The 281234-nt window shown below is 33.0% G+C and overlaps 29 protein-coding genes, 2 long non-coding RNA genes and 6 pseudogenes across 77 annotated transcripts in view; 17 read left to right on the forward strand and 20 right to left on the reverse strand.

Annotated features, from left to right (window-relative positions):
• Nucleotides 1-17706: 17706 nt before the first annotated feature.
• Nucleotides 17707-18970, forward strand: LOC149513878 (uncharacterized). The gene has a single exon (XM_089746869.1). It carries the CDS (start codon nt 17774-17776, stop codon nt 18680-18682), a length of 909 nt encoding a protein of 302 aa, XP_089602995.1. The 5' UTR covers nt 17707-17773; the 3' UTR covers nt 18683-18970.
• A 9866-nt stretch (nt 18971-28836) lies between these two features.
• On the forward strand, nt 28837-29958 carry LOC111301059 (precursor of CEP9-like). The gene has a single exon (XM_022896570.2). The coding sequence runs from the start codon at nt 28854-28856 to the stop codon at nt 29526-29528; it is 675 nt and encodes a 224-aa protein (XP_022752305.1). The 5' UTR covers nt 28837-28853; the 3' UTR covers nt 29529-29958.
• An 8329-nt stretch (nt 29959-38287) lies between these two features.
• Nucleotides 38288-39545, forward strand: LOC111301060 (uncharacterized). Its single transcript, XM_022896571.2, has one exon. It carries the CDS (start codon nt 38487-38489, stop codon nt 38997-38999), a length of 513 nt encoding a protein of 170 aa, XP_022752306.2. The 5' UTR covers nt 38288-38486; the 3' UTR covers nt 39000-39545.
• A 4265-nt stretch (nt 39546-43810) lies between these two features.
• LOC111299993 (uncharacterized) lies at nt 43811-47139 on the reverse strand. Its single transcript, XM_089747922.1, has 4 exons — nt 46178-47139; nt 45900-45933; nt 44360-44730; nt 43811-44225 (listed from the first exon to the last, which is right to left on the reverse strand). The coding sequence occupies exons 1-4, from the start codon at nt 46193-46195 to the stop codon at nt 44154-44156; spliced, it is 495 nt and encodes a 164-aa protein (XP_089604048.1). The 5' UTR covers nt 46196-47139; the 3' UTR covers nt 43811-44153.
• Nucleotides 47140-63578: 16439 nt separating this feature from the next.
• LOC111300751 (uncharacterized) lies at nt 63579-65703 on the forward strand. Its single transcript, XR_016329539.1, has 2 exons — nt 63579-64435; nt 64802-65703. It is a non-coding gene; the product is annotated as an uncharacterized LOC111300751 (long non-coding RNA).
• Nucleotides 65704-70020: 4317 nt separating this feature from the next.
• Nucleotides 70021-81047, reverse strand: LOC111299994 (uncharacterized). Its single transcript, XM_089747923.1, has 2 exons — nt 80753-81047; nt 70021-70695 (listed from the first exon to the last, which is right to left on the reverse strand). The coding sequence occupies exons 1-2, from the start codon at nt 80996-80998 to the stop codon at nt 70285-70287; spliced, it is 657 nt and encodes a 218-aa protein (XP_089604049.1). The 5' UTR covers nt 80999-81047; the 3' UTR covers nt 70021-70284.
• Nucleotides 81048-85835: 4788 nt separating this feature from the next.
• Nucleotides 85836-90071, forward strand: LOC111301061 (uncharacterized; annotated as a pseudogene). Its single transcript, XR_016330041.1, has 11 exons — nt 85836-86056; nt 86159-86311; nt 86670-86777; nt 86879-86995; nt 87238-87762; nt 87843-88210; nt 88287-88386; nt 88475-88534; nt 88956-89039; nt 89195-89311; nt 89634-90071. The product of XR_016330041.1 is annotated as an uncharacterized LOC111301061 (transcript).
• Nucleotides 90072-90964: 893 nt separating this feature from the next.
• On the forward strand, nt 90965-91813 carry LOC149513879 (uncharacterized). Its single transcript, XM_089747924.1, has one exon. It carries the CDS (start codon nt 91059-91061, stop codon nt 91731-91733), a length of 675 nt encoding a protein of 224 aa, XP_089604050.1. The 5' UTR covers nt 90965-91058; the 3' UTR covers nt 91734-91813.
• A 3490-nt stretch (nt 91814-95303) lies between these two features.
• Nucleotides 95304-97450, reverse strand: LOC111301062 (uncharacterized). Its single transcript, XM_022896572.2, has 4 exons — nt 97447-97450; nt 96920-97150; nt 96698-96806; nt 95304-96111 (listed from the first exon to the last, which is right to left on the reverse strand). Exons 1-4 carry the CDS (start codon nt 97448-97450, stop codon nt 96063-96065), a joined length of 393 nt encoding a protein of 130 aa, XP_022752307.1. The 3' UTR covers nt 95304-96062.
• A 205-nt stretch (nt 97451-97655) lies between these two features.
• LOC111299996 (CDPK-related kinase 5-like) lies at nt 97656-102337 on the reverse strand. Its single transcript, XM_022895557.2, has 11 exons — nt 101481-102337; nt 101145-101275; nt 101014-101055; nt 100777-100885; nt 100368-100446; nt 99983-100279; nt 99794-99906; nt 99109-99216; nt 98967-99029; nt 98700-98867; nt 97656-98241 (listed from the first exon to the last, which is right to left on the reverse strand). The coding sequence occupies exons 1-11, from the start codon at nt 102108-102110 to the stop codon at nt 98101-98103; spliced, it is 1881 nt and encodes a 626-aa protein (XP_022751292.2). The 5' UTR covers nt 102111-102337; the 3' UTR covers nt 97656-98100.
• A 7551-nt stretch (nt 102338-109888) lies between these two features.
• On the reverse strand, nt 109889-113059 carry LOC111299999 (phosphoglycerate mutase-like protein 4). Of its 7 annotated transcripts, none has more exons than XM_089747927.1 (8): nt 112681-113059; nt 112057-112395; nt 111539-111617; nt 111381-111431; nt 111180-111290; nt 110793-110924; nt 110543-110618; nt 109889-110302 (listed from the first exon to the last, which is right to left on the reverse strand). In XM_089747927.1, the coding sequence occupies exons 2-8, from the start codon at nt 112083-112085 to the stop codon at nt 110082-110084; spliced, it is 699 nt and encodes a 232-aa protein (XP_089604053.1). In that variant the 5' UTR covers nt 112086-112395; nt 112681-113059; the 3' UTR covers nt 109889-110081. The 7 variants fall into 7 exon arrangements, with proteins under 7 accessions (XP_089604053.1, XP_089604054.1, XP_089604056.1 ...); XM_089747928.1 differs by lacking the exon at nt 112057-112395 and having other exon boundaries at nt 112681-112793; nt 112875-113056; XM_089747930.1 differs by lacking the exons at nt 111539-111617; nt 112057-112395 and having other exon boundaries at nt 112681-112793; nt 112875-113059.
• Nucleotides 113060-113624: 565 nt separating this feature from the next.
• On the reverse strand, nt 113625-117794 carry LOC111299997 (peroxidase 10-like). Of its 2 annotated transcripts, none has more exons than XM_022895558.2 (4): nt 115194-117794; nt 114686-114880; nt 114404-114566; nt 113625-114190 (listed from the first exon to the last, which is right to left on the reverse strand). In XM_022895558.2, the coding sequence occupies exons 1-4, from the start codon at nt 115593-115595 to the stop codon at nt 113781-113783; spliced, it is 1170 nt and encodes a 389-aa protein (XP_022751293.2). In that variant the 5' UTR covers nt 115596-117794; the 3' UTR covers nt 113625-113780. The 2 variants fall into 2 exon arrangements, with proteins under 2 accessions (XP_022751293.2, XP_089604052.1); XM_089747926.1 differs by lacking the exon at nt 115194-117794 and adding an exon at nt 114979-115171.
• A 145-nt stretch (nt 117795-117939) lies between these two features.
• On the reverse strand, nt 117940-124989 carry LOC111300000 (mitogen-activated protein kinase kinase kinase 5-like; annotated as a pseudogene). Its single transcript, XR_016330042.1, has 12 exons — nt 124361-124989; nt 123169-123792; nt 123004-123091; nt 122822-122884; nt 122581-122744; nt 122288-122363; nt 121306-121365; nt 121110-121235; nt 120564-120772; nt 120389-120486; nt 118276-120310; nt 117940-118162 (listed from the first exon to the last, which is right to left on the reverse strand). The product of XR_016330042.1 is annotated as a mitogen-activated protein kinase kinase kinase 5-like (transcript).
• Nucleotides 124990-133997: 9008 nt separating this feature from the next.
• On the forward strand, nt 133998-137095 carry LOC111300754 (LOB domain-containing protein 36-like). Of its 2 annotated transcripts, XM_089747933.1 has the most exons (4): nt 133998-134354; nt 134644-135566; nt 135650-135699; nt 136704-137095. In XM_089747933.1, the coding sequence occupies exons 2-3, from the start codon at nt 134668-134670 to the stop codon at nt 135678-135680; spliced, it is 930 nt and encodes a 309-aa protein (XP_089604059.1). In that variant the 5' UTR covers nt 133998-134354; nt 134644-134667; the 3' UTR covers nt 135681-135699; nt 136704-137095. The 2 variants fall into 2 exon arrangements, with proteins under 2 accessions (XP_089604059.1, XP_089604058.1); XM_089747932.1 differs by having other exon boundaries at nt 134644-135699.
• A 3784-nt stretch (nt 137096-140879) lies between these two features.
• LOC111300001 (transcription factor HHO5-like) lies at nt 140880-142945 on the reverse strand. Its single transcript, XM_022895566.2, has 5 exons — nt 142617-142945; nt 142304-142536; nt 141875-142220; nt 141569-141645; nt 140880-141477 (listed from the first exon to the last, which is right to left on the reverse strand). The coding sequence occupies exons 1-5, from the start codon at nt 142813-142815 to the stop codon at nt 141217-141219; spliced, it is 1116 nt and encodes a 371-aa protein (XP_022751301.2). The 5' UTR covers nt 142816-142945; the 3' UTR covers nt 140880-141216.
• Nucleotides 142946-146368: 3423 nt separating this feature from the next.
• Nucleotides 146369-150200, reverse strand: LOC111301063 (uncharacterized). 13 transcript variants are annotated; one of them, XM_089747934.1, is made up of 10 exons: nt 149741-150200; nt 149531-149560; nt 149092-149153; nt 148817-148991; nt 148399-148446; nt 148045-148178; nt 147660-147952; nt 147130-147340; nt 146760-146938; nt 146369-146654 (listed from the first exon to the last, which is right to left on the reverse strand). In XM_089747934.1, exons 1-3 carry the CDS (start codon nt 150078-150080, stop codon nt 149092-149094), a joined length of 432 nt encoding a protein of 143 aa, XP_089604060.1. In that variant the 5' UTR covers nt 150081-150200; the 3' UTR covers nt 146369-146654; nt 146760-146938; nt 147130-147340; nt 147660-147952; nt 148045-148178; nt 148399-148446; nt 148817-148991. The 13 variants fall into 13 exon arrangements, 10 of the variants coding, with proteins under 10 accessions (XP_089604060.1, XP_089604063.1, XP_089604064.1 ...); XM_089747937.1 differs by having other exon boundaries at nt 147683-147952; nt 149092-149210; XM_089747938.1 differs by having other exon boundaries at nt 149092-149210.
• A 2402-nt stretch (nt 150201-152602) lies between these two features.
• Nucleotides 152603-156480, forward strand: LOC111300002 (serine/threonine-protein kinase SRK2I-like). Of its 2 annotated transcripts, XM_022895567.2 has the most exons (9): nt 152603-153028; nt 153293-153367; nt 153606-153713; nt 153801-153854; nt 153950-154042; nt 154383-154475; nt 155293-155397; nt 155482-155580; nt 155790-156480. In XM_022895567.2, exons 1-9 carry the CDS (start codon nt 152852-152854, stop codon nt 156075-156077), a joined length of 1092 nt encoding a protein of 363 aa, XP_022751302.1. In that variant the 5' UTR covers nt 152603-152851; the 3' UTR covers nt 156078-156480. The 2 variants fall into 2 exon arrangements, with proteins under 2 accessions (XP_022751302.1, XP_022751303.1); XM_022895568.2 differs by lacking the exon at nt 153293-153367.
• Nucleotides 156105-159565, forward strand: LOC111301064 (pentatricopeptide repeat-containing protein At4g37170-like; annotated as a pseudogene).
• Nucleotides 159566-162472: 2907 nt separating this feature from the next.
• LOC149513880 (uncharacterized) lies at nt 162473-162886 on the forward strand. The gene is made up of 3 exons (XR_016329547.1): nt 162473-162512; nt 162644-162702; nt 162792-162886. It is a non-coding gene; the product is annotated as an uncharacterized LOC149513880 (long non-coding RNA).
• Nucleotides 162887-164175: 1289 nt separating this feature from the next.
• LOC111301067 (uncharacterized) lies at nt 164176-164868 on the reverse strand. Its single transcript, XM_089748161.1, has one exon. It carries the CDS (start codon nt 164866-164868, stop codon nt 164176-164178), a length of 693 nt encoding a protein of 230 aa, XP_089604287.1.
• Nucleotides 164869-165351: 483 nt separating this feature from the next.
• Nucleotides 165352-172095, forward strand: LOC111300006 (L-ascorbate oxidase homolog). 4 transcript variants are annotated; one of them, XM_089747948.1, is made up of 9 exons: nt 165352-166273; nt 166687-166901; nt 167006-167115; nt 167294-167333; nt 168304-168558; nt 169322-169418; nt 169590-169935; nt 170070-170330; nt 170515-172095. In XM_089747948.1, exons 7-8 carry the CDS (start codon nt 169601-169603, stop codon nt 170077-170079), a joined length of 345 nt encoding a protein of 114 aa, XP_089604074.1. In that variant the 5' UTR covers nt 165352-166273; nt 166687-166901; nt 167006-167115; nt 167294-167333; nt 168304-168558; nt 169322-169418; nt 169590-169600; the 3' UTR covers nt 170080-170330; nt 170515-172095. The 4 variants fall into 4 exon arrangements, with proteins under 4 accessions (XP_089604074.1, XP_089604075.1, XP_089604072.1 ...); XM_089747949.1 differs by having other exon boundaries at nt 166687-166897; XM_089747946.1 differs by having other exon boundaries at nt 166126-166273; nt 166649-166901; nt 170074-170330.
• On the reverse strand, nt 171524-173514 carry LOC111300003 (uncharacterized). Its single transcript, XM_022895569.2, has 2 exons — nt 173398-173514; nt 171524-173231 (listed from the first exon to the last, which is right to left on the reverse strand). Exon 2 carries the CDS (start codon nt 173200-173202, stop codon nt 172216-172218), a length of 987 nt encoding a protein of 328 aa, XP_022751304.2. The 5' UTR covers nt 173203-173231; nt 173398-173514; the 3' UTR covers nt 171524-172215.
• A 14204-nt stretch (nt 173515-187718) lies between these two features.
• LOC111300755 (methylesterase 10-like) lies at nt 187719-189013 on the forward strand. Its single transcript, XM_022896372.2, has 3 exons — nt 187719-188183; nt 188274-188411; nt 188589-189013. The coding sequence occupies exons 1-3, from the start codon at nt 187821-187823 to the stop codon at nt 188868-188870; spliced, it is 783 nt and encodes a 260-aa protein (XP_022752107.1). The 5' UTR covers nt 187719-187820; the 3' UTR covers nt 188871-189013.
• Nucleotides 187943-193735, reverse strand: LOC111300756 (very-long-chain enoyl-CoA reductase-like). Of its 5 annotated transcripts, none has more exons than XM_089747952.1 (8): nt 193238-193735; nt 193074-193117; nt 191777-192680; nt 191587-191681; nt 189597-190127; nt 189300-189339; nt 189094-189188; nt 187943-188082 (listed from the first exon to the last, which is right to left on the reverse strand). In XM_089747952.1, the coding sequence occupies exons 1-3, from the start codon at nt 193258-193260 to the stop codon at nt 192220-192222; spliced, it is 528 nt and encodes a 175-aa protein (XP_089604078.1). In that variant the 5' UTR covers nt 193261-193735; the 3' UTR covers nt 187943-188082; nt 189094-189188; nt 189300-189339; nt 189597-190127; nt 191587-191681; nt 191777-192219. The 5 variants fall into 5 exon arrangements, with proteins under 5 accessions (XP_089604078.1, XP_089604079.1, XP_089604076.1 ...); XM_089747953.1 differs by having other exon boundaries at nt 189300-189430; XM_089747950.1 differs by lacking the exon at nt 189300-189339.
• Nucleotides 193736-200759: 7024 nt separating this feature from the next.
• LOC111300757 (methyl jasmonate esterase 1-like) lies at nt 200760-202020 on the forward strand. The gene is made up of 3 exons (XM_022896374.2): nt 200760-201190; nt 201363-201500; nt 201600-202020. Exons 1-3 carry the CDS (start codon nt 200837-200839, stop codon nt 201879-201881), a joined length of 774 nt encoding a protein of 257 aa, XP_022752109.2. The 5' UTR covers nt 200760-200836; the 3' UTR covers nt 201882-202020.
• Nucleotides 202021-203330: 1310 nt separating this feature from the next.
• Nucleotides 203331-205125, forward strand: LOC111300008 (methylesterase 1-like). The gene is made up of 3 exons (XM_022895578.2): nt 203331-203884; nt 204349-204486; nt 204666-205125. Exons 1-3 carry the CDS (start codon nt 203507-203509, stop codon nt 204945-204947), a joined length of 798 nt encoding a protein of 265 aa, XP_022751313.2. The 5' UTR covers nt 203331-203506; the 3' UTR covers nt 204948-205125.
• Nucleotides 205126-208190: 3065 nt separating this feature from the next.
• On the reverse strand, nt 208191-209584 carry LOC111300009 (methyl jasmonate esterase 1-like). Its single transcript, XM_089747958.1, has 3 exons — nt 209151-209584; nt 208630-208767; nt 208191-208531 (listed from the first exon to the last, which is right to left on the reverse strand). The coding sequence occupies exons 1-3, from the start codon at nt 209514-209516 to the stop codon at nt 208247-208249; spliced, it is 789 nt and encodes a 262-aa protein (XP_089604084.1). The 5' UTR covers nt 209517-209584; the 3' UTR covers nt 208191-208246.
• Nucleotides 209585-209857: 273 nt separating this feature from the next.
• On the reverse strand, nt 209858-215248 carry LOC111300007 (golgin). 4 transcript variants are annotated; one of them, XM_089747956.1, is made up of 12 exons: nt 214982-215226; nt 214810-214872; nt 214623-214727; nt 214482-214538; nt 213811-214368; nt 213243-213722; nt 212932-212993; nt 212739-212844; nt 212487-212566; nt 212051-212365; nt 211790-211862; nt 209858-210928 (listed from the first exon to the last, which is right to left on the reverse strand). In XM_089747956.1, the coding sequence occupies exons 1-11, from the start codon at nt 215069-215071 to the stop codon at nt 211826-211828; spliced, it is 1953 nt and encodes a 650-aa protein (XP_089604082.1). In that variant the 5' UTR covers nt 215072-215226; the 3' UTR covers nt 209858-210928; nt 211790-211825. The 4 variants fall into 4 exon arrangements, with proteins under 4 accessions (XP_089604082.1, XP_089604083.1, XP_022751307.2 ...); XM_089747957.1 differs by having other exon boundaries at nt 212814-212844; nt 214452-214538; XM_022895572.2 differs by having other exon boundaries at nt 214452-214538.
• Nucleotides 215249-216513: 1265 nt separating this feature from the next.
• Nucleotides 216514-220026, reverse strand: LOC111300010 (nuclear pore complex protein NUP58-like). The gene is made up of 6 exons (XM_022895580.2): nt 219600-220026; nt 219161-219275; nt 218159-218632; nt 217274-217778; nt 217064-217104; nt 216514-216889 (listed from the first exon to the last, which is right to left on the reverse strand). The coding sequence occupies exons 1-6, from the start codon at nt 219887-219889 to the stop codon at nt 216851-216853; spliced, it is 1464 nt and encodes a 487-aa protein (XP_022751315.2). The 5' UTR covers nt 219890-220026; the 3' UTR covers nt 216514-216850.
• A 1708-nt stretch (nt 220027-221734) lies between these two features.
• Nucleotides 221735-224284, reverse strand: LOC111300758 (dof zinc finger protein DOF3.4 pseudogene; annotated as a pseudogene). Its single transcript, XR_016329540.1, has one exon. The product of XR_016329540.1 is annotated as a dof zinc finger protein DOF3.4 pseudogene (transcript).
• Nucleotides 224285-225745: 1461 nt separating this feature from the next.
• LOC111300759 (GDSL esterase/lipase At2g23540-like) lies at nt 225746-227477 on the reverse strand (annotated as a pseudogene). The gene is made up of 5 exons (XR_016329541.1): nt 227113-227477; nt 226896-227026; nt 226556-226804; nt 226192-226446; nt 225746-226096 (listed from the first exon to the last, which is right to left on the reverse strand). The product of XR_016329541.1 is annotated as a GDSL esterase/lipase At2g23540-like (transcript).
• Nucleotides 227478-231952: 4475 nt separating this feature from the next.
• Nucleotides 231953-236641, forward strand: LOC111300011 (uncharacterized). Its single transcript, XM_022895581.2, has one exon. It carries the CDS (start codon nt 233397-233399, stop codon nt 236226-236228), a length of 2832 nt encoding a protein of 943 aa, XP_022751316.2. The 5' UTR covers nt 231953-233396; the 3' UTR covers nt 236229-236641.
• Nucleotides 236642-238783: 2142 nt separating this feature from the next.
• LOC111300015 (B3 domain-containing transcription factor VRN1-like) lies at nt 238784-241205 on the reverse strand. Of its 2 annotated transcripts, none has more exons than XM_089747960.1 (5): nt 240953-241205; nt 240552-240670; nt 239829-240433; nt 239442-239562; nt 238784-239262 (listed from the first exon to the last, which is right to left on the reverse strand). In XM_089747960.1, the coding sequence occupies exons 1-5, from the start codon at nt 240963-240965 to the stop codon at nt 238930-238932; spliced, it is 1191 nt and encodes a 396-aa protein (XP_089604086.1). In that variant the 5' UTR covers nt 240966-241205; the 3' UTR covers nt 238784-238929. The 2 variants fall into 2 exon arrangements, with proteins under 2 accessions (XP_089604086.1, XP_022751324.1); XM_022895589.2 differs by having other exon boundaries at nt 239442-239623; nt 239821-240433.
• A 205-nt stretch (nt 241206-241410) lies between these two features.
• On the forward strand, nt 241411-245275 carry RUS4 (root UVB sensitive protein (Protein of unknown function, DUF647)). 4 transcript variants are annotated; one of them, XM_022895584.2, is made up of 10 exons: nt 241411-242031; nt 242285-242431; nt 242675-242821; nt 243075-243137; nt 243221-243297; nt 243743-243848; nt 244118-244220; nt 244335-244486; nt 244612-244677; nt 244801-245275. In XM_022895584.2, exons 1-10 carry the CDS (start codon nt 241573-241575, stop codon nt 245032-245034), a joined length of 1554 nt encoding a protein of 517 aa, XP_022751319.1. In that variant the 5' UTR covers nt 241411-241572; the 3' UTR covers nt 245035-245275. The 4 variants fall into 4 exon arrangements, with proteins under 4 accessions (XP_022751319.1, XP_022751320.1, XP_022751322.1 ...); XM_022895585.2 differs by lacking the exon at nt 244612-244677; XM_022895587.2 differs by lacking the exon at nt 242675-242821.
• Nucleotides 245276-245584: 309 nt separating this feature from the next.
• On the reverse strand, nt 245585-251919 carry LOC111300013 (extra-large guanine nucleotide-binding protein 1-like). Of its 2 annotated transcripts, none has more exons than XM_022895582.2 (8): nt 250220-251919; nt 249975-250112; nt 249786-249890; nt 249473-249658; nt 248700-248880; nt 248047-248291; nt 246811-246974; nt 245585-246571 (listed from the first exon to the last, which is right to left on the reverse strand). In XM_022895582.2, the coding sequence occupies exons 1-8, from the start codon at nt 251387-251389 to the stop codon at nt 245992-245994; spliced, it is 2769 nt and encodes a 922-aa protein (XP_022751317.1). In that variant the 5' UTR covers nt 251390-251919; the 3' UTR covers nt 245585-245991. The 2 variants fall into 2 exon arrangements, with proteins under 2 accessions (XP_022751317.1, XP_022751318.1); XM_022895583.2 differs by having other exon boundaries at nt 248047-248288; nt 250220-251899.
• Nucleotides 251920-257260: 5341 nt separating this feature from the next.
• LOC111300760 (protein JINGUBANG pseudogene) lies at nt 257261-258911 on the reverse strand (annotated as a pseudogene). Its single transcript, XR_016329542.1, has one exon. The product of XR_016329542.1 is annotated as a protein JINGUBANG pseudogene (transcript).
• Nucleotides 258912-260930: 2019 nt separating this feature from the next.
• Nucleotides 260931-281234, forward strand: part of LOC111300016 (vacuolar protein sorting-associated protein, putative (DUF1162)) — a 28804-nt gene continuing 8500 nt past the window's right edge. For 2 of the 6 annotated variants that reach the window (XM_089747961.1, XM_022895591.2), the window contains exons 1-19: nt 260937-261469; nt 261543-261636; nt 262126-264305; nt 265224-265338; nt 265707-266573; nt 266823-267084; nt 267158-267576; nt 267730-267856; nt 267939-268063; nt 268559-269226; nt 269343-269442; nt 269536-269652; nt 270129-270223; nt 270550-270701; nt 272245-272300; nt 272413-272635; nt 272756-272788; nt 280739-281158; nt 281232-281234. The exon at nt 281232-281234 is cut by the window's right edge and continues 275 nt beyond it. In XM_089747961.1, coding sequence (XP_089604087.1) covers nt 261180-261469; nt 261543-261636; nt 262126-264305; nt 265224-265338; nt 265707-266573; nt 266823-267084; nt 267158-267576; nt 267730-267856; nt 267939-268063; nt 268559-269226; nt 269343-269442; nt 269536-269652; nt 270129-270223; nt 270550-270701; nt 272245-272300; nt 272413-272635; nt 272756-272788; nt 280739-281158; nt 281232-281234 — 6346 coding nt within the window. In that variant the 5' untranslated portion in view covers nt 260937-261179. Of the gene's footprint in view, nt 261470-261542; nt 261637-262125; nt 264306-265223; nt 265339-265706; nt 266574-266822; nt 267085-267157; nt 267577-267729; nt 267857-267938; nt 268064-268558; nt 269227-269342; nt 269443-269535; nt 269653-270128; nt 270224-270549; nt 270702-272244; nt 272301-272412; nt 272636-272755; nt 272789-280738; nt 281159-281231 lie in introns of all 6 variants that reach the window. The other 4 variants (XM_089747962.1, XM_022895592.2, XM_089747964.1 and 1 more) reach the window with 3 other exon arrangements.

The raw sequence follows: 281234 nt of genomic DNA on the forward strand, positions 1-281234 counted from the left end.
CATTTTTGAGAAAAAGTTAAAAGTATCAATTTTTCTTGAGATAAAAATAAAATTTTTTCAAAAAAAATATGTTTGAGGAAAAGTTGAAAATATCAATTTTCTTTTAAAATAAAATCGTCAAAAAGGAAATATTTTAAGGAAAAGTTGAAAGTATCAATTTTTCTTGAAATAAAATTTTCAAAAAAGGATTTTTTGAGGAAAAGCTGAAATTTTCTTTAAAAATGAAATTTTTAAGAAAAAGATTTTTGAGGAAAAGTTGAAAGTATCAATTTTTCTCGAATAACAGTATGGGTTTTTTTTTTTTTTTTTTTATAAAACAATAAGATAAAAAGACTTATATCAAAAGCTTAAAGCATTATTCCTTTTTTCTTTTCCTTTTAAAAAAAATGTCAAATAATCCAACGACGGTGCCTCTGCAAAAGAAACAGTAGTTTTCTTACATACCTTTAAGGGGATGGGATTTTTTTAATTTTTTGCCAAAAATATTAGAGTCAATTAAGAATAATTTTTAATAATTAATTACTTAGTAAAGTTTTTAACGCTAATAGATAACACAAAATCGAGCTAGTACCATCTTTCGATGGACATTGTGGGGGTGCTATAACCTTTTTCACGTGTAACCGTACTTTCAGATCTAGTTCTGGTTTCGCAGACATTGAATCTACCTTACAAAGATACCTAAGTCAAACTTAAGATTTTTCTTTAAAAAGGGACATATTCAATCAAGTGGCCAATTGCACCTAAACAAAAAATATTGGTGACAACTCTTCAAGTCAATGTCTAGCGATAGGTCCACGAATCTAGACGTTATGACAGTTTGACGACTCTACTGGGGAGCAGTCGAGAGTCAGGCCAGCAAATAAATTCATGTTATCTAAAATCCTAATAAAATTGAATCTTTTGTATAGATTTTTTATTCACTCATATTTATTTACTTTGTTAATCCTGTCATTTATATGCATGTGCATAATATGAGCTCTACACCTGAGCTCCTTCCCTTTAGGAAGGAGTAAAATACCTATTACTTTCGTGAGGTTTTAATACCTCCGTAGTGATTAGCGAAATACTCCCACTTAAATTGAAAATTTTCTCCTGTAGCCTATAGTGGGTAAGGATTGGGATGCCTTACTAGTTTGTAATGGACAATGATGTAATGAGCAATTTGAAAACCTTTAGACTTTAACCTCGAACCACATATAGTGGACCTTAGAAATGCCTAACCTATAGATAAAGCCATCTCTTTTTCGTTAGAATTGAACAAAAGCATAAGATTCATTACTCTTATTATGTGTGATGTTTTAATTAATTAATTAATTAATTAATTTATTTCTCTTTACCTGATGTACTAATCTTTTTTCTTATTCATTGTTTGCATAGTTCATATTCATATCATAAAGTGCATAAAAAATATTTGCTTGAAAGACAGTCTTCAGCAAAGAGTTTTTCATGAACTTCACAGAACGACCGGTCTGCTATTCATCTATATTAGCTCATTGTGAATCACGCAACAAAGTAAAGGTTCAATCAGAAAAGATTTAGCAAAAAGAAGGGGACTGTCTACCCGTTGGTCATGTTTCTACCTTGGCGCAAGAAACATCCATCCTCCTCAAATAAAATAATCTAGAGGATTTGGTCGATATATGGAAAAAAATGAGTCCACTAAGATAAGAGGAGTTTTGCTAGAGACATGGACATATAGCACACCTTCTTGCAGTAAATGTTGAGAATCAACTAATTAGAGTTACAGTGTAATTCTAGGATCCTTCATACAAGTGTTTCATTTTCAATAAAGTTGATATGACACTAACCATTAAAGAATACTTAACTTTACTGGGTTTGTACCTTATGGCTCTTGATAAGATATATGTCAAGAAACACAAATCAAGATTCCATAAGAATCTGACCCATCTGATGGGGATAAACAAAAAGATTATAAATTCTCATTCAAAGAAAAAGTAATAGTAGGTTTGCTTATCTTGGAAGTTTTTCATAATTTTTTGGTACAATATACCATCGAAGAGTATGGGTTAGACGTGTTTACCTTAGCCATATACAAAATAATGATCTTTCTAAAGGTTTTGAGGTATATTAAAATAGCAGTGGTTGACTTTTTTGAAAGCGTGATCAATGGCTGTAACTTTTTAACGGTGATATTGATAGAGACTATTAGATCTTTGAGTTACTGTCACCAGAATAAGGAACATTTTACGGGCTGTATATAACTATTGTATTTATGGATGAAAAGCCATTTCGAGTGTAAAAGAAGTACATTCTCAAAGTTTTATTTTCGTAATTGAACTCCAATCAAAGAATTCTGTGAAAGTGAGTAGCCAGAACAAAAGCCTAAAAAAAAATGGATAGCTTTCTTACAAAAGTTGACAAGTATCGAGGTAAGATGGTTGGTCTTGTGGATGAATCGTGAACCCATGCTATATTAGTGTGAAGGTAACACTGTGGTCTCATTTTTAGGCCTATGGGAAGCAACAAGTTATGTGCCACTTCTAGTTAAAAGACAGTTTGAGAGAAAACAGTTTATTCTCATGACACATAAGCTTCATCAATCAAATTTTTCTTACAATGAGCCAAAAGCCTTTCAGAAGATGAACGATATAGTTAAAGCATAGAAAAATCCCCACAGAATGAGTCTTGGGTTATTCACTGATAAAGTCACTCATGGGTACAAGGCCTAGAAAGCAAGATGAGGACAAAAAGTGGTATTCACTCTTAAGAGTTTTCAACCACCAACAGGAGAAATGCTCAAAGAAACACCATCAGAATTAGAACTTGCAAGGAAAGAATTCGAGGTCGAAAAAGATAGGCTAAAGCAAGAGATTTAAAAACTTCGAAAAGAGAAAGATCAGTGGAAAGATAGAGCTAAAAAACATGAAGTCAAAGTTTACAAGATTGCTAGGGAACGTGATACAGCTGTTAAAGACCTAGTAGAGCTACACCAAGAACATAAAAGGTTATGTGTGAGGGTAAAGGCCAAGGAGATAACAATCGCTGAGTTGACTGATGAGAATGAGCGATTGAAATAGGAATATGCTGAATTAGAAGAAGAAAGTATCCAAGTACAGATAGAAAATAACATGTTGAATAGCTACCTAGGCATGTTGAGATAAAAGATGAATGAACAAGAAGACTATATCGCTACATTGTTTAGAGAACATAGAAAATTATCATACTAAGTGTGGTGTGGTAAAAGGGAAAACCTAAGAAGATAGAGGCATATCAAGCATTTGACAACCCAAATTTGTAAAGGGGTAGGTAAGGCAAGAGAAATGGTCAAAGAGGCAGAAGCATTAAAGCAAGTGGTAGCCTCAATAGAGAAACATGGACAGTGCCTGTTAAATTTCATTGAAGAAGCAAAAAACTAGTATGAATAGATCAAAAAATTCTATGGTTATAACTCTAGGATAATAAATTCTATGCAAACAAAGTTTTTTTGAAATAAATGAAATATTTTAGTTGAACACTGTCTTGAGGGAAATGTTTTTTGCATGCATGCATTTTTATTCATTGTATTCTCATTCATTTCATTTAACAAAATAATCATCTTAGGTTTTCATGAGATAGTCATATAAACTTACTAATTCTGAGATATTGTATTAAAGGTTCAAAGATAGCTCAATCGTTGATAAATTCAAGCCAACATACACGTCACCCATATAATACTCCATCGCGAGCTAAACAAATGGAATAGGAATAAAATACCCGTATGGATAAGATCGAGAAAGCTCAAAAGGAGATAAAGAGGGAGTTGATGAAAATGTTGAAAAAATTGGACAAAGGTAAGACAGTAGAAGAAACCTCTAATCCGAATGAAAGGTAAGATATTGTGGATCTTTTATACCTTTTCAGGTTCGATCCAAACCAAGGTTAATCTTCTCAAAAGACATAGGCCCCATGCACACCATTTTTTTGGGCATATGCTTACACCTATCTTGAAGTAACATATTGCAGTTACACTAACCCCACTTTTGGGGTAAGAACAACAGACCCAGTTAAAGTCCCTGATTTTGATAACCTTAAAGAGAAGGAAAAATTGAAAGCAAAAACCTCTATGGTAATTGAAGAGTAAAACTCCCAACAAAAAATGAATATTTTAGAGGAGAGAGTTCGAGCCATTGAGGGTATGGATTATTTTAGCACTCTGATGTAGCCCAATTATGTTTAGTTCTAGATGTGGTCATCCTACCAAAGTTTAAAGTCTCTAAATTTGAAAAGTTTGATGGGACTAAATGCCCATTAACCCACATTACCATGTATTGCCACGAAATGACCGTCCATGCTCATGATAAAAAATTATTGATGCATGTCTTTCAAGATAACCTTACAGGCTCTGCAGTAAGATGGCATGTGCAATTGGACTGAGCCTGTATTCGATCTTGGAATGACTTGGTAAAAGCATTTGTAACTCAATATATACACATTATAGACTTAGCACCTGACCAACTCTCCTTACAAAGTATGGAGAAAAAAACTACAGAAAGTTTCAAGCAATATGCTCAGAGATGGAAAGATGTTGTTTCTCAAGTCTAACCACTTCTCACAAAAAAAGGTAACGGTGCTTTTTGTCAGTTCTCTTAAGTCTTCCTATTATGAAAGATTAATAAGAAATGCTATGAAGAATTTTATCGATATGGTTATATCAGGTGAGATGATTGAAAATGTTATTAAGAACGGTAAGTTAGATTGATGAGAGACAACCGGTGCAAAAAAAAATGACCCATCTAAGAAGAAAGAAGGAGAAACTCATACTATGAGTTGTGAAGGCCAACAATTCAGAGGTTATGTTCCTTTTTATAACCATTCTATGTATCCAGCCCAAGTTACCGCTACCCGTTACCTACTACCCATATTAACCATCATACTAGCAAGTCTAATAACCAATCTTTTAACCACAACCACCTACACATATATACAATTCATCCACCATACCTCAAGCAAGATTTATCCCTAAACAGAATACCCAGCCAAGTAATTCAAGAGGGTTATGAAATAACCAAGAGAAGGTCACATTTGACCCAATCCTCATGCCTTATACAGACCTATTCCTACAACTCGTAGAAAAAAATTTAGTAGCTTGTGTCTCTGTAGATCCCGTGAAACTACCTTTTTTCAAATGGTATAACCCAAATGCTCATTGTGATTATCATTATAGGGTTGCAGGCCATTCTACGGAGAACTACATCTTTTTGAAGCATAAGGTACAAAACTTGATAAAAAAAAGTTTGATAAGCTTTAAAGAAGAAGAGCACCTAATGTCAATGGTAACCCTCTGCCAACCCATACTGAGGTAACAATTAATGTCATATATAAGGATCAGACTAGCAAGATCAAAAAAAAGGTAGATGAGATCAGGACCCCTCTAGACGAGGTGTTTTATGCTTTGTTGGGAGTAAAGATATTGTATCCAATGGGCGTATATACTTATCATGGAAAGTACAACCTATTTAAAAAATATAAATATCATAAGGGAGCTGTAGGGCATTCGATTGAAAACTGTGATCAATTTCATCAAATTTTGTAACAATTGATGGATTCATTCCAAATTGAATTTTACGAAGATGAAAAAAGTTTAAAAAATGTAGAGGTATCCACCATCAAACAGGTTTTAAAGTCCATCCCGAAATCAGTGAATTACAAGAGGCTAAAGCCAATAGAGAGCCAACCTACCTCTAAACCAGTTATAACTTTCAAGATCTCTAGTCCTTTCTCATATCAGAATAACAAGATAGTACCATAGAAATACAATTGTGAGGTTGTAACGACGGGGTCAAATGAAAGAGATATATCAAGCAATTATGATATGATAAATATAATTGGAGTGGGTGGCATGACTAGGAGTTGAAGATGTTCATCTCCAAAAATGGTAGAGAAAGCGAAAAAAAAGAAATCAAAAGTTGAAGAGGAAAAAAAGAATAGGAAAAACCCCGTGGCAGTGCCAAGACAGGAATACCAAAAACCCATTTCTGAAAAGGAGGCTTATGAGTTTCTGAAGCTAATCAAATATAGTGAGTACAGTGTGATGGAACAGCTGAACAAAATGCCAGCCAAGATCTCACTTTTATCATTATTGTTAAATTCAGAGCCTCACCGTAATGCTTTTTTTAAATCAGTCATACATATCCCATAATGTATCTGTGGAATACATAGATAACCTTGTAAAGAATCTGGTGGCCTCAAACTATATTACTTTTAATGATGATGAGATCCCCTCAAAAGGAAGAGAAAATACTAAAGCTTTGCGTATTATAGTTAGATGTAAAAGCCATACAATAGCTAAGATTCTTATTGACAACAGTTTTGTGATTAATGTGATGCCTATGTTCATTCTGGCTAGGCTACTTGTTGACATGTCTTACATGAGAATCAACCATATGGTCGTTAAAGCTTTTGATGGAGCTAGGTGGAAGGTGATAGGAGATATTGAAATATATCTACAAATTGGGTCATGTAATTTCAGTGTCAAATTTTAAGTGATAGATATTTCACCATCGTATAACTGTTTATTAGAGAGGCCATGGATACACATGAAGGGTACTATTCCATCCTCGTTGCACCAAAAAATAAAGTCATTGTTGAGAGAAAACTGGTGAATGTGTCAGAAGAAGAAGATCTACTAGTGACCCAACCAGTAAATACTCCATATGTGAAAGTCACAGATGAGGCTATAAAGTGTTCTTATAGATCTTTTGAGCTGATTAATGTAACTTATGTTAGCAAAAGATCTAGGCTGTATACACCACAACTATTAGTCACTACCAAAATGGTTGTTAAGTAGACAATTAGAAAAATGTGGCGTATTGGAAAAAGGCTAAGAAAAAAACAACAAGGGGTTTAGAAATTACCAGCTGTGATTAACAACCAGGAGAGATTTTGCTTAGGATATAAGCCAACCAAAGTGGATAAAGAGAGGCTGATTGAAAGCGAGAAAGAGAAGAGGATGGCCAAATTTAAAAGACAGAAGCTAAGGTCAGAAAAGATTATTATTTCTTATCTGTATGATACCTTTCGATTAAGATGATGTATTTACCCTGGTGATGATAACCAGGATGTAGGGTTGAAATAACTTTTTTTTGAACTTTTCATTCAAATGATGGAAGAAGAGGTGATTAAAAGTTAAGATAAAGAGTTGTTAGTGTATCTAACCCCATAAGGCTTAGAGTTGAAGAATTGAAAGATCATTGAGCTGCTTATTGTCCTTGAGTCTTTAAAAAGTAATATAGCGAATGAAATTCCTATACTTTTGCCCAAGAGTACTAGGTTTATTTTTTTTATATGGGCCATTCATTCATTTCAATAAAAAGATCGATGTAATGCATTTGCATTTCTTCTGTCCATTTTTTAATTTTTCATTTCATACATCTTGTCGACATTTCTCCTTTCTTACTTACTCTTAGGTACCCAGATAATAAATATGAAGATAATCATGATAGTAACCCAAGGTTTGATTTCAAAAATCCAATATATATTGGTGAACTTGATCATGAAAAGAACTCAGATGATGACACTTTACCTCCTAACCTAGTGAAATTTATAGAACAAGAGAAGAAACCAATTGAACCTCACTAAAAAAATATTGAATTAATAAATCTAGGAGATGATATTAACAAAAAAAAAGTTAAAATGGGCATGTCATTACCTCTAAATAATATGCAAAGATTAAAAAAATTACTTTGTGAATATGTAGACGTCTTTACATGGTTTTACCAAGACATGTCTGGACTTAGTACTGAAATAGTATAGCATAAGCTACCTTTAAAGTCAGAGTGTAAATCAATGTAGCAGAAATTGAGACGAATAAAGACTGAAATGTTATTGAAGATCAAAGAAAAAATGAAGAAATAGTTTGATACAGGTTTCTTAGAGGTGGTTAAGTATCCAGATGGGTAACGAACATAGTCCCAATGCCGAAAAAAAATGAAAAAGTCTAGATGTGTGTCGACTATCGAGATTTGAACAAGGCAAGCCTAAAGGATAACTTTTCTTTACCTCACATTGATACCCTAGTAGACTATACAACTAAACATTCCATATTTTCTTTTATGGTTGGATTCTTGAGGAATAATCAAAATAGGATGGCTAAAGATGACATGGAGAAAACTATATTCATCACTATATGAGAAACTTTTTGTTACAAAATAATGTCTTTCAGGTTGAAAAATGCTGGAGCCACTTACCAAAGAGCTATGGTAACTCTCTTTCATGACATGATGCATAAAGAAATAAAAGTATACGTGGATGACATGATTGCGAAGTCTAGAAAAGGAAAAGATTATGTTGCCAACCTCAAGAGATTATTCGAGAGGTTGAGAAGATTTTAGTTGAAATTAAACCTATCAAAATACACATTCGGGGTTATGTCAGGGAAGCTATTGGGTTTCGTAGTCAGTGAAAGAAGAATAGAGATAGATCCTGACAAGATCCGAGCCATCCAAAACTTGTCACCTTTATGCACACCAAAAAAGGTATTAGGTATTTTAGGAAAGTTGAATTATATATCTCAATTCATTTTTCAGCTCACTCTTAAATGTGATCTTATTTTCAAACTCTTTTGTAAACATAGCTCAGACAAATGGGATGATGAATGTCATAAAGCTTTTGATAAAGTAAATAGTACCTATCAAATCACCTGTACTGGTACCACCTATTCCAAGAAAACCATTGATTTTATATTTAACTATGAACGAAGGCTCTATGGGATGCGTGTTGGGGCAACAAGATGAAACAAGTAGGAAAGAGCGAGCCATCTACTATTTAAGTAAAAAATTTACTAATTATGAGTCAAAGTATTTCTCATTGGAAAAGATGTGTTGTGCCTTAGCTTGGATGACTCGTAGGCTTAGGCAATATATGTTATATCATACCATATGGCTCATAGTAAAATTGGATCCTCTCAAATATGTTTTCAAAAAATCTTCACTATCTAGAAGAATTACTCGATGACAGGTAATACTTTTCGAATACAATATAGTCTATGTAACTAAAAAAATAATTAAAAGAAGTGCCATAGCTAAATTTTTGACAGAACGGGCAACTAATGATTATGAGCCAATAAAGCTTGATTTTTCAAATAAAGACTTGATAGTCATTTCCCAAGTTGATAACGAAGAGTCTACTGAGCAGTCTTGGAAGATGTACTTTGATAGAGCTGTAAATGCTTTAGGACATGAAATTAGGGTAATCTTGATATCTTCAAAAAAAAATTATATCCCTATCACAGCAAGGTTGAACTTCAATTGCACTAATAATGTAGTTGAATACGAAGCCTGTGTTATGAGCTTACAAGCTACAATTAAAAGAAAAATCAAAGTACTAAAAGTCTATGGAGACTCAGCATTGGTTATTTAACAGTTAAGAGGAGAATGAGAGACAAGGGATGCAAAGCTGATAAAATATCACAAGTATGTCGTTGTCTTGGTCAAACAATTTGAGAAGATTTAATTTGAACATCTACCTAGAGAAGATAATCAAATTGCTGATGCCTTAACCACATTGGTAGCATGGTCAAGATGAAGACAGATATTGAAATTCAACCTATAAAGCTTAATGTGAGAGAATTTTTAGCACATTGTTCAAATGTCAAAGAGGAGGTTGATGAGAAGCCTTGGTATCACGACATTTACAGTATCTGAAGAATCAACAATACTCAGAGTATGCTACTGAAAATGATAAAAATATTATTAAAAGATTAGTCATGGGTTTCTTTTTTGATGAAAATATCTTATATAAGAGAAATCAAGATCTAGTTCTTTTGAGATATGTGAATGCAATAAAGGCATAAAAGATCATGGAAGAAGTTTATAATGGGGAACTGTGGAGCTCATGTAAGTGGCCACATGATGGCAAGACAAATTATGAGGATAGGGTATTACTAGTCGACCATGAAAAGTGACTGTATAAATTATGCTAAAAAATGTCATAAATGCCAAATCTACACAGATAAAATACATGTCTTTCCAAATGCTCTACATGTCATAATGCCTCCATGGCCATTTTCAATGTGGGGCATGGATGTTATCAGACCCATCGCATCGAAGGCTTCAAATGGACATAAGTTCATTTTTGTAATGATTGACTATTTCACAAAATGGATTGAAGCTGCATCATATGCTAGTGTGACCCGATCAGTGGTGTATAAGTTCATTAAGAAAAAGGTAATATATAGATATGGGCTCCCAAAAAAACTATCTTAAATAATGCCAAGAATCTTAATAGCAAGATAATAAAAGAGATATGTGCCTAGTTTAAGATCAAGCATCACAACTCAGCACCTTATAGTTCGAAAATGAATGGAGTAGTAGAAGCAGCAAATAAGATTATTAAAAAAATTTTTTAAAAAATGATTAAGATCTATAAAGATTGGCATGAGAAGTTACTTTTTGCCTTGCACGTTTATCGGACATTAGTACATACTTTTACTGGGGCAACCCTATTTTTTTTAGTCTATGGGATAGAAGTAGTGCTACCTGTAGAAGTAAAAATCCCCTCTTTAATAATCTTAAGGGAAGTTGATTTGAAAGAAGCTGAATGGATTCGAGAACGTTACGAGCAATTGAATTTTATTGAGAAAAAAATATTGATAGCATTATGCCATAAGTAGTTATACCAAAAGAGAATGATGCAGACGCATGATAGAAAAATTTGATCTCGATGTTTTTATGAAAGGGAGTTGGTTCTTAAAAGGATTCTCTAAGTCAACATGAAAATAGAGGAAAATGGACTCCAAATTGATAAGGCCTAAAAAAAAAACAACAAAACAAAACAAAACATAAAAATAAAAAAACAAAAAAGAGCTCAAATTGAAAACCCGTAAAGGACGGTTTGAGTTAAAAAAAAAAAAAGCTCAGATTGAAAATCCGTAAAGGGCGGTTTAAGTTTCAAAAAAAGAGGGCTCGAATTAAAAATCCCACAAAGATCAATTTGAGGATATCTAAGTTGAAGGCCTGAAAAGATAGCATAGAGGTTCAAGATATTACTTTCATGGCACAAGAAGAAAATGTGATTTGATGAACTCGACAAGGTCAAGAATTCTAGGTGGATAGTTTTAGGAAGAGAATTCTAGGTTACTTTGATCATGATTATTTGACAGCCCACTTTAGCCCATCTTTGTAACTCAATCCCATTCAATCAATAAAATTCATTTCTTTCATGATGTCAACATTGACTTCTTTTATTATTTTCATTTTTTTTTCTTTACCCTTTTACCCAGGTCAAAAAAAATGTGCATTTGCTTTACATTTGTCATTTTATAGAAATGATAATGAATGAATAAACAATGATATGAAAATTCTCTTCATTACTTTGGAAAGCTAAGAGCGACATAGGTAAGCGAAATGAAACCAATGGAAACTTAGTGAAATGTTGATCTCGATTTGGCCTAAGCTAAAAGACAATGATAGTTTGATTCCTTAACCAAATATGTTTAGAAGTTAAAGGGTTCATTACTGAAGCAAAAATGAAAATATCAAAGAGCTTAAGAATCTTTTTACCATAGATAGGCCAAATGTCTCTTAACATTTCATGTAGGCATTCCAGGAAATTGGCATTTCATAACACTTCATGTATACATGTCATTTGCTTTTACAATGAGGTGTTCAAACCCACAAATGATTGAAGTTGTCAAGAATGAAGCGGTAATTGTTTCGAATACAACATGCACTAATAGTCCAGATTATTCATTTCGAGTTTCAGTTCAATCTAGGTCATTCTATTTTTGAATTTCAACCTATGCCAAATCCTTTTTCAACTTTTGTCAAATCTTTCTTAGTCCAAGTTATTCATTTCAGACTTCAATTTAGTCCAGGTTATTTTGTTTTGGATTTTGACTTCTGTCAAATCTTTCTTCGACTTAGTCCAAGTTATTCATTTTAGACTTCAGTTCAATTCAGGTCACTTTGTTTTGGATTTTGACTTATGCCAAATCTTTCTTCAGCTCAGTCCAAATTGTTTATTTCAGACTTCAATTTAATCCAGGTCATTTTGGTTTTGGGTTTTGACCTATGCTAGATATTTCTTCAGCTCAATCCAACTTATTTATTTCAGACTTCGATTCAATCCAGGTCATTTTATTTTTGGGTGCTATGCCAGATCCTTCTTCGATTCAGTCTAAGTTGTTTATTTCAAACTTCGGTTCAATCCATGTCATTTTGTTTTGGATTTCGGCCTATACGAGATCCTTATTCATTTCAATCCAAGTTATTCATTTTAGATTACGATTCAGTTTGGGTCATTTTATATTGGATTTTGGCTTATGTCGGATCCAATTTCGGACTCGGTCCAATCTATGTCAAAGTGTTGTCTTTCAAATAAGGTCGTGATGGGTGTCTATGTCTTTGCATAATCTCTGTTTCACAAAAATTATTCAAAGAGGGGCAACTGTAGACACCAACTTCCCAAATCTATTTTCTTGGTGGGAATAAAAAATAATAATAAGGGTAAAGTTTCAGTTTTAGTGAAACTCTATCAAGACTTGAATTTCAAAACAGGATAAAAAGATCCTGTTTTTAAACCAAGGATAACAGATTAGGTAGAGGGATTTTGATTTTTAAACCCTCATTCAATTTGGAACTAACCCTATATAAACACCAGCAATCACAGAACAAAGAACATAGAGAAAAGGCAGTGAAAATAAGAGGCAATTAGAATTAAAAATTTTGGAGTGAGTTTACAGTAGAAATTTTTGAGAAGTCAGTGTTTCGATTGGGGAATCAATTTCTTTTTTTTGGGATTTTTTTTTACATTTTTTTGAAAATTTTCAGAATCCGATGAATTTTCTAACGAAAATTTAAGTTTTTCGACATATTTTCGGTGAAAAATCCAGTTTCAACGATAAAACCAAGAAACCATGAACTTTTCGATGACAGTCGACAAAAAACGGTAATAAAAAATCGCTTGGAGAGAGAGGCAGAATGGTAGAGAGAGGAAGATAAGAAACTGTCTAAAGAAAAAATAAAATTTCAAGCCTTTTATATTAGTTAAAAATGATGCTGTTTCAGGGAGCTGGCTGAGCTGTCAAAGGTTTATTATTATTATAATAATAATAATAATTATTATTATTATTATTATTATTATTTATTGATTATTATCATTATTTTTTTCCTTATTTATTTATTGACAAATTGAGCTAATTTACTTATTTAATTAAACATCCTTAAATCTTCAATGATTTTTCCTAAATAAAAATTCTAAAAAAATATTTTTTTGAGAAAAAGTTGAATGTATCAATTTTTCTTAAAATAAAATTTACAGAAAAAAAATATTTTTGAGAAAAAGTTGAAAGTATCAATTTTCTTTAAAAATAAAATTTTCAATTATAAAAAATATTTTGAGGAAAAATTGAAAGTATCAATTTTCCTTAAAAACGAAATTTCAAAAAGCATTTTTGAAGAAAAGTTGAAAGTATCAATTTTTCTTGAAAATAAAATTTTCAATTCTAAAAAATATCTTAAGGAAAAGTTGAAATTATCAATTTTTCTTAAAAATAAAATTTTCAAAAAGCGTTTTTGAGAAAAAGTTGAAAGTATCAATTTTTCTTAAGAATAAAAATAAAAATTTTTTCAAAAAAAATATCTTTGAGGAAAAGTTGAAAATATCAATTTTTCTTCAAAATAAAATTGTCAAAAAGGAAATATTTTAAGAAAAAGTTGAAAGTATCAATTTTTCTTGAAATAAAATTTTCAAAAAAAGATTTTTTGAGGAAAAGCTGAAATTTTCTTTAAAAATGAAATTTTTAAGAAAAATAGTTTTGAGGAAAAGTTAAAAGTATAAATTTTTCTTAAAAATAGAAATGTCAAAATGCTTTAAAGATTAGTTGAAAATATTAATTTTTCTTGAATAAAAGCATGAGGTTTTTTTCTTTTATAAAACAATAAGATGAAAAGACTTCTATCAAAAGCTTAAAGCATTACTCCCTTTGTCTTTCCCTTTTAAAAAAAATGTCAAATAATCCGACGATGGAGCCTCTGCGAAAGAAACAGTAGTTTTCTTGCATATTCTTGAGGTGAGAGAATTTTTTTAATTTTTTGTCAAAAGTATTAGAGTCAATTAAGAATAATTTTAAATAATTAACTACTTGGTAAAATTTTTAAGACTAATAGATAACACGAAATCGAGCTGGTACCATCTTTCGATGAACGTTGTGGGGGTGTTATAACATTTCTCATACGTAACCATACTTTCAGACCTAATTCTGGTTTCGCAAACATTGAATCTACCTTGCAAAGATATCTAAGTCAAACTTAAGATTTCTCTTTAAAAAGGGACAGATTTAATCAGGTGATCAATTGCACCTAAACAAAAAAGATTGGTAGTGACTCCTCAAATTAATGTTTAGCGATAGGTCGACAAATTTAAACGTTATGAAAATTAATTCTGCAATTAGTACTGTATAATTTCAATAAAATAATACAATCTCCTATCAGCTATACATATGATCTCGAACATGCATGAATGTCATCATTTTGTCACTAGAAGATCCATTTCTTGAGCATAAAACATTTCTATTTTCAACGTTTAGGCACTGCATGCAGTATACTTTTGGAAAAATAAAAGAAATAGCGTAATTAACAAGATTACCTGCTTGCTTATAGAATTGAGGACGACCACCACGATAGTCCTCATCACTTGTTGAGGGCTCAATTAGGATGAATCTGGACATATTTTTGGATGGACGAATCTCGACGTTTTGGTACAATCTCTCAAACAAGTTTAAACCATTTAGTTCAAGACTTCAAAAAGTTACTATACAGAGTAACTTCTTATTCTTAAATTATTCGTCAAGGTGTCAAACTCTTCTAAGTTGCATGCATTATTATTTGAAGGAAAAAAAAGCTCTAGTATTCAGAGCATACTCTACGTATTTATGTACTGCAATACTCTGTACAATGAACCTAGACTCAGATAAGTGAAGTATTGCAGTAACTGGAACAGTTATTGGGAATCAAAATTAAGTTCATATACATGAGAGATTCTTCTGCTCGAACTGAAATAAATTTTAAGTATTAACAACTTAAGTTGCAATTTTACAGCCTAGCACGGCAGAGAATCAAAAGAGTTATTAGCAGTCTTTCTTCTCTGTATATAAAGCAGTGCTAAAAGGTTCAATACTGCCGGATGCTGTGGACTTCCTCAGATGGGAAGGAGCAAAGAGCCCACTTCCTACAATATCTATCTATTTTTTTTTTTTTTTTGTCGAAAAGTTCTAATTTGGCACTGCCTACCGATGGTCATGGCAGCTTAACGGCCAATCTCTGGTCATCACAGCTCGCATATTCAACGAGACCAGGTGCCCACTGCCCTTTAGATTTTGTACTTCCTGTTAAACTAGGAGGTAGCTGGTCCAGCTGGGACGGCCTCTCGTCTCGCCCTTCTTTCTTCGGATTTGAATTTCATTTTGTCGACGGGGAATTGGAGCTCATCATTTGCTTTCTTTGACTTGGTCGACCAAGACAAATGCAAGATTTCTTTAGTGATGAAATGCAAGTGGAGGGAGGGACCTCTCTTTTGGTTGTTGCTCTTGACTTTTTTATTAATTATGATCATGCCGATATTTACCAAAAAAAAAAAATTGCAAGCATGAGAATAGCCGTTAGACAAACAATTGATCACACCAATAACAAAGAGTTTATGTTGTTTACACAAGCATGAACTGTCCCTTCATATAATAAAGAGTTTGAACATTCTGTTTTTCTGCAAATTAAACAATGACTTCAAATTCTTGCAGAAGATCCTCAGTTGATTAGGATTGTTTTTTCAGTGATCAATTCCAGCAGGACCCACTGATAAATATTCTTAGTGGAGTAATACAAATATAATTAAACAATAGAAAAAAAAATCTCACTCAAGAATTGTCTTTCAGTACAGTATGATTTTGTTTAAGGAACCTAGTAGAACAGCCTAGCTTTTCAGAGATAGAGGATGGATCTCAATTGTTGATGTGACATACCTTTGATTTTTTTTATGGCATGACATGTTCTCGAGTTCGATAAAGAAAGAGCTCTCACTCCTTAGGAGAGAAAGAGAAAGTCAAACCTCTAGTGCAAATTCCATAAAGCACATAAAGGGTCAAATTTTTGCATTTAGAAACCTCGAAAAGCAAGATTCATATCAATATCAACTTATGACACTGATACGTGGTCAATTTCCGGCTGTTCAATGAACCATCCATTGTGACCCGTGATACTACTTTTTTCCATTAGTGGAAGCTAAATCAAACCCAGTTTTCTTAATTAAAACATTTCCATCACTAGAGCGCTTTCTCTACTGTTTTATAAATTATTGTTTAGGCTGGTATTAGTAGTTAAGGTTCAAAGATGCTTGTTTTTATTCTTTGAATTCATTTTCTGAGCATATAAGATGCTTACAATCAATTAGTACTTTTAGATCATTGGTGGTGTTGTTACGGCCGGGCCCTATCATTTTGGTTACTTGGGCACTAACTGTACTGCCATTGGGTTATACTAACTGATACTTTTGAATACAGCTTAACTTGAGGAATATTGGTTGGAAAGTGAAAGTTTAGGCATAAAAAAAAGGTTAAGTTGGAGGGATATGCTGTCCTCTTATTCCATTCAATTGGTTTTCCCAAGGTTTCTGAAGTCTCTTATGATTTCATTTTGCCATAGATCTCATATATAATTATAGCCAGTAATTGGATGGTAAGACTAGTAAAGGAAAACATTGAGAAATTTATTTTCAACACTTGCATAACTAGGAGATGACATTTGGTTCAATTAAAGTTGTCATTCTTATCAGATACCCTATTAATAAGCTTATTAATGCCAGTTAATTGAACACAAGAAATTAATTTCATTAAAAGTTGTTGAAGGTGTTGTTAATTATCTATAGTTTCCAGCAGCGAAGCTTTAACATTCAGCATCCAAACAATGATTCTACCCATTTGTAGTTGAAAGTTTGCAACTGCCATTAACAATGGAGGTTCAAAAAAAGAGGTATAGGACAGATGTATTTCACTTGAATTTGTCGACCAAAAGAGTTCTAAAGCTTGCACAACAGCCATCAGCATATAATAATACTATTTATGCATTTTTGCAAGGGGTGCATTTCGGTGGTGGGGAAGCCCATTTCCTAAAATATATTGCTATCTCTAGGGAATATCCGGATATAAACCAACACGGTTAGCATCTAATATTTTATGTCTGTCACTAAAATTTTGATTAAACAGATTGCTGTCCTCACACATTAATTCAAACGACAAAGAAACATTACCGCACTATGAAAGGTCAAGGATCGAGCTTCAATCTGCAATAGACAGCTTTGTCCTCGAAATTTTTTTAAAAAGAGAGGTGTTGAGGATGCCATTGTTTCACTCTGCAGAAGTTCTTATTATGGTTAAGAAAAGATACAATAAGAGCAGAATAAGTGGGGTAGAGAGAAGATTACCAAGATATATGCAAAATATGGAAGATATTGTCTTCAAGAGAGTCAAATTATAATACATTTGGTGGGACATAGAACAATACTAGTGAGAGATATCTTCAAGAGAGGAAATACATTAATTTCCACATTATTGTATAAAAAAAATGTTTCTAGAATTCAAACCCTTAATTATTGCAATCGATGCCACACCACTCATTAAGGTTTATGAATAATTAGCCGTTAGGATCATTAAAGGGCCCTGATTCTTGACATTATAAATCGGGGAAGAGCTGAACTCGCTTCATTGTGCTTGGTTTTATCTTCTCCCTCTCATCTCTCTTAATCCTATCTCTGGCTGTTTCATTCTGTAATATATACTACAAGAGCCATGGATCAATGTGTTGTTTTTCTTCTTGCATTGATTGCCTGCAGCCATTTAGTTTTCTCAGTTGAGGGAAGACAAATAAAATCAGTGAGCAAACTTGGTTCAAAGCAGAGCAACCAGGTTGACAACTCTGCAATGCACAAAGAAGATCATCAACCTGGAGCCCCATGTTACATTTCTAATGCTCCTGCCCACCATTCAGCTTCAGTATCAGGAAAGAAAGAAATATTGTCACTCCCTATACCAACTAAAAGCTCAGATTTTGGAGATTCACTTGCAGGGTATAAAGGAGATTTTCGACCCACTACACCAGGGAACAGTCCTGGTGTTGATCATTCTTTTGTAGAAGATGATGAAGATACTGAACAAAAAGCAGGAAGCATTAGCCCAAGCAATGATAAGCATTCTATTGCAGACGCTAAAGAAGATTTCCAACCTACGGACCCAGGACACAGCCCTGCTGCTGGACATTCTTTAGCAGAAGATGATGAAGATACTGTACAAAAATCAGGAAGCATTAGCCCAAGCAATTATAAGCATTCTACTGCAGAAGCTAAGGAAGATTTCCGACCTACCGACCCAGGACACAGCCCAGGTGCTGGACATTCTTTAGCAGAAGATGATGAAGATACTGAACAAAAATCATTAAGCATTAGCGTAAGCAACGATAAGCATTCTATTGAAGAAGGTAAGGAAGGTTTCCGACCTACCGACACAGGACACAGCCCTGGTGCTGGACATTCTTTAGCAGAAGATGATGAAGATACTGAACAAAAATCATTAAGCACTAGCCCAAGCAATGATAAGCATTCTACTGAAGAAGGTAAGGAAGGTTTCCGACCTACCAACCCAGGACACAGCCCGGGAGCTGGTCATGCTTTTCCAAGCAAAATTTCAGAACCAAATGCCTAGACATGTAAATGCCTCCACAGGAACATTGATTTAGGTATATTTCCTCAATCTCCCAAATTGTAATAATTGTGTCAGATGGCAGGATCTGTTATTGTTATGGATTTGCAATATTCACGTAGGACTTGCATGATTCCTAGGTCTAAAGACAGAGATTGGGATGTAACTGTAAAAAAATAATTATCCCGAAGCAATCTGGTTTAATGTTTGTAACTAGTTATTTAATCATGTCCATGTCACCATGTCATGTACTATACATTACTCTTTGCAATGTCTTCTTTCATCCATCTTAGCAATAAATTGTTTCTGATATTTCAAAAAAAAAAAAGACAGCGCCTATGTGGCTCATGCAGCCGACATCTTAATCTTTAATTGCTTGCAGAGCTTACATATTGTACTTTATTCATCTCTCTCTTCCGCCAGGGGTCCTGCATGTATTCATTATTTTTAGGTAACGATATGCTAAGAAGGACCATCAAATAAAGCTTATATAAATCTTTAATTTCCATTTCGGGCAATAACGGTTTTGATAAATAAAAGGTTTATATTTAATGTATTGTTAGTGTATATTATCAATTAATTTGATTATATCACTTTTAAAAATTTAAAATATAATCGCTGTTATGTCGCATTTATCGTTGTTATGAATATAACAAATAAAATAGTTATATTTATATTCATTGAAGCCGTGAATATTTTTTAAATTTTCACAATTTACCATCAAATTAAACAAAAAATAATTTAATCATAATTATATTTATTTATGATATTTAAAGTAATCTATGATATTTTAATTTTACATTTATAGGCTAAAATAATTTTTTCATATATTTTAATTATAACTCGGAATCATTATGCTCATTTAAAATATTTTTCTTTAATATATCTATGAATTTTATAGACATAAATGCTATGAATACATATGATGGACAAAATATCTTTATTTTGAAATAAATGATGGACAAAATATTTTATATATTGTTAGCTCATAAATTAATTAAATTAAAAAATAAAATTATATATATATTTTTTATAACATATATGATCATTGGGAGGATGATTAAAACTTAGTTGTTTAAGCATGGATACATACACGTCCTCATTAAATCAAATTCAAAGCTAACATTTTAAATAACTAATTAAGCAAAATAATTAATAGTTAGTAACCTAAATTTTGTCAACTCATAAAAAATATAATTAATAATAACATTAATAATATGAATTTATATAACAAAATTATTTCTTTTAAATAATGATATATGCATAAAATTCATAAAAAAAAAAAAAACCACTAATTAACAATATACAAAGAAAAGGTTTGATTAAAGGCCCACTTATAATAAAAAAAGTTCGACCCTAACTCAAAATGAGGGCCCAACTATATGTCTTCTTTCAGGTTTGTTTATTTGGTTCAACTCTATTGGCTTTTTCGGTGACACTGCTCATTGAATCTATTGTTCTCATTTTGATTAGATGCTACACCTGACGCTATCCTTCAAAATCCCTACTTATTATCAACAAGTGATTAATCTTAATTAGTTAAGTTCTTTTTTTTTCGATAAAAAAAATTGAATTCAAATTTTATTAATGATAATTTATTAAAGTCATATCAAATATATAATTTATAATTATTTATCTTAAATTATTAAATACGATACATTTTATTTTAATTTATAAGATTGAATAATATATTTATCTTAAATTTTTTTGTATAAAAAGAAAAAAAATCCCTACTTGATTAAGCTGTCCCCTGTTTCTGCCATCTTTGTCACTCCTTTTTTCCCATCCCATAACAAAGCCACCACGACTCGAGCCAACCGACCACTCCTGCTTCTCAAATCCTCACGGTCTCCCTCAAGCGATTTTTTACTCTAAACTTTTATCTATGTCTCTCAAGTCTCAAGTATCAAGTTCGGAGAAGATGGCATGGCACTCAACTTCAGGCCACTGGCCATGGTAGCTCTGAGAGAGCTCTTTCTTTCTCTATTTTCTTTTAACTTCTTTCTCTATTTTCTTTTGGGTTTTCTAGTTTGATGTTTGATTTGAAAAGAAAAATACAAATAGCCGTTTTAGCATAATTTTTTGTTATACCATTATTTATGAACTCGATACAAAATGATAATTCACACATTGCGAGAAATATTAGTGACGGTGTTATCAAAATAGCAACAGTTATATCACATTAGGGATATTATTTAAATCTATACTATTTTATTAATGAAATGAATAAAATTATATTATTTTATTAATAAATAATTTTTTTAAAATATTAATTTTTTATATATTTATTTTAAAAAATAATATTTATTCATTAATTAAATAACATCATTTGATTAAATGAGAGTGCATCAAATATAATCACATAATCAGATATAGATTAAGGTTCTTCAGAAAAAAAAAAAAAAGAACACTTATATTTGGGAATACAATAGACCAAGTATTATTCTCTACTGACTTTTTAAATAAAATAAATTTAATTTTGATCATTATTTTTAATAAAATCATAAAATTAAAAATAAAATTTATAAAGTTTGAATTTCAAAATTTTCAAAACATGAACATACAAAATGTAACCCAGGGAATAAGAAATGGAGATGAAAGGGTTCCACTAGGAAGAGCCAACTAAGCCTTTTTTTTTAATTATTCTAAGTAGTCAGAGGAACCTTGATTATATATAAAAGTGGATCAAAGAGAGTGGCCTAAAGCGACCTAGTGCATATGAATATAGTAAATTTAATATAGTAAATATATATATATATATGTTCCAAAAAAAAATTGAGATCAACTTATATTAGTGTAATATTTTTGAATTTTATATATTTTTTTAATTATTAATTTTAATAGATTCAAATGATAAAATTAAACCATTATCTTATCTTTCTCATCTCGTAAATTTTTGAAATCAAAAATTAAAAAAAGATATAAAAGATATAAATTTTTTTTAGTATAACTTGATCTCTTTCCTAGAAGAAAAGGGCTCCAATTAATTTAACAAGATAATAAACTAAATACATACTAAAAAAGGTTAAAAGTCATGACCTTAACATATATTTTATTTTCACCCCAACGCGAACACAGAGAAAAGAACCTTTGAATTCAAAGTTATACATTGACTATAAAGTATGCCTTACCCCCAAAAAAAAAAAAAGTTATAAAGCATACCTTGGTACTTATTATCAAATCTCATTGTTCTAATTTCTTTATAGGACTTTTTTTTGTTGGTAAGTCACAAATTCATTAATTGGGACACTATTTGTTAATTAAAGTGAATAAACTACATTCACTTGAAGAGTACAAGTATTAATTAATATTAGTGTTTTTTGTGTTAGATTTCGTTGGTTTGTACTAAGGTGATTAGATATTAATGAGTGTCTTTAGAATAATTTTTTTAAATACCATATTAAGTATAATATTTTTTTTCAATATATTAAAATAAATTATCTCTCAATATATTAAAACAAATTATCTTATGAGTTACTGTGTTTAATACAAAATTAACTTTTATCTTTAAGCGAGTTAAACCAAGAGCCAGGCGGGAACGCATGCGTAACAAAGCAACTCGTTTTGAGGTAGGAACAAAAAAACAAAAAGCACTGGTTTCGAAAAGTAGGTTTATTTTAATACATGGGAGGAAGCAGCCAGGGAAGATTCCCATGGAATCTTGTGTTTTAACCATTCACTTGCAAAGATTTCTCCAACTTCGAGCAAAGAAATCAGTAATATAAGTTGTCGTCCTTAAACCCTTTTGGCCTAATTTGGGACATCTGACAAGTTTATGTCAGACGACAAATGGAATCCCGAGGCGACCCTTTTTACATTCAAGATTACAATCAATAAAGAATCACAAATAAAATTTGAATACAAATTCACTTACATCGAGATGAATAAATTTATGGGTTAGGTAAAATTTTGGTAAAAAAAATTTGTAATTAACGGTTTAGAATGGTATGTATATATATATATATATATTTATATATAAGTTGTGAAAGTTAGAATGTCACTTCAATCTTTACGACTTGATTTGGATTAATTTTTTTTTAAATTAAATTTTTAATAATATTAAATGATGGTAAAAAAAATTAGAGTTAAATTTTAAATAAATTCATACTAATTTGATTTTATATATAAAAAAGTTATTTTTAATTATTTATTTAATTATATTTATATTAAAAAATATTTTATTAATGTTAGATCAAATCAAATTTAATTATTAAAGATATAAAATCGGATTGATTTTGAAACGAACTTCATTGCCATCCTTACTTGAAAGAACTAGTGAGAAGGGCTATGGACAAACAAAGAAACAAATTGCTGGCCAAACCATTTTTTTTTAAAATTTTTCGTTTACACATACATATTTGTATTAGGTTCATGATCTAGGTTTTGACAATAATGGACTCTCCCTTCATACTTGACATCACTTCTAAAAGATACCTTGCATTTGGGGCCTCACAACCCACATGCTGCACACTTCTCGATTCTCGCCCTCTTATTTTTTGTCTTTTGTGTCTGTGTTTTTTTTTTTTTTTTTCATCTGCCTAACCTTTTATGCTCTATAAATAGCGTGGATATAAGATAGGGTCCAACCATAGCTTTCTCCGTCCTGGTTTACTTCATAAGATTAGCCGTTTAAAACTCTAATACAATTCTGTGACTTCATCATTAATTCTTGCTATGGCAAATGCTGGATGTAATTGTTTGTTTTTTCTACTAATAATGCTTGTTTTATCCCATGAAGTATTTTTCTTAGTCGAGAGACGGACCTTGAAAGTGAAGAATAATTTAGAGGATGTGAATTTAATGTTGAGTGCTGATAGGGAGATCTACATTAATATTGTAGGACTTGCTGTGAATAATGAGGCTTTCTCGAGCCCCTTGCACCACGTTTTCAGGTTCTTAGAAGAACCTGTAGACAATTTTCGACCCACAACCCCTGGACATAGCCCTGGCGTCGGCCATTAATCCATTCACCACTTAGATATATTGTATTTGTTGTAGGCTTGTCGTTGGTATTGTAGGCAATTTGGTATTGATTTCATTGTCTTTTATCATTAATCTACTTGTACTTGTATCTCTACTTTTAATAAGAAGTTTGCAATTAATTAAGTTTGGCCTTCCTCTGTATGAAAAAAGTTACATTGAATTAAGCAAAGTTATGGCTTGTTAGCTCAATGGTATTGGAGTGAATCTAAAATTGAGGTTTTCAAGTTTAAATCATAACTTTTGCTTATTGAATGAAATGATCGGCTGTAATAGTTAAAGATGAGAAATCTTTGACAAAAAAGCTATAAGCATTTATAATTTCAATCAAATTAGTTAAGCACCACTTTCTAATCATTTTAATTGTTAAGCATTCAATTTAAAATCAATTGACAATAAGTGAAATGGTTCAACTTGAATATAAGATTATAAAAAATTATATATTTATTAGATGTATAATAACACTACAGTAACAGATCCCATTATGTGTAAACGGATGTGAAAAAAGTTTACTACGTGATAGATTTAAAAAGGACAACAAAAAGAAATGTTGACTTTAATGTCATGTTAAATATCTAACTTAAAGCAAATTGATTATAAGTAAAGGGGTTCAAACTTAATATAAAACTATAAAAAAATTATATATTTATTAGGTGTGGGATAATACCGTACTAATATCAATTAAGTTCAAAAAATTTCAACATGGTAAAATTAATCTAAACATCAATAAAAGTAATTTATTTCAAAAAGAAAAGTTAGTTATGAAAATAAAATGACCCTTCAACTCATTGTCCAGTTGAGAACGCGCGGAAGGAAAAAAAAGGTTGGTGATGCAGTTGCATGAACCATGCATGATTATTAATTTCCGTGACAGCTTTGCAAGCTAAATTGTGAAACCTTCGGTCTGTCTCGATGAACATGTATAAAGGGATATTCGACATGTACTTCCGACCAAATTTGATTTTATAATTGCTTCCTTGTACTGATCAGTTCACATGCAGCTTAAATTGCTTATGGAATATTCCTTGTTTGATGCTTGGGACGACATTTGACTTCAAGGGTTTAGGGCCTCGCATGCTTTTAAACATCTCTTTCTTTATTTTCAGGCTCTCGAAAAATTCTTACAATGTCTAGGGTTTTACAATAACATAAAGAAAGAGAAAGGAAGAGTGTTCCATCAAGAATGGCAAGTAGGGTTAGTTCTTTTCGATGGAAAAAAAAGCTAAATGTAAAGAAATAATTTCATTTTATTTAACTAGACAAATATTCACTGGTATATTATTTACTTTAAAAAATTAATTCACATTACATAACATGGTTAATCTACACTAAGGTTTTTGTCTATAAAAATGATATTGTATTGTATACTAAGTGGGTAACTAGCAACTACCCTCCACAAGCTAGGGTGATACCATCCTTTTGAGTTTTTATATATGGTTGAGTTTTTATAAAAGAATGAGGCATGCCCATGTGGTTGGCCTTGCTAATCATAGGAAAGTACAGACTAATATATATGCCATTAGAATTATAAAACAATAGTAAACCTAAAAATTAAAGCATAGAATAGAAAATAAATAAAACTGTGGATTGGGTTTTGGTCCTCACTTGCTCTAAGAAATAGTGGTGGATAAATGGTTAAGATAGGAATTTGAAGATTAAAGCCTAAAGGCAATAATATATTACTGTAATTTGACCTACTTAGTACTTCATTTGATGTCTCGCGTCATTTAATTAATGTTAACGACAAAAATACACTCTCTAATTTAATCTTCAAAACAAATTGTTTTAACTTAAGGGTTTTGGTTTGTTATGTGAAATGGTGATGACTGATGGATTTTTGTATTTAGGTTTTAAAATGATCATCATACACGAGAGACAATTCCTGGTGGTCTTACGCCATCAGCATATACATTTTCCTTTTGAGCCAACTTTGATTCTCTTTTTGTACTGAAAACTAGTTTTCAAGCCTTTGTGCCAAAAGATCTTTCAGTTATTCAAGTAGAGTCATGGTGTCCCAACTATATAATAGTGTCCAAGGATTATATATATAATATATATCAAGTAATCTGTCCTAACTTAACTTTAATTCGAATCTCTCTATTATAGACAATCTTTAAAAATTATTTAATTTGTTTGAAGAAAATTCAGGTCCACGATTCAAATAGTTTCTACTCTCCCATCTACTTTTTCATGTATATAAAGAATTACTAATAATTATGATAATAATAAAATCTGATCAGTTAATTTATACAATCATGTGTTTATTCTTAAAAGTGACTTTCAAAAAATTTAAAATTTAAATTTTAGTACTTATAATAATTTTTTATTTTCAAATTATGAACTGATTTATAAAAAAAGAAGTTATGATAAATAATAATGTAGTTTTTCATTTATGATGTAAACTTGGGAACTCTATACCTTTTTATTTTTATATTTATTTATTTATCCTTTTTCATTTGAACTGGACTCCAAAAGGAGTGGACGACCAAGACTTCTAAATTTTATGTTCACCCCCCAAAATTGGAATCTACGAGAAATGGGGTGACATACATTTTAATTGGGCTTTGCAGTCCAAGGGCACAATTGTGGTTTATATTTGGGCTTCGTCACCAGAGGGTCATATCAGTTTAAGCTAGTTTTCATATGTTTTCCATTTTTTCTAGCTGGGGTACTCTTGGGCCTAACAGACTTTACGTATTTGAAAATTCTCGGTACTCAATCAAAGACACAGGCCCACAGAAAAAAATAGTTGAAAAAGATATTTTCCATTTTTTATCTACTTTTTTTATATCTCAAAATTATATTCTTTTATTTTTTGAATATTTAAGATTCTTACGTTTTTATGTTTTAAAATTATTTTTTATCATTTTTTTTTTTTAGATTTTGACATTAAAAATCATAAAAATTTAATTTTATAAAAAAAAATTAATTTTAATATTAAATATATTTAAATAAAAAATATCTTTTAAAAATTTCATCAATATTAATATCGTCCAAACTGACGAAATTCAGTTATGAATCTTTCATTCGTTGTCGAGCAGCCGCATCACATGCACGTCTGCATAAAGATATGAACGTTATTTTCGCGACTGAAGTGGAAAAGTGGGACCCAACACATTATCCTTAGAAATATAAAATTTCATTAACTGAGTAAATAATTTATCATCTATTTTGTAATTTGTTTAAGTTTACAGTTAAAATTTTAAACTCTTTTATATACGAAAATTTTAAAATCTTTCATAAATCTTTAATCGCATTTTTTAATTTGATTGTGTTATTAAAAAAAATTCATAAAAATCAATCCAAATGTGAAAAATAAAAATTCCTTGTGTTTAAAATAAAAAACAAAATTCATCATAAAGAAAACAATTTTGAAACATTTTAAACAAGCAAGGCTGTATATTCAATTAGAAGAGCAGAATATGTAAAACAGTGCTCAAAAGTTCGATACCGCCATAGGCTGTGGACTTCCTCAGGTGCAGTAACCAACCACAAAAAAAGTCCTTTTCGCAAGATTCTTCATTCCACTATAAGTGGAACGCTTGAAAGGGGCGGGGGGGGGGGGGGGGGGGTGAGGGACGGCGAATTCGAGCTCATCATTTGCTTTCTTTGACTTGATGGACCAAGACAAATGCAAGATTTCTTTAGTGATGAAATGCAAGTGGAGGGTCCTCTCTTTTTGGTTGGTGCCCTTGACTTTTTGATTAATTATGATCATGCCGATATTCACCCAAAATAATTTTTTTGCAAGCATGCTAATAGCCGTAAGACAAACAATCGATCACACCAATGACAAAGTGCTTATGTTGTTTACACAAGCATTTACTATCCCTTCATATAATAAAGAGTGTGAACATTCTATTTTTCTGCAAAATTAAACAACAATGACTTCAAATTCTTGCATATAGGTTGAAGAAGATCCTCAAGTTGAGGAATATTGGTTGGAAAGTGAAAGTTTAGGCATAAAAAAAAGGTTAAGTTGGAGTGATATGCTGTCCTCTTATTCCATTCAATTGGTTTTCTCAAGGTTTCTGAAGTCTCTTATGCTTTCGTTTTGCAATAGGATCTCATATGTAATTATAGCTAGTAATTGGATGGTAAGACTGGTAAAGGAAAACATTGAGAAATTTATTTTGAACACTTGCACAAGTAGGAGATGATATTTGGTTCCATTAAAGTTGTCATTCTTATCAGATACCCTATCGATAATGCCAGTTAATTGAACACAAGAAATTAACTTCATTAAAAGAAGTTGAAGGTCTTGTTAATTATTTATAGTTTCCAGCAGGGAAGCTTTAACATTCAGCTGCCAAGCAATGATTCCGCCCATTTATAGTCGAAAGTTTTCAATTGCCATTAACAATGGAGGTTCAACCAAAGAGGTATAGGACAGAGGTGTTTCACTTGAATTTGTCGACCAAAAGAGTTCTAAAGCTTGCACAGCAGCCATCAGCATATAATAATACTATTTACGCATTTTTGCAAGGGGTGCATTTCGGTGGTGGGGAAGCCCATTTCCTAAAATATATTGCTATCCCTAGGGAATATGGGATATAAACAAACACGGTTAGCTTCTAATATTTTATATCTGTCACTAAAATTTTGATTAAACAGGTTGCTGTCATCATACATTAATTCAAACGACAGAGTAACATTTCGGCATTATGAAAGGTCAAGGATCGAGTTTCAAGCTGCAATAGACGGCTTTGTCCTCGAAAAATTTTTAAAAAAGAAGTGTTGAGCATGGCATTGTTTCACTATGCAGAAGTTCTTATAATAGTTAAGAAAAGATACAATAATAGCAGAACAACTGGGGCAAAGAGAAGAATTCCCAGAGACATGCAAAATATGGTAGATATTTGTCTTAAAGGGAGTCAAATTATAATACATTTGATGGGACATAGAACAATACTAGTGAGAGATATCTTCAAGAGAGGATATACATTAATTTCCACATTATTGTATAAAAAAGTTTTTAGAACTCAAACCCTCCATTATTGCAATTGATGCCACACCACTTACTAAGGTTTATGAATAATTAGCGGTTAGGATCCTTAAAGGGCCTTGATTCCTGACATTATAAATCCCCGTGAGAGCTGAACTCGCTTCATTGTGCTTGGTTTTATCTTCTCCCTCTCATCTCTCTTAATCCTATCTCTGGCTGTTTCATTCTATAATATATACTGCAAGAGCCATGGATAAATGTGCTGTTTTTCTTCTTGCAGTGATTGCCTGCAGCCATCTAGTTTTCTCAGTTGAGGGAAGAAAAATAAAATCAGTGAGCAAACTTGGTTCAAAGCAGAGCAACCAGGTTGACAACTCTGCGGTGCACAAAGAAGATCATCAACCTGCAGCCCCAAGTTACATTCCTAATGCAGATGCCCACCATTCAGCTTCAGCATCAGGAAAGAAAGAAGTATTGTCACCCCCTACACCAACTAAAAGCTCAGATTTTGGTGATTCACTTGCAGGGTACAGCGAAGATTTCCTACCCGCTAAAGCAGGGAGCAGCCCTGGTGGTGTTGGACATTCTTTTGCAGAAGATCATGAAGATACTGAACAAAAATCTGGACGCATTAGCCCAAGCAATAATAAGCATTCTATTGCAGGAGCTAAGGAAGATTCCCGACCTAGCAGCCCAGGACACAGCCCTGGTGCTGGACATTCTTTAGCAGAAGATGATGAAAATACTGAAAATTCTTTTGCAGAAGATGATGAAAATACTGAACAAAAATCAGGAAGCATTAGCCCAAGCAATGATAAGCATTCTATTGCAGAAGTTAAAGAAGATTTCCGACCTACCAACCCAGGACCCAGCCCTGGAGCTGGTCATGCTTTTCCAGGCAAAAATTCAGAGCCAAATGCCTAGAAATGTAATAAATGCCTCCAGAGGTACATTGACTTAGGTCTATTTCAAATTGTAATAATTGTATCAGATCAAAGGATCTGTTACTGTTTTGGATTTACAATATTCACGTAGGACTTGCATGATTCCTAGGTCTAAAGACACGGATTGGGATGTAACTGTAAAAAAATAATTGTCCCGCAATCTAACTAGTTATTTTATCCATGTGCATGTCACTATGTCATGTACATTGCATTACTCTTTGCAATGCCTTCTTTCCATCTTCTTAATAAATTGTTTCTGATATTTGAAAAAAAAAAAAAGGACAGCGTCCATGTGGTGCGTGAAGCCACCATTTTAATCTTAATTACTTGCAGAGCTTATATATCGCACTTCATTCAACTGAAATTTCTCTCTTCCTCCACTAAAAGTTGCAAAGTATGCCTAACCGCTAACCACCACCACCCCTCCCCACCCCCCCGGGCAAAAAAAAAAAAAGTTATAAAGCAAACCTTAGTATTTGAAATTCAAATCTCATTGTTCCAATTTCTTTATAGGACTTTTTTTTTGGTAAGTCACAAATTCATTAATTGAGACACAATTAGTTGGTTAAAGTAAATGAACTTTATTAACTTCAAGAATACGGGTATTAATTAATATTGGTATTTCCTGAGTTGGGTTTCGTTGGTTTTAATCAAGGTGATTCGATGTTAATGAGTATCTTTTAGAGCATTTTTTAAAAATATCATGCTAAGTATAATATTTTCTCTCGATATATTAAAGTAAACTGTCTTGTGAATTACTGTATTTAATACAAAATATTATTACGAAAAGTAAATTAACTATTTATACTCAAATTGGTTTAAAAACTTTTCCAATCCTTGCTTAACAAGATGAATTTACACTAAAAGTTTAGACAACATATGATAGATCGCAGATACCATACAAAAACTTGAACTAGCTACTAATAAATTTTACACTACACTAAAAGGTTACACTTTTAATTAATATAGGACATCAGTAAATTTTTCATTTGTGTTGATATAACAGATTACAGTCAGCAAATTGGTGAGGGCTCTGTTTTTTCTTGTTAACCAATATGTCCAGTCCAAAGCCTATATTAACTTTTACCTGTAAGCGACTTAAACCAGGAGCTCGGAGGCCCCAACGATGGTTAATTCGAGCACATGCGTAACACAGGAACTGGTTTCGAAAAGTAGATTTATCTTTAATACATGGAAGGAAGCAATCGCAAAGAGAAGATTCCCATGGAATCTTGTATTCTAACCGTTTATTTGCAAAGATTACTCCAACTTTGAGCAAACAAATCAGTAATAAATGTTATCGTCCTTAACCCCTTTCGGCCTAATTTGGGACATCTGACACGTTTAGGCCCTGGCCCTGGCCTTGGCCTTGGCCGAAAGGGGTTAAGGACGATAACGTTTATCACTGATTTCTTTGCTCAAAGTTGGAGGAATCTTTGCAAATAAACGGTTAAAATACAAGATTCCTCCAAATTCTCTTGTCATATTCATATCCTTTAGAGAATAAATGAATGAAGGAAGTGATCTACTTATAATCAAATTCTATTCCACCCTCACTTTTACCTATCTTATATTAAAAGTTACGGTTAATTATCCATTGGTATCCAAACTAGAATAACAACGTTGTCAATCGCAATTAAGTAATCTTAACACACATTTCTTTAAGCAAATTGCACCCATAAAAAGAATAAAAATAAAAATAACATTCAGACTCAAATTCTTTTGTCGCAAGCTCTAATTCTGATGGTGTCTCTTCAAGCTTTCCTCTTGTTGGCGGTTGAAAGCTTTCACAAGTGAATATTATTTCTTGTTTTCGTTTTCCTCTCCAAAGCAAATACCCTAGAGTGACTTTATCAGTAAACGGTCCATGATTCACTCTTCGAGAATTTTTTCATGCTTTAATCATCTCATTCATCCTCTGAAATGCTTTTGGCTCATTGTAAGAGAAATCTAACTGATGAAGCCCATGCATCATAGGTATGAACTGTTCTGCCTTAAACTGTCTTCTCACTAGGAGTGGTGCATAATTTGTCGCTCCCCATAAACCTAAAAGTGGGACCATTGTATTATCCCCACATTGATACAACATAGGCTCACGATTCGTTCATGGGGCCAACCATCTTACTTCGGCACTGATCAATTTTTGTAGAAAAGTTATCCATTCTTTTTTAAACTTTCGTTCTAACCACCCACTTTTACAGAATTCCTTGATCGGAGCTCGATTACGGTCATAAAGCTTCGAGAAAGTACATTTTCTTCATTCGAAATGGTTTTTCACCCAAGTACAATAATTATATGCAACTTATAAAGCGTCCTCCATTCTGACAACAGTAACTCAAAGATATGATAGTTTCTGCTAATATTACCGTTGATTATGCTCTCGAAGAAGTCAACCACCGCTATTTCAATGTAACCCAAAACCATTGAAAATATCACTATTTCATATATGACTAAGGCAAATATATCTAACCCCCATTCTTTGTTGGCATGTTGCACTAGAAACTCATGAAAAAACTTTCACAGTAGGCAAACTTATTCTTGTTTTTTCTTTGTATGAGAATCTACAACTTTTTTGTCTATCCCCATGAGTTGAGCCAAACCCTTACGAAATCCTGACTTGTATTTTTTGACATATATCTTATTAGGAGCCTTGAGGTGCAAACTCAATAAAATCAAATATTCTTCGATGGTTAGTGTCATATCAACTTCATTGAAGATGAAACACTTGTATGCAGGATCTCAGAATTACGTTGCAGCTTTGATTAGTTGATCGTCAACAACTACTGTAAGAAGGTGTGCTATATGCTCGTGTCTTTAGCAAAACTGCTCTTGTCTTGACGGACTCATCTTCTTCCATATATCAACCAAATCCTCTAGATTATTTTGTTTAAGGAGGATGGATGTTTCTTAAGATAAGGTAAAATCATATCCGATTGGTAAGCAATCCCTCATCTTCAGTTAAATCTTTTTTGACTGGACCCTTACTTCGTTGGGTGACTCACAATGTGCTAATACAGATGAAGAACAAACTAGTCGTTCTGTGGAGTCCATGAAAAATTTTATTGAAGACCGTCTTTCAAGCAAATGTTTTTTATGCAACTTTATGATATGAGCATGAACCAATGCAAAAGAATGAGAGAAAATGTTAGTATGCCCAGAAAAAAAAGAATAAATAAATAACTAAATAAATTAAAACATCACACAGAATAAGAGGAATGAACCTTATGCTTTTGGTTGATTCTAAAAGGGAAGGATGATGGCTCTATTTATAGGTTAGGCACTCTTAAGGTTCACTATATGTGGTTTAAGGTTAAAGTCTAAAGGTTCTCAAATTGCTCCTTACATTATTGTCCATCACAGACTAGTAATGCACCATAATTCTCACCTATTACAGGCTACAAGCGAAAAATGTTCAATTTGAGTTAGAGTATTTTGCTAGCCACTACGGAGACATTAAACCTCACGAAAGCAATAGGTACTTTACTCCTTCCTAAAGGGATGGAGCTCGAGTATAGAACTCATGTTATGCATATGCATATGAATGACATAATTAATAAAGTAAATAAACATGAATGAATAAATAAAATATATACAAAAAAGTTCAATTTTATTAGGTTTTTGGATAACATAAATTTATTTGCTGGCCTAACTCTCAAACGTCCCTAGTGGAGTCTCCAAGCTGTCATAACGTCTAGATCCGGGGATCCATCGTTAGACATTGACTTGAAGGAGTCGTCACTAATCTTTTTTTATCTCGGTGTGATTGGTCACCTAAAGAATCTATCCTTTCAAAAAACACCTAAGTTTAAGGGTCCCTAAGAGAATAGGTTTAGGTCTACTAACCAGAATAGGGTTCGAGAGTTCGGTTACATGTGAGGAAGGTTATAGCACCCTCACAACGCTCATCGAAATATGATACCAACTTAATTTTATGTTATCCAATAAGCCTAAAAAATTTATCAAGTAATTAATTATTGAAAATTATTTTCAATTGACTCTAATACTTTTAGTAAAAAATTGAGAAAATTTTTTCACCTCAAGAGTATGTAAGAAAACTACTATTTCACTTGCAGAGGCTTCATCGTCGGATTATTTAACATTAAAAAAAATTCAATAAAATAAAAAAGAAAAAAAAATGATTGCTTTAGATATAAACTCTTTTCTCTTCAAAAATTCATTGTTTTTGTATAAGAAAACTTGATACTTTCAACTTTTTTTCAAAATATTTTTTAGAAACTTTAATTTCGAAAAAAATTGATACTTTCAACTTTTCCTCAAAAAAATTTTTTTTTTGAAAACTTATTTTTAAGAAAAATTGATACTTTCAACTTTTCCTTAAAAATATTTTTTTTGAATTTTATTTTAAAAAGTTAATAAAAATAAATAAAAATAAAGAAAAATAATAAAAATAAAATAAAATAAAAAGTATTAAACAATTCTAATCTAATCAATAAATAATAATAATAATAATAATAAATAAATAAATAAACTTGAAAACGATTCGACTTAATAGCTCGACTCGGCTTGACTTGAAAAAGAAAAGGCAGCTCGAAGATGTAGCTCGAGAGCGTCGGCTCGGCTTGAAGGGTCGGCTAGTACTCGGGTTACATAGGGCTTAGCGCTCAGGTCGGATCACCCGATTTCAAAACCCGTGGATCTTTTGAGAAAAATAACGCCAAAATGACGTCGTTTTCAACAAGTATAAAAAGTTATAACCTCTGTTTTTCAGCAGATCTCTCATTTTCTCTCTCTCTCTTCCCTTTCTTTCCTTTTTCTTCTCTCTAAACGGAGGAAGAACTCTGGTTGAATCTCGTCGAATTCTAAAAAATATCATCGAAATTTGAGTTTTTTACCGAAAGTTCATCGAAAAGTTTATCGATTTCTAAAAATAGTTACCGAAAACGGGGTAGCTCACCTAAAAATTCAACCGGTGCTGAAAAATTCACTAAAAAATTCAAATTTAGCCAGAAAATTCAACAGAAATCTGAAAATTTTTCAAAAATTTCCAAAAAAAAATTGCCTAAAATTCAAAAAAAACTTTCCACTGATTCTTAGAGCTGTTCTAACGCACCAAAACCCTTTTTTAGCTTTTATTTTTTCTCTGTGTGTCCCCTTTTTTTTTGTTCTATTTCAGCACCTATTTATAAGAATTTATCAGAAGAGTTTCTAATCAATCTCAATTTCCTTCTTGGATTGGGATTCAATCTTTGAATCCAATCTGAACTCTGATTGAATCTCAAATTCACGGTAGAACTCTAAATCTTTATCCTAATCCCAGTCGAATAAAAAATAAAAATAAAAATAATATAATAGATAAATAGTAATAAAATATATATAGTAATATATGTTAATAGATAAATAAATATATATGTATAAAATATATATATATATAGTAATATATGTTAATAGATAAATAAATATATATGTATATTAATAAATAATAATAGTAATAATAAATAATAAAAATTTAGAAAAAAATAAAATAATTTAAAAAATAAAAATGGGCCTACCCATTTGGACCAGGCCTAGATCAAATTGGGTATCTACAATATTTATATTAAAAAATATTTTATTAATTTTAAATCAAATCAAATTCAATTATTAAAGATATAAAATCATATTGATTTTGAGACGAACTTCATCGCCATCCCTACTTGAAAGACCTAGTGAGAAGGGCTATGGACAAACAAAGAAACAAATTGCCGGCCAAACCTTTTTTTTTTTAATTTTTCATTTACACATATATATTTGTATTAGGTTTATGATCTAGGTTTTGACAATAATAGACTCTCCCTTCACACTTGACATCACTTCTAAAAAATACCTTGCATTCGGGGCCTTACAACCCATATGCTGCACACTTCTCGATTCTCGCCCTCTTAATTTTTGTCTTTGTGTCTGTGTTGTTTTTTTTTTTTCATCCGCCTAACCTTTTATACTCCATAAATAGCGTTGATATAAGATAGGGTCCAACCATAGCTTTCTCCGTCCTGGTTTACTTCATAAGATTAGCCCTTTAAAACTCTAATACAATTATGTGACTTCATCATTAATTCTTGCTATGGCAAATGCTAGATGTAATTGTTTGTTTTTTCTACTAATAATGCTTGTTTTGTCCCATGAAGTACTTTTCTTAGTCGAGAGACAGACCTTGGAAGTGAAGAATAATTTAGAGGAAGTGAATTTAATGTTAAGTGCTGATAGGGAGATCAACATTAATATTGTAGGACTTGCGTGAAGAATGCAGTTTTCTCGAGCCCCTTGCACCACCTTTTCAGGTTCTTAGAAGAACCTGTAGACAATTTTTGACCCACAACCCCTAGAAATAGCCCTGGCGTCAACCATTAATCCAATCACCACTTAGATATATTGTATTTGTTGTAGGCTTGTCGTTGGTATTGTAGGCAATTTGGTATTGTTTTCATTTTCTTTTATCATTAATCTACTTGTACTTGTATCTCTATTTTTAATAAGAAGTTTGCAATTAATTAAGTTTGGCCTTCCTCTATATGAAAAAAGTTACATTGAATTAAGCAGAGTTATGGCTTGTTAGCTCAACGATATTGGAGTGAACTCTAAAATTGAGGGTTTCGAGTTTAAATCATAACTTTTGCTTATTGAATGAAATGATCGACTGTAATAGTTAAATATGAGAAATCTTTGACAAAAAAGCTATAAGCATTTATAATTTCAATCGAATTAGTTAAGCACCACTTTCTAATCATTTTAATTGTTAAGCATTCAACTTAAAATCAATTGACAATAAGTGAAATGGTTCAACTTGAATATAAGATTATAAAAAATTAAATATTTATTAGATGTAGAATAACACTACACTAACAGATCTCATTATGTGTAAGTGGAGGTGAAAGAAGTTTACTACATGATAGATTTAAAAAGGATAACAAAAAGAAATGTTGGCTTTAATATCATATTAAATATCTAACTTAAAGCAAATTGATTATAAGTGAAGGGGTTTAAACTTAATATAAAACTATAAAAAAAATTAGATATTTACTAAGTGTGAGATAATACCGTACTAATATCAACTAAGTTCAAAAATTTTCAACATGGTAAAATTAAACAAAACATCAATAAAAGTAATTTATTTCAAAAAGAAAAGGTAGTTATGAAAATAAAATGACCCTTCAACACATTGTGCAGTTGAGAATGCGCGGAAGGAAAAAAAGGTTGGTGATGCAGTTGCATGAACCATGCATGATTATTAATTTCCGTGACAGCTTTGCAAGCTAAGTTGTGACGCCTTCGGTCTGTCTCGATGAACATGTATAAAGGGATATTCGACATGTACTTCCGACCAAATTTGATTTTATAATTGCTTCCTTGTACTGATCAGTTCACATGCAGCTTAAATTGCTTATGGAATATTCCTTGTTTGATGCTTGGGACGACATTTGACTTCAAGAGTTTAGGGCCTCGCATGCTTTTAAACCTCTCTTTCTTTATTTTCAGGCTCTCGAAAAATTCTTACAATGTCTAGGGTTTTACAATAACATAAAGAAAGAGAAAGGAAGAGAGTTCCATCAAGAATGGCAAGTAGGGTTAGTTCTTTTCGATGGAAAAAAAAGCTAAATGTGAAGAAATAATTTCATTTTATTTAACTAGACAAATATTCACTGGTATATTATTTACTTTAAAAAACTAATTCACATTACATAATTCACATTACATAACATGGTTAATCTACACTAAGGTTTTTGTCTATAAAAATGATATTATATTGTATACTAAGTGGGTAACTAGCAACTACCCTCCACAAGCTAGGGTGATGCCATCCTTTTGAGTTTTTATATATGGTTGAGTTTTTATAAAAGAATGAGGCATGCCCATGTGGTCGGCCTTGCTAATCATAGGAAAGTACAGACTAATATATATGCCATTAGAATTATAAAACAATAGTAAACCTAAAAATTAAAGCATAGAATAAAACTGCGGATTGGGTTTTGGTCCTCACTTGCTCTAAGAAATAGTGGTGGATAAATGGTTAAGATAGTAATTTGAAAATTAAAGCCTAAAGGCAATAGTATATTACTGTAATTTGACCTACTTAGTACTTAATTTGATGTCTCGCGTCATTTAATTAATGTTAACGACAAAAATACACTCTCTAATTTAATCTTCAAAACAAATTGTTTTAACTTAAGGGTTTTGGTTTGTTATGTGAAATGGTGATGACTGATGGATTTTTGTATTTAGGTTTTAAAGTGATCATCGTACACGAGAGACAATTCCTGGTGGTCTTATGCCATCAGCATATACATTTTCCTTTTGAGCCAACTTTGATTCTCTTTTTGTACTGAAAACTAGTTTTCAAGCCTTTGTGCCAAAAGATCTTTCAGTTATTCAAGTAGAGTCATGGTGTCCCAACTATATAATAGGGTCCAAGGATTATATATATAATATATATCAAGTAATCTCTACTAACTTAACTTTGTTCTTGAAAAATTTTTAAAAAAGAAGTGTTGAGCTTGCCATTGTTTCACTCTGCAGAAGTTCTTATTATAGTTAAGAAAAGATACAATAAGAGCAGAACAAGTGGGCAAAGAAAAGAATACCCAGAGATATGGAAAATATGGAAGATATTTGTCTTCAAGAGAGTCAAATTATAATACATTTGGTGGGACATAGAACAATACTAGTGAGAGATATCTTCAAGAGAGGAAATACATTAATTTCCACATTATTGTATAAAAAAGTTTTAGAATTCAAACCCTCCATTATTGCAATTGATGCCACACCACTAATTAAGGTTTATGAATAATTAGCGGTTAGGATCCTTAAAGGGCCTCGATTCCTGACATTATAAATCCCGGTGAGAGCTGAACTCACTTCATTGTGCTTGGTTTTATCTTCTCCCTCTCATCTCTCTTAATCCTATCTCTGGCTGTTTCATTCTATAATATATACTACAAGAGCCATGGATAAATGTGCTGTTTTTCTTCTTGCAGTGATTGCCTGCAGCCATTTAGTTTTCTCAGTTGAGGGAAGAAAAATAAAATCGATGACCAAACTTGGTTCAAAGCAGAGCAACCAGGTTGACAACTCTGCGGTGCACAAAGAAGATCATCAACCTGCAGCCCCAAGTTACATTCCTAATGCAGATGCCTACCATTCAGCTTCAGCATCTGGAAAGAAAGAAGTATTGTCACCCCCTACACCAACTAAAAGCTCAGATTTTGGCGATTCACTTGCAGGGTACAACGAAGATTTCCTACCCGCTAAAGCAGGGAGCAGCCCTGGTGGTGTTGGACATTCTTTTGCAGAAGATCATGAAGATATTGAACAAAAATCTGGAAGCATTAGCCCAAGCAATAATAAGCATTCTACTGCAGGAGCTAAGGAAGATTCCCGACCTACCAGCCCAGGACACAGCCCTGGTGCTGGAAATTCTTTAGCAGAAGATGATGAAAATACTGAACAAAAATCATGAAGCATTAGCCCAAGCAATGATAAGCATTCTATTGCAGAAGCTAAAGAAGATTTCCGACCTACCAACCCAGGACCCAGCCCTAGAGCTGGTCACGCTTTTCAAGGCAAAAATTCAGAGCCAAATGCCTAGACATGTAATAAATGCCTCCAGAGGTACATTGATTTAGGTCTATTTCAAATTGTAATAATTGTATCAGATCAAAGGATCTGTTACTGTTATGGATTTACAATATTCACGTAGGACTTGCATGATTCCTAGGTCTAAAGACAGATTGGGCTGTAACTGTAAAAAAATAATTGTCCCGCAATCTAACTAGTTATTTTATCCATATGCATGTCCCTATGTCATGTACATTGCATTACTCTTTGCAATGCCTTCTTTCCATCTTCTTAATAAATTGTTTCTGATATTTGAAAAAAAAAAAAGACAGCGTCCATGTGGTGCGTGCAGCCACCATTTTAATCTTAATTACTTGCAGAGCTTATATATCGTACTTCATTCAACTGAAATTTCTCTCTTCCTCCACTAAAAGTTCCAAAGTATGCCTAACCGCTAACCACCACCACCCCTCCGGGCAAAAAAAAAAAAAAAGTTATAAAGCAAACCTTAGTACTTGATATTCAAATCTCATTGTTCCAATTTCTTTATAGGACTTTTTTTTTGGTAAGTCACAAATTCATTAATTGAGACATAATTAGTTGGTTAAAGTAAATGAACTTTATTAACTTCAAGAATACGGGTATTAATTAATATTGGTATTTCCTGAGTTGGGTTTCATTGGTTTTAACCAAGGTGATTCGATGTTAATGAGTGTCTTTTAGAGCATTTTTTAAAAATATCATGCTAAGTATAATATTTGCTCTCGATATATTAAAGTAAATTGTCTTGTGAATTACTGTATTTAATACAAAATATTATTACGAAAAGTAAATTAACTATTTGTACTCAAATTGGTTTAAAAACTTTTCCAATCCTCGCTTAACAAAATGAATTTACACTAAAAGTTTAGACAACATATGATAGATTGCAGATACCATACAAAAACTTGAACTAGCTACTAATAAATTTTACACTACACTAAAAGGTTACACTCTTAATTAATATAGGACATCAGTAAATTTTTCATTTGTGTTGATATAACAGATTACAGTCAGCAAATTGGTGAGGGCTCTGTTTTTTCTTGTTAACCAATATGTCCAGTCCAAAGCCTATATTAACTTTAACCTGTAAGCGACTTAAACCAGGAGCTAGGAGGCCCCAACGATGGTTAATTCGAGCACATGCGTAACACAGGAACTGGTTTCGAAAAGTAGATTTATCTTTAATACATGGAAGGAAGCAATCGCAAAGAGAAGATTCCCATGGAATCTTGTATTCTAACCGTTTATTTGCAAAGATTACTCCAACTTTGAGCAAACAAATCAGTAATAAATGTCATCGTCCTTAACCCCTTTCGGCCTAATTTGGGACATCTGACACGTTTAGGCCCTGGCCCTGGCCTTGGCCTTGGCCGAAAGGGGTTAAGGACGATAACATTTATCACTGATTTCTTTGCTCAAAGTTGGAGGAATCTTTGCAAATAAACGGTTAAAATACAAGATTCCTCCAAATTCTCTTGTCATATTCATATCCTTTAGAGAATAAATGAATGAAGGAAGTGATCTACTTATAATCAAATTCTATTCCACCCTCACTTTTACCTATCTTATATTAAAAGTTACGGTTAATTACCCATTGGTATCCAAACTAGAATAACAACGTTGTCAATCGCAATTAAGTAATCTTAACACACATTTCTTTAAGCAAATTGCACCCATAAAAAGAATAAAAATAAAAATAACATTTATTACTGATTTCTTTGCTCGAAGTTGGAGGAATCTTTGCAAATAAACGGTTAAAATACAAGATTCCTCCAACTTTTGCTGATTGAATGAAATGATCGGGTGTAACAGGCAACCTAGTTAAGGATGACTTTGACAAAAAAGCTATAAGCGTTTATATTTTCAACCAAATTAATTAAGCACCACTCTCCAATCATAACTAAGATGAGGAAATTACAACCCGGTAAAATTAATCTAAGCATCAATCAAAGTAATTTATTTAAGAAAGAAAAGTTAATTATAAAAATAAAATGACCCTTCAACTCATTGTACGGCTGAGAAAGCCAGGAAGGAAAAAAAAAGTTGGTGATGCAGTCGCATGAAGTCATGAACCATGCATGATTATTAATTTCCGTGATAATTTTGCAAGCTAAGTTGTGAAAGTCTTCAACCTGCCTCCATGACCATGTATAAAGGGTTATCCGACAAGTACTGCTTGGCGTAATTCGGATTTATAATTGCTCCATTGTACTGATCAGTTCACATGCAGCTTAAATTGCTTATGGAACTACACTCCACAAGCTAGGGAGATGCCGTCCTTTTGAGTTTTTATAAAAGAATGAGGCATGCCTATGTGGTCATCCTTGCTAATCATAGAAAAGTACAGACTAATATATACACGGTTAGAATTATAAAACAATCGTAAACCTAAAAATTAAAGCATAGAATGGAAAATAAATAAAATTGTGGATTGAGTTTTGGTCCTCACGTGCACTAAGAAATAGTGGTGGACAAATGGTTAAGATAGTAATTTGAAGGTTAAAGCCTAAAGGCAATAATATACCACCTTCATTTGACCCTCACTTGGTTTAATTAATGTTATCGATAAAGACACACTGTCTAATTTGCTTTAATTTAAAGGGTTTTGGTATTTTATGTGAAATAGTGTTGACCGATGGATTTTTGTATTTAGGTTTTAAAATGATCATCATACACGAGAGACAATGCCTTGTGGTCTTATGCCATCAGCATATACATATTCCTTTTTAACCAACTTTGATTCTCCTTTTGTACTGAAAACTAGTTTTCAAGCCATTGTCCCAAAAGATCTTTCAGTTTATTCAAGTGGAATCATGGTGTCCCAACTATATATTAACGTCTAGGGATAATATATATATATATATATATATATATATACTATATCAAGTAATCTTCCCTAACTATACCTGCTCATGAGCCGGGTAGTTCCTCTTAATTTAAAAGTTCATTCGAAATTTTAAAAGTTTTGAACATAAATATTAAACCCATTAAATGGAATTGGAAAAATAAATATAACTTGATAAAAAAATAGGATCGAATTTAGGTTTCAACATTTAAGCCTAGGTTTGGTCTAGCTCAACTCAAAAATTAAAAAATATTTTTTATCATATTAAAATAAAGCTCATTTACTTCAATTTTTATAATGAATAAGGTTTCTTTGCTTTATTACATGTACTATGATAAAACTCATTTTTTCTTTATACATAACAATTATCTAATTTTAAATTTCATTCAATAAAATTAAATTGAAACCAAGCACAAATTACTTATAAATTCAATTAAAATTAATTAAATTACTTAAATTAATAATTTATAAAAAATAAAAAATTCTTTTTCTTCAATTTTAGATATTAATATTTTGGACAGATTAAAACTTTATTGTTACATATAGAAATGGATTCAGACAAAAGATGAAATCCAAAAAATTGAATTGGACCAAACTTAAATTTACTTAAAATATTAAAATATCATACCAAAATCGACTCGAATTCAGCTCAACGCGACTCATGACCCATACTTAACTTTATTTCAAACCCTCTAGATTAGACAATCATTAAAAATAAATCTCAACTTTAAAAATCATTTAATTTATTTGAAAAAAGTTGAGGTCCAAGATTAAAATAAGGAATTAATAATAATTATGATAATAATAAAACTCAAAATTTAAATAAGTTAATTTATACTATTATTTATTCAAATTTTAAGATGTGAAATCTAATAAATTTGAAATTCAAACTTCAATACTTACAATTTTTTTTTATATCTCCATATCACAATGATTTTATTTGTAAAAAAAAAATGATAAATGATAATGTAATTTTTCATTTATGATGTAAACTTGGGAACTGTATTCCTTTTCATTTTTATTTATTTATTTATCCTTTTTTCATTTGAACTGGGCTCCAAAAGGAGTGGAGGACCAAGACTTCTAAATTTTATGTTCACCCCCCAAAATTGGGAGAAATGGGGGTGACATGCGTTTTGATTGGGCTTTGCAGTCCAAGGGCACAATTCTGGTGACACTTGGGCTTTGACACAAGAGGATAATATTGGCTTAAGCTAGTTTCCATATGTTTTCCATATTTCTGTAACTGGGATTGTGTTGGGCCTAACAGACTTTACATATTTGAAAAATACTGTGTACCCAGTCTAAGCCACAGGTCCACAGAAGAAAATAGTTGAAAAATAATTTAATTATGATTCTTTCGCTGGTTGTCGATCAGCCGCATCACATGTACATTGTCACGTTACTTTAACGACTTGAGTGGAAAGTGGGACCCAACACAGTATCCGTAGAAATATAAAATGACCTAATAATTTATCATCTAATTTCTAATTCGTTTAACTTTATGGTTAAGATTTTAAATTCTTCCACATACGAAGATTTTAAAATCTTTCATAAACCTTTAATTGTATTTTTTTAATGTCATTGTTTTATCAAAAAAATCATAAAAAATAATCCAAATATGAAAAATAAAAATTCCTTGTGTTTAAAATTTAAAAAATAAAAACAAAATTCATCATAAAGAAAACAATTTTGAAACATTTTAAACTCGAAGAGATGTAATTCAATTAGAAGACCAGAATTGTACGTATTTAATCATGATTGACAAAAAAATGAAAAAAAAAAGAAGAGAAATTTTTTTATGTTCAATATGAAAAATAAAAATAAAAGGAAAAAATATAGAATAAAATTGCAAAATAAAAAATTAAGTAAAAAGAATGTTTTCTTCTCAACTTAAAAAGATCAGGTATGAAAAAAAAATGCAACTTTTCCCCTCTTACTAAACATAATGTAAGCCCTTTCTTTCCTGTTTCTTCATACAAACATAACGTAAACCCCTTTCTTCCTCCCCTTTCCCTCCTATCAAACATAAAAAACTATACCTCCTACAAAACATAAGGGACAAGCAGTTGATGACCAAACGAAGGGGCAATGCCGAAGCAGATATACACACAGATTTTTTTGTTTTTGGCCAATGATATACAGAGATTAATACTGAACTTTGAAGACTCAAAACACAAATGTGCTCGATCCTCTAATTGGTTCAATAAACAACCCAACCGCTAGAATAACATAACCTGCCTATACAAACAAATTTTCATCATCAAACATCTGTGAAAGAAACTTAATACATGACCATGAAACGCTACAGTTTGAAATAAATAACATAGTTTAGTAATCTTGCAATTTGTTGATTTTAGGCAAGAATTTCATACCAAAAGCACCCAGCCAACACCCATTGCAAAACCAAGTTGAAGGAGAGTATGATCTTCAACTCCAAACTGTTTTGTGGCAGCTGAAACTCGAGCTTTACTCTCACTTTCTCCTGCTTGGTTCTGCCGACCACGGCAGTGGTCCCAAGAGTTACATGGTTTTTGGTGTTCATTGGCTCGTGGGCTATGAGTCACACAATTCTCTTGGCTATTCTCACCGCATGGTGGGATATAGTTACCAATAGGCTTGTAGTTAATTGGCGTTGCTTGTGAATCACTTCCACAGAACACAGTGGGCAACATAAAAGCAAGAAAGCAGAGAGAAGCAATAATATAGGGAACAATCATTTGTTTGAACATAGCAACCATTCCTCCTGAAATAACATTTTCATGTCTTAAGTTGGTCAGAGACAGAGAGCAAGAAAAATATAAGAGACTTGAAATGACAGAAACAGATGCAAAACTACAAGAAACAAATGAAAAAGAAACTCATCATTTCATTTCATTTCATTCAGATTCGATGTTTATTTGATGACGTGATGAATTTAAATGAGTATTATGACATTGCATTTCCTTTGGCAGCTTTAGCTCAGTTCCGACCCGGCAAATAAGTAGGCAGAAGTCTCCTAAAGTGGTTGGCACAAACTGAACTAAACTTAACAGGCTGAGGACCAAGAACCAACAGATTAAACAGGGCAATTTGGTGAATTAATGCCTCTTGTTTGCTTTGGGAAACTCAGAATGAGCCTTTAGATCAAACTTTACATGCTTTTATTGAAAAAACAAAAGGGGGGATGCTTCATGTTTGACAACAAGAATGAATAAACGAAATAATTGCTGGAAGTGACCTAGGTATTTTACCCAGAAACCTTCGAATCCTTATTTAGAGATTGACAATGGGGCATAATAAAAGTCTACTGGAGTTGGTGACATTCTAGAGCCTTTAATTGCAGTTATGATCTAGGTCTTGTTGACTCATTTCTATAGCCTAAAGGGGTTCCTTTTTTTCATATATATATATATATATATATATTTGTATACAGATTTGCCACAAAGAGTAGCTCATGCTCAAATCAGTATTGAATTTCACATTCCTGATGATTTACCTGATTTGTGTTTTTTTGGCCAATAACTGATTTCTTAAGGACTGAAAATTATAGGGAGCATTGTTTGAGAAACAATCTCTTGATAGGCCAAGCGTAAAAGGAAACATATCATTCAATTCTGATCCTAAACATAAACCCCCACCTTAATCTGACATTACTGCAGCTATAAAAAGGCTTCTAGCAGCTATAACATGACGATGGATTGGAAAACCATAGAAGGAGATACCCCAAACAGCAAACATAAAATCAATAAAAGCAACAACATAAATATTCATTATAAACAAATAAATACCCCCAAATGGTATAGTTAAAAAAAAATAATAATAAACAACCACCGTCAAAACACTCACATATAGGTTTATATAAAAGAAGTAAAGAAAATAAACAGAAAATCTATTAAAATAAACACATCAATAAAAAGTATTCGAAGGGCTTACCAGAATTTCTCGCAGGATTTATCAAATCGAACAACTGTAAAGAAAGATGAAAAGGAGAAGATTAGGACTTTTGTAGTGAATAAAATTTGATTTTGAGGGACTCATTTGAACTCCAATCAATTTAAAATCGATTAGCCAACAATGGAATGAAAATCACGAAATCATAAACTCTTGTTTCAAAAATCATATAATGTGAATTAATCGAACAAATTTTTTACAAATTTTAGTACTTTTTTTCGAAACGCATTATAATTAAGACAAAAAGAAAATGAAAGTACCTTGTAAAGTAGACTCATTTGCAATAACTCGAAGAAGTATTTTCTTTTGTTCTCTCCTTCAGCTTATTTTGATTCGAGGGTTTAGTTGGGGGAAAAGGCTAGTATTTATATGTTGTTTCCAGGGCTTTAATTTTTTTTCTCTTAAGGATCTTCTAGAGGGTGCGAGCATTGAAGATTTGAATCTCACACGTGTTTTCCTAAACCCAGGTTTCGACTCGCTCATTCTTCGAATTTTAATCATTCTTTTTCTTCTTTCTTTTCCAGATAGTTGACAACTACAAAGGGTCGTCGGATCGACTTGACCGGAAAAAAAAAGGTAAAGAAATGGTTGATTCTTGAAATCTCATGCGAAGTAGATGTGACAGATGATAAGCTAGGATTTTCGTTGAAGACTTTTCCACAAATGACAGTGGATAAATCCTGGAATATGACTTCTTCGTACGCAATTAGGCACCAAAAAGACAAGTGAGAAAGGGGATTTTATTATCTAGTGTGAATCAACTATGAAGATCAAGTCCGCAGTAGAAATTTTATTCTCGAAAAGGAAGAAGGGAATCAAGTCCGCGTGAAAAAGATCGTGTACGGCGTTCTTAAAAAGTCAACAATGATAAGTTATTTATTTAATTCATAAAAAAAAAGACGGAAATTGGAACAGAAAGAGCAGATAGCCGAAATTTGATATGCAAGCCCGTCGAGATTCTTCCTTTCTCATCGCGCAGCTTCCTCGTCGTTTCGCGAGCTTCGGAACTTGGGCAAACTAGGCGCGACGACACGGATTTTACAAGAGGGGAATGCAGAGGAGACATAGTCAAAGGAAAGTGGGATTGGCGATTTTAGAACGCAGGCATGTTGACTTGCACTAGGAATTGTGGATTTAGGGTTTGGAGATACCAAGAAATAGTTGGGCGTTTGAGCTATGGACAAAAAGATTGGTCCCCCTTGACATGCGGTCCAATAACGTAGTTGGGTTGTTTGGGGTTTCAGCAAAGCTCGTTAAGAGCTTTATCTTTTGCCAATTTTGCATTCTTAAAATTGTCAAAAAAAATTATAAAATTTCTTAAATTTAGTACATTTTTAATATTTTGTAATAAATTACTTGCAAGTGTTTTTGGAACCAATCCTGATATAATTGTATTGAAAATTTTGTTTGTTATTACTTTAAAGAAAATACAATATGCTTCAGTCATCTCTAAAAATCATTTAATATTTTTTACAGTTAAAATATTTACAATTACCAGCTCTAGATGTTTTTTTTACTTAGGTAATATGAGTTCAGGTACTTATACATTTGTGCATACATATCTTCTATCTTATTTTTTTATTTATTATTTAATACAAAGATATAAATATATATACATGTGTGTTTTCTTGCTTGCAAGATGATTTTCGAATATAGGAATAGAACCAATTTCTTTTGTTTTTTTTACTGTCGGAACATTGGACTGGACTGGGGAACATTGGACTGGACTGGACAAGCTCATATAGTTCCTACTTTAGTTGACTTTACAAACCTAAATGTATGGAAGTGGTAAAGGGAACTTGAAAGGCTTAGCATTCTACTCGAAGTAGAGCTATACCAGTTAGTTCTGATGAGTTAATAATTCAACACATTGTACAATATGTTTAAGATTTTGCTCTTCCTTTTTTGTGGGTCTATTGCCTACTACTGCAGATAAGATTTCAATGGTTGATCCAAAGAAATTCATGTGGATTCTAACCACCAAAGAATATAGTACTTAAAAAAAAAAGAAAAAGAGAATTAAGTTATGTACTTGGTCTAGAAGCTAAAATGTTAGGCCATCTTTTCCTATAGGCTGTAAGCCATGCCAAGTGACGTAACCTATGTTGGGAAATCAACGCATCAAATAATAAATTTAAATTAAAAATAAAAATACATAAATATATTTATTTTAAACTAACTCAAAATAATTTATTTCAAATCAAATCTATTATAAAATAAATCTTTATAACTGAAAGATTTTTGAAATAAAAAAAGTTATCAAAAATTTTTTACTTAAAACCTAATCCAAAGCTCAATTATGTCATTTTAATAACCTATTCACTTGATTATTCTCAGTGCCTAACTATCTAGAATTACTAAACAAAAATCAAAATATCTTGTTCATAAGGTTGAAACCCTTTATACCTTTACTAAACTCTTGATATAAGATGTAAGATAAAAGACAAACTTAAAACTCTTATAACTTTCGATGTAGGATTATTAGATTTAAGGTAAATCTCAATAAATCATCTATTTACTTGCTTCTTCAAACACTTCAACAGTATTTGTCAAGCTAACATATTTATATTTCTTTTTCTTTTTCATCATAAATATCCTAGCAACTGAACCTCTATCAAGCATGTACAAGTGATTTTTTACCCTATTCCATTGTAGAATCACATTACCATTTTTATATACTTTCAACCAATCATTACCACCATAATATGTGTTCCCTCGAAAAGCTAACTCACCAAATGCAATCAAATTGTAGTTACAACTCGATACATACCTTACATGACAAAGTATCCTAACAATACCATTGTAGGATCTAAGGCAAACACTCATAATGCTTTTTCTTATTATTAGCAACCACAATATCTTCATATTTTTCATTCTCATCCAATTCCATAAAGTAACTCCTATTATTACAAGCATGAACTGTAGCAGCAAAATCTAAAATCCAATCTTTATTACCTTTCAAAATTTGAGTTTCATCCACACAAGTTGTCAAAACGATATTATCATCATCAAATACGACAAGAGCAGTATCACTCTTTTTTTCATCTGATTTTTTTCATCATTCATCCCTTTGAAAGTAGCCATATCACTTCTTAATTTCTTGCAATGCATTTGGATATCTTTTTTTACCATAACAATAACTTTCTATATTACTGTAATCTCTATCTCTTGACTTAGATCTCTCTCTTAATCTATCAATTCTCTTTTGAGTTTTTTTTCTATTAAAACCCTCATAGCTAGTGTACTACCCTCAGGTGATGAGTTATATTCTCTCATAAACCTTACGTTCTCACATAACAGGACAGTCACATCATCAAACTTCAAAGTAAACCTACCCACAAAAAAGTCTAAACTAAAAGCCTATAAGACTTAAGCAAATATGACAGTAAAATTAAAGCATTCTTTTCATCTTTTAACTCATCAATAAAAATTACCAGCAATTGAGAAACTAATCTATTAAACCCATCCAGGTGATTATGAAGACTCGTATCTTCTATTATCTTCAGATAATACAAATCTATCTTTAAACATAATTTATCAATTAATGACTTTGATGCGTAAATACCCTTAAGCTTATCTCACAAACTCTTCGAAGTATTTTTAGTCAACACACTATACTTTACTTATGAGACTAGCATCAATCTAATAGTACTAATAGCTTTCTTCATAATTCTATTCCAATTACTGTCAAACATTCCCTCAGGCTTACTGCTCTCTAATGTTTGATCCAACATTTGTTGTACTAATAGATCTTGAATCATATTTTACTATAACATAAAATTATTTTTTTCATCAAATAACGGAATCTCAAACTTAGGCATAGGCATACTAGACATACTTTTTTTCAGATATCTTGAAATACTTGCTTCACGATCTCTTGGGCTCACATTTTTTTCTTACGAACCTCAAACCTCGAATCTTCCTCTGATATCACTTGTTGAAAAATCAATACGCACATGCAGTACCCACACACAACATAGCAAGTTCAAATCAATAATAAAAACACACAAATATATTTATTTTGGCCCAACTTAAAATGACCTATTCCAAACTTAATGTACTATCAAATAAATTTTTATAACTGTGAGATTTTTAGAATGAGAAAAGTGATAAAAAAATTTCCTTACTCAATACTTAATCCAAAGCCTAATTACACCATTTTAATAACCTACTCACTTAACTATTCTCTTGGTGTTTAACTATTTGGGATTACTAAACCAAAACTAAAACATCTTATTTATAAAGCTGAAACCCCTTATACTTTTACTAAACTCCCGATATGAGATACAAGACAAACTCAAAACTCTTATAATTTTCGATGTGAAATTATGAGATTTAAGATAAATCCAAATAGCTCAGACTGCTGTCAAAACTTTCATTACAACGCTAGATGGCCTATATTTGCACTCATCTAAAGAGAATAGTCTTATGCAACTCCCTTGTCCTACCCAAATTGGACAGATAATATTTTCAAAACCATTATAGATTAGTTGATTTCCTATTGAATTGCTTCTATTAGAAAATTTTAAGATGAGCCAAAATAGGTTTTTGTTATTATATCTTGTTAAACATCTGGAATCCTACCTATATATTAATGTTTAGGGATTTTATATTATATATATATAAATATATATATCAAGTAATCTTTCTAGCTTAACTTTAATTCAAATCTCTTAGATTATAGACAATATTTAAAAATCAATCTCAGCTTTAAAAATCATTTAATTTATTTGAAAAAAATTGAGGTTCAAAATTCAAATAGTTTATATTCTCCTTTATATTTTTTCATGTATATAAAGAATTAATAATAATTATGATAATAATAAAACTCAAAATTTAAATAAATTGATTCGTACAATCATTATTCAAATTTTAAAACTAAACATCTAACAAATTTAAAATTTAAATTCCAGTATTTTCAAATTCTTTTTATATCTCCATATCACAACGGTCTCATTTGTACAAAAAAAAAATGATAAATAATAATATAAATTTTCATTTATGATGTAAACTTGGGAACTGTATACCTTTTATTTTTATTTATTTATTATCTTTTTTTCATTTGAACTGGGATCCAAAAGGAGAGGAGGACCAAGGCTTCTAAATTTTATGTTCACCCCCAAAATTGGAATCTACGAGAAATGGGGGTGACATGCATTTTGATTTGGCTTTGCATCCAAGGGCACAATTTTGGTGATATTCAGAGGATCATATTGGCTTAAGCGAGTTTCCATATGATATCCATATTTCTAACCCGTGTTCTGTTCGGCCTAACAGACTTTACATATGTGAAAAATACTGGGTACCCCGTCTAAGCCACAGGCCCACAGAAGAAAATAGTTCAATCTACCGAAATATGGTGTCTACATTTCTGTCTATCCAGTTTGGAGAAGATGGCATGGCACTCGACTTCAGGCCACCAGCCATGGTAGCTCTAAGAGAGCTCTTTCTTTCTCTAATTTTTTTTTTTTTGGGGTTTTCTAGTTTGATATCTGATTTGAAAAGAAAAGTACAAACAAGGATTTTAGTGTCTTGTTATGGTCGTAATATTTTATTATATCGCTACTTGTGAACATAATATATTAGACTTTGTGTGAATGACAATTCGCACTTTTATTACAGTAAATAATGGTGGCAGAAGATGACACTATGATTAAAGAATGGTTACATCCTGTTGCGAATGTTATTTAAATTTATATCATTTTATTAATAAGATAAATTAATTGATATCATTTTATTAATAAATAATTTTTTTAAAAAAAAATATTTATTTTTTATATTTATTTTTTAATAAAATGATATCTGATTAATTGAGAGTGCATCAAATATAATCCTATAAATAAATAGAGTTAAGGTACTCTAAAAAATATATAAAAATTAGTATTTGGGAATACAATAGTATTATTCTCTCCATCTCATTTTGTTTATTTTTTATTGACATTTTAATTAGAATGAACTCAATTTTGGTCATTATTTTTAATAAAATTAAAAAATTAAAAAAATAAAAATAAAATTTATAAACTTTGAATTTCAAAAATTCCAAAGCATGGACATACAAAATGTAACCCAGGGAATAAGGAATGGAGATAAAAAGATTCCACTAGGAAGAACCAACTAAGGCCTTTTTTTTTTTTTTTTTTTCTTCTTTTATTATTCTAAGTAGACAGAGAAACCTTGAATGTATATAAAAATGGATCAAAGAGAGTGGCCTAAAGAGACCTAGTGCACATGAATATAGTAAATTTAATATACTAAATATATATATTTAGGGATCAATTTATATTAGTGTAAAAATTTTTAATTATTAATTTTAATAGATTCAAATTATGAGATTAAATTATATTTTTAATTTATCTCTTTTATCTCTTAAAAAAGAGCTCTAATTAATTTAAAAAGATGATAAACGAAAATATATACTGAAATAGTTAAAAGTCATGACCATAACATGACTTTTGAATAAAGAGAAAAAAACTTTTGAATTCAAAATTATACATTGACTGTAAAGTAAGCCTTAAGCCGGCCCTCCCCAAAAGTCATAAAGCGTGCCTTAGTACTTTATCGGACTTCTTTTTGGTAAGTCACAAATTCATTAATTTAATTGGGACACGATTAGTTGGCTAAAGTAGATGAAGTATATTAAAATGAAGAGCACAGGTATTAATTAATATTAATATTTTTTGAGTTGGGTTTCGTTGGTTTGTACCAAATGATTCGATGTTAACGAATGTTTTTAAAGTATTTTGTTTTTTAATATCATATTAAGTATAATATTTTTTTTTTAATATATTAAAATAAATTATCTTGTGAGTTACTGTATTTATTGCAAAAATATTATTACGAAAAGTAACTTAACTGTTCATGTTCAAAAACTTTTTCAATCCTTGCTTAACCAAATGAATTTTCACTAAAAGATTAGACAACATACGGTAGATGCAGATACCGTACAAAAACTTGAACTAGCAGATTGGTGAGGGCTCTGCTTTTTCTCCTTAACCAAGATGTCCAGTCCAAACCCTAAATTAACTTTTCCCTGTAAGCGACTTAAACCAAGAGCTAGCCGGCCCCAAGGTTGGTCAATACGTTTTTGCTCCAACAAATGGTGAGAAAAGAATAAAGAATTTGTGATCACGTGTTTTGTGTTTTACTAATTACCAACTCTATCAGTTGTCCACCAAAATTTAAAAAATTATCATAATATATAAATCTGTAAATTTATAATTAGATTTAATAAAATAAATAAAATTATCATCAATTTTTTTTACTAGATATGATTAGTTATTTTATGAATATATCCTCTTAAGGAGCTCTTAAGTTTAATTAAAGGTTCTTAAAAAAATAAATTTGGATCTACAAATCAAAACAAAGTTAAGAAGTTCGATTATATATAAAAAAATATTATAACACCTTCACATACTCATCCAAAAGATGGTACCATATTCTTTCAAATTTATCATAGGATTTTGATTCTAATGGTTTCAAATTTTTATGTTAAATATTAGAAATAATATATAAAATTCTTCCATCAATCTGATAAAATTCTTAAAAAATATTTTATCACCTCAAGAGTATTCAAAGATCTCATTTATTTCTTTGAAAAGATTCCGTCGTCGAAAAATTGTTTATTATTTTTTTGTCAAAAATATATCTAATTATTCCATCATTTGGATTAAATTAAAAATATATTTTTTTTGAAATTTCTAAATTTTTTACCATTTGGGCCTATTTAGAAATTTTTTTTTTTTTGGAAAGAAAATAATATGACAATTATTTTTATTGAAATTTTATTTAAATTATTCCATTATTTGAGACAAATTTAAAGAAAATTTCTCACATAGAGATTTCTTAAAAATTTATCATTTGAAATTTTTAAGAATCTCATCATTGGATAATTATCAAATATTTTCAACCTAAATTTTTATTTTTTTATTTTATTGTTTGAAAATAAATATTAATTATTGTTATTAAAACTTTATTTAAATATTTCACTATTTGGGATAAATTTAGACAAAATTTCTCACCTAAGAATTTTATAAAAATTTACCATTTGAAATTTCTATAAATTTCATCATTAGATAATTAATATTTATTCTCAATATATTTTATTTATTTATTATTCATCTTTTTCTAAATTTAATCATGAAATGAAAAAAATACTAAAAAAAAACAAACACATAAATAAAATACTAAATAAAAAAATAAAAAATACCAAAGAAAAATAAAAAACGACTAGGCTGGCGGCTAGAATTCGGCTCGACTGCAGGCACAACAACGGCTCAAAACGCGACTCAAGAGAAAATTAGCTCGGCTCAGCTCTGCTCAATAGCAAGGTCTGCGAAACGGGGCAAAGTGGGTCAGCGCTACGGGTCGGGTTGCCTGAATGTAAAAAACGCGCGGATCCTAAGTCTTCTTAAAAGCCAAAACAACATCGTTTTAGTGATGCTATAAAATGTCAAGTTTCAACCCTTCCCCTCATATTTCTCCTTCCCCTTCTCTTTCTTTCCCCTTCTTTTTTCTCCCTCTCTCTACCTGGATGAACTCCAATTAAATGTTCATCGAATTCTAAAAAATATCATCAAAATCTGGGTTAGATCATCGGAAGATTGTCGAAAAATTCAACCGGTGCCAGAATCTTTTACCCAATTCTCAAAAATCCCGTTAAAAAATTCAACCGACATCTAAAAACTAGCTAAAAAATTTAACTGGCATAAAAAAATTCATCGAAAACTAGAATTTTTCTAAAAATTTTTCAAAAATTTGGATTTTCCAAATTTCTTCCAAAAAACCCCATTTGTTTTCTAAACCCACAAATTTTCAAAATTTTTTACAAGTTTCTGCTTGCTGTGTTTTCTAACTTTTGCTCCCTTATTTTTTATGTGTTTTTTGTTGTGGCTGTGTATGTATTTATAAGACCAGATCAGAAGAGTTTCTGATCAATTAGGAGTCCCTCTTTGATTGGATTTCCCCATTATTAGAAAGCCTAAGAATTATCCTAGAGAGATTGGAACCAATGGCAATTCTACCAGTGCCTATGCACGACATAATTTGTATTTTTCTTTTTTTTTAATTAATATCCTATTATCTTAAAATAAAATCAAAAATCAAAAATAAAAAAAATAAGAATAAAAATAAAAATAAAATAAAATAAAATAACAAGTACTTAGGCCTAACTACTTGACCCAAATGAATCGGGTCTAATGGGTTTAGGCCCAAACCCTGTTGGATCAAGCCCAATGGGCTTGGGTTTGGACCAATTAAGGTGTCTACAGCTGTCCATCTTTGCATATTTTTTGTGAAACATGAATTATGCAAAGACGTAGACACCTAATCAAAACTTAACCCAACACTTCTATTATTTTTGTTTTTATTTTTTTTAATTAAATAGAGCTAATCTAAACAGAGGTTTAATGACTTTGAGAAAAATAAAATGCTCATTGATAATCATATCCAAAGGAGTCATAGGTCAGATCTAAAATTTATAATGGAAACTCAAAAATTCACAATTTGAGTTCAAAAATCAAAGGTTCAAATTTGTAAGAACCTTTCAACTTCACAAGAATACATTAAAATTTAATTCTCAAAATTTCAGTTTTACAAGAGTTTGATTCAAAAAATCTCAAGATTCACATTTGCAAATTGTAAGACTCGTATCCAACATTTAAAGATTCTTATTCAAATTTTGGAGATTCTTATCCAGAAGTTCGAAGCTTCTCATTCAAGTTCAAAGGTTCACCTTTAAGAAATCTTAGAGTTTCACATCTAAATTTAAGGTTCTCACTCAAAAATTTAGAGATTCACATCCAAAAATTAAGTTCAAAGCTTTTCGTTTGAATTTTTGGAGATTCACATTCAAAAGTTTAAAACTTTTCATTCTAGTTCGAAGATTCACATCCGACGAATTTTAGGGTTTCACATCTCAAGGATTCTCATTTGAAAACCTCTTAAAGATTTTCATTTAAGACTCAAAGATGCTCATTTGAAAACGTCTTAAAGATTCTCATTTAAAACTAAAAGATTCTCATTTGAAAATGTCTTAAAAATTTTCATTTAAGACTCAAAGATGCTGGTTTGAAAATGTCTTAAAGATTTTCATTTAAGACTTAAAGATGCTCATTTGAAAATGTATTAAAGATTTTCATTTAAGACTTAAAGATGCTCATTTGAAAATGTTTTAAAGATTCTTATTTAAGACTCAAAGACTCTCAATTGAAAATATTTTAAATATTTTCATTTAAGACTCAAAGATTTTCATTTGAAAATGTCTTAAAGATTCTCATTTAAGACTCAAAGATTTTCATTTAAAGACGTCTTAAAGATTCTTATTTAAAACTTAAAAGTTTTCATTTGAGACTTAAATATTTACATTTGAATATTCTCATTTAAGACTCAAAGATTCTTATTTGAATTTATTTTAAAGATTTTCATTTAAGACTCAAAGATTCTCATTTGAAGATTCATAATTTTATCTTAAAAGACATCATCCAAAGATTCAAAATTTTTTTTCAGATGACTTTTAAACTTTTACCAAAGTTAAAATTTTGTATGTAATGAATGTCATGATCAATGATGTAAATGCTTTCTTGATGGTATGAATGCAACAATTTGGATCCTCACAACATTAAAAATGTCATGTTCTTAACCATGAGTCAAATGTTCACTGTATAATACAAATGCATGGCCAAACCAAAGTTTTAAATATTCTCCAAAAAATAATGTGAGTAATGCAGATATCAACGTCATGAAACTCTAATTAAAATGTGGTAACATGGTTTTCAAGACTTCACTATCCCTTATCTTTCTTTTCTAACTTTAGCTTCTCATCATTCTAGAACAAGTTTTATCAATTGATCCTTGTCATTTTCATCACTTGATCATCATTCATAGGTTTCTTAGCACTAGCCATTCCAAAACAAGTTTTGTGCATTGCCTCTTATCATTTAATCAAAACTCACAGGCTTTTCAGCATTAGCCATTTCAGAATAAATTTTATCTTCCATCATTCAGTCACCACTCACAGACTTCTCAGCATTAGCCATTTTAGAACAAATTTTATTTATTAATCCGTATTATTTCCATTTTTTAATCATAACTCATAGGCTTTTTAGCACCAACCATTTTATTACTGATCCACATTATTTTTCATCACTCCTCTCATAGGCTCATCAACACTAACAGAATAAATTTCATCCCTTGAGCCACACTATTTCTATCATTTGACCATGACTCATAAGTTATGTCAGCCAATCCATCATCATATTTATTTTTTAATTTTTTCAAATTTTTGCCCTTTTCTTCATTTCGTTGAACAATCCATCACTATATTCATCATTTGACCATCTCATATGTCATTTTTCAAGTTTCTACCATCTCTTCACCATTTTTGCCTTCGATCATCCTGGATTTATTTTCAAAAGAATGTAATAACATTTTAAACACATATTCATTCATTCATTATCATTTCAATTCTTAACAAACATAATGCAATCATACATTTTCTCGATTCATTCTAGGGATGTGAGAATAAAAGAGCACAAGATATACTGAGAGAAAAGCAATCAATGAGGAGTGAGTCTGGTACAAAAATAATTGGGCAAAAGAGCAAATTCAAAGCCTATCCTTAGGAATGGTATTGTACAAATGGAGTAACAATATCCAAACAATGAATACTCAGACAATTCTTAACATTAATTTATAATTTTAAAAAAAAAACTCATTCCATTGACTTTTGAAATCATTTTTGAGCTCATTAAACTTTGCCTCAGCTTTGAAGTATCGTCAGATGTCTTTTACCTTCCATCCATGTGAACTATTTATCCAACCCTCAATTCAGAGATTTTTTTACTTAAATCGTTATTTCAAGTTTTTAATTTGAGTATTCTTTTTCTCTCTTTTTTATTTTTTATTTTTTATTTTTTTTCATTTTTTTTCATTTCATTAGTGATATTTCTCACACATCAATCTTTAGAGTAATGTAGCATGATTCTGCTGTTTCATCAGAGCATGCTTTAGCTCAACATATGATTATTCAATTTGAGTACTCACATTTGATCCAAATAGACTTTTAAAGGTTATAATGTTGGCTATGATGAAAGGTCATGAAAGAAATGGATAGATTAGGCTCAAAATATATGTTTAAAGGGTTCAAAACTAAAAGATCATTTCTCATTATTTGATGGATTTTGACATTTTACCACATCATTTCATTATTATTTCCTTTTCATCCATCTCATTTTTTACAAAAATGACTCTCATTACTTTACCCTAAATCATGTGTGGCATTTTTTTTTTCTCTTACTTTTTTTTTTACTTTTTATTTTTGAGATCTTTTACAATCTTTTACCTCTTTTTTTTTAAAATGCCCCCCAGTGTGGAGGGTGATCCCTGGTTAAAATTTTTTTTTTAATTTAAAAAAAATCATAATAGGCTCAAAGGGGTAGCAATGAATGATTTTTTAATGGTAAAAAAATAATCATATTTCATCTCAAATGCGAATGTTTTCTTTAAAAATCATTTATTGAACAAAAATAAGCTCATGGATGTTTATAAAAAACTACTCATCTTTAAGATATATTCATATCGGCTAGTAATAATTGGCTTCTTTTGCTCAAACAGTCTCTTTAAATCAATGTGAATGAGTTTTCAAAATTAAATCTTAAAATTATTGTTATCTTTGTCTAAACATTCATCATTGAGAATTTAAGAATGGGAATAAAAAGATGTGAAAATAACAAAGTATGGGATAATGGTTGAGATGAAAGAGAAAATGTAATGAAATGCATTATCCTTGCCTTTTATTGAAATGATAACAAATGAAATCCTATTGCATAAAAGAATTTCTAACATTACTATGAAAGAAATCTAGAATGACAAGTAGCTTCGAACCAGCCTTAACATCCTTTTTAAAATTATATTTCTATACAATCAGGTGAAAAATTTTTATTGACATCTCCCCCCTTGATTTGTCGAAACTCACTAAGCCTTTTTGAATCAAACTTTACACTTTATGTTTAAAAGCAATGCAGGTTTCAATAGAATGACCCATGTTTCTACTATTATAATCACATATCGCATTAACATCGTACCATTTTGTATAAGGTGGCTTCAATGGTTCTGAAATAATTAGAGATACCAAGTTGTTATTGACTAGTTCTAGGAATAACTCAGTGTAAGTTATGGGGATAGGGTCAATATATATCATTTCTTGGTTATCCTAAGATCTTCTTAAACCACTCACTTGGTTGTTAAACTTTGAAGCTGATGTAGTGATATGACTGGGATACTCGAAAGGTCGATTAATAACTTTATGAATAAGCTGATTATGGATATGATTGGTAAGGGTAACGTAAGATATTGTTCATAGCAAGATAATATAGAGAGTAACCTTATGGTGGATAGGGTTGATATCCCTTGAACTATCTATCAAGGCTTATAGTTTAAACTTCAGTTTCTTTCTTCTCTGGCACTTTTTGGTTTTTCCTCCTTTTAACTTACCATTTTTAATGGCATTCTCAATGATTTCACTTGAGATCACCATGTTAGCACAATTTTTTGAGGCATTTCTTATCATCTTTTTATAATAAGAAGATTTTAAAGTGCTGACGAACAACATTGTAGTATCTTTTTTAGTTAAAAGAGGCTACATTTGAGAAGCTATGTCTCTTCACTTTTGGGTATATTCCTTGAATGATTCGATCACTTTCTTTTTCATATTCTATAAAGAAAGATGATCAGGGGTCAATTTTATAATATAACAGTACTAATTAATGAAAGTATGGGCCATATCGCTCCAATAACAAATACGGATCCTATCGAATTAGACATACCATCTAGCAATAGAGCTTATAAGGTTATCTTGAAATACATGTATCAATAACTTTTTATTATGAGTATGAACTACCATCTTCAGACAGTACATGGTAATATGAGTCTTTGAACACTTTATACCATTGTATTTTTCAAATTCTGACACTTTGAACTTTGGAGAAAGAACCACATCTGAGACTAAACAAAGTCCAGTTGTATCTACTGAACTATAAAAACCAACTCTTTCTACTGCTCGTAGCCTTTCTTCTAACAAGTTTATTTTTTGTTTAGCTTTTGAGGCTTTTAAAGTCTCTCTCTCCTTGGGCTTCAATTTTTTTTTCTTCTGGATCATCCAAATTAGGAATTGGTATTGGTTCTATTGCATTCTCGGTAAAGATAGGATTTACATAACTCTAATACTACCTTAAATTTGAAGTTGATGGTATTCTAAGATATATAGGATATGTGAATTGTTATGGTGAAATCTCTTGTGTAGACTGAGCTTTAGGTGGACCAAAACTATAAGGGTACAGTGGGTTATCCACCTCTTATGATGGATGATTTTATTGGCTAATACTTTCTTTTACACCTTTTTCCTTGTTTAACTTGTTCAAAGCTTTCAAAATCTTATTCAACTCCCCTTCTAGCTTTTCTTGAGCTTTCTCTATCCTCTCAAGATGATTAAAATTTTCTTGTTTCATCTATCTAGCTTGAGCCCTTGTGCTATATTGGTGAATTGGATTATTGCTTGGTGGAGCTATTCTTAAACCTTGAATACCATAATTGTGATAAAAAATGATATGCTATGCTTTTTGTTTGGTATGTTGATGCATGAATGAAATGTGCATTTTCATGGATGAAATCTAATATGAAAATGATGTATATGCACAATGTTACATATGACAATGAAAATGATGCATGACATGATAATGCAAATGCACAAAGTTAAACAAATAAAATGGTTAGATCATAAATCGTTCATTCTTGTGTCATAACTTTAGGTTACATCTATCATTGGGTAGAAATGGCTCTATTCTAAGGCTGGCGGCTTAAGTGTGAACTATATACAGGGATAGGTGATTTTGACTACTAACGGTTCCTAATTGTTCCTTACATAATCGTCTTTATAGACTAGTAAGGTATTCCAATTCTCATCCATCACAGGCTACCAACGAAAAAGATTTAATTTAAGTGAGAGTATTTCGCTAGCCATTACGGAGAATATTATCTCACAAGAGTATAAGTATTCTCTCTTCTAATAGGGATTAAACCTGAGTATAGAGCTCATGTAATGTAAATGCATGTGATAGTGTGTGTGAAGGAACATATAAGTTTCATGCCCTAAAAAAATCAAATAAAAGTAAAAAAAAATGTTAGTAAACAAATAACATAAATTAGTACAATTTAAAATCATTAGACCAAAAAATAGGATAAATTTAAAAGTTTATCGCTTGACTCTCTATGGCATCCCCAGTGGAGTCACCAAACTGTCATAACATATAGATTCGTAAATCTATAGCTAGAGTTAACAAAATGGATAGTGTTGCCACCGATCTTTTTTAGTATGTGTGATTGGCCACCTTATGAATCTATCCTTTTAAGGAGCTCCTAAGCTTGACTAAGGGTTCCTAAAATAATAGGTTTAGGTCTACAAACAAGAACAGAGTTTGAGAGTTCGGTTACATGTAGGAAAGGTTATAGCACCATCATATGCCTATCCAAAGGATGGTACCATATTATTTCAAATTTATCATAGGGTCTTGAGTCTAATGGTTTCAAATTTTTATGTTAAATATTAGAATAATTTATAAGATTCTTTCATCAATCTAGTAGAACTCTTAAAAAATATTTTCTTACCTCAAGAGTATTGAAAGATCTCATTTGTTTCCTTGAAGAGGCTCTGTCGTTAGAAAAAAGTTTATTTTTTTGTCAAAAATATATCTAATTATTCTATCATTTGGGCTAAATTAAAAATATTTTCTCTTTTGAAATTTTTAAAACTTTCACCATTTGGGCCTATTTAGAAATTATTTTTCCCTTTTTTTGTTGGAAAGAAAATAATATGACAATTATTTTTATTGAAATTTTATTTAAATTATTCAACAATTTTGGACAAATTTAAAGAAAATTTCTCACTTAGAGATTTCTTAAAAATTTACCATTTGAAATTTCTAAGAATCTCATCATTGGATAATTATCAAATTTTTTTAACTTAAATTTTTATTTTTTTATTTTATTGTTTGAAAATAAATATTAATTATTGTTATTGAAATTTTATTTAAATTATTCCATCATTTGAGACAAATTTAGACAAAATTTCTCATCTAAGAATTTTATAGAAATTTAACATTTGAATTTCTATAAATTTCGTTATTGGATAATTAATATTTATTCTCAAAATATTTTATTTATTTATTTATTCATCTTTTTCTAAATTTAATCATGAAATGAAAAAAATACTAAGAAAAAAAAACAAACTCATAAATAGAATACTAAATAAAATAAATAAAAAATACCAAAGAAAAATAAAAAATCGACTGGCGGTTGGAATTCGGCTCGGTTGCAGGCATAACAACGACTCGAAACGCGACTTAGAAGAAAATTAGCTCAACTTAACTCAGCAATGTGGGTTTATGAAGCAGGTTGAAACGGGTCGGTGTTGCAGGTCGGGTCGCCTAAATGAAAAACGCACGGATCCTGAGTCTTCTTAAACGCCAAAATGGTGTCGTTTTAGTGATGCTATAAAAGGTCAAGTTTCAACCTTTCTCCTCATATTTTTCCTTCCTCCTCTCTATTTTCCCCATTTTTTTCTCTCCCTCTCTCTCTACCCGGATGAACTCTAGTTGAATCTTTCATCGAATTCTAAAAAATGTCACTGAAATCTGGGTTGGGTCATCGGATGATGACTAAAAAATTCAACTGGCGTCGAAAAACTCATCAAAAAACTCATTGAAAATAAAAAATTTTCTAGAAATTTCCTAGAAATCTGGATTTTCCAGATTTATTCCAAAAAACCCCCTTTGTTTTCTAAACCCAAAATTCTTCCAAATTTTTTACAATTTTTTGCTTGCTATGTTTTCTTACTTCTGCTCCTTTATTTTCTGTATGTTTTTTGTTCTAACTGTGTATGTATTTATAGGATTAGATCAGAAAAATTTTTGATCAATTAGGAGTCCTCCTTTGATTGGATTTCCTCATTATTAGAAAGCCTGAGAATTATCCTGGAGAGATTGAAACCAATTGTAATTTTGTCTATGCACGGCAGGATTTGCATTTTTCTTTTTTTTTAACTAATGTTATATTATCATAAAATAAAATAAATAATCAAAAATAAAATAAAATAAAATAACAAGCATATAGGCCTAATTACTTAGCCCAATTGAACTGGGCCCAATGAACTTAGGCCTAAACCCCGTTGGATCAGATTTAATGGGCTTGGGTCCGACCAATTAGGGTGTCTACAAAAATGATTGAAGGGAAAAATAAATGAGAAATTATTTGATATATTTATAGTGGAATATTTGAATTTCATAAATAGAATTAAGATGATAATAAATTTTATTTTATAAAATTTATTTTTTTAAATATACACTAAAAGATATGTGTATATTTTTAAAAAATAATTTTAAAAAAATGTAACATGTGTAACCATCTTAATTTTATTTGTGAATTTAAAAAATTTCACTATTAATATATCTATTATCGTTTAAAATAAAAATAAAATAGGTAGCTGTTGAACTTATCTACTACTGGGGATACAAAGGAAAATTGATTTTTTTTTTTTTTAAATTGAGATAAATAGACTACTCAATGCTAGACGTGATTTATTTTATATAAATAAAATTTACATTCAAGATTACAAATAGTTAAAGAATCACCAATAAAATTTGAATACAAATTCACTTACATCGAGATGAATAAATTTATCGGTTGACTAAATTTTTGGTAAAAATTATTTCTAATTAACGGTTTAGAATGGTATATATATTCTAAATTGTGAAAGTTGACATTTTGTCTCACCATTTGAAAAACCCATTGAGAAGGGCTACGGACAAACAAAGAAACAAATTGCTGGCCAAACCATTTTTTATTTTATTTTTCATTCGCGTATACATATGTGTATTAGGTTTAAGACCTAGGCTTTGACAATGGAATCTTCCTTTATATTTGGGACATTACTTCTAAAAAATGTTTTGCATTTGGGGCCTCACATACCACCACACTTCTCCCCTCTCGTAATTTATGGCTTTACGTGTGTGTGTACGTGTATGTTTTTTTTATCTAACTTTTTATGTTTTATAAATAGCTTGGATATAAGATAGGATAGAACCATAGCTTCCTTGCTTCATCCTCATTTACTTCACAAGATTAGCTCTCTAAAACTCTAATAAAATTCTATGCCTTCAGCATTATTTCTTGCTATGGCAAATGCGAGATGCAATTGTTTGTTTTTTTTAACTAATAATACTTTTTTTGTCCCATGAAGTACTTTTTTTAGCCGAGGGACGGAGCTTGGAATTGAAGAATAATTTGGAGGATGTGAATTTAATGTTGAGTCTTGATGGGAAGGTCAGCATTAATATTGTAAAACCCGTAGTGGACAATGTAGCTATCCCGAGCCCCTTACAACACGTTTTCAGGTCCTTAAAAGAACGTGCAGACCCTCGACCCACAACCCTTAGACATAGCCCTGGCGTCGGCTATTAATCCATTAACCAGTAAGATATATTGTATTTGTGGTAGGTTTGTCGTTGATATTGTAGGCAATTTGGTAATGTTTTCACTGTTTTTATTATTGCTTATCTGCTTGTACTTGTATCTCTACTTCTAATAAAAAGTTTGCAATAACTCGAAGAAATTTTTTCTTTTGCTCTCTCCTTTATCTTATTTTGATTCGAGGGTTTAGTTGGGGAAAAAGCTAGTATTTATATGTTGTTTCTAGGGTTTTAATTTTTATTCTATTAAGGATCTTCTAGAGGGTTCGAGCATTGAAGATTTGAATCTCACACATGTTTTCCTAAACCCAGGTTTCGACTCGCTCATTCTTCGAATTTTAATCATTCTTTTTCTTCTTTCTTTTTCAGATAGTTGACAATTACAAAGGGTCGTCGGGTCGACTTGACCGGAAAAAAAAAAGGTCAAGAAATGGTTGATTCTTGAAATCTCATACCAAGTAAATGTGACAGATGATAAGCTAGGATTTTGGTTGAAGACTTTTCCACAAATGATAGTGGATAAACCCTGGAATATGACTTCTTCGCACACCATTAGGAACCAAAAAGACAAGTGAGAAAGGGGATTTTATTATCTAAGTGAATCAACTATGAAGATCAAGTCCGCAGTAGAAAATTTATTCTCGAAAAGGAAGAAGTAAAAAATCAAGTCCGCGTGAAAAAGATCGTGTACGGTGTTCTTAACAAGTCAACAATGATAAGTTATTTATTTAATTCATTAAAAAAAAAGATGGAAATTAGAACAAAAAGTGCAGATAGCCGAAATTTGATATGCAAACCCGTCAAGATTCTTCCGTTCTCATCGCGCAGCTTCCTCGTCGTTTGGCGAGCTTCGGAACTTGGGCAAACTAGGCGCGACGACACGGATTTTACGAAAGGTTAATGCAGAGAGGGAGACATGGTCAAAGGAAAGTGGGATTGGCGATTATAGAATGCAGGGATAGGCAACCATTTACTTGACTTGCGCTAGGAATTGTGGGATTTAGGGTTTGGAGATACCAAAAAATAGTTTGCGCTATGGACAAAAGATTGGGCCCCTCGACATGCGGTCCAACAACGTAGTTGGGTTATTTGGGGTTCCAGCAAGGCTCGTTAAGAGCTTTATCTTTACTTATTTTGCTTTCTTAAAATTGTCAAAAAAATTATAAATTTTCTTAAATTTAGTGCATATTTAATATTTTGTAATAAATTACTTGCAAGTGTTTTTGGAACCAATCCTGATACAATTGTATTGAAAATTTTGTTTATTATTACTTTAAAGAAAATACAGTATGCTCCAATCATCTCTAAAAATCATCTAATATTCTTTACAGTTAAAATGTGCGTAATTACAAGCTCTAGATGTTTCTCTTACATAGGTAATATGAGTTCGTGTACTTATACATTTGTGCATACGTATCTTCTATTTTATTTTTTTATTTATTATTTAATACAAAGATATAAATATATATACGTGTGTATGCGCTTGCTTGTTTGTAATATTATTTTCGAATATAAGAAGAACTCTTTAGAAAATGATAATGAAACCAATTTTTTTTTTTTAAACTGTCTAAAGAATCTAGTTGAGGGAACATTGGACTGGACTGGACAAGCTCATATGGTTCCTACTTTAGTTAACTTTACAAACCTAAATGTATGAAAGTGGTAAAGGGAACTTGAAAGGCTTAGCATAATGCTCAAAGTAGAGCTATACCAGTTAGTTCCGATGAGTTAATAATTCAATACATTATACAGTAAGTTTAAGATTTTGCTCCTCCTTCTTTGTGGGTCTATTGCTTGCTCCTGCAGGTAAGATTTCAATAGTTGATCCAAAGAAATTCATGTGGATTCTAACTACCAAAGAATAAAGCACTGCTACAAAAAAAAAAGAGAGAATTAAGTTATATACTTGGTCTAGAAGCTGAAGTGTTGGGCAATATTTTCCTGTAGGCTGTAAGCCATGGTAAATGATGTGGCTCATACTGCTGCCAAGACTTTCATAGCAAAGCTAGATGGCCTATATTTGCACTCATCTAAACAGAACAGCCTTGTATTCAAGGTGATGTTACTGATGCAACTCCCTTGTCCTACCCAAAATGGATAGATAATATTTTCAAAACCATCATAGATTAGTTGATTACCTATTGAACTGTTTCTATTAGAAAATTTTAGGATCAGCTAAAGTATGTTTTTGTTATTATCTCTTGTTAAACATCATGGAATCCCACCTATATATTAATGTCTAGGGATTATATTATATATATCAAGTAATCTTCCCTAACTTTAATTGAAATATCTCTAGATTATAGACAATATTTAAAAATAAATCTCAGCTTTAAAAATTATTTACTTTGTTTGAAGAGAGTTGAGGTCCAAGATTCAAATAGTTTATACTCTCCCACATATATAAAGAATTAATAATAATTATGATAATAATAAAACCCAAAATTTAAATAAGTTGATTCATAAAATCATTTATTCAAATTTAAAAAATTGACATCTAACAAATTTAAAATTCAAACTTTTGTATTTTCAAATTTTTTTTATATCTCCATATCACAACGATCTCATTTGTCCAAAAAAAATGATAAATAATAATATAAAATTTCATTTATGATGTAAACTTGGGAACTCTATACCTTTTTATTTTTATTTATTTATTTGTCTTTTTACATTGGAACTGGGCTCCAAAAGGAATGGACCACCAAGACTTCTATATTTTATGTTCATCCCATAAAATTGGAATCTAAGAGAAAAGGGGGTGACATGCATTTTGATTGGGCTTTGCAGTCCAAGGGTACAATTATGGAAAATTTTTGGGCTTTGGCACCAGAGGATCATATTGGTTTAAGCTAGTTTCCATGTGTTTTCCATATTTCTAACTGGGGTTCTGTTGGGCCCAACAGACTTTACATTTTTGAAAAAGACTGGCTACCCAGTCTAAGCCACGGGCCCACAGAAAAAATAGTTTAAAAATAAAAAAAAAACATTATCCTTTAAAAAAAGTCTAATTATACGGCTTGACAAAGTAGTCGTTTAATTATGATTCTTTCGCTCGTTGTCGATTAGCCGCATCATATGCAAATCTGCAGAAAGGTTTGAAAAGTGGGACCCAACACACTATCCATAGAAATATAAAATTTCATAAATGAGTGAATATTTATCATCTATTTTCTAATTTCGTTTAACTATATAATTAAAATTTTAAACTCTTTTACATACGAAAATTTTAAAATCTTTCATAAACCTTTAATTGTATTTTTTAAAGTGATTGTTTAAAAAAAAAATTCATAAAAAATAAAAATTCCTTGTGTGTAAAATTAAAAAAAAATCATCATAAAGAAAACAATTTTGAAACATTTTAAACATGAAGAGAGGTATATTCAATTAGAAGATCAGAATTGTACGTATTTAAGTTTGATTAAAAAATGAAAAAAAAAAAAGAAAAGAAAATTAATTTTATGTTTAATATGAAAAATGAAAATAAAAAGAAAAAATATAGAATAAAATTGTAAAAAAAAAAAAAAAAAAGAAGAAAGAATGTTTTCCTCTCAATTTAAAAAGATTAGATATGAAAAAAAAAATGTAATTCCATTTATTTTTCTTGCCTCTTACTATTTCCCTCTAATCAAGCAAAAAATATAAATTATAAGAATTATTTTCCCCCATTCCTCTTTCTTTTTCCCACTTACCAAACATAATGTAAGCCCTTTCCTTCCTCTTTTCTTCGTACAAACATAATGTCAACCCTTTTCTTCCTCCTGTTTCCCTCCTACCAAACATAAAAGACCATACCTCCTATAAAACATAAGGGACAAGCAGCTGATGACCAAACAAAGGGGCGATGTTGAAGCAGATATGCAGATATTTTTTTTGTTTTTGGCCAATGATAAACAGAGATTAATACTGAACTTTGCAGACTTAAAACACAAATGTGTTGGATTCTCTAATTTCTTCATCAAACATCTGTGTAAAAAACTTAATACATGAACACGAAAAGTTACCGTTTGAAATAAATGACAGTTTACTAATCTTGCAATTTGTTGATTTTAGACATGAATTTCATACCAAAAACAGACCAGACACTAAAAAAGAAAAGAGCACCCAGCCAACATCCACTGCAAAACCAAGTCCAAGGGGAGTATGATCTTGCACTCCATAGTCCAAACTGTTTTGTGGCCAATGAAACTTGAGTTTTACTCATGCTTTCTGATCCAGCTACACTCTGACTACCGCGGCAGTGATCCCAAGAGTTACATGGTCTTTGGTGTTCATTGGCTTGTGAACTATGAGTCACACAATTCTCTTGGTTTTTCTCACTGCATGGCGGGATGTAGTTACTAATAGGCTTGCAGTTGATTGGTGTTGTTTGTGAGTCACTTCCACAGAGCACAGTGGGCAACATAAGAGCACCAAAGCAGAGAGAAGCCATAATATGGAGAGCAGCAATCTCTTGTTTGAACATGACACAAATTCCTACTGAAATGACATCTTCATGGCTTAAGTTGCTCAGTGACAGAGAGGAAGCAAAAAGTAAAGAGGTAAAAAGAGTTTAAAGCCACACTTGAAATGACAGAAATAGATGCAAAACTAAGAGGAACAAACGAAAAAAGAAACTCATCATTTCATTTCATTCAGAATTGATGTTGGACACCTGCCAGGATTTGATGACTTGATGAATTTAAATGAGAATTATGACATTGCATTTCCTTTGGCAGTTTTAACTCAGTTGTGACCTGGCAAATGAGTAGGCAGAAATCTCCCTAAGTGGTTGGCACGCATTGAACTAAACTTAACAGGCAAAGGACCAAGAACCAACAGATTAAACAGGGTGTTTGGTGAATCGATGCCTCTTGTTTGCTTTGAAGCTCACAATGAGCCCAAAGATCAAACTTCACATGCTTTTATTGAAAAAAAAGGAGGGGGATGCATTCGTGTCTGATTGTAAGAATGACTAAACGAAATAATTGCCGGAAGTGACCTTGATATTTTACTCAGAAACCTGGGAATCATGATTTAGAGATCGACAATGGGGCATAACAAAAGTGTACTGGAGTTGGTGAGATCTCGAGCCTTTAATTGCAGTTATGGTCTAGGTCTTGTTGACTGATTTCTGTAGCCTGAAGGGGTTCCATTTTTTTTACCCTTTAATTGCAGTTAGGGTCTAGGTCTCGTTAACTCATTTCTGTAGCCTAAAGGGGTTCCTTTTTTTTTTTTCATATATATATATATATATATATATACATTGGACAGAGAGATTAGCTCAGGCTCAAATCAGCATCGAATTTCACATTCCTGATGATTTACCTGATTTGTCTTTTTTGGCTAACAACCGATTTGTTAAGGACTGAAAATTATAGGGGAGCATTGTTTGAGCAATAGGTGGAATAGGAAAGAAGGCCCCATGTTTTCGAATCTGTGTGCTCTGCGCTAGAATGAATCTAATGTTTTGAGAAACCACAAAGCAGATAAATGTGTTTATTTACAAAGTGCTCAGATAGAAGTCAGGAACTATGTGACCTAAGAAGCATTCTTAACCAAGGAGAACAATGAAAAGTAGGGTATAGGAAGGTTGATAAAAAGTAAGATCATGAAGGAAATTGGACAATCCTGAAAATTAATACTGAACTTTTGCACACTCAAAACACAAATGTATTCTATTCTCCAATTGGTTCAATAAACAACCCAAGCGCTAGAAAAATATAACCGTACTATACAAACAAAATATCTCCATCAAATATCTGAGCAAGAAACTCAACACGACCATGAAAAGTTACCGTTTGAAATAAACAACATAGTCTAGTAATCTTGAAATAAACAACATAGCCAAGAATTTCATACCAAAAACAGACAAGTCACCAAAAGAGAAAGAGCACCCAGCCAACAGCCATTGCAAAAACCAAGTCAAGCAGAGTATGATCGTCAACTCCAAACTGTTCTGTGGCAGCTGAAACTTGAGCTTTACTCTCAGTTTTTCCTGCTTGGCTCCCTCCACCACGGCAGCGGTCTGAAGGGTTACATGGTCTTTTGTGTTTATTGATTGGTGGGCTATGAGTGACACAATTCTCTTGGTTTTTCTCACTGCATGGTTGGATGTAGTTCGCAATAGGCTTGTAGTTTATTGGTGTTGTTTGTGAGTCAACTCCACAGAGCACAGTGGGCAACATAAAAGCAACAAAGCAGAGAGAAGCAATACCATAGAGAACAATCATTTGATTGAACATAGCAGCCATTCCTCCTGAAATAATATTTCGTGTCTTAAGTAGCTAAGAGACAGAAACGAAGCAAAATGTAAGAGGTAAAGAGAGTTTAAAGCCACACTTGAAATGACAGAAACAGATGAGAAACTACAAGGAACAAACAAAAAAAGAAACTCATCATTTCGTTTAATTCAGATTCGATGTTTATTTGATGACTTGCTGAATTCAAATGAGCATTATGACTTTGCATTTCTTTGGCAGTTTTAACTCGGTTGCAAGCTAGCAAATGAGAAGGCAGAAATCTCCTAAAGTGGTTAAGGACCAAGAACGGACAGATTAAACAGTATAAGGACCAAGACCGAACAGAAAGCCTAATATCTACCGCATGGTGAGTTCTGCAACCATGAAATAACATGTTGAAGGCTATTCGAGTTAGCATGGCCACAGTTCAGCACCACAAAAGTTATGCCAAATTCAAGCCCAAGCATGAGAATACATAATCATTCCCTTTAAACTTGTAAGCCAAGACATACACAGCATTCCTCTTTATGTGAAATCAACAAAAAAATGTCAATATAACAAAAACAAGTCTATTTCCTACCATGCATCAGATTCAGATCAAGTTTCAAAAGCTTCCCACCATCAAGTTTCTATGCCAAAACCCATACAGCAACATATAAATCATTAAAAACAAAAACATAAAAAATTCATCATAAACAGATGCAAAACTACAAGGAACAAACGAAAAAAAGAAACCCATCATTTCATTTCATTCAGAATTGATGTTGGACACCTGCCAGGATTTAATGACTTGATGAATTTAAATGAGTATTATGAGATTGCATTTCTTTTGGAAGTTTTAACTCAGTTGCGACCTGGCAAATGAGCATGCAGAAGTCTCCTAAAGTGGTTGGCACAAACTGAACTAAACTTAACAGGCTAAGGAAGAACCAACAGATTAAACAGGGTAGTTGGTGAATCGATGCCTCTTGTTTGCTTTGGGATGCTCACAATGAGCCCAAAGATCAAACTTTACATGCTCTTATTGACAAAAAAGAAAAAAAAAAAAAAGGAGGGGGATGCACTCATGTTTGATTGTAAGAATGACTAAACGAAATAAGTGCTGGAAGTGACCTACGTATTTTACTAAGAAACCTTGGAATGCTCATTCAGAGATCAACAATGGGGCATAATAAAAGTCTACTGGAGTTGGTAAGATTTTCGAGCCTCTAATTGCAGTTATGGTCTAGGTTTGTTGACTCATTTCTGTAGCATAAAGGGGTTCCTTTTTTTTCACACACACACACACACATATATATATACAGCTTTGCCAAAGAGATTAGCTCATCTCAAATCAGTATAAAATTTCACATTCCCGATGATTTACCTGATTTGTGTTTTTTTGGATAGTAACTGATTTGTGTAGGACTGAAAATTATACAGTAGCATTGTTTGAGCTATAGGTGGAATAAGAAAGAATGCCCCATGTTTTCAAATCTGTGTGCTCTGTGCTAGAGTGAATCTAATGTTTTGAGAAACCACAAAGCAGATAAATGTGTTTACTTACCAAGTGCTCAGATAGAAATCAGAAACTATGTGACCGACGAAGCATTCTTAACCAAGGAGAATAATGAAAAGTAAGGTATAGGAAGGTTGATAAAAAGTAAGATCAAGAAGGAAATTGGAAAAACCTTATGAGAAGCGGTTATTTGAAACCAAATGTTACAAGTTGAATTGAAGAAGAAGGCCATGTTAGTTATTTAGTAGTCATTTATATTTTTTTACAGTCAGTATATATGAGTCAGCATGTTAGTTATTTTGTTGAAAACTTGACAGCTGGTTGTCAGTATATATGAGTCAGCATGTTGGTTATTTTGTTGAAAATTTGACAGCTGGTGTAACAATGATTACAGAACTATTACAAAAGGAGGTGGTTACAGGAGGAAATACAATTTTACACCCATTTCCTATATTCTAGAATTTCTTCCTATCTCTCTTCTTCCTTCTCTCCTTACCTCTATTTCTGAAATTTTAGCTACTAGAAATTTGAGTTTTCACAGAGGAGTTGAGCTAACAGTGGTTCGATTGAGCAGCATCATTCTTGGTATCAGAGCCTCGGTTCTTGGCAATGACAGAGGGTATGACAACTAGGTTACAGAGAGACATGGGCCAGATGCAAAAGGAGCTGGAGAGGGTGGAGGCCCAATTTGACACCTCTATCAAGCAACTTAATGATAAGATTGATTCCTTTGCAGAAGAAATGCGTGGCATGTTTGAAAATATCATGAACAGCAGGCAAAGCTCACTTCAAGAAGTTGAGATAGGAGATTCAACAGCACCATCAGCTAGGAAACAGAAATCTGTCGTGGGTGATGTGGAAGGTAGCAGGGTCATTATTCATAGACCCATTTTCGCTGAAGCAGAGGAAGTTGCAAGGGTACCAACCAAGTCCTCTAAGTTGGAATGCCCAAAATTTGATGGAGACGATTTCAGGAGATGGTTGTTGAAGATCGAACAATTTTTTGAAGCTGATCAAACTCGGGAAAATGAGAAAGTGAGGACTATGATGATGCATTTGGAGGGACCAGCTTTACAGTGGCATCAGAGGTTCATGAAGAATCAAGGAAGTCTTCAAGAGGTAAGCTGGCTCACTTATGTTACTGAGATGAAGACTAGATTTGCAGAAACTAAGTTCTTTGATCCTATGTTAGAAATGGTGGTGTTGAAGCAACACAATACTGTTGATGAATTTTATAAGGAGTTTGAAAGTTTATTAAATTTACTCTCCATTTCTGATGACAATGCTCTCAGTATATTTTTGGGAAATTTGAAGCCTGAGATTTCTAAGCCTGTTAGAATGTTTTATCCTAAATCCTTAAGCCATGCTTACCAGTTGGCCAAACAGATGGAGTCCCTAATATACAATGTGCCCAGAAAACCTTATATACCTTACAAGAATCCTATAACAACTCCTATATCCCATAATAATCCTTATACCTCTAAAACTACATTACCCCCACTGTTACCAACCCCAAAAAACCCTTTCTTAAATTACAACCAGCCTACTACATCAACCGACTCCATAAATACCTACAAACCCACAACCAGTAAACCTGAGTCAACTCTAGTAAAATACAATGTTATCAAAATACCAAACTGGAAGGAAAGAGATGACAGGAGGAAGAAAGGACTTTGTATGTGGTGTGGGATTAAGTTTACACCAGGCCACAGGTGTGTTAAGGCTCAATTGTACCAGATGTTTACAGAGGAAAGGGAAGACAATAATAATGATACTGAGGAGTTTTGTGATTGTGTAGACAATCTGGAGGAGATTGGAGAGGAAGCCCATGAATTACAAAACAGGCATGTCATCTCTTTACATGCTTTAATTGGAGTTGAAGGTCATACGACCATGAGATTATATGGTCGAATACCAATCAGTAGTGTTCTTGGTTGACTCTGGAAGTACCCATAATTTCATTGATCAATTATTGATTAAGAAACTGGGATTTAACAATCAGAAGATCGCTAGAATCAGTGTCACTGTAGCTAATGGTAACAAATTATTAACTCAGGATGTATGTAAAGCATTGACTTGGGAGGTTCAAGGCCTAGTCCAACATACTGATTTCTTTATGCTACCTTTAATGGGCTGTGAAGCAGTACTTGGGGTGCAATGGCTCCAGACACTAGGGCCTATTCTATGGGATTTTTCCTTGCTGACCATGCAATTTGCTGTAGCAAACAACTGGTATAAACTACAAGGAATAGAGGCTGCTCAGGTACATATGGCTACAAGTAAGCAATTTGCTAAGTTGAAGGTGGTTAGTAAGACAAGTGGACTAATGATGATATCTGGTTTGGAGTTTCTCAGTCTCGAGATGAGTTACACCAGTTTAGTCAACAAACTGAATTACCACATGATTTGCAGGAATTGTTACTACGATACTCTCTAGTCTTAGAGACACCTACAAATTTACCTCCATCAAGGCCTCAAGATTGTAAGATACCTTTGATAAATGAATCTCAACCTGTAAAGATTAAGCCTTATAGGTACCCAATTGTACAAAAAAATGAGATTGAGAAGATAGTAGCAGAAATGAAAGAGGCTGGAATTATAAGAGATAGCAACAGTTCATTCGCATCTCCAGTGGTTCTAGTGAAAAAGAAAGATGGCTCGTGGAGGCTTTGTGTGACTACAGGCAGTTGAACAATATCACACTTAAAGATAAGTTTCCCATTCCTTTAATAGAAGAGTTGTTAGATGAATTATCTGCTGCTTGCTGGTTCTCTAAGCTGGATCTCAGATCTGGTTATCACCAGATTCGAATGGATCCTGCAGATATTCATAAAACAGCTTTCAGGACTCATAAGAGATAGCAACAGTTCATTCGCATCTCCAGTGGTTCTAGTGAAAAAGAAAGATGGCTCATGGAGGCTTTGTGTGGACTACAGGCAGTTGAACAAGATCACACTTAAAGATAAGTTTCCCATTCCTTTAATAGAAGAGTTGTTAGATGAATTATCTGCTGCTTGCTGGTTCTCTAAGCTGGATCTCAGATCTGGTTATCACCAGATTCGAATGGATCCTGCAGATATTCATAAAACAGCTTTCAGGACTCACCAAGGGCACTATGAGTTTCTGGTCATGCCCTTTGAATTGACTAGTGCACCTTCTACATTTCAAAGTTTAATGAATAGTGTATTCCAGCCTTTCCTTAGAAAATTTGTATTGGTGTTCTTTGATGATATCATGGTTTATTCATCAAACTGGAATGATCATTTAGCACATTTGCAGCAGGCATTTGATGTATTAGTCAGCAACCATTTATTTGCTAAGCTTTCAAAGTGTGACTTTGGTGCTACTCAAATTGAGTATTTGGGGCATGTGATCAGTAAGGGGATAGTTGCTATGGACAGTACTAAGGTTGAATGTGTTAAACAGTGGCCAATGCTTGAGTCTGTTAAAGAATTAAGAGGATTCTTGGGCCTCACTGGGTATTATCGCAGGTTCATTAAGGGATATGGAACTACGGCAAAACCATTGACTGATTTACTGAAGAAAAATGCCTTTAATTGGCAAGAAACAGCAACAATAGCTTTTGAAAAGCTCAAGCAAGCTGTAATATCAGCTCCTGTTCTAGCACTACCAGATTTCAACTCAACTTTTGTAGTTGAGTCAGATGCTTCAAGTTGTGGAATTGGTGCTGCATTGAGTCAAAATGGTAGGCCAGTTGCTTATTTTAGCAAAGCTTTATCTCCTAAACATCAGGCACTGTCTATCTAAGAAAAGGAGATGTTGGCCATATTAGCTGCAGTGAAGAAATGGAGTGCGTATTTAACTGGAAGGCATTTCCAGATAAAAACAGATCACCAAAGTCTCAAATTTTTGCTGGACCAGAAAACAAACATGCCTGCTCAACAACTTTGGGTTGTCAAGATGATGGGATTTCATTATGAACTTGTCTACAGGAAGGGCTCTACCAACATGGCAGCCGATGCTCTTTCTCGAAATCCTGCAGCCTTGTTATATGCTTTATCTTTTGTAGCTAATGATATAATGGCTAGGATTAAACAGTCTTGGTTGAAAGATCCAATGTTGATACATTTGCTACATAAGCTCAAGAACAACCCAGGACAGTCTCCTAAGTGCACTTGGCAAGCAGGTCAGTTGAGAAGGAAGGGAAAACTTATGGTGGGAGCTGATTCAGAGTTAAGGAAGGATTTATTGACATTTTTTCATGATTCAGTGGATGGAGGGCATTCTGGAGTAGAGGCAACTATGAGGAGAATAGCTAATGTGGTATATTGGAGAGGAATGAAAAAAGCAGTTCGGCAGCATGTCAAAGAATGCACAATTTGTCAGAAATGCAAACATGAAACTGTCTCTCCAGGTTTGTTACAACCTTTACCAATTCCTGATAAGATATGGGCTGATGTGTCTATGGATTTTATAGAAGGTTTGCCTAAGTCATTTGAGAAAGATGTTATAATGGTGGTAGTGGATAGGTTAAGTAAATATGCCCATTTTATCACTCTGGCTCATCCTTTCACTGCCATTACAGTTGCTCAAGCCTATCTAGACAATGTGTACAAGTTGCATGGAGTACCTAATACCATTGTTTCTGACAGAGATAGGATTTTCACTAGTTCATTTTGGAAGGAATTGTTCAAATTATTGGGAACCAAGCTAAAAATGTCTACTGCTTATCACCCTCAAACAGATGGACAGTCTGAAGTGCTCAACATATGTTTGGAGACATATCTAAGGTGCATGACAGGAGAACAACCTAAGCACTGGTCCAAATGGATCTCTTTAGCAGAATGGTGGTATAGCACTAGTTTTCACACTTCCATTAAGACTACACCATATGAGGCAGTCTATGGTCAACCTCCTCCCATTCATCGACCATATCTACCTGGAGATTCTAAAGTGGATGAACTGGATAGAAGTTTGCAAGCGAGAAAGGCCACAATCAAAATTTTGAAATTTCATTTGGATAGGGCTTGAAATAGAATGAAGCAGCAAGCTGACAGACACAGGGTTGATAGGCAATTTGAGATTGCTGATTTAGTTTATGTTAAGCTCCAGCCATACAGACAACAATCTGTCGCAATAGGTCTTGTTTTAAGCTAGCTGCTAGGTACTTTGGCCCTTACAAGGTGTTGGAGAAGATAGGAGGACCTGTTGCCTACAAACTAGAATTGCCTGCTGAAGCCAAAATTCATCCTGTCTTCCATGTTTCACAGTTGAAGAAGCACATTGGGAAGGTTCCAACACAATCTAATCTTCCAACGATTGATGCAGATGGAATGGTGGCCAAGGAACCAGTGGCAGTTCTAGATAGAAGACTGACTAAGAAAAGAGGTAGAGCAACCTGGAAAGGATTATATGAGCTACAGAAAAAGTTTCCTTGCTTCAATACTTGAGAAAAAGGATTATTTCGAGGGGAAGGTAGTTGTTACAAGTTGAATTGAAGAAGAAGAAGGCCATGTTAGTCATTTAGTAGTCATTTATATTTTTTTTACAGTCAGTATATATGAGTCAGCATGTTAGTTATTTTGTTAAAAATTTGACAGCTGGTGTAACAATGACTACAGAACTATTACAAAAGGAGGTGGTTACAGGAGGAAATACAATTTTACACCCATTTCCTATATTCTAGAATTTCTTCCTCTCTTCTTCCTTCTCTCCTTACCTCTATTTCTGAAATTTTAGCTACTAGAAATTTGAGTTTTCACAGAGGAGTTGAGCTGACAGTGGTTCGATTGAGCAAAATCACCAAAAAAGAAAAAAATAAAAACCTCTTGATAGGCCAAGTGTAAAAGGAAAACAGATCATTCAGTTCTGATCCTAAACATAAACCCCCACCTTAATCTGACATCACTGCAGCTATAAAAAGGCTTCAAGCAGCTATAACATGACGATGGTTTGGAAAGCCATAGAAGGAGAGCATAAAACATAAAAATCAATAAAAACAACAACATAAAAATTCAGTATACACAAAGAAATACCCCCAAATTTATAGTTACAAAAAGGGAAGAAAAAAAAAAGAAACAGCCACCCTACATACGCTCGCATATAGGTTTATATAAAACAAGTAAAGAAAATAAACAGAAAATCTATTAAATTAAACACATAAATAAAAAGTAATCGAAGGGCTCACCAGAATTTCTCGCTGGATGTATCAAATTGAACAATTGTAAAGAAAGATGAAAAGGAGAAGATTAGGACTTTTATAGTGAAGAAAATTTGAATTCCCATCAATTTAAAAAGGATTAGCCAACAACATAATGAAAATCATGAAATCATAAATTCTTGTTTCAAAAATTATACGATGGGAATTAATCAATTTTTTTCTTTTATTTTTTTTTGTAGCATTTAGTACTTTCTTTGAAACACACTATAATTAAGAGAAAAAGAAAATGAAAGTACCTTAAACTCCTTTGAAATAACTCGAAGAAGCTCTTTCTTTTGTTCTCTCCTTTAGCTTCTTTTGCTCTCTCCTTTAACTTATTTTGATTCTAGGGTTTGGGAAAAACGATAGTATTTATACGGTGTTTCTAGGGTTTTTTAGGCTACGTCTTCTCATGGTGTCATAAAAACACAGGTTGAGTCCTTTTAAGGTAGTTTACAATCGAATATTGGAATCTCACACGTGTTGTCCTAAAAACCCAGGTTGAGCGAATCCAGGTTCAGCGACTCGCTCATTCTTTGAATTTTTAATCATTCTTTTTCTTCTTTCTTTCAGATAGTTGACAAACAGACGATGAGGGTCGGACATCGAAGATTTTAATCATTCCTTTTCTTCTCAAGATAGTTGACAAACCTTCTAGCGCGAAGATTTGAATCTCACATGTGCCTTCCTAAGCCTGGATTGCGACTGGGCCCCTCTTCGAATCTTAATCATTCGCTTTCTTCTTTCCTGACAATTTGACCAGAAAAAAAATTTTCAAAATGCTCAGTAAATGTGACAGATGCTAAGCTAGGATTTTGTTTAAAGAGTTTTCCACAAATGGTAGTCCATAAACCCTTGAATAAGGAAAAAATATATATAAATACAATAAAAAATGTTGTCAATACGACTTTTTCGTACTCCATTAGACCAAAAAACCAAGTGAGAAAGGGGATTTCATTGTATAATGTGTATCAACAATGAAGATCCAGTCAGCAATAGAAGATTTTCTTGTTAAAAAGGAAGAGGGGAAAAACTAAAGTCCGCGTGAAAAAGATCGCGTACAGTTTTCTTATCAAGTCAACAGTGATAAATTATTTACTTAATTCAACAAAAAAAGATTGGAATTGGAACAAAAAGTGCAGATAGCTGAAATTTTATACGCCAACCCGTCGAGATTCTTCCTTTCTCATCCCGCGGCTATATTTGTTAATTGCTTTTAAGATCCTAGCATTACCATTTATCCCGATTCGATTGGTTGGTATTTGTTACTTGATAATTAATTATGAGTTTGGTCCTCAAATAGCATATGGCCTTGACTCATTTGTCCTGAAAAAATGGGTTGAGTGAAAAATACCATAGGCTGAGTAAAAATAGGGGCATTCTCATTTGTATTGAAAGAATGAGTTAAGCATATAATGCTATAATAATTTTAATCTAATTTTTAATTTTTAGATTTAAATCTATTATTTATATGTAATATAATAAAAAAATAAAATTATCTTATCCATTGCATTGACAAGTTTATATTTTAGAATAATTAAATTTAATAAATTAATTAATTTAATATAATACTATATGTTGTTAAAAAGTACTATTAAATTTAAATAGACTTTATATTAGAGTTTAGAGAATTAAGTTAAAAATGTTATTTTTAATTTGTTTTTGTTGGTGAGAAAAGGCTCTTTCTTTCATGCTTCAAAATAACATTACAATGCAAGTTTTAGTTGTAATCTTTTATATAATTTTTGATCCTAAAATAAACTTTTTACATGTAATATTTTATACCATATTTTCATTTCTAGAATGCTCTGTCTTCTTCTACTCTTCATTTTCTTTTCTTCTTGCTATTCAATCTGTCTGAACGTGCTTTCCTTTTGTTTTTCAGTTTCCAAAATTTTTACTTGAAATTCCTTTATTTTATATTTTTGCAAGTTTTAGATTAATTTTCAATTCTCCATTCTTTTTTATAAAGTTTATGTATGCATTCATATTTGTTTTGTATTTCTTTAATTTAAAGTATTTCTATGTCAATTGCTTATTTTCTTATGATGTTTTCGATTTAGTGTAGTTTCTTTTATAACTAATCAATGTAGTGAATATTTAATTATCATTTGTTCAATGCTCTTTCTTGAAACGTTTAGTGGTAGAATAAATTTTAACAAAGAAACACGAGCCAAATCTCCTAAAATCAAATGCTAAAAGTCAAAGTGAGAATGATAAGCAAGGACTTTTCAACAATTGATGGTGGATAAACCCTTGAACACCAAAACAATTAATGCAAAAGGAAAGTGAGAAGGTGAAAAATTCAATGAATTTTGGGTTCAATCTTTACGAGTAAAACAGAAGGAAACAAGTCAACAATGACAAATTATTTATTTAATTCAACAAAAAAAAGATGGAAATTAAAACAAAAACAGCATATAGTCAAAATATGGAATTCAAACCGGTAGATATTCTTCCTTTCTCATCACGCGACTTCCTCGTCGATCGTGAGCTTCTGAAGTTGGGCAAACTCGTCGCCACGACATGGATTTGACGGAGTGCAGGGAACAAGAAATATTTGGAGATTTAGGGACGCAAGAGCCACAGCAATTGACTTGCGTTGGGATTTGTGGATTAGGGTTTGGAGATACCCAAATAAGCTGGGCGTTTGAGCTACGGACAAAGAGGTTGGGCCCTTTGACTAACATAGTTGGGTTTTCAACATAGCTCCTAACCAGCTCTAGCTTTACTCCTAGAATTATTAAAAAAAAAAAGATAAAATTTCTTAAATTTAGTTCATATTTAAAATTTAGTAACCATATTTCACTGAAATTTCATAGGAACTATTGAAAATAAGGCTAATATTACTAAAATTAGATAAAATTGCTTAAAATAATCATTTATTTGAGGTTACTGATTTTGCATATAAAAATTATTAAAATTTTGTGAACATATCTTAAATTTTATTAACTCAATATTTAAATATATCTCAATAACTTTACGTGACTAAATCTAATATTTATTTATAGAGAATGAGAAAAAGAGAGAGTCCACGTGGTATTTCCCCTTTCTTTTATTTTTATTATTTTTCTTGCTTTATTTTTTAAAAACTTTGTTATTTATTTTTTTATTTGATGAATTTTGTAAAAAAAATCAATAAAAGTGGAGATAATAAAACAATTCATATTCGGTATTTTTGATTCGTATTAATTCAACATTATAATATTTTTTGAAAAAATAAGATTGGATTATTTTTTTATTGGATTATTTTTTTTTAATGAGGTAGGATTAGAGATAAATTTAAAAAATTTCATTATATCTCGAATGTTCACGTGATACTTCTCACCTTTTAAAAAAGAAAATTTGTAAAGTCTTTGATTTTTTTTTATTTTGTCATTTTGATTTTTATCAAAAAAATTTTATATGAATTCTGATTCATCCTGACTAAATTATTGCTTTTTTTTAATTCAAAATATTTGAGTTGAATTTTTCTTTCAAATCAAGTTCGGGTTAGAATAAAATTTTAGATGTTACTCATCGATTTTGATATATATATATATAATATTTTATTATTTATCTATTTCTCTATTTATTTACATCATTAAAAAGTATTTAATATCTTAATCTAATAAATTCATAAGTCATCTCATGTATTTTTTTTGTCATTTTCTTTTAATTTTTTTATTAAATAAATTTTCTAAAAAAAATCAATGAATGTAAAAAAAATTAAATAATTTATATATGATAGATTTCAATTTGTTATAATCCAATTAATACAATTATTTTTAAAAAATAAAAATTGAATTAAATTCTATCTCTTTAAATAATTTGAGTTAAATTGAAATTGGGTATGAAGTGCTCTACTTCGATCCTCCTATATAAAAAAACATATTTTATTATTTATTTAATATGTATTTATATGTATATTATATTAATAAAAATATTATTTAAATTACTCGCAGGTTTTTTTTAAACCAATCTTGATAGAATTGTACTGAAAATTTTGTTTTATAACTTCAAAGAAAACACAATATGCTCCAATCATCTCTAGAGATCATCTAATATTTTTTACAGCTAAACTGTTTGCAATATGAAACTTTTGACATGGCTAATGGTATGTTTCCATGTGAGCACCACTGCAGTAAATACCACGAGGCATGCATTTATACTCTTTGTGCTGCATTCACTTAGAGGGTATTACAGCAGCATCTCTGGAAGTTAGTATCTATGCTTATTTGAGTTCATGTACTTATACATTTGTGCATACATTTCTTCTATCTTATTTATTTTTGTGATTTATTATCTAATACAAAGATATGTGTATATATACAGTGTGCGCCCACTTGCTTGCAAGATGCTTTGTAAGTATAGGAAGGATTCTCTAGAAAGTGGTGATGGAACCAATTTTTTTTACTGTCTAATGGATCTAGGTGAGGGGACATTGACTGGACTGGACAAGTTCATTTACTTCCAACTTTAGTTAACTTTACAATCCTAAATTTATGGAAGTGATAAAGGGAACTTGAAAGGCTTACGATAATGCCCAAAGTAGAGCTATGCAAGTTAGTGTTCTGATGAGTTAATAATTCGACACATTGTACAATTTGTTTAAGATTTTGCTCCTCCTTTTTTGTGGGTCTATTGCCTGATCCTCCAGATAAGATTTCATTGGTTGTTCCAAAGAAATTCATATGGATTCTAACTGCCGCAGAATAAAGTACTTCAAAAAAAAAAAAAGAGGTGGCTGGAAGTACAGTTTCTGAAACTGACGGCTTCCTAAACAGGGATGAGAATTAAGTTATATACTTGGTATAGAAGCTGAAGTGTTGGGCAATATTTTCCTGTAGGCTGTAAGCCATGCTAAATGATGTGGCCCAGACTGCTGCCAAGACTTTCATGGCAATGCTAGATGGCCTATTTTTGCTATCATCTAAACAGAACAGCCTTGTATTCAAGGTGAAGTTCCTTACTGATGCAACTCCCTTGTCCTATCCCAATTGAATAGATAATGTTTTCAAAACTATCATAGATTAGTTGATAATATATCTATTGAACTGTTTCTATTAGAAAATTTTGGGATCAGCTAAAATAGGTTTTTGTTATTATGTCTTGTTAAACATGAATATTGTTCTGCATTTGATGAATTAGGTCACCAGTTTCCTCCAAGACGAAAGCACGTGTTATATGAGAAGGGAAGTAGGGGGTTCAAATTTAGATTCCAAAACCTTCATAATGGCAATTCTTGGTGAAAACAGGGCTTTTCGATTTTCTTTTGGTTACAGATTCCTGTGAATTGTAGGCTAAAATAAATAAATTGACCACATGCCTCTTGAAATTATTATTGCATTTTCCATTTCCATTTGCTTACAACAGCTAAATTGCTTTTACAGCAGCCTAGTTTGTTTTTCAATAACAGAATTTGTCAATAGGGTCACATTGAAGAGGGATAGCAAATTATGCTATCCGTAACATCATCACTACCCAAAGCATGCTAGTCAAGTGTTAATGCATGCTATACAGGCACACGCAGGTTGAGAATCCTGTCATGCCAAGGTAGGCTTCGTTATAAAGCTGTCTGAATGTCGTAGGCTTTTAGCTTTCTCGTGATAATGATTCTGTATATTGCCATGGATGAGATAAGGTGGATTTTTACCGACAACGGGGAGGGCTCAAGATGATTGTGAACTGAACTGTATTTATTGGGAATTTCTGGCGACCATCTCTTGTTTTTGGTTGAGCTGGCGAGGCCAAATTTTGATTCGAAAGTTCCATCATCAACCCAACGAACAAAATCTAAGCTCCCAATCGTTTCTTTTGCTTTGGTGGTTGTCTCAATCCGTTTATTTTGTTCATCTGTTTCCTTCCAAGTTTTACAACTTGTAAAATACCAGAGTATTGCTTGATTACTAGATGGTGCAAGCAGATGAAGTTCTTTAGGTAATGCTTGTTTTCATTCCAGTCTGTTAGCAGGCCTGGCCTAATGCATGGAACCTGTCCAAGGTGGTCCAGTCTTCTAGGTGTTTATTTGGACCACGGCTACAGCAAATTCGGACAGTGACCAATCAGGCATTCCTATTTGGGGACCTCTCTGACCGAATGAGATGAGATGGCTATTTTGATGTCAATAATACAAATATACAAACAGATCAGATTGCTGAATGGTGTTCTATTTGATAGAGGATATAAGTTGAGGCAATTGCAAAAAAATCTAGTGCTCTAGATCAATTCTCCATTGCTCATATATATAAACCATTTTTTGGGTTGACAAGTCTTGAAAATTTGATAATGGAACCGTCTGCTATGGCCTGTCTTACTTTTTAAATTTAAAGCCTTGGCTTGATTGATAACTGAAGGCCTTGTTTGGCTCTTTCTCACATCAAGATCCAACAAAAAGCAATAAAAAATGTGTTTGCCTCACAACCACAATGGAGTTCCAAATAGAGAATCCAACGCCTCTTTGATCTCTCAATACGTAATGAACCCTTTTCCTTTTGCACGTGGATCTGCTTTTGCCCTTTTTCATAGACTGCATCAACCTTCAGCCTTTTTTCCACTTTTTCGCATTTGGCCACACCCTTGACCGCTCCCACCTCACCCTTTGCAATTTTGAGCCCAAAATCCCATGGTGGGTCACCCTCCCATTCTTCGGGACCACCCAGAAAAACAAGCAGCTTGGGATTTGGGACCATCTTGTGAATTTTATAAACTAAAGACTTACCTTATTAGTTTTAGACTTCACTTGTTTTTTGTTCTGAATGCTAATTTATTACATCTTAGCTTTAGATCTTTTATGTGTGATGTCTTGAAGCTAATAGCATACTGAAATCTCATGCATGTGATTGTTTTATAGCGTGAGCCCAAGTTATAGGAATTCTAATGTTTCCATCCTTTACGTGGATATTCCTCTCCCCATTGAGGCATCTAGGCTTGGAATGGAGAAATGCAATTGGAATCTGCATTTTCAAGTTATACCAATCTATTAATTCACTTAAAAAAGAAATTAACACTTCACCTAAATTCTAATAGTTGTGATCCAATTTTATTTATTTAAATATGATTCTTATCATAAGATGAACAAAGGACAATATAAATGGTGAAACAGAAAAATGTGATGAAGAAGACTATAATTCTCTCATCCCCATTTAATCACAACAATCCTATAAATCTCGCATCTAAACATTTATCATGTTGCTTGAAAGACTAAAGCAGATTTGAAAACTGACATTTTAAGCTCTGATTAAGAGAATAATTTGCTCAATCTTTTAAGGTAATAGCTTGGGCCACCAAGCTTTGTTTCCGTAACAAAAAGGCTTTGCAATAATGAGTCATGAGCCATGAATACAGAGAAACCTATTCAGAGAAAAAAGTTTGGTGCACTCACCATCTTTTGGGTGAATGGCTGTGCTTGAAAGCACATGAACACTCACCTGCTTCTGCTAATAAAAATTATTTTAAAACTAACATTGAATCCATGCATCTAATCTTTCTTTTTTCTTGAATATCTTCATCTCATTATACATATATCTTCATCTCATTGCACGAAGAAGAGCAAGTGAAGTATAAGTTTTAAGCTCCAACCCTCTTCTTCTCTTCATCTCTTTTGTTTGCTTTTGTTTCTTTGCTGCTTCACTCTTTTCAAGACCTTTAAAAGCTAGGACTTTCATCCATTTTTTATTACTGTATACATATAGAAAAACTTACATATAAAACGCATATACATGCTTTACTTTCAAGTTTCCCGCTCTGCAACTTAGAAAAAACAAAGGGTATACAAAGAAACTTCATTCTCAGTCATCTTTTATTAACTTTCAGAGTTTCAATGGCCACCTTGACTTCTTGCTTTTCCTTTTTGCATTTCTTTTTTTCAGGTCATGAAAATATTGGTAGTAGTAAGAGTGTAGATTTTGTTGCATTGTTGAATTGTTTTGAGTCCGAAAAGCCAAAGAAAAATAAAGATGAATACAAGAGTTCGCACCGCTCTTCAGTCCATGAAAGCTCCTTTAAACCATGACAGCAATAAAGTGACTTCTCTCTTCCCTCTTTCCTTTCATTTATTCTTTTTAATTTTGACCCTTTATTGGCTTTTACAAGATTTGAATATTGGGTTTTAGTTAATTGTTAGTTTGAGTGGCCAAAGGCTAATTCTTGGGGGCTAAAAAGTTGAAACTTCAAAGAAACTTGGGATTTTTTTTTTTTTGAAAATTTTGGAATTGATTGGGACATTATTGCTTGTTTCATAAAAGAGAAGTAGGAAGCACTTTTGATCCAAAATTTGAACTGGTATTAATACTTGTCTCAAGAAACGAACAGTGTCTTCTTTAAGTTTCTCTCTTTCAATTATTTATTGGAGTTATCATTTTTTTCTTGATCATGCAAAAGAAGGAGAAGATGGAGAAGAGTCAGGGAAGTAGAGCATTTGGTACCGGCAAAGCTGTGACCAATCGGCGAAGATCAAACAGGGAAAGGAAAATGGCCTTATTACAAGATATACCTAAAATTATTCACCTTATAATCTATTCAATTTCTTTTTTTTTTTTGCAATTTTCGCATTTTTTGTTTTATTGTTGTGATGTTGGTATAATTTGTAGGTTGATAAGCTAAAAAGAAAGCTAAGACATGAAGAGAATGTGCATAGAGCTTTGGAGGGAGCTTTTACTAGACCTTTAGGAGCACTTCCTAGGCTTCCTCCTTACCTTCCTCCATATGTAAGTGCAACTTTCAATCTAGATCAGTTTCTCTTCTCTTTCTTTCTGTTCCTTCAATACAGTACTATAAACAAGCCTAAAGAGAAGATGAGAATGAACTGCATGCTACATTTATGGAATTGTTTGAGGAAAAAATGTTTAGTTAACCACTCAGATACTTAAAAATTGGAAACTTTTTCATGCTTTATGTAAATATGGTTTAGACAGTGAGTTGGGTTTTGATTTCTTTTTTTGGGTTGTAGACACTAGAGCTAGTTGCTGAAGTAGCTGTTTTGGAAGAGGAAGTTATTAGGCTTGAAGAACAAGTAGTCAATTTTAGACAAGGTCTCTATCAAGAGACTGTCTATGCATTTTCCAAGAGGAATGTGGAGAATTTGATTGAATCCATGGAGCAATCTCCAGTCAGAAGTTCTAAACACCAGAGATCGAAGTCTTTGTCTGTAAACGAGATGAGTTCGGTAACAACCATTGTTAGGCCTCAACCTTCTCTTGCCAGAAGTGTTTCAAGCAGAAAGCTACTGTCTCCAGATACTATTTATGATAAAGCTGGGCAGTGCTTTAGCAGGCCAACAAATGGGAGACAAACTTCCATAAAACCCAGTTCTGCTTGTGGAGATGTAAGAGGAAGAGCGAATGAGTCATTTGCCAATGCTGTGAAGGATAAGGAATCTCCCGAAAAGAAAAATTCCAAAGTTGTGACCCCAGTGAAGAGACTTCCAGCCAAGCATGAATCAGCAGACAAATGTTTGGATCTTCTGAAGTCACAGGTATTTGCTGATTTCTGGTTAAAAAAAGTAGTATCCACTTCATTATGGTTGTATAAATTGTGGGTTTTTTGACTGTCCAGCTAGATGGTAGATTAGTAGACCAGGAAAGAGCACAAGAAAACCGTTCTGGATCTTCAGATGATAAAGTATCAGAAGCTGATTGTACACCAAACCAAATATCTGAAGATACTGTGAGATGCCTGTTTAGCATTTTCAGAAGGTTGAGCACCTTGAAAGACAAAGCCATGGAATCCGGGACTTTACCTTCCCAATCAGTAGTCAATTCTCATGAAAGAAATAAAGAAAGTGAATACCAAGACCCTTATGGTATCTGTTCAGAATTGACAACTAGAGATATTGGCCCCTACAAGCATCTTTGTGCAATTGAAGCTAATTCAGTTGATCTAAACCAAAGAACGAACGCTTTGTTTCTGATGCGTAGATTAAAGTAAGTTATTTGGTTGGTTGCTCTTGCTTATATGTTAACATTTGTATTCAGCCTATCTCTATGAAAATGATTTCAGGTTTCTACTTGGGAAGCTAGCCTCTGTCAGTTTAGAGGGTCTTAGCCATCAGCAGAAGCTTGCATTCTGGATAAACAACTATAATTCCTCTATTATGAATGTAAGAATGCTATTTTGATTAGAACTTTAATACATTCCATTTTCAAGAAAAAAGCAAGAGCATAACACTTATCCTATCAATCTGTTAGGCAATTTTGGAGCATGGGATTCCTGAGTCTCCTGAAACAGTCATAGCCTTAATGCAAAAGGTTTGGTTCATCAATCATTCTTATTATTTCTATCGTTTCTTCCACTGGTTAGTTTTGCTAAGAAAGATGATCATATTTGATCAATTGTCATTCATATATTGAAACTTGAATATATGCTGTCTCTAATAGAAGCTAGAAATAATTTAATATATAATGCCAGAGACAAGGCTAGCTAGAGGGGAAACATGAAATGATTTGCCAAAGATACTATTATTGGAGCCATTTTATTCTGCGCTCATCACAAATCTCTGAAGTTATTGAAGCTGCTAACTAACACTTGGCTCTGGATTTGTTAGCCGTTGGCCTGTTGCACATATATACCCCTCACTATATTAAACAATAGTTGCTGCATTTGAATTACTGTTGACATTAGCTTTTGGACAAGTCGACTAAAATTTGTCTATGTTTATGGCTGCCTCAGGCTACCATAGTTATCGGAGGACACATGCTAAATGCAATAACAATTGAGCACTTCATTTTAAGGTTGCCTTTCCATTTGAAATTTGTAAGTAAAATTGTTCATCTTTATTGAATATACTTTTGCAAGGGAGAGGATTGAATGAAACATTAAGTTTTTCTATCTTGGGCTTGGGGGTTGTGATATTTTAAAGCAAATTTGATATTGCTAACCGGATATATCTTTTCCTCTTTCTATTAAAGACCTGTCCTAAAGCAGCAAAAAATTATGGGATGAAAGCACACAATATATTTGGTCTGGAGTGGTCCGAACCCTTGGTTACATTTGCTCTTGCATGTGGAAGCTGGTCATCTCCCGCTGTAAGTTTGCTTCAAAATCATTCTCCATTTTTGTAGTGTAGTGAAACATTTACAATCTGATGATACTCTATAATCAGCTTATTCGAATAATGCTTATTCGAAATTTTCGATACCACTCTATAATCAGCTTCATCATCAAAATGCCCTGAAAGATAAATATATATTTACAGAACTCCCCACCATTACCAACCCTTTCCCCAAAATTCAAAGGGATATTGAGGTTCAAAACTTTCTGGTGGTTAATGCTGTCTTATAATCCTCTATGTTAATGAATATTATTTCATGTTTTTTAAGTGCTGAAATGCAAGCTTTGCTAATAAAGGTGAGAGTCTACACAGCATCCAATGTTGAAGATGAGCTGGAAACAGCTAAGAGAGACTACCTACAGGCAGCAGTTGGGCATTTCAAGAACAAACAAGTTAATAATTACAAAGCTTTTGGATTGGTATCTGCTTGATTTTGCCAAGGATTTGGAATCATTGCTGGTTGGGTTTGTCTTCAGCTACCAAATAAACTGAGGAATGAAGCAGTAAAATGCCTAGAAAGAAAGGGGAAAGAAAGGGGAAAGAATCTCTTTCACAACTAGTGCAAGTAATGCCATATGATTTCAGTTTCAGATTGCTTTTACACCGTTGAGAATTATATTTCGGGATCGATCCACCGGTCTGCAAAGGCTCATGAACTTGCTGTTGGTATGAATTACTAACAAATAGAAACAGTGAAAGTACATATATAATCTAGCATCTGCAAAAAGAAAGAGAGTGGAGTTAAATAACTGGTTTTACTTGCAAATGGATTCTGGGGTTGGTGACTGATTCATTGGAATTGATTTTTTCAGAGCATTCATTTATGTTACTGTTTTGTGCCTTCTTTTTTCTCTTTCAAAACATGAATTGAGAGTTGCTAGGAGTGTTTGTTTTTTAGCTTTACCAATTGATGCAAAGTGTTCTCTCTTTTAATTGCTTCTCTAAGGTCTTTCTTTAATGGAAACATGGCTATTGTTGTACCAAATAGCACAAGGAAACAACCAAGTGATGATCCTATTTCCCATGCACGAGCAAAAACGTTGGAAGAACAAAAAAGAGAAAGTTTTCTTGCTCTGTCCCTGGTGTGTTTTTGTTGACAAGAAAGCAGCTGCAAGCAATGTGAAATTTGATCCAACCATTTTCAGAAATCGTAGTCTTACGAAACAATCAATGATTTATAGATGCTCTGTCGTATTTCATCACTGGTATAGACTTGTCGTGAGTTCTATCTTTATTCTCACTGGGTAATTCGAAAAGAGCCTGTGAAACACCCACCATTTATGAGAAATTGAGCCAACAAATAAACGAAGAAAGAGTACGTGTGCATATAAGATCAAATATAGTCTAGGAACTACCAAATTTGTTAGTGTGTTAGTGGTTGAAGCATGTTAGTGTGTTAGTGGTTGAAGCAACTAAGTATGGCATTTCTGCTGGAACTTTCTGACAGCAGATTAGTCTAGGTAAAATGATGGGTCTGTGCATGGTGACCCATGCTGTTAGGCCAACTACTTTTGTATTTTTTAAGCCTATAAATTAATGAAATGAAGCTCATGATCAAATGAGCCAATTTACTTCAAGTAACAGATTAATTTCTCTTGTTTTCTACTCTAAATCCTTCAATTGGTATCAGAGCATTCCTTAAGTTCTTAGAGGATCTGTGAGTCCCAAAAATTGAGTGAAAAGCCATCAAACACTTTTCAGCCAGCCTTTGTCAACCTTAAATGGCCTCAAGCAATTGCTCCTTACCTCCACCTCCTATTTTTTCTAGTGAAAACTACCAGATATGGGCTGTCAAAATGAAGACTTATTTGAGTGCTTTTGATTTGTGGGAAGTGGTGGAAAATGAGAAGGAACCACCACAACTTCCTGCAAATCCAACAGTAACTCAAATGAAAAATTATAGTGAAGAAAAGGCAAAGAGGTACAAGGCTAAAAGCTGTATTGAGTCTTCAGTTTATGATGACATATTCATTAGAATCATGACTTGTGAAACTGCAAAACAAGCTTGGGATGTGCTCAAGGAAGAGTTTCAAGGCAGTGACAAGACAAGACAAATGCAAGTGTTGAATCTTAGAAGAGAGTTTGAAGTCTTAAAGATGAAGGAGTCTGAAAATTTAAAGGAGTACAATGACAGACTCATGAAGATAGTAAACAAGATTAGATTATTTGGTGAGGAGCTGTCAGACAAAAAAATTGTAAAGAAGGTTCTTGTCAGCTTACCAGAGAGGTTTGAGTCAAAAATCTCATCCCTTGAAGACTCTAAGGACCTGACCAAGATAACTCTAGTAGAATTGTTCAATGCTCTACAAGCTCAAGAGCAAAAAGAAGGGCTATCAGACAAAAGGATTCAACAGAAGGTGCTTTTACAGCCAAGGAGAAAGGCAAGATGCAAATAGAAAGCAAAGGCAGAAAACAAAGAGATCAAAGAAACCAAGGTTCTAAAAACAGTGAAAAGAAAAGAAAATTTCCACCATGCTCTCACTGCAAAAAGACTACTCACTTGAAGAAATATTACTGGTACAGACCTAACATACAATGTAGGTACTGTAAGTAGCTTGGTCACATGGAGAAGGTATGTAAAAACAAAAAACAGCAGCAGCCAGATCAACAAGCCAGAGTTGCTGACAATCAACAATAGCTAGAAGAGCAAGTTTTTGTTGCAACTTGCTATGGAACCAGAACCTCCTCCAGTGCATGGCTCATTGACAGTGGTTGCACACACCATATGACATCTGATATCAACATATTCAAAGAACTAGACAAGACCTGCACCTCTAAAGTCAGAATAGGTAATGGTGATTTCATAGAAGTCAAAGGAAAAGGAATAGTGGCAGTTGAGACACCAACAGGTACCAAACTCATTTCAGATGTGTTATTTGTGCCCAAAATAGATCAAAACCTGTTGAGTGTAGGACAGTTGCTAGAAAATTACTACTTTTTAGTCTTCAAAGATAAGGCATGCATAATTCATGATCCCACTGGCCATGAACTCTTTACTGTTAATATGAAAGGAAAATATTTTTCCTTGAATTGGCATGAAACAAACTCCTCTGCATATGTTACTTCACATGATGAATCTTCTTTATGGCATAAAAGGATGGGACATTTCAACTACAATGCATTGAATTTCATGCATAAAAATGATCTTGTATTAAACATGCCTACTGTTGAAGTCAGTGCTGGAGTGTGTGAAGTCTGTCAACTAGAAAAACAAAGTAAGTTGCCATTTGTAATTAACAAAGCATGGAGGGCAACTGAAAAATTACAACTTGTTCATACTGATGTTTGTGGTCGTATGAGAACCTTGTCCTTGAATGGCAGTAGATATTTCATTGCTTTTATAGATGATTTTACTAGAATGTGTTGGATTTACTTCATGAAACAAAAGTCTGAAGTTACAAATGTATTTTGGAAGTTCAAGGCTTGGATTGAGAATCAAAGTGGCTGCAAAATCAAGATCATAAGGTCAGATAATGGTACTGAATACACATCTGACAGATTTAATGAGTTTTGTGAAGTTACAAAAATTGAACACCAACTGACAGTAACTTACACTCCACAACAAAATGGAGTCAGTGAAAGGAAGAATAGAACAATCATGGAGATGGCAAGATGCATGCTGTTTGAGAAAAATCTTCCAAAGAAATTCTGGGCAGAGGCAGTCAATACCTCTGTCTACTTGCTCAACAGGCTGCCCACAAAAGCTTTGAAGGGAAACACTCTTTTTAAAGCCTGGAATGGAAGCAAACCATCAGTGCACCACCTCAAAATTTTTGGCAGCATCTGTTATGTGTTCGTTCCTGATATCAAAAGGGACAAGCTTGATCAAAAAGTAGAAATATGTATTTTTCTGGGCTATAGCAACATCACCAAAGGCTATAAGACTTACAATCCACTTACAGGCAAGATGATTGTAAGTAGGAATGTGAGATTTAATGAGCAAGCTGCTTGGAATTGGAAAAAATCAAAAGGAGAATCAGTCAAGCAAATTGCTGCAGACATGATAAGCTTCCAAGATCAAGAAGATTATATGTTTGAAAATGAAATTATTGATCATGAACCAGTGAGAGGAATCAGACCACTCACAGATATTTATCAAAGATCAAATGTTGCCATTCTTAAACCTGCAAGCTTTGAAGAAGCTGTCAAATTTTCAGAGTGGAGAAATGCCATGAAGGAGGAGATTCAAATGATTGAGAAAAATCAAACATGGATGCTGGTTGACAGACCAAGTAATAAAAACATCATTGGTGTCAAATGGATTTTCAGAACAAAGTTGAATGCTGATGGTTCCATCAACAAACTTAAAGCTAGATTGGTAGCTAAAGGCTACTCCCAACAGCTTGGTGTTAATTTTTCAGAGACATTTGCTCCAGTTGCAAGGTTGGACACTATAAGGCTGCTATTAGCCTTAGCAACTCAGCAAAGTTGAAAAATATACCAACTACCATTCAAATCTGCCTTCTTGAATGGTTATCTTGAGGAGGAGATCTACATTGAACAACCTGATGGTTTTGTTGCCAAGGGACATGAAGGTAAAGTTTATCTACTCAAGAAGGCTTTGTATGGATTAAAACAAGCTCCCAGAGTGTGGAATTCCAGAATTGATGATCATTTACTGAAGTTAGGATTCAAGAAAAGCCTCAGTGAAGCAACATTGTACATTAAAGTTTTTAACAGTAATGATCTGTTAATTGTTTCTTTGTATGTTGATGATCTTCTGGTAACAGGTAGCAAATCAACTCTTGTGGAAGATTTTAAGCTCCAAATGCAGAAAATTTTTTAGATGACAAACATGGGAGAAATGTCTTATTTTCTTGGAATGGAGATTCATCAAGACCAGCAAGGAATCTTCATTTGTCAAAGAAAATATAGAAATGAAATCCTGAATAAGTTTGGGATGGAAAATTGCAAACTAGTCAACACTCCTTTGGCTCAAAATGAGAAACTTGTTAAGGAAGATGGAGCTAACAAAGTTGATGGCTCTATTTATAGAAGCTTGGTTGGTTGCTTATTGTATTTGACAGCAACAAGGCCAGACATCATTTATGCTGCAAATTTACTCTCTAGGTTCATGCAAAATCCTAGTGAGTTGCATTTTAAGGCTGCAAAAAAAGTGTTGAGATATGTCAAAGGAACCAATGAACTTGGAATTTGGTTCAAGAAGAATGACAGTTCAAGATTGGTAGGATTCACAGACAGTGACTGGGCTGGCTCTCATGAAGACATGAAAAGCACTTCAGGCTATGTGTTTTTCATTGGATTAAATGTGTTCAGCTGGAATTCAAAGAAACAAGGAACAGTGGCTCAATCAACAGCAGAAGCAGAGTATATAGCTGCTGCAGCTGCTGTTAATCAAGCAATTTGGCTAAGGAAAATTCTGTTGGATTTGAGTCAAAAGCAAGATGATCCAACAGAAATTTTTTGTGATAATCAGTCAGAGTTGCAATGGTCAAGAACCCTGTGTTTCATGGAAGAACTAAGCATATTAAGATCAAGTATCACTTTATTAGAGAAGTTGAAGCTGAGAATGAAGTGAAACTGGTGCATTGCAAGTCAGAAGATCAAATTGCAGATATTCTGACCAAAGCCTTACCAAAGGCAAGGTTTGAAACATTAAGGAAAAGTCTTGGTGTTTCCAGCAGAAATACCAAGGAGGAGTGTTAGTGTGTTAGTGGTTGAAACATGTTAGTGTGTTAGTGGTTGAAGCAACTAAGTATGGTATTTTTGTTGGAACTTTCTGACAGCAGATTAGTGTAGGTAAAATGATGGGTTTGTGCATGGTGACCCATGCTGTTAGGCCAACTACTTTTGTATTTTTGAAACCTATAAATTAATGAAATGAAGCTCATGATCAAATGAGTCAATTTACTTCAAGTAACAGATTAGTTTCTCTTGTTTTCTGCTCTAAATCTTTCAAAATTACTGGGAAACAGATAATTGTTTTAAGACTGAAATCGGAAACATCAATCAAAATTTTGTTTATAATGGCCAAATCATCAAAGGTATTTACAGACCAGCGAATTCGTATGCTGTTTACAAACTATGAAAATTTGAATGTGAAATATTACAACACAGGGAGGTCCTAAGTCACAACAAATGGGGCTGAAGATGATATGAAATAAAAAAAAAAATAAAAAGGAAAAGGATGAGTAAGAACAAGGGAGGAAACAGAATCATACATAAACGAATGAAAATATAAATCATATGCCCAGTGGCCGCTGCTAGATTCTCGATGATAAAGGAACCAAACTTTGGAAGGAGTCAAAAACAGAAGAAAGATGAGTGCCTCAGAATGGAGATTTCTATAGCAGAGGAATCTCCTTAGAATTAGGACAAAAACCTATGACATTGAGGGCGGCCTTCCAGAAGAGTTTGATAGATTATAGATAAATGGTGAAGGAACTAGGCCTGCCCCACAAAGATCACAAACATCATATCCGATAGTTGACGGACGGCTGAGAGTGGCACCACAGAACTGAGAGGGATCTTCGGGTGGATCAATAGACTTGTTGGTTAAACCCTTCTGAACTCAATTGTCAGTCAGACTCCTCAATTCCTCTAGCTTACCTGGAGGTGCCTTAGACAGGAGAAGTTCAAGCATCTGCTTGGCATAAGCATATTTCTGAACAACCATATTTTGTTTTATGGCAGTGGGAATGCAATTTATTCAGTGCTTCGACTGTAGAGGCAAAGAACCCAGATGTCTAGATAGTCTAGCCAACTCATCTTTTGCGCCCTTGGGCCTTGGACTTTCTGCAACCTTGTAATTTCCTGCAGGAGAACCAAAGCAATATCCGGTCATGAAAGATAATTTCATGTTTGAAACTAAAAAATAAAAGATTGACACTTGGGACTTTTAAATAGGCACAAAGTAAGCAAATGCTACTGCTAAGCTTAGCATAGCCACCAACCATTTAGATTCTAAGAAATAAAAGAAATTCAAAATATTTCCTTATTCTGGAGTAACTTTCAAGAAACAAGTTCATTGGCAGTAAAATCTTAAGATTGAACTAATACCAAACTTAGACTACATTTGGATGAGTAGAGATTGACTCATATGAGATTAAAATCAGTAATAAAAATTATTATAATTGTTATTAAAGAAAAAATTTATAAAAAAATTTATACTAAATAGATTTATTGAGATTGACATTTCGATTCAACTGATGATGTAAATTTAATTGAACTACAATGCTGTAGAATCCAAACCCTCAATTAGTATCCTCTTCCAACCACATTAACTGATCTAATGATTGTACTAATACCAATCTTAACATCCACTAATTCTATTTCCACGATAATTGAATGCAAATTTATGGCCTCTTCGGAGCTAAAAATTTCAAATTTCGGAACCAACCTCAAGGATAGCAATGAAAGAGTGGACACTTGTAGGCTATAAGACATTCGAACCACAGGGGAGCCAATGTCTATAGGAGATAACTTACTTCCCGTTAAAGCATCAAATTCTGCAAACCAAAAAGATCCATTTTTTGTTTGTTTAAAGAAGATTTAACTTCTAAATTATAAAAATTTCCAAACTATATCCAAATTCTGAAAAATTGACAAAAGTTGATATTACCGATGACATAACTACCGATGGCGGCGGCAATGAGAGCCTGCGTAGGATGAAAAGCGGCGGCGTGTGGCTGCAACTGTTTGAGAATGCATCGGGCGACGTGCCGTAGATTCAAGTGGTGCAACGTAGCCCATTTATGATTATTTGGTGGCTGATGGGCTAGATTGGGCTTTGGTTTTAAAGTCTGGAAGCTGTGTTTAGTTTGTGACAAACTCCAAAGAAAAATGGGAAAAACTGCATAATTTTTTTATTCAATTCTAATCATACTTAACTCAAGTACAACTTGAGAATTACATTTTTCGGATCATAATTTTTTATTCACCTCCTTTTATAAAATACTAGGATTATAAATAATTATAAGGATTTTTTCAAACAAAATCCTTTCTCTATTTAAAAAGATATTTTAAATTTTGAGAATACACAAATCAATAACTCGTTTCAAATCTGATAATGAAATATAACCTTTTGTTTAAATTTAATCATTTCAAATTTGAATTCAAATTATAAGATTTAAATCATTAAAAACCTACCCATTGTTTTAAAGGATTGACCATATCCATTACCATTATTTATTTATTTTTATCTTTTTTCCATGAACTTTTACCGGACAAAGACTCCTTTTGTTGCCTCTTCTGTTTTTGTAATCCAACTTACAGTCTTGGATCAATTAGTTTCTGGTTTTTGGGCAATTATGGAAGCACACAAGAAATTGAGGCAGGTTGGTTTAAAGACAGAAGGATTTAAGGGCAAGAACTTTTGATTTCAGATTATAGAACACAGACGATGTTGATACAACAGCAATCATGGTCTCACAAGGCTAAGTCGAAATATGTCAGATTATCAAGTCTCTTCTAACCAGTTGAGAAATATTCTCACCTGCAATTCAACACATTTTTTTAAACTACAACTTTACAGTGGAAAACATAATATGCCTAAAGCTTTGTCAATGTTAAGTTTGCACTTGCACCGAGGTTCATGGCTTCAATCATGTGTTCTTATAAGCTTGTGCCAGACAGATGAAATAGCCAAAACCAATAGCACTTGGGGGGAATCGATTGCGGTTTCAAAATTCCCTCTACCTCTATTTTATTCAGGCTGGTAAAGACCTGACCTGATTCATTTCTTAGGCGAAACAGCTCAGGAAAGACGCAATTCTTGGAGCTCTTACGGAAGTTCTACAACTTCTATTGAGCTTTCGCAAGGGTTCGGCAGGATACACCATGCAATAATTTGACAAATCCAAGAAAACTCAGCTTCCCATCTGTATGCCTAATCCAGTCATGAAGGATGACATGAACAGGCACAGATGGACCCAGTCCAAGTTCCTGAAAGGTTATAGTCAAAATTCTAGAGATTAGTTTAGGTTTATGTTGCTCACAGCTAACAAACATCCCAAAAAAGTAAAACAAAACAAAAGAAAGCAATAGAACTTTACTGCTCAACATAACATAGAAACTCAAATTTCCATTGTTAAATTTATACAAATCCCAAGAAAAAGAAGCTACAATAATAAACATCAACATCAATAGTAGTTGAAAACATTTTCAACAAATAAAAGAGAATCAAGGCCACATCATACAACAAATAAAAGAGAACATTTTCGAGTAAAGGACAGAAACATAAATGTCATAAATACAACTTAATAAGTTTTCCATGCCTATCAACCAACCCACATCATCTTCTAAATAATGTGCTCAATGGTAATAATAGGAATTAAATAATCAAGCAAAAGGGGAATACATGCAAAAAGTTTTCTGGGTCAAGCAAGAGGAGATCAACATACCGAAGCTAGCTCTTCAATGACAATAGCTCTGTTTCCATCCTTCTCAAAAAGTTCATAAGCACAACGAGCATGTTGTTCCCACCGATCAAGAGCCTCCAGCTGATGAACACTTAATGCAGCTGCACAGAATTCATCAAAGTCCATCCGTCTGTATTGAAGTGCATTTAACTACCACAAAAGGAAAAAATGAACAAAATTAGAGATTCACACTACCATTTGACTTAAATATAGATTGCCACACCAATCAAAAAAAGAAGAAGCACCTACTGATGCTAGAAATTCAGGAATGCGAGAATCCTTCATAGCATCTGTTGCATATTTCATCAGAGCCTGACCAGGGCAAGAGCATTAGATGATTATTCACAAGAAAACCGCTGAAAATTTTGCAAGATTATCGGAAAAAACCTACCACTTTAACATTTTCTAAGCTTATAGTGCCATTTTTGTTTGGTTCCAATAGTGCAAACTGCTCCTTCAAGTAAAATAGCTCATCCACAGTCAAGGTTTTAGACAGAGCCTGCAAAAATACCAATGAAAACAGAAATAAGAAAATTGAAAAATACAGGAGCTAGAAATCCCATGCAGAAAGAGGAAAATTTTGCATTATAAAGATCGGAAACCTATTAGGGTTAACTGGAGGAGGCTTCGAGCAATAAAAACCTCTAACCAAAATAAGATAAACAATTAAAGTACCCTCTCACTTCACAATGGAAACAGGTACAAACTGTTTCATGACTAAGTGCTAAAACAAAGTTTATGAGTACACTTATTTGTAACCTTCAATAATTATTTAGCACCAATACAGAAGCCACGAGGTGGTTCACACATTCAGGCCCAAATTGATAGCAGTTTTAAAGAAAATTTGTTTTATGCTTAAAATCAAATTATAAACCATCCTATGTTGACCACCTAAGCAACTTTCTAAGTTGGCCCCAGATTCACCTAAGCCGTTCTAACCAAAAATTTACCAAACCATGCCTAAGAGAGACAAGTAGAAAACACATCAAAAGAGAGATGTGTTTTTTACATACGTGCATAAACACTCAAAGAAATAGATCTAGAGAATAATGTTTATATCTATCACATATACACACCCTTAACGCAGCTTTCCGAAGAGATGAAGACCGCAGGTAAGCCTTCATGAGTTTGAATATCATTATATCCAATGGCACTTTCACATCGTTATAATTTTTTATCCAGGGATGACCTGCAGCAAACAATTGTGACTAAAAATTTCAAGAACATAAGAATGATGAGCTTATGACAGAAGATGAGGCACTCACTCAGGGCTTGGGCTGCAGTCAATCTTTTCCTTGGATCCTTATTCAGTAAACGCTTCACAAAATCTCTAGCCTCAGAAGATAGAGATGGCCAAGGCCCTTCATCAAAACTTGGATCAGCCTTTAAAACAGCTCGAAAAATCCCAGACTCAGTTCGGGCCCAAAATGGACGACTACCACACAACAAAATATATGCAATCACACCTATACTCCAGACATCTGCTTCCGTACTGTAAGACCTATGTAGAACTTCTGGTGCTACATAGTATGCACTACCAACAATGTCATTAAGCCTTTCATCTGCAAATGGAAAAAGACAGAAAAAGTTAACAAATTAATCATCTAACTAAAGCAGTATAGCTTAAGCAAAATGAATGTGAGTGCAAACCTGGCTTCACAAAATCTGACAAGCCAAAGTCTATGGCCTTCAATTGTGAATTTTCATCCTTTGACATATACAAGAAATTCTGACCCAGAAAATAGCTAAAATTAGAACAATATCAGGTGGGTCAAGCTTTTATAATATAACTATTAAAACCTTCTGTCCTAAGAAGATAAAAATGCAATATACTAGAACGGAACACAATCAATAAAATAAGCAGTAGTTTTTTGGCTAGGCTCAGGTATTTGTTCTTGAAGGTTACTGCTTAACCAGAATACTTAGCCCAAATTTATCCTCATGGAAAACCCTTATATAGATAGACCATAGAAATCTTACATAGGACCTCCAAAACCAGTGCAATACAACTCAATAAACAATATCAGAAAACCTGATTAAAACTGGAAAGATATTTCACCTCAGGTTTAAGATCCCGATGCACAACACCCTGGAGATGGCAAAAGGAAACAACATTAAGTATCTGAATCATCACAGCTTTTGCATCATCCTCACAGTATTTTCCACCCCTGCATGAATAGAAGAATACACTTCATAAGTAATCAAATCCTAATAAAGCTTCATTCATCCTCAACACCTATATTTTGCCAGTCAATAAGATACAGAACTGTGAAGCAGATATTATTAGAAGAAATACCTTGCAAGAATTCTGTCCAAGAGCTCCCCTCCTTCACATAATCTGAAAGATTCATGGTAAATTATCCTCATCAAAACAAAACAAAACATACCAAACACAAAATCGATTCATGTTTTTCATATAGTACTTACTCCATTACTATGTAGACATTATCGTGGTCCTCATATGCATCGTAGAATTGTACTAAATTGCTATGTCCAGACAAAGCTCTTAATATTTTTACCTCCCTTCTAACATCCTCAATGGCAATTGCTGTGGTCATCTATCAACAAACAACAAAATCAACAATGAGAAAAACAAAAAGCAATTATCATAACATGACAGTTCAATAGCACAAAATAGCTACTACCCTGAAATAAAATCTTTCCTAAGGCATTCCTTCAACGTCAAAAGTTTTCAACCAAATCGATGAACAAAAAAGGCAAATTTTCAAATAATTAAAAACAACAAAAAAATTAAAAAGACACCTTTGCTTTAGGTATAACTTTAACGGCAACTTGCTGTCCTTTAAGCTCTCCTTTCTTAAACTTTGCCGCACAAGTATAACCGAAATGGCCTCTCCCTACCTCGCCTCCGAGCTCATACTTGCTACCGAAGTGCTTCGAGAAACCGAAGCTCTTATCCAGTCCAGCACCGGCAGCGCCGGCATCCGCCTCGCTTCCTTCCGGTATCGCAGCTTCATTTGGCTTCACAGACCCATGCCGCCTCGCAAGCACTGCTCTAATATGCTTCGCCGGCGACGGAGGAGGGAACGGCCTCCTGAAAAACCGTTTCGGAGTTGAATTGGCCGAAGATCTCGCCGGAGACTTTTTGGAGAACAAGTAATGAGCTGGACTCGGACTATAAAACGGGAAAAACGGCGATTTCTTGCCTTCATTGTTGGAATTTGAGCTTGCCTTCTCTTCTTCCTCTTTACTTTGATCTTCCTTAGGGTTCTGGTTTTGATTCCCGTTCACTACATCTGGTAAGGGCGAACCTGGAATAGAGTTAGCCTTACCGTGAATATCGTTATTCCGGGGATGGATAGGGGTATTTCTGGAATCAGGTTTAGGAGAAAAAGAAGTGTTTGGGGAGGTTTTGGAAGTGCAAAGACCCATTGAAGAGTAAGCTTATCTCTTTCTTTTTCCCCCCAAACAGAGAGTAGGATTTTAAATCTTTCCTTAAACCATTTGAAGCTGGATAAAATTGAAATGAAAATTTAAAAAAAATTATTTTTTTCTTCTTTAGAAAAACCGAAGCTTTTTTTTTTTTTTTTTTGTCCCTGCTGTTTCAGAGTGTTTATTGGAAAGACGGGGGGATCTGCAGATGAAGATAAAAGGGAAACGACGATGAGTTCACTTTTTCGTTTATTAAAAAAATAGGGAGGCGAGTAATTAATTTCTTTTTATTAATTTTGTTGCTGTAATATGCTTTTTTTAATTGAAAAACACGGGTTAGGTTTTTGTGGGCCAGGGGTGGTAGTCCAGTGAACAATGACAAATGAGAGTTTTCCACGTGGCGTAATCCTATGTCGGTTATTAATTAATTTGGTTTGGTTCCGTTTTGTTCCTGCTCTTCTTTATTAAAAATCTATTACAAATCAATTAATTTTAAATTTTTATTATTTTGTTTAATCAATAATTATAAAAATCAAATTAATCAAATTAATTTAATTGAATTCTATCAATTTTCTATAAATTAAATCAATTAAAATGGATTTATGCTCATCCGTAACAATTGTGATGATTTTGTCACTAAAGAACACCATTTAAGTGTTTAACCACCTTTGCTTCCTCGACAACCTGTCTTTTTATTTCTGTCGTTCGTCAAAGTAGTATATTAACGTTAATGATTTTTTTTTTAAATTAATGTTATTGATTAAAAAGATAAAAAAATAAAATTATTTTCGATTTTTATTCCTTTTTAAATGAATTATTCTAGTATTTTACCAAATATATTAATAAATTATAAAATGAAAGAAAATAAACTATATAAGAGGGAATAGTATGTAATTCTTGAAGTTAAAACTTAGATATCTTACCCTAGTTTTTTTAATAATTGAATAAGATGGTTTTCATTTTTCTCCATAAGAAACTTCTTTCTTCTTTCTTTCTTTTTTTTTCTTTATTATTTTGATGGAATTTCAAAATTGTAGTAGTATATCTTTCCCCTTAAGCTATAAACTAATATTAATCCAAGATTTCAACATAGGATCCATTTTCTCATGCTCAATGATACAAAGAAATAATAATTTAACAAAAGAGGGGTCCAATTTATTATGAGTGCAAAATGAAGTGAACATGAATAAATTAATATATGTTCGTAATTTGTTAGTTTATTGTTAAAAATATTCATGTTCATTTTATAGTCGTTAAAAAAATTATTTATTATATTCAAATTTGATTCGTTTAAATAATAAGATATTCATGTCTGATTTGTGTTTAATTCATTTAAATTAAATAAACTCATTTGTAAATATAAAATGAAATATTTATAAACATATATAAATGAATATGTTTATAAATAATAAATAAATTATAACTAAATAAATTTAAACATATAAATCGTATAATTATAAAATTAAAAATAAATGAACTTTAAATGAACGAATTTTAATTAAACTTTAAATGAGTTTATTTATAAACATAAATGAATCAAATAAACTTATATTTATATTCAATTTATTTAATAAATGAACGTAAAAATATTATTTAAAATTATTTGTTAAATTTAATAAACGAATATAAATGAATACAAAATAAATATGTTTACAAATAATTTATAAAATTTTATTCGTTTACATCACTGCAATTCACTTGAAAGTGGGAGTGGTTATGTAATGTACAAGAGAGCTCAAAATTTCCATTTTTCAATTACTATCATACTCTTTGTTGAGACCTTTCCTTTTTTCCTTCATTCCCTCCCTTATCAATGTGTTTTTAGTCTTTCTTTTTTTTTTTTAAGGATAAATTTAAGCTGAGGGAAGGTTTCTTCAAGTCAAAACTAAGATAAATCGCAGGTATCAAAGAAAATTAAAAAAAAAAAATCAAATTTATTTGGTCATGAATGAAAATAAAATTTTATGAAAAAAATCAAAATCTAATGATGAATTTTTTTGCCAATTAATTATGAAATTTATTTTAAATTAATATTAATTTCACCTTTGCGGTCACCCTTTTAATATTAATATATAGGGAAATTTGTGTTTAAAATCTTAACATGAATCATAAAATAGGGTAGCCACAACTTAGCTAACTTGTAGAACTCTTGATATTATTGATGTTCTTGATTTATTTTTAAGTATGGTAAACCATCAAAAAAAAATTTTGGATTTTGATGGTAAGGGACAAACTATTATAGATTTTTTTTTTAACTCTTCTTTGAGCAAATTTTTTTTTTCCTTACTTAAATCGAAAAAAGCAATTATTAAAATTTTCAATAAAATTAATTCAAAAAATAAAATAATGTTGTTTAATTCAAATTGTTTATGCACCTATCTTTAAAAAGTGGAAAGTATATTGATAGAGATTTTTAAAATAAAATATAAAAAGTAATTTTACATTGAAAAAGGAAAAAATAAGATAATCATTTAAATCAACAGTACAATGTAGTTGGATTTAAATGACTAAAATGCTTAGGTTTAGATTTTCAAGTTTGGTTGGTCTTTATTAATTAAATAATTAATAGATTATTAGTTAATTATTGACACTTGGCACAGTGTGGGAAATAATTATTATTTTAATTAAAATTTTAATTAAGTGTGGATAATTAAGTTTGTCTAAACCAGTTAGATTAAGATAAATGGTTTATATTTGTTAAAAACAAACAATTTATATATGTTTAAAATAAATAATTAAATCTATTCAAATTAGATTGATAATGTCTATTCAATATACAATTATTTTTGTAAAATTTAAAGACACTTAATTTAAATATAAAAGGCTTATATGGTTTTTTATTTATTTTTTATTATAGAATAGAAACAACTTGCAAAACTCTCCCTCTTTCAAATTATCTCCAATTTTTTTATAAATTAGTTTTGCTAAAGAAAAATTTTATAGAAATTTGATTATCTTGTAATATACTGGTGAATATTGAGTTGATTGATTTCGTCGATACAAAACATAATTAATCACTAAATTTCATTATATCCTTGAAATTTATCATTTACAACTTTTTATACATCTGTTAAATAAATAATATGGTAAAAATAAATAAAACTTCAAAAAAAATACTACCATTACATGTCTAAAAATACTTTTTAAAAATTTTAGATTTATCAAAAGCAGTAATTTCAAAATTTTAGATTTTTGTTCTAACACATATCACTTACAATCATATACTAACAATTCAAAATTCAAAATTTTGTAAAATATATCAAAATTTTATAAGAACTCACACTTATAAATAGGAAATCCTCACATAATTTTTTAATATAATAATTAAATAATTGTAGGATTATAGTAAAAATTTTATAAGTAAAAAATATAATATTCAGTAAATTTTTATTTAAATATCAACAATTTTTTTATTCTTATATTGTGATTTTTTATAAAAATAATATAAAATTATTAGAAAAAAAAAAAAGGTAAGCTACGTCTACGTATGTTGTTGGTCTAGAAGAAAAGGACTTACTAAATTTATAATATAAAAAAAAGCTATAGATGTAAACATGTGCCTCACTAAATATGGTCAAACGAATAATAAATTAACAGGAAAAGTTGGAAGTAAGAAATGAAAGACGGCATCGAAATGGTGCAGGGCAGGCAGCCGGTTAACTCTTTGATCACCCTGCTATCCCCTGCGAATTAAAGACCAGACCTGGTCAAATCCATAACCGTAGTAATTCTGCATTCATTATTTCATTATTATTATTATACACGTAAGATTCGTACTTATACTAAGTCCAAGTAAATTTCATGCGCTGAAACTTTGGATTCCTACTTATACTAATTCCAAGAAAATTTTATGGATTAAAAAATAATATATTAATTTAATTAATTTATGTAATTATGAGATGATATTTGATGAATTTAAATTTTAAAAATTATATAATTTTTTGTTATTAGATTGATATATAAAAAAAATGATAAGCCACCTACATTACACACCATTTGAATTTTTTTTAACATATGTTTTGCTTCTTTCTTAATCAACACTACATGATTAAATTTTATTTTTAGAAAGATTATATCGTTTATTTTATATAATAAAATTATCAAAGTTCTTTTCATTCGAAAGTTATGTTATTATTTTTTAAAAAATTTGAAGAATATTTTTATAAATTTATCATGTAAGCTTAAATCTTTAAGAACGAATTTTATCCATACGATATTAACAAAAAATAAAAGTTAGACCCATTCAACATATTTCTTGATATAATGGTGATTGTGTCAAGCATAATATTTTCTTTGAAAGATGTTAAGAGCACTATCTTATATTAATTTGATGCATTTAACATTTTATTTTTAAACTCTTCTAAAGCTGGAATTATGGTTGACATAGAAAAAATGTTCCTCTTTTACCAATATTTGGATTAACCCATGTGTAGAGATATTTATAGCTTAGATCGGACCAAATTTAATTAATTTTTTTAAAAGTTTTACTCAAAATTCGATTTGATCCATCAAGTTTAAAAAATTAAAATTTTAAAAATTATTTAAATATTTAAATATTAATATTTTAAATATATTTTAAAATTAAATTTAGTTTTGAAATATTTTTATTAATAATTTAAATTAATAAAATTAAGTTCGAGCTAAAAAAATTATTATTCAAAATTCAGATGAGATAAATTAGACTTACAAATCAAATAAATAGTCAGATTGATAAACAAATTTATAAAATTTGACTTTAATAATGCCATCGATGAAGTCGTTTCTCATGTAATCAATCTTCTTTGGTAATTCAATGAAATCATTGCTGATGCAAATTCCTTACAAAATTACAAAGTTTTTTATTTACTAAATATTTTACAATATATCCAATGTCAACCTTAATGCCTAGGGTCCGTTTGAAATGGCTGCCTGACAAATTCCTTTCTGCCAACATTCACCCCATTTTTGGATTAAAAAATATTTGCTTTTAAACTATTTTTTTGAAACTTCATTTCATTTTATTTCAAACAAAATTATAATTCATTATTTTGTTGCCCACTCACAAGCTATGATCATAATAAATTTGATCATTCAGCTCCCCACTACATTTTGCTCTTCCATGTTTGTTTCTTCATTTTCTTCATCGTCTCAATGAATCATTAATGGTAAAATTAGTCTCGTGATTAGTTGAGAATCTAGGAATAATTAAGTCATTTATAATTAGTTCTAATATTAGATCGATAATACAACAAAATTATTTGAAATGCTTAACATTGATATTAAATTTTACAAATTTAATTTTAAAAAGTTTAATTTCAGTAAAATTTATAATATATAAAATAATTATTTTCGATAAATTTTGTGGTTTAATTAATAAAGTTACAAAACGATTCAAAAATTAAAATTTAATTAATTCACCAAATATATGAAAGCTCGAGGATTAAGTTGTATGATTTAATTAATTAGAATTCAAATCAAACTATGAATAAATAATTTGAACGAGGACAGTGTAGGGGATGCGTATGGTTTGCAAATTGCTGCAAAGGGAGTGCATTTTCCTCATGGTAGTCGTTGACCTTGTGAAATTTGTTTGATATTGTTCACATAATTGGTTACAAAAAAAAGTTATATCCAACATGATTACAAGGTTCTGCCAAACCAACAGCAATGGCTCTTTGACTTAATGAGTTAATAATCAATTATGATTGCAATTCATGGAGTTGGCTATTCCTATGCTTTTTTCTTGCAAAATTGGCGCCAAAATAAAGGTGAGGTTTGGTCATAGCTAATCCTTTGAAATGGTTCCCACCCTTCACCTTCTCCTCTTTTTCATCTATGAGAAGATTAAATAATATTGTAAGAAAAAGTAAAAAGTAGAATATTTCTCACTATATTTTTTAATTTTTTTAATTTAAATATTTATAGGGTTAATAATTCAATTAGAATCAATCAAATTTCGACCCAATTTCATCTTATAAAATTTTATTTTAAATCAAATTTTGAGTAAAGTATAGATAAAAAAAATCAAGGTCAAGTTCTAAAAAAATTTGGTATATATAAAATATTATTTATTTAATTATATATATTTTTATATTTATATTTTAAAAATAATATTTTATATTAAAATATAATATTTAATTAATTTTAAATCGAATCAAATCAATTATGATTTTATATATATGTGAATTGGATCAAATATAAAAAATAACAATTAAATATCGACTAAAGTCAAAATTTGGTATTAAATATATAAAATTGGATCAAGTTTGAAACAGATAAAAATATGATTCGATTTGATTTGTTATCATTTTTAGATATTCGGTACAAATATAATAATTATTGAATTGAATACTCAAATTTATTTATATTTATATTTACGTTAAACATAACTATTTTTTCAATAAAAATTTTCAGAGATTTGGTTAGAAGTTTTATCAGCTTATATTATATCATATAATTCAAGGTGAATGTGACCATTGTAAAAAAAAAATAAAATTGGAGAGACATATTTGTAAAACTTTTTTTTTTTCAATTCTTGTGGGCCAAAAGGGATCAATATAAAAAATTCTTAAAATAAAAAAAGGATGGAAGAGAAAGCTTAACGAACTTGAACAATGACTAGAAACAAAGTAAAGTTGTTCCACTCACACTGATAACTACATCTGCCATATTTTTATATGCTTCAAGTCCCACAAATGATGCGCATGCATACCTTTCCTGGAGAAAGATCTTGTGTATAATAACTCCTCATTTCTTTTCTTTTATATTACTAATAATATATTCATTTTCCTTTTTTTTTTTTTCCTGTAAAGCAAATGTTTTCAGAGCATAGTTAGGGATTTGTACCTTCTTTTTGGCTAGTATGTTGGAAACCACAAAATCTATTGTTTGGTCAAATGCCCTAAAAATGCTTCATTTAAATGGGTGGTGGGAGGGATTTATTGTGTTATGAGTGTTATTTTATAATTGAGGTCGGATCATAAAATAATATCCAGGTGAGAAACCCTTTAATTTTTTTATCTAAACGACTTTAATTAATTGAAAGTTGTCGTATTAATTTAATTCAAAGGAATAATTTTAAAGAGCTCACACAAAAGTTTTAAAACAAAAGAAATGTTATAGCACATAATGCCATTAGATTTAATACATATGTTTTCCATGAATGAATTTTTTAAAAAAATTTTGTGAAACATTTTCAATAGAAAAAGGGATGAAATTGCATACATCTTAAATTTTTTTTTTTTAGTATCTCGGTACTTGATGAAGGTTTGAAATTATATGGTCCAAGAGAATTGTTGTGTTTAAAACTATGCAATGGTATATGATAATCGTCATCTTGAAAGTCCCCTACAACTACTGTCCTATGAGTTTTGAAAGCAAAAGCTTCTGTTAAACACAAAGCTTTCCAAAAAAAAAAATTTGCCAAGCGTAAAACTGCTAGCAACTTCTAGAAAGAATAGTTCAGCAGATGAGTTTCCTTGCATTGTGTTTGCACAGTTTGCACTCTTTTGGCCTTTTATGCATCGGTTTTCACTAACTTTTGCAAGGTAAGATTACTTGTTTTCTTTCCAGGGATGGCATATGTTGCCGATGAGGACTCTGTGTCTCAAAATTTTCAAACTTTATATGTTTGCATTAGGCCGACATAGCCTTATCAACCTTTTACTTTTGCAATTTTGGTATACATATACTCTTTTGGGTTAAAAAAAGCCACATATGATAGAAGAAAGGATTGCAGGTATTGGATTTAATTCTTCATCCGCTAAATGTCACATTTTATTAGTGGCTGCATGAATCAATTGAGTTAAACTCTGGGTTTGTTATGCATACATTTACGATTACTTTGAACATGCTCTAGGTACTTCAACCATTGAGCCAATACAGTGAGAGGGTGCCTGAATTAGGCCAAGTATATAATCTCTAATCAGATAAGCGACACTGCTAATTTATTCGCTTGAATAATGCTAAGCCCATCAAATATTCAAGCAAAAACTAACCAGATGTTTTGTTATCCCCTAAACCAGACATGGCATGTCCTGTTGGGTTCAAATGACTGATATCACCCCAGGCTTTTATGGTCCAAACATCATTACCAGATAAGTGAAATATGTTTACAGAGGTATTGAGTATATTCCCCCTAAACCTGTTTGAGCAAGCCCGCCTATAGAGTGCTCTTATAACACCTCCATGAGTGACTACAACCACTCGCTCTCCTGCCATTGGAAAACAAGCAACAATCAGGAAATTTAAACAAAAAATATATAATATTCTAGCAGCAGTGTCAGGGAAAAGTAGAAATTTCAAGGCAAATGAAATCGCATCAGAAGGTTTAATGGTACGTATGGAACTGGGAAATATCTAAACCGGGTAAAAATGAAAGTAGTATGTTCTATAACTTGATTACAGACAGTTCTTTGGGAGTTCGAGTTCCCTTTGACAAATGGCATAAATACCCGTATGCTTCTGTCCAATTCTTTGCAATGAAGATGTAGCACGGTAATAGAGTTGGTCTAAGCTTTCACCACCTCCCTGCATACATAGTAAAGATCAGAGCAAGCACATCAGTAGCGATGCCGATGCCTAAAGCCTGTTAGTGCCTAGGAAGAGTTATGTAATCAGCTGCCAAAGGGCCAACCTCAGGACAAAGACGTAGATATAGCCAAGTTTGGCCCAATATTAATGGTTACTGGTATGATAACTTACTGGTATAACTTGATCAGTCCTGCGAGATGAAAAGGCACTGTAAGCCTCGGGACAAACTTTGGCTGCTTCACGGAATAGAAGACCTTGAACATCCCCTAAATGTCGCTCCCGTAAGTCTGGATCTTTAATAACCTTGAATTTTTACATCCAAAAAAAATGTGTAAAATTTTCTCATCTAAATGCTTGCACACTAACTTATACCAAAAAAACACTATTGAACGCTACTCAATCTAAAAACTTAAACTGATGGATTTCTAGATCAGGTCTTGACGTATATGTTTTGCTTTTTCGATCCCATTTCTAACATGGGGTAATCATACTGGTGAACTTCATCAGTTCAAACTATAGAAGTCCAATTTGAGGAAATTCAACTGTGAAAATTCATACCTCAAACTTGCCACATCTTTCTGCAATTGTCTCTGCTGTTTCAAGAGCTCGCTTCAAATCAGAAGAATATATGGCGGATATTTCAGGCTCTAGGGATAGTCGATCAGCTAACTTCACACCCAGAAAAGAAGAGTTTTCAAGCATCAGAATCAGAGATAGATCAGAAAAGTCAAAAGAAATTATTAGTAAACAACTACATACCAAAGCTGCTTGTTGTCTCCCAACTTCATTTAGTTCAACATCCATATGTCCCTATAAAAACAAAAATTAATTTAACCAGAGAAAAGAAAAACCGTAAATTATCTCAAGAAATGTTGTAAAAATTTTTCTCAGGTTTCAAAAGAGAGACGAGAAGAGACTTGAATTCTTCCATTTGCATTCCATGCCGTTTCTCCATGACGCACCACGATAATTTCAGTGTAAGCTTGATCCATGGAACTGTTAATTCAGCACCACAATCAGATGAAGCAAAAAAAAAAAAAAACCCAAAACTCAAATATTAATCAACTGAAAGTTTTGTTTCTTTCATTTCTGAAGTGATTTACCAAGAACTAGGTTCGGACATAGATATGGTTAAATAGTTTCGTGACTTGGTGGTGACTGGTGAGTACAAGCGGCCTGTTTTGTCGTGGACGAACATTGTTATTTGAAAACGGTTTTAGTTGGCGGACGTTTCAAGCTGACAGGAATCTTAACTGAGCCAAGAATCATGCGTTCTTTCCTTTATCGTTTCTCTTTTAAAGAGTAAAATTCATCATGTCTCTTAAGAATCTTAAAAATGATTGATCATTTCACACAAAATTTTTTAAAAGTGTAAACTTTTTTACTACAGTAATTCTAAACAACTTATCATAATTAAATTTGAGCAAAAAAAAACCTGACAAATACATTATTGACTGCTGGCATTGGAACTTAGTAGAATCTGCAAAATCTTGTGGACATTTGGAAATCGGATCAGTTCTTAAAATAAAATGTGTCAATTTATCATGGCTGAAGGCTGAATTTCAGGCTGGCCAGTAGGATGAGATTGAGGGAGGGTTTACAATGAAGGATCCCTTGCCAGATTTATCAGGAGCCTCCTGGATCAGCGAAAAATGTTAGGCTTATGGCCATACAAGTTAGCATATGATTCAGTTTTGATATCATTTGGTTTTTCAAAGCCTGGAGCTTCCTCTTTCAACATGAATTCTCTCTAACAGTGGCTGAAAACATATTGCTGTTAACCCAAGAACAGATAATCATATTCATGCAAAGAAGAAATAAGATAAAAAGAAACACATCCATCCTTGGCAAATTGGCGGGTTTATGTAGCCATGGAACAGAAGGTTACAACAGAGGCAGGGAGAAGTTTAGCTTTAACATGAATAAAAGAACAACAGATCAATAAGGAGAAAGGCAGCTGACAAGATAATCATAGATGAAGAAAAAATTAAACCAAGAGGAGACAGGAGATCTATTGAAATCACGGATTCAAGGGTTTACTAGACAAAGTAAAACTTACATGATCGGAAAGCAAATGAAGAGGTTGTTGCTGTACCATAGTTTTGGCTAAAGATCTATTGAAACATTAATATAGAGTTTGCCTTTTTTCTCCTGGACTCGTCTATCAGCAAACTGCAGTAGTTTTACAAATTCAATTACCTCCACAGAAGAAATTAAAGGGAAGTGCAGGGAGGAAAGCATTAAATATTTGACATGTTCAATAAAAGAATAGGTGATGATCATCAATCTTCTTCCTTGCAGCTGCAAGCCCTTTCTATATTCCACCAGAAGGGCAGAAAACATGACACAAGATGAAGGTCATCCCCCGGGTTCTACTAAAAGCATAAAATTGAATGAGTTTGATGAACTAATACTAAGGATAATCGCAAAGTCTTATTAAAGGAAAAGATGATTTAACATCATAAATCTCACATGAATCCTAAAATATAGATAATTTAAAGTTAATTATAAATGTGACTAATAATGAAAATAATTGTAAGTAAGGTCATCCATTCCATTCCTAACATTTGTTATAAATAACCAAAATTGGAGTGATGCTCGGAAAGGTGAATAGACGAGACTCAAAGAGGATGTAATTTTGTATTTTTTTTTGCCCCAAAACATATACCCAAACAAAATACATGAAATTTCCCCTCGAATAATTAGACATAAAACCAAAAACAGTTGTTGGTTGTTACATTGTCATTGTTTCTTTGAAATAGAAAGCCAAATTAAGGCAAAACTTAAAATGGGTGAAAAGACTTTGATTTAATAGTAAGGTAATACTACAAATGTTAAAATGGTTGGATTTTTATATTCAAATGGTAAAAAATGTGATGTAGCCAAAGAATTGAATATGGCAATGAGAGCAGCAATGGTAGTTGGTGTTTTCATGAAGTTGAACAAAGGGTAATGAAACTAAAACTTGAGAGGTCCTACATTACATCAGGAAATGCATTCATCAGTTTCAACACCTTACATTTACATGTCAAAGCCACAAGTTTACATTCAGTTGTTAACAAGCAGAAGCCTGCATTTCATTCCGGACAGAAATTTTACACTTGATGAAAATAAAAGGTACTTCTTTTGCTGCCTTACAGATACAAGTTCCTAGGTGGACTACTTGACCACTTTGCAATTCTTCCTTATCTCCCCATCTTGTCCTGTTAGCACACCAATGTTGGCCATCTTCACCATTGATGCTCCAAAATCTTTTAAAAACAGATATGGGTACTTGCTGTAGTTAAGGACGATTAAGGCAGTTCTATTATCTGTACTAAGAACATGATCTGACTGCAAAAGACCAGAACTGTTCACAAGATTTTTGTAGTAGCTGTTGTCAAATCTGGTAGCAGTAACGGAATCCAAAGGAACCAATTTGGTGTCTGAATCTGCTTGATCTGGACAAACGCTTTGAAGACCTTTGAGAAATGATGCATCAAGTTCTGGATCAGGCTTGCCCGAACCACCAAAGTTGAAGAGCCTTGACTTGAATGTGAAACATTGAGCAAAGCCAATGGTGTGAGCACCTGTGTTTGGCATATCAAGATCCTATTTTGTTAATCACATGGCATCTAGTTCAAGCCTACTAACTTGTTAATTATTCAGAAAAAAGTCAATTGCAATCAAGTTTTTATTTTAAGTTAAAGCAGAAAAGATAAGATTGATACTTATGGCATTGAAGGTTCATTTCTCTCTCTTGCAGAAGTACAATAGAAGTAGAACTGATGCAGGAAGCATACCTGACAGCACAACCACATCCTTTATATCAAGACCCTTTGCATTGAATTTTGCAATGATGTTATCCAAGGACTCAAAAGGTGATGGGAGTTCATTAGCTGCAGTCTTATTTGCTGTTCGGCCATCTCGGCGACCTAAGGGTACCGGCCAATATGATCCGCCTGCCTGAGAAGAAATATATATTGATAGCATAATTGACATGAACACATGAAGGAACATAATGATGTACAGTCCAGAACTCAACATAGAAGGGTTAAAAGCAATGAATGATAAATGTTACTTACAAAAAAAACAGCATCCCTTGCTGCAAGAGTTAATATGTCAGTACAAGAAACGGTTGATGGGCAGGCTTTCTCCACATTAGCCTTTATATTGTCAATAACCTCATAACCTCTAACCGAATTTTGATTAGGAATTGCATTCTTTTCCCCAACAAATGTTGAGCCAATATCATCAAGTAAGATAGAAGCTTCACATCCCTGGAGAGAATCAAAGAGTTATGAAAAGGAAAAATCCTGCCGTAAGTTTGCAGACAGAAAAAAAAAAAAAAAGAAAATTCAGTTTTATGAGCAAAAACCATGGATTTGTCCATGATAGGACAGTTATCGAATGCTTGAATTGTCCTAAGTTCTTTGTAAATGTTAAAGTTTGTTTCTCCTAAACATTTTTTCATCTACTTTCTTTTTGTTCTTATGTGTTGTTAGGGACAGGGTTTTGCTTTTATGCAATCCTACCAGAATAATTAGGCCTCAAAGTACAAAAAATAAATAGAAAAGAGGACAATCTCATTACATTAACGAAACAATCATGAAAGTGAAGTCGCACAAGCGAGGCTGCCATCCTAGTATCATTAGCAATAGCTGACCAAACACCATATCTAACGATTTTCGTGAGGTCGGGACAAGTGCTATCATAGAATTTATAATCAAGTTGACAGAACACCAGTTGACTCAGAAACATGATGTAAAACAAGTGAACAAAGGGAAGAAGTTTGCGGGTTTTGCGTTCCATATCTTTAAGCGTAAATATTGTAATCAAATGCCCACTAGTGTTGTAGCTCAGCAGTGGAACTAGGAGCCATTTATACACAAGCACCCACAGGAAAATGCATTGCCAATTTCGATCAAGTTCACCAGATAGTGGGGAAGCCACTATTTGATGTCCCCTTCTAATGGTTTGGTACAATCCCATCATGGGAATTGAAAATGGCTCTAAGTGGCATGATGTTGTATTCCTCTAGAAAAGATTAATTGAAGACTGTAAATTATACTCTCAAGTTTGACTTAAATGTCTAGATTTGAAGAAAAATTGGGCTGCAAAAAATTCAAAGGCATGCGAAATTACTCAAGAATAATTCTCTTTTCATAAACCATTTCTATATGCCGAAAGTAGTATCAGTTTAATCTAGTAGTGGAAGATACACTCACGACAGTTCAATGGACTGGTGAAACAGATCTATCAATGGACAATTTGCGTATCAGCTAGTGCAATGCAATCAGCAATGGATAAATATTTTTCAATGTAAGCAGGAATCTACAACTGCGGGGCAAGTGGGGGCTAGGTGGGAGTAGTTAAAGGAGTGGGGGACAAGAGGACTCAGTGAACCATTATAGGAGTGGAAAAGAATAAGAAAAAAGGATGAACTCAGGAGTGTTATACACCAATTGTTTTCTAAGGCAATTGAGATTAAGTCAGTCATTTCTCTATCTACAACAGAATTGAACGGTACTCAATGGCCACTTAAGGTGGTTTATTTCAGACTTGAACTACCATTCTGTTAGATATTTTCTGCTGCTATTTTTTATTTATTCTCGTGCCATTGTCATAATCTTTGAAGCTCACAAACTTGTCAGAAAATTCGCTGTTGCATAACGGAGGCCAAGTTACCTATTTGAGTGCTACAAAGAAACCTTTGCTCATCCAAGCTTTTCTGAGCTTGTGCGAAGAAAAACTTATCCTTGAAAACAGGGAAAAAGGAAAAAGATCAATGGTCGCGTGTGAAAGCCTTTAGGACTTGTTGAAAAACCTTGGGGCTCAAGTGGAGATCTAGCTTAATGATCTGGATTATATAAATGGTCTGTCAAAATGAAAACTTCTGAAATCCACTGTACTAAATCACTTAATGAAATTTCCTTTTTTAGATTCTTTTGCTATAAATTCTTGCTAGTGAAGCGTAAATCAATTACTTTGGTACAACTTTTCCTTCCTCTGGTTTCTATTGAGCAAACTCAGCCATTGTGAACAAAACCCTAGACTCTATATTCGAGAAAAAATGGCTTTTTATGGAAATAGCATATAGAGGCTCGAAGAATTTTGTTGTTTCTTGACATTTCCATGTAAAGGGAATTATTCCATTATTGCTTTCATTTTCATGACCACAAATGATGTCCCTCTCCTATTGACGAGACAGTTTTCTACCATTCGTTTTTTTTATGTTCTTTCTTTGTCATCATTGTATAAAACACTGTCAAACCCACTTAATGCTGTTACCAAAGTTTTCCAGTTGACTGAAGATCTTACTACTCTCTTCCGAGGGAAAAAGAGAAAAAATGTTAGAACTCTCAGAAATTAAGGAATGTCTATAAATTTCATGGCTGATACTGTTAAGACTGTTAAGATTTTGTGAAACCTCCAGATCTTCCTCTGTCATAAAGTTCACCAGCTTTTAATATTCAATAGTGAAATGTAGGGCCAATCCAACAGCATCAGCATCGCCACTCAAATCTGATTCAGTCGTATTTGTTGTGTTCTATTTGCAAAATCAAGAAAGCCCTTTCTCTCGTTTGGTTCCTCTTCAATTATCAATTAATTTATCCCAAGAAACATTGAACTTCAGGCACAAACTATAGACATTGACATTAACCATTAATGCCGATCTATATTTTTTCTTTTTTCTCTTTTTATAGCTTGGAAAAAGGTGGATTCCAATATGGGTTCTGGAAAGAAAAAGGTTTGGCTGCCAATACCACTAGCATATCCATTGGTTCACGAAAATCATGATTCATTCTCTTAAATTTTCCATTATTATTTTGAACCAAAATTCTGTATGCATCGGTTGCAAGAACCTTTCTATTTTCCTTGTGGATGGCTGTAAGATGTAAACAGAGAAATCTTGGCTTTGTATGGGACATGAGTAAAAGATGATCAAGGTCTCTAAAAGAACCTGTTAATTCCCAGGTTGAGTACTTTGGCAATTGGCCTGAATCTATAAACACTAAAGCAACAGGTAGTCAGGAATCAGGATGAACTGGGCTCCTTTTAGAGGTAAAGATACCTTTCAATTTGAACAATATTGTCTGTATCCAACTCATTGGTGCTATCCAATAGCTTAATTCTCAAGAGTCATATTCAGCAACCCAGCTTCATGACCACCAAATATTTGGAGTTTACAATATCAGATTGAGCCAAAAGCACTTTAAAAAGCCATTGTAATTACTTCAAAAGTGAAGGAAACAAAGTTCTAGATGTCAATTAATACTCTTGGAATTATATTTTCCGACCAAAAAAAAAGAAAAGAAGAAAGAAGCTAAAAGCTGGATGAAACAAAAAAAACATCATCATAACATGGTAAGAATAATATGAAGTACTAGTTCCTTCTAAAGCAATATCTGGTCTTTTTTTCATTGAGAAAAGGCTAGAACAATCTCGGAATATATAGAATTGAGTTTTTCCATGACAAACTTTGTAAACTATTCTAACAAAGGTTGTAACAGCATAAGTAATCAAAGCAGCTCTCCGTGCAGTCATAGCAGCAAGAACAGCTGCAAACCCAGTAACACCCAAAAAGGGGAACCAAAAAAGAGAAAGATAGAGAATTAAACAACTATATATGATATAACAAAGCCTTTGGAAAAATGAGAAAAAGGGCACATACCATTCATCAACAACTTTGTCTTGTTCATCTTCTTCAACCTGGAAACTCTTGGTGGAAGTCTCAATGGATTGCGTTGCAGGTGGCTCCATGTTTTTCTTGTCTGCTAAAACACTTTCGAGAAGATGGCTTTGTCTGGAAATGTCTTTTTGAGAGTTTATCGTGTCTTTTAGGGGGCAAACTGAAAGAGAAAAGTGAAAGGAAAGTGCCAATGTGCGTTCACGTCATCACGTGAATGCAATTAGCTTGATTGAAAATGAAGTTTGAAAGTGATAACACCATTAATTATTCTTTGTTTTTATTGATTTTTTAATTAAAGACTTCATGTTGACTAAAACGATGACTGGGGAAAGTGCTCAACCTGTGAAGGTGGATTTAATCATACAACTCAACGGTTGAATTTTAAAGACTTTAATATCTGATTACTTGAAGAGGCCCAGGGGGGTCGGCTAAGAAGAAAAATGGAATTCAAGATGAAGCTGATCTGGTCTTCGATTAAATTTGGTAGGGCCTTTTGATTCAAAGCTGACTGTTTAAACTTTTAAATAACTATGGTTTGTGGTCAATTTTGGTATTAATGGCGATTGCCTTCTTTTCTTTCTCACCCCCTTATCCATCTGCTCTATTTCTCTCCCTATAAAAGGCAATTTGGGTTTCATGGCTGGTGTGGATCACACGATTATAGCTTTTAGTAAAGACGGTTCTTAGAGAAATCTAAAAAGGCTGAGCCATTATCGGTTCAGAAGAAATTTGGTTTTTAGCAAAAGAAAGAAAAATATATAATTTAACAAATTATTTAATATAATATTTAAATTAAAATTTTTTTTAATATAATTTATTAATTAATATGATATTTAATTTTAACGTAATTAATTTTAAGTGATGATATGTAATAAATAAATAATTTAATAATTTAATTTTTAAAATTTAAATATTATTAAAATTTTATTATAATTCAAAAATCATTTGAAAAATCAGAATTTCTTTTCCCTCGAGGGCCTAACATCCCGAGGCTAGCTAGTCATAGGGTAGGAAAATTATTGAAGAAAGTAAGGAATGATCGAAACTCGAAAAGATCATGTCCACGAGTCCAATAGTTCATGGTAAGATTTCCCACTCCTTCATTCCCCTTCAGACATTTCACTTTTTTTTTTTTTGGTCACTTTATCAAGTATTTCAGTGCCACAATAATCCACCATTCATTGCTGCATTGGACATCAAATAGTACAAACTAAGATGGCGCCAATCATTAAACAAAATAATTTGCAAAAACAATGCAGGATCCAGAGGGTAGAGAGCAATAGGGATGTGGGAATTTTGGTGAAAGATACATGGCTAACTTTTTTTTTTTCAATTTTATAGTCTGTCTTTTAACCCTCAAACTCCTATCTACTTAACTCATCTGAGAAAGAAATTACGTGTCTAAATCCTCAATGAATGTGTATAATATATAAACAATCTAAACTAATACCAAATGACGATATATGGCTAACTTAAACCTTCTAAAATCTAATAACTCATTAGACTCATGGAGATGAAAATGTCACCTTTTGTAAGATGTATATGAAAAAACGAGCTAGCTTAATTTTAAAGTAGTCAGTAGTAAACAAAACCCTGCCTCCTACTTCTGGACACACTTCCAGTTCAGGAACTTCAATGAAGCATTGATTACAGAGATCAGGTAGGGAGCTTTTGGTTCAGCTCTCCGTGGCCACAACTCAGACGGCATCTCTCAGGGTCTCCAACGCAATGCTTGAAGCTGCCTTATCAGTAGAAACCTTGAAAATAATGTACAGTGCTTCTTCCTCTCTGCACAGTTACTCTGAAAATATGGTTCTTCTTAGACTCCTAGTTGTTAGATCCATTAATGGTACCAAAAGGGATGGGATGATGAGTATTTTGACCCGAGCATGGAGGAGAACTAGGAAGAGCCCCCAACATAGAACAAGGAGAATAATGTGGGGCCATTGTCAAGTTGGAACTCTTGTAATGAGATTGTTGTGCAGTCTCACTTGGAGAAAAAGAATAATGCGTGAAGCTGGAGTGGGCAGTCAAGAAAAGAGTAAAGTTTACTAGATTGAATTCAGCTGTAAGGATATGCAAATGTAACTCTTACCTGTCAGGAGTCACTGTCTTTGTACCTCGCAGGTTTTGCTGCACTGGCAATTGATCCAGTTTATATTCAGATTGCTCTCTTGGACTAAGGGGCATATCCTGCATATATATTAAACCAATTAGTAAATAAACTATTAGATGCCAGCGGCAACAAAAGGGAAATTATTTTTATTTACCATGGACTTTATCCCATTAGATGACGAGACGCTTGATGAGGCACCAAGCGGTGTGAGCATTTTACAAATGAATGCTCTAGTAACATGCTTGCAGTTGGTCTCTCTGCAGGATTTCTTCGGAAGCAGCAGCACAGGAAATCCTTCCCCTCGGGTGATAATGTTTCAGGTATGAGAGGGGTATCCTTCATCACTTTAAACAAAGCTGCAGCCTGCATTAACAAAGGGAATTTGGAGAAATTGGCAATGGCTCTTATTTGAAAACAAACTAGACCAAGCAATTAATCTTGTACTTTTCATGCGGACAATTAGGGCACTCTTAACTCTTAATGATTGGTGGACAAGTAAGGACTTTCAGCACAATCTAATCAACATACAATGTAATGTATTACAAACGGCAGTATGAGAAACACGGAACCCAACTTTTTATTCTTCATTTTTTCCCAAAATCAATGACTTCTAATGCAAAGGTGAAAAGTGGGCACGTTTAAATTTTCTCCGATCCTCGGCATGATTAACAAAATGAATTAAGATACATCAGGTGCTTACCCCTTCATACTCACTCCATGGTGCTTTACCAGTGAACATTTCGATAATTGTACAACCCAAACTCCAAATATCAACAGCTAGAGCATGATCAGAACTATTATCTCTCTGCATCACTGCTAGCATGAGCTGCAGGGAAATGAATGATGTCAGCATGTTAAAACTACAGACCACTATGTATTGAGTGGCGAGATGGTACCTCTGGTGCCATCCAGTATGGGCTTCCCTTCAAAGATAGATCAGCTCTTTGTCCACTAAGCTGTGCAACAAATGGATCCAAAATTATTCAAGCTGAATCAGAAAAATAACAACTAGCAAAGACTTTGAAGCAAGATGTCTTGGAGGAAAACTAAGTAATAAGAGGCAAATTACGACGACAATGATGGCACATCTGCTACACCAACCTAATCAGCTCATCACAGCCACAGTTAACTATTCAAATTACAGAATATCTCATCTTTCTCCTGATTCTTGTTATTTTTGGCTTGAATATATCCTAATCCAAGTCTTTAGATTTTTTTTTTTTTTTGATAATACAATCATGGGTATCCTCAAGCTTTGCCTAGATCTAATCCCCTCCCCTGGTGATCTTAATGGTGCACTGCCCCACATCAGCCTAGTGAATTTAGGATTTTACTCCCAAAGTGCTCCCGACAAGGCTCAAACCATGGTTGACAAGGAAGAAAGTTCCTCTCGTTACTAACTAGACTAATCCTTGTAGATAAGGCTTTAGAACTTTGAAAGCAAGTACTTTGCTAATACAGCATTTGATGTCTCCCAGACCAGAGGAACATAAAACCATACTTGTAAAGCAAAGAAAATGAAGAGTTAAAAGATTCCTTGCTTGAATACTACACAGCTGCAGTTCTGCCAGCACATAACAGGTGTTGCAACTTTGTACAAGCACAATAATAATCTCAATAGAGAAAAGATAATCTGTCTTCTAACTTGATCTGTGCTTATGTCAATTTATATTCGTCACTTCTTTTATGCTTCACTAAAAGGTCCAAGAAAGGACTGCAGTTGTGAGGATGAATTTCGAAATTTTCTTTTAGCTTTAAACTATTTATTGTTGTGTGGGGAAAGGTGGATGGACATCTACTCATAAAAGATCCTATGGCTACAAATTTACATGCCTTATCAGTGACTAGCATGTATCCAAGGGAAGATATGAAACTCACATGTTTGGACATCCCAAAGTCAGCAAGCTTGACAACTCCAGATGCATCGACAAGCAAATTAGCCCCTTTAATATCCCTAAATAGAACAGATAAACAGCATATTAAGCCACCAATGATTCATGCAAGAATACTAAAATAGGTTCTTTCCTCTCCTCAAACTACTAGTCTTTCTGTGCTTAAAATTTGAATTAGAACTTAAAAGTGGATGTCATTCACTTTTACGCTCTAATTGGCTATTTTAGGGTGCATGCCAAGCCTTATTTTTACCCAGAAATCAGGACTGTGATTTACACCTGTGGATTGTCTTTGTGCTGTGCAGGTAAGCCAACCCAGAAAGAATATGGCGAGTAAAATTGCGAACAACAGATTCTGTTATGGCACCACAGTGATCACGAACATATTTATTGATTGAACCGGGATGAACATACTCCAGATATATATAGAACTTGTCTTCAGCCTGCATATGCATAATTTGAATTACTTAATAGAAGTTCTTAAGATAATAAATGGAGCAAGAGAAGGTATGTTACTTACTATTTCACTACCATAATACTGAACTATATTTGGATGCTTGAGCTGGCTAAGAACCTTAATCTCCTGCAATGAAAGGAAGCAGTTAGAAGGGCAGTAGAAGAAACAAACAGCATTAGGTAATCATTAAATTCTCACTCTTCTCTCTCTAGAGTGAAGAAATGTAATATTTGCTGCAGAAAAACCTGCTCTAGTTGCTTTATACACTCTGCAGATTTCGGGTCATCAGGAAATATATCAACTTCCTTCATTGCACATAAAGCTCCAGTTTCTCTGTCAGAGAGAAGAAGCCCCTTTAGTGTTTAGATAGCAAGAGGAACAGACAGAAAAAATACAAAGAACTCGTATACCTGTTACTGGCAACATAAACACTTCCAAATGTACCACGCCCGATAAGCTTGCCTTTTTTCCATTGGCAATTCATTGGCAATGGCTCTGGTTTAGTTATAACTTGGGGAATGGAAGCTGATGATGAAGCCATGGATGCTCCTGGAGGAAGAGGTAATGGATGTACGTTAATGGGGCCATTACTTTCAGGTCGGGATGCTGAGATCTCAAGTGACAACCTCTGAAGTATTGCCGAAGGAGGTCCACTTTGGCTTCTTTTCCTTTGACGAGGACTTCTATTTGGTGGACTGTGAAGTGGAGTACTGTCAGTGCTAAATGCACTGTAATCATAGAATCCTGGAGAAGGAATCTCTGGAACATCTAACATTGGCATCTCAGATGCGGGCGAGACTTGATTGTCTGTAGGAACCATGTAGCACAGAAACATGTCACCAGTACTCATTCTGTGAGGGCTAATTGCAGTAGGACTGCTGAATGGACTAGCAGGAGCACTCCTAATAGGAACATTCACCCTAAGCTCATCCTGAGAACTGTCTCCTCTATTCGCTTCTTGGTGTGACACCTTAGAGGATGATCTTGTGTCCACATGCGCCGCTGTCTTCCTTGAGTCACGAGAAGCAAACATACTGTAATACCAGAAATTAACAAACTCTCAATTATTGCAAAAACCAGTAAAAGAAGTTATCAGAATGTCAACAAAGACTCTAAATATAAAACCTAAAACTGCTCTCCAAAAGAAAAAGCACATTTTATTACAGCAGCGCGGTCAAGACATTAAGAACAAACCCATACATGAAATAAGCTTTTAAGTTTTCAGATTAAGCATTCAGATTATCAATCAAATAATACTAAAATTATGAATAAATCATCATCTAGCTCATAATTTGTTTCTAAAATTTCCCAAAATTAAGAAAATTGCCAAATGGAATTTCAATCCCCTTAAAACATAAAAATAAATAAAACAAAATATCAAATAATTCATGGAAAGAAACTAAAGACATGATAATAATTTCGAAAATTAAAAAATAATAAGAAATCTGTTTTTTTTTCTTCATTGTAATTTAAAATTCAATAATAATTGCAAAACCTTATTTAAAATTGTAAGCTATTGCATCAATTAAGACAGGATCAAGAACTTTCCAACCAAATCTTAATTAAAACTAATAATTGAGGAAAAAAAAAAAAGAAATTAACCTTGAATTGAGAGGAGTTCCATCTGCTTTTTCTCTATCTCTATTCTCTAAACCTTTACCATGTCCAACCTCACTAGGCGCGTCTCCTTCTGGAACTGGAAGCGGAAGCGGCAACGGCATCGCCAACGCCGACGATGATGCCCTTGAATCCGGAGCCGACGATGACAATGGAGTACCGTAACTATGGGACAGCGGTGCCACCACCACCTCCCTCGTTTGCGAAACCTCCTGATCTCTGAGATCCTTCAGCTCCCTTCGCCTCGTCAGCTTAGGTCCCGCAATGCGAAAAGCCGTGTAACGATGACGTTGGTGGTGTTTATGCTTATTATTATTATTATTATTATTATTATTATTATTATTATTATTATGTTTATGTTTACCGGGAGAAGTTGCGGTCGTGGATGAAGAAGACGAAGAAGAAAAGGAAATAATCTGATGCCAACGCATGGCTATAATTTAGATTTCAAAAGCAAAGAATTTGAAATGAAAATTTTGGAGAAAAAGGAGAGGAAAATCCATGAATTTAGGTTTTATAAAGAACAAAACGTGGGATAACAACGGACGATAATGTTCCAAACATCAGATTGGAACGGAGCTTCGATTTTGATTTCTGGATGTCGGCAAATCAGTCTCTTCACAAGCCTTTTTGACTTTAAAAGGTCAATAAAAGAAAGTCAAGAGGCTTAACGCATTTTGCATTTTAGATTCTAAAATAAGTAAAAAGAAAAATATATAAATTTACAACTAGTAATGGAGGTTTAGTGGTTTTAGATTCTAAATAAATAAAAAAAAAAAACAAAACCAACATTTTGCATATTTATTGGCAATTGACACTATATTTATTGATAAATTATTATTTTAAAAATAATTATACGTGTAAATTAATTATGTTAAATTTTAAATTTAAATTAAATAAAAAATTATTATTAGGATTTGATTTTTTTTTTGCTAAAAATATACTGTTTCATGAAAAATATATATATAGTAAAAAAACACAGAGTGGGCACAGCGCCATTTGGTCAATGGTAAAAAATTCAACGGAATTACACAAAAGAGAGAAGGAAAGGGCCTTTCTTTTGTCTTTTGAACGCGTGCCTTTGTAAAGATTCCTTTCAAATTTGACACTATCGTGCAAATGTCGCAAGCAGTTCCCCAATTGCAAGAAAAAAAAAAAAAGGAAAACTGGGAAACAGGTTCTCCCAAAATGGAAGACTTGAAGACCATGTCCAAATTTTTTATTTTATTTCATTCTGGTTTTCAATTTCATCATTGAACCTACTTTTGTCAACTCAAAACCGACAAAACTGTACAAACGGCAACAATTTTTAATCCGGCGTACAAGGCAGAGGTAGAAGTGGTAATATTTAAGGATATAAATAATATATTAATATTCATTAATTATTTAAATTTAATTTTAATGAAATTTAAATTTAATTTTATTATTATAAGGTTGAATTCGAATAATTTAATTTATTGATTAATTTGAGTTTAAGTATTTTATATCAAATTCGAGTAATTCGTAGTTTAATTAAATTTTTATATTTAATTTTTTTTATTATTTAAATTAATAAAAAATTTTAATTTGAGTTTGAGTTCCAATATAAATAATCGAGTTCTTATTGAGTATAAAAATCGAATTTATTTTAATATATTAATCGAGCTTAATCGAACAAGTTCGAGTAGTTCGATTTCGATCACGAATCGAACTCGAGTTAAAAAAATAAAATTCGATCAAGTTCGAACCGAGTATCGAACTTCGAGTTGAGAGCCGAGCTCGAACTTAAACTTCTTACTATATTAATTCGACTTTGCTCAATTACACCTCTAGTCGTATTGGTAACTAGATTAAGCTAATCTGTCGGACCCATTCCAAGTCGCGGTAATGGAAGAGCTAAGTTTACTAGCAGGCAAGGAGAAAGAAAGAACCGGATATTTCAATATAGATAAGGAGATTTGTACATTTGTATTATGTAAAATATTAAATTTTATGTATTTATATTATATTTCATATAAAATTTATGTATTTTAATTTTTTCAATATAAAAATATAAAATATAATTTTTATATTTTATCAAAGTTATATATAATTATTTTTATAATTTTAAGTTATGTTATTTTTATATTCTATTTTCATATAATATTAACATTGCATCACTGAATCATGTTTTAAATTACATATTAAATCAATATTCTATAAACAAAAATTCATAAAGAAAATATGTAGTGAACAAAGTTTTCCTTTTCTGAATCTAAGCATAGTCTAACCATGGGCTGAAAACTACTTGATTTCTGCATTTTCGTGATGGTTTGGGCCATGGTCAGGCTTTTTTTTGTTAGGCAAGGGTCAGGGAAATGTGGGCACAATTATGTGTCCAAACCCACAAAACAAGAAATTCACTCAGCCCAATAAAAGTTTCAAAACAGTTATTGGACTAATTTATTCAATAGGTCTTTTGGCCCATGACCGTGTAGTTTTGTGAGGATGGCCCATGACATTGGCAAGAGCACTTCCTAAACTTCACATTTTCGTAGTGAACCACTATTTTTAACGCCATTTTTAAAAGTTTTAAATTTTAAAAACTAAATTATAATATTATTATATATATCTCATTATTTATCATATTAATTGACAAAAGGATTGTACCTTGAGAATTAAATTATTATTAGACTTAATTGAATTAAGAGATAGCCGCACTTGTAAAATTATTATTCAAATGAAATTATCAATAAAGTTATGATGGCCATTGGCGAAACTAATAGCTATAGAATTAATTGGATTGATAAGATCATTATTTATTTATTTATTTTATCAATGATACCATAGTTTAAAATAAATATATATGCGTGTTAAAATTTTAAATTTTAAATTTATTAAATATTATTTTTAAAAAATAATTATATAAATTAATTGAATTAAATATAAAATTTTACAAAATCATTATTTTAACGTCAAATAATAATGGAGCCGTAGTTCCCGAACCCCGACAAATTCAATAAGAATAGGTGTTAGATTTACATGAATCAAATTTAATGGCGACATTCATTGGATTTATATGTGAATTTGACTTCCTGCCAGCAGACATGTAATCTTAAGAAATTCGATAATGGAGTCGCTATCCCAGATGTCAAAGTAAATTAAGATTAACAATTATGGAAATGTCTGCTTTTAAGTCTTGATCATATGGTTTAATAATTCTTTAAAAACTAATTAGATCATTTTGCCTACTAAATAATCAAGATTTGTGTTTATATGCCTTGAAATCTCATAATCTTTTTGAGGATAAATAAAAAATTTGTTATAAGAAACGTCACAAATATTCAACTTTGCACATTTGTGAATTTTATTATAAGATACAAATAAAAATTCATATTCAAAGTTATCTCAAAGTTCTAATTCAAGATATGCAAATCAAAACCTTGTCTCAAATGAAATCTTTTTTTTTTTTTTTCTGATTATCTAAATGTTTACATGAAAGTATCATGCATAGGTTAAAGTAGGGTATCTATGATAGGAAAATAAGAAATTCGAAAAAAAAATTATTTTGAACACTTCAAAATTTTTCTGTGGATATCCTTTTCATTGACAAAATTGGTGAATTCCTTAAAATAAAATTTGATAATATTAGCAATGATTGTTTAATTACATATAATGAGAATTATGTATTTATTAGTAAATGATGCAATTGTTACTTTTTTTTAAAAAAAAAAAAGAAATTTGGACAATTATAATAATATAGTAATATATTATTTCAAAATTTTTTACAATTATATATATATTATAAATGGACATTCCTAAAAAAATTTTAATTTCATCACTGTTCTTCTCAATACACTATATCTATTGACTTTTTTTTTTTTTATTGAGCCTTAAGGGGCGAATTGGAGTGCACCATATCCGTATTCAAACATACCCTAATTTTTTTTGTAATGTAATTTATTTAATATTAATAAAATAAAATCTCATAATAAAACTAAAGATATCAAATGAATGTATTGGATCGACATGATCCATTAAAAAATTAGTTCATATATTAATAAATCGTGCCGACTCATTATTTTTATTTGATATGTCATGTTGGCATGGTATTAAAAATTATGAGTATCACCTAACAAGGAACATTTTAATATTAATAAAATGAAATCTCATAATAAAATTAAATTCATTCGTACAAAAAGGGTTTTATACATTATTAAATTAGTATAAAGTTGAGAAAAAATGTGTTATTTTTACATGAAATCACTTCTCATGTAAGAGTTTAAGGCAGTGATCAAGCATGCAATTGAAAGAATCCTTGAAGCCATCATCAAATCCTCTTCCTTGTTTCAAAAAATCTTTTAGCTAACACTAATCGAAGAGAATACCAAAGGCATTGGCGTTTTCTTGTGCTTAGAAAACACGCTTTTGTCTGCTTTCAGTGTTTCTCTACCTCAAAACGCACGCGGTAGCCTATTATCGACAAAACACCAACATCTGCTTTTCTACCATTAACAATATCTGTTCACACCCAGTCTGAAATATGAATAAAAATAAAGAAAAAAATTGACCCTTTTTTTTATAATAATAATGACCACCTTTCACTGCAATAATTGTGAAGATACATACAATTAAAATTTTCATAAAGTGGAGAAATTATTATTAATCCATTAACTTTGATGAATGTTTTTGTTAAATGTCATTTCTGATTTACGATTTACCTCACCTTAATTCTTACCATGAAACTTTTTCTTTCTTTTTTTTTTTGTATATATCTTTTTTGTTTATGATAGATTTAAATTAAATATAACAATTTATGTATTCATGTCATATAAAATATTAATAATTTATGTATTTATATCGTATTTTATATGAAAATTACATATAATAATTTATATCGATATGAAAATATAATATATATATATTTTTTGTTAAAATTTTATATGATATCATTTTTATATTGTGTTATCATAATATTTTAAATTATCATATTTAATTTAAACCTTTTTCTGTAGCAAGAGAGTAATAAACCAGGAAAAAAGCGAGTGATGATGAGGGGAAGGGAGCATTAAACAATAGCAGACAGATTGAATGGTAGCATCAGAATATTCATGTCAATAGTTATTTTTGGGCATTCTATGTCAAATCCATGCACGTGATAAACTTCCTACGAGCCCATAGGAAGTCAACATAGAAAAAAAAATTGAAATGAGAAAAGGGAAGAGAACAAAAACCTGAAAAAAATAATGATGTTGTAGAAAAGATGCTTGCAGACAAAAATGGCTGATTTGCATGCAGGGGTGGCACAGGCCAGTACCTCACCCTGGCCCCTCAAACAACTCATTATCCTAACTATCATCAGGTGCCCCTTAGATGAATATAAAATATGAATCAGGCCTCGGGTGGTTGAGAATAATTTTGTTTGCATTGCTCAAGGTGAGCAGATTATATTTGACTTACAGGCAATATCTAGTATAGAATTCAGCAGATTATATTTGACAACAATTGTCTTCATTCCTCATTCTTTTCTTATTTAATTTTAAACTTGAAACAAGAAATTGTGAGGTTTTGCTAGCTTGTTTGACTGTATGAATGTGATTGGCGGATATCAATTTTATTGACAGAGACATTTCACCATATCAATGATCAATTAAAAAGTTGACGACTTACTCTATACTTCTTAGTTGATTGTTTGTTACTATGTTAGGGAATCAGTAAATCAATTCGTAACTCAAATTTCATCAATAGTAACAATTTTAATTATCTCAAACTGCATTCTTGTATAAAAAAACTACAGTGATATCAGACATTTGATCAAAGCTAATTATAGATGGAGTGATACCATGCAATTTAATTAGAGTATAGTTTTTTATGGCAGATTTTTGGCACTTAAGTGTTATATAATTGGGCCATAAAAGAAGTACAAGATAACTAGAAAACAATTGAAATTGCCCATATTGATGTGATGGGACATTGCCATTTACCAATGATCCATGTCTAGAAAGAGACAAAGGAAGTGGCAAAGTAGAAGCAAAGGGAAAAAGACCCAACAACTGTCAATTAATTAGACTGAAAGAATGGAATGGTAATAGTAATGCTATGAAAACAGTAAATGAGGACAAAAAGGAGTAAAGGAATAATACATCACTCCAAACCCAAAAAAAAAATAAAAAAATCTGTGTATCAAAATCTGTACCAGAGAAAAAGAACGATAAAATGGTATTTACAATAAATGGAATGAATCCCTTTGCACGCAATTGCTCACCAACACACTGGACCTCTCTGCATGGCACTCTGGCTGGAGTCAGTGGTCGCACCACACCCCCCAGCAGCAGCAGCTGCAGCCAGCTAGGCGCCGGACCACTGCTCTCTCACTTACTCATTCACTACCATCCATCGAACCACTCCCTGTCCCTCTCTTTTTTTTTCTACTTCTCTCCTTTTTGTCCCCCTCCTTTAGTCCCATTTCGTACGTGGGTTCCACTCTTTTCTATTTTTCCTGACGGTAATTTCCCTTTTAGCTGACGTTCATTACCCCCACAAACCTCCCTCGCGTCCCGTTAAAGGAAAGGGATTAACCTGTGTGGCTGTTTGCAGTTGCTCCCTCACCTAACATGTGTTCATCCTGGCTTTCCCTTCTTCCATCATAACCAACATCCAAGGAAAAAAATAAAGGTTTTATATCCTTTTCTCAGACCAATCTTTTCATTTGTAGCCTTGTAGGGTTTTTTATTGATAGTTTAGCTTTAATAGTTAGTATTTTTTCACCAATAAACACCCTTTAATTTTCACAAAAAAGAAAGAGCTTTAACTGATCAGATAAGCTCATTGACACATTCAAATCATGTTGTGTTGAAGGGATACGAGTCTTAAGGAATGTAGCTTGTAATATCAACGAAAATTTTGGCTTAAAATTGGGAAAAAATGTTCTTAACACCATAAGATAACTGACTCCTTCTGAAAAAAAAAAAAACAAAAAAAAGAAAGCCAATTAGCCAAGTATACATACACATAAATTTATAGTACCATGGTCGGTCACATGCTTACTTTACTTGCATTGCATCCCTTCTAAGTTTAATTAGATTTTAAGCCTCGAAACCATAATGATGTGCTTATTATGGTATTCATTAAATTCGTAGACAACCAAAAATGAACTAAAAAAAAAAAAGGATTTTTAGTGGGTTAACGGTCTCAAGGAGCAGAGAGCATAGGAGAGTTGACGAAGCACGCATCAGTCAAATGAGGGAGCGCTTGAGGTTTAGTCACTTTCGATAATGAATGTGATCAAAGCCTAAGAAAATACTACGATAAAAGGGGATCAATCAATCAAAACGGCTGTCGTAGCCACAACCCAGCGGCAGCGCCAAGGTCAGGTGTTCCCAGAAGCAAAAAGATTGAGTACTTCGTACGGCCCCTTGACCCGGATTAGCTGGCCATTTCTCCTCTCTCGTGAGTCGTGCGTAGAGGAAAAGAAAGAAGGCTGAATAAGAAGAAGAAAAAGATGAAAAAAAGAGTATTAATGAGACTATGAGAGAGTCGAGAAAGACAGTGCTAATGAGTATGAAATTACGAGAACATCCTCTTTTCGTTTTTGAAAAGGCTACTATCCAATTTAGGCTTGATTTGAATTTGTGGTAAAAGTCATTTAATTGTATTGGGTTAAATATAATTATGACAAAGGGATTAAAAAGTTTTGAATTAAAATTCAATAATTATTTAAATTTTTATTTTTTTAATAAATTAAGTTACCAAATATTTATATTTATCGTCTTCGTTAGAGAAGAAATATTTATTGTTGCTATTTAATTGATGGCTTAATGAAGTGAAAATAAACATATGGGTTCGATTAGGTAAATAAGATATTTAAGGGTTCGATTGATTTGATATAAAAAATTTAAGGTTTAATTAATTGTAATAAAATATTAAGAGTTTAAATGATTATTGAATTTTTTTAAAGATTTTTTTTTATTCTTATGCTATAATTATATTCATTTTGTATTATAAGCTAGAGTTTAATTACATATTAAGCCTGAAAACTATATTCTAAAATTAGATATTATTTGCCAAATATTAGCTTAGATTATTAACTAAATGAACTACTAAAACTTTAAGTTTTTGATTGATTATGGAGATTAGAATTTTCAAAGTATTTTTATTTGGATGTTGACCAACTATATAATATGGCCATCCCTATCTAATGAATGCTCACTATTAAAAAAAACTTTAATGCTCACTATTACTATATATTTATCCAACATAATTTTAAAGTTTAGGCTTTTAAAGAAAACATTGCAAATTGAAGTTATTTTTTAATGCGTAACTAAGTTGGGAGAAGGTATTAGAATTTGAACCTAATCATGAATGTAAGATATTGCTAGACATGCTTTATATATATATATTTTTGGTACAAAGTAGGTTGCACTTTAGTAATTGCAAAAAAAAATTTTAAGTATTAGAATTTGAATTCATGGTAATTATATAAATCAATTTGGTTAAACATGATATACATTACCTATATATAGTATTATCTTCTATATGAAAGGCAAACTATTTTTATTTTAAAAAATCCACTCATATGGTTGCGGATTCAAAAAACTTTAAGTGCATAATGTCATTTTCAGCCAAATATATAGTTAAGTAGAGGGATTTAAAGATAAATTAAGAACTTAAAAAAAAAAAAACCCACTCATGTAATAATCAAAGTTCGAATATTATGCATATAAACAATTGATTCAATAATGAATGCATGTATTATTTGTTCAAATAATATTGAACTTCAATATAGTTTAAGTGATCAAAGCTTAAATTCTGATAATCTAAGTATAAAAAAAATAAATTTTGTTTAAAAATAAAAAATTTTAACATTCTAAAATATAGAAAAGTCAAAGTGAAAATGTATGGTAGTTAATTTTAACCTTTTCTCATTATAATAAATAACATCCATTACATTCTATGCAATAATTTAATATTATGATGCAACTAAGATTGATCCTCATTCCTTAGAATGAAATCAAATTACCAATTATTTTCCCTTTCTTTCCTTAAACAACGTGGTTCTAATTTCTTCAATTTCTCCCTTTCAATTTTTTTTTTGTTTGTCATTATTAATTATGATCTGTTTGTAGTAAAATAGGATAATAAGTGAGAGGAAAAATTTTAGATAAAGTTTTTTAGGTGAAGTTCGTAAACAAAAATAATTAAATCAAAACTAAAATAAAAAATTAAAACTGATAAATAAAAAGATTTTGTTACATAAATTAAGTATGTAAAATTTAATAAAATTTTAATAAAATTTAATATATATTTAAAAAAAAACTTTAGTAAAAATATTGACAGAATTTTTATCATTGAATAAATATTGATCAAATTTAAATTATAAATAATATTTTTAATAATTTTTACATATTATTGATTTTTATATTAAAATTTATTAATTTATCGGTTTGAATTTTTTATTAAATCATTAAATTTTTTTTTACAAATTTAATCTAAAAATTTTATGAAAACCTTTTTCGCAAGTAAGATGGAAATTAGGTGTCAAAATTAAACCTTAAAATATCTGAAACAAAAAGCAAAGGGTAATTTGGGCAATAAAAGCAGACAACGCAGGGACAAAGAGGTAACTCAGAGAAGCATTCAATTGTTGCTCGGAGAGTAAGAGACAACCCCCTTCAAGATGATAATATCCATTTTATTTTTGACATCCCAAAAATAAAAATCTTAGATTTTGATTTTAAAAGGATTTGTTTTCTCTAGTCTTTAGGGTTAGTTTAAAGTTTTCTTTGACCCTCTGTTTTGGTTCTGTTTAATTTTCCACAGGGAAAAAAAAAAGAAACAGAAGTTTTGGAGACAAGAAGATTTGCCCAGAAACGACAACATGATTTGTTTGTCGTTTAAGGTTTTGATCTGCAAGTTTTGGAAGATGAAGGACTGGTCTTTCAGAGGCATTTGTTCTTAGAAAAAAAGCCAACTTTGGTTGGTTGCTCTTTTTACCATTTTCCTCAGGCAGTTTCAGTCAAAGGTAAGGTTTTCAATCATAAAAAGGGAGCTTTTTGGGTATCAAAATCTTTCTTTTCTTTGATAAAAATGAAGAAGCTTCCTTCAATCCAACATGCATTTTTCTTTGTGATTTCTCATTCCAAAGCACTTTTAATACTTCTAAATTAAATCCAGTTTCCTGTCTCTTTCTTTTCTCTTCCTACCTAGATCTCTCCTTCTTCTTTTGTTTTCTCTTTCTGGGTCTTTTAAGATCTTTGGAATTCATGAATTTTGATGATCTGGGTTCATTGTTTCATGATTTTTCTTTTCAGTTTAATTACAAGACAAAAGAAGAGATGTCATCGTCAAACTCTCCTTGCGCGGCGTGCAAGTTTCTTCGTCGAAAATGCACCCAAGAATGCGTCTTTGCACCTTATTTCCCACCAGACAATCCCCAAAAATTCGCCAATGTTCACAAAGTATTCGGTGCCAGCAATGTGGCCAAACTTTTAAACGAACTCAATGCTTCCCAACGTGAAGACGCTGTCAACTCATTAGCCTATGAAGCTGAGGCTCGTCTCCGAGACCCTGTCTATGGCTGTGTTGGCCTGATCTCCATCTTACAACATAGGCTAAAACAAATGCAACACGATCTTAACAATGCCAAGAAAGAACTGGCTACTTATATTGGTCCGCAAGCTATGCTTCCTATTTTACAACCGGAAGTTTTTTTGCAGCAACATGTTGGGAACGCTTCTTCTTCTGCTGTGATGCAACATAATATGATGCCAATGATGGGGATTCCTACAGCTGCCGCGGCGGCGGCTTCGGCTTCACATGGGGGGCAGTTGGTGATAAGAGAACCACAACAGCAACAGGTTTTTGAGGCTCAGCAACAATTGGCTGCGGTGGTAGGAGCGAGGGAACAACAAGATATGTTTAGAGGTTATGAACAACATCATCAGGGTCAAGAGGTTGTAAGGTTTAATAGTGGGTTTGAAGGGGCTACTTCAGTTACTGCAACAGGGTTTAATCAGATAACAACTGCAGCTACCATGTCACCTTCATTGGCTTTAGGAAGTTTTGATAACCCTTATCAGATTCAGACACAACAACAAGATCCTCATCCTCATCATCATGGGGGTCATCCATTTCAAGTTCAGCTTTTGCTTCAGCCACAACAAGGACAACCACAGCAACAGGCACAGCAAAATCAAAATCAACAAACACAGCAAAACCAGCAGCAACAACAAAGGTCAGAAAGCGAGGAGGGTAGGAGTATTGGTCCTTGTTGAATAATAATAAAAAAGAAACCTCTTTTTTTTTTCCTGTTTGCAGATTGAGTGCCTGCCTTCCCGCTTTTTCATGACAGCAAATTTTCTTTCTAGGTAAAGTCTTTTACTTTTCCCTTATTAATGGTATATGCCTGTCCACGAGGCTTTTCTGAATACTAGACAAGCTTTGCTTTTGTGAAGGGCCTTTGGTAGCTTCGAATGCAATATATATTGGGTTTTTCATAAATGGGGAAATATCATTTGGTGCCTGTGGAAAGCAAGATTTACTCTTAATTGTACAAGGCAAAAAGGTGGGTAAGAGAATTATTGTCTTTTCACAGATCAGGGATAGTCCATTCGTCAGTGTGAAGTTGCAACCATAGATTGACTTGAAAATCTAGATTTTATTTTCTTCTTCATAATCTATTCCAATTTTGCTGGGACAATCTTTACCACTAAAATGAAATGAGAAATGAATGAACAGTTATCAGTTTTCTTTTTGTCTTGATTAGCTTGTTTCAAACAAAAATAAATGATACATTAGACTGCAATAGATTTTAATTTGTAGTAAGCTTGGTACAAAAAGGAGGTAGATAGAGTGGGGTTTTCTGGGTATTTGGTGTGGTAGATGAAATCCATGATCTTGACCTGTCCTCTGAGATTTGCTTCACACCTTCGCTGAAAGACAACACTGCCCTTATTAGATAGTTTCATTTTACCTAATAAAGGACACTAATTTTCAATTTCCCTTTATGAAAAAAATTATACAAGTGCCTATTTTACTCTTCTTTTTTTTTTTTTACTAGAAATAAGTTGAGTGCTCTATCCTTGTAATGTTGTAGAAATAGCAGTGTTTTTGAGAGAAGTGCATTGACATTGGATGAGATGAAGTTCCAGTCAGCTTCTCTATCATCTCTTCTTGTAGGATGTGGATTTTTTTTTTCAAAAAATTGAAAAGTTTAATCTTATTTGGGTGGTGTTGTCTTCAGTGAAAAACAGGTTTCTTGTCTGTACCGCATATATATATATATATATATCTTTATATAATGATCTAGATCTGTAAACGTTTCCTGATGACTTCTTTTTGGGTTATTCTTCTTTCATTCTTGTACGTGCAGCTGATATCTGCCGCATACAAATGAACACCAAAGAGAAATGGTTGAGAGACTGAGATTGGTCTCAGAGATCTGAAGTCAGCATTGGGTTTTTTGGGTATGATTCAGAGCTTCTTCCATTGGAACGTACACTTAAAGATGTAAGGATCTGCTTTCGTCTTGGGAGTACAGTTTTCACCTGTTGGTTTAGTAGAGAAGTTGGTAATGGGAATCGTTCCTAAAAGAAAGCCTTTTCTTTTTGTTTTACTTTGAATTTCACTTCTCATCATCTTAGAAATTATATATATTACGTAATCATCATCTTTTGTAGCTGTAGTAAGAATTATTGTTATACTTTCTATAAATAATAACAGTGGATGATATTAATTTGGTGGAAAATTTAATTTTGGAGATTGAGCAGCTTTTTTTTTTTTTTAATATTGTATCAAAAATTAAAAGGAAATATCAATATTTAAATTCATAAAAAAGGCCAATTGAGATTGGTGCAAGTAATTAAGATATAATATTTAGATGCAAATCACTCATATTCAAACTCTCATGGTCCTCTGTTAATAGATGATCTATAAATTCAAAAAATTCTAAAAAATTTATAAATCTCACTTGTGGATTAGCGACTAACCCTGACCTTGGAGATGTAATCTTCAAGAAAAGAGAGATAAAAAAATGGTATTATTACCCAATTATATATTTTACCGGTGGTCCAACTGTACATAAATTACAGAATTGAAGATGGTACTGCTGCCAACGGATGGTTATCATTATTCAATCAATGAATCTCATAATACCTCGGATATAGTATATATAGTTCATGTTGTGGTTGATCTAAGGTTAATTATTTATTATATAAATAAATACTCCAGGGGAAGTTGTTGACTGATTTGGAATTAAAATAATAATTATTGTTTCTGATATTATACAATTTTTGTGTCTGCAATTGGTCATAGATTTCATGAAAGTGCTTTGATGAGGGCGCAATGAGCATGTGAATTCCTTTAATATAAATAAATAAACCGTGATGATATAATAACTAAATGAAATCCAAATGCTATGGAAAACCATGGGTGGCAGGCAGGGTTGCTGCTTACTGCATAATAATAAGCTTAGTTCTTTATTTTTTTTACTTTTAAGGAAAGCCATGATCTGATATGATCTGATCTGATAACAGCTCAAAAAAGGGCTTTGCCTTTATGAGATGTCAAAGCCAAGTAACCTCTTCATATATATAATTTAATATTATATAATAATATTATTGTTAATGGATCTCCCTTTGGGTTTTGCTTCAAGAGTTGATTCTATCATGTATGCACATTATCATATATACTTATTTGCATGTGTTGATCGAATCTTATATTGTCGTCTCTTTCATGCACCGCCAACCTCAAATTTCTTTTGGTTTTTTACATAAAAGACCGTAACATGAGAATAAAAAAAAGTTGTATGTGCATGTGAATATCTTTCTCTTTTATTTCACCTATATAAGTATTTTTGTGATACTTCAATTTCATGTTAAGATATTTCGAAAATTTATTTTGATATATAAATTGATATTTAAATTCATATTTATAAGATATTTTATATGAGATAAAATTATAAGATTTTCGGATTACAATATATAATATCTCACAGATTAAGTATAGATCTCTACAAATGATATTAAAGCAATTATCAATCAAATACAAGTTAAATATTAATCGTGAAACTCATTTTTAAAATTTCAAGAGAGTTAAATGTTATATCGTGAGAATCACATTTAAAATCTTAATGTTTAGTGTAATTTTGATTTTATATATGCTTTGTATTAAGTTTGACAAAAATGTTAACCTTAAACTCTAATTTCACGTTAAGATGCTTCGAGGATATGTTATGATATATAAGTTGAGACTTCAAACTCATATTTGTGAAGTATTTTTGTGAGATAAAATTATAAAATTTTTAAATTAAAACTTATAATACATCATAAATTGAATACGAACCTTCACATATTACATACCCGACTGCAAGAAAAATTCACTCTTTGGAAATAGTTTTGTGGAATTTCAGCTCAAAACATGCAGGTGAACTGATCAGGAACACCAAAGAAGACGACGTAAACCAGAAAATGCATTATGACTTCTCGTCTGCTACGAACTTAATCTGAATCAGAGGATATTTCAGAATGAGGGTTGACTGTCCTAACCAATTTAGACAATGATATTAATTAATTTGACCCATAAAAGTAATATAATGATTTTCTTTTTCCTTCAAAAACAAACGACCTAGCTGGAAAGGGAACAAAAGGGTGACTCATTGGGCATCAGGCTCAAGCATGGGGCTCTCATGGACTCCAACATGAAAGGAAGAAAAAAAGCCTAATAATTGGGCATTAGGCCCAATATTTGGGCTCTCATTGACAGCAACATCCTTGGTCTAGCCCAAAATCCAAATGCAATTCAAAAGTAAAACTTTTTATTTGTGAATTGTAAGGTATAATTGGTAATTTTTTATATTATTATGTTGTTAGTTTAAAATCAATTATATTAGTTATTATGTTAGGAAATAACTTAATAAAAAATAAATAAAATAATGATAAAAATGATTGTTAAAAACCCTTCCAATGATGAAAAGTTTTAGGAATTTTGTAGTGACATCTTTCTAAAAATTTTTTAGGTGAAGAACAATTTCTTGGATTTTACCCAATGCGTCGAAAAAAATCTTTTAAAAATTATTTCAACATATGAATTAATTTTTAAAAAATAATAATAGAAAGAGATCATAAAATTGCTAATTGAAGTTAAACTAATGAATTTATAAAGTTTTATATTATTATTTTTTTAGAGATACTATGGATTATAATTTTTCATTAATAAAAAAAAAGGTTTTGGTGCTTTAAATTTTGCTCTTGCAGTGATCAAATCATGTCATTTGCCCTAACTTTTTTTGGGTAAGGAAAGCCATGGAGCTCTCTTTCATGGTCAAATACTTAGCTTATACCAATAATTAAAAAACATATAAAAGAAATAAGTTATGATATTTTCATTTTTCAGTAAATAAAAAGGATGTGAAAAAATCTGTATTTTAGTGTAGTATGACATAAGAAACAATAATAGAAAGATTCCAATAAAATGCTCTAATTTTTTGGGCTACTCAATTTTCAAACCAAAATCTTCAGGTGGGCTCACCATATCCCTTTGCGCAGATTCAATGACTTCGTTGTATTTTTATGCTGAAAGCGACTGCTTTGTCCTTAACTTCAACTTTGCACAATGGTCTGGCTGGTGAGAATTTTGGTAAATGTGTAATGGAAGATAATAATTTAAACAATAACTAAGAAGAGATTGGCTCAATTCATAGGATCATTTTTTTTTTTATGCAAATGATTTTGGGTTTAAGTCTAGTTAGTGACTTTGGGTTGACTTCTAATTAGAGTAAATTCTTGTTATTAATCTTAAATACACGATTTATAATCATTATTTTTTAAATTATCGAATAAAGTATATCTTATTTTAATTAAAAAAATTAAATAATTTATTTATGAATGTACGACTTACTGTTATTATTCTTTATATTATTGGATACGATATATCTTATCTTGATTTGAGAGATTGAACAATTTATTTATTCTGAATTTTTTCAAACAAAAAAAAAATTAAACCATATAGAAATGTTTGAGTTGATTAAGCAATTTTTAATCTTAACAAATAACTAGTTACACAAACCCAATAAGAAAACTAGAAAATGGTTCTTGAAGATTAAACTATATCTGGATTGATATGATAATATTAAGAATACAATGGACAAATGCAAATATAAAGCTCATGGCAATTGATCGGTGTAAATTTAATGATGTTGGTAGGACCAAATGGGTTAACACTACTTTGTCAAAAGTTGGAGGGATGATAAATTTGGAATAAGTATGCAACGAAGGATTTGAAAGGTTGATGTTTGTGAAGGTAATTGAAATTAATTGAGAGGAGAAAGTTGGAGCAGTGCAGGACAGTCATTTCACTATCTGATATCTAATTGCTTCTTGGTGTGGACTAAAAATACCGACATAAACACCTGACCAAAAGCAGTTAAATAGAAGATTGTGTACAGAAATATCACAGAAAATGAAAAAATTATGGGTGGTTGAGTTTGTCATTATTAGTGGAGCAAAAAAAAAAAAAAAAATCATGAAATAAAATCTCACTGAAACCATAATGAAACAAAGGCCAATTCCATAATGAAACAGCAAATCAAACCTCGAATATCAGATATATTAAGTACATCAGTTGTAAAAGAGGGTTAAGTCTAAAGAGAAATGAAAGAACTCTCTAAAAATTAGTCATCTTGCTTCCTACAATCCATCATTACGGATTACACAAACTCATACATCAGGGCAGGAACTGGTGTCATGGAGAGAAACTAAACCAGTCCTCAAACAGGTTGTTTATTTCAAATTCCTCTAGTTGTTGATTAAAATTATTCTCACTAGGTCACTATAATTACGATCCGTTACCCCATGTTTCTGCAAAATTCATGGGAATCAGTTATCTGACTATACATCAATCTCTCCTGCCTGGTGAACTCCACTTCTCCAGCTATGGCCATCTGATTTTTCATCTTCTGCATCCATGCTGTCGCATCCGGTACTTGACATGCCTTTAGCAGAAGCACTAGCAAGGAGGGGACCTTGAGGAGAACCAGACGGTGAAATGTTTGCTTTCATGCGCTCACTGCACTGATTTTGATCCGACCATAGGCCATTTCCTTTCCCAGCTGAAGAAGCTGGAAGTTTTCGGATGTGAAGTCTGTATTTCTGTATATAAACCGAAATTCACATACAAGATCAGTAAACAGAAAGGAGAAAAAACGGTAATATGATCAGATTTCACATGCTAAAGACTAACCTGCAAATGGCTTTTTACTTCATCATTGGTGAGACCATCAACTTGCATCAGATCTCTAATCTGTTTAGGAGTGGCCACTGTGAAAGAGAATTAAGCAATCAGATTTATTCCACAGCTAAAAATGAAATTAACATAGCAAAAGAACCAGATTCCAGTCTTTTGTCATAAAAAGACATGATTCTATGAAATTGAGAACAAGCAGAAGCTGTCAATAAAAAGTTCTTTCAATTCAACTTGACAACCAATACTTTCAAAATAAATAAATAAATTCATCAATCTGATAACCTCTAGTTCCAAAGGCCTAACCTTGTGAACCTCCAAGTTGTTGAAGAGCCTCAACAAATCGTCTATGAAGCTCAGGTGACCAGCACCGCCTTTGTTTCCTAGAATTCTGCTGCTGCTGCTGTTGTGATTTGGTCTGAAACTTAATTTGGTTTTGGTCTGAACAAAAGGAAGAGCCAGAGCCAATTCCGCAGCTGCCATTGCCCTTCAAGATTGGATTACAAGAAGCCAATTCAGAACTTGGGGTCATGAGAGAAAGCCCTGAAATTTCCTTATCAACATGCCCCTTAAATGGCACAAAAGCCCCTCCCCTGCTTTTATTATTACAAGGCTCAATTGGGTTCTCAGACAGATCTTCTTCTTCACTTCTCTGTCAAATTCAAACCCCAAAAAGATCAGTATTACTTTTTCCATAGAAAAAAGATTAAAGGAAACAGTTAGTCCCGAAATTACCAGTTTCAGTTCTGGAACTGTGTTCGGTTTCTTCTTGTGACCAACGTTGTCGAAATTAGAATTCCAGAGTTGAACAGAACTCATCCAGTTTTTCTTGTCACCGACATCATTTTCCATATTTACCCTTCCATTTTCGTCAGTATTTCTCTTCAATGGCAGCATCAGCTCTTCTGTCACGGATCCGTCATCCATTTCCTTACACTGCATTTCTTCCTCCTTCAATTTCTCAATCCCTAAAACCTCATTAAAAAATCAAATTAAATAAAAAAAAAAAAGGAAAAATCACAATAAAAAAATTAAAAGTAAAATATACCATCTTTCAAGAGAAGCATGCAAAGAGGAAGTTCACGTTTAAAGGCATCGATTTTCTTCATCTCATCTTCCAATCTTTTAACATAATCTCTAATCTTTGATAATCTTTGAAACCCATTTTTGATCTTTGAAACTTCTTTCAGAAACTCAGATATGCTTTTTGGTACATAAGCCAAACTCAAATCCAAGCTCAACTCCATTATTTTTCTTTTGTTTTTTTCTTCCTTCTATTTTCCTCTTTTTTCTCTTTTCTAACATTGGCCGCCGGATAAACATGACAAGGAATAGCGAGTCGTGTTTATATAGACGTGTAAGAGAGATTCAAGATTCGCTGCGTGCTTCACAAACGGGTCCTCGCGTATTTTAAAGCTATAACTCGATGACTCAGTGGTATAACTCAGCGATTTTTTTTTAAAGAATCTTTTAGGTGCCGTACATTCCACGCGGCGAATTGTTGAAAAAAAGAACTTTTTATTTATTTTTATTAATCGTCAAGGATCAAGATTCTTCGGTAGTTGTGGATTGTAAAATAGACCATAAATAGTTGACCCATGTTGGGGATGCTTTTTCAAAATCAGGTTTCAGGGTGATTTGGTCTTTCAAATTCCAAGGGTATTTTGGTCATTAAAAAAATAAGATATTTATATACTTGATAAGGTAGGACATGGACTTATATTTTTTTTATTTTGTGCAAAAGAGAAATAATTTATTGTGAATTTAATAATTTAAAATATAATATGATAATAAAATATAAATAAAAAATAAATATAATATAATTTAAAATTTTAATAATAATTATATATAAATTTAAATTTTTAAAAATATATATTTTATGTTTTGTATCAATATAAATTATGATATATAATTTTAGTGTAAAATATGATATAAATATTTATTTATTTTTTTTTATTTTAAACGAATACATGAATCATTAAATTTATTATCAATTTATCTTAATGTGCACCGACTTTTGTTTTCAATTTAAAAAATATATTTGTTAGGTGATGAATGATTTATGATTCATAAAATCAAAATCATTTTTATTTATTTACGATATAAGATTCATAATTTTTTGTTATTTAATTTTAATCATGTACGATGATCCAAGTTTAATTTGATATTTCTCATAAAATTTTTTTATGGATGAAAAATTATGTAAATTTAGATATAATTCATCACATGCTCACATTTTCAATTTAAAAAAAAATATTTATTAAATTGAGAAAGACCATTACTTATAAATTCAAAATAATTTATATTTTTTTATATGAAATTCGTGACACTTGTATATAGATCTTTGGTATGAATTTTTTTTTTTTTTAAGAAAAGATTCTTGGTAATGCAATGCTTGTGAGGAGGACAACATGCCAATCCATAGCTAGGTTTTTTCTTGTGATAAATAATTGACCAATAAATCATTAATCTCGTGAATCTTGCTGGAAAAACTTGTGTCATTAAGATATCATAAAATGTCAACATTATAAAATTTCTTAAAATATTATGTATCCCATAAGTCACACACCTTAAGTTTTCTTACCTACCACCATGGAAATTCATGTTGTCAAGCAAAATGAGATGATGGGTAATTAACTAATTACTAAAAAAAAAAAAAAAGAAATCCATAGATGAGCAAGAACTTAAAAAATATATATAGTTTTTTATTTGTCAATAATGATATTAAATTTTTTTTGTTTAATCCGTCTAATTTTTTAAAAATTTTATTTGGATTAATTTGATATTGAATTAATTTTAAAAATACATTACTCACATTAAATTAGTATGATAGTAATTTATTTTTAAAGTGTTTTCACAATTATTGAATTTTGATTGAATTAAAAAAAAACTCATTTATTATTTTTTATCAATTGAATTAATCATGTAAATAACGAATTTGTTTTTCTTTTAATTCATGTGTTTTACTATTGAGTAAAAAATAAAATAAATTTCTTTTCTCTTTATTCCTCCCATCCTCTTTGAAAGAAGACGCAAATCTTAATGGCTAATCTATTTAATTCAAGTCTATCCATTAAGTGCCCCTTGGAAACTTTGGCCTTGACCCAATAGTCAAAATGAAATTAAAAAAAAAACAAAGGAAGTGTGCTAGGCATGTGAAAGATTCTTTTGAACAAAGCAACTTTATTTGATTGTTATCGTAATAGTTTATCTATAAATAATTTGTTTTCTTTTTTGTTGGATGGGGTGTTCGAATATATATAAAAACAGTAATATTTTTTTTTGGATTTTAGTAGTAAAAAATAAAAAAAATTAGATTAAATATAAAAATTATCATATCAAAATTATATTAAAACATAAAATACGAAATAAATTTTTTATTAAATTTATATATATTTTTACTAAAATTTAAAATTATATAATTTTTATATTTTTGTATAAATTATTTTTATATCATATTTAAAATTATTATACCTTATTTGACAAGGTAAAAGGTGCTTTTATTCAGAACCGCTCGTTTCAAAGGAATCGTCTCTTCCAGAAACACTAGAAATTCATTGGTTTTGAGATTCCCTTCATTCTACAACTGTAATTATTTTTTTTTTAATTTAATATTTTCCACACGTTGAGAAAGAAAATAAAAAACAAAAAAGATTGTAAGGATTTTATTTGGTCCAACCAAAAAAAATGTGATAGAGATAAGGATTCGTTCAATTTGTTGGTGTTGGGGTGTTGGGTTTTGATTGGTGTCTGTTTTACATTGTCAAAGGACAATGAGGAAGATTTTTTTTTTTTTTAATGCAAAACGACAACCATTTCTGACATCAATTATTGCATTTATCAAGATTTTGATGGACGTTTTGAACCAAACATGGCGTAAAGGAATGGGTTTGTTAAAAACAATTCAGAAAGGTTTTGAGCCCGTTGTTATTCATGGCTGTGGAGAAATTGGGCACGGTCAGGATGAAAGCCTACCCTTATTTTGTTTTTTTATGACGGTGATCATTGCGTGGATGGTTCAGAATTAAAGCCATTATTGACCCCAAATTGTAATCTTAGTTTGCTTTGATTTAAATATACATCCACGTTCATGTGATTAAATTTAATAATTTATATTAATTTATTTCATATTTAATATGTATAAAATATAATAATTATTATGTTATAATTTTTATAAATATCTCAAAAATAAAATATATATTTTTCATTTTATCCAATCCATATATAATATTTATTAAAATTTTACAATATTTATTTTGTTTTTTTTATATCATGTTTAAAAATCTTTAATTTATTATTATTATTTCATAATAATAATAATAATAAATATATTATTATTATTATTATGAATATAAAATAATTAAAGGTTTCCATAAAAAATAAATCATTATTATCTAATTAGACATGATAATTTAAAATAGATACGACAATATAATACAAACACAATATAAAAAAATACATAAAAATTATGTAATTTAAAAATTAAAAAATAATTATATATGAATTTTGACAAAATTAAAAATATATATTTTATATTTTCATATTGATATAAATTATAATATATAATTTTTATGTAAAACACGATTTTAATATTTTATATGAAATAAATATATGAATCTGTTATATTTATGTAAAGTAATTAATTTTGTATAAGATATGATATGAATACAAAAAAATTAATATTTTATACGAAATAGATACGCCTAATTATTAAGATGTTTGGCTCACTGAGGAAACCTGGGTTCGATCTTCGGCAATGAAACACCATCTAAGATTTTAAGATTTAACTGTTGAACGAAGTTCCAAAAACTCCATAACCACCTTGAGATTGAAAAGAAAAAGAAACTTAACGTTAGAGAAAAAAAATACAAAAGTATGCAAAAATAGATGGGATAAAAAGATAGACTTGAAGCTAATCAAATTCAATTGATAACTTTTTCCTCCTTTTATAGAACATATAAAGCTTCGGCTGCAGCTGCTGCCTACTGATCGGCTGTCTCTCAACAGATGTCGTCCCTGTACCTGATTTTATAAATGCAAGGCCTACATGCTAAGATCAAGTTCGAATATCCCATTGACATTGTCTCTGGACAGGGAAAACAATTAACTAAATTTCAGGTTTTCTATTGCCAAGATACATAAATAATAATAACACGCCAGAAAGAAAGAGTGAAAACGTAAAACTACGTACCAGACAAAAACCCTCGTTTATCTTGAGCTTATAGACAACAATACCCGAGTCTCTCACTGTCAGGTCTTGAGAAAATGAGCAGCTAAGAGTCTTGTAACAGTGAAGCCAGTGAAGGTTTCAACATCAAAGAGTTCTTTCAGCTTTTCATCACATATTACTTTCCTCTAGTCAGATGGATCCTTCATGAAAGAGCAAAAAGAAGTTGAAAATAATTCATCTTTTAAACCCAGTATAATATTGTATATCCAAATCAAGAATAGCAGACTGGAGTGATAGATAAAAGGACATCAAAAAGTTCAAGAGAGAATGGCTACAGTGAGTAGATTACTATTATGCAGTTATGATCACTACAATTAAGTAAAAGGGTAACCATGATGTATTGCAATTCTGCAAGTTGGGCAATCAGATGCCTGGAGGTCGTTTTCTTTTATGTAATCCCACATTCTCTTTATTACAACAGCCCGAGTGAGCTCATTTTCTCCAGCACCGAGAAATTTTACCAGAGCATCTGAAAGTTGAAGAGAAGCAAGAAATCCCTTCTGTCGCTTTTCCTTTTTTTTTTTTTTTTGGCTCATCTGGATCTGAAATGGCAAAGAAGAAAAAAGCAACAACAGAAAGGTTAAGAACCTATAGTGGTGAACTGTCTACAACATGCTTATCATAATTCAAAAAAAAAAAAAAACTAATTAATTAACTGATACTGTCACACAAATAGTGAGATACATATGCATGCACAAGAAAGAAAGAAGGGAGGACACAGTTATCATCACATTGCAGGGTTCAGGATTGGAGTTTGGAAAAAAGAGGAGATTATTCCAAGAAAACAACCAGTGGAAACCTGACTCAAAACATGTTTAGGACAAAGCATATGAAGAAATATGAGAATGAAAAAAAGCATACGGAGCAATATTCTGCATCTGTACCTAAATGGATTAGACAAAGCTAGAATTAGCAGCTTCTCCACTTCTCCAGCTATAGCCATCTGATTTTTCATCTTCTTCCGCATCCATGCTGTCACCTCCTGTACTTGACATGCCTTTAGCAGAAGCATTAGCAAGGAGGGGACCTTGAGGAGAACCAGATGGTGAAATGTTTGCTTTCATGTGCTCACTGCACTGATTTTGATCCAACCATGGGCCATTTCCTTTCCCAGCTGAAGAAGCTGGAAGTTTTCAGATGTGAAGTCTGTATTTCTGTACGTAAACCGAAATTCACACACAAGATCAGTAACCCAGAAAGGAGATAAAATGATAATATGATCAGATTTCACATGCTAAAGACTAACCTGCAAATGGCTTTTTACTTCATTATTGGTGAGACCATCAACTTGCATCAGTTCTCTAATCTGTTTAGGAGTGGCTACTGTGAAAGAGAATTAGCAGCTTCTCCAGCTACGGCCATCTGATTTTTCATCTTCCTCTGCATCCATGTAAAAGAGAAGGTTCTTTCAAGAAACAACAGTCAAAAGACCTATTTACAAATTTGTGTGTGGTAGTAGGGAAGCAAAATCTGAGCTGCAAGGCATTGCTAAGGTTAGCAATGGTAGACAAGTTGCGAGTATAAGCCATACTAACTCCTCATGCCAATGCAAAAGAAGCTCTGCATGGAAGACCTTAATTTAGTCATTTACCATCCATACCTGCTTCTCTCTGATGCATATGCTGCTTTTCCTGCTCCGATGACTTGACTGAAACAATTGTGACATGAAAGCCAATAAAGTTAAATTTAGCACTTCATAAAGATAATAGATAGATTTGAGTAATAAAACGTTTGAAACATATTCACCAAGACACAAAAGATATTCTTCCTTGATTTAGTTGAAAATTAGGTAAATAACGCCCTCACTTCCCAAGGAAGCTAGACAGTGAGATGAAAAATAAAAATTAAAAGTAAGAAATGCTTTTCAAAATTACAATACAATTGCAATGTGATGACAAGAGCCAATTCTGTAGAGAATAGGCAGTTTTTATTCACAATTTTCAAATAATATATGAAATGACACTATCTAAAAACGTTTAGCAAAAGCAAAATGGTAGAAAGGACAGATATGCTATTACCTTCATCTGAATCCAAGGGCCAGATATGCTTTGACAGGGCCTTGTTCATTTGAAACATGTAAATGGATCAAACACCGAAAAGTGCATGCAATGGCTCATCACAAATTATATTTTTCTTGTTAACTGGGTCTTGCAAATTTTTCTTCCTGATATAAGCCCATATTTGCTTGACTACCTAACACCAATATAAAACAGATAATTTAGAACAAGGCAGCTTCCTAAATTATGAAATTAACAAGAAGTTAAAATGAAATTTCAGGATATTATAGAAGTACCTAAGTCCTCGCCAATGCAGGGACTCCTACAAGTTCGTAGTGGATTCGAGAGAGACGATAAGCTGCTCACATAAGATCAGCAATTCGCACAAAAATCCCTTTTAAATATGATATGCTCACTGTCCAACATGAAATCACAACGTATAAGCTTTAACAAAAGCCTACACAAGAAGTCTGTCCAACATATAAGACTTACTGCAAAAGCTAATTATCTTGTTTGCATGTCAAAAATCGAGTCTGTATTATTACAAGTTTAAGACCAACCCATTTCCTTTTTTCCAGAAACCAAAACATCAAAGAATGACAAGAAAACAAGAAATTGAGATTGTCCAGGATTCTCAGGAGTCTACCAGATTAGATTTAGGAGAAAAGGAGGGAAAAATTGCAGCATATGAACTGAAAATCCATAATATGACAAGCAAAGCTTAAACGCACATACCATTAAAGGGCAGAAAAAAGCTTGAATTTCCTGTTCCAATGGCCAAATTCAAACTAAATGAAGAGAATCTATTGAAGCTTGCATTTGTTTTAAAGCATTGGAGTGAACACAAAACTTTCTTCATTAAAATTTACGAGCAAAAATCTTACTACAATTTAAAAGGGAAAAGAGAAAAAAATGTTTCCATAAAATCAAATTTATATAACTGACCCTTCCTTTGCTGGAGCCCTTTTGTTCCTCGTTTTTTCAGTCTCTGCCTCTTCCTCGTTCGAATCAGAGCTGTCGGTTTCCTCTGATTTAATCTTTCCCGTCTGATCATCTTCTTCGTGTTCTTGATCTTCTTCTTCGGCATTTCGAACTGGCCTTGGAGATATAAGTTGACTTGCTCCCTAATAAACTTCTTTTTCTTTGATAAATCAATCCCGAAATCTGCTTCCGATCTCCGCCGCACGATTGCTTTCGTCGTCGTGCTCAGGTCCGATTCGTTCAAGAACTCATGAAGTCCGGCGATTAGCTCCGATTGCGACACCATTTCCGTTAGTCCAAGCATATTATTGTTTCATTTCGGTTCCCGGACTCAGTGAGTCGGGTGGCGTAGGAGATTATATTGAAGAGCGGAAAAACGAAGAGGACAAAAGTGGAAATAAGTGAAAAGGTTGGCTCACCCGTTACTCCCTACTCGTTTGGAGCGAGTTTTATAAAAGTTGAGGGTATGGGGCCTACACAATTTAAAACTCCTGGCCTCCTCGAAGGATTTTTTAATCTTACCGATTTACCCTCGTTTTTACCTTGAATTCCTGTACAAACCTTTATTTATTTATTTATTTATAAGATGTAGCTGATACACGCGTCACATGGCTGGTTGTACAACGTGGACCGATGTATTAAAATAATGGTAAGCACAATGCCATATAAAAAATAAACGAGAGGAATAAAATTGGCAATGGATTATCAGTATTTCATTTTGATTTATTTAATTTAATATATATTTTTATAATATTGTAATTTAAATAATTATATGTAATAATAATAAATTATTTTATTTTTTAGTCGGAAAGATGAAAATTTGACTTATTAAAAAAAATAAAAAACTAAAAGATGCCAAAGTTAGAATTTAAGAACTCACTCCAAGTATTTAAATAAAGGACTTAAAATAATATTAATGTTATTTTTCAGCTCATTTTGAGGTTTTTATATATAATTTTTATGGTGCGAGTCAAATATAATTTTCATTTATAGAATCAAAACAAGTGATATAATTTTAAAAACAAATGACGCACAAATAACATTCTTATAAAAAGCATATAGTGCATAAAATGGTGTTCTGGAAATTTATTTGAACTATTCTATTTGTGCCGGCCTCCTTTAAGATTTGGCATTATTGAATTTAACACTGAGACAACCTCAATTTAATATTAGAATAATGTGATGATATGATATATATAAGTTAATATTCAAATTTATATTTGTAAAATATTTTTGTGAGATAAAATCATAAAATTTTTTATTAAAATAAATAATACATTGTAACTTAGATGTAGAATTAAACAAATAATATCAAAACAATTATCAATCAAATAAGACCTAAGTACTTACATTATAAGAGCTACATTTAAAATTAAAAAAAAAAGCTAAATGTTATTTCAATATCGGGTGTGATTTTAATTTTATGATTTTATAGTTTTGTATATACGATTTTATAGATTTATGTATTCCGCAATTCTATGATTTTATGTGTGTAATTTTATGAATTTATGTGTATTTTATATTAAATTTGACGAAAATATCAAATTTTAACAAGAAAAAGATAATGATGTTTTTAATTTCATATTAAAAAAATGTGAAAATATAATATGATATATAAATTTAAACTCAAATTTATATTTACGGGATCTTTTTATAAAAATAAAATTATGAAAATTTTATATCAAAATAGGCAATATTTTTTAAGTTATATATGATCTCTACAAACACAGCCTGTCTCATTTCTTACAAATTATCATGCATATTAAATAGATGGAAAAAATAAAATTTCTTCCTTAATTGTAATTTTGTAAAATTTTTGGTCTGGGTATCATTTGGATATCCAATCATCCATCAAAGGCTTATAGGTAATTGAAAACAAAATTTGAAAAAGGTGGGTGTCGTTTTTGATTGGTTGATAATGTCCTATCGTCAATAAGAGAAGGAACAGCTGAGATTGCTTCTCCAAATCAACAACATGCCTAAGGAACATACAAAAATTCAATGTCTTATCCATTGTATTTATCTTCCGTAACCATCTAGGATAATTGTTGGCTCTAAAAAAAAAAAAAAGCAAAGAAACAAAAAGTTCGTAAAAGTAAAGCAAAAGCCCAATGAGAGGGAAAGATATACTCTTGAATCGCAGACCGAAATTAGAAAAAAAGATAAACGAAGAGAAATAATTAAGATAATTCGTATATTTATATGATAATTGTATTAAAATAAAAAATATAAATATTATTCTTAATTTTAATTTTTATTATTAAAATTTTAAATTATATAATATTTATTTTTTATTATTTTTATATTTTATTATTATATCATATTTTGTCAATACATCTAAAATAACAGACTTTCCTTTGTTCCTAAGGCTTTGTCCAAGAATGGAAATATATTCTATCTGAATTTACCAAAACATCTTTTTAAGGTAATTATTTTATACGCTTGTCAAGGTACATGTATAGTTCATTTTATTTTCAACTTAAAAAAAAAAAAAATAATTTGAAGAAAAACAAAAAGCAAATGATAATCTTAAAAAATAGTATCATTGCGTGTTAATTTGGACAATGATTAAACTAGAACCGTCAGATCACTTTAACAGGAAAAGACGGCATAAATTCTCTTTAGCATTCCGAAATCACGTGACTCCACTTTAAAAAAATCCAAAGTAGGGGTATTTAAGTCATTCAAGTTTTTCGGCCAAACAAAAGGTCAAATCAATCCAGAAACAAATAATAAGACAAAGAGAAAAAGAGCCAATCCTATTGGTTGGTTACCAACCAAACGACGATCTCTATAAAACGACGCCGGTTTTGTCTTCTCCTCCTTGCTCTTATCAAATATTTCCTGGGAATTATTACCTCCCCTGCCCCAAAAGTTCCTCTCCTCCTCCCTTTACTGTTGCAGAACCACTCTACTAATCGCCGATAACTAAAAACGCTTTCTTTTTTGTTAACCGACTCTTTCAACTCAGTGACTCATCTTAAAAATCTGCGGCCGGGTGTTGAGGTTCAGCTCGGTGATGTGGTCGTGAGTTCTTTTCTGTGGGTGTAGAACAGGAAACTGAAAAAAGAGAAAATGGATCGGGCAGGCATAACGGTCGGACCCGCTATGGATATGCCGATCATGCACGAAAGTGACCGTTACGATTTCGTAAGAGATATCGGGTCGGGTAATTTCGGAGTCGCCCGGCTTATGAGAGATAGGGTTACCAAGGAGCTCGTAGCTGTCAAGTACATCGAGAGAGGCGATAAGGTTAGTTCTGTAAATTTATAAACAGCGATGTCCTTTTTTCTTGTTTGGGATATTCACTTTTCCTAAATTGTGGGTATTTATTGTATTAATTTTGTGAAATTTGGAAATGTTTTATCTGATGTTTGGTTGCTAGTATAATATTATTCCAAACAAAGGCCGACTTTTGTGTTTTCTCATATCTCAACTACTTGACTAATTTTTTTTTTTTTAAATTTTAAATTTTAATATGCGGATTAAAATTTCTTGTTACCTTTTGTTATGCAGATAGATGAAAATGTGCAAAGAGAAATTATTAATCATAAGTCATTGAGGCATCCAAATATTGTTAGATTTAAAGAGGTGAGGTTAATACTTACTCATGTATGTATGCGTGTCTGTGTGTATGAATGTTAAATTAAGTACTATGTTTTTGGTACAAAGGAGGCTGTAGCGGAAAAGGATTGTAGGTGTTGATATTTGAACTCTAAATTTACCGGATGCGACCTTTTATGGATGATTGCATGAACCCACTTAGTTAAGCCTTGCGTTCAAATTATGTAATGTTTTAATGAACTAATTATGGAAGATGTTACTCTAGGTTATTTTGACACCTACTCATCTTGCCATTGTAATGGAGTATGCATCGGGGGGAGAGCTTTTCGAGCGAATTTCTGCTGCTGCTGCTGGTCGATTCAATGAGGATGAGGTTGATTGTCCTATTTTACATTAATTTAAAATCTTATTTTGTGGTTTTGTTTTATTTTTATATTTATGATTTTGGATTTTGGTGCAGGCTCGATTCTTCTTTCAACAACTTATATCTGGTGTTAGTTATTGCCATGCAATGGTAGTTATAATTTATCAGCTTACTTTTGAAATTTTATTATGTGCAACCGGATAAATTGTTTTGCTCATTAATATGATTTATTTTTCTGAATGAAGCAAGTGTGCCACCGTGATTTGAAGTTGGAAAACACTTTGTTGGATGGAAGTCCAGCTCCTCGGCTTAAGATATGTGATTTTGGGTACTCCAAGGTATAAATCACCGGAACCTTTGTTGTTATCCTATCATTTGATGAGGTTAATGGTTCTACTTTCTATAATGTGAAACATTTAGAATTATGTTACTCATTGAGGTTGTCTTTACTTAATTTAGATTGGATTATGATAATTATTATTATTTTTTTAAATTTCTTGTGCTCATTTTTCTTCTGTCCTGGAATTGGCTTCCATTATATTGGTACATTTGGGTGAAGTAGCATGCAATATGATTGGTTTTTGGTTAAGAAATTTCTTCTTTTGATTTTTTAATATTTTTATGGTTATCTAAGATCATTATCTTGTTTACATGTTTGATTGTGGTCATCCTTCTCAGTCTTCAGTGCTTCATTCGCAACCAAAATCCACTGTTGGAACTCCTGCATATATTGCTCCTGAGGTACTCCTAAGGCAAGAATATGATGGCAAGGTATATTTACAATACAGTTCAAATTAGTTTAGAATGTCAGTTTACAATTACTTGCAATCCCTTGTTAAGAGTTAAGAGTTAGATGTTCTAGGGGATGGTCACTGCATTCTAGTTGTTTGTTTGGGTGAAATGATCAAGTTGATGGTTTTCACAACTTGATTTAAAACTTCAGTTTACTATTCATAGCCTTTGAGATGACAGTTGCAAAAAATGCTGGTTAGAAATGATCCTCTGCTGCCTAGTCAGTCCTTTAACTAGGAAGGCATGGAATGGTGAATCATTGTTCTACTTATGCATAATGCGAGGATTTGTTGCATGGATCTGGTTTAGTCTTCTGGAATGATTGGTTGTTCCTTTAAGCTCTTATTAGTTAATTGTTGATGGCTAGGTTTGGGTTACTTACACCTTTTTGACTATAGGAGATTGTTAGGGACTGCATTAGCATGCCAATTTACATATTTATTTAATATGGTCAGCTGCAACTAGAGTGTGAAGCCCATATGAGTAGTTTATTTCTTGATGAATTGGAACTGGTCTTTTGGCTGCACTTTGCTTTGCACTTCTTGATTATTTCTTATGTCGTATGGGCCATCTTAAGACAAGGCAAATAGTTGCAAATTTTGACAAGATCTTGAACGGTAGATAATTTGTTGATATTCAGAGGCACATGAAAGAACACCAGAGAGAGTTAGTAACTTAATATCTGCCAACTTTCTTTGATGCTCTTATGTCCAAGTGAATTGAACTTTTGTGCATGTTGATGTTAGAATATGGAAATTAGTAAAAATGAGTTAATGACTTTGTTTTGTGATATCAGATTGCGGATGTATGGTCATGTGGGGTTACCTTGTATGTAATGCTAGTTGGGGCATATCCTTTTGAGGATCCTGATGAGCCAAGAGACTTTCGGAAGACAATACAAGTATGTCAATGGATCTTGTTATTGCATTAGTCTCATTTTTTCCCAAATAAATCTATTGTTCATGTCTTTTATTGGTTCATGCAGAGAATTCTGAGTGTCCAGTACTCCATTCCTGATTTTGTCCAAATATCTCCTGAGTGTCAACATCTGATTTCAAGGATTTTTGTTGCAGATCCTATAGCCGTGAGTAATTTCTGCTTACTGCCAATTTAAAATTTTCCTTGATTTTTCAAAGCTAACTTCTTATTTTGGGACATGAACATCCGAGGAAGGAAAGAGAGAAACTTACATGACAGAGGGAGTGTCCTTTTTGCTTTTTGTGGTAACTTTTGGCAACTACCATTATCCCAAAGTGATTAAGCCTTCTGATAATGGATTCTTTTGTGTGACAGAGAATCACAATTCCAGAAATTAGAAATCATGAGTGGTTCTTAAAGAATCTCCCTGTTGAACTAATGGATGAAAACACAATGGATAACCACTTTGAGGAGCCTGATCAACCAATGCAGAGCACAGACACAATCATGCAGATAATTGCTGAGGCCACCATTCCAGCTGCTGGGGCTTATGGCTTAAACCATTACATGCCAGATTTCCTTGATGATGAGGACATGGATGACCTGGATTCTGAATCTGAGCTTGATGTTGATAGCAGTGGTGAGATAGTCGATGCAATGTAATATGAAGAAGACAGCTTCTCCGCAATGATGCAGTTGTTTTGCACATATCAACATGTGAAGAACTAGCTCCAGAGAATTTATGCTAGACTGCCAGGTAAAGTATCAGAGACAAAAACTGTAGTGACATGCACGATGCTGGTCTCAAAACTGTCATGGTCCATTGTGTCCATTATGTTAATAGCATTAAGCTTTTCACAAATCTGTGGAAGAAATTGATATTTAATACTACTTTACAAGGGAAAGATCACTGGAAAAAGATTCTATATCGGATGATCATCTCCCCAACTTCCACATCCTCTCCTTCCCCTTGAACTCTCACTTGTATTTTGACAATGGTCGTGTACTTTTTGCTTGTTTCTGTTTTTTTTGCAGTTGAATATAAATATATGTCTACTTTGTGTAATACTTACCCTTTAAGTTTTAACATAGAATAGAAGATTTGGCATGTTAACCTACAATTGGGCCTCCATCTCTGTATAAAATTCTTGATTTTCAAATTTCTCATTAACCACAACCGCATTATTCAGCAAAATTTTCTTCATAAATCAATTACACAACCAAAAACGCTTAAAAGAAGCATTTCATATCCTTAATCAAATCTAAAAACCTCCAGCTTTTAGTTACTAAACCCTCATGTTTGTTAGATGCCCGGAAATTGTTTGATGAAATGAGTGAACAGGATTTGTGTTCTTGGAATACTTTGAAATCTGGATATGCTAAAATGGGAATGGTTAAAGAAGTGAAGAAGTTGTTTGATGAAATGACCGGTAATTTTTCGTGAAACGCAATGATTTTGGGTTATGTTCAATTTTTATAAGCCAAGCTTGATAGCTTTTCACAATGAAAGAAATGAGCTTGCTCTCGAAGTTGAATAAGTTTACCGTGTTTAGCGCATTAGCTGCTTATGCTGCCGTGTGGTGTTTAATTATGGGGAAGGAGATTCATGGTCACGTAACCCGAGCTAGGTTGGACTGGGATGACGTTGTTTGGAGTGCTTTAATGGATATGCATGGGAAATGTGGGAGCATAGCGGAAGCAAGGTCAGTTTTTGACAAGATGGTGGATAGAGATATTGTTGCCTGGACTGCAATGATTGATAGGTAATTTAAGGATGGGAGGTGGGAAGAAGGGTTTCAATTGTTTTAGTAGTTGATGAAATCGGGGATAAGACCTAATGAGTTTACATTTGGTGGGATTTTAAATGCGTGTGCTGATAATGCTGCTGAGGAAATAGGTAAGCAGGTTGATGGATACATGACGAGGATTGGTTTCAATCCTTTTTCTTTTGCTGCTAGTGCTCTTGTTCATATGTACTCCAAGTGTGGAAATGTTGAGAATGCAAAAGGGTGTTTAATGGAATATCTAGGGCTGATTTAGTTTTGTGGACTTCTTTGATCAATGGTTATGGGCAGAATGGTCAGCCTGATGAGTCTTTGGAGTACTTTTGAGTTGTTACTTAAATCAAGTACCGAACCTGATGACATTACTTTTGTTGGGGTTCTTTCTGCTTGCGCACATGCTGGATTGGTCGATAAAGGGCTAGAATATTTCCAATCAATAAAGGACAGACATGGATAAACCCATACTTCTGATCATTATGCTTGTATAATTGATTTATTGGCCCGATTTCAGTAAGCTGAGAATATCATTAATAAGATGCCCATGAAACCAGATAAAGTTTTGTGGGCTTCCTTATTTGGGGTTGTAGAATTCGTGGAAACCATGAACTGGCGGAAAGAGCAGCTGAAGCATTCCTTGAGATAGAACCTGAAAATCCAGCGACCTATGTTACCGTGGCGAACACATGCCACTGCTGGTAGGTGGGATGAAGTAGCAAAAATCAGTAAGTCAATGGATGACAGAGGAGTGGTAAAGCAACCAGGTTTGAGCTAGATTGAAATCAAGAGAGAGCTACATGTGTTCTTAGTGGGAGATACTTCTCACCCAAAATCCAGGGAAACACGAGTTCTTGGGTAAGCTTTCAAAGAAAATGAGGGAAGAAGCGTATGTCCCCGACACTAATTTTGTGCTGCAAGATGTGGAGGAGCAGAAGGAGCAAAACCTCTCATACCACGGTGAGAAGTTAGCAGTTGCATTTGGAATTATTGCTAATGCTCCAGGAACACCAATCAAGGTTTTCAAGAATTTGAGGACATAGATTGCCATAACTCCATTAAATATATCTCAAAGTTTGCTAACAGAAAAATAACTGTAAGGGATTCAAACCGATTTCATTGCTTTGAGGACGGAAACTGTTCTTATAGAGACTATTGGTGATTTAGACAAAAACTTCATCAGTACTTTCACCAGGCACTGCTGTGTTTCAATGCAATTATTGACTGTGGAAAATCCATTTAAAATACAAATAGAATAGAGAATACTGACTATGGGGCATATTGAAGCAGATCAGGAATTCCAGCTTCAAGAATACAAGGTATGTTTACTGAATACCTTGTTTCATCAAGTGTATATACGTTCTAACGATAAATTTTGTGGTTTCTTGACAATGGTTATATTTGACTGAGGGAACTCAATTAAAAGCTATCTTTTGATCTTTTCTTGGTACTCAGAACTGGTACAAGTCATTTGCTCTACTTGGCTGTCTTGTTGACAGAGCTGTTATTGGGTTGAGCAGTTGAATTGAATCTTCTAAATGTTCAAGTTCAATCTAACTAGTACTTCTCAAGAGGACAATGATCTTTGTCCTCTCTTCATGCATTTCCAAATTCTGAAGATTCCATCCCAGCTGTTATGTTGAAATGGATTTTGAGGTACCTCCTGTCACCACCTCCTTGTCTGTTTCTTGATTATCTTATGGAACCGAAGTTGTCCGTACTACCAAATTTTAGTGCGCCATTGTAGTTTCCATAATTTGCTGGAATGACAAGGAGATATTTACCTGAGAGATCCCCTGAAGAGAATGAGGCAGTTTTAGAGTTTCCCTCATATGCCGATGCCTCTGCCATAGTTCTGTGAAAGGGACCTCAGCAAAGTTATGAAATAGCTATGTTGCATGGTTCAGCTGCACAAGGAAATTACCCCATCATCTTTGAATATGCCTCCAGTCCTTGATGCAGTTGCTTTATTTCCATAACTACGGATAGGAGTGAGTTCCCATCGTTCATAGATGGACTTGAGAATGTTGACTGTGTCATGTTCTTGTGGAAAAACCCAATATAGCTCTCTGGTTGAAGTTGCAAGAGCATTGTTCCTAACACCAGCTGCCATTGCTACATCACCATAGCAAATTTCCTATAAATATGATGAGCAAGTTAAAAGCTTTTGGCTGGAAAACTCTGATTCTTCACTTCATATGCTTTATAGGGAGGGTAGCAATATAGGTATTTTTGAAGATGGAAATAACATCTCTCTAGTGACCTAGTTTATTATTTGTTAGATCTGTGATGTCTTCCTTTCCATTTGATAATTTATACTTAACACCTGTAAACGAAATCAAGGTTTTGTACATCCTCTTTTATTTTTGGTCCCCTTAAATTTCATAACAATTACTTTGGTGATGATTCCTGTTGCTTCATTTCCTAAATTAATTTGTACCCTTTTAAAGTTAATAACAGAATAAGCAAATTCCATAACACTATCCTCTAGCGGACTTATTTCATCTAATTTGAGCTGATCATCATGCATGAAGGCTAAGAAAAATTAAGAAGAAAAATTGCAGATAGCTATACCATCCCTAATTGAAAATCAAGATGGTCACTACTCAACTTTCTTCTCTTTTTCTTGTTTGAAAATTTTTTTCTTCATCTTCCTCATCATTTTCTCTTCAAACATCTCATAAATCCTTCTAAATTGAGCTTTCACCCTCTCTCCACACCTCTTTATTTGGTCCCCATACTTCACATATATCACAGGTACAGTCATCACCATCTTAGTACCTGCAAGAAACCAAAACAGAAAATTAAAAAAACAAAAAAGAACAATATTTCATTTGAAAGAGAAAGATATGCATCAATGGAGAGAAAGTAGTTTGATTATATTACCTATGTAAAGAAGTGTTAGCAAATCAAAGAAGCTTCCAACATTGGAAAGTAACAACAGCCCAGCAACTGTTCTTGCAAATGCAAACCAGTCCTCCTCAACAGTCACATGAAACATCCATCTCAACACTTCTTCAATAACTGTTTCACATGTCTTTGTAATCTCGAAGGCAGTGTGTTCCTAGATTTCCAAATCCGACAAGTTTGGTGGCTCTCTAACGCCACAGGGCCAAAAAAAAAATAATAATAAAAAAAATAAATAATGTTTTTTCTTTTCTTTTTCAATATTAAAAGAAGGGATAATTCAGAACTTACTTTCTAAGAAGCCTCAGTACATTTCCCCAAAGGAAGAGTGAAGCAACAATGAAGATAGCAAACCATGAAGCAACAGTGACGAAGTTGAACTGATAAACTTCTAGCAATACCCATGTTGCTATTGAAATTAGAAGAACAGTTGCGCTCACCTTCATTCTTCTCCATAGAATTATATCTCTGAAAGTATCTGTCCCAAATAAAACAAGATACATATATCAAGAAAAACTTTTCACTTTGAGAACATTTGTAATTAGAGAGCTTGCGTTGCTCTGAAGGATTTAGAGCAGAGGAAGAACAAAAAAACAGAAGAAACTAATCTGTCACTTGAAGTAAATTGGCTTTGCAAATCATGAGCTTCATTTCATTAATATATAGGCTTTAACATACAAAAGTTTTTTTAACTACTACAAGAGTTGTTTGCCTAACAGTATGGATCACCATGCACAGATCCATCATGTTACCTAAACTGATCAGATGACAGAACCTATTACAAAAGTGCCAGTAGAAATGCCATACCTAGTTGCTTCAACCACTAACACACTAACACTCCTCCTTGGCATTTCTGCTGGAAACACCAAGACTTTTCCTCAATGTTTCAAACCTTGCCTTTGGTAAGGCTTTGTTCAGAATATCTGCAATTTGATCTTCTGACTTGCAATGCACCAGTTTCACTTCATTCTCAGCTTTAACTTCTCTAATAAAGTGATACTTGATCTTAATATGCTTAGTTCTTCCATGAAACACAGGGTTCTTAACCATTGCAACTGCTGACTGATTATCACAAAAAATTTCTGTTGGATCATCTTGCTTTTGACTCAAATTCATCAGAATTTTTCTTAGCCAAATTGCTTGATTAACAGCAGCTGCAGCAGCTATATACTCTGTTTCTGCTGTTGATTGAGCCACAGTTTCTTGTTTTTTTGAATTCCAGCTGAACACATTTAATCCAATGAAAAACATATAGTCTGAAGTGCTTTTCATGTCTTCATGAGAGCCAGCCCAGTCACTGTATGTGAATCCAACCAATCTTGAACTTTCATTCTTCTTGAACCAAATTCCAAGTTCACTAGTTCCTTTGACATATCTCAACACTCTTTTTGCAGCCTTAAAATGTAACTCACTAGGATTTTGCATGAACCTAGAGAGTAAATTTGCAGCATACATGATGTCTGGCCTTGTTGCTGTCAAATATAATAAACAACCAACCAAGCTTTTATAAATAGAACCATCAACTTTGTTAGCTCCATCTTCCTTAATAAGTTTCTCATTTTGAGCCAAAGGAGTGTTGACTGGTTTGCAATTTTCCATCCTAAACTTATTTAAGATTTCATTTGCATATTTTCTTTGACAAATGAAGATTCCTTGCTGGTCTTGATGAATCTCTATTCCAAGAAAGTAAAACATTTCTCCCATATCTGTCATCTCAAAAATTTCTTGCATTTGGAGCTTAAAATCTTCCACAAGAGCAGATTTACTACCTGTCACCAAAAGATCATCAACATACAAAGAAACAATCAATAGATCATTACTGTTAAAAACTTTAATGTACAATGTTGCTTCACTGAGGCTTTTCTTGAATCCTAACTTCAGTAAATGATCATCAATTATGGAATTCCACACTATTGGAGCTTGTTTTAATCCATACAAAGCCTTCTTGAGTAGATAGACTTTACCTTCATGTCCCTTGGCAATAAAATCATCAGGTTTTTCAATGTAAATCTTCTCCTCAAGATAACTATTCAAGAAGGCAGATTTGACATCAAGTTGGTATATTTTCCAACTTTGCTGAGTTGTTAAGGCGAATAGCAGCCTTATGGTGTCCAACCTTGCAACTGGAGCAAATGTCTCTGAAAAATCAACACCAAGCTGCTGGAAATAGCCTTTAGCTACCAATCTAGCTTTAAGTCTGGTGATGGAACCATCAGCATTCAACTTTGTTCTGAAAATCCATTTAACACCAATGATATTTTTGTTGCTTGGTCTGTCAACCAGCATCCATGTTTGATTTTTCTCAATCATTTGAATCTCCTCCTTCATGGCATTCCTCCACTCTAAAAATTTGACAGCTTTTTCAAAGCTTGCAGGTTCAAGAATGGTAACATTTGATCTTTGATAAATATCTGTGAGTGGTTTGATTCCTCTCACTGGTTCACGATCAATGATTTCATTTTCAAACATATAATCTTTTTGATCTTAATCATGTCTGTAGCAGTTTGCTTGACTAATTTTTCCTTTGACTTTTTCCAATTCCAGGCAGCTTGCTCATTAAATCTCACATTTCTACTTACAATCATCTTGCCTGTAAGTGGATTGTAAGTCTTATAGCCTTTGGTGATGTTGCTATAGCCCAAAAAAATATATATTTTTGCTTTTTGATCAAGCTTGTCCCTTTTGATATCAGGAACAAACACATAACAGATGCTGCCAAAAACTCTGAGGTGGTGCACTGATGGTTTACTTCCATACTAGGCTTCGAAAGGAGTGTTTCCCTTCAAAGCTTTTATGGGCAGCCTGTTGAGCAAGTAGACAGAGGTATTGATTGCCTCTGCCCAAAATTTCTTTGGAAGATTCTTCTCAAACAACATGCATCTTGTCATCTCCATGATTGTTCTATTCTTCTTTTCACTGACTCCATTTTGTTGTGGAGTGTAAGTTGCTGTCAGTTGGTGTTCAATTCCTGTAACTTCACAAAACTCATTAAATCTGTCAGATGTGTATTCAGTACCATTGTTTGACCTTATGATCTTGATTTTACAGCTACTTTGATTCTCAATCCAAGCCTTGAACTTCCAAAATACATTTGTAACTTCAGACTTTTATTTCATGAAGTAAATCCAACACATTCTGGTAAAATCATCTATAAAAGCAATGAAATATCTATTGTCATTCAAGGACAAGGTTCTCATAGGACCACAAACATCAGTATGAACAAGTTGTAGTTTTTCAGTTGCCCTCCATGCTTTGTTAATTGCAAATGGTAACTTACTTTGTTTTCCTAGCTGACAGACTTCACACACTCTAGCACTAACTTCAACAGTAGGCATGTTTAATACAATATCATTTTTATGCATGAAATTTAATGCATTGTAGTTGAAATGTCCCATCCTTTTATGTCATAAAGAGGATTCATCATGTGAAGTAGCATATGCAGAGGAGTTTGCTTCATGTCAATTCAAAGAAAAACATATTCCTTTCATATTAACAGTAAAGAGTTCATGGCCAGTGGGATCATGAATTATGCATGACTTGTCTTTGAAAACTAAAGAGTAGTTATTTTCTAGCAACTGTCCTACACTTAACAGGTTTTGATCTATTTTAGGCACAAATAGCACATCTGAAATGAGTTTGATACCTGTTGGTGTCTCAACTGTCACTACTCATTTTTTTTTTACTTCTATGAAATCACCATTACCTATTCTGACTTTAGAGGTGCAGGTCTTGTCTAGTTCTTTGAACATGTTGATATCAGATGCCATATGGTGTGTGCAGCCACTGTCAATGAGCCATGCACTTGAGGAGGTTCTGGTTCCATAGCAAGTTACAACAAAAACTTACTCTTCTAGCCGTTGTTGTTTGTCAGCAACTCTGGCTTGTTGATCTGGCTGCTACTATTTTTTATTTTTACATACCTTCTCTATGTGACCAAGCTGCTTACAGTACCTACATTGTATGTCAGGTCTGTACCAGTAATATTTCTCCAAGTGAGTGGTCTTTTTGCAGTGAGAGCAAGGTGGGAACTTTCCTTTCTTTTCACTGTTTCTAGAACTTTTATTTTTTTGATCTCCTTATTTTCTGTCTTTGCTTTCTGTTTGCATCTTGCCTTTCTCTTTGGCTGTAAAAACACCTTCTGTTGAATCCTCTTGTCTGATAGCCCTTCTTTGCTCTTGAGCTTGTAAAGCATTGAACAATTCTGCTTGAGTTATTTTGGTCAGGTCCTTGGAGTCTTCAAGGGATGGGATTTTTGACTCAAATCTCTCTGGTAAGCTGACAAGAACCTTCTCTACAATTTTTTTGTCTGACAGCTCCTCACCAAGTAATCTAATCTTGTTTACTATCTTCATGAGTTTGTCATTGTACTGCTTTAAATTTTCAGACTCCTTCATCTTTAAGACTTCAAACTCTCTTCTAAGATTCAATATTTGTATTTGTCTTGTCTTGTCACTGCCTTGAAGCTCTTCCATAAGTACATCCCAAGCTTGTTTTACAGTTTCACAAGTCATGATTCTAATGAATATGTCATCAGAAACTGAAGACTCTATACAGCTTTTAACCTTATACCTTTTTGCTTTTTTTTCACTATAATTTTTCATTTGAGTTACTGTTGGATTTGCAGGAAGTTGTGATGGTTCCTTCTCATTTTCCACCACTTCCCACAAATCAAAAGCACTCAAATAAGTTTTCATTTTGACAGCCCATATCTGGTAGTTCTCACCAGAGAAAATAGGAGGTGGAGGTATGGAGCAATTGCTTGAGGCCATTTAAGATTGACAAAAGCTGGCTGGTAAGTGTTTGATGGCTTTTCACTCAATTTTTTTGGAACTCACAGGTCCTCTAAGACCTTAAAGAATGCTCTGATACCAATTGAAGGATTTAGAACAGAGGAAGAACAAAAAAAATAGAAGAAACTAATCTGTCACTTGAAGTAAATTGGCTCTGCAGATCATGAGCTTCATTTCATTAATATATAGGCTTTAACATACAAAAGTTTGTTTAACTACTACAATTGTTTGCCTAACAGTATGGATCACCATGCACAGATCCATCATGTTACCTAAACTGATCAGATGGCAGAACCTATTACAAAAGTGTCAGTAGAAACGCCATACCTAGTTGCTTCAACCACTAACACACTAACATGCTCTTGCGGTACTTGAACTTACTCATTAATGCTTGCGATGAAGATCGTGGTGTGACAGACATGCTTATGATTGAAACCTGAAACTAAAATTTTTTGAAACAAAAGTTTTTGGGGGCCATTTTTTTTTTTCTGTTTCTTTAATGGTTAGAATTTTCAAGTAATTAATTGTTTATTTGTTGAGAACAAAGTGAAGAACAAAGAGGAGTAGTTTGTTCTACACGTGCAGAATAATAGAGAGACGTGGAAGCCATGCAGCTCTCTAGGCAGCTTCAGTTTCAGCTTCGGCTGAGTTTCCTCTAATCCTTTTACAGCACACAACGTCAATTTCTTCCTTCTATACTTTCTGATAGGAACAAACAATAGCACACAGTTTTCACTTTTCAATGAAATCTTTTTGTATTCTGACAAGGAAAATCTGGTTTTGAATTAGAAAGGGAATCAATTAAGGCTGCAAGGCCTTAGGGCCAAGTCTTGTAGCATCCACGGCATCTGCTCTACCTAGTCGGTAGCAGCCAAGCCCCTTCAAAGACATGACTGATCCAGTGAAAATACAATATATATTTGAGCTTTTCTTTTCTCTACATAGCAAGAAAGAAGGAAACGAACTAAAGCAGAAACAATAAGTTTTGATTTAATTAGCTATTAACTCCTTCTTCCCATATATTGTTTTAGTTTAACTTTACTCAAAATTTAAGAAATTTTACATGAAATTTTGACTTTTATATATTGGCTATAAAATTTTTTAAAATTACTTTTATTTTTTTACAAAAAATGGCTACAATGGAGAATTGGGAAAGGGATGTAATGTTGAGTTTTGAATATTATTCGGCTGTTAACAAGGAATATTCTGAGGGGTTTGATCGTGTTTTTTGCAGCTGCATTTCGATTGTTAAGTTATTTGTTGGAGTTACGGGGAATGGAGCATTTGTGGAATCATTGAATCTGGTGACTCGGTAGTCAGTCAAGACTTCAATAATGCTTGTTGAAAAGGATCTAAGAACTAAACCTTATAAATTCCATTGAAGGTAAAAATTTTCTTTTATTTGGAATCATAATTGTTGTTCAATAATCTGTAAATCTGGTTGGATTAAAATAAAATCAAAAGCAGATTATGAATTGAAATTTTAGAGAGTTTGAGAAATCGTGTTTCAAAGTCGTCCTTTAATCAAGTGAATTTATTGTTAGACGACATCAAGTGGATAGTACACAAACCTATATTGTTAAAAAAAAAAAAAAATCATCCTTGAACTTGACTCTCTAGTTGAAATGTTTAAAGGAGAGTGGCTGTATCCCGTAAAAAAAGGTTAGAGATAGGATATAAGCTCTGTACTTCGTTAGATTGTGACCTCAAAATAGTTTACTGTCCAGGGAATCTGAAATCAGATAAGTTTGTCTTTCAGGCAAGGGGTGATATATTCTGATAACGAAATTCTGCCAGGTTTTGTAGTTTACCGACAAGTCTCGGTTTGTTTATGTTCAGCGGCAGTCAGGGTAAGAAAGGATATAGGAAAAGCAGTTATGCTTCATTTGGTTTTTGGGAGTTTTTGGCTGTTTTGGGTGTGTCCCTGGTGAATGCTGAAGACCCATATTTGTATTACACTTGGACTGTTACTTAAGGCACTCTTTCTATTCTTGGAGTTCCCCAGCTGGTTGGTATGATGTGAAGTTGTTTTTTTGGAATGTTGAAAGTAATGTGCTTTGATGTGGATGTGATCTGGGGTTCCTAAAAAAGTTTTGATTTTTGTTGTTTTTGGAAGGTTATCCTTATCAACGATCAATTTCCTGGACCAAAACTTGAAGTGGTGACTAATAACAACGTTATCTTGAATCTCATTAACAAGCTTGACCAGCCTTTCTTGTTGATATGGTGGGTCTTTCTCTCTCTCTCTCTCATTGGTTCTTCTGATTTTACACTTTGTTCTTTGCTTTGAAACCCTGAGTTCCTGAGTCTCTTGCAGCTTTTCCTACTTATGGATCTTGGAAATGATGGAAAAATCAATTTTCTTTTTCTATAAATTTACTTCATTTAACTTTTGTTTGTTAAGGGTACTCTGAGCAGAGGCGAGCAGCTGGATGAGTTGGAAGGTGAGTTCGAAATAATCTAAACTTGCAGTAAAGAAAGCACGATAAAAGGGCATCGGAGTTTGATTTTCGAAACGCACTCCAGTATTTAAATTAGCAAAGTATAGGAAGTTGGAGTTAATGAGAAAGAAGATAAGAGTGTTAAGCAAGCTCAAAGATGAAGAGTTTATAAAGTATACCTGGATTTCTTTTTGTTTTATATATAAGACATGAGACGGTGACATATAGTGAGTAAGCGATAGTTGATGGGAAACTTATATGAAACTCGAGTAATGTGCATGTGGATTGGAATGGACTGTGCAAGTTGAATTATTGTAAGATGAACTGATGGGATGTTAGTGGGGGTGTCAGACGAGCTGTCTTCATATAGACGATAAGCTCTAGGTTGGCAAACAACTCTTAGAAGGCGAATTGTATGATGGCGAGGAATCTGGTCGTCATTCCTCTTGATAGTAACGTAACCATCAAGAATGCACTGACTTGATGAGTATGAAGATTGACTAGGCAATTATACATGACACATGTATCTTATTGAAAGATGAAACTTCTAAAGCAGGAATCCGTTTGTATTTGAAAGACATTTTGCCTTTATCAATAATATAGATTTTTAGAAGAATGTTGTCAGGGAAATGAAAAAAGGGTAGAAGAAAACATGCCTAAATTAGGGCAATTAGTTGCATTAGTATCTATTTAATAGAGATTTTCTTTTTTTTTTTTTTTGAATTTCAATTATTGAGGAATTTGACCTTCTGAACTGTTTTGAATCTCTTCTTTAGCCCTAGCTTTAGACGCAAATTTAGTTGATTATCATTATTAGACCGAGTTGATCTAACCCTTCCCCAGATCTCACAAACAGCGAGAGTTTTACATACCAGACTGTTTTTTATTATTATTATTATATCATCACTTCATTCTTCTATCTAGATTCATGACATTGTCAAATGATAATGAGGGCCTGTTTTAATCACAACAGGAATGACATCAAGCAAATTAAGGAAGAACTTATGGCAGGATGGAGTGTTGGGAACCAATTCAAACTATACCTACAAGTTCCAGGCCAAGGATCAGATTGGGTCCTACACATATTTCCCATCAACTCTAATGCATAGAGCTGCTGGAAGATTTGGATCACTTAATATATACCATAGAAGTGTGATCCAATCCCTTAGGCAAACTCTGATGGAGATTTCACTTTACTTATTGGTGACTGGTACAAGACCAGCATAAGGTTAGTTTTTCATAGTTTTTCTTTTTGCCCCCAAAAGGTTAAGATTTTCTTTTCAATTGCAAAGTATCTTCCTCTTCCCCACTCCTGACATTGTTCTTCAATCAGAGACAATAAGTTCGATAACTTTTATAAAGGCATGCTAGTTATTAACTGTGCATTATCATTCTTACAATGCCAAAGCTATGTTTTAGGATATAAGAATTTCAGTTCAGATCTGTCAACCCGAACAGTTCCAACGGTTGAGCTTCTGAGTTTTGAGCCAATTCTATTTGGAATTCTGTTCCTATTCGCCCTTCAAAAAACATTACATAATACATACATCTAAATGAGCTGCTACTGCATTCTAGCCAGTTAAAACTTGTTTCTTGTTTTTGATCCCCTTTACCAACATTGCTAAGAAACAAATCGGTTGTTGTTCATTTTCATTCTGGTAAATGTGCTTCATTTTGTAATTCAGATTATATTGGAGATTAGACAAAAAATTGAAAACCAACTAGAGGGTTAACTGCGTCTCTATAGTTTCTGCTGCTCCTAGTTGTCTTACTGTGCATTGTTGGTGGGCATATTGTTTATTCATGGATGGTAAACATATGTGAATACCAACAAGTTTATATGTTTACAAAGATGCTAAAAAAGTTTAAGCTCTAAATCTGCATTTTTCTTGGAAGGGGTGTTTCTATGAATGTTTTACCTTCTTGCCATGCACCAACTGGTTTCTTGCCATGTGTACTTCACTCATCATATATTGTTTCCTATTTTGCAGACATTGCAGCAATCTTTGGACTCAGGAAAATCTCTGCCCTTTCCTGATGAAGTCCTTATAAATGGCCAGACTCAAACTACGTTTAGTGGAGAACAAGGTCATCATTAAATTTAATTCGTATTACCAATCAAGTTTCATCGCGTAATTCATAGCAATTTTATTAATTCATTCAACACAAATCAAAATTTGAAGTTTTCTCTTTTTTTTTTTTTTTTTTCCAAAAATGAATCATGCCTTTACCAAATAAGTTTTATTTGTGGTGTTTCAGGCAAAACTTACATGTTCAGGATCTCAAATGTTGGATTGACCACCTCACTGAACTTCAGGATTCAGGGTCATACGATGAAGCTAGTTGAGGTTGAAGGATCTCATGTGATTCAGAACTTACATGACTCTCTTGATGTAAATGTTGGCCAATCTGTAGCTGTCTTAGTGACCTTGAATCAGCCACCAAAGGACTACAACATTATCGCATCCACAAGATTTCCCAAGACTGTTCTCACTGCAACTGCAGCATTGCACCATGCAAACTCGCAAACCCCTGTTTCTGGACCCCTGTCAGCTGCTCCTGCATTCCAATTTCATTGGTCAATGAAGCAGGCGAGAACGTATAGGTACTAGTCAATGGAAGATCATATGACCTTTAATGATTAATGTACTACTTCATTCTAGAATTCAATTTAGAGTAAAGGTATGATCTTATTTGATTCTTTTTCCTTCATTTTCTTGAACATGGAATCAAACGCAGCCAGGCCTAATCCTGAGGGTTCATTCCATTATGGGAAGACAACACCAACTACGACAATAGTTTTGGCGAACTCAGCATCTTTAACAAATGGAAAGCTGCGTTATGAGGGGAATGGTGTCTCCTATGTTTTCAAATTTTGGTTGAAAACAAAACTTCAGCTCATAATATACCATGCATTTTGTCGGCATAACAAATACCGTACAACTTAATCAAACCAATGGCAATCATTATGTCCTTTTCCTCTTCTAACTCACTGACCATGTATGTGCAAAATCCAGTCAGTTTTCATCCATATCTACTTAATTGCAACTGGTACTTTAGTATCTAATTAATGTTTAAAAAAAAAAATTGAAGATAGTATTGCATATTTCAGTTCATTCTTTTAGGCCAGCTCTATATATAATATAATCTTTTCCTGCTAATGATGCCTGTATTTTTTTGGCAGGTACGTGTATGCAAATTCTTGGGGTGCCATATTGATATTGGTATCCTTGGTGAGGTCTCAGAATGGGGAAGGCAATATCTTAGGCAAAAATTTCACCTCAGAGTCTGGAATCCTGTTCGAAGTCTTACTAACGAATTTGACATTAAATGACATCAGTATTAGCTCCAAGGGCTTGAAATGAGCACTTTAAATGTAAGTTTTGATCTTACAAATTATCATAAAATTTCTTATATGATTTAATCATAATCATAAAGTTTTCAACTTATTAACAATAAATGGATACATTTTATTTTAAATTTTTTTATATGATTTCTTATATCATCTGTGAGGATATATACATTTTCACTTTCTAGCTTGTGCAAATCAATTTGGCTCATGCCCCATTGATATCCTTCCTGTTTCATTACCCATATGATTCTTGAAAAACAAGTTTCATTGATCAGCCAATAGCCAACTCATCCAACTGATATAATATGCTGCGTGAACATGCACCAAATTTGAAGTACTCAAATTTCAATTGATTCGGCCGCAACCTTAGAGCGCATTGTTTTCCATCCATGAATGATAAAGCTAGAGAGAACCAAAGTTTGGTTTGAATGATGATGAAAATGACCAACAATCATCGTCAGATTGTGGCTTAAGTTAATTTGCACAAAGAGGGATCCACCTATATTGGTACACATCTTTGCCATAATCATTACAGCCATATTGGTGAAGTTTGCTTGAGAGATTACTGCATACGAAACTGAGGATCCATTGTATAGTTTTTTTTTTCAGAGAAAAGCTATTAACAAAATAAAAAGTTTACGTGAAAGTAACGTCCAATCTCATAGGATTGGAAACATAAACACCTATGAAATTTAAGGTTAATATCATCCATATAGAGTATCACAAGCTTTAATTTGAAGGTTTATGACGCCTAAAGTTTAGATGTCAAATTTCAGAGGCAAAAGCAATAAGCTCAAGCCATGTCCCCTTGCATGCGAAAAGTATAAAAATAGAACGAAATGTTAAAAAGTGAAAAAGGGTTTGAAATTTATTAAAAAAAAAAAGAACAGTGAAGAGGGAATAAAACTGAAGCCAGTTCCAGAGAAGCAGGCAAGGGACAGACACCAACTCTTTAACATAAGGCTGCCGGTGGAATCCTCCTATCAACTGCTAGAATCAAATTGCTGTTTACGGAAACTCTTCCCAAAGGCTGCTTGAAAACTTATTTCATCACTTTCTCATAACAAAACAATATAGAGAATCTTCCATTTTAATATGCAACCCACCAATTCATAACACACACTCACCACCACCACCACCATCACCACCAGTCTCTTATAGTTTATGAAAATCAGGAAATGAAACCCTAAAAAGTTTTTGAGTTGATCAAAATAATAAAGTTGTACCCATGTGTCTGCTTATTCTCTTTTGATTAATTTGTATGCTGTGATTTTTTTAGTCTAAAAAACTATAAGAAAGCAGCTTGTACTTCTCCATCCTGGTACACTTTCACATGTTAATTAATTAAACACACCTTAAAACACACTTAAAAGAAAGAAAGGAAAAAAATAATTGAAAAAAAAAAAAAAACAACCTGATGCTACCCCTACAGCCACATTCGTATATCAGAAGACAGACAACGAACAGAAGAAGCGGCAACATTAGCATATAAAAAGGTGAGATAAAATGAAAGGGAAGGGGAAAAAGGGTTCTTTAAGGATATGCACCATTAGTTGTTGGAAGATCAGACCATGATGATGAAAATACCGGATTCCAGTAACCCAATTCTCCTCCTGCCACTGGAGCTGACTCCAAAATGGATGAAGACGAAGATGAAGAAGAAGCCACATTGCTTAGAACTACTGCTGAGCTATCAGAGCAATAACTTGACGATGATTTGAGCCTTTGATACAGTTCTTGAATTCCTGTGTTTTGAACTTCTCTTACTAGGAACCCATTATTATTCTGTTGTTGCTGTTGAGCTTGGTGTTGATTGTTTTTCCAGAAAGGGCTGCAAAGTCCAAGAGAAGGAACCTGGCTGAGAGGATCCAAGCCTAGGGTTCGAGTATTTAGTGCACCAGCTGCAACTTCTTGCTCATTCATCACGTGTGATCCAAGCAAGCTAACCTCTTCCTTAATACTAACAGGATTACACAAAGTGTTAGGGTTATGGTTTTGGGTAGTTCTCAACAAGGCTAGAAGATGAGAACTCTGAGGTGAAGCCCACAGAATTGGACTAGATTGAAGCTCATGATCAAACCCATTTCCAAGGCCAGATCTTCCAATTTCAGATACTACTGTTTTCATCTTAGCAGCACTTGATTTTCCCAGAGATGTTGAAACACTAGTGTTTTTGTTTTTCCTGCATCCACCTCCAATAGGAACATTCCTAAGAGCACCTCCTTTTGTCCAATATCGACGGCAAGACTTGCAAAAGTGACGAGGCTGAGTGAGATTGTAGTTGTTGTAGTAACAGAACTTTGTGTTTGAGGAATCACATCTGGGACACCTCAAATTCTGGTTCCCCGAAGTTGCTGAATTAGTAGTTGTAGTTGTTGATGAAGTTGCGGAAGAAGAAGAAGAAGGAGATGGTGATGGAGAAGAAGTAAGGGTTCCTTCCAAAATGCTTCCACTGATGGAGACTTTCCTTTCCTCTCCAAAACTTAAGCCAGCAGCACCTCCGAGGAGTTCTTGAATCATCTTTTCAATTATTTCTTCTCTTTGTAGATCTACAACAATCCAAAAACGAGAAAAGCAAAGAAGCTGGTGAGTCTTTTTTGAGTTAGTGGCTGAAAACTGAAAAGCTAAAGTAAGTTTTGTTGTGTATCAGCTTATGTATGATCCATTACTATATGTGTGAAAGAGAGAGGGGATGGAGGTGGAAACATGACTTGCCTTTGGTAGTTCAGTTGGCTGGCTTTGGTTGGCCTCTTTTTTTTTTTTTTTTTGTGCAAAAGAATAGAGGGTAGAAGGTGGGGATGCTTTAATATAGCCTATATACAATCAAATTGGAAAGAAGCCTACTTTAGTGTCTTTTTCTCAAAAAGCAAGTGGCTTTTGGATTAGGAATTTGGTTAAGCGGTTTTTGGATTCTAAGTGAAATGGTTTTTTTTTTTTTTTCTCCATTTCCTGTTCTACCCCTCCGACTATCATGCTACTCTTCGCTTATAAAAAAAATCTAATTTGATAAGATCCCATTATTACCTTTATGATTTCCCTAATACAAAAGTATGGAGGAATAGATGATTAAACACATGTTTTTCTCTTGTCTAGTTTCCTTGAAAAATATTTGTTTAACTTTATTTTCATCTTCAAGATTCAAATTCTGATAATTTAAAATAAAAAAATTCTTTCTGTCTTAAATTGAGTTTGTGATTTGCATTCTCCGCATTATCTTTTTGATTTGTCAAATATATGAGTTAAAAAATTTTCTTATATATGGTTGATTTTTAATTCTTTAAACTATTTTTTTTGGGTAAATGAAAATATTATTTTAATTCTAACATAAATTTGTATTTTTAATAACATCCATGTGAGCCAAATCATATGGCCGAAACTTGATAATTTTTTTAATACAATGAAATACATTTCTAATAATTTGTCTATTCGATTTATATCTTTAGGTCTTACGTGTAATCCATATAAAATTCTCTAAATTATTAATTAAAAAAATGTACAAAATTCTAAAACGTAAACATATCATAGATTCAAGGAAGAAAAAATGGCAGTCCATGATATATATCTTTGATTCTCCAAGTTATATATGTATAGGCCTATAAGGCATGGTGGGATTGTCCTACTAATCATACTGAAAATTGAATCCCTTTTAATCAATCATTTATTCCTCCTGTGGGTGTTTTTGGTAATTAAATTATCTTAATCTAGTACAGTGCTGCACCCACACTGTATTTACTTAATTAATATCGATTTCCCAAGCATTTTAAATGCTGAAAGTGGAGAATAAACTGTGTGGGAGTAGAGATTTGATAATGATTAACAGTAATCAATTTTCCTAAAACAATAATCTTGGTTGGGTTTCGTGTTTCCTTCCTGAAGAATGAAGATACATAATTACGAGTTCAAGGAATGGCTAATCACATGGAAGTACGTGTAAAGTCGATGTCCCTACCCCCAACTATAAAGCCACTGACCGAGACTTATGGCTTGAATTTTGCCTCCTGGTCCTTCCCACCATACATAATTAGCCTTCAACGATGATTGCATATTGCCAGATCGTGTACTACACATTGCTTCAATTCATTTCTAGTGGTTAAAAAGGTGGGTAATTATTTACACTTTTGGATATGAATGACAAGATTTGCATCACATTCACATGGATTCAAATAATAATTAAGATATATGAAAGACAATTTAGGTGCAATGTTTTTGTTTTAGTCACAGTATGCGTGTGTAAGAAGCTATGAAGATAAAGATTTGTATCATTTAAGCAATAGCTGATTGGAAAAGAAGCTATCAAGTTCGATTAAAAAAAAAGAGAAAATAATAATAAGATTCGTGTTGCAAGCGACGATTTACGACTCATGACTCATGAAGTAGGTAGTTTTGCCTGTCAAAATCGTTTTATCTAGCTACAACGTTATACCTAACACAAAATCAACTTTAACAGGACTTCAACATGATTAACATTTTTTTTTCCTTCACAGATCGAAAAGGATTTGATCAAAAACAGCATTTTCAGGGAATTGTGAGAGACCGGCATTGATTTGACTGCTTTAAATGTCTGGATTGACTCACACTTAAAGGAGAAGTTCATGATGAAATTTCACAAAAGGAAAGGTGCAAATTAGGAGGCCCCCTGGTCACGAACAATATAAGACTGAAAGGTCCTCAAAATTAGACACTGTTCTACCAATTTTATGTAAGACATTTACAAATCAAACGTGATACAACCCTTTATTTGTTTGCTACTTATCAAACCACTGTTTCTTAAAACATGTGAATTGACCAACGGTTGTCTGAATAAAATGATTGTGCGAAACGGGCTGTATCTTAAACATGAAGTCTTTCGTGGTTTAGAGAGAAGATCAAATAGCTGCAGGGAAGTGAAAAAGGAAAGATTCAGAGATGGGACTGGCGGGGTCTACATGTCTCGTGTTTGTGGAACCATTTGTCAACCGCCATCTTCACGATCTTAAAACTATATCAATTGTCAACAAATGAATCGTAATTATGACTATGTGTAAATTATTGATATAATTTGTCATTACCTAACCCTGATTATAATTATAACAAAGTCTACGGCATGTCAAATCTCTCATCGACTTGATCAGTAGTGCTTTCAATAATCTTATCAGATGGTGGACCTATTGGTTATTTGATCATATCATTCACCAATGACATGTTTAAAAGAAAGGAAAGAACATTGACCTAGTTTTCCATGGAGTTCTTGTGAGTTTCAAATTTTGGCTCTTGCTATAAAAAAAAAAAAAAAGAAGAAAAAGCAAAATTAGGCAACTTAATCCACTTAATTATCTGATTAAAAGTGATTTTAAGACACACAATTTTATGTACTTATTTCATTACTTGCACGCATTTAATCAAACAACTTTATTAAATTCTTTATATTCTAGTACTTGAAGGAATTGGAAGAGAAAAACTAGAACTCACATAGACCAATTTTAGTTGATATATGGGATTTAAAATTTTTAGCATCATCTAATAATTGATAATACACCAACTTTAAATTTGTTCATATCACAAGCAGAAGTGAATCCATGGGCAGGAAATTTTTAATATCTTTATCAATTTAATTTACTATTTGACCCCTTCTCTATTTATCTATTTCGCCCCTAATCACGAAGCATATAATAATAATAAAAAAAAAAATTAAAATTGAGTAAGGGAATATGCTATCGCCGACATTCTACCACTAGGTTAGTTAACCTAACATGGAGACTCCAACATTAATCTTAACCAAATAATTAAACACAAGAATATAAATGAAGTTGAATGGAAAGGACATTTATGTCAAAGAAAAACTATACTACTATATCAATTCCCCACTTTGGTACAAAAAACCTTGGTTTTCCTTTGATACTATTATTACTAATATCTGCTTTTAAGGTGGGAATTGGAGATGTTCCTGTATTGGGACTGAAATCTTGTCTGAAAAAGACCAAAGTATGAAAATGAAACCAGCTCCCATAATGTCTTTCATACTGTTCATGAAGAACAGATGAGAAGACCCTTTAAACCCTAACTCGTGCTAAAGCTAAACTTCCACACCCAAGAGATGAAGAAAACGAAATAAATAAAAGGGTAAATTACAAGAATAATAATCCAATTTTAGACGATTTTTCATTTTAGTTATTCAATTATAAAAGTTTATATTTTAATCACTAATTAATGAATAAATATTGTTTATCACTTTATCGTTAGTCTTTAATTAACAAAATGCTTATAGAACAAGTCAAGTATGATGGTGGTGGTTACCTGACATGTCTATATCATAAAAAATAAAAAAAATAATTGAAATTTCAATAATCTTTGCAAATATTGTAAAGTTTTAAATTTTATAATTGAGTAATCAAAATAAAAGAAATCATAAAAAATTAAATGATTATTCTTATAATTTACCCTAAAGAAAATTACCCTAACCAAAAGCACATGTAATTAAGAAAAAGAAAACCCAAGTTTTGTTTTGCCATAAAAAAAAAAAAAAACATATTGAAGAAGAAAGCAAAACTGTGTTTCTCGAATTCTGTTGTTTTGAGAAAATTATTGTTTGTTGGAAGTATAACAGATTGGGTACCTGACCGCGCGTGCCGTCCGGTGAGAGACACTTTTGGGGTCCAAAAATGAAAGAACGACAGCAAGAGTGCTGCCCTTTGCCTGTTTGGTCCTGACTTTATCTGATGGAGTGGATGGGCAGCGGAAAACGACAGGAGCTTATGACCCTTTTGTCTTTGCCGGGCAATTTGGGCAGTTCGGGTAGACAAATAGTCGCCGTCAATGTTCTGTAGGGGCAGTCTTCCCTCGATCCACGGGCTCTCTTTCCCTTCTCTGTATCAGCTACATTTTGCTTTGTATTATTGGTTTCTCGGCCCTAGCGTTTTCTTTATCATAAAAACATGTAAGCAGCTATTTTTACTAAATTTATCAAATTATAGTATTACAACAAGCTTAAGCTTCAATAATTAAAAGATTATCTTTTGTTTTGTTATTAGAACATGATAGTTTGATGTAGTTTCCAGGAAATGTAACAATTCTTCAAGGACAAATTTGTATCAGCAATTAACTTACCATTAATTTTCTCATAGACAAAAAGATAAGATAATACTTAAGTATGTACAATTATATGCAAAGATTAAGCGGAGATTTAATTCAAATGAATTTTCTATTTATTTTAAAAGATAAATTCTTATAAAATCAATGTTCAATCTTCAATATGACAACTTTTCTTTTTATGATTTTTTAGATTTCGACTTCTCATTATATAAAAAAAAGAAGCAACAATGCTTGGCTTTTTATTTTTTATTTTGAAAAATACATTTGATTTTTTTTTTGTTGAGGATATATATATATATATATATGTATGTATGCTTGAATGTATTATTAAAATAAATTTCAACTCTATTCATCAAAATGCTTTGACATATACAAAATTTATTATCCTCAATTATACTTTAATCATTTTAATTGGTGATTGTCTCTAAAGATATCTTCTCAAAGGACGAGAATCAAATTGCCGACTTGTTAACTACCAGTATCTGTTGATGAATTTAGCCAAAAAAAAAAAAAAAACAAGAAATCTAGGCAGAGGCATGTGATATGAAATGTGGAAGGGGTATTTGTGTTATGGATGCAGGAATGATATGAAATGACATGCACCCATTGCTGCATGTGATGTGATACACTCCCAATCCCACTCCCACTCCCACTACCACTCCCACTGCCACACCCACACATTCTATTTGGACCTCGCTCCATGTCTCCCCTTATGCGGCAGACCAGCTTTCTAGGGTTCCTCACCTTTCTATTTTTTTTTTTTTTATTCCAGATAGCTATATGCCCTTCTTGTTTGCTTGGATCGAATAATATCAATAACGGGAATTGCATAGGCATAATTTTCCTACTTGAATAATTTCAATAATTCTCTGTCTCATCATCTCTCATGTATTATTTCTCAATATCATCAACATCAGCTCAATTCTTTTGTCATATTGCCTTGGAAAAAAAGAAGCATATATAACAGATTCTGTCTCTAGATCAATGGATGTTATGCACTACTTTGACTCTTAATCAGATTAAGGACACTGATAGTTACTGCTAAACTATACCCACTAAAATAATTTACAGCTTCGAGTGGATATGATGCCCTACTTAACACCAAATCTGTTGATGGTATCCTAAAATTTGAATTAGTTTTTTGTACACAGTTGGTGAAAATTTTTAATTTCACAATCGATGTTAAATATTATCACATAGTTTATTATTTTTTATATGAATTTATGTAATTTTTTTAAAGTATACGATGATAGAATTAATCCCCTAACTGACGGTGACTGAGATCATTTTTAATCCCAGTTATTAAGATTGTTGTTTTATATTCAAGAGGATTAACTACTTTAAGTAAATGTAGGCCTCCTGATAATATAGAAAATAATGGAAGCTAGGCCTACCATGAAATGTACTATACTTGAAAGAAAATTTTCTGCAATCGAGGAGTGGTATGATCGTTCAGTCTAGTATTTAAAAATGAAGAGAAAGATTTCTCTGTTAGCCTGGAATGATTGTGATGAGTCAACAAATTTGTATTTTATAGTGACACTTGCATAACTACATAAGGGAAGCTGGGACTGAGATTTTCGAAAGGATAACTTATTTAAATAATGGTTGATAATAATGGGATTATTAACAAACCAATGAAAAAAAGGAATCCAAGTGTTTCTGGTCCTTTTGTCAGGTTTTTCTTTGTTTTGGTTGGATTTATCATGTTTCTGTGCATCTGGCTTGAGAAAATGATGTTAACTGGATTAGTGGTTAGCTGGAGAGAAAAGGATGTTGTATGCTTTTCCAACTAGATTTATTTTCTTGCTCCTTGTTTCGAAGCACATCAAAATTTTCATTCCTGGCCACAAAAAAAATTGTCAGCATGTGGCCCAAAATCTTCAATCTGAAACAAGCTCTTTCGTCGGCATCAATTCACCTTGATTGTTGTAATTTCAAGCAATTTGGATGACCCGCCAGGGAGAAAATTTAACATGGCTGGTCCATTTCAAACTAATTCAACAACATTTTCTTTCTAATCTGACATAGACTCACATCCACTTACTCCCATAGCCAATTTGATGATCCACCTGCTTGGGAAAACTCCCTCGTAGCTGGTACTAAGTATAAGAAAAATGCTTATTTTCATCGCCAATTTTCAATACTGGCGGATTTCAATCTTACTTATTCATCTCTAATAGCGTATATTTAACTGAGCCTGTGGGAATTGTTGGTGGTTGCATAGCTATGTAGACCTTTGACGGTCCTTATCAATCATTCAAAGTTCAATCATAAAAATTATGGGCCTTTTGATTATTCAAAGTTTTGAGAAAAAAAAACACATTCAAAAAAGGCGGTATTCAATACTTATAAAGTAGAATTTCGAGCTACAATCAATTTCAAAATGTGAAGTATGATATATTTGAAGTTTGAATCTCAAAATTCGTAATATCTTTTATTATTTCCCAATCGACGTCCTTTATAAAAAAAAAAATAACTAGGATGGCAAACAAGGGATTTCCATTCGAATGTTCTGTATACTGATTGATCTCTTTTTTTCAAGCTGTAGCTGCCAAAGGACAACTTCTATTATGCATGCAACCTTTTTTATTCATTCAAAGAGGGTAAGAAAAAGAAGAAAGGGAATTTCTTGAAAGGACAAATATGGATGATTCTTAAACCTACATCCCCCTAGGGACCCCACCCTTGAGCAACGCTCAGTCAAATAGGATGTCGGCATTGAGAACTCCAATGGAGGGTTCAACCTGCCAAATGCTAGCTAAGAGGAACAGCAACTCTCTGGACAAAGCTGGCATGTTGGTCGATTCTTATTGGAGCTCTGTAACTTAAAAAAAAAGGTGGAGCATGATGAATTTCTTGGCATAGAGAATTTCTCACTGACATGAGGAGTGAGGACCCCCTCCCTGTTTTCTAGACCAAGATCTGTTCATTCAAATTTTCAGTTACCAATACTAGATTTGGTTTCCATACAAAAGCTCGGGTTTTGAATTTTTGATTCAGCTTTGAGCAATCATTTTTAATTACATTGAGGTTCAAGCATGTGTGATTGTACCAATCTTCCATTGATATTCATTGAAGATCCCAAATAATATTGGAAAGAACAAGATAGAAGGTCTGATTTAGTATATAATGCTAGTTTCAAGAAGAACAATAGCTTTTGCGACTATAGAAAATTGATGCTGCTGTAATCTTCTGGGTCCAGTGACTCTATTGTTTAATCTGAAAAAAGATTGCTTCGGAAAAAAACATATCAGTTTGGATTGGTTAAAACCGAGAAAGGTTAAAATGATATTGTTAGTGCAAAACTGAATTATTTCGCGAACTATTATAATTTGTTGGTAAAGTGATAAATTTTTTAATTTCAGTAATTATTATTTAAATATTAAATAAATTCGAACAATCTCAAATATAAAAAAAATTTTGAATAAGTTCAAACATAGGAATCCTATAGTTAAAAATTAAATTGAGTTTAGCATTCCCTGGATGAATTTGTCGTCGAGAATCGAGATCTACGGTCCAAGACTACTAGAAGAAGTAACATTTCGTTGAATGTGCAATTTTCTCTTCTCATGCTTTTCATGGTTTAGCAATTCAATGAATCTGCTTGTTTCTGTAAACGTTCAGCTGTCTTTTGCGTGTAATTCATTTCCCACACCAGACGTGTAGCATCGGGATTTGAAAGATTCCAGTGGACCAGGAATTTTTGTAAATATATAGCAAGGATAACACGTTTTAATTAAATTCATCCACAAAATGACATGAACATGCTTAGATCTAAATAGTACTATATGAATTTAAGCAAGGCTTTAAATATCATATAAAGATAAACATTTTAGATTTTCAGAATACAAAAAATAACGACAGATATGTTTGAAATATTTTACTATGAAAGTAAATTTTAAAATTCAAAACTTTTGTTAATTCATATAATTATATTTAAAAATTAATATCCAACAGACTTAAAATTTAAATATCAATTTTTGTAGTATTTTCCTTTACCTTCAAGATAAGGCCTCACTTGTACAAGAATAAAATTAAACCTCATCCAAATTCATTTCAATTGTTGTTTTCAACCTATACATTGTGTTAAAAGTCAGTTTTGTAGCAGCGCATCAGATATGGAAACGGGGGTAATTAATTAATTAATTAATAGGACAAGAAATCTTAATTATGATTGAACAAGATGGCAGATATGGCGTGCATATGGGACACCAAAGGGATGTCCGGTGCATTTCTCTATTGTTATGCCCTGATATGATGTGAACAGGAATGTTTCAAAATTGAGCTGGCTGCCAGATTTAAAAGAAAAAAAAATTGATAAGGACAACAAGGACTGGAGAAGAAGAAGGAGGTGGAGCCCATATGATGGGAAATGAAAAGAGCCTTACGTTTTCATCCAAATGAAAACAAAATTATTAGGCTTGATTGCGTGATCAAGTTTGCTCACTCAAGCCTTCTGTTCATGATCAGATATACAAACCACAACTTGGAAATCCTAAATCTGCAACATTTATATAATCAGGCAAACGATGGGTTTGATTCATGTTAAAACAAGTATTCACCACCATGTTAAAATCAATCGGAGAAATCATGGGGAAATTGCAATAATGGACCAGCTTTCAAGGAGTCCATATCATTCTTGCATCATATCAATGGCGTTATATCATCCAAAGCAAGACAGGAATGCAGAGGTTGATTTCAAATTATTGAGCCCGGAAAAGTTAAGCTATCAGTTAACAAAATTCCACTGCAAATTAAGCATGCGGTAAAAAGCTGAAAGTAATTTTATATGGCGGTTGTTCTTGTTAATCAAGCAGTCTGCATGTGCTTTCAAGCAGTCTGCATGTGCTTTTGTTGGTTAATTCATAACTTCATTCTATTTAATCTAACCATATTTTAGAAAATAAATGTGCCTCTGGTAAAACATTAAAAGATATTTCCAATCATCAACCTTTGCTTTATCTGAAAAACCAAATCCCTACGATAATGACTAATTCCTAACAAATAAGAATACCCCAAAAACCTGATGATAATGACTAATTCCTAACAAAGAAGAATATCAGTTTTAATCAGTTTTGCATGAAAAAAACGTAAAACTAATATGATTTAAAATTTTATAAAAATTAAAAAATATATTTTGTATTTTATATATTACCATAAATTATAATATAATAATTTTTTGTATAATACGGATGCATAAATTACTATATTTAAATAGCAGTTAGAAACTGCTGCAAACATTCACTCTTTGCTGTCTACTGCCTGCAGAGCAGCTGTAGTATTAATTTCTTAAGCTAAGATAAACACAAAAACAAATAAAGCAGAAACACACAGTAAGCAGCCACATCAAATCAAGAATCAGACAAGGGCCCTAACTTTTGACAGAGAATCTGTAGATAAAGTTGCACTTCATTAATTACTTCTTACCATGTTTGTCCTAATAAAGGAGATGGACAGATAGTTGTAACTTGTAAGAAGATGAAATTTTGCGGTGAAAGCTTTTGTAGCTTTGTGGATGTTGAGGGCCTAAGGGTACAATTCCATTCCCCACCATGAGTAGAATCATGATTATGGTTGTGGTTTTGTGAATGAGCATTTGTCATCGTTTGTTTTCCTTTTGCTTGGAAGACCATGTTACGGACAACGGAATTTTGAGTTGTAATTGCGGTGTGTCCGCATACATAAAAGTGAAATCTATTTATATTAGTATAATTTTTATATATTTTTAAAATTTTTAGAGTAAAATTAAATTTATAATTTATTTGAATAAAAATAATATTTTTAAATTTAATAATTTTAATATAAGAATTTAAAAAAATGTAAAAGTTTTATTTTAATAAGTAAATTTCTTCTCATATATAAATATATATATATGTAAAAGAAGTTATCAAATATATTAAAAAATGAATTTTTAATTTTATAAACAAGTTTATGATAATAATATATGTTTTTTAAGTCATATTTGATACGTAAGATAATAGATATGATAGTATGATAATTGTTTTATATAATATTTAATTTGTATCTAATTGAAAAGAATAGAATTATAAAAAATATTATTATTCTCTTTCTGTCAAATGATTCAATTTTTAAAAAAGAAAAAGATTATTTTTAGTTCATGAGATTAAATTTACATATACTATTATATCTTTAAAAATTATATTAATAATTTAAATTATATAAATTTTGAAGAAGAATAATTTTGACTAATAAATAAATTATCTTATTTTAACTCTTGCACATATAAAACATAAAATAAAATAATATTATTTAATTTAATCATATTCATAATATTATCTTATCATATTCTATTATAATCTTATATATCATTACCTTAATGTATTTAAAAAATAAAAAAATAAGACGTGTGTCACTATTTTAATCTTACTTATAAAATTAAAAAACTTCATTATCAGTGTATCAAATAATATTTCTTTCTATATATATATCTTTAATGGCTTTAGTTTTTACTCTTTGATTTCTCTTTATAAATCTCTATTTGAGAAAATAAATTAGGGTTAATATTTAATTTGATTTCCAAATTATACCATTTTTAATAATTTGATATTTTTAGAAACAAATTTATGATTCAGTATTCAAATTTTTTTCTCTCAATTATTTTACACAATTGACTTACAGAATTAATCAAAATACTAATACGATAAATACTAATCAATAAAATATGTCATGTGTCATGATATTATTTATTAATTTTTTACCATATCAATTTATCCATAACAAAATTAATGTACAAGGCAATATACTTGAAGAAAATAAAATTTAAATATCAGATAAAAAAAAAAATTTAAAGGCTAAATCACACATACTGCTTATCTTGCTAGGCCGGCTATAGACACGTGATTCATCATCACCTACAGACACTAATAATTATACGGCGTTACGCACAACGGGACCCAACAATGAGCCATGGGCCATGTTGGGCTTTACGGTTGGCCTTGTTGAGATGTGCTGGGCTGAAGGTACGGCCCGTTAAGCCATCTTTTAAAATTGTGAAACAGGTAAAAACGCGCCGTTTTGATAATCAGGTGTCGAAATACGTGAGGCTTTGCGTTGCAAGTTTTCTGCTTAATTTCTATATGTTCGTCTTTTTTTAATAATTAATTCCTTTTATCAAAAGTTTTTCTTTTTCTTTTTTTCTAACTTTTTCATTTGATTAATTTAGCAGTTAAATTTTAGTTTTTTTTCTTTAAATATATTTTGAACTGAAAGTAAAGAGATTTAAAATCCCTTTGATTAGTTTGAACTGGAAGTACTTGCTTCATGTTGATGTTCTCAGTATTCTGATTGAGTTATTTGAACAAAGTGTGAGAAATATAGTTAGTGTCACAAATTGATCATGCCTCAGCTTTCGTTTTGATGATATTCTTGTTGCCATTCTCATCTTTGTTCGTTAGGAAATTTCAAAAAGGAACATGTTTAGAATGGTGGGTTAATATTGTGCTGCCATTACTCAGTTCATCGGATTCTGCTTTCGGAATGAACATGATCAAGAGGATGCTCCAGACCGGGCATCCAACCGTGCTCAGCTGATTATCAGACTGAGTAAGCTAATTCACTCCCTAAATTTCTTTTCAACTATGACAGTTCCACTACACTGGGTATTCTTAAGCGCATGAGTTGAACTTGTAGCGAAGAGCAAAACAGATGGAAGCTCATTGTTAGAGGTATTTTTAGGTTCTAAGGGTAAAATATTTTTTTTCCTATTAGAGATTGTTGACATATCAGACCGACTTGATTTCATGAGATCATAATAATTTAATCACCTCTCAAATCTATTCAGTTGACCTTTGCCTTGTCATTCTCAATGTGAGTCTAAGTTAGCTGGATCTGCTAGGTTATCTTGAGCCCTAAGGCTGATCTTGGTCAGCCATGCTGCCCATGTCCCCTCTTGTTATAAGTATAAATAGGATAATCTAGATACTATTTCATGATTTTTTTTTTTACCTTTTTATATGTTTTTTTTATTATCCTTTTTCGTTGATTTCTGAGTTAAGCATAGAAGCATAAATACTGAATCCACTCTCAGTCTTTATCTTTAACAACTTTCTTTTTCTTTTTCTTTTTTTTTTGTTATTTCCAAAATTTTACCTCTCAAAAACAGCGCGGCACGGTCACAAACGAAGCAGGCAGGGTTTGAATTCCTGAAGATATAACACACGATACATAATTGAATCCATTATCCCATTTATATCCTTTTCCTTTCCTTTCTTGAGAAGTTACCATTTCCTGTATTATATTACTACTTGTTCAGTAAACCAAAGCGAAAATGATAACCCGATTTCTGATGCAGCTATACATATAAAATTGCAAAGGAATGGTTTTATAGATTTTATCGTTTTCTATTTTAAAGATTTCGTTCTGTCATATTGGCCCACATATACAAATAACTAGATAAAGTGGTGGCAACATGAAAGCAATTGCTTTTTACCTTTCGGCGACCTACCAATTAGTGAGCCATTTTGCCTCATATATATATATATATATATGAGACAAATGGCTCAATAATTGGTAGGTCGCCTATATATATATATATATATGAGGCAAAATGGCTCAATAATTGGTAGGTCGCCTATATATATATATATATATATATGAGGCAAAATGGCTCAATAATTGGTAGGTCGCCTATATATATATATATATGAGGCAAAATGGCTCAATAATTGGTAGGTCGCCGAAAGGTAAAAAGCAATTGCTTTCATGTTGCCACCACTTTATCTAGTTATTTGTAGAACTCATCTAAAGGGACAAAAAATCACAAAATGGAATGGTTGTCGTCCATTTGAAATTAAATGAAAAATGTGTCATTTTTCACATGTTCTTTATCCATTTTTTTTGTAAATAAACTCAAAATTTTTAAGTTATCATTGAATAGAAAAATATGTGATGTAATTACAATCAAGTGATTCAGTGACTTTTGATATTTGACCTAATTCTTGATTGCTTCCAAATTAAATCTATCCAAAAGTCGGGCTATTTATTTGAACTAAAAAATTCATTTAAAATTTGAGAGGATTTGAATATAAATTTTAAGCTCGTTAAATAGAATTGAATTTAAATTTTAAACTCATTTAAAAAATAAATTGCGTTTTGGATATGAAATTTAAGGTTTGGGTTTGACTCGGTTCAGTCTAAATAACAATAATATATTTTTTATTTATATTTATATTACATAATAATAAATAGATAATTAAATAATATATATACATACATTAATATCCTATACTTATATATACTAATCACATTGAAACACTAAATTAAATTAACAAAATAATTTTGTTGTGCTTTATTTTGTTAATTATTTATAGATTATAGTTAATTTTTATTTGAAAAAATTAAAATATGGGCTATCTAAAAGGAGTCTTTTAAAATTGAACCGAACCTGAGCAATAAAATAAAGCTCATATTTTAGACTAAAGAGGGCTGAAGAAACTTAAAACTTATTAATATCTTGTCTAAATTCGATCTAAACGGACCCATAAATAGATTTACTTCAAACCTAAGCTGATAAGGTAGGTGACATATTCAAGAATATGTTATTATTGTTTCAAGAAAGGCAGACTCTATGTGGTTATTGACCGAAAGTATAGGCTAAAGGTTCCTAATTTGGAAAAAAATTATTTTGTAGATACTATAAAGTAGGGACAATCCAGTAATTAGCAAAAATACCCCAACTAATCTCATCAAAAATAATTCAAATTTTAATTTAATTATATCATACAATTATTTTTAAATTAAAAATATAAAATATAAAATATAAATCTCAATACTTACTATTCTTTCTTTAGTCCAAAACTGTTATCTCTTTGTATAAAAAGAATTTTCGTCCAAGGTAAGAACAGAAATTAAAAGAATTATAAGAAAAATTATCTTACTTATAGTAAGCCTTAAATTCTGTGACAGTGGCGGGTAAGGCAATGGACGGTGTCTCCTTTATTATTGTGTGCACAATTTTTGTTTTTTTGCTCATATATACAAAGTCTATTTAAAGGAAGATAGGCCTCAAAATATAGAAAACATATAGCACACAACAAGAGACTATAGCAATGGAGAGAAAACAGCACTTTGTATTAATCCATGGGATCTGCCATGGAGCCTGGTGCTGGTACAAGCTTGTGAGCCTACTCAAAACGGCTGGTCATCAAGTCACTGCCTTGGACCTTGGTGCTTCCGGGGTTGATCCCAAGCGGCTCGAAGAGATTATTTCCTTTTCAGATTACTTGCAGCCATTGATGGATTTCTTGGCCCCTCTTCCTGATGATCACAAGGTCATTCTTGTTGGTCACAGCTACGGCGGTCTCTGTATATCTATAGCCATGGAAAGATTTCCCAAGAAAATTTCAGTTGCAGTGTTTATTTCAGCCTGTATGCCTCATCATAGCTCTTCACCAGGGACTCTCATACAACAAGTAAACCTAGTAATTAATACTAATTTAATACATTAATAGCCAGGTTTGAATGTTCTAATTTTAGTTAACTTTCCTTTTTGGTTGATTTAGTACTTTAAAAGGACCCCAGTGGAGTCGTTAATGGATTGCCAGTTCACATTTGATAAAGGCCCGGAGAAGCCGCCAACTTCAGCACTCTTTGGTCCAAAATTCATGGCGGCCAAAGCTTATCGACACTGCCAATTAGAGGCAAGTTTATATATATATATATATATATATATATATTTTAACAAGGCAAGGCCTTTTAATCGGTTGAAGCAACGATCAAACTGCTATATCTGCCTCATTTTCTGAGAACTTGGCTTCATATATGTATATATGTGTATGTGAATTTGTCCTAATTAATTGCATTGTTATTGCGTGCAGGATGTGGAGTTGGCCAAAATGTTGGTTCGACCAAGTGAGCTGTTCTTGGAGGAATTGGCCACGGCGGATTTGTTAACAGAAGAAAATTTCGGATCGGTGGATCGAGTTTTCATTGGATTAGAAGATGATGAAGTGATGGTGGAAGAGTTCCAGCGACTGATGCTTGAGAGCTCTCCAGCCAAAGAAGTGAAATTCATTAGTGGATCCGACCACATGGTCATGCTTTCCAAGCCCAAAGAGCTTTGCCAGCTTTTACAAGACATCGCAGATAAATTCTGCTGAACATGTACATATATATATGCTAAATCTTGAAATCTTTTCTTGTTTCGATGAAATATTTTTTGTTTTAATATACAAGATCCCTTATAATCATATATGAAATAATTTTTATTAAAAAAAATAAAAATTATATAGATTTTTTTTTTCTTTTGGAATTCATAAAATCTGAAGAACTTGCTTAAGTGGATGTGTCGCATTCAAAGGTATCACATAATGTCATACGAACCTGAGCTGTGTACTTGGCTCTAAATTAATTGCAATGTGAAGCAGGCGGCATGAAATGCTCCTTGGAGTGTTGTTTTTTGTCTGATCATATGGCACCTATGAATATCGCGAATTTATTTTAGAAAGAAAACTTCAATGAAAATGTCTGGCGTCAAATAACTTTATCTATTGCTTATGAATATTTGGCTGTTTGGAGAAAAAATTCACCTAAAAAATTTCAGTATGAAACAGATTGTTTGGCAACCTCCTGATCAGAAGGGGACATTGTTAAATTAAACTAGGTTTCAAGCCCACATTTCGTCGCGTAAGTGAAATAAAATTATATATTTATGATTTAACTGTAGAAATAAAATAAAATTATGAATTAATAATTTAAAATTACAAGTGAAAGAAAGTCGTACAAAAATAGTTTCCAATCCAATTTCCAGAGGCAATCAGTTGAAACCGAAAAGTAGTTCAATTCAAATCTCTTCCCATTCAGAATGTTTGGTTGAAAGCAATTACCTCATTGGAACAAAAACAACGATAAACATAACCAGATTCTAAGAGCTCTGAGGGTATTGCTTGTACATAGAATTCACATAAGTCCCTACTCACACCAAGGCCTGCACAGCAACAGATAAAATCTATTAATTCTAAAAGTGACAAACAGAATGGTACATGTAAAATTGCAGTGATACATTTCATGCAAAGATTTATTAGATTTGACAAAGAGCAAAACAAATTAAGTAACTCTTTGTGTTTCAAATCAAGTAAAGATTCATTATGGGGCAGAGATTTGAAGAGTTCAGAACGTGATGGCCGGCTGGGTAGGAGAAGATAAAAAGAACAACATACTGGACATCACTAAATTAGGGGATAGAATTTGTAGCTTATCTGGAATGAACTGATGCTTGACTTTGTGTTTTTTCAGATCGAGGTATGGGATATCCCCTGATTTGATGATGGAATTCAGCTCTGAACACATCAGTAATTGTGCTTCCTGGGTGAATCACTTTGTTTCAAAAAGATGTCACTCCATGCCGAGTCATAATGCTTAAATAGTTCACAAAACAAACATAAATCAATTTGATAATTCAGCTTCTTTAGGAAGCATATCAAAATGATTAGTCCCTGGAATAAATTGTTCAAAAAACACATAAATTCAAACCATAGTCTAAGCAAGCATGAAAGAAAACCACATGAATTGTTGTTTCACATTGTTTATCATATGATCTCAAATTCTTCAAAAGCTCAATCCAGGCAAAGAATAATTTATAACCCCACCAAATTGAAACAAAAAACAATGAAAAAAGCAAAGCAAGGCTTACCATCAAGGAGCGGCATCATATGCACAAGCGTTGTGTTTTGCATGGAATTAAGCTAGCATCACTCTTTCACAACAGATAAATGTGTCAAACAAACATATTTCTCAACCATTGAGATCTTCACTCATAGTATGTTGTTGTGGAAAAACAATTTGAACATGGTGATTACCAGAAAAATGAAAGGCAGTACATAAGATCATTGAAACCTAAACACTCCCGGTATATGCTTCTAACTCCTGGTGTGGTGCAGCAAAAATAAACCTGTTGCTACTATGAAATGTCTCAAATATTAGATAGTGACATAGATTTAAACAGAACCTTAAGCTGTCAAAGGTCATATTGTTTACATTGAACCGTGACAAGTATAACTGTTGAAAATGAAAATGAAAATGTTGATATAATGTAAAATTTATAAAGAGTTAACTCACTTTATCATATAAGTATATCAGCAAGCTAGGTTTGCAAACTGATTCCACCCAAAGCATTGTCTAGCTAAATCTTCATCTGATGAATACTAATAGAATCTCAGGCTCTTTACAAAATCAAATGCCAAGTAAAAAACTAATTGATTCCTTACAATTAATGATGAAGCAAGTTAAACTGGAAAAAAAAACAACTAAAAAATAAATTGATCATCCTAAAGAATAGCAAAACACTTGACACATATCGACAGAAAACATCAGTTCCAAACAACAATAAAAACCACCAGTGTCATGGTGCTCTTATCCATTATTGCAAAATTTCACGAAACCATAGTTCCATGGTTCTTTACTCTCTTTCTGAATTACTACATGTTCCAATTAACCTAAAACATAAACTGATTGAATTTCATTTTCCTACATATGTTCACAGTTAATCTACATGTCTCTAATTAAAAAATGACAATAAGTAACGCTTTTTTTGTTGATGCAGATCATCACAAAAAGGTTGGCAAATCTAATTTCTCAGCAAAGAAAAAAGAAGAAAAGGAAGAGTTTTCGAAGAATTATTAAATTATACCATTTAGATTAAAATTGAAGAAACACATCATAAACTGTTATGGTGGAGATTTTGTAAATTTAGTAGCTCCAAATAAATTATTCCAGTATACTTGATGATGTATTCTTGGAAACCTGCAAAATTACACTAAGAAGAGAAATGAAAGGATATCTAACATAATTCGTGATATCTATGCAATATTATATCACCTTGCACTACTCACATTGCTGCATATCCCTGCTACATAATAGCGCCTGCATTTTGAATGGTTTTAAAGTCTATCCAACATGCCAAGTTTTGAACTCTGCAACAGGATTAAACATTCCAAATCATCTTTGTGTGTGAAAAAAAATAGTAATCACATGCCTAATACTCAAATTTGAAAAGATAAACAATTACCAGTCAAGTTTGGTATTGCTTATAATGTCCTCTGCCCAACTTTTCTAGTTAGTTACAGACAGTGGAATGTGCAAATAAGGGTGTTGTACTTGGTAATTGATATACAAAATGATGGAAAAAGTTTCGTGGATGAAGATGGATTCAATACATGGACTTAGGAAGTCTTATGGTTTTTGCAGATCCTTGAATGTCTGGAAGACTGTGGAAGGATGAAATGGAGAAAAAACATAGAAAGGGATCATTTGTATATCCCTAAACCCAGCCATTGGTAAATCTCTGTTGCGTAATTTGCACATGTCACAATGTTGAACAGAAACCCACGAGGAATTTGATACCTTCCACTCCCATCAGGGCTGCGTAGATTCATCAGTATGATATGACAATAGAAGTTTGTGAGTTGACAAACCAATCCAAAACCAAACCCAATCTTCATTTGGAGGTCACTAACAGGTGTATAAAGCGGGTGGTTTACGTAGTAAGCAAGAACCAAAGGTCCAGTAATAAGCACAATTTCTGAAGACATTTGATAGTGAAGATGTTGCATGGCTTAAGCGGTGGACGAAGAATGTTTCCATGATACGTTTGAAGTTGTGGAAACAGTAGTAATATAAAGCATATGTTTGAACAGGGTGGATGACACGCTTCCCTTCATAACCCAAGAACTTGTACACAGGAAAGTAGTAGAAGATGGGATAGAGAATCAAAGGACCCAAGCACTCAAAGAAGAAAAGGGTACGGTAAGACTCTTGTGGACCCAGATCCTTGACCACTACAGTTATGTTGTTCTGGTTTCCACCGCAGTAGTCTTTGAGACTCTTCTTGCAGTTAAGGACAATAGGCCTCTCCTTTGATCCCGATGGCACAAGAAGTGTTAGTCCTTGTCTCGAAGGATAGAACTTTTTCGCTGCCAGTACAACACATGAGAATTCAGTTGAAAAGAATCTAATGACCAATGAAGGTGTCTACACGCATGCTATAAAAAAACACATCTTTTGAGGAATTGGGGGAAAGGTTCAAGATGACAATAAAAAGGCAAAAAAATCCATCAAAATTTCGGCATTTATTACCACTCAAATGCTAAACTATAACAGACCCCATAGAACCCCTTTCCTCACGAGAAAAAATAGGCAGCAAAGTAATATATGTTGCAATTGGCAAGATTTTCTTTCACCTCAATATGGATGGAATTCAAGACATATCTACTTTACAAAACCCAGCTGAAACTTAAGTAGGAGGAAGAATTGACTAACAGAGTAAGCAATTAAGCTAATTTTTAACAACTAAAAAAGCATATCACCTACTCTTCTTGTGAATTGCCTCCTGCAGATCAGCCACAGTTGCCTGCAAAAAAACACAAGGAAACATAATTTCTTATCTTTCCCTTCATTTTCCAAGCAACAATCAACCCAACACTATAAAACAAAAAGGAAAGTAAAACCCATGAAAGATAAAAACACATACTGAGTCATGCCAAAATCACCCATTTAGACAGTAATAAAGCTTGCAGTCTTGGAAAATAAAAAAAAAAAAGAATTTCAATATAAGAAGTTATCATATCATAATCACCCAAAACTCTCATTTCTGCAACTGTCCTGGCCACTGCTACATCAAATTTCTCCATAAAGTTGGAATGCCACCCCAAATTCTGTCCTATAACAATGGATGGACTGTGCATATTAGCCATGAGAAGATAAAGCTGAGTAATGCACTCAAAAATTTTTTTCCTTTTACAAAAATATTCACTTTCAAATAATGAAATAACCCATATAAGGACTGTTAAAACAATGCCTCTGCTCTTTCTCTCACAACCTAAACATTGGACAGCCCTGTGAGACAACAGTGTTAGTGACAAAAGTTTTTATTTTTATTTTTTATTTCCCGGCAGGAATAGAAAATAATAGAAGTCAGGAGGAATGCAGACGTAGGGCGGCCGCTGAGCTCGACCTCGAATCATTCTTATTCAAGTTATCCCAATAGTCACTTTTCGTCATGTCCGATATCAAGACGATCATATTATTTTAAAATAAAATTTTAAAATAATATAAATTTTAATCCATAATTATTAAAAAATTTTCAAATAAAATAAAGTTCTCAATAAGTAAAATAATTAAATAATAAATCTTTAAAGGTTTAATATTGAGTATTATAACTAAAAAAAATAATACTTCATAAATTTTATTCTCTAAATAGTTTTTCAATGCTCAATTCTTCTAGCTCCTCTCAAGATTAATCATACTTATTATTCATATCATCTATAAAAAAAAAAAATGAAAAATTAGCAAATCATAGCTTAGTAAGTATACACTCACGCATCTTATCAGATCAAATATTATTTTCATACGTATTATATAGATCATTCTAAAAATATTCATCAACTCATAATGTCAAAAATAATTAAAAAATCAACATTCTGTCAAGAATTCATATATCACAAATCAATATCAAACATGTCAACAAATCATGGATCAATTTGTAAAAAGAAAATCATTCATCATAAATCATCATTATCATTCATTTATCATTAGCTACGGTTATTGTTATAACCAGTGACATTAGTCGTATCGACAATTTCATTTTCATGATCATTACTAATTATTATAACCCGCTAACCAGAGTCTTACGCTAACTACTGTAACATGTTAGCAAGGCCATATGATTATATCTATGCTAACTACTATTAATCGTTAGCTAGGGCCGTAAAATTTGTTCTAGTGTCGATAATCTTACTTCTTAAGGATATAAAAAACGTAGCTATCATAAAATCATTCTTTAAATATAAATTACTTTCTTGTTTAATTCACAAGCATGATCCATCATTTATATATAAAAACACAAAATAATCATATGCTTGATTTTATTTTCATACTTCGAAAATAATGAAATAAAATATTCATTCATTGATAAACATACATATATACATAGATTCGAAAACAAGTAAAGTGTGTAAGATTCTACTTATTTTCTTTCGATTTCACCACCTAGTTTTTTTTCAAAATAATTAATGGTCTATTCAAGATAATTTCAACATAACAGTAATTAATCAACCCATTTGAGACCACTTATACCAAAATAATTAAGTTAAATAAGAATTAACTCAAGTAACTAATTCTAGTAGCCTGCACTACTTTCACTAAAATGATCATATCTCAAGATGTCTAATTTGAAATTAAAATCTTTTTAATGCGTTAAAAACTAAACTCGATAAAGTTTCAACCATATATGACTCATCTCGTGATTCATTGTGGATTAATTATAATAATTTTTACAATCCACGTCAGATACTGTTACCAGATAACCTGTATACATTTTAATAAAATTACATATTTATTCATAAAAAAGCTCCAAAATTCAATTCCGCTTGTTTTGTTGAAAAGTAAACTCAATAAGCTTTCCAAATATATATGGCTTAATCTGTAAATCCTTCTATAAAAATTAAGAGAAATTTCGTAATTTCTCCCTACTGCTGCTACTAGGCAGCCTGCACATCCTTAAGTAAACATTAAACTACTATTCATAAAAAATTCAGAATTAATTTTTATTTATTTCATTGAAAAGTAAATTTAGCAAGTATTATAACAATATATCATAATCATAGCAATATTTAATCTTTCAATACAATATATAACCTTAATTTATTATTGTAAATACCAGAGTTCATATTAGAGTTCATACGAAATAAAAAATTTTTTTTCTATTCCCATCAAATTTTTATTTTTTATTTTTACAACAATAAAATCATATTACAAATTTTCTCAACACTTACCCTAATTAAAGTCTAAATTATTTGTCCAAACTAATCTTGAAGAGAGATAATGAAAATCTTAAAATTTTAAAAATTTTCGATTATAAATTACACATCAAAACTTAACAATTAACACTCTAAAATTGAAAGAAATTATTTACTCACCTCTACAGACAATTCTCCTTACAGATTTTGTTATACCCTTCACTAAAAATCATTCGATGTCTTTTACGTATAAAAAAAGGAGAGGAGAACTAAACTTTTATTTTTCCTTCGATTCATCATTGACTAAAAACTGAATAAGTTAATCTTATAAAAAATTTGAATTATTTATCAATAGTATTTTATATTTCTATTTTTTATTAAAGAGTCTCTCTATTTATAAAAATACTTAAAAAATAATCTTTTTTTTTTTAAACGGATTTTACACCACTATTCTCAAATGCCCAGATGCCAGATCTGTTCTCAATTAAAACATGCAACCACAAAAATGGCGAGACATCAACTACCAAGCTTACCAATTCTAAAGAACAGTACGCATGGCTGTCCTCTCTTTCGCCACAAATTCAACAACAAACAACGCAGCACTATTTGAAATAAAATTATTTTTTTTATTGAAGTAAAAGGACTAAGAAGAGTAAATTACAGCTTCAATCCAATGCTGAAAAGCCAATTTTTATGCTTTGGCGTCCATACGCAAACCTTTCCCGACCTGCCAAAATTCCAAAGCTGATTATTTATGTAAATAAATAAATAAATAAAACAATAATTTGTAAAAATTAATAAAAAAAAAGACAAAACATGGAAAATTTAGAAAGTCACAGCTTTTAAAATAACGATTTTTTAATATAAATAACAAAGAAAAAGAAAGAAAAACTTGAAAATTTTTTACCGTCAATCAACGACTCCACCGGCATTTCAAAACCACCACCGTTATTCCCCGATGGGGAATCTGATTCACTTGCTTCTTTCTTCGGACCATCCATAGAGAAAAAATGGGACGGTTCGAAGCCCCCACGTAACCCTGTTTTCTGAAGGTCCGAGGAAAAAATGTTACCAAATGGAGACTTTGACTGGAGATTGAAATTTGAAACAGCTGCTTGAGTTGAGGAGAGAAGGAAAGAATGAAAAGGTGGTTGAGAACCAGCTCTAACAGAATCAATGCCCATTGCCGACCCAAACATGAATCAAGAAAGGAAAAGGGGCCCTCTAGAAACTTCTAGCAATCAGCTGTACACCCAAATCTATCCTCTACTTTCTTCTTTTTGACATTCAATTCATGCACTTACAATTGGAGTCGGGGCCTCCTTTTATTGTAGGTAATAGATAATAGACACTGATGGTTCTGCAAATGGAAATCCAAGACCTGCTGGTGCAGGAGGTCTATTTTGATTTTCGAGGTAAGTGTATGTTATGGTTTAATTTGCTTGGAAAGTAAGACGTAATTATCAACGAGTGATTTAAGTGATAAAGAAAAAATATATTTTTTAATTTAAATTCGAATCTGTTAAGAAATGATAACAAAATAATTTTTTATAAATTCGTTAAATCTAATTGTTTGAATCAGTCAAAAGAAGAGATATAACACACGAAACTCAAAAATCTCTTGCTGCTAAATAAAAAAAAGTGGGATGCACTTCAAGCTTGGCAACCGAGTTATGAGGCTGACGCGATGATTTCATGCTTGCTGTTCAGTATAATTTCTCTAACTTAATTATTGGGATGAATTCTCTTGTAGATTTGAATCTTATAATTCATGGTATTCAATCCTTTGCTGTTCATAGTTCCCTTATAAATGATTGTAGGTTAACCAAGCAGCAACCCAGAAGAACTACACTTGTTTATATTTTATAGTATGACCCATGCTTGTGCTGGTATATATATATTTTGGCAAAAATAGGAGCTTACCATCAGTAGGATTTTATTGTTTTTATCGAACCTCTTAATGGTGTTGGCCTTTCTTTGTTTGCTGATATTATTGGGGCCGGTTACTTTCCCTGTACTGTTTGTTGTAACTTGAACTCTTAGTTTATTAATTTATTTATCTCCATTTTATAATTAAAAAATGACTTTTAATAAAAGTGTAAGATTAAATTCATTAAAATTGAGTTAAAATTTAAAAACTAAAACTAGCAAATTGAAAATGATAAGAGTTATCACGGGCTTGTGGCTGGTCGCAAGTTTTGTATGTTTGCTTGGATTGGCTGGTCTGGCAGTGACCTGGTTAGTGCTCTTGTCCTTATTGCTTTTGCGGCTTTGCATGATTGCATCCGATTCGGAATATCTGCAACAATGGTGGCCACAGCTTTTGACTCTAACCATCGAGGAGTTCCAAATTGGAGCCTACATGACCAATTATGGTACTGCATGGCAACAGTAGTTCAAGAAGTAACAGATATTTCATGCCTAGCTATGATTTAAACTATTTTTACTATACAAAACTCAAATTTTAATTGAATTATTTTGCTATATATGTAGTTCTCATCTCACTAGCTCTTTCAAGTTTCAACGGAAGGCCAGAGTATCCAATTGGACTGTCAATGCCAACCAATTTCATCTCCTTTTGGTCCAAAGCCCAAGTTACTCAAACATTCTCAATCCAAACTGCCCACAAGCCTTACCAGATTCAGTATAGAATTCAACAGCTGCATGCCTTGAGGTCGTCGTTGATGACCTATGTTATGCCTTGACTGCCATGTGTTATACCTTGACCTTCATAGCTCGATCAGCAACATTTTTACCAGATCTTAAACTAGCCAAAATACTGGTGAGGCCTACCTGGTTTTCCTGGAAGAATTGGTCAATGAGTCCCTGTTAAAGGGAAGTTCGAAAGCTAAATTATAGATCCATTAATCAGACTTTTCGAAGTCTGTGAACAAGACAGATCCTAGATATGGATTACCTAGAACAGCCAACTGAAGAGGTGAAGTTAACCAATGCAGCTTATATGAAATTTAGGAGAAACAAAAGAACTCCATTTAACTGCTTTGTGCTAGAAATTATTCAGATTGTGACATCACAGATTAATAATTTTCCTACTGATAGTCATGATACTGCAGAAATATATACTTGTCTGGGACCAAGAAATTTCCATCCACGTGTAGTACAAAATACAGACTATTCAATGACCTTTTTTGTTTCTGATCGCTGAATTCTACAATATTTTGTTCTTTTCTTGAAAAATTGATGCTGAAATGTAGCCTGTTGATAATGGGTTTTGGAATATTATTCACTGCCACTGATGTCCCATCACGAAGTGATATTGCAACTGCCAATTTCCACCTCAGAAACAGAGACAATTGAGGTTTGATCTTAAAAAATAAATAAAGGATATGGTTATTAATCATAAATGGTTCCCCATGGCTTTAACTGCCCTAATTTTCAATTAATTAAAGGTATATAATTTCTTAGCTAACTGATTAAGTCAGATATTATTATGGTCAAGCAGGTGGGTTATGCGCTTGAAATGGAGAGCAAGCACTATTTAGGCGTCAAATCTATCATATCCGTACCTAAGCAAAATGGCCAGAAAAAAAAACAAAAAAAATTAAAAACCAAAATTAATCAATCAAAAGAACAGAAGGAAAAAATGGCAACTTGGGAAGATCGATGCTTTTCTCAAGGCCTGGGCCATTGCAAAGCCCCTTGTCATCCATTACATTGCAATTTGCAAAGAATTTTCACCCTTGATGTTAACGGGTCGAGTCCCATTAGATAAGCCCCAATTACACTTAATTGCATGATCGAGCAAGAAAACGAAGAGGATTGAGACGAAAAAGAAATCAGGAAGCACTTTGAGCTAGTGTCACATGATAATTATTCTCTTTTTATATAATTGATTTATTAAAATATATAGTGCCAATATTTATATATCTAGTGATTTTTTTTCCCATTCAATGTGGAATTAAAGATGACATTTTTTTTCTAATTAATCTCATTAAGTGACTTTCAATAGGAACGAAGATTTACTTTTTTGAAGTATTTAACATGATATTCTCTTTTGTTTTATTTCATGATATTTTCCTCACGATTACTGTTTTGCTTACTCCTTTTAAAATATTTGAAATGATCAAATTTTACTATCGTATTTATCTCGTTTGATGTTTAAAATGAAATTAAATGAGTTAAGAATTTATTTTAATATCACTTGTCTCATAATCATTACTCTCTTTTTACAAAATTTACTTATTAAAGTATATAGCACCAAATTTTATATATCAAGCAATCCTTTTTTTTTATCCAATATAAGATTAAAGTAATTTACTTACTTTTTTTGGAGTGCTTAGCGTGACACTAATCCTTGGTTTGTATCATGGAGCTTGATGCCGCTACAACGCTGTCTCATTCAAATCAGCTGGTCCCCGTGTCACTGCAATTGAATCTTGGTGCCAATGGAAAAGAAGTGAAGTTGATTAATGGAGCTGCATGGCCACATCTGGGTCATTCTCTCTGGACCTAAAAAAAAAAAAAAAACTTGCCAAGAATTAAATGGCTCAAAACATATAAGATGACAGTTTAATTTATAATTAATCTCCATTAGAATTCAAGTCCTGCTAATGGAATTTATGAGGAAAATAATCCAGTTACTGCTTTGTGCTTGAAAATATATATTTAGATTGTGACATCACAGATTAGCAATTTAATTTCCATCTGACCACCTTTACATTGCACAAAAGCATGTGCTAGACCAAGACCAAGATTTTGCATCCATTTGTGAACGTAGTATAGATATGCAATCAGCAATCATCTCAATAATATTTTTGCTTTACATCAGTTTCTTTAGTATATCAATGTAATATTTGATTATCATTTTAATTTATCTTATACTTTAATTAAAAAAAAACACTTATTTATGGAAGTAATGTAAACAAAATAGGGAAGCAATATGGAGAGAAATATTAAAGATTTTACTGGATTACAATTGATTCTCAAATCAATAATAGGTTACTCTCCCTTTTATCAACCAAGTATTCTCAAGATTATTTCAAAAAAAAAAAAAAGTTGCTTTATTTGGTTGGGGTCATTTGCACTTAGAACTAGTCAATCCACATCATTTTATCTAATTTAATTTATTTTCATCCATGTTTTTACAATAACTAATTACCTTATTGAGAAAATAATTAATTACCTAAGATAAAATAGTAAATATATCCTGACAGCATGCCAATAATTATGGTGGTTTGATCAATATCTCGTAATCTTTAATTAAATAGTTGGAAGATTTTGTTTAAGGCTTGAGCACTTGAGCAACCCCTTTATATATAAGCCCCTCAAGGGAGAAAAAAATAAAGCCCAAAAACCTGTTGGGGAGAAAAAGGATGAAGCACTTTGTTCTAGTTCATGGCATTTGCCATGGCGCTTGGTGCTGGTACAAGGTTGTGGCACTCCTCAAATCGGCTGGTCATTGTGTCAGTCCATTGGATCTTGGTGCCAGTGGAATCAACCCCAAGAATATAGGTGAGCTCACTTCCATGTCTGACTATGCGCAGCCATTGATGGAATTCATCGCCTCTTTGCCTCAAGAAGAGAAGGTGGTTTTAGTGGGTCATAGTTTCGGTGGCATAAGTATTTCTTTAGCCATGGAGAGGTATCCACAGAAAATATTAGCTGGGGTTTATCTCACAGCCTTCATGCCAAATCATGATTCTCCCCCAGGAACTCGTGTACAAGAGGTAATATTCTTTTGGTCTCGGTAGATGATGACTGCAAATTTGTTCCACGTCGTTTTCAATTGTAGCATGTTTTTAAGGAGACATGGTGACTGGAATATTGCTTGATTTCTGGAACCCACATTAATTTTCTGGGTAGTTAATAATTTTATTTTCTTCATTTATGGGAAACCAGTTCTTCAACAGTGTCATGGAAGAGTCCACTATGGATTTCCAGCTCTCATTTGATGACGGACCAGAAAATCCCCCAACAGGTGCCTTGTTTGGGCCAAACTACATGTTGGCAAAGGTTTACCAATTATCCCCAAAAGAGGTCAGTATTTCAACAACAACAAAAAAAATTCAATTTCATGATCTGCATAAATGGTTCCAATGTGTGGTGTTCATGGCGCTGATGTTGTTTTCAATGTAGGATATCGAATTGGCTAAAACGGTGTTGAGGCCTGGAAAGTGGTTCATGAAAGATTTGTCAAAGGAATCTCTGCTAACCAAAGACAAATTTGGATCAGTTAATCGAGTTTATATTGTTTGCCAAAACGATTTGCTGATAAAAGAAAGGTTGCAGAAATGGTACATTGAACATAACCCGACAGGCGATGTGAAGGTCATAGCTGGGGCTGACCATATGCCCATGTTCTCCAAGCCCAACGAGGTCTTCAAATGTCTCCAGGAAATTGCTGAGAAATATAACTGAAATTGTTGAATCGCCATGAAGCGTTTCACTATGCCAGTGTTTGGGTAATTCACTTTCATGATAACCCACAAGCCAGCATTGTAATTGTAATCTCTTATTGGTAATATATCAATAAAGAAATCAAAGGTTTTTAATCAAATTAAGGCCTTGGATAAGCTAATATATATTTGTTTGAGCATGCATACAAAGTTACATTAATTTCATCATGTTTGTTCATGTTTGATTACATTTGAAAATTAAAAAGAAAATTTCTTTTATATTATTGGTCCTGATTGATGATTTTAATACCAAAAAAAAAATGATATATAATATCAAAGATAAAGTATGAGATGGAGGGAGTCAATTAATGACGTCTATTTAAGTCTAAAAATTCTTTTAAAAAAATCTAAGAAAGAAATGGAAACAATTTGTTTCCAATCCAAGGTCTACCTTTCCATCTCTCTGTATTTCACGTGGAAACAATTTCTTGTTAAACCTAATGAATTGCCTTTTTTTTTTTTCTGATGGGATGAATGTAGATTTGTTATTTATTGGAATGATATGAAGGTCTATTTTATTAAAATTACAATAATTAAGTGCATAAAATCAAACATCATATAATAACTTAGTAAGTTTTTTAGGGATGCGTCCAACCGATCAATAGGATATAATCAATTAGAGTCAATTTATTTTAGATTTGAATATAATTTAATTTAAAAATTTAAATTTTGATCGAATTTAATTTTTTAATTTTAAATCCGATTCATAATTTTTTCAAACAATTTAAGCTCAATTCAATACATTTGATAAAATTTCATAAAACTATAAATATAAACATTAAATATTATATTTTATCATTTACTTATATATTAATATTAAATATATTAAAACATATTTTAAAAAATTGATAAGAGTTACGAGTCTATAAAATTTAATATTAAAATACTTAAATTTTACTCAATTCATTATTTAAATAATTTGAACTTAAACTAGGCTCAATCATATATATATTTGACTCAAATTATTGGGAATTTTTGTGGGCTAATGAGTCACTAGAGCAGCTTAATGGTTTGGATTTTAAGCTTGTAGCTATAATGACGTTGTTGAATGATTTAATTTGTTATTATGTTTTTTTTTTATCAAAATTTAATCTTTTTTGTTACCTTAAAATTTTCTTGCATCACCAAACAACAATCAGAAAATTTTCCTTTCTCGGATTTTTTTGCTTTGATGTTTTCTTTTTCCTCAAATTTTTATTGAACAAGTAATCAAGTTCCTGAAATCCACCCATTTAGGGGAAAACAAAAATCCCTTAAATCCAGCATTTTTTGTTTAGGGCACCGTGAATGTGACTTAGGTCACTGTCAGGAGCCCATGAGCCCACAACTTCAATGGCAAATCAAAATCAACACTTGGAAAATTGTGGGTTTAACTTTTTTTCAATAATTAAAGCAGGACGTATCAAAATCCAAATCAATAATGGAGAAATTTCAATTCCAAAATCAAAATATCTATTATCAAAACCTATTTTATATATGCCTTGAAAGATCTGCAATGGCGTAATCAAATTCTGTGCCTAACGGGGTGAAGAGTCAAGAGAGCAAAGTTCAAACTCTCCAATACTGAAAAAGAAAAAAGAAAAAAACATGGCAGAGAACAAACGGGAAAAGCACTTCGTGCTGGTGCATGGGATGTGCAAAGGAGCTTGGTGTTGGTACAAACTCAAAACCCAGCTCGAGTCTGCTGGTTACAGGGTCACAGCACTCGACCTAGCAGCTTCTGGAATCAACATGAAGATGAAGTCAATCGAAGATATTCTTACGTTTCATGAATACAGTGAGCCCTTGTTGGAGATGCTAGCCTCCCTTCCTTCCAATGAAAAAGTCATACTTGTGGGACACAGCCTAGGGGGCATCAATTTGGCCCTGGCCATGGACAAGTTTCCGGAAAAGATTTCAGTTGGGGTTTTCTTAACAGCATCCATGCCAGATACCACTCACCAGCCATCATATGTTTTGGATAAGGTAATAGAACTCAGTACTAGCTGGTGGCTTATCTCATTCAGATAAATCCATCTCATTATAAGGATTTTTTTAGTGTAATTTGTAAATCCAATTCCAATGTGTTCAGCCCAATGAGGCAATAAACTAAAGAAAAATGGGGCAAAACGGTCAATAAAAGAGTGTAAGACTAAATATCGTTTTTAGTAATATTCAAGCAAAAAGTGAGATCGTTTTGAATAATGTTACTTGGGTGTTTTAAAGATTGACATTTAGATTTTATTCTTGTTAAAACCATGTTGACATTAGTCACCTGAACATTTTAATTCTATGCTTTTGGTGGAGTTTTCCACCTGAAATGAAGCTGAAAAGGTGTTCAAAATGTGATATATAGGAAACAAAAGGCTTGAACTGAGTTCTGCTTCCGGATGTTTGTTTATGTAGTCAAAATGTTTTTGAATTGCCTTCTAGTCTTCTCCTTGCAACAGTGCTTTGGGAACGTCTCAGCAGAGGGGTGGTTGGACACTCAATATTCACCCTACAGTGGACCTGAACAGCCCCTCATATCAGTGACGTTAGGCCCTCAGTTCATGGCATCCTATCTTTATCAGCAGTGCCCTGTTGAGGTATTTGATCTCTCAGGAAAATCTCACTTTGATGTTTAAATTTTGAAAACTCGAGCTCTATTATATAAGTTTAAGTGTTCAAGAATTACATCTACTTCTCAACTTGCCAAAATGCATTTTGAAGTATCTAAAAAACTAGGAACTTTTTTTTTCTTTTTTTTTTTTTTTTTGCTTTGAAGGACCTTGAACTAGCCAAGACTTTGGTGAGGCCAGGATCAGCATTTCTACCAGATTTGTCCAAGGCAACCAAGTTCTCTGATGAGGGATATGGATCCACAGCACGAGTCTATCTTGTGTGCAAGGAGGATAGAGTAATACCGGAGGAATTCCAACGCTGGATGATCGAGAACCACCAGGTAAACAATGTAATGGAGATTGAGGGTGCTGATCATATGGCAATGTTATCCAAGCCACAAGAAGTTTGCCGTTGTTTATTAGAGATTCCAAAACAATATGCCTGAATTTGATCTTAGCGTGGCAAAAACAAATGATGCTGTTGGCTAAATTTTGTTCATCAGTTTATGTATTTATACCAAGTTGTTTTTCATTTTTTTTTATATTGGGATGGGGGGAAGAGACATGTGGACTCAGAATTCAAAATAACTACGTGAATTAATTGAGTTAAAATTTCAGATTCAACTGTTTTTCATTTTTATATACAAGAAACCATTAGCACAATCTAGGTTATGAAAATTCAAATTTGCATTCTTTTTTTGTTACTTAAACTCACACTGTCCATCCACTTTGTCTGAGTCAACGCATAATAAAATAAGATAATTTCCTTATTGCAATAAATTTGTTATTAATGGATTCATTTCCTCCATTTCAACTATAGGCCCTCTTTCCCTTGTTAGTTGCTTCTTTCTTTCCCTCGTTGTACATTGATACTATCCTCTCTGGATCACAAGTCAAATATAGAGTATGTATTTCATAATGCCAACAGCCTCAACATTGGCCCCATGCAATTCCATATATCCAATTAATGAAACTTGAAAACGATGTTTACCGACTTTTATCCAAGTACTGTTCCATTAGTCATTGTAGACATCCAATTAGGTTCAAGCCCAGATCAATTAGGCATGACCCAAATAGGTAAGGTCCAATTCAATTTTTATCCTGTATTATTATTATTTTTTTTTTGTATTTTATGTATTCTATTATTTATTATTATTATGTATTAATATATGTATATCTGTATTTATTTATTTTTTATTTAAAATAGATTTATATATATTTTATTTATATAGTTCTATATTTATTATATATTATAATTTATTTATTATTTCTCTTATTTTTTTATTTTTTATTTTTTAATATTTTTTTGATTTATCTTATTGTATTATCTATTAATAATTTTTTTTCTTTTTTTTCCTTTTGTTCCGTTTATCTGGTTTTTTGTAAATCTGATATTATTATTATTTTTTCTTATTATTTATCCTATCTTTTCTAATTATTTATTATTTTTTTATTTGATTTTTTAGGGCTAGGATTGAAAGTTGAAGAATCCCACTGTGAATGGGAATTCAATCAGAAGAGTCCAGTTAGATTCAAAGATTGAATTTCCGTCCAAAGAAGAATTGGGATTGATCAGGAACTCCTGATCAATCCCTATATAAAGGACCCCTGAAACAGAATGAAGAACACACAGAGAAGAAAACAGTGAGCCAGAGCTACTGATTTGAGAGGAAAAGGTGTAGAGAAGAGTATAGAAGGCTAAGAAAAGGTTTAAAAAAGTTCTAGGAATCATCAAAAATTTTTTGGGAATTTTTTAAAATTTTTTTCTGGGAATTTCTGGAAAATTCCATATTTCGGTTGCATTTTTCGGTGAAGTTTAAATTTTTCGACGAAAATTCAGGTCAACCTTGAAGTTTCCGGTGACCTACCCAGTTTCCGGCGAAGAACCTCAGAAACTGGTGATCTTCCAGCCAACTTCCGACGAACCTCTGACGAAATTTCCAGATTCCGGTGACATTTTCCAGAATCCGACGAAAATTTCACCGGTGTTCTTCAGCTTTTAGAGAGAAGGGAGAGAAAAAAAAGAAGAAGAGAGAGAGAGGGGAGGAGCGTTCTGTCGAAAAACGAAGGGAACTGCATTTTATATCCTCCCAAAACGACGTCGTTTTGGCTTTAAGTTAATCAGAGGATCCGCACGTTTTACTGAAACCTGACCCGACCCGAGCCTCGACCCACTTCCTGACCCGCGCGTGCCAGCCCCCCTCCGAGCCGAGCCGAGCCAAGCTGCCAAGCCGCTCCCCCCGAGTCGTTTCCCTGCCTTGAGCCGAGCCGCTCCAGGTTTTTTTATTTATTTATTTATTTATTAGATTAGGTTTATTTAATATTCTTTTTATCTTTATTTTATTTTTTATTTTTTTATTATTTTTTTATTTATTTTTTTTATTCTATTTTCTTTAAATAAAAATAAAAAATTCCAAAAAAAATATTTTTAGGGAAAAGTTGAAAGTATCAATTTTTCTTAAAAATTAAAATTTCCAAAAAATTATTTTTAGGGAAAAGTTGAAAGTATCAATTTTCCTTAAAAATAAATTTCCAAAAAAACATTTTTGGGGAAAAGTTGAAAGTATCAATTTTCCTTAAAAATAAATTTTCAAAAAATATTTTTAGGGAAAAGTTGAAAGTATCAATTTTCCTTAAAAATAAATTTCCAAAAAAACATTTTTGGGGAAAAGTTGAAAGTATCAATTTTCCTAAAAAAAATAAGTTTTCAAAAAAAGATATTTTTGAGGAAAAGTTGAAAGTATCAATTTTCCTTGAAAATAAAAGTTTCAAAAAAAAGGTATTTTTAGGGAAAAGTTGAAAGTATCAATTTTTCTTAAAAATAAATTTTCAAAAAAAGAATTTTTGAAGAAAAGTTGAAAGTATCAATTTTCCTTGAAAATCAAAGTTTAAAAAAAAAAATATTTTTGAGAAAAAGTTGAAGGTATTAATTTTCCTTAAAAATAAATTTCTAAAAAAATATTTTTGAGGAAAAAGTTGAAAATATCAATTTTTCCTACACAAGAACAATCATCATTTCCTTCCTTTCTATTTTAATTTTGATTTTGATTTTTCTTTAACTAATCCGATGACGGAGCCTCTGTAAGTGAAACAGTAGTTTTTCTTGCATACTCTTGAGGTGAGGGAATTTTTTCAATTTTCTGCTAAAAGTATTAGAGTCAATTGAGAATAATTTTCAATAATTAATTACTTTGTAAAATTTTAAGGCTTACTGGATAACACAAATTTAAGCTGATATCATCATTTGATGGGCGTTGTAAGGGTGCTATAACCTTCCTCACACGTAACCGAACTCCCGAACCCTGTTCTGATTAGTAGACCTGAACCTATTCTTTTAGGGACCCTTAAACTTAGGTGTTCCCTGAAGGGACAGATTCTTTAGGTGACCAATCGCACTTAGATAAAAAAGATTGGTGGCGACTCCCTAAAATCAATGTCTAACGATAGATTCTCGGATCTAGAGGTTATGACAGTCATCAAACAGCAGCTAATACTTGGACCCGAAATTTTTTCCATTAGGTGACAAGTATACAATAGCACATTCAAGTATTTCTCGGCAATTTCTTTTTTTTTTTTTTTTTATTTTATTTGGGTGCATTCTCTGCTATTTCTTTAATATTTCCATGAATCAGGGGAGCTGGATCGACAAGTCAATATTACAAATTAGGCCATTAAAATAAAAAAAAAAATGGAAGTTCGACATTGGTCCATTTTATTTCAGCTGTTTGAATCAAGCAACTACGCTCTAAATATATTTTTCTGTAATTTCTTGAAGACAAGAGCACAGCTCGTTCGGTTTGGAAAACATGACCATGTGATCAGAGTCGGAAATCAGCTTTACCTCATCTGGTGGATTGTTTTCAATCATCCACCTTTGGAAGTCTTCTTTTATGATATTATCTTTGTTGCACACAATGTACACTCGAGGCACTAATCCATATTCCTCCTTGGTGACTGCAGTAGCCTGGATTGATCTTTCATCTTTATAGACACCAACATGTCTGACTAAAGTTAGTGCAAGCGTTACATCCTGCTCCAATACATTGTATACAAACAAAGAGACATCAGCTCGTCTTTCAAACACAAAGGAAAACTGAATTCAAGGATGAAGCCTATTGAGACTCTTGCCTCGGGAGGGGAAAGCTGGTATAACTTGGATGCCATGAAATTGGGCCCAAAGAGTACTGAGGTTGCAGGCTCATGCATACCATTGTGGAATCCAAATTGCGTGTCCATGTACTTGTCGGAATCCAATCTTTCATTGCCCTGTCCGAAAAAAGACCAGTAACGAAAGTTAAGAACTACGCTCAATGCATACTAAGAATTGCAGTTTGCAGTAATATCTCTTCTTTTTTTTGTTGAACGAGGTTCAACAAATAACTGTTTTGGAATTCTTTTTTAACCTTGGAAGCATCTTGGAAGAAATAAGTGAAATAAGTGTTGCTGTCTTGCTAGTAGCATGCTTTCGTGCTTATCTATCCACCTCACAAATCGTCTTCTAGCTTAGTCTGAAGACTGGATATACGCTAAAATGCTATAGAAGGAAAAGAAAAGTAGCCAAAAACTGGTCTATGAACAAGGGCTGAGCTAAATGGACTGCTTCAGAGGTGGGAGTGTTGGTGCTGGAGAGAGGAAGAAAAGGGTTGTACCGTTTGAGATAGAGTCTGAAAAGTGAGTTCTGGACCCGGCATAAAAGCAGCGGCAAATACTGCGACAGCAACTTTTTCTGGAAACCTTTCCATGGCGGCTGAAACGCAAAACCCACCCTTGCTGTGGCCCACTAGAATCACCCTCTCCTCTGGTGGGAGAGACGCCATGAATTCCATCAACGGTTCGAAGTAATCAGACATGGAACGAATCTCATGAACTTGCTTTGGATGGATCCCAGAAGCAGCCATGTCAATTGCTGTAACCTTGTAGCCCATTGATTTCAGCTGAGTTGTCACCTTATACCAGCACCATGCTCCATGACAAGCTCCATGTACTAGCACAAAATGCCTCTCTTTCTTCACCATCCCATCCTATTCCAATCGGACCTATCCTTTTCTTACCTGTGGTTCAGTCTCTTGCACCATGGATCAATAACCTCATTCGCTTGCGTTTATAACTTTATAATGAAACCTCATTTCTTCTCAAAATTATTGGAGTAAACCAATATCAAACGTATGCCTCTCAAGTCGGTTTCAAAGTCTCCAATAATTTCTTTTTTTTTTCAACATTTATCGATTTTATCTTTTGGTTACTTCAAGACACTTGTCAATTCTAGAGATAATATTGAAATTTCATAACTCAATTCATTTATTCTTTTTTTTTTCTTTTTAAATTTGTTTTTTCCTTCTCAAAGACAATTATAAACTGAAATAAATATAATATTTCAATATTTAATTCAATGAATAAATATAATATTCATTTACGAAATGAACTATAATACAGAATCTATCACATCATATAAAAATGAGTGAGAAACAAAACGTAACGGAATTAAAACCATGGTTCCTCATCTTAACATTCCAAATACAAAGTCCTCGGGATAGACGTGTGTTAAAAGCCAAGAGGACAACAACACAGAGTCAGCATACTGCAATATGCAGCAGCAGGTATCATCTCATTTATGAAGTCGTCTATATCCTAATGCAATCTCGAAGGATAAACATCACAGCTGAATTTTATCCCTGAAAACTTATCTATGTGACTTGCTTCACCAAGGACCCAGCTGTGATGTAGGTTGTAAATTCAAATGGAAAGAAGCTATATAACCAAGGGAAAGAGTAGCTATACAATGCCCATGTCTGCGAAGAGAGAGTAGCAAGTACCTCTTGACGCAAAGAAATTGACTGAGGTCAGGTCCTGGCATACTGGCAAGGGCAAAAACTGCGACAGAAATTTTCTCAGGGAATCTTTCCTTGGCAACAGAAATGGAAACTCCAGCCATGCTATGGCCAACCAGAACCACCCTCCCCTTTGGTGGGAGAGACGCCATGAATTCCATCAATGGTTCAGAGTATTCTAAAATCGTATGAAGCTCATGCACTTGCTTTGGATGGACATGAACCCCAGAAACAGCCAGGTCGGGAGCTGTAACTGTGGCCCAATGATTGCAAGAGAGTTACCACCTTATACCAGGACCATGCTCCATGAAAGGCCCCATGGACAAGCATAAAATGACTCTTTCCCTTCTTCATTTGTTGCCCTTCCGACCCTTTCTTGCCTTCGAACAAGTTTATGTGCAATGAAAAACCTTATTTGGCCGTACCAGGTCATGTGACTCATGTCGCACAATCACATACAAGTCCTATACTTTTAACATGAACCATCTAGTAGCCCCAGCAGTTAGCAAGGCTTCACCTCCCATACCAGTTGCTGAGATACTTAGGTTTCAAATGTCCCATTGGCCATAGCTTTATCAAGACTTTGAAAACGAATATAGCTACAAATTTACCAACCGCATAAGAGAAATTCATAACAAATTTCGGTAAAAAATTAACAGTAACTTTTATAACATGTCTTTTAATACATGATACATTTTTCTTTTATCGTGATACCATACATTTAGGATATAAAAGGATAACAATCAGTAAAGTAGTTTTATGAATTTTAGCTACATAAATAGTTTCTCAAGTACTGGTTGCCTACAAGGGTACCACATTTTAAATTTAATTTCTAATTATCATTTATATTTTTTAAACTTTTCAACCCTATACATAGCATATCAAGTTGATAGAAAATCAGACACAGCCAGCTTAGCTGTTTCTTGTTCGTTAAGTAGAATGAATTCCAACCAAACCCATAAATTTCTAAACAAATAGTAATCAAAGTTTCAAACTGTAATCTATTATATATTTCGTTAAGGCATTGTCAATTTGAAAGGCCTTTCCCCACACCCCCAATGACTGCCTCTCCTTTTATAGCTCTTCCTTGGTTACGAAACAGTAAATATTTATTCACTCATCCTCTTGCTCTTATAATTGTCAAATAGAAAAGAAAGATTATTAGCCTCATATGAGGGTCCGTTTGGAATACATCTTTCTTTTTTCTTTGAATGAACTGTCTCAACGAGGTCACAGTCATGCTGCACAACCAGAACAAGGCCAGTTCAAAGATTTCTTCCCCTAAACTTGAATGTTAGAAAAAAAAATCACAAGATTATAACTAAATTATGATTTTTAGTGTTCACTGCATCCTTACTTGATGAAGTTCAAGGATCATCAATAATACTTGTCTAATTTGTATCAACGTTTTGAGAAAAGAAGATGGAAGTTAAAAGAATACCTATAGAGAGATCATTTACCTGACTAGACCTTCCATTCCTCAAAATGTAATCATCCTACTGCTTAAAGCAGAGTTCCTGAAATCTTGTTAGGCTGCAATGGAAACAAGAAATGAAGAGACATTCAGATATAAAACTACAATTTTCTTTTTATTATTGAGAAGCAATATGGTAAATTATTTATTCTCGTATCCAACACAAAAGTTACATGCATTTATAAAAATATAAAGAGCCCTAAAGCATTGAGCAAAGAAAAACAATCATAATAGAAAAATGAAGCACCGTTTTAGAAGGACTACTGGGTTATATGGAAACAAGTTCTTCAAGTGAAGGTTCTCCACAGATTTTTTCAGAGAAAGCAAACAATCTTTGGCTCGCTCAAACGCATAAGCTGCATATCTATTTTCAAGGTCACCCTTAAATTTCTTCTCTAGATGCAGAGGAATAATTTTCGCAGGTCCAGCTGATGGCTCGATCTTAAAACTTGATCTTTCTGGCAAAACTTTTCTTCTCTTGCTAGATGATTGATTTTTATCTTCTCCAAACACTGAAAATTCTGTAAATGTTTGACATGAATCACATACCTTGCGCAAACACCTACAAACAAAAGGTCACACCACCAAAGTTACACTGAATCAGAGGCAAATAAGAAATGAAAAACTGAGCTCTCCTATCACACCACCTTGTAAGGCTAACAGATGAATACTAAAATACATACCTTAAGAGATATTCTGCACAATTAATTCCTGTGTCTTTTGAGATAAGATAATCAAGAAGCACTTGATGGTCGTAGTGCAACTGCAGATGGTGAAGAGAAACACATGACATCAATAATAAAAATAACCCACTCCAAATAAAAGAAATGGACTGCATTTTTTTGGTTATATTTTCTTTGTCTCCCCTATTGTTGGAGAGGGAAAAAAGGGGAGCTTGGGGTGCTCATAGCATGATTAGGATGTAAAAGACTTGCCTCTGCAAGGAATAAATGAAATAGGTGTATGGGATTAAAAATATTTGAAACATGAAAAAGAACATCTTCTCTCACATCTTGAGATGCCCATCTTTCTTTGTGGAATCTACAGACAAACCAAGAAACAGTTGAAAGAAGAATCAAAGAAAATCATTAAACAAACGAAGGTAAAAACAAGGATATTATTGCTCACTGTTGTTCTTCGCAAGCTTGTAAAGAAAGCAGTTGCAAGAGCAACTTGAATAATAAGTCATCCTAAGAAAAACAAGGAATTAAAGCATGACACACATAAGAAAGCATAGATTAAAAAAAAAACAGAACTAGTTCTAGAGCAGCTAACAAACTCTTTATGCACAAATAATGCAGTACAATTACCAAAAATAATAATAATGCAGTAAGCATTCTCATAAAAAAAAAAACACACACACAAACACACACACACACACACAGAAGCATACAACCATATAGTGTTTAGAAGAGTTTCCAAGGGTAAAGGGAACTGACCTCATGCACATACAGTTTGATGAAGGAACGTGAAAAGTTTACACACTTCTCCATGTATGTTTCTTGGTCCACAAGCATATCAACAGGCAGATGTTCAGAGATCCATGAATAAAGCTCTAATAAACCTCTCTGTCTACCGCAACAACTCAGATCTGAATTTGCGTCAAAAGCCACGCCTGACTTCACAGTTGCACTAGGACAATCCATGCCAGTGTCTTTTCTCGGATTTATCAAACTGAAGGAACACCTCAAGAAAAGAAAAATGGCCTGTCTTTGTAAATGGCAAGAGTGCATACTATGCACTTCTCCATCAGAAATACTTGACATAAAAGGAGAGTCTTCTAGACTACCATCCTGATCCTCAACTTCAGTTAAAGGTTGGCATAAAACTTCTTGAAAGTAATTATGTAGAAGCTGTAGCCAGGAAACAAGAACCAAACTATCTAGTGGTATTTGGAAACTAAGCCTGATCATCAGAACCTGAAATTTTTTTTTAAGTTCATATAATTAGAGCGCTTACATGCTTAAACAGATCAGAGAAAATAACAAAACATCTACATTTCCATACCAACAACTTGTGTCTGAAGTAACGAGACATGCATGTGTTGACACACACACCTTTCTTGCCAAGGCACCAATATAGAAGTTTAGGTACAAAGTTGATAATTTTGGAAAGAATAGCATGCTTATCTAGGGAATCATTTAATCCTTCCACAAAATTAAATTGCTCAACCAATGAACATAGAAACTGAATAAAATTCCCTAAGAACACAGTCCTCAGTTCATCCTTTTCACCACCATTTCCACCAAAGAACTCATCCATTGAATCCCAAGGCACATTCGAAATGCAAAAGCTTACTGAATCTAAAAACACTTGAACAAGTTCATCATCACACTCTTCCTTCAAAAATTTCAGTATATTTCTTAATAATCGAATAATGCCAGCCGCTGTAAGGAAGCTAGCATTTTTCAACTTGGGCTTCAATAAATCTGCAAGACTTAATAAACCAGAATCTGAATCTCCAACTCCAGTTATTGCAGGTTCAAAAGAACATGAAGATATGTTTGAGATTGAGAATTCAAAGCAAATACATAGCGAATGGATTAAAAATTCCCAGCTCTTTCCCTGCAATAACACGAAAAATCATTAAAAAGAAAACCAAACTGTAATTTTTTTTTTTTTTAAATCTGTAAATTTTGTTAACATACAGATGAGGCTATGAACTCAGAGAGGTTTACGAGAGCATTGCCAGCTAAATGTTGAATGAATCGGCTTTCAAAAGTTAATAAGGTTATCTGAAAGAGAAATTGAAGAAGTTATGTGATTTGGGTTATCAAGAAAAAATTATGAAAAAAAAAGGAGAAAAATCAATAAATTACCAGGTGAGATATTGCTTTGGATAAAAATTGGTGGTTTTGTGAGTTTGGAATTAAGGCAAAAGAGGTGTTAGTCGTGCGAATCAAGCGGCGAATTTCATTTGAGACCTGAAAAGTGAATGACAGAACAGAGCTAAGTGATGAAAGGAGTAGAGTGTACGAATTTGAGAGAAAGGGAGGAGAGGAGAACCTGAGAAAGGATGAGGAGAAGGTCTTTCTCTTCTTCTTTGCTTAAAGAGATGTTCTCTGATTCCTGGCATTGTAAAAGAAAAAAAAAAAAAAAAACTAAGGAAGTGAAGATTAAAGAAAAAAACAAAAGAAAGGGCAAACGAAATAGAAAATTGGTGAAGAATGGAACTGACGGTGAAAGGGTGAAGAGAATCGTTGATCAGACGGAAGAGACGGGAAAATTCAGAATCAGTGAGCGACGATAGAGATATTTCTCTTGCCATGATGAGAATCGTTCATGGATTTTTTTTATTTTTGACTCAGTTTCAAGAGACCGGATTTCTCAGTCGTTGATTTTATGCAAGGTGGCTTGTCAATTAGAAGGTGAAGAGTTTTTTTTTTTTTTTTCTTTCTTTCTTTCTTTCTTTGAAGCAATCACGAGAAAAAAAAAATCGTATACTATTTTATGTTTTACAAATAAAACGAAATTAATCTTCAAAAATGATGAAAGTGAAGAGTATCGAATATTTTTTAATTTAATTTTAGCTATTAATAATATTTGTTAATAAATAATTTATAAGCCTAATATAATTTTATATAACTAAATTAAAAAAATTAAGATATTTAATTTTAAAAACCTAATTATTGTATTATGCATTGCAAATTTTTGTTCAACTTAAGATTTTTTTTCATAAACTAATCTGTCATGTGACATTGTTTTCAATCACTGTAATTAATTTTCTTTAATTTAAATAAAAGAACTCCATCAATATTTCATGTTTGCTGATTTTAATTTTTATTTATGGATTTTGTTAATAAATAATTTTAAACTTATTAAACTTGTTTATCGTAATATTTAATATTAAATAACAATTAATTTAATAAATTTTATGCATTAAAATTATAATTTATTTAATATAATATTTTAAAAATACTTTTAAAATATTTTATTAACAAAATCTTTATTTATTTATTTTTAAGACATCATCAATGACAAAAATTTGGTTTGGATTTTCTAGCATTGACTGAAAAATATAAAGCTACTGATTCGATAGTGTTGTGTTGCAGAATTCAGTTACAATCATCCCCCACTCTCATTGCCTGCGTGCATGCCACCGTCGTATGAAACCTCCTACCGGGGCTAGCCTCCACAACCACCCTCAAAAAGAGCGTCAACTACACGCTCTCCTACTGACCACCTCCCTAACATCCCCCCATTCCTCTTCCCCGTACCTCCACAACAGCCTCGTGTCACGTGCTCCAGAAGCGAACTCCCTTTTGGACGCCAAGAATACTTATGCTGCTGTAATTTCTGCAACTCGTGCACTCTTTAGCATCTGATTACGGGATGCCCCTGCCTGCTTCGTCAAATTACAAGATCAGGATAGGACAATTGTGCTTTTATAGGAACCGCACTTGTGTCCATGAATTTCAAAAATGGTGATAATGAATATGCTCGGATCGTTTTTAGCATGATCTTAAAGAAAATGTTATGCCCTGGACTGATATGATTATACGGGCTATTCCAGAATGGCTAATGGGGAGAGTGCCATTAGATCGTTCGTTGAAATGTGTCAAATGGGGCACAACATTCATAGCTTTGTTCTGCCTGGAGCTTTCATAGTTGTGACATCTCGTAAAAATGGGATTAAAACTATAATCCAACATACAAAGCATAAGCATGCGTAGAAGCATTGTAAACGAAAGCCCAAGTAACAATCAGAAATCCAGAACTAAAAGTGATTTGCCCTTTTATATCTAGTCACAAGAATCTATAATGTGTTCTACACTATTACAGTAATAAGGATCTTGCAACACCTGTATGAATGGTGAAAAGAAGAAAATGGGAATAGGATGTTTTACAAAGCTAACATCTTGTTTTCCCGGATATCATCATCAACAAACCTACACGGATCCTTCAACTCCAGACCTAGAGACACTGCACTTAATACAATATCATGCAGAGACAATGTAAAAATGAAATGTGTGGCCCCCTTTATGTGCAAAGGATCATTTGAGTAGACAGAAAGTTGCTTCAGGATTCCACATCCAAGCTACCACAACTAACGCCGGGGAGTTCGAGATTTCGGCCTAGATGGTTTCTGCAAGAACACACAAATGAGGCTAATTAAGAGAAATATAATTGATCCAGGTAACAACACTGACTGATGCAGACAAAGTCACACGCAATAGCCATTCTTTGAAGCCAAGTCTATTTCTGATGATCATTTATGAAAAGGGAAAACAATTGACAGACAAGAAAACATTTTACTCACAGATGCAGCCCCGAAGCTAGCACCAGACCCTATTGCAGCACCTGGGAGAAAGAGAGCTTTTAATCAGACAACAAAAAACAATCAGATTAAAATTTATCAACGCATGTCAAAACACAGTGGTTACCCAAAAATGAAACGCCAAGCATGATTTTGAAATGACATTATTGAAAATAAAAGTGATTTCGGAAAACATATAGGATAAGAAGGTACCAGAAGCAAATGGTGTTGAAAAAAGTAAACCTCCAGCAGATGCAGTAGAGCCGAAAGCTGGTGTGGTACTAGAAAACAGAGAGGGAGTGGATGCATATCCTAAGAGAGATCCTGACGAGGAACTGAAAAGGGATGTTTGGATGGAAGCACCTGTGGTTGGAGTTGAAAATAGAGAAGATGACATGGAAGAAGCAGGAGCAGAAGATGGTGTACTAAAAAGAGACAATCCACCACCGGAAGAAGCTGATGATATTGCTGCAGATGTCTGTGAGGCAGAGGCTGCTGCAGGAGTTGCTGAGCTGGCAAACAACCCAGCAACCTGAGTTGATGTTTGAGAATTTGCAGGTAAATGCAAGGTTGGATGTACCCTCTTAGCAGCAGCTTCCTGCTTGGCAGTTTCTCTCCGATCAGCCTCAAGAAAAGGATCATTAACATCTCCTCTGCGGCGCTGATCAGTAAGATAGGCTGTTTTCATTGATTCAATATATTGATGAATGTTCTCCACCTAAGAAACACATGGTTATAGGACAAGTCAAAATCTTTTTTTTTTCCTTTTTCTTTGGTAGTTGAAGGGGTGTTAAGAGTTTGAGTGAAATCAGTAAAACGAAAGATCATTTCTTGAAAGCATCTTAACTACGATAAACATAAGATATATCAATAGTATTTGAAAGCATAGACTATATAAGAAGACATAAAAAATCCTGCTCTCAACTCAATTCCAATTAATAAATTTTCAAACAACTTGATATATTTCTGCTCCTTACCATATGTATCAATTACCAAGGATAACATGCAACTGAAATTATACAACTATAAATGTACTGCCAATCAGACAAGACATCAAACAAGCACATAGAATGATACAAGTACATGTATCTTCTTTACCTTGGCAGCCACATGAACAAAAAAGTCGTGCACATTGGACATGACTTTCGGAAGAGATTGCAACAATGAGGATGCGTGATTGATAGAGTTTCCATCAGAATTCAAAAGGAGCAGTTGTTCCAACTCTTCAATCCACTGGCGGCACTCAGCCAAATACTTCTCAAATCTAGCAACTGTATGCTGTAGAAATGGCGATGGCTTCTTTGGAAGCCCATGGTAAAATTGAAAAACTGGTAACATGGATGAAGCAGTTGGTTGAGCAATAGAACCTGGTGTTGTTGTTGCCCCTGGAGCCTGGGATGGAGCAGTGGCATTTGAAGTGCCTCCTGTGTTTGAATGAAAGAACCGGGGACGAAGCATCATGAAAGATCGAACAGCAACCTCTGTGTTCCTTAACATATCTTTCACAGAAGCCATCAACTCCTGCAGCAAAGCTTTCTGCCGCTCCATGGCAGTACTGATTCCTCCAAGTTCCTGTTGAAACAAGCACGCTATTTTATCCACCAATGCTAAGCACCACAATAGGCAATGGACAAGGAAACTGATGGTTTGTGATATATATCATTCAGATGGGAACTGCTTCATTGTTCAAAAAGATCTATCGACTGATTCAAAATTGTAAGTTTAGAGATGCACTGTTCTTGAAAGCTCATAAAACAGGCATGGAGGTAGTAACTTAACTCTAATTAAAATCCAGTTGTTCTCAGATCAATGGGTTTGGAAACAACTTTCCAAATGTTGAACACCCTAACCTAATGAGGTTGGAAGAAACCATTCCAACAGTCAAGAGCTTGTTTCTGGTATTAGTCAGTAGTACACAATCAGATGACCCACTCACAGTTTCAGATAATGAACCAGATATGACCAGCAACCCAACAAGTGGAGCAGCTTATTTGCATCACTTACTAATGTGGCAGCAAAACTCAGAGAGAAAGAAAACCAAAAAGGAAAGCAAACAATTGTTAGTTCACATGCACAGGAACAAGGATGCAAATGTTAAACCTGAACAATGTGGCTAGCATCAAGCTCAAACCCTTCATTGGAAACCGAAGAATCATAAAGGCGACTACACTGATCTAACCTTTGGCTCTCATCCCTGTACTCCAATATCCTTTCCCTACATTCCAAAAAGAAATTACGCTACTCAGAGAGCCATATAATACCAACATATGAGCTCAATCCATAAAACAAATCAGAAAGTCAAACTTATGCACGCACTTTTCCAATATCAAATAAATATTCAAAATGTATGAAAAATTAAGTTCAATGCACCAATTCTCAACAGCCAAAGGGTTCGATTTTTATCTAGCCTAAAGTAGAACTTTGCTTAGTTTCTTTCTATTTTTTCTATACTTTCTCATCAACTAATGAGCAATACCACAAATCCAAATCAAAAAACAAAAAAAAAAAAAAAACCCTTTAAAAAGAATTGAAAACATACTCAATTTGAAGCAGAATCTTTTGAGAATCAGGGTGCAGATCAGCCCATTTGGTGCTGTAATTAGCAGGAGTCTTGTCATTAGTAAAAAGAAAAAGGGGTTGCTGTTGTTGTTGTTGTTGGTGCTGCTGCTGTTGCTGTGGTTGTGGAAATTGTAACTGTTGTTGCTGTTGCTGTTGCTGTTGTTGTGGTTGAAAAAATGGGCTGCTTTGCTGGAAAGGTTGTTGCTGTTGTTGGGGTTGAAACAATGGCTGAGGTTGCTGAGGTTGTGGAGTTGAGAAAAAGGATGACATTGTTGTTTCCTTGGAAAGAAATAAGAAAAAAAAAAAAAAAGAATGCCAAAAAATTAGGGTTTTAGTACAGACATACGGGTCAGGACTGAGGATTGAGAAAGCCAAAAAAAAACCCTTTTTTTAAACCCTAGATAGGGAAAATAATTGGGGAATTTGAGAATTCAGAGTCTTTATTTGCAAATTGGCATTACTTCATTTTTGTGGGGCTGGACTTACAGTTCATGGGCCCACCAGAACAAGAGAATAATCAAGTCCAATGGATTTGGGCTCTTTTTTTTTTTAATTTTTTGGATGTATTAAGGTTTGAGCTAATCACATTTAACCAATCTTGATAACAAATAATAATATTCATACGTAGATTTGCATGAATAATCCCACATTTGGATTATCTATTTCTCAATCTTTTTGGCTTTGCTTAATGTCAAGTTTAATTTTCTTTTAAGGTAAATAAATGTTTTTTTAAATATGTAAAATTTTATTATCCAAAAGAAAGCATGAAAACCTGATATGGATTTTATGATGATTAGTCGTAATTTATATTACATTACACAATTCATCTAGGAAAAGCATTTCTCCGATGATATGGCTAATAAAAAGAATGCAAAATGGAGGAGACAAAGCTTAGACATGAGAGCTCCACTTGCACTATTCATGGAGGAATTTGAGTCTAAAATTCCATGTTCCACCAAGAACCAGGGTTTTCTGAATCCTGAAGGGGCTGATGCATTATTTTCATTTTTGATACATGAACTACCTTTGAGTCCACTCCATTTAGCACCATTATAAATTGGCAACCCCTTACCCATTTTTCTGCCTGCAATTGCCAGAAAATTAACAAAGGCTATGGTGGTTTGACATGGGTTGTGTTATATTCCATCTCTTGCGCACTGGACTAGTAATGCTGGCTTCAGGCTGGTGTCCGGGGGCTGGAATACATCATTGAATCATGATATTTCAGTTTTTCTCCCGAGCTATTAGGTGAAGGTTAGGCGCTTTTGATAAATGTGTCCATATGTCGAAATGTAGATCTACATTTAGTTTAAGCTTTTTACGTTCACAAAATAAAAGAAACTTTCTGGCAATTTGAATTAATGTTTATTTATTCTACTTATCAGACGTCCACCAGGTTTTTTGTACTGGTTAAATTTAAAGCGAATCTTCAATAAATATCAACAGCTCCTACTGGTAGCTATGAAGAGCAACGCTAACAGAGCTTCCTTTCTAAATTTCTGTCAAATGCAGCTTCAGATAATGTTACCCTTTCATAGCCTGCTTTTCCAATTCTGAAATTCAATTCGGTAAAAGAATAATAGCACATCTTCTAGTAAGCGGTAACTGCTTGTAAGTCATTTGATTGGGTGCTGGTGAACTTTCCAGCCCATAGTTTTGGATGCTGGTGAATTTTCAAGGAGGATGTGGCATGAAAACTGAAAGGGATTTTGGTTTATATTTCTTACTTTTTTTGTAGTATCCAACACCAGATCACTAAATTCAATAAAAAAAAAAGTGTCATAACTACGAACATTATTTTTGGGGAAAAGATGCTTGAGTACCCATGAAACAGGTCGAAAAAAGAAAACTAATAACAAAGAGTTAACCCTGAACAATCAAGCCATTACAATTTGGAGAATCTAACAGATACCCAGAGAATTTGTAAGACCAGTGACCATAAATTGGTCAGGAGGAGAGCCTAATAGTAAGAATCATAAGTCGGATTTCATATGAGACAGGTGAAGCTAAATATGCAGCATTAGGAATCAAAATCTAATTGATTTCACAGTTCTACAATTATCAGAGGAGTGGGAAGTAATTTTAACAAGTGTTTTAATGCACATTACCCAGTGAAAAGGCTTAAAATTATTGGATAAGGTTTAATTGGCATTCCATCTGGCTAAACAAAAAAGAAAGCCATTTAGCCATCATCCGAAACAACACTGCTATCTAAACTTTTATGCTGACTTCGATGAAAATTATGAAAAAAATGCTGATAACTAGAAAAGCACGTAACGTTTAGCATATTTCTACTTTCGTATAGCTAATAATTTAGTTTCAGCATTCACTGATTCACATACTAAAAAGAAAAAAGAGGTTTCCACTTAAGAACAAAAAAAAAAAAGCATGAAAAAGGCAATGAACCCAAAAGAGCTCATTCACTTGAGCCCATTTCCAGGAGTTGAAATAGCTAGATCAGGACAAGAAAAGCAATCCCCACCAACAAACCCAGGCTCCCCGCCTTCAAACTGCCATGTGTTCCCCATTCCTGTAGCAGCCCCAGCATTGCCACCAATAGCAGCAGCTCCATCTCCCATTCCTAAAAAAGGCCACGTTCCTCTTTCAAGCCCAAACCCGACATCTTCAAGTGCTGGAGCAATACCAAACCCTAACCCACCGAGAGTCAGAAAATCCGGCCCCTGAGTATTCAACAATGAAGTAAAACTTCCACAGATGCTTCCACCCCCGTTGCCCCTGGACTCTCCACCAATGCCAAAAGTTCCCTGATTCGCTGACAGTGGCAACAAAACCGGGGTGGCAGCTAATGGGAAGCTATTATGACTAATGGTGGTGGCAGCATTGGTGGAAGAAATGACGGTACCATAGGTGGTGTTGGTGGTGCGTGAACGCTTAGCATTTTTCCTGGTGCCACCGCCAACAGGGATGTCCCGGAGGGTGCCACCATGAGTCCAGTAACGGCGACACGATTTACAGAAATGGCGAGGTTGAGAAAAGTTATAGTTGTTGTAGTAACAAAACTTAGTGTTGGTGGAGTCACATCGTGGACAAGGCAGCTGTTCTTGTTCTGGTGGTGGGGCTCCCGTGTTAAGGGCCTTGGTTAAACGCCTGTTTTGATCTCCGGACTCGGATGGCATTTTCAGACAAAAGAAAGTGGCTTAAGTTATAGTATCTTCAAGTCTTTGTTTTTGTTCTTGTTGGGTTAAAAAGTGTGCGTCTTTTTTTTTATTGTGGATGGTTTCGGATTTGCTTGTTGTGGGAGGGTGAGTGAAGGGGGATTTTATGGGGAGAGAGAGTGAGAGAATGAGAAGCATAGGAAGAGGAAGAGAACCTGTTGGAAAGTGCAACATGTTCTGAAGGTTATATGAGCAGAGAGAAAGAGAAGAGAACAGGCTTTACAGTGCTCTGCTGGGCACGACATTTTGATCAGTCAGATACAGTATGGGCTCTGTTGAGGGTCGGCTCTATCAGCTATGAATGCGGCTTGCTGTTGCCAACTGTTTAAGTTCTTCTTTTTGGATTTTTTTTTTTAGCTTTTAGCCTTTTAGGTTTATGCCAAAAAAAACAGAAAAAAAATTGATAATCATCAGATGGATTGGCAGTCAAATAAGGGTCCCATTTGGTGCAGTACTTTGGTTTCTGTAATGATTTCGACTTGGGAAGTACAATAATTAGTAATGGAAGATGACAAAGCTCAAAGAATACTACAATCCTGATGGCAAACTAAATACATAATTTAATTGTTCAAAGTTGTACTGTGACAATATTCCAATGATGCAAATGACAAAGCAATTATTGAGATTGTAAGGAAATTCCAATGTATGTTATCTTTCTGTTTTGGACAACAAAACCAACTCTGCAATATTAATTGAAGCAATATTAAAGGTGCATGATACAAATAGAGTTCCATTCTATTTCTAAACAATTTTCTTCCCTATGCTAGATAGAATCAAACTTTGAGGGGACATTCCAGCAGAAGAAAATTATTACTCAGAAGTTAATTAATATTGTCTTTTTCAAAATTACTTTTCCAATTTGGAATATCCAAATTCAACCCCAAAAGCTCCATTGCTTTGGGTGTACATTGTGCCATTGCCATCATACTAATAATGAATGGACTGAACTGAAAGGAGGGTAGACAAGCATGCCAAAGGGGCAGCTACCGGTGCCAATTCCCAACAGTTTCTGGCTAAGCATTGAGAGCCAAAAGAATTTGAAACAAAGAAGAAAAAAACCCAAAAAAAAAAAAAGACTGGAGTTATATTATACTCATAGGAGTAGATATATACCGTGAAAGAAGAAGCCAGAGATTGAGAGGGATTGCTGTAGGTGGGACAGTACAGACAAAATCATAGTGTCGGACAGCGTGGGGTGCAATTATTGGGCTCTCCTCTGATTTCGGACGCGTCATGTCTGCATTAGATTCCTCCTCCGTACCCCCTCCAATCTTCTCACCGGATTTCTCGCTCTACTGCTCTCATTTCTTTATTACCAAAAAAAAATACAAAACTATTCCCTCTTCTGGGCACGGGGCTTTGCTCTGTTTTCACATGTCACTGATGATTTCTTCCTGTTTCTAGCCCAGCAGGAATCAAGGTCTGCCATTTCAGGAAGAGAGATGCCTCCTCTACGGCCTAGTCTCTCTTCCCTGGTCAAGTGAACAGTGTCCTAGGTTATTAACCTGGTGAATTGGTGATTCATAGGGTTCAGCCGTGGTCAAGTGAACAGTTTATATCGATATTTATCTCTTTCTTATTTTATTGGTTACCTTACAACTCACACAAGTCAATATTTAACCGGCTAACCCCACTTTGTCCGAACCAACTAGAAATTTTGAAGCTCATATGTACGTATAATAGACTTGAAAGAGTATGAAAATATTGAAACATGAATACTAAATGAGCAAAACAACAAAAGACTTGAGACTTTAAGCCTATCTGCCCTCTAACAGTACACTCAAAGATTATCAACCGTATTAACCAAGTAAAGGTAAAGGGGGGTGGGGTCAAGAAGCAACTGACCAACAGTGGAAGCAGTCAGTGAAGGACCGCTGCTGTCGGTGAATGTGGGGTTGGAGGGGTCTTACTTCTTAGTCATTGGCACGCGCGGAGCTCAGTAGCCATCTAAGTATTCCCGGCACAACAAGATGTGTCGCTTTCAAATAACAAACTCAGCCTCCGATCCTTCTCAGTTGTATTTATTCGATCGCCCCATAATAACTGACATTTGCTTCCATTTGTTTCTTCACTCCCCACTCCTTGTTTCAACTATTACCTTGTTCTTTTTGGCTTTTTACTATAGTTCTGGATTCCCCTCCACACCGGACTTCAACTCATTTAGATTTCATTCCTATATACTTTTATCTGTTTCGGAATTGCCAATTAATTTGTCAAAAGCTCCAAAATTAAGTAGATCATCTTAACATTTTAGCTTCAGAATTGGTGTCATTGTGTTGATATTAATCGGAGTATTTAGATATATCTAGTTACTCTTTATTACTAGTATCTATTGGTTGAATTAATTATCATTCCCACTGAAATTTACATGCTTGATTGCGTTTACAAATCTACGAAAACCTGTTTCCATAAAACATGCTTACTTAGGCAATTATGTTGCAAACAGAGGCAAAAGAACAGTTACAGGTGTAAGAAAAAGACAACCAAAAACAAAGATGCAAGAGAATGAAAGGATGGAAAAGTCTTGGAAGATTGATTTCTATTCTGTTTAGGAAAGTTCAAAAGAGCTAGGTCGGCAGGCAGATAATTGTTCACTTTGTATATATGGAGTACAGGTGGAATATGATTAACAGGGGACACACTAGCAATCAAAGCTTCAAATCAGGTAGTTGTTCGTTTGCCTACAGGAAAATTAAGTCTTTGCATTTATTCAAGAAGGTAGGTGACACAGCTTCTCTGCAGGCAGGTCAGTTCCTGGTGATTTTGTGAATAAAAATCTTTGTTGAAAAGCCGATTATCCACCCTCAACTGTATCTATAGCACTTGCACGAAAACTGTATGGAATCATTTTCACATTTATTGAAGCTTAAAGTTACTCAAAATTAGTTTTACAAACATGGATGATGGAAGTAGATAGACAATGAAGAAGAAGAAGAATAGTGTAGGAAACTATAAAGGGAAAACAGAAAGGAAATTCTTTAAAGTAATATTAAAGCTACAAAAGATAATTGTGTTCATGAAATATTAGCAAATAATAATAACTCTAAAAGATGAAGGAAAAGGAAAAACACAGCTAATTAAAGATTACGAAGCTGTTTAAGATTCACTGGAGAAATATATTTTGTGCCTCCGTAGAGAAGTTGCCTGGCGATTATAAGATTGGCAGCCTCACTTGGGTGGTAAGGATCCCAGAAAACATGCTTGTCACGACCATTGCACATGGTGGATGTTGGTCCACAAGGAATTATCCCTGCATATTGGCCTCCATTTCCACAACAAGCTTTGCTTGCTGCTGTAAAACCTACATAAAAAAGCTCCCAATGTTGAATAATTGGGTAATACAGGCTTATCATCAGCATTCATATACTGAAAGACTCGAAATGTCGATGTTAATACCATATTTTTGATAATTTGTGATGAGCTCATCACTAAGTCATAGACATTGGCATGAACAAATGTGGCTCCAGGGAGCTTTCCATTCAATTCAGTTAGTAAATCCTTTAACCGGCCATTGTACTGCGTTGCTAGCTTATTCGCCATATCAACACATTCGTTTTCGTCCAGTTGATTGATGGTTTTCTGGTAAGGTATGCAGCCTATCGGACCAACGTTTCCTATGACAAACTTCCGAGCGTCTAGCTGGTAAAGTCTCTGCCACCATTAACAGTACACCATTGTTCTCAGTTGATAATCAACAAATTAACCAATTTTAAATGCAATTCTATTGGTTATTAAGCATATGGTTTTATCTGCATTATACTGTTAATTGGTTCCTTAGGTGATTGATCATGTCATCGATGAAACCATCCGGCCTCTCGGAAATCCTTGCTCCTATGGACAGAACCGGGAGAAGATAATTGTTGAGAAAATCATTTGCTCCAATTTTAACTGAGAAGATGGATCTTCTCGAAATGTAGTCTTTAGCCTTGGATGAACCTAACAATTTATCAAACTGTTTTCTTGTATTATTGAAGAAGTCGATTTGGATATCCAATCCTAGCCTGTTAACCTGCAAAATAGATTTAATTTTAGATTCCATCAGCATTTTAATGTGGAAATGGATAAACATATAAGGGGTAAAACTTTTGATAGAAACTGACAAATATTCTTCCAGTTGCATTCATAATCCCTCCTCCTCCTGATGCATAATTTACACCATACAATATAGCTTTTCCTGTAGAATTTGGAGCAAGATATGAAACTGCATAGTTTGGTACTCCCAAATCTTCTCCTGTTTACAGAAGTAAACAAGCTTTACTCATTCATGTTTAATTAAATCATTTCCTTATGGTAAAAGAGGAGATATATAGAGCTTACCGACAATGTCACCAATGGTTCTGCCATTGGTATACCGGCCAGTAGGCATTCCTCCGGATGCTTTAAAATCAATTCCATTAGGTGGAATATTTGCCCTAGAAAATGTTGGTAAATAGTTATTATTACCAGCATCCACCAGAGAATCACCAAAGATGAAAGAAGCTCCAAAACCGCCACTACTATCATCAGCAGCATTAACCAAATGGCTCAAACTGATGCACAAAAGAACCAAGGCAAGGCTCCAAGATTTCACCGCGGCCATAGCTACTGTTTAACTTATCCCAGATTAAAGCTGATACAAAAGTTTCTGAATGGAAAGTATATAAGAACTTTCCTTTGCTACTCTGTTTATATGGAGTTGCATTTGGTTTGAACCCTTTTTGTATAGGGATGGACCGTTTGATGCAGGGTAGGTGATCAACATCTTGCAAATTTTCTCAATGTGTTGTGAACTTTTAGGCCTTGCTTTAGGTATAAGCAAGGTGGCAGCCAAGATTACATTCTATGGTCAAATACATAGGTGATTGTTTGGTAATTATTCAAGAATTTGGGATATAAAAACTGAGAAAAAAATGTTCTACACGGCTTGGAGAATATCTATTATTTTCAGTCAAATCTAAAGTGCCCTAGGTGGATCAGTCATCAAACCATATCAAAATAACTGAGAATTGAAAAGGAAAATGATATAAAAATGGGGATTTTTTCCCCACTTGTGTAAGGTTCCAATTTCTGCCCAACGTCAATATATTCCTAAGTTTTGAATCCTACTTGCTTTTATTCTAGCTGGATTTTGAGGGTCGGAAAGGCCAATTCGGGCAAAAGCCCCCGTCAAGATTTGAAGGGTAGGCTTTTTGGTTGGCTAATCCTCTTCTTCCCTCACCCTTTCAGATAGAGAGGCCAATCCAATTTCTAGGCCCAGTTATTTCAGTGGAGTGGAGGGTCCAGAGCCATAAGATAAAGCCCAAATCTTGAAATGGGCTTAGCTCCAGTAAACTTCAAATCATTTATTTTTTTATTTATTAATTTGTGTTCAGTAAATTTTCTGACAAAAATTCACTTATTTTACCTTAATGTCTAAAATCCACAAGAAATTTAGATGAACAAATATAAAAGGAACTAATCTAATATCATTTTTATGTGTTTTATTAATAAAAAAATAGAATCATTTAATTTAAAGTATAAAATCATATTTAAAATCACTTTTTGAACACTTGGCATCAACGCAATGGCATGTAGTAATGAAAATAAAGGAAGTTCTAGTTCAGACTGCTCAAGTTCATACTCAAGTAACTGTCGGGAAGAAAAAAGCAGCCCAAGACCAGATATGGTTCGGACCAAAGTCAGGTTGGGTTTAAAAAGACCGTTTTAATTTTCCCAAGACAAGTTAATCAAAGAAAAAGGTGGTCATCTCCCAGTCATTGCAATCAAATGAAGCCTCTCCCGATCCAACTCTTAACAAAGCTGAATAGCTGAAGATGTCTGATCTTGTCTATTGAAGAACAATGATAATACGCATGGAACATGAATGCTGAATGCTGATTGACAGTGAGAAAGGATTCCCTCAAGCCATGCATGTAAATTTTTGAAGCCTATCATTGTTGCCAAATTGTTTTTCATTTTCCTGGCATAAAACCTTCACAATATGTGAATCTCACGTTGAAGTAATAAAATTGATTAGTATGGTTTTGTTTTGCTTAATTTTATAAATATATATTGATGGCATAAATGATGATTTTAACAAGTATACTGCCTTAAAGCATTTAGTAGCAGAAACTATTTGTTAGCCCTTTTATTATTGTTGTGAATGATCATTGATTAAGGCTGAGGCTACTTTGATGGAGTCTGCATAGTCAAGGTTTGACCATGGGTAGTTTGGCATTTTGGAGAGATGTTTGACTAATCATGAATCATGGATGTAGGCTGGCTTGCAAAATGGAGTCTGACTCAACCTTTAGTTCATGTTAATCTTGTATATCCTTTCAAGAATTTGAATTTTATCTTACTGGCTGACTTTGAAGGGATTGCCTATCTTAAATAGTATTTGCAATTCAATTCGAATTAGTGAATTTTGATTCGATTTTAAAAGATTTTTTTAATTAATTTTTAGGTTAAGTTGAATTGGATATTAAAAGAAAAAATGGAGTCAAATTTTATACAAATCTAACTTGATCCAATTGATATATTATTTTTTATTATTCATTTAATTTTTATATTTATATTAAAAAATTAATATTTTATTTATTTTGAATCGAATTAATTATAAATTTAAATATATGTAAGTCAAATCGGATTTGCATATAAAAAATAATATTTTAATATCGATTTGAATTGAATTCAAAATTTAAATTTATAAAATTGAATTAGATTTGAAATAAAAAAAAATCTATCTCAATTCGATTCATTATCATTCGTAATCTTTAAAAGTATTCTAATTTAAATATATGGAGTATACCATTTTAGTACAAAATTTTTTTTTAATTATTAAAATAAGAATGTTAGTCAATGTCTAATAACACTAGTTAAAATAATATTTAAAAATTTAAAATTAATGTATAATCTCCTATTGATTTTTGTGAAAATAATGCATTAAATGTAAATTTTTTCTTAAAATAATATTTGTACTAATCTTAACTGATAAACTTCTGATAATCAAACCCTCAAATCCTTAATAAAATCATAGTTTCAAATCCCGTATGGAGAACCCATCCATCCATCCATCCATGTAAGGGTTGACTTGAATTTTGTTTGTTTTCTTTATATCATATTTAGAAGATGAAGCTATCTTTGATGCATTTTATTATTAAAGAAAACATTGCTTTATGGCAAACTCCAATGTAATATTATTAATTCCTGTTCAAACTTGAGTGCTAAGTTTTTTTTTTTTTACATTTTTAACTTTTTTTTAAAATAAATTATCTCTAAATTTGACTTAACAATGTGATTGTATCTAAAAAAAAAAAAAAAAAACTGAAAATAATTTCTCATTATGATTTTATAGTTTACTTTTTGACAAGACAATCCCACCATGCAAGAGCATGTCAAGATAAAAATAAAAATAACTTTGCAAAAGTAAACCAAATTGATCAGTGGAATATTTTTGGAGAAATGGCAGATCCAATGGCTGACCTTTTTAAACACAAGATTTTCTGATTGTTGGGTTGCAGTCTTCTAGACCATCATTAGCTGAATTTTGCCGAGTCCAAATTTAAAAAAAAAATAAAATGATGAACTGTAATCTTAGCTAATTGGTTGAGTGGCCCTTTACTTTTTGGGCAGGATATGGGGTTTTGTGCATCGTTCATGCTACTAAGGAGAGGAATCCAAAGGCAATGGCTTACTTGTTTTGTACTTTTTGCCTTTTTATAGGAAAATTTTTCCACCCAAAATAAGGAAGTTGGATAAAAAAATTATTTGTTGAGGAAAAAAAAAAAGAAATAATGTTTATATTGTATCAGATGCAAGTTGATATATAATTTCAAATACAATATAAATATAATATAAATATGTTTAATAAAATTAAAAAAATATATTTTATATTTTTATATCGATATAAATTATGACATATAATTTTTATGTAAAATATAACATAAAATATAATTATTAATATTTTATATAATACAAATATATAAATTGTCTAATTTAAATATAAATATTAGATATTGATTTATCCAAAAAAAAAAGTTAGATATTGGTAGCAATGAATTAGCAATTTAGTAAAATTTATTATTGTTCATGTCAAGAATTAAGATTTGGGCAAATTGTACAAAACAACTAACACTTGGGAGGCACATAATTTGAGTAGAAATTTCAAAATTCAAGCTATAATGATAAAAAAATAATAGTGATGCTCTTTTTTTGTATATCAAAAATGAAAAATCAAAGTAAATTGTATTTTTAGGCAGCTTTTTTCTTGTGAGTTTTGATCTATAGTTAGTATTTTTTTTAATATTTAAACCATACTCATTAGCAGAAAATTTTCTTTTATCTTTTTGGGTTTTCAAACAAAACATTCTCCCTCAAAGAGGTTGGTAACTGCTAATAAATCAGCCAATTAATATAATTAAATATATATTTTGCAAAATGTACATGTGAAATCTTCTCCTATTAACAGGGACAGGAGCCCCCACATCAACTAACATAATTAATAGGGGTTTCAGAATTGTATGCATTCATTAAATGCTATATGCATGATGTTCATAAATCTTGGCAAAGAGTAGTGATTTTTTTGGGGTACTAATGCTAGGGAATTTGGCAATGGCAGCTGAAAGACAATGATCTGATACAGGAGAATATTAGAGGATTTGGCTGAAACTTACTACAAAAGAAATTTATGGAACTACAAGGGTTTCAGAAATACCACCAAAGTTGAATATGACATATGATTAACAACGTTAAACAATTCACTGCGGTTATTGGATATTAACTTGTAATTTATTACACATTTACACTGAACAAGAGGAAGCTGAAAATTTGATAGAGAACTGGGACTAGAGCTCCTTTAAATTTTGATTGTTTGACTAAAAATTTTGGAGTTTTTTTTTTTTTTTTTGGTTTTAGGAGGAAAGCTGAAAAAGGACAACTATAAGTCTATAGAATTAATTGTATCCAACTAGATGTGCCCTTATATGGTAGCACAAGTCTTTTTCCATTGCAAATATATATTTTTGTCTTCTTCCAGAAATAGCTGAAATAATATCTAGGCTTGAGCCCTGACCAGGCCCATAGTCAAAATTTAAATAACATTCATTCGTCACATGCTGCAAAAGAAAGGATTTTCTTTTCCATTCTTTTTTTTTTTTTTTCTCTTCTAGGTTGGAACAACCTAAGTTTTAAGTGGCATGAAAGCAATATATCTCCTCCCTAGAAAAACCTCCATAATTCAAGCTGCAAAAATTTCCCTATCATCCTTAAGTTTTTTAGCAATGCAAAAACTTGGAGAATAAGAATTTCCCTGTTATTAAATTGGGTTGCCACTCTTTGCATTTAGCTCACAATTGACAGTAGTTGTGGCTGAACAAAGCACCTCTCTTATTTGATGATCTCCAAAGAAATTGTATTATAAACTTCTGATCGGAAGTTAAAAATGGAGGGATTAATAACAATCTAAATTCAGGGCAGGCCTGAGGAGGATTGGAGGAGGTAGCCTTTTTGGTTGCCTAGTTGGACGGAAAACAGCTTTTGCAAGCCAGCTGATTTTTTTTACTTTTAGCTGAGACCAAATGATTAAAAAGTTTTCTCATAGCCCCACCCACACTACACACAAAAGAAGAACATGAAATTGGGCAGTTAGATATAAAGCTTTTATTAACACAGTAACAAGCAGTTTCATTTGATTTGTGAAATCAATGTCCTTTCTCACTGTTTGTTAAGGATAGGCTTTTTTTTCTTTTTTTTTTTTAAAGAGAGAAAGTAAAAGAAAGAGAGTCAATGAAAGAGAGAGAGGAAAGAGCAAAAGAAAGAGATAAACACAGTGGACTATGAATTCTGGTTGCATGTTTTTGGATTCTTCTGCTCCCCCAAGTAAATGTAAAATGTGCATTTGATGTAAAGGAGTCAGCTTGCTTTTGTTTGTGTTGCAATTAAGAGAGAGAGAGAGAGAGAAAGGCCCATTCTTTTAGCTGGTTTTTACTTTTTAGTTGTTTCATGGAGCTGTGGATTTTGGGTTGATGCAGGGATTTTTTATATGCTATGTTTTGTTTCAGTTAAACCCTTTTGGTTCTTGTTTCTTCTAGTGTCTCGTTTGGGGAGGGTTTTCCTTGTTAATTCTTGGGATCTGGGTTTTGGGGGTTGTAGGGCTTCAGTTGTTCAGCCTTTGACTCAACAGTCTCTTCATTGGGTTCCCTTCCAAGCTTTTGTCTTTCATATACTTTTCTTCAAAAAAAATGGGGCTTTGACTTTCTTGTATACTTCCAATTCTGGGTTCTTTTCTGTGGGTTTTGCACCTGAATTTTTTTTTTTTTTTTGGTTTTGAACTGATCCTGAGATGCTTTTTTTTTTCACTGATTGAAGCCTGAGAATTGTTGCTTGATTTGTTTACCCTTTAACATTTTTTGGTTCCTTATGGGCTGTTTCTCTCTCAATTAAATCCTTTTTAGTTGAATTTTAGGGCTTTCTTGATCTGGTACACGATTCCTCCTTGTGCTTTGAGTTCTAGGGTTTAAAAATTGAACCCACTTAGTTAAAAAAGTAGGGTTTTTGTTAGATGTGTTAAAAACTCTCTTTTTTTCGTGGTGAATATTGAGCTAGTCTTCTTCCTGGGTTTTGTCTCAAATTTTGCCGCTTTGATGCATCTTTCACTGTGGAAACCCATATCTCACTGTGCTGCTCTGATCTTAGACAAGAAGAGCAGGAGAAGAGATGGGTCTGAATCAGCTGCTGAAATCAAGAACCCTTCTATTCTCCGGAAGCTACATGAGAACAAGCTCAGGGAAGCTCTTGAAGAAGCATCTGAAAATGGGTCATTGTTCAAGTCCCAGGACATGGAACCTGATTCTCTAGCCAATCAAGATGAGAGCTTGGGACGATCAAGATCCCTTGCAAGACTCCATGCTCAGCGTGAATTCTTGCGAGCTACCGCTCTTGCTGCGGAGCGTATATTTGAGAATGAAGATTCTATGCCTGATGTCCGTGAGGCTTTCAATAAGTTCCTCACAATGTACCCAAAATACCAGTCATCAGAGAAGATTGATCAATTGAGGTCAGATGAGTATGCACATTTGTCACCAAAGGTATGCCTTGATTATTGTGGATTTGGGCTTTTCTCTTATGTTCAGACTTTGCATTACTGGGAGTCCTCTACATTTAGCTTGTCCGAGATTACTGCAAATTTGAGTAATCATGCACTTTATGGTGGTGCCGAGAAAGGCACTGTGGAATATGACATAAAGAGCAGGATAATGGATTATTTGAACATCCCTGAACATGAGTATGGCCTTGTGTTTACTGTAAGTAGGGGGTCTGCGTTTAAGTTGCTGGCTGATTCATATCCTTTTCACACGAATAAGAAATTGTTGACCATGTTTGATTACGAGAGTCAATCAGTGAATTGGATGGCTCAGAGTGCTAGGGAAAAGGGTGCAAAAGTTTACAGTGCTTGGTTTAAATGGCCAACCCTTAAACTTTGTTCTACTGATTTGAGAAAGTTGATTTCGACTAAGAAGAGGAAGAAGAAAGATTCCGCTACTGGTCTTTTTGTTTTTCCTGTGCAGTCTAGGGTAACGGGCGCCAAGTATTCATACCAGTGGATGGCATTGGCTCAGCAGAACAATTGGCATGTCTTGCTTGATGCTGGGTCATTGGGTCCCAAAGACATGGATTCACTTGGTCTGTCCTTGTTTCGTCCGGATTTCATTATCACATCATTCTACAGGGTGTTTGGATATGATCCAACTGGCTTTGGGTGCCTTCTTATAAAAAAATCAGTCATGGGAAGCCTTCAGAACCAGTCTGGATCTACTGGTTCTGGAATGGTGAAAATTACCCCTGAGTATCCTCTCTATCTGAGTGATTCTGTAGATGGTCTTGACGGATTGGGTGGAATTGACGACAATGATGTTGGTGCAAATGGTGATAAGCCCTCTGAAAACCGTCCAGGAACACAGTTGCCTGCCTTTTCTGGTGCCTTCACGTCTGCTCAGGTTCAGGATGTATTCGAGACAGAAATGGATCAAGATAATAGTTCTGACAGAGATGGAGCTAGCACCATACTTGAAGAAACTGAGAGCATTTCTGTAGGAGAAGTGATGAAAAGCCCTGTCTTCAGTGAAGACGAGTCATCAGACAACTCATTCTGGATTGATTTGGGCCAGAGTCCATTGGGGTCTGATAGTGCAGGTCAGTTGAATAAACAGAAAATTGCCTCCCCTTTGCCACCTTTTTGGTTTAATGGCAGGAAGAACCACAGGCAGCTCTCTCCAAAGCCAACATCAAAGATATATGGCAGCCCAATATATGATGATAAAGATGTTAACCTGGGTCATGATCATCATCATGTGTTATCATTTGATGCTGCTGTTCTATCAGTTTCACAGGAACTGGTTCATGTGAAGGAGATTCCTGAAGAAGAAAAACTTGCAGGAACAAGCATCACCTCACGAAATCATAAGAAGGCTTCAGACCATTCACATCTTCTGGAAATCAAGGAAGAACAGGGTACCAGTAAATCACTGTCTGTGGGGTCTGTATCTAGTTCTGCTATAAATGGTGCTCGCCTCAATAATTCTTCTGTCTTTCGGAATAATGGCCTAGCAAATGGCTCAACTACTGAAATTTCCTCAGAGATTAAAGAGAGTGCCATAAGAAGAGAAACAGAAGGTGAATTTAGGTTGTTGGGGAGGAGGGAAGGAAATAGGTATAATGGTGGTAGATTTTTCGGGTTAGAAGATGAACATCCTAGCAGGGGAAGAAGGGTATCATTTAGTATGGAAAATAGTCGTAAAGAGCATCTGAGTCATACTTTGGAGCCAGGAGAAGTGTCTGTGACCAGCCTTGATGATGAAGACTACACCAGTGATGGAGAATATGGTGACGGGCAAGATTGGGACAGGAGGGAGCCTGAGATAACTTGTCGGCATCTTGATCATGTTAATATGTTGGGGCTGAATAAAACCACTCTTAGATTACGGTTTTTGATTAATTGGCTTGTAACCTCATTACTGCAGCTCAAATTACCTAATTCAGATGGTGATGGCAGAGTGAATCTTGTTCACATTTATGGCCCAAAAATAAAATATGACAGGGGTGCAGCTGTGGCTTTCAATGTGAGGGATAGAAATGGGGGACTCATTAATCCTGAGATTGTACAGAAGTTGGCTGAAAGAGAAGGCATCTCTCTTGGTATTGGTTTCCTCAGTCACATACGAATATTAGATAGCCCACGACAAAAGCGAGGGGCTTTAAACCTTGAAGATACAACCCTGTGCAGACCAATGGAAAATGGACGGCATGACGGGAAATGTGGATTCATAAGAGTTGAGGTCGTCACAGCTTCTCTTGGCTTCCTGACTAATTTTGAGGATGTCTATAAGTTGTGGGCTTTTGTGGGAAAGTTCCTTAACCCATCATTCATCAGAGAGGGTACACTTCCAACCGTTGCAGAAGAAGAATCAGAGACATAACTTCTGAAATCAAGCAATTGAAAATCATTTGCAAAATAATCCGGGAGTCTGAGTCGAAGATTTAGTAGACCCTGGATAGGATTTGGAGGTATTTGTATATGCATGGCTTGCTCTTCCTCAAGACTCTCGGATGCAAGCAGGTGAATTTGTTAATTCATGTTTGTTGTTGCTTGAAATTTTCTTTCTCTTTTTGGGTTTGCTCTTGTAGAGTTGGTTTTAGAAATATGTACCATTTTGAATGTTACCATACCTCAAAGCAGAAGCATATGGACACAACTGTTAGCACTTAGCATTCTGCTTTTGGTTTATACACATTTCATTTTTCTTCTCTGTAAAAAGATGTAGCTAATTTTACCTTCTGCATTTCAAATGCACTCACTACGATACTGATTTGTCTATTTGTTGTTGTTGAACCCTTTTGCATTTGATTTAAGTCTGGAAAGACAAGATTTAAATTTGCACTAGAAGTCTAGAAGCAATGGATAGCCTTTCCTGCTAGACTTTGTTGGAAGTTAGAAACTTGTGTTGGCTATATACTAAATTATGTTTTGGTGTCAAATTACAAGGCATTAAAGTGTTAATAAATCAAGGGTAGATGCTGGTGGGTGATAACATATTGTTTCTTTCAAACAATTATCAGTAGGTCATTCAACATCTGAGTAACATTATTATCTCCTAAATCAGCATATTTTTCTTCAAGTCTGTTGCTAAGATATGAATTAAGTAATAACCTTTTAGATAGACATAATAGAAGAATTGATTAAATGTCCTTTTTAGAGAGAAAATGGATTGGAATTGGTCAATTTGCAACAGCAGTTTGACGTTGAACAAGAAATAAATGATGCGAAGCCCTGACTTGTGCTCTGGATAAATTAGTCAAAGAATTTTAAGGTGGACTAATTAAAGAGTCTGATAGATTCCTTTTCCAACTGATAATTATCAAAGGTTGGGCCATACGCATTGATTTTTGTTTCCCACCGGATGTAATGCTGAAGTTACGTATCATCCAGCTTCTTGTTCTTTTGGTTTTTCTGGATTCCAGATTCTAGGAAAAAATATATATAAAAACTTTAGTAGGTTTTCTTAATGAAGTTGGTAGGGTATAAACATGGAACTGCAAACGTCTTTCCATAACCTGAAATCATGATTTAGAAATGAAACAAAATCACAAAAACCTTGTCAGTTGAACAAGGGGATCACCGTATTTGAAAGCTTCTCTAAGGCGAGCTGTCTTCTACAGCGAACTTGTACGAGGTGGTTGGTGATGGTGAAACGTTGACAAACTTCATCTGATTGGAGATGCAGTTGGCCACCAGTTAAAACTGTTAGATATGGAAGATTTTGCTTCTCATCATCATCCTGAATAATTATTATTATTAAGACACATAATGCGAATACAAAAAAGCTTCTGAATTGTTAAAGGGCTATGGTACAATGGCATTTTCAGTTAATAAAACTTATAAATAATAATATTCTTAATGAGTGAAAGCAACAGATGGCCAGAAAATTGAATTTCTGATTCGTGCATCGTCTAAAGTCCTGTCTTTATTCAATTCGCCGCTTTATGTTGAACCACTTGAGTAAGCCACGACCATAACATAAAGAAAGCAGATTCCAAATCTATATAACACACGAAAGCAACCAAATCAGAATAAAATCATTGACAAAGCCCCATCATTTAACCCTGGATTGTGCACGAGCACTCTGTTATTGAGCTGATTGTTGCTATGTGCTTATGGTTTTCCTTGTTGTATATGGCACAGAGTAGCATTCTGTCACACAACCCGACAATAACTTCTTCAGGACATTGGTCAAGAAAATACAACCAGAACTTCTTTAGAACAATTGAAGTTTATTCAACCCAAAAAAAAAAAAAAAAAAAGCCACACAACCTCAAAAGGTTGACAAAGGTAGAGCAATAGTGGATAAATCGACAAAAATCTTCAAGCAGATCTAATGTAGTTGCCATTGTTGTCTTTTCTTTGCGGGCTGACTACATGCATGTGACCGCCTCCAGCCAACATTCAGTTTCTGAACATCTCATAGGACCTAAGCCATGACCAATTACCCGTCCAACCAAATCATGATATCTTAGAGTTAGGCCATAAACAAATTCATGAGATGCATGATAAAATAAACTAATCAAGCTGTTGACCATTACTAAAAAGAACAATATTTTCTTGTGGCACCATCAGGAAAAATTCTGATGATTCAAGGACTATTTTTCTTGGAGACAGTCTATAGCTTGTTATTTGTTGAAATAAAAATTCATTAACAGATAAAAGACTGCAACCAATTACCTAGCTCTCGTTTTTTGTTGAAGTCATACCACCAAAATAACCATCCAAAAACTTGTTTAATTGTCTCATCACACATTTACTAATCACATAATAAATGTGACAGATACCAATGAATAATTGACTCAAGTGGTAAAGAAAGTGTACTATTTTCTTTGTTACCTAGATTCAAATCTGCCGGAAGATTATGGAAAGGTAATTTTCCATGAAAACACTGAGTTCAACGTAAATAAGCCTGTTTGGACCAGGCATGACAGATACAAAAGCAATCCATGATAGTCATAATATATTTCTAAATCACAATAAATCAGATAAGGTACTTTAAAAGATCTTGAACAGTATCTTTGAGTAATCCTAAACAAGTAATATATATATATATATATATATATATATCAACTTCATGATTAGGCAGTAATTTCTCGATAACCGGAAGGGCTTGGTTGAGTCCGTGAGAACTGTGTCAAGGTGACTATCTCATCCAAAGCTCGAAAGATGATAACATTAAAGAATATGATTTTCCTGTTGGCTTTGCTTTCCTCATTGAACTCAAAAACACAAGCATCATGCTCTTCCAAGTTGTTATCCTTGACAAACTTGACCCATCCTCTTGTGAATGCTGTTCTCCACTTGGAGCTTGTAATTCTTACAAGCCATCTCTTCTCACCTGGTGGGACTCTCAGCTCAGCTATTCTAACACCATCAAGGATGTGCATGGCTTCCCATCTTTTGGGAATACTCTACATGCAGAGGAATTTTAATGAGATTTCTGATCAAAGATACAGTTCAAGATTGAGTAACTTAGGCTGATGAACAGCTAGACAATACTCACTAGTCATAGCCTTAAAGGATTATTGTAGTAGAATTCTTAATCGAGATTTTTAATGGCTAGAATGACACATAAGGACAAAGATTTTACCACTGTAAAAGACCTGTAAACGTGAGAAGGCTTCATAATAATGCTAAAAGAGGGTTTTGTTGATGAATACTGCCTGGCCAATTTACAGGATCTTTGCTTCTCCTCCGCTGTTAACTCTCGTCTGTTTGATATGAAAAACAGATTATAAGTTCCTTGCAAATCTACTTGCCTTTGAATTTTACCTGAATCATTTGTAAGCAACCAAAAAGGAGGGGGAAAGTGAGAAACATAGAGTTGTAGTATATTGAAACACAAAAAAAAAAGGAAAATTATCTAATTTGTAGTGGAGGATAAAACTACATTTCCATCTTTCGTTCATTTAGAAGATTTGACTTCTAAAGCTATCAATTTCTCCTATGAGGATTTAGGGGAAATAAACCTTCTTGCCTTTCTGATTTACGCTTCAAAGATACAGACTCAATACCCCAATTTTCACTGGCCTCCATTGCACATCCTGAGGCTTCATCTGATTCATCCATCAATACTATGATTCCATCCCTTGCAGATTTTCTAACTTGAGGCTGCTTTTTCGTTGTTGCTTTCAGTTGAACACGTTTATAGAAGGTGTCAACAGCTTTTGAACTTGGTCTTCCTCTCCTCTTGTTGATCTTCTCTTTTTGCATATGGTTTTCATGGATTTTGTCCAAGTCTATAACTTCTTCAAAGTCTTCTCCATCTTCCTTTTGAAACACACATCTGCCACTTGAACAGGCATTCATGTGTTTCTTGACAAAGTATGACCCTTCTCGCTCACAGCCACTTGGATCAAATATAACTACATTGAAAGTTGAGTTGCCATCATAGCGGAAAACAAGTAAATCAGCCTCTGCCAAACTATGCTCTTTCACAAAAATTTCCCAACCATTTCGGAAAACTACATCGCCAAACATTCTTTCGAGTTCCACAGTCCACATGAATCCACTTGGACCTCTAAGGTGGATAGTCCCTGACAAATTCTCCCTGAAATTGCTCATAAATTTTCTAGGTATCCTCTGCAAAACAAGCAAAAAAGAAAGTAGTCAATCAAAAGGCATTGGGAAGCGACAAGGAGGCAAGTAGCCAAGCACAGGGATCATATTAATGCTCAAGGGTTCATCATTCGTCATTTACCAGATGATTTCTAAAATCACCAACCATTATCTTGAAAAACTGATGCCTGTTGGATTGAAATTCTTTCCAATACTTGTGTTTCTCCGATATTCTGCAATTCTGACTCATTGCTGCCATTCCTGAGACACAAAACATGAAATACAGAATGATGATGAGACCAGGCTTGCATTGGCTTTCTAGTTTCTATTACTAAAAGAAAATATAAAATTAATAGAAATTAATTGGCAGAGTACTATGGGTTTGTAGTGGTTGTACACAAAAACAAGAACCGGTTCTTGAACAAATAAGACATAGATTAAACTTAAAAATACATACACCAATCTTTCAACTTCAATTGACCTACTCTTACAAGAATCCTAGATAAAAGATGCTGAAAGTGAAAAGAAGAGAAAGTTTAAAACCTTGGCTCTGCATGAAGCTTGAAGGATGAAACTGCTTTGATCTTTGAGCGGTAAGGAAATGCTGAAGAGCAGCAATGAAAAAAAAAAAAAGGAGTTTTACTCCTTTTTAGAGCTGGCTATGGCAAACCGCATCATGCTGAAAAACCAAACCTAAAACCAAGAACAAAACTGAAAAGTTCTCCTTCTACTTTCTTTGAAAGAGACCAATAAAGGGCAAAAAAAAAAACATAAAAGTTTTAGAATTATACAGCTTGGAACCACTGAAGTGGTAATTTCGTGTTCCCAGTGATTTCTTCATATCATAAATCAACTTCCTATTATAGTTAAACTGACAACAGGCCTCATGTGAAAGGCTGCAGTCCCCTTCAAAAGGAAGATGATTTCATTTGGTTGGATTCCAAATATTGAACCTTGAACCAAACCCTTAAAACGGTTCGTTTTGCTTCAAACTGAGTCTATGGTTTATACAGTGACTTCCTGTGTCATATGTCACTTTATCCCCTTTGTGCTCTTCTTTCTTAAACCCTAAACCCCCCCCCCCCCCCCTTTACCAACCTACCCATCAAGATTTGGCCGGAAAATCAGTAGAAAACCGTAAATTTCATCTTCCCCAATTTCTCATGCAATCCACTCTTTACTATGCACCTTCAAATTCTCGTCATTTCGCACTCCCGTGGAAATCCCCAAAAACCCCTACTTCCAGAAACTCCCATTTATCTTCAAAAACCCTGACTTTAAACAATTCACTAAGAACCCAAATCACCTACGAGCTTGAAGGAGACGTAAACGATGGGCTTGAGTCATCAAACCCGGCCCAGCTCCCGATAGCGATACGGAGGTACGGAAAAGTTTCAAGGTTCTTCTGGGATGGGAACCGTGTTAAGTTGCTTAGCATCGATGGCTTTGGCGGCGCTGGGGCGTCGTTTTGTTTCAATTTGGATAAGGTAGTTGAAGTTTCTAGCTTGGCTTTTAGGAACTTCTTCATTCCAAAGCAAGTCAGTGAAAATTATATGGGCTATGTAAAGTGGAAGTTTTTGCACAGGGTTTTTAGCTCTGCTCTTCAAGTCCTTGCTACTCAGGTAAATGGTTTTCTTTTTTATTATTTGGTTAATGCAAGTTTCAAAGCTGAATTGTTTTTTATTTGGAATTTTAAAGCTAATGTCATGAGAACAATGGGTTTAAATGGCGATCCTTTACGAAAGAGTAGCTAGGAGGTAGTAGGGGAACAACTGTTGAATGCTTTGGGATATATTATGTATTGGGTTTTGACAGTTTTAAGTACTTTGAAAAAACTGTATTTAACTTATTTTTGACAGAATGTGATCAAAACAGGCTATGTTTCGGGCTATGGGTATTGGACATTCTCATTCACTTCCATCAGCTGCTGCCTTTAACTGGGTATTGAAGGATGGACTTGGACGGCTAAGCAGGTGTATTTATACGGCTAGCTTGGCCTCTGCTTTTGACACTAATTTGAAGGTACGAATTACACATTTTTAGATTTGGGTTGCAGGTTGCATATGATATCTTCAGCTTTCACTTGTTTTATGATTTTTTTCCCCTAAATTGCAGTTTTGCTGTTGCCAGTACTCTATTTTGGTGTCTGGTAAAATATTATCAGAAATTCCAAAATATAATAAATGTGGTGAATTGCTTTCCAGTGACTGTAGAACTGCAAAATAAGAAATAAAATTCTAATTTGTTGTCTTATCACATTTGAAGAGAGTTAGGTTTTCAACATCATTGCTGTTCACTTTGAGCATTGGAGTGGAGCTGCTCACTCCTTTATTTCCTCAGCACTTCTTGCTTCTTGCATCTTTAGCCAACATTGCAAAACAAATGAGCTTGGCATGCTATATAGCAACCAGTGTAAGGATTGAGTTTTCATTTATGCTTTAATATCTTTAATTATTTTCTCTTGAAGATTTATATCTGTCTTTGGCTTTTTTTACACATCATGTAATTATCTTTAAAGCTTATTTGCTTCATCTTCCCTTTTACTCTCCTTGGCCCCAAGGAATTTTTTTTAACAAAAAGGAATCATTATTCAAGTTTTCCTGTGTTGATGGCTTTTAGCACCTTCTCATTTGGTGATTTAATGTTTTCCTAACCTTGCAAGCAGTCCGCCATTCATCGAAGCTTTGCAATAGCAGATAACCTTGCTGAAGTTTCTGCGAAGTCACAGGTTATGGTTCTTTCTTCACATTCATCACATAAACTTTGATTCTTTTTGCGTGGAAAATGCTCTGATCTTGTAATGCATTTCAGATTCAATCAGTATGCTTTGATAACCTCGGTCTCATGCTTGCTGCTGCTTTGAATATGTTGCTCAAGAACAATCAAAGGTTTACACCTTTTCGTCTCTCTGATATAATAGTTCAGACTGTTATTATTTTTAATTGGACTTACATGACTAGTTTTGTTTTGTTATATCTGGCATCCTCATTTCATAAGGGCAATTCTATATCATTGATATGGCTGATACTTGTCTAAAGCCTGTGCTAATATGAATATAGTTTCAAGTTGTGCATAATGCTTCTGTTCACTGCATAAAAGTTATATATTATTATAAAAAATCTCTGCCAAAGTTCCCTTTTCTATCTTGATTATGAAACATATTAAGTAATGGTTGCCACACTTGAATTGTTACATTAGAGTCAGAAATTAGTGGGAAATCTATATTATTTTTATTTTTCCTTGGAAAAATTAGAAATATGCTTCATCCTTTGACTGATTTCTTTGTGAAACTAAATGCAAGCATGGTTTCTTGACTTGTCCTTAATGTGCTAGATTGCAAGCAGGCCTACCTTTCATTGTATACCCCTTTTTCTCAGCAGTTGACCTCTGTGGAATATACCAGGGGCTCAAGCACGTCCATCTGCAAACTTTAACTAAGGTAGCATTTTCTATCTTCCATTACATGTTCAATTATTCAATGGCTTATCAGTTTTCTCACATTTTTATTTGGAGAAACCAAAAATCCGCATGTCTCATCTCATGTTTTGCATATGCCAGCCCTATTCAGTGGTCATTCTCTAGATGAAATTTGGGCAGCTTGTTCTCTCTATAGAAATTGAGGAAATTTTCCTCGTGAAAATCTGAAGCTCTCTGTCTCATTAATTCTATTTCTTCTTTGTTTTTCTCTTTTTCTTTTCCAACATTCAGGATAGACTTGAAATTATACTTGATGCATGGATTGCAATCAGACATGTGCCTTCACCTGAAGAAGTGAGTAAAGAAGAAGACTTCAATTTTATATGGAGCAAAGGTGAAGTTTCTCATGGTTGTGCTTTAGCTTTTGGTGCACTGTTGATATTAGCTGTTGTAGAATTAACTTATAGTGATAGATGAAATTAAAGTCAATTATTGAAATTTGGATTAGGCAAGGAGCCATGGCGCATCAGGATAGGGTGCCTGAATCCCAAGGGTCAATTGCCTAAGTTATCAATGATGACAATGCAATATGTAGGTGACAAGGATTATTATTTTGTATGCATGGAGATCTTCTACCGACGATTGGCAAGAACTAGAGAGGTGCATACACAATGGAAATCTTTACTAGCTGTTACATAAATTATGGTGCTTACATATAATGATAATATCACTTCTAGCTTTTTTTTTTTTTCCCCCCTTAATTTTTGCCTCTTCTGAAACTCTAGCAAGGTATCCTTCTTTGCTTACGTGAAGGGGCTTGCACAGCTGACATTATCAAGGGATTGTTGCAGGTAAAAGGATTTATCTTTGAAAAACTGCGCAAAAACCCGTTTAGTTTGATACTTGTGTACACAGAAGCTTATGTTTACAGTTAGTGAGCTTAAGATTGAGGCCAAATGTTTGTGGTGTTCTAGGCATGCTATGTTCGCAAGGCCCTCCGTTCAAGTAGTTGGGAAAGCATGATGAAGGCTAGTGATTTCTCAGACTTAATTCTCAAAGAGTGGTTTAAACTGATAAAGGACAGCAAGCAACGTGCACAACTAGAATTTGGCCCGTTGAAGGAACAAATGGTAGCAGTAGGTTGGGCAATAAAAAACATTTTATTGAACACAGAAGAGCAGGCACGATACAGTTACATAGATGACTGAAATAAATGTTCCCCTGAATCGGTTGCTCTCCTTAAACCATTGGAGAGTTTTGGGGTTTGAACAGTTCGGTTCTTTTTCATTTTATAAAAGTCAACAATACGCATCAACCTAGTCACCATAGCAAATCTGTTTACACAGATCTCATTGTTTTGTTGTTATTTTAGACATTTATGCTCAATCAATGTAAATAGAAAAACCCTTACTGATTTTTGTTTAAACAGCCTGATACATAAATTTATCATTTGAGTGTGCTTCTATCTCTCTATCACAAAATGAAAATGAAAAATAAGGGTAGAGAAGAGGCAGCTGTTACTTGTTGACTACATATAATTGCATACTGCTGTTCTTGCCAGATTAACAGTTTAAATGGCCCGCGGAAGATACGGGCTCTCCATAACAAGATACTGATAGCGGTTGCTGCGCTATGTGCTTCAAAGCTGAAAATTTCCAAACTACAAATGATTTGCAATTAGACGAGGAACCCATCAGCTCATCTCTTCAGGATTGTGACTTGTTAGAAAAGATAGGATCTGCATGTCTTGGACATGAATTGTCACATTCCCAAGAGATTTTTTCACAACTTTAATATACTGGAGGAGCCTACTTAGGGTGGTCTACATTCTGGCTAGCAGTGAATCATACATTTTCGTCATATCTTACAAATGAATGTAATGAATTGTGTACAAAGTGGCAGCTACACAAAGCATTGTACAAAAATACATCTGAACTCACAGTATAAGACATGGAGAATTACTATTCCAAAATAACTTGTATGCTAGCATCCAAGCAAAGCACCGAGGCATGACACTTGGATGCAATGTTTAAAACGGCCTTGATTCGTAATCTTCAGCAGCAAAGAGCGTAAGCAACAATGTCTTCTTGTGCATTTACATGGCATAGTATGTACACCGGCATTGATGAATTAATAGAGGCATTTTCTGGCCTAGAAATTAGACATCAATGAGAGAACGAACTTGCTTCTGTGCTATAAAATGAGTGCTCACTTAAGCTGAAGTTGGCTCTCTCTTCATCCCACTTCAGAATCTCCCTTGCAAATTTAAGAGCCGCATCAACGCTTTTGGGTTCCAACCCTTTCAAAAGGGAAACATACAACTTCCGCCCAGTGAGTGAAGAATAAAGCCTCTTGAACTTGACTGCGATATAATGGAATGCTAGCTGTCCATGGGTAGGATTATTATTAATGCTGTTGCTATTTGTATTTGTACGATGACGACTGATCAGGGGATGAAAATCATCAAACCACTCACACCGAGTCAATGGTACCTGTTCTACCTTTTCCTCAAACTGATCAAATTTGTTTAGTATTAAAAGGAAGTCCATCTGATCAAATGTTGGATGAGTAACGATGCTTTCAAAGAATTTCCTACTCAATAGCATCTTATTAGTCCCATCAGCAGAGAACTGGTCATAGTCACTCAAGGCAACACAGAAGATGACCATTCCAATATCTTCGAACATCTCTAGCCACTTGCAGTTTTCTCCAAGGCCTCTTGCTTGCACTCGAATTAGTTGGTACCTAAGAACCAATCAGAAACTATAAGGATAACAATACATTCCGCATGAGAATATAAATTACAATAAAATGGGCTTTCAAAGTTCAATACGCTATTAGATCACCACAGAGTAACTGTTTTAACAAGTGATTTAAGTACCACTTGCTTGGTAGCAACCAATAAGAGCTACAGCCTCACAAAATGCACATAAATGCATTTGGAAAACAAGTGACTAAAATGCGCACTCAATATTGGCACCTACCTGAGCAATGAGTCATGCTGATCAGCAGTGCCAATGTTTTCATCACACAAAGACTGGGGAAATGAAAAGTCCACACAGGCCAGCCCATTTGATGAAGTAACACCCTCAGCATATAGGATATCTAAGTCTGAGGGTTCATAGTCCATTTTCAATATTTCAACAGCCTGGAGAGTACCAAAAAAAATTTACTTAGAAAGAACTAATAAAAAATAAGCACCGGTCATAGCGACTATCCCAGCACAAAAGCTCAAAATAAAAAACGTAGTCACATAAAGAAGTGCAAGCATGAGTGCTGGTTGAGATTGCTTGACAGATCAGTGTTAAGAATGATATGGACCTCATTAAGAGGTCACCTAACCTTATGCATTAGCCTAAATAGAAGGTAAGTGTATTGCTAAATGAGCCATAATTAAGGAATCCCTAGCTCTGCTTATTCAGGAAATAAGAACCTCAAAGGTCAAGAATTTGCCATTATCCACTTGCTCGGCGAAGCTAAATGCTTGTGCAGCACACAAGATTCTGCGTTGAATTGATAAGATTCTCCATTCCGAAGAGATTTTTATTTTCTTTCAGAAGCATTAAACCTAGTGTTGCACAAACCCTGCACTTACTGGTAGCACATATAACATCATATTCACAAAACCAAATGTTGACCCTCTTTTTATCTGTTCATCTTGCAAACAAAACCTTCCAGTCTATATGCTTGACAATGAAACACAAACAAGGAAGCAAGAATTTGCCATTATCCACTTGCTTGGTGAAGCTAAATGCTTGTGCAGCACACAAGATTTTTTTTTTTTCTTTCAGAAGCATTAAATCTAGTGTTGCACAAACCCTGCACTTACTAGTATCACACCTATCACATCATATCCGCAAAACCAAATGTTGTCCCTCTTTTTATCTGTTCATCTTGCAAACAAAACCTTACGGTCTATATGCTCGACAATGAAACACAAGCAAGGCAGCAACTTTTCCTTTCAAGTGAAATAATGTTTTTCTCTAACCACATTATGAGTGTATAATTCTTCATAAGGCAATTTATTGAAATGTCCAATTTAAACATCCTGGTATAATGTAGCTATTGACAACAAGTTGGAAAGATGAAAGGAGTTTTATTCTTAAAACTCGCAATATGTTCAAGCAAACTTCAGATACATAAAACTAGTGACATGTAAGTAAATGTTGAGAATTTTCAACAAATTTAAACAGGCTCAGTAGTTTCAAGCATAATCTTACCCGCTCCAAGTAATAACTAGCAACACTAGGTAGCATTTCCAATTCACTTCTCCTGTTGTAAGTTGCCTGAATGGCTGCATCCTTCCACAGCTCCTCAATTAATGGTGCGTATTCACGGGTAGCAGCGAGAAAAATGGTTTCCAAATGGCCTGACACCATAGTCTTCAGAAGCCAGTCAGAGAACTCTTTGAGCCTCAGGCCAATGGAATAGATAGTTTTGCCATCACCATCATCAATACTCCCTACTAATAAATATGAAAAAAAATAATCAGATGCTTCAAGTAGAGATACTATTAATCAATTCATGATGATCATGCTGACTATTAGATGCTAAAAAGCCCTTCAAAATTAACAAGGATGGGAAAAATTAGAGACTTAAATCCTTAATGATATCCACATATAAAGAAATTAGTCGACAAAGAAGCTGCCTATGAATAGCATAAACAGTGTCATATGTGAACATCCAGCAAGAGATAGATGGTTACTAATTTCTAGTTGTAACAAGCTTGTTCCTTTCAAAGTAAGATCATTTTGGCCAAAAGAGAAAAAGGGTTGAATGAGGGTAGAAGCATGCATATATATATTAGAAAATCCAAGGAATACATGTAGGTCAAAAGGATGACTTGGTGAATAAAATCAACATGCAGCCTCACCTTCAGGGTCAGTGTCCTTGGAACATGCCCTTTTCCTCATTTCAGCCAAACTTTCTTCCTCAAAACGTTCACGGCCCTCAAGAAGTATGCCAAGATAACCATACACATTGCTTTGGATGGTCAACTTAATATTTTCACGCTCATCCTCAGAGAATGGTACATCTTTATAAAGAATCTTTGCCTGAAACAAATCATTTCATTTAAAAGATCAATTGACCAGTTGGTTAATTTTTGTTTCCATCTTACATTCCATCTTTAAGCAATTGTCTTAAATTAACACGACAAGTGCACACTAAAATAAAGACATTTAGGAAACAATAATGAGTTGAATGCAGGGAAAATGGTAATCAGAAACACTGAAGTCAAAGGTTCATGAAAATGGAGGGATAATTTCCTATGCTTACAATTAGGAATATAGATTTTCCCTCTTTCAAGAACTTGACAATCATAAATATTGTAACACACTACCCCTGAGAGTCTATTTGCACTATTACCCCTGCAAAACTATGGTCTAACAGCTGTCTAAATATATAAATTCTACAGAACCATTAGAGAATTATACCCAAACGTAAGGAAATCCAGTCGCTGACATGTGAGTAAATTTGACTGATGCACTTAAATATCTTCTTTAAACCAATTTTGGATCTCCTTCAGTGAAAGAGAATATGATATGAGATTTTTACACAAGAAGTTTTTAGCAAAGAAAACTATTTGCACATAAGTAGAACTACAGAGCAATGAAAATGAAGATATGATTCCTGATAAATATTTACCTGCTTAAATATGGTACTTGACCCAGATCCAGTAGATCCAACCAAAAGAATTTTCTGTAGTATGCGCTGCTCAAGATAGTCAGGAACAGATCTGCCGGACATGCTGTTCAGCAGCTCCCCACCAGGATTTGAAGATTTAGAAGGAACAGGCAGTGACAAGACAGCACAGACAAGCTTCATTCCGGCCTAAATTTAATTTGAACAAATGAATGCTTAATTAGAACTATCTTCATCAACTCAAAAAAATAAAATAAAATAAAGAATAATCATATGAAGGCAAAAGAGCATGCTGAAATATGTATATAGTATATACCTTTCCCCAGATATATCCTTTCATATTTTTTTGTCCCTCTTCTTGGTATGACCCATCTTCATTCACCCAAAAGTGTGGGTTGCCTGCAACTTGAACCCCTGCCAACTGCAATGTTCACTAAAACAGTCATTGATAATCCTAGCACAATAATGACCATCTTAACAACATTACATGTTTAGAAATTTCAACCTGCAACATACGAAGTTCTACTTTTGTGATTTCTCGACCATTTATGAAAATTTGTGTGTTTCCACTGCTAGCATCTGGCCTGATAGAACCACCAACATTTAGATGGGGACTAATTATCATCGAAGGTTTCTGTCCCTCCTGTTATTTGTAGCACATTCATTAGTTTCCATAATGATGAAAATGAATTCTAGCCAAAAAAAAAAAAAAAAACAAATAACAAAGTCTTTCAAAGATTCCATATTCACCTTTCCCCAAAGACCAGATACTTTATCATACCAATAGTTTCCTGGTTTTAGCTTCTTGGGTGGGATAGGGCAACTCTGCAATATAGCCAACTCCTCATGACAAAGTGGTTGCCCATTCACACAAATATACTCAGGGGGCAGCTGATTCGCTTCACACAACTTCTCAGCCTTCATTATCTGTCTTACCTCCAAATCAATAAACAGCCGTTTAAGCATTCGAGAACACTTTCCCAAACTCCCACGTTTCGCCTCATCAATTGGAAATCCAATGCAAGTAACACATTTCCTTCCTTCAGGCATAGATCCCATAGCTCCAAGCACACAATTACTACAATACTTGGCATCACAAACAATACAAACCTCCTTCTCTGTAAACCTATTCCCCTTAAAACATCGATAACATGACCCTTTCTTCCCTTTCGTTTGTGGCTCTCTTTTAACTCTAGCAACCTGAGGCTGCACCTCATCTTGACCAAACTCCTCATCAAGTCCATCATCCGATTCAATATCTCGAAAAGTAACAACCTGAGGTCTCTTAATATCAGCATTTGACTCATTATTACAATCCCCAGTCTTACGAGATGAAACCCGAGAAGAGGGGTAATCTAAACTCAAAACAGACTCATTAGAACCCCAGTCAGGTTGATTCAAATCATCATCATTCGAAACCCTTGCTCTCGACGAACTTTCCCTCGATTTACCAAAGCTATCACAGTAATCAAGCATACTCGAATGTTCATTACTAACAGAACAAGCCCCTAACCGCCTCGAAGAATTATCATTATTGTTAATCAATTCAGCTAACTCCCCAGACTCGTAGCTACTCAACTCCCCAGATAACAAACAGTTATTAGTATCCTCAGAAACCCTTTCTTCAAAAGCAATAACCGAAGTTGGTGAAACAGTCGGTTGAAGAAGCAGTTCTTTAGACAATTTGTTACGATCTGGTGCTAAAATTGGAGGTACAACCGGTATATGAAGTTCAGTATTGGAGAGCGGTACCTTTGAAACTACGGTGGCTACTGGGATTTTCTCGACGTTGATTGGAACTGCGCGTGGAAGATCGTACGGTACCGGAGGACCGGTATATTCAACTGCAAAAGAGTATGGCTGTTCTTCTTCGTCTTCATTTTCCAAGCTTGGAAAAGTTACAGCTTCTTCCGGAGGCATTTCTGGGTGTTTTTGGGGTTAGAGAATGGGAGAAGAAGTTTTGAAATTTGGGGAAGAAGGAAATGAAAGGAAAAGGTGAAAAGAGTATTGGGGTTGGAGGGTGTGGGAAAATGACAGCAAGAAAGAAAAAAAAATAAAAAATAAAAACAAACAGCAAATGGGCTACAGAGATTGGCTTGGAATTGGAATCCAATTTTTTTTTTTTTTTTTAAGTTTTGCAAAGAGAGCATGTGGTGTATTAGCTGGGGAAGAACTTTTGTCTTTTCAGGGTAAGGTGGCAAGGCAGTGAAATTTTGAGTGGTGGTATTGCAATTGCAGCTGTGAAAGAAAAGAGAGGGGAGTGGGGAGCAGCCATGGGAGGATTTGGATTTGGCTGTGGATTTTTTTCTTTTTATGGGTACTTTTTGTTTCCATTTGTTTGGTCATTGGATTGAATCTGATGTTTCACTTTCAGAATTTTGATTGTGTGTGTGAATTTTTCAAAGCTGAGGTTTTCTACTGGCTGGTTGGTTTGGAGGCTTCTGCCTTTTTGGTTGGGGATGCAAATGCAATTTGGAAGGAATTGGTAAGGAATTTTTTTGGAACAAGTGAGTGGTTAATGGGTTGGTAAAAGGTTCGTTTGATTCTGTTTACTGGCTTTTGGTAGTTTATTACATAATAATTAAGTGATGATTAAGTACTCGTTTGGATTCAATCCCATTAAATCCAATTACATTTTAATAATTGTCAAATAAATTCAAATATAATTTTAATAAAATTTATTTAAAATAAAATTTTTAATCATAATTACAATAATTTTTATTATTATTTTAATTTTATCAAAATTAATTTTATAATTTATCCAAATAAATTTTAAGAGTATCTTAACCAATTTAATTATCAAAGTAAAAGACTTTAAACACTAATAATAGGAAAAAGAGTTATTTAATTTTTGAAATTTGAAGTAGTTTATACTGTAAATGGTTTTGAGATCATCAAATTATCAACCATTTGAGTTTCGATGGTGACTTTAAGTGGCAATTGTTTAGAAGGCGATTATAAGTAAAATTTGAACTCCGAGGCTTATATTGTTGATTGATGGGATTATAAAAGAGAATACTTGCAGTCTCTTTTGCCTGCTGCTGCTGCACCTTGGATTGTGGCGATACACTGGCCAACAGGCCCCACCCTTAACGGGTCGGGTCGGGTTTTTGCTCGCCCCGAATCCGACCTGACGATTTTTTTTCATTTTTAATACCCGATCCGATATTGTATAAAATCAAATCCAATCCGACTCGACCCGAAATTAATAAAATATTATTTTAAATAAAAATATAAAATTAAAAAAATAATTAAAAAATAAATTTTTTATATATCAGGTCGGGTAGGGTCGGGTTTGCTTAAAACCCGACCTGAATCCGAAAATTTTTTTACTCTACCCGACCTGATACTCGATTTTCAAAAAAAAAAAAAACCGACCCTAAGGGGTCGGGTTGGGTCGAAACCCGACGGGTTCGGGTGATTTTGCCCTCCTTACCCTTGGGGCTTGGGGCCTTAGAAGAAAACCTTCTGTCCTCAGAAAAAATCCCTTAAATTAATGTAGTTTCTGGTTGGGATAAATAAAATTTATGAGAAAATAAACAATTGATTTGAATCGATTTTTTATTCGAATAAAATATTAAATATATATACTAAATTTAGAATAAAATATAAAAATAAAAAAATTGAATTAAATTATATATTTTTATTTATTTATATATTTTTTTAAAATTTTTATAAAATAAATATAATTATTTTATGTATAAATATATTTCTATATACTAAAAATCTTGTTAAAATAATTTAAAATTTTAAAAATAAATAAATTGAATCAAATCAATAAAATTTAATTTAGATTATATCGATTTTAAAAAAAATTTACTCAAATATAAATCATATTTTAAAAATTCATAATATTATATTTTATCTAAAAAAATCAAATCAAGTTGTAATCACCCATAGTTTTTTAGTATTTATAATTTGATTTTAATTGAATTAATTGATCAAATTAATTTATTTTGGTTAATAAATCAATCATCAAATTAATTTCGGTGGATTAATGAAAATGATTTTAAAAAATTTTTGATTTTTTATTAATTCGGTTCGATAATTAAAATAATCAAATTAATCAAAATTTTAATTAAAATATAACAAAATTTAAATAAAAAAATAAAAAATATATGAATAAATTATTTTATTTTATAAGTTGTTGAAATTTTTAACATAATATTTTAGTATTTGAATATTTTATTGAATAATTTTATTTAGTTTGTTTAAAATATAAGAAATAAATTGTTTAAAATATAATTTATTTTAAATATATTTATTATTTGATTAACAAAAAAAATTCATCAAAATAATTTAATTCAATTCAATTGATTTAATTTTAAAATTAATAAATTTACTTCAATTAAAAAAATAAAAAATAAAAAATAAAATAATTTTATTATTTTAATTTTAAATAAATTAATTTAAAATTAATCAAATCATGAATATCCCTAATAGTTTGTTGATACATGTTACGATAGACTCAACCTTAAATAATTCATACAAAAAAAATTTTATAATCTATCAATAGTAACGATTAAATTTGATTTAGATTATCTCTAACTGTAAAAAAATATCTTAGATTTGATTTGGATTATTTTTAAGTAATTACATTTACCTTTTAGGTTGAATGTTATTACTGCTATCATTCTAAACGCTATAGTTTATTTTTAATTTCAAATTATTTTGATTCAAGTGGTTGATCTTTATAACTTAATTTAATTTAAATTTGTTATTTTTTCAAAATAAATTTATATTATATAAACTATCAACTATCATATTCGACAAATTTTTAAAATAAGAAAATAATATTTTTTGTTTAATTTATAATCCAATTTGCTTTTGATTTGAAGTGATTGAGAGTCAAATTAGGCCATTTTTAAAGATAATAATTTTAAAAGTCATAATGAGCTTCACTAATTTATCAAAATTTCAAATCAAATCAGATTTTTTCGCCTTTTGTTGCGCAGGTCAATTTCATTACCGGTACCGGTAGGCATTGATATTTGATAGTCTCAAGAATGGGAATCATAGCATCCCAAGCCAAGGTAACTTTGTTAAATACTACATCAGAATCTAGCTATAACCAACGTCTCATTGTCACAATTTTTTTTTATTTAAAAAAGTTTAGGAGCAGAAAATATTATTTTATCTCAAATGTTAAAAGCAAGCCGTCAATCTAAGATTTACGAATTTTAAAAAAAAAATTTAATTTACAAATTATTTATTAATAAAAATTTATGAAAGTTTGAATTTGAATATTTTATACCTAACCCTAAACTTTAACTCTTATTGGTTCATTGTCACAATTTTGAAAGTCTATCATCTAAGGCCATGATTATGACGATTTGAAGGCGACTAATGCCTTAGGGTGTTTATGTTTAACCTGCTTCTCTGTTTGAGAGCAATATTTTCCATCAAACTTTATCTCTAAAACCAAACTTCAAGCCTGTTTTCTCCTAAACTTTGAAAATTAGGCCTTTCCGTGAAAGATTAGTCACCTGCTGAAATTTGATTAATGCTATAACAGATTGGTCTGCCAACAAACACTTAAAACAAATACGGTTACAGATTTAAATATATGCAAGTTAAATCGGATTTAAATATTAAATTTATAAAATTATGTTAAATTTTAAATGAATAAAAATTCACTCGATCTTGATCTTTATCATCGTTAACCATAAAGTAAAAAATTATTTTAATATAAAATTAAAATAAAATATTTTAAATTATAGCAGTTGATTGTGAAACTTAATTTTATTGTCATATTATATTTGTATTTAAATACATATTTTATCATTAATTTTAATTTCAACATTATAATATTTAATTTTATTTAATTTTCATCGTAATTATTATTTTTAATCTTACCATCAATTTAAATTTAGCCTTAATCATGATCTCGGAAGTCTAACTTCACTTTGAGAGTAGCTCTAATTTTCCATGTTCTTTTGCTTGATTCTTTATAAGCAATACTATTTGTTTGCACCCTTGGAAACGGGGATTAACAGTCAAAATGCTTGATGTCAATCTTTTATAACGAAATGATCCAATACTTTGTTAATCAATATGTCAACTTCAACCAAAAATACTTAACCCACATTTGATTAATTAATGTTCGTTCTAAACCCCCAAACTATAACTCTTTCATTGGTTCCTCCTTTTGAGAATTTGACTAATGTAACTCTGCTGAGCCCACTTTATTGTTCAAAACTTCTACATTCATAGTAGAATTCGAAGCATGCAGGCAGACGAGGTGAAATTTTCTTGCAGAGTGGAAGATGATAATCTTGAGATCATGATTTAAAACGAAATTCATCACCTCAGATTGTGTTCACACCAAAATTGTAACATAAGTCAACGTTGGATTCAGTGATGGAAACATACCGAAAGTCTGAAAACAGGGGACGCAGCCTCGATGTCAAGGTTCTAAAACAAGTCATAAGCCCTTTGGCTGCGAATTACGGTTTTAGAATATGAGTATTCACACTATTTTTAATTTATAAAATATTTTTTATAAATAAAATAATAAATTTTAATGAGATCAAAATAAATAAGATTTTATAAATTAATGTGGATCGTGTCCTTAAATTTTGAGCTGCAGTTTTCAAGATTAACATTTTAGGTGATTTCTTTACTTATTTTGTATTTTATTTTCCAATTTAAGGCTATATTTGTTTCATAAAAAATGATTTTTGAAAAATAAATTTTGAAAAATATTTATATTTTCTAAATTGAAAGAGGTTTTTTGTTGTTTGGATGAATTAATAACAAATATTTTCTATTGTTTGATTGTTTTAAAGAAATTTTTGTTTTTTTTTTTTCAAATAATATTGATATAACTATTAAAATATTAAATTTTATTTATTATTAAAATATATTGAAATTATTTATTATTAAATTTATTAAAATTAAAAAATAATTATATTTTAATAATATTTAATATTAAAATATTCTGTTAATATAAAAAATACTTAAAATAAAACTATTTATTGCTCTTTATATTATTTATTAATATATTATATTATTTATTAATAATATCTTATTTATTCATATATTATTATAATTAAATTAATTAAATTAATAATATTTATTATATTATTATTATTATAATATTATAATATGATTTTATTAATATAATATGATTTATTTATTAATATAATATTATTTACTGATGTATTATAATATTATTTATTAATATATTGTAATATAATATTAATAATATTAATAGTATATTATATTAAAATAATATTGTTTATTAATATAACATTATTTATTAGTATATTATAATATAATATTATTTATAAATAAAATTATGCTCAAAAGTATTAATAAATAATTATACTCATAGACAATTTTTTTTCAAAAAATGTCTTTCATTTTTCAAATCTATAAGACAATTTAAAAAAAAAAAAAATCTAATTTTACATTGATCATTAAATTTTTTTTCGTTGATCAACCAATTTTCAACCAAACAAATACTTAAAAATATGAAAATTATTTTTCAAAAATCATTCTCCGTGAAACAAACGGATTTTAAGAGTAAAGATGCAAGTGAAAGAAGCAAGCAGACATGAAACTTAACAAGGAAACTGAAGTTCTGTTAAGATTCAGGAGATATGATAGGTTATTACATATTTTGGTCTAAGCACAAATTTAAATTGGATTAAGTTGTTCTTTTTAGAGGAAAAAAGTTAATTATTACATTTCGTTGATAAATTGAGTTTGCTATGAATTCATAGCTTAATTCATTGGTTCATGCGATTATTTTTATAAAATAACATCTAATAAATATGAAGTTCAAATTTTAATATTTGCAAACGTTTCTGCTTTCCTCCAGCTGTGGCTGCTTTTATATAAAAAATAATCTGCTATGAACATCTTTAATGTCTAATCTTCACTTCAAATCATAAGCATTATCGGTTAAAGTTAACAATCCAAATCAAGTCCTTGGTCACACATCAAGTATCTGAACCTGAAATCCATTCCCGGAAATGACCATGCGAAGTTTAGGTCATGAATCAATATTACGCCCAAGGGTTGAAATTCTTCGCCATTACTTGTTCTGGCTAGTTCTGCCCTGAGAAGAGAAAGTAGGAGCCACTGACAAAGTAGTTGGCACACGATTGCTGTCTGATGAATAAGGTTGCTGCTGGCTTTGCATCATTGGCGGCGCTTTCTCCGATATGCGCCACATCTTCACGGACTTATCTAGGCTACCACTGTAAAGAATCCACCGTTTTTCACCAGATGCTGATTCATGATCTCTTTCTATTGCCAAGCACTTGACAGGACCGCTATGGCCTCTTAACATTGACAAGCACAAATGCTCGTTCCCTGATCTTTTCCATACAGAAATTCCCATGTCAGCTGATCCACTGATTACAAGATTCCCAGCTACTACCAAACAGAGAACAGCGAGTTTATGGCATCTCAAAACGCCACCATGAGAGAGATGATTTTCACGTTCCCAAAAGTTAACCAGCCCATCCGATGAGCCACAGTAAACAACTGTAGCATCAGGATTCACGGCTAATGCTGTAATAGCACATTCTTGTTTCAACAATGACTGTGAAAAGAAATGCTTGGTTCCTTTTCCTTGTAACTCTCTTCTCCAGACCTTGACTGTTCCATCAGCTGAACCTGTAAACACTAACCCATCGAATCCTGCAACAACAGAATTAACTGCATCATCATGAGCTTGAATCGATTCTAAACATTTTGAATCCGAAACTCTCCAAACTTTAACCGTTTTATCCCAAGAAGCCGAGTAGAGCAACGTTTTATCTTCATTCAAACCAAGGCAAGATATAGCATCCAAATGTTTGAGCCATATGGCGCTACGATTGCTCTTCACTTCAACATAACTACTGGGCTTGATGGAGTTTTTAAAATAATCTTTGAAAGTTGGTAACGTCCCAACTCGTTTATGAACACTTGAATTTTTGTTAGAAATCTTCCAAACTCGAATCTTCCCATCTTGATGACCCGTAAAGATCTTCTCTCCGGCAATGACTATAGCTTTCACCAATCCACTATTCGATTTAAACCCTGAAAACTCTTTCTGGTTCCTCCAAACTCTGATGTTCTTGCTATCAGAACCAGTATACAACAAATCCCCAGAGGCCGCCAAGGAATATATATGCCCTTCTTCACGTACCAATGAACCCATCAGCACATTAGGAGAGAAATTGGTGTCTTCAACTGCAGAAGAATTCAAACTACTCGCCCTGTGAGATGACCATGGGGATTTTTTGAATGGAGATGACGATGAGTCATTGTAGGGAGAGCCACCGTCGATTGCCATAGAACAATACTCTTGGCTGATTATGCCACCACCCTTTTTGTAACCCTTATGGATTTCGTATACAAATAAGATAAACCAAATAAGAGATGATTAAGGAGAACAAAGAACCGAGGGAAGGGTTAAGGAAAAATAAAGAAAAATGAAACAAGAAGGAAGAATTTCGTTTTTCTTTTTTTGCCGGGAAAGCTTTGTTGGATGTTTTGTTGGGATTGTTTCCATTTCAGATCGTATATCCAGTTGGATTATGCCACGTTGACTTGAAGAGGACAGAATGACAAACATCCCGGTTTTGGAGGGCTGCCATTGATCTGTTTTGGGCTGTATAGACCAAGTCAAACCTTCATAATTTTCCTATGTATTCTATGCTAAGGTTTGAGATCGTGGCAAAGAATGGTGCATCTACTGAAGCAAACAATTTCCCAGAAATTAGGATGAATGTTTTTTTTAAATGGATAGTTTAAAAAAAGTTTGTTTTTCTTTTTTTTTTAGTAAAATTTAGATAAAGCTTTAGCTGAATTTAAGAGTTCGTTCGAAAGGAAAAGATTTAGAATAAGTTTTTTAAAGGAAATTTGTATAATTTTTTTCTAAAAATGATTAAATAAAAATAAAAATGAAAAATCAATTTGATAAATTAAAAAATTTCGTTATATAAATAAAGTGTACAAAATTTGAAAAAAGTTTAATAAATTTTGATATATATATTTTTAGATAAACATTGTTTGTAAAAATATTGATTTTGAATAAGTATTGATCAATTTTGAATTATAAATAATATTTTTAATAATTTTTATTATATATTTTTTATTTTCACATCAAACTTTATTAATTTATTAATTTTAATTTTTTATTAAATTATTTTTAAGAAAAAATTTTACAAACTTTATTTAAAAATTTTTATTTGAGTTTTGTTTCAATTCAAAAGCTCTCATCGTATTAAATGATGGGTTTTATGAATCAATTTTCAATCAAATTCTTAAATGAAACTTAAATTATTGATCACTTTTTACATGAATTGATTTTTAAAATTTCATATAGAAATGAATGTTAAAGGATGGATCACTACTAATTAATTTCCTCGCAAATTTGATTTGAATTCCATTACACTCCATTTTTTTTACTTGAACATAAAAAAAAAAAGAGATTTCTTTTTTTTTATGATAATAAAAAAATTGATTTATATTCAATGATGACTCTATTAAGTTTAAAATTATTTATAGTTAATCTTAAAATTTAATAAAATTATACACTTTATACTAAAATATAACATTAAAAATATAATTAAAAAACTTGATTAACAATTGAAAGTGTTCCAATCAAATAATAAAATACTTAAACTACCTATGTTTAATTATTAAAGTTAAATTTAATTAAAATAAACTCCTTCCAAATTATGTATATATATGATTTAGGAAATTTATTTGGTTGGTTCGATTAATTTCGAATCGAATTATATTATATTATTTTTGTTAATCAAATCAAAATTTTTAATTTTAAAAATTAATCTACTGAAATTAATTTGATTAATTCAGTTAATTTTTTTAGTTAATAGAATAATAAAATATATTAAATTATATTATATTTTAAAAATTTAATTTTCTCATATAAAAAACAAATTAAATAAAATTATCTAACAAAAATATTCAAACACTAAAATATTAGATTAAAAACTCTAATAACTTGAAATAAAATGAATAATTTCATATATTTTTAATTTTATGTATAAATTTTATAATATTTTGATTAAGATTTCAATTAATTCGATTAATTCGATTTTCAAATCAAATTAATAAAAAATTAAAATTTTTGTAAGATCATTTTCGATGACTAACTAAAATTAATTCAATGATCATTTGATTAATCAAATTAAATCAATTTAATTGATTAATTTGATTAAAATTAAATTTGATTTATTCCATTAATTTGGCAAATACGATTCTAAAATTGACAATCAAGTCATTCAATAAAACACGGTTTTTTGGTCTCCTACTTGGTGAAGAACTGGATTCCGGTTTGCTTTTGGTATGACTTTTTGGGTTGATTGGAGTTTGTCCTATCTTTGGGCTTTCCTTAGATTTCGGCTGGTCAGGCCCGGCAGAATTATTTGGACGGGCTATTCTCTAATTCATTTAAAAAATATCTATAACAAAAAAGACAAACAACTTCGGATGACAAAATGTCCAATTCCAAACGCAAGAAACGATAGCACCAAAACTTCGATTTGCGAAAAAAAAAAAAAAAAAAGGAAAAAGCTCGGTGCGCATATTTACACACTCTGTTGATCCAATCGAACTTTCCCGCTCTCTCGGCGCATCGTAAAATGAATTTTCCGTTCGTTTCTCGCGAAAATTCTCTTATTTGTTTGATGGAAGGAACGGAGATTACCTTAATCCGCTTCAAGTAATCGAAATCCGCAAAGAAATGTTCTTGAGCAACTTTATTAAACGGAGACTCTCGTCTCTGCTCCGTCCATGGCTGGAACAAGATATCGAGCTAGACCTCCAGTTAGGATTCATCAATTCCATCGCAATCGCCAAAAATCTCCGTCTTGACACGTCAGCTCTCAACCACCAGCTCATCGACGGTTCATCTTCTTCGCGGTTCTTTTTCAAAGAATTCGTTATCGAAGAGTTCGTTTTTCGATTCTCTAATTGGTCGTCTTCTGCCTTCACTTTCGAAGCTCGTGGAGTCAAGGTTATTCTGTCGTATGAGTAAGCCACATCGCTACTTTGCATTTTTTTTTCTTTATTCGATTTTTTAATTACTTAATTTCTTCTTTTGAAGGGAAATTAAAGAGGAAGGTAACGGAAAGGCACGGAAGTTGAGTAATGCGGCGTTGAAGAGTTTGAAGAAGGATTTGTCCATGATGGATCCGGAGGTTTTTTTCTCTTTTATTTTTGCCTTTTTTTATAAATTTTAATTTCATGGATTTAAATCATGTTCCTAAGTTGCACCTGACTTGACAATAATAACTGGTGAAGCGCCGGCGTTTTACTATGAATTACTAAACTCATCAAACGAATTGTTAATAACTATATATTCCTTCTGGGGGAGTGTTATAGTTAGGACAAGAGTGGTGGAGTAAGTAGCATTGTTCATGTCTTGTTAGTATTGAATATATGTAAGAATTAACTTCTGATTGTTACATGCCTTTGTTTCAATTGTATATGGTTTCTTGAAATTTGTTACTTGCCGCATAATTACTTTTAAAGTAATAATTTATCATCTCTATGCCTCTTTGTGCTCAATTAGGATTGCAATTAAGAGATTTTTTTCCTTCATTTAGGTGTGCCGAGAGGCCCAAGACTTTTTCACTACTTGATGTGTAAAACTTGGCCAAAATAACATAGGCTTTCTTCCTTGCCAGGGTAGTGCTCTACATGATATTCTGGAAGCCATCTTGACTACCACTTGTTGGAGTAATCGGGTTAATTCTTCCTTTTTTAATCTCATTCTCCAACATTGCCGTCTACAGATACTTAGCATTAATTTGCAAGTACAATTCACCATGTTAAATGATTCCTTTGCATATCTGTTGGATTTAGAGGAGCTTAATGCAGAATCTCTACATTTTGTTCATGGTTGTCTTTGCAGAGGGCTTGTTAATGTGTTCTTTATACCTCTGAAGGAGGGATCTTTCGTTATCAGTGGTAGTTGCTTTAAGATGGGGTATAAGAAAAGCAATCAAATTAACGATGTTTGTTCCTCCAGTGCACTGGCTACCTGCATCAAATTAAACAATCTCAAACTTGTAGAGTTCAATCTTCGTGTTCCAGAATTAAGTTTCTTATTTTCGCCTGTTGATTTTCCTGTTTTCATTGCACTTAGTAATTTGTCCTCTAAAGAATCCAAGCGGGTGAGAAATGGTCGGCATCTATGGAGACTAGCAGCAATTAAAATAGGCCATGTGATTTCAGCTCCCAAATTATCATGGTACAAACTAGTTGGTTTTACTAGTTTTTGGCTAAATTATGTGAATCGTTATGAGTATTTGTTGTCTCTAATGCAATATTCTCCTGATCACTTGTTGGAAAGATCTGATATTAAGCTGCCAAGAGACAAGGTAATTTTGACTTCTGCCAAGCACTATTGGGAGGTGATTCTTGACATTGAGAAAGAGCTGCCTGCTGAAGCTATTGCACAGGCTCGGAGAATAGCTCGGTATAAAGCTTTGTCAAGCGGTCAACATTCTGAAGATAATTACAGAGAACTCTTTGTTAATGCCTGTTTCAAAACCTTTGTTCGAAAACTTATGCAAAGAATCCAGTCAACAGCACACCTTTTCTTTGGGAGGAAATCTTCAACTCAAGATGAACATTTTGTTGGACACCTGGGAAATGTTTCTGAGAGTTCATATTCATGCTTCCGCTTCATTTTAAGTCTCGGAAAAATTTACATCACCCTTTCCTCAATGAGTGCATTTCAGCCTGTTAATGAAAAAGTGGAATCACATATTGGGACCTCACATTCAGATGTTTTTTCATTCCGTTTCTCTGTTAAAGTGTTTTTCCTAATGTACATAGAAGACATCTTTGAACAGACGTTATCTTTTTCCTGTGGAAAAGTGAAAGTCAAGTATTTCATCAGTTCTGTTGGAGAAGAAAAGGAGAGAGTTAAGAATTTGAAAATTATTCTGCATGTTGAGCCCGCAAAAATCTTTCTCCTCTCAGATAGTAATAAAACCAGTGCAGTCAGTCATGCTGGAGGTGGTTGTGACCCATGCCTAGAAAATTTTATTGGAAAAATGTGCTTGAATTGGAGAAGAGCTTGTAAGCAATTTGAAGAAAGTGACATCAAGTGTCCTCAAAGTCCACGCCTTATTTTTGAGGTGAAAAGCTTTCTGAGAAATCCAGATCTAAAAAAACTGGGTTCTGGGCTTTGGAAATGTAATTTGACAGTGGGAAAGTTCAACATACATTTGGGATATTTATCAATGCTATCAGTTGTTAAGCTTCTTAGGCAGATACAATATACTTTACACTGGACTCAGGGAAATGGGAGGGCCAGGGATCTTTCATTGTCTTCTCAAAATACTGAGCACCAACCAGAGGTTAGTTGGGAAAGAAGTTTTGAGTGCTATTCTAGTAAAATAAAGATGTTCTTTCTTAGAATGCTTCCTGGGAAAGACATTCAAATGGGAGTGCTCATAGCTGGCCCTCAGATCCTATTCTCATCAAGGAAGACTGGAACAAGGAATGTAAACGAAGGTGTGAACAGCCATGTAGTTAGTGGGGATGGTTTTCACCTCGGATTTGATATCCATGATATTGAAGTTGTTGTTTGGCCAACTTCAGAGTCTGGTTTGGCACCAATACATGCCTGCAGAGAACAGGATGCCGAAGATCCTGAGTGCCTCAGGTTGCCGGAGCCTAAGATACTTGATATTCCAAAACTGGGAACTAAAAAGTATACATCTAAAGATGAGAATTCTCTTCGATTCTATCTGAGACTTAATGGTTTGCAGGCTTACTTTGAGGACATGGTAGAAAGACAGAAAAATCAAATATTTGTATTGGATCCCATAACATTTCAATTTTCATCCTTCAGGTAGGGATTTGAGCCTTGCATTTTCTTATACAAATATTGAAAATTTATGGTGACTTCCTTAATTTTCACCCGTGTCTGTTCCTATCAAATTCAAATTGTTTGCTGGTTGCTTAGCCTAAACTCAGTAAAGTTTAATGTTTGGTTAGAGGAATGTCCATTTCATTTCTTTATTGAACATAATTTTTGATTTGGTTCTTATTGAGCTTTCAATAACATTTGTTAATTGTTAGAAGTTAATAAACTATCATGTACATTTTGAAGTTATCATTACTTTTAGTAGAGTGCATATTCAGCTGACCGCCTGACCTTGATTATTATGCAACATTTTGCTAGTCTTTTATGAAATGTTTTTAATGAATATCATAAGATACTGTTTTGTTGTTCAACTTTTTAAGTAAATGACTCAATGATGCTTATTCTATTGATCTACTGAATGCTTGATAATTTCTTTACCATAAAAATTTTAATTACTGGAATAACGTTGTATATGCTGAGATGTATATAAAGTATGAAGGGCATTTAATTTTTTGAACTCTGAAAAGTTAGCAAAATATGGTTCCTTTCAAAATTATATGTATTTATGGAGTATTGACCAGTCATTATCTCTTGCTTGAAACACAAAAAATTCTTGAAAGCCTTGTGATTCTTAACTGACATGTCATTTGCTTTACAATGATTTATTTCAGCCGGTCTTTCTCTCTCTCTCTCTCTCTCACACACACACACACACACTCTCTCTCTCTCTCTCCCTATAATATTTGTGAATCATGTATCTTGTATCCCTTCTGATATCCCTCTCTTACACCATTAATTCAATTATTTGTATGTTATGCAATTCTTTAATTCTATTATCAAACATGGTCCTCACTTAGCTTAAATAAAACTTTTTGATGACTAAGAATTATGTATCTGTCACAGGGAGTGTGTTCATTCATTTAGCACAACCTCTATTGCTTTTTCAACAGCTTTTTATGGGCTGGCCATTGGATGTACTCTATTATTGTTTATGGATGAGTTGTATGCTCGCATTCAGGTGATTTCTTTTCAACTTTTGTTGTCCCATTGGCTCTGACCGTCTATTTATTTTTGAACATGCATTAATTTCTTCAGTGATTATGATAGTTTTATTTTTTTAATACAAAATACTGGATACTTATTACTACTGTAATTATAATTATTGCAGTATTAGTTATCTTAAGTCTTAACCACTCATTAGATGTGTGGCCAAAAAAAAACCTACTCATTATATGCACTTGAAATAGTATTATAGTTGCTTTTACCTGCTTTCATTTTCTCTTTTCCTTAGTATTCAAGTTAAATAACTTCTGATTCCTTTTGATTCATTTACATACTTACTTAACCTTGTACAAATTAATGACAATTAAATGTTATTTGTTCCAGGTTCTTACTGGTTTATTTTCTGATTTATCACATCCTTTTCACAATTTTGGCTCTCCTGGTAATGAATCCTTCCAAATGTTTAAGAGACAAGATATGGTTTTTGGGGTTACTGAAGCTGAAGAGCTTTCAATGGCAACACCCTTCATATGTAATAACACACTGTTTTTAATTAATGGCATCTTTAAACTCAAGTCAGTGGATATCTTTCTCTGTAATTCTAGGAAAAGCAATAAAGCAAGGAGTTCTAAGATGGTTTTTGATGCTGCTAGTAGCACAAATTCAACTGCAGATAACTTGTCTGATTGCAGTATTTGGTTTTCATTCCATCGAATGTGTTTTGACGTATTATATGAGGAAAGGAAATTGGAATTACTCATTGATTTATCACAAATTCAATCTGTGATCATCAGATACCAGGGGTACATAAGAAAAAGTTTTAATCGCTCTGAATTTAGAGAGTTTATGCTTAGTTCACACAATTGCTTATATGAGGCATCTCTTTCTCGTTGCATATTTACTTTGTCATTGAGTCTGCCTCAGAATTCATCATCTTCAACTATTGTGAATGAGATGCTAGATGTTTCTTCTTCTGACGCTAATGCATCATATGCGGTGGAAGATAGATCTTTTAGCAGTGAACCAAAGCCAAGTGTCCAGTCTCCTGATTTTCTTCAAAAGTTGGGCTTTACTTTGAATATCCAAGTGCCAGCCTCTAGCCATGGGATATTCATAAATGTGGTAGTGACTGAGGTTTTCGTGACAAGGTGTTCAGTGAAAAATATTGTGATTGGTGCACAAAAATTGAATAAGCTTCTGTCATCACTTCATATTGAGGCAAAATTGCAGACAATTGTTTGGGGGATCCAGGTGCGAATATTGTAGATTATTTATGTTTCTTTTATGTTTTCACTTGCTCATGCAATATATGTTAGAACTATTTTTTTTTGCTCTGTGCTTTTGGAATAACTGAGTATGGGGATAAGGCATGATTAGCCACTCAACATTTACTGTACATTTATGCCATCAAAAATTTTATTTGGTTCAATCAAGTTATCAAACTATTGTTATCATCCATTTTATAATCTTAACTTGTGATGAATGACACATGATGGGCAGGGAGGTTTTCTTTGCCTTGAAACAAAAGCTTTGGCAATGTTGGTCCAGTGCTCTGCTTCCTATGTACATCACATTAAAAATGTATTATCTATTGTGCAATCGACTTCCAAGAACGTGCAAAGAGCTGAACATGATGGTGATCATTTTGTTGGTGGGCATGAGATACTCCTTGCATCTCAGCAAGTCAAACGGGAACTGCCAGAAGCTTTCAACTTAGATGTCTCTCAATTTTCTCTTGTTCTTGTTGTCGAAAGTGAATCAAGTAAGTACATCCCTTCTTTAGTTGGATGTTTTGATTATCTGTATTTCTTTCAATAATTAGTCCCCTTATGCAGGTCATATTCAGGAGTTTGTATTGGAGCTTGATCTTATTCTGAACCTTGATTTGAAAAATATGCAAAGGAAGTTTATTTTTAAGCTTTCTCGGTTATCAATCTTTTCCCAGGTCATTCAACAAAGTGCAGAAGATGAAATCCAAATTCTTCATTTCTCTTCTGCCGAATCAAATGAATTATCATCTCATTTTTTAGCTGGAGAATCTTCTGTAGCATTTCAGCATGAAGATGGTTGCTCAAGAGCTCCTGTTTCTGAGGGGATATTTTGCTTGCGTCATCAGAACTATATCTTGAAACATCTAACTTCTTCTTTATCAGTTGAGAAGGCCGAAGTTAGTCCTTTGGACCCAGAACAGGTTTGGGTAGGCAGTGGTTCTGTTTCAGGTTTTGATATGTCAATTTCGTTGTCAGAACTACAGGTAAGAAGTTCTTTATCTTTCCTGTTTCTATCATAATTTTCCACACACCTGATGACTTTGTCAGGTACCATCATTATAGAGTATGCACACCTTGTTTCTGAATAAAACTGTTAAGGCTCATGTTGCTGCATCTAACCTACTTTTCAACCTCAGATGATTCTCTCCATGGTCTCATCCTTCTCTGGGTTATCTGTCAAAGGCTCGATTGGTGAAGCTGTGCAAAGGAACTGGTCTTATAGCCAACAAGATGACAATAATTTTGAGGCGAGGGTTCCTGATGGTATTTTATTTTCCAACAACTTTTGTCTGTTGCTTGCAAATATTGATGAATTTGTACTAAACATTACTCATGATATGCCCAGGGGCAATTGTTGCTATTCAAGATGTGCACCAACATATGTACTTCATGGTTGAAGGTGCAGAAAATAAGTATGCTATAGGAGGTGCAGTTCATTATTCCCTTGTCAGAGAAAGGGCTCTTTTTAGGGTATATTCCTCCCACTACATATTTGCCATAAACTGGCCTTGTTAATGCCACCTTCTTAAAAGAAAAAATAGTTTGTTTGCATATATTATATATGAAAAGACCTATCTTTATACATGCTGATGCAAAATTAAGGTTGCTTTGCACCCTATTCTTTAATTTTAAGAAATTAATATCTTAAAATTTTCTAATTCTCTTAAATTGTAATGCTTTTATGTTGGTAGATGTGGTGCCACTTCAATTTTACTAATATTTGTGTTTTTATTTTGTTTATTTGATGCCTCTGTTATTACTGGTTATTTTGTTCATATATGTGAATGGGAAAACTGGTTACTGCTATTTAGCATATGTTTAGAAGAAGATGCCTTATGAATTATTATAGGAAATGTGGGCTAACAATTCATTCACCGTCCTCATTTAAATAGATTTATTAATTGTTAGTTTCAAGCCTTTCAAATGCCTTTATGATTGTATATAATATTGCCGCAATATGTACAGGTCAAGTACCACAAACAAAGGAAATGGAACTCATCAATTTTGTGGTTCTCCTTAATATCAATGCATGCTAAGAGCAACTCAGGGGAGCCATTGCGATTAAACTCTTATCCGGGATCAGGTTTTGTTGAGCTCTCCAGCACCACTGATAATGCTTGGGCACTTTGGAGAGTTCTTTCTTATGAACCAGAGAGTTGTGAGGGTGACATTGACTGGGAGCCGTACAATCAAGTTCTTAGAAATAATTGGCACCTGGTGAACAAGAAGAATGACTGTGCTGTTGCTTTCAGTGATAGGGTTCCAGTGTTTGTCAGGAGGCCTGGAAATCCATTCAAGTTCAAAGTGTTAAGTGATATGTCAGTTTCTCAAGATGTTGTGACATATAGTATGTACCCTATTGAGTCTTCTGGAACCAAGATGGGTCATAGTGCACATGAAGATGGAGAGGGAAGTTATTGGCAAAGTGGAAATCTTTCTTGCATTGGTATTACTATTGACAAAGTTGCTTTGACCATTGTCCATGAACTTTCAGATACAAATGACAGGTTTCCTCTCCTTCATGCTTGCATTGATGATACTCAACTTACTTTACAAATTCTCTCCACTAAAGCTAGAGTTATAAGCACCTCAAAGGCTTTGCTTCAATACTTTGATGCTCAGACAAACTTCTGGTGAGTATTTTACTCAGAACACAAGGAATAGCTAATTTTTATAGCATTTGCCTTTCTCTGAAATTAGTTTTCCATGTAAATGTATCTAATTATTCGCCTCCTCCTTTTGGTTGCAGGAGAGATTTTCTTCACCCTGTTGAAATATGTATTTTCTATCGTTCTAGTTTCCAAAACCCACACGGTGTGCCTGTCCATGTCTATTGTAGGACCAAAGAGGTCCGGAGTTTTGTATGCCATATAATATTTCTTTTATGGTTCCTTTTACTATTTATGACATTTTTAACAATAATGATTGGGCTTTGTTGGCAGTTGGAGATATCTCTAACTGAGCTTTCCTTGGACATACTACTTTTTGTGATTGGGAAATTAAATTTGGCTGGTCCATTTTCAGTGAGAAGCTCCGTGATTCTAGCCAACTGCTGCAAGGTCGGCTTGTCATTCCCATATTTTTCTCTCCTTTATTTAACTGACTTAACCAGCAGAACTAATCACATGGGGATTGATATGTCTGATGTCTCAATCTGATCTTGTATCTGATATAAATTTATTTCAAGCCATATCAAAGAATGATACTGCACAGAATTTCTGCGATTTCCATTTCTTGGATCACTAGACTCATAATTGTAAATATTTTTCATGGGTTAAATTCAAACACAGATTGGATAGGGTATATGGTGATACCGACCCACCAATTCATCCTTCCTCCTGCTGCTTCCTGTCATTCATCGAAGATTGTTCTACCGCTGGCTCTTTTGCTTACTCAAATTTAACCATTTCTATTATGGCAGGCGGATAACGACCCACCAATTCATCCTTCCCCCTGCTGCTTCCTGTCGTTCTTGCAAGATTGTTCTACCACTGGATCTTTTGCTTACTCAATTTAACCATTTCTATTATGGCAGGTGGAAAACCAAACAAGTTTGAACCTTCTTTGTCACTTCTATGGTAAACAAAGTGTGACAGTGGGCAGGAAACAGTCTGCTTCCTTTTTTCTAAGGTACATCCTTGAAATGCATAGGCCATAGTTTTTCTGCTTATGGGTCTCTTTGCCCAAAGCTTGATTCCTGCTTTGTTGTAAATTGATAGTTGCATTCTTGCATGACTTGTCAGAAACAAAATTGTATTGAAAGATGCAAGTACTCAGAACTTAATTTTTTCTTGGTACTTCTAACCTTTTTATAGGTTTTTCAATAGAAAGCTTATATATTTATGTATAGTGTATGTGTGCCTGTTCAAGTAATTTATGCATATTTATGTCTATTAAGGATTTGAGGTCAATTTTCTTTATTTATTAGTTGACCTTGCTTTATTCATGTTTGTAAGGCTCTCAGCTTTTGCAAATCAACCACCGGAAACCGTAGCAGTTGTTTCAATCCAGCTTTCCATTCCTGGTTCATTTACAACTTCACCAGTTCACCTTTCTCTCTTAGGAGCTCAAGCACTTGCTTGGAGAACACGTATAGTGTCACTTCAAGGTATGGAATCTGCTATCTTCACTATGCAACATCATTGAGGAGTTTTACTGAGTGGTTTCTCTTGTTTTGAGAAACTTGAGCCAAAAGACTCTAGAAGTAGCATCATATTATCCACTATACTGGTGAGGATTTAAATGTAATATGTGTTTATAACTTCCATTAGAATAAAATGAAACATGCTATTGTCAGCCTAAATTTGCTCAGGATACGATGTGGAATCATCTAACTACTGACCCATTCATGCCATTGTTTGAGGTGATTGGTTAGATCTCAAAGTGTGTGTAGGAGAAGAAAAAGGAAAATGAAGAAAGGAATTCCTGATTTCCGGTAGTATCTTACATTTCTTGATAACAATGTTTGGCTATGAAAGCTAACTTCATCTGTGCATCTATGCATGGAATTTTATGGATTTAGGCGAGGATGCTTATGGAGTGTGAGTTACCAATATCAGTCTTTGTTCAACTATGCATACCACATTCTTTTTTCATCTAACTCTGAATTATATTATGACTAATTTGTTATATATGCGAGAGAGTATTTTGCCCTTCTTAGTTTGGACAAAAGAAAGTCAGGGAGGCAGATTTTGTTTCTTGTATTATATATATACTCTATAGAGAGGGAAATATCGTGTAAGTTTTCCTGTTGTCATTTTTTTTAAATTTAAATGGAGATTATGTGTCTGTTTGCATGGAAGAATCGGAGGAACATGCAGAGGACTATTTTCTATTTGTAACAGCCCATTCTTAATTTAAATACAGAGGGAATTGTTTCCAGGTTTTATGTGTCTTTTATAGAGCTTATGTAGGACTTGAAAATCTTTGGAAGACATTGTTTCTATAGAGTAGGCTTTTTGATATGTGGAGTTTGACACTTATGCTGCTTTTGTTGTTGATGAAGAATCCATGGAATTCAGTGGTTTATTGCTGAACCATTTTGTAATTAATGGCATGCCATATAGGATTGATCTCACACCAAAGTGAACTATGGTTGGCCACAGATTCCTCTTCAGACCACTGCTTATAATTTTATATTGTTATATATGGGGTAAAAAAGGGCTGAAATTTCTAGGATAATTATATTTTTATAGAAAAGTGACATGAAATATGCTTTCAAGGTTCTTGGAGTTCTAAACATTCTAAAAAACATAAAGATGATTTATTTTGATTTCTGTTCCAAATAGGCCTGTAATACATTTGAAAGCAGAAGTTTCAAGCAGCCTTGGCATGCTCATCTCTAAAGTATCCATAAGCTTGTAATTTTAGTTAAAATTGAAAAAATAGTCTATTAACAGATACATCTCTCAGACAGAAACTGAGTCAAGCTGTGCAAGGCTGGTATGATGAAATAGGTTAAATTATGTTAGGTTGAAGTGATTATTTAGAGGTAGGATCTTTGGTCTTTTCATCGGTAAATTTTTGCTTGTTCTTTGACAACATCCTGCTTGCTAACAAAGATGATTTCAAAAATTAAATTGATTTTCCTTCTCCATGGGTCTTACCTAGACTTTATCTTTGTTTCTTCCCCTGCTCCCATCTTTGAACAGAAGCAAAATCTTACCCTGGGCCATTTGTAGTGGTTGACATTTCAAGGAAATCAGAGGTATTTTCCAAGATTAGTTTCCCACTGTTACATATGCACAAACAGTGCACATAAATGCTTTCATTATAATGTTCTTTCTTGTTCTTTCTTGATATTGATGATAAAATTGTAGGATGGTTTGTCAGTAGCAGTTTCGCCTTTAATCAGAATACGCAATGAAACTAAATTCTCTATTGAGCTACGTATTAGACGAGAAAAAATGGAAGATGAGTTTGAAGATGAGTTTGTATCCGTGTCATTGAAGGCCGGTGATACAATTGATGACTCAATGGCATCATTTGACGCTATAAATTTGTCTGGTGGATATAAAAAAGCATTGATGTCATTAAATGTTGGTATGTGTTGCTAATATTGCTGCTTAAATTTAAATTCTCACTATCCTGTACTTTTCCTTTGCTTGGTGTAATCTACCATCCTTATCTTTTGTATTAGTATCCATGTTTTTGCTCTTACAGTGTGTATTATCATCTTGGAAGGATTCGGATTTGGTGAGTGAGTATGTTTCTGCCAGAGCTAGCCATGTGTCTGCAAAAGTTGTTCAATAACAGATTTTTTCTTGCACATGCATTTGGGATTACATGTCACTAGTTTGGTTGAAGCTTTAAATGAATTAAACATTTTTATTTAGGCATAATTTTAAAATAGAAAGTGTTAATCCATGTTGCGTTCTACTGCCATGTTGCCCCTTTATGGGCCTTACGTTGATTTATCCTCTCTATTTTCCTTTTGGCCTATCGTGCTGGTATATGTGTTTTCCCTTTTGTTCGAAAAAGTGAGGCTTTAGTACAAGATTTTCTTTTTTGGATTAAGAGGAGTTAGATGACTAGGCTATTTGGGTTCTTGTAACGCCCCCAATCCTCCATGTCGAAGATTTGTGAGGATATAGGATATGCTATGATATATATGTAAAGACTTGAACTCGTATTTGTGAGGATCTTTTTGTGGACAAAACCATGAGACCTTCGGTCAAAATAGATAATACCTCATAAGTTAAGTGTGGATCTCCACAATTAAAAGTATCAAAGCCTAAGTTTGTGATTCCGTGGATTTTGGAGTACGTAGTTCGATTGATATTATATATTAGCTTTAGAATTCCAAATGAGGAGAAAGTTCAATTCTTTGATAAAGAGTAATTATATGTGTGGGAAAACACTTACTTACAGCTGGTTGTAATCTTGTAATCTGTATATTTATATTTGTATCTCTAAAATTAGGATAGACAATCCCTCAATTATAGGATTAGTTTTTTAGGAAGATTTAGTTTCCTAGTTTAACCCCTAGTTAGTTGTATATAAACCTAAGATTCTTGTATATTTCTTAAGAAGCAGTTTTTTAATATACATTCAGTTTTCACACTGATTTATTTCTTAGTTTTTCCGCATGGTATCAAAGCTTTAGGCTCTTCTTGGGAAGCAAAATTTTCAGCTTTCATTGCTAACTTCTATTTTAGGCCTTTATTGTCGAATCCTGTTTAGGCCTTCATTGCCGAACCCTTTCAAAGAAAAATATCACTACCACCCAATTTGAGAAAATGTCAACTGGGAAAATTACTGGAGTACTATAGATGTCTCAGAAACAAGGAGAGTTCAATAGGGAAGAGATTGAAAAACTGAAAAACTTATTGAAAATCCTTGAAAAGTCCACTGTGGTATGTTTTTTGGGTAAGGTTTCTAGTTCAGGTAAAGTTTTCGGCTCTCATGGATTAAATGTCTCGGCTAAGCCTATTACGAGTTCTTGGATCATTGACTCAGGAGCCACAGACCATATGACACATTCCTCACAAAAGTTTAGTACATATAACCTGTGTCCTAGTAATAAGAAAATTGTTGTTGCAGATGGTTCACTTACTACAGTGGCAGGATTAGAAGATGTTCCCTCTTTTGTTCTCAAAAATGTTCTTCATGTTCCTGGATTGTCTACTAATCTGATATCTATACAAAAACTTACCAGAGATATGAATTGCAAAGTAACATTTTATCCATCTTATTTTGAATTTCAGGACCAGAGTTCGGGGAAGATGATTGGACTTGCTGAGGAGAAGGATGGACTATACTATCTTGAGACATCAAATAACACAAGTAATATCAAGAATATTTTATCTTTGTCATTTCTTTCTGAAAAATCTTCCAATAAAGACAAAATCTGGCTTTATTATTTTCGTCTTGGACATCCTTTTTTTAGAGCTTTGAGAAACATGTTTTCTTCTTTGTTTAAAGGATTAAATGTCGAAGATTTTTATTGTGATATTTGCGAACTTGCAAAGTATAGACGTGTCTTTTCCAATCAGTAACAAAAGAAGTTCTACTCCCTTTTACTTGATTCGTAGTGACATTTGGGGTCTCTCTACAATTCCTAATATTTCTGGTGCGAGATAGTTTGTTTTATTCATAGATGATTGTACCAGGGTCTCTTGGGTTTTTTTACTTAAATCCAAAGCAGATGTGAATAGTATTTTTTAAAGCTTCCAAAACATGATCTAAAATCAATTTGGAGTGAGAATCAAGAGATTTAGGTTTGATAATGCAAGAGACTACTTTAACCAGAGTCTATCCACCTATTTCCAAAAATAGGGGATTATCCATGAGTCATCTTGTGTTAATACTGCACAGCAGAATGGAGTGGCAGAGAGGAAAAACAGCTATTTACTAGCCACAACCTGAGCCTTTCTTTTTCAAGTAAATGTACCTAAATCTTATTGGGGGGAAGCTGTTCTCATTGTCACACACATTATAAATAGGTTACCTTCAAGGGTTTTGGGATTTAAAACTCCTATGGAACTACTCTCACAATTTTATCCCAACCTCGATACCACAAACAATCTCACACCTAGGATATTTGGTTGTACTTCATTTGTTCATGTTTATAGTCATAACAGGGGAAAGTTGGATCCAAGAGCAATTAAGTGTATTTTTGTGGGGTATTCTTCAACTCAAAAAGGATATAAGTGCTATCATCCTCTTACCAAAAAATTCTGTGTCTACAGATGTCACTTTTGAAGAAAATAAACCATTTTTTACTCAACCTTATCTTCAGGGGGAGACTTCATTCATGAAAGATAAGGATAAAAACTTCTTTTGCTTGATTTGCCCCATTCTTCAACATTTACACCCATTAATTCTTCCGAGTCGAAACTTATTTCTACTGAGCCCAAGTTGAACACTGAATTTGAGTCTGAACCCATTCCAAATGCGGAAGATGTGACAAAGGATAATATTGTTCTTGATTCTATGAAGGAATTACAGGTGTACTCAAGAAGGAAAGTTCTAGATCCTGAACCAGTGCCAGTCCAAGAACCTGATCCTAACTCTGGAAATGAGGTAACTACAGTTTTTGACTCTGTTTCTTAAAATGAGCATGAATCTTCTAAAATTATAACTAGTGATTATGATCTGCCTATTGCCATTAGGAAAGGAACCAGAGAATGTACCAAGCAACCACTATACCCAATCTCTAATTTTGTGTCATTTGAAAAATTTTACAAAAATTTTCTTGTGAGCCTAAACACTATTTTTGTTTCAACTACATTATTCGAGGCATTATCCAGTGAGAAGTGGAGGTAAGCCATGACAATAGAAATGGAGGCCTTAGAGAAAAATCAAATATGAGAACTGGTAGAGTTGCCTAAAGGAAAAAATCCAGTGGGGTGTAAATGAGTTTTCAGTGTAAAATACAAGGCAGATGGTACTGTTGAAAGGTATAAAGCCAGGTTAGTGGCTAAGGGCTACACTCAAACCTATGAAGTGGATTACCATGAAACCTTTGCTCTAGTTGCCAAGATGAATACAGTTAGGATTTTGTTATCATTGGCTGCAAATTACAATTGGCAGCTTCAACAATTTGATGTAAAGAATGCTTTTCTACATGGTGATTTGGAAGAAGAAATATATATGAAGGTTCCACCCAGATTTGGAGGTCATCTAGAAGCAAACAAAGTATGCAGGCTGAAAAAAGCTTTATATGGTCTTAAACAGTCTCCTAGAGCTTGGTTCGGGAGATTTGCAAAGTGATGCTAGCAATGGAATATAAACATAGTCAAAGAGATCACACATTGTTTATCAAGCACTTTGATTCAGGGAGAGTCACAGTTCTATTAGTGTATGTTGATATAATTGTAACTGGAGACGATGAAAAAGAGAGAGAATCTCTAAAACAGTGTTTGGCTAGAGAATTTGAGATAAAAGAGCTAAGGAGATTGAAGTACTTCCTAGGAATTGAAGTAGCTCACTCACGGCATGGTATTTTCATTTCACAATAGAAATATGTGATGGATCTTCTAAAGGAAATTGGGAAGCTTGCATGTAAACCTGCAAATACCCCTATAGATCCTAATCATAAAATTGGAGAAGCTAATGAAGATGCTACTGTAAATAGAGAGATATACCAAAGATTAGTTGGAAGACTCATTTATCTCTCACATACTAGACCTGATATAGCATGGGCTGTGAGTGTGGTAAGTTAATTTATGCATTGTCCTAAAGAAGTGCACCTATAGGCTATCTATTGTATATTGCACTATTTGAAGGCCAATCCTGGGAGAGGTATCTTATTCAAAAGAAATTCAGGGTTAGTTTTAGAAGCATATACAGATGCTGATTATGCAGGTTCAGTAATTGATAGAAGATCCACCTCAGGCTACTGCACTTTTTTAGGTGGTAATCTTGTGACTTGGAGGAGTAAAAAACAGAATGTGGTGGCAAGATCAAGTGCTGAAGCAAAGTTCAGAGCAATGGTTCAAGGAATTTGTGAACTACTATGGTTAAAGATTATCCTAGAAGACTTGAAGATCAAGTGGGATGGACCAATGAGACTTTACTGTGATAACAAGTCTGCAATAAGCATTGCACACAATCCTGTGCAACATGACAGATCAAAACACATCGAAGTAGACCGGCATTTCATAAAGGAGAAATTAGACAGTGGGTTGATTTGTACACCTTATGTATCAACCAAGGGTCAACTTGTAGATGTGTTGACTAAAGGTCTCAGCAGTGCAACATTTCAAGAAATTATTTCCAAGCTGGGAATGGAAAACACCTATTCACCAGCTTGAGGGGGAGTGTGGGAAAACACTTATTTACAGCTGGTTGTAATCTTGTAATCTGCATATTTATATTTGTATCTCTAGAATTAAGTATTTGTATCCCTAAAATTAGGATAGACAATCCCTCAATTATAGCATTAGTTTTTTAGGAAGATTTAGTTTCCTAGTTTAACCCCTAGTTAGTTGTATATAAACTTAAGATTCTTGTATACTTCTTAAGAAGCAGTTTTTCAATATACATTGAGTTTCCACACTTATTTATTTCTTAGTTTTTCCACAATATGTTTGTAAGTGAAGTGATTTTTGTGTGATTTTTTTGAGATAGGCATTTTAAGCTCTAAAATTGTTATGGGAATGATTTTGACTTTTGAAGATCTTTTAGGATTGAGGTCATTTTTGGAGTCTTTTTTTAAGGATATTTAGTCAATCTTTGATCATGGTTTTAATTGTACTTCCTTGGAGTAAAAGTATGAAATATCGAAGTTGTCATGACATAATATTTTGAAACCTTTAGATATTTATTTTTATTAATGTTTGTGAGTTGCCATGATGGATTTTGTTCTCAATCTTACACTTGTGATGAATTAATGTTATGATGCATAAAGCTAATATTTTCTTATTTTAGTGTGGTTTTGGTTTCAGCAAATAAATATCTTAACTTGTTGATAAGAATTGATAATCTGGCCATTTGTTGATGTTCAATCATTAGATGTCTATTTTGGAGTTCTATGAATTTCTAAATGGTAAAAGCGTTTAGATGGTGATTATAGTTTCAAATTAATGCACAATATGAAATTTGTTCGAATATTGTTTAATGGTATAAGGCATATGTTACAATTTTGTGTATAAAGGTAATGTTATGGTTATTGAAAGGTTTTACTAAAGAAGATGGTTTTGAATGAGTAATTTGAGTTACAAAGATGTGTTTTGCTAAGAAAATTTGATATGCTGTAAGTAAAGAGGATGATTGTTATTGTGGTACTAAGACCAATTCTTAATGATAAGTTTATATATTTTGTTGTATTGAGCATGCATTCAATTTTGAGGAATTTAAGAAATTCTATGATATTATGTGATGCATTTGGTAATTTGTTTGTAGCTTTACTTTTGATATGAGTTCAATTATTTGGAGTTCTTATTGGTTGAGACTTTTTACTAGAGGATTTTCCTTAATGTACATAGATTTTGACTTTGATTTGGAGTTGATAATAATATATTGGTTAAAGGAAAATTTGGGATATTATGATGTTTGTAAGCTTTGTTGCGCAACTTTTATTTAATGATTGATTTATGAATTTAAAAGCAAATAATATTTGAATTTGAAGATGATTTGGGCACTCAGCAAATTATGTTTGAATTTGGATGTTGTAAAACTTATGATTTATTGTATAAGTTTGGCCCTTATCACAGTTTTATACTGGTTAAATTGATAAGAAATATTTCTACAGTTAGTGAAAAAGAAAATGATGTTAGTATGCGATTTTTGAGGTAACTAGATGATTTATTGACATTGTTATTCAGATTTAAAGTTTTGTATGGCTATAATTACCTTACAAATTGAAAGTTCTTTCCCAAGAGATTTTATGTACGTGTTATTATGTTTGGTGTAAGATAAGATTAAAAATTCAATTTTGTTGTTTTTGAGGTTATATTTGAATGAAATATTAGAGTGCATAAGGGAAGCACAATTAGTTTAAGTTATGAGTTTTTGGACATTTTTAACAAAAGGCGACTAACAAATTTGTATGTATATTAATCGATTAAAGATTATGGATTTTGATACTTGGGACTTGGAGAACTTATAAAAATTGTGAAATTGTTTCACGTTTGTTATGTTTGATCTTGTTAGCAGAATCGTTTGTATGAAACCTGAATTGCATTGAAGTATATTTGCTCTGGCATGATTGAGATGTATGTATTTTGCATATTTTTCGGGACTGAAATGTCAGAGAGTTTGTAATTTTGATTACTGCATCTTGTTATGAGACAAGAATTGAGATTGAAGATTGGGAATGTCTGTCTATTAGAGTGGAGATAAAATGAATCCCGAATCTGTTAAAGTGAGGTAACTTGGGCACATAAATATTACGAGGACCTCCCCACCTATTGCCAAATAGTTTTAGGTTGGATGCCCATCTTAAAATTTAACACTGTTGTATAGGATTTGGATTGAAATTCATTTTGATTTGATTATTAGATAAATGATTGTGAGGAGTTTCATAGATGCTTTTAGACAGCACAAGATGATCTCTTCTAAGAGGAGAATTGTATGTTACATTTGTTTGAGAGATGGATAAATTTTGAGTTCATGAAATTTGGAATTTGGAGAACAAATTCTCTCAAGTGGGGGGGCTATGTAATATTCGGTCCAACATGGCCCAAGATTAATAAATAAGATGGATATTTGGTTAAAGCCCTTAAGATTATATTTGGAGTTAAAAAAAAAAAAAGAAAAGAAACAAAAGAAAATATTGCTCAACAATTTTGGTTTTGGCGGGTGAAACAAATTGGGAAATAATTGAGGGAACCTTAGAAAAGAAAAAGAGGCTGGAAATTGAGCTAAATTCCTCTCTGTTGATGGATTAAGGTAAGATTCAGTGTTGAGATTTACTTCCTGATGTAAACATGGACTTGGTATGACGTGTTCTTATACAAAGTTTAATGCAGAATGTGCAGATTAGAATTAGAGCAATTATCTTGTTTGAAAATGGGTTTGGGACCTTTAAATGGTATATGAGATTTTTATGGACTAAAAATTTTTCTATCTACCATGTGATATTATGCCATGTTTTATGTACCATGTGACATTATAGTGGAAGAAATTTGAGGCAAAAATCAAAAGTTGCGCGTGAGTTTTGTTCCTTTAATTTATAAATTAAAAGGTTTTTATGAGGAATATATAACAAGTTGAATTTTATAATTTGTGGATATAAAAGAGCTCACATTCAAGGCAATTGGATATTGACAATCTTTTGTGATCTATGTATCTAGATAACTAGCCTTTGCAACAAATTCGAAATTTTGACTTGCCGAAATGGATTAATTAGGGGGCTGCTCAACCAGAGCAAACCTGTGACCGTAAATACTTAAAGCAGTAGTTGTCCATATTCCTGATTTCTTTGTGTTCTTCAGAATTAAGTTACTTCTAAAGTAGATGACAATTTATGTACTGAAGATTTTTTATTTTTCTCCTTAGTGCCTTATTGTTTATTTGCTAGTATAGCGAAGATGGTCGTTGTCAGCGCTTTAGAAAAAAGGAGGAAAAGTAAGACAAAAGAAGAGGGGAGGGGGGTTGAAGCAATTAATATGCTTGTTTTTCCTTTATTTTCCTCTCGTGTGATTCTTTGAATTCATTTTAAAATCTTCTGTGGTTTGTGTGGTTGGTGATAATATGCAGGTAACTTCTTATTTTCTTTTAGACCTGAAATGTCAAATGACTTGATACAATCTGATATCCCACTCTCAGTTCAGTGGTCAGATGAGATTAAAGGTGGAAAGGCAATTCGTCTTTCTGGAATTTTTGATAAATTAAGCTATGAAGTGCGAAAGGCTTTATCTGTTGGATCAGTGAAATGTTCCTTTAGCACAACATACTGCAAGGTCAAATCTGCAGCTGCACATGTTTCTGACATGCACTTTTTAATTCAAAGCATTGGAAGAGAAGTGCCTATCATAAAACCTGATAAGTCTATGGATGGGCTTGAAAACAGAAATGCACCAATTTCACTACAAGAGCAGAAAGAAATTTTTATTCTCCCCACTGTTCGTGTGTCCAATCTTCTGCACTCGGAAATACACGTGCTTTTGACTGAGACAAGTAAGACATGCAATTTTTTTAAACAATAAAGTATTGCTGTTATTTTACTCTTTGAACTTCCATCTTGTTGCAGATT

The sequence above is a fragment of the Durio zibethinus genome, chromosome 18, assembly GCF_047325235.1.
Source record: "Durio zibethinus cultivar Kanyao isolate XHJ-2024 chromosome 18, ASM4732523v1, whole genome shotgun sequence".
In the NCBI taxonomy this organism is placed as follows: Eukaryota; Viridiplantae; Streptophyta; class Magnoliopsida; order Malvales; family Malvaceae; genus Durio; species Durio zibethinus.

What these genes read in the sequence shown, in the direction of transcription:
- LOC111300756 (XM_089747950.1), bottom strand. Translation starts at nt 193,260, where the DNA reads ATGGGTGATTTTGGCATGACTCA. An exon ending in GGTGATTTTGGCATGACTCA is followed by an intron (nt 193,118 to 193,237) that starts GTATGTGTTTTT and finishes GTTTTTTTGCAG; the next exon opens with GCAACTGTGGCTGATCTGCA. An exon ending in GCAATTCACAAGAAGAGTAG is followed by an intron (nt 192,681 to 193,073) that starts GTGATATGCTTT and finishes TTGTACTGGCAG; the next exon opens with CGAAAAAGTTCTATCCTTCG.
- LOC111300013 (XM_022895582.2), bottom strand. Translation starts at nt 251,389, where the DNA reads ATGCCTCCGGAAGAAGCTGTAACTTTTCCAAGCTTGGAAAATGAAGAC. An exon ending in AAGGATATATCTGGGGAAAG is followed by an intron (nt 249,659 to 249,785) that starts GTATATACTATA and finishes AATTAAATTTAG; the next exon opens with GCCGGAATGAAGCTTGTCTG. An exon ending in CTAGTTATTACTTGGAGCGG is followed by an intron (nt 246,975 to 248,046) that starts GTAAGATTATGC and finishes GGTACTCTCCAG; the next exon opens with GCTGTTGAAATATTGAAAAT.
- LOC111300001 (XM_022895566.2), bottom strand. Translation starts at nt 142,815, where the DNA reads ATGGAGTTGAGCTTGGATTTGAGTTTGGCTTATGTACCAAAAAGCATA. An exon ending in CATGCTTCTCTTGAAAGATG is followed by an intron (nt 142,537 to 142,616) that starts GTATATTTTACT and finishes ATGAGGTTTTAG; the next exon opens with GGATTGAGAAATTGAAGGAG. An exon ending in ACAACTTGGAGGTTCACAAG is followed by an intron (nt 141,646 to 141,874) that starts GTTAGGCCTTTG and finishes TCTCTTTCACAG; the next exon opens with TGGCCACTCCTAAACAGATT.
- LOC111301059 (XM_022896570.2), top strand. Translation starts at nt 28,854, where the DNA reads ATGGATAAATGTGCTGTTTTTCTTCTTGCAGTGATTGCCTGCAGCCAT.
- LOC111300010 (XM_022895580.2), bottom strand. Translation starts at nt 219,889, where the DNA reads ATGTCATCCTTTTTCTCAACTCCACAACCTCAGCAACCTCAGCCATTG. An exon ending in ATGCTAGCCACATTGTTCAG is followed by an intron (nt 218,633 to 219,160) that starts GTTTAACATTTG and finishes TTGTTTCAACAG; the next exon opens with GAACTTGGAGGAATCAGTAC. An exon ending in TTCAACACCATTTGCTTCTG is followed by an intron (nt 217,105 to 217,273) that starts GTACCTTCTTAT and finishes TCTTTCTCCCAG; the next exon opens with GTGCTGCAATAGGGTCTGGT.
- LOC111299994 (XM_089747923.1), bottom strand. Translation starts at nt 80,998, where the DNA reads ATGTTAGTCAAAGGGCCCAACCTCTTTGTCCGTAGCTCAAACGCCCAG. An exon ending in GAAAGGAAGAATATCTACCG is followed by an intron (nt 70,696 to 80,752) that starts GTTTGAATTCCA and finishes TCTGTCTCTTAG; the next exon opens with CTACTTAAGACACGAAATAT.
- LOC111300006 (XM_089747946.1), top strand. Translation starts at nt 169,601, where the DNA reads ATGTTCAGGATCTCAAATGTTGGATTGACCACCTCACTGAACTTCAGG. An exon ending in AAGCAGGCGAGAACGTATAG is followed by an intron (nt 169,936 to 170,073) that starts GTACTAGTCAAT and finishes AAACGCAGCCAG; the next exon opens with GCCTAATCCTGAGGGTTCAT.
- LOC111301060 (XM_022896571.2), top strand. Translation starts at nt 38,487, where the DNA reads ATGGATAAATGTGCTGTTTTTCTTCTTGCAGTGATTGCCTGCAGCCAT.
- RUS4 (XM_022895584.2), top strand. Translation starts at nt 241,573, where the DNA reads ATGCAATCCACTCTTTACTATGCACCTTCAAATTCTCGTCATTTCGCA. An exon ending in TTCAAGTCCTTGCTACTCAG is followed by an intron (nt 242,032 to 242,284) that starts GTAAATGGTTTT and finishes TGATCAAAACAG; the next exon opens with GCTATGTTTCGGGCTATGGG. An exon ending in TTGCTCAAGAACAATCAAAG is followed by an intron (nt 243,298 to 243,742) that starts GTTTACACCTTT and finishes TTAATGTGCTAG; the next exon opens with ATTGCAAGCAGGCCTACCTT.
- LOC111300015 (XM_022895589.2), bottom strand. An exon ending in GTGATTTTAGAAATCATCTG is followed by an intron (nt 240,434 to 240,551) that starts GTAAATGACGAA and finishes CTTGTTTTGCAG; the next exon opens with AGGATACCTAGAAAATTTAT. An exon ending in TTTACAGGTCTTTTACAGTG is followed by an intron (nt 239,263 to 239,441) that starts GTAAAATCTTTG and finishes CTCTGCATGTAG; the next exon opens with AGTATTCCCAAAAGATGGGA.
- LOC111299999 (XM_022895559.2), bottom strand. Translation starts at nt 111,819, where the DNA reads ATGTTCGTCCACGACAAAACAGGCCGCTTGTACTCACCAGTCACCACC. An exon ending in ATGTCCGAACCTAGTTCTTG is followed by an intron (nt 111,618 to 111,724) that starts GTAAATCACTTC and finishes CTGAATTAACAG; the next exon opens with TTCCATGGATCAAGCTTACA. An exon ending in GGAGACAACAAGCAGCTTTG is followed by an intron (nt 111,291 to 111,380) that starts GTATGTAGTTGT and finishes CTGGGTGTGAAG; the next exon opens with TTAGCTGATCGACTATCCCT.
- LOC149513878 (XM_089746869.1), top strand. Translation starts at nt 17,774, where the DNA reads ATGGATCAATGTGTTGTTTTTCTTCTTGCATTGATTGCCTGCAGCCAT.
- LOC111299993 (XM_089747922.1), bottom strand. An exon ending in AAATCCTGCGAGAAATTCTG is followed by an intron (nt 44,731 to 45,899) that starts GTAAGCCCTTCG and finishes ATGTTATTTCAG; the next exon opens with GAGGAATGGTTGCTATGTTC. An exon ending in GTGTTGGCTGGGTGCTTTTG is followed by an intron (nt 44,226 to 44,359) that starts GTATGAAATTCT and finishes TTGTTTGTATAG; the next exon opens with GCAGGTTATGTTATTCTAGC.
- LOC111300003 (XM_022895569.2), bottom strand. Translation starts at nt 173,202, where the DNA reads ATGATTCAAGAACTCCTCGGAGGTGCTGCTGGCTTAAGTTTTGGAGAG.
- LOC111301062 (XM_022896572.2), bottom strand. An exon ending in CATCGGTAGTTATGTCATCG is followed by an intron (nt 96,807 to 96,919) that starts GTAATATCAACT and finishes TTTGGTTTGCAG; the next exon opens with AATTTGATGCTTTAACGGGA. An exon ending in CTTTCATTGCTATCCTTGAG is followed by an intron (nt 96,112 to 96,697) that starts GTTGGTTCCGAA and finishes GTTCTCCTGCAG; the next exon opens with GAAATTACAAGGTTGCAGAA.
- LOC149513879 (XM_089747924.1), top strand. Translation starts at nt 91,059, where the DNA reads ATGGCCTCAAGCAATTGCTCCTTACCTCCACCTCCTATTTTTTCTAGT.
- LOC111300755 (XM_022896372.2), top strand. Translation starts at nt 187,821, where the DNA reads ATGGAGAGAAAACAGCACTTTGTATTAATCCATGGGATCTGCCATGGA. An exon ending in CAGGGACTCTCATACAACAA is followed by an intron (nt 188,184 to 188,273) that starts GTAAACCTAGTA and finishes TGGTTGATTTAG; the next exon opens with TACTTTAAAAGGACCCCAGT. An exon ending in ATCGACACTGCCAATTAGAG is followed by an intron (nt 188,412 to 188,588) that starts GCAAGTTTATAT and finishes TATTGCGTGCAG; the next exon opens with GATGTGGAGTTGGCCAAAAT.
- LOC111301067 (XM_089748161.1), bottom strand. Translation starts at nt 164,868, where the DNA reads ATGGCCTCAAGCAATTGCTCCATACCTCCACCTCCTATTTTCTCTGGT.
- LOC111300002 (XM_022895567.2), top strand. Translation starts at nt 152,852, where the DNA reads ATGGATCGGGCAGGCATAACGGTCGGACCCGCTATGGATATGCCGATC. An exon ending in ATATTGTTAGATTTAAAGAG is followed by an intron (nt 153,368 to 153,605) that starts GTGAGGTTAATA and finishes ATGTTACTCTAG; the next exon opens with GTTATTTTGACACCTACTCA. An exon ending in TTGTTGCAGATCCTATAGCC is followed by an intron (nt 155,581 to 155,789) that starts GTGAGTAATTTC and finishes TTTGTGTGACAG; the next exon opens with AGAATCACAATTCCAGAAAT.
- LOC111300007 (XM_022895572.2), bottom strand. Translation starts at nt 215,071, where the DNA reads ATGGCAAGAGAAATATCTCTATCGTCGCTCACTGATTCTGAATTTTCC. An exon ending in CAAGCTTGCGAAGAACAACA is followed by an intron (nt 212,845 to 212,931) that starts GTGAGCAATAAT and finishes GTTTGTCTGTAG; the next exon opens with ATTCCACAAAGAAAGATGGG. An exon ending in TTCATTTATTCCTTGCAGAG is followed by an intron (nt 212,567 to 212,738) that starts GCAAGTCTTTTA and finishes CACCATCTGCAG; the next exon opens with TTGCACTACGACCATCAAGT.
- LOC111301063 (XM_089747934.1), bottom strand. Translation starts at nt 150,080, where the DNA reads ATGCTTGGACTAACGGAAATGGTGTCGCAATCGGAGCTAATCGCCGGA. An exon ending in AGGGCTCCAGCAAAGGAAGG is followed by an intron (nt 149,561 to 149,740) that starts GTCAGTTATATA and finishes CCATTGGAACAG; the next exon opens with GAAATTCAAGCTTTTTTCTG. An exon ending in CTTTTTTCTGCCCTTTAATG is followed by an intron (nt 149,154 to 149,530) that starts GTATGTGCGTTT and finishes TTATGTGAGCAG; the next exon opens with CTTATCGTCTCTCTCGAATC.
- LOC111300009 (XM_089747958.1), bottom strand. Translation starts at nt 209,516, where the DNA reads ATGGTGAAGAAAGAGAGGCATTTTGTGCTAGTACATGGAGCTTGTCAT. An exon ending in TTCAGACTCTATCTCAAACG is followed by an intron (nt 208,768 to 209,150) that starts GTACAACCCTTT and finishes TTTTTCGGACAG; the next exon opens with GGCAATGAAAGATTGGATTC. An exon ending in ACCAGCTTTCCCCTCCCGAG is followed by an intron (nt 208,532 to 208,629) that starts GCAAGAGTCTCA and finishes GTATTGGAGCAG; the next exon opens with GATGTAACGCTTGCACTAAC.
- LOC111300757 (XM_022896374.2), top strand. Translation starts at nt 200,837, where the DNA reads ATGAAGCACTTTGTTCTAGTTCATGGCATTTGCCATGGCGCTTGGTGC. An exon ending in CAGGAACTCGTGTACAAGAG is followed by an intron (nt 201,191 to 201,362) that starts GTAATATTCTTT and finishes ATGGGAAACCAG; the next exon opens with TTCTTCAACAGTGTCATGGA. An exon ending in ACCAATTATCCCCAAAAGAG is followed by an intron (nt 201,501 to 201,599) that starts GTCAGTATTTCA and finishes TTTTCAATGTAG; the next exon opens with GATATCGAATTGGCTAAAAC.
- LOC111300008 (XM_022895578.2), top strand. Translation starts at nt 203,507, where the DNA reads ATGGCAGAGAACAAACGGGAAAAGCACTTCGTGCTGGTGCATGGGATG. An exon ending in CATCATATGTTTTGGATAAG is followed by an intron (nt 203,885 to 204,348) that starts GTAATAGAACTC and finishes TCCTTGCAACAG; the next exon opens with TGCTTTGGGAACGTCTCAGC. An exon ending in ATCAGCAGTGCCCTGTTGAG is followed by an intron (nt 204,487 to 204,665) that starts GTATTTGATCTC and finishes TTTGCTTTGAAG; the next exon opens with GACCTTGAACTAGCCAAGAC.
- LOC111300011 (XM_022895581.2), top strand. Translation starts at nt 233,397, where the DNA reads ATGCATCTTTCACTGTGGAAACCCATATCTCACTGTGCTGCTCTGATC.
- LOC111299997 (XM_022895558.2), bottom strand. Translation starts at nt 115,595, where the DNA reads ATGATGGGATTGTACCAAACCATTAGAAGGGGACATCAAATAGTGGCT. An exon ending in TTCATGATTGTTTCGTTAAT is followed by an intron (nt 114,881 to 115,193) that starts GTAATGAGATTG and finishes GATTCTCTCCAG; the next exon opens with GGATGTGAAGCTTCTATCTT. An exon ending in CAAGGGATGCTGTTTTTTTT is followed by an intron (nt 114,567 to 114,685) that starts GTAAGTAACATT and finishes ATTTCTTCTCAG; the next exon opens with GCAGGCGGATCATATTGGCC.
- LOC111300754 (XM_089747932.1), top strand. Translation starts at nt 134,668, where the DNA reads ATGTCATCGTCAAACTCTCCTTGCGCGGCGTGCAAGTTTCTTCGTCGA.
- LOC111299996 (XM_022895557.2), bottom strand. Translation starts at nt 102,110, where the DNA reads ATGGGTCTTTGCACTTCCAAAACCTCCCCAAACACTTCTTTTTCTCCT. An exon ending in ATCGGGATCTTAAACCTGAG is followed by an intron (nt 100,447 to 100,776) that starts GTGAAATATCTT and finishes TTTCTGGGTCAG; the next exon opens with AATTTCTTGTATATGTCAAA. An exon ending in GACTGCAGCCCAAGCCCTGA is followed by an intron (nt 99,907 to 99,982) that starts GTGAGTGCCTCA and finishes TGTTTGCTGCAG; the next exon opens with GTCATCCCTGGATAAAAAAT.